General features: G+C 35.7%; 7 protein-coding genes across 8 annotated transcripts; 3 read left to right on the plus strand and 4 right to left on the minus strand.

The window, feature by feature from the left end:
- Window positions 1–113: 113 nt before the first annotated feature.
- Window positions 114–7740, minus strand: LOC128242219 (ER membrane protein complex subunit 8-like). Its single transcript, XM_052959305.1, has 5 exons — window positions 7504–7740; window positions 3787–3863; window positions 2530–2599; window positions 1994–2085; window positions 114–1055 (listed from the first exon to the last, which is right to left on the minus strand). The coding sequence occupies exons 1-5, from the start codon at window positions 7708–7710 to the stop codon at window positions 902–904; spliced, it is 600 nt and encodes a 199-aa protein (XP_052815265.1). The 5' UTR covers window positions 7711–7740; the 3' UTR covers window positions 114–901.
- A 124-nt stretch (window positions 7741–7864) lies between these two features.
- Window positions 7865–12891, plus strand: LOC128242220 (transmembrane protein 42-like). The gene is made up of 6 exons (XM_052959306.1): window positions 7865–7965; window positions 8239–8410; window positions 8847–8993; window positions 9647–9743; window positions 12207–12280; window positions 12552–12891. Exons 2-5 carry the CDS (start codon window positions 8240–8242, stop codon window positions 12245–12247), a joined length of 456 nt encoding a protein of 151 aa, XP_052815266.1. The 5' UTR covers window positions 7865–7965; window position 8239; the 3' UTR covers window positions 12248–12280; window positions 12552–12891.
- LOC128242202 (uncharacterized) lies at window positions 12272–15861 on the minus strand. The gene is made up of 2 exons (XM_052959279.1): window positions 13075–15861; window positions 12272–12710 (listed from the first exon to the last, which is right to left on the minus strand). Exon 1 carries the CDS (start codon window positions 15853–15855, stop codon window positions 13711–13713), a length of 2145 nt encoding a protein of 714 aa, XP_052815239.1. The 5' UTR covers window positions 15856–15861; the 3' UTR covers window positions 12272–12710; window positions 13075–13710.
- An 18520-nt stretch (window positions 15862–34381) lies between these two features.
- LOC128242203 (uncharacterized) lies at window positions 34382–39870 on the plus strand. Of its 2 annotated transcripts, XM_052959281.1 has the most exons (3): window positions 34382–34515; window positions 35282–37165; window positions 38871–39870. In XM_052959281.1, exon 2 carries the CDS (start codon window positions 35300–35302, stop codon window positions 37163–37165), a length of 1866 nt encoding a protein of 621 aa, XP_052815241.1. In that variant the 5' UTR covers window positions 34382–34515; window positions 35282–35299; the 3' UTR covers window positions 38871–39870. The 2 variants fall into 2 exon arrangements, with proteins under 2 accessions (XP_052815241.1, XP_052815240.1); XM_052959280.1 differs by lacking the exon at window positions 38871–39870 and having other exon boundaries at window positions 35282–37548.
- An 835-nt stretch (window positions 39871–40705) lies between these two features.
- LOC128242217 (uncharacterized) lies at window positions 40706–45737 on the minus strand. Its single transcript, XM_052959302.1, has 2 exons — window positions 45666–45737; window positions 40706–43500 (listed from the first exon to the last, which is right to left on the minus strand). Exon 2 carries the CDS (start codon window positions 43486–43488, stop codon window positions 42796–42798), a length of 693 nt encoding a protein of 230 aa, XP_052815262.1. The 5' UTR covers window positions 43489–43500; window positions 45666–45737; the 3' UTR covers window positions 40706–42795.
- Window positions 45738–45922: 185 nt separating this feature from the next.
- Window positions 45923–229730, plus strand: LOC128243570 (leucine-rich repeat and coiled-coil domain-containing protein 1-like). The gene is made up of 27 exons (XM_052961418.1): window positions 45923–46081; window positions 51514–51837; window positions 52594–52811; window positions 53758–53859; window positions 57908–57966; window positions 64207–64377; window positions 67663–67752; window positions 68551–68644; window positions 93722–93866; window positions 117529–117721; window positions 139460–139559; window positions 148797–148915; window positions 167682–167816; window positions 168551–168690; window positions 172265–172381; window positions 180715–180799; window positions 182359–182472; window positions 187870–187941; window positions 198882–198956; window positions 207277–207376; window positions 209662–209750; window positions 211241–211315; window positions 216406–216519; window positions 221013–221107; window positions 223961–224098; window positions 225956–226091; window positions 227272–229730. Exons 2-27 carry the CDS (start codon window positions 51551–51553, stop codon window positions 227398–227400), a joined length of 3192 nt encoding a protein of 1063 aa, XP_052817378.1. The 5' UTR covers window positions 45923–46081; window positions 51514–51550; the 3' UTR covers window positions 227401–229730.
- Window positions 99255–107650, minus strand: LOC128243571 (FMRFamide receptor-like). Its single transcript, XM_052961419.1, has 2 exons — window positions 107520–107650; window positions 99255–100925 (listed from the first exon to the last, which is right to left on the minus strand). The coding sequence occupies exons 1-2, from the start codon at window positions 107523–107525 to the stop codon at window positions 99774–99776; spliced, it is 1158 nt and encodes a 385-aa protein (XP_052817379.1). The 5' UTR covers window positions 107526–107650; the 3' UTR covers window positions 99255–99773.
- Window positions 229731–288358: the final 58628 nt, after the last annotated feature.

Below are 288358 nucleotides of genomic sequence, written 5' to 3' on the forward strand. Positions count from 1 at the left end.
AGTAAAGGGAGTGGCCTCCCTTACCAATTTGAGCTAAAATTCAGCCCCATTCTCAATGCTAAAACATATCTTATTCCAAAATGTGAAAATGTAAATCTCAATTTTATGTTGTGTTGTTTTTTTTAAATATATAAAAGATTTAGATCCTAAAATGTTTTGTATGGTTGACTTTGTGTATTCTTAAAGAAACAATCTATTTTTTTTTATTATTTCTGTCTATTTTTAAAGCATTCTTAATCATTTCTAGGCAAAATTGTCCCAAAGCCCCATTTCCCCCCCCCCCCCCCCCACATTTTTCCATTCAGAGAGGCCCTAACTCCATTCCCTAAATTGTGAGGAAAAAAACCCTGTTAGGTATCTTGGTGCTCCAGTACATTCTCTGCACACAACAATGGCACTATTTACAATTTAAATGTTTTTCAAGATAAGTTTTAGGTCTATTGACAATTTTAGAAAACTTCATTTAATATAAGGCATTGAATAACTAAATTGTATTATAAGCGCTGCATTTCTTCATTTTGAACAAAACTCCGTATACTTATAAGTCACAAGTGGGTAGTCCTGCCAACTCCATTACAAACTTGTTAATTAACGTAAAACAAACGAAAGTACTTGTATTGAACATATTTCATGCCAAATTTCATACAAATGTGTTTAATTAGCTCATAGTTCTATTTTCAAATCCCAGCTGGATTACTGAAAAATCCTACGCTATTCTAAATAGAGCTGCTTCTTAAGGAAACCTAAAAAATCAATTAAAAAAAAAGAGTAATGACTCTATTTTCATACAAATAACGAAAACATTTTTGATATACAAATTTTTACAGTGATAAATGATAATCGCTCACTTAATGATAGTTAACAACGATAAAGCATGAATTTCCCTGAAGCTACACACTGGCTATGAGCATTTGCTGATAAGTTCATTGAGTTGTGTGTTCCTCCAATCATTAGCTACATTGTCCAAATGGTTATCAAAGTCTGTGAGATATCTAAACTGCTCTTGTTCCAACAATACTGCTGATGTTTGTCGTGTATCTTCGTCTATCGTGTCACTGCAAGAAAGAAAATACAAAAATTAAGGACATGAAAAAGCCTGAACATGCATATTGTTCTCATTAACCAGGGGCATATATAATTTGATAAATTTTGTAGAATTATTCACCCCTCATAATATCAACGAAAATGACAACTAGAGATATAAATTATGTACATGTATTTAAGGCTATAGATTTAAGAAGTAATCATTATAATTATTACTGATAAATATTTGTGCTTAATTTATAATCTTCTCATGATTTGACCTAATGATCTTGTTTTTGACACCATGTGAACTGATTTAAAAGGCTACTAATATTACATCAAGGGGAACATTCTGAACACAGTTTGAACAGCGTCTGACCAATTAATACCAATATTCCATTTCTGGACATGATTTTTCAAATATTTGACCTATCGACTTTGACCAAGTTTCAAACAAGTCAATGATTTTATTAAGGAAAACATTCTAATTAAGATCAATAAATATTGGACCCAATATATATTACCTCTAGTATGTTCTTAAGATTTTTTCTAAGATTTGACCGAGTGACCTCGTATTTGACGCTATGTGGCAAGCGATTGAGATTTTATCAAGGGGAACATTCTGACCAATCCCTACCAAGGTACGGCTCCAGACAGAAAAAAACGGAAAATGTAAAGACGGACAACGCCAAAACAATATCTCCCTCCCAAAACCTTAGGTTCAGTGGGGGATAACTTTACAAGTACTAATTAATCCTGACCTATTGGCCGTTTTATACATATATCGAAAAACAAGTGTACCAAAATATTATTGTTTTTTTTAAGCCACAATATTACTTTTCAATATTCCCACTAACTACAACAGCAATGGAAATGGCAAATATTACTTCAATGACCTATTTTTCACAAAAAAGACATGGTAACCTTTTTTCAGCTAAAATTGTACGAACGCAGTTTCGGAAGCACTTACTTTTTCACCTCCTTCCAGTCTGCAGAATCCTTCATAGAGAAAACCTTGTACACATCTCGAGTTGATTCAGGGTTCACTCTGTTGTTGTCGATCTGAAACAAGAAATCAAACTACCAGCTCTCATATTTTCCATGTCATGAGTTATTAGTGGGTTTACAAAATTTGCCAATTTGGAACTGCTAACTGCATGCTGATCTATGATTAAGTTTTCCACATTTTGTTCTGTAAAACCTAGGACCAATGATGATACGGGACTGGAATCCACTACGACGAAAAATGTCGTCTGGCTTATGCACATTTCACTCTATTGATGGATCGTGAAAAACTCCCAAAGCATATCATGGTAATTTTCATGATTTCGTCCCAAGATTCACCATGGACGTTTTAATACATCATCCTACTCCTAGGTACAGTGTACTAGATTTTAGATGAAATTAACACACAATTTTTTTGTACAGTTCCATTTTATATCAAATGGCATTTGTATCATGTAAATAAATTTGTTGCTTAAGGTATGACAATGACCAACTACTTACCATAAATATACAAGCATCTGGGTAGTAGTCATGTATTTTCTTCCCAATATGCCGAGCTATAGGATTCAAACTGAAAAGAATTACATGTATTTTTATATAACAACACTATGTGAAAAACCCCACCTTAAGCCAGTAGCAAGTAATTACATTTTCATTAGGACAGTAGTGAGTACAAGATTTTTTGTTTATAATTGCCAAACTTTAAAAAAAATGTCTACTCCTGTTGAATGATTAGTTTAAATGCAGCCAAACTCATTTTTAAAAGTATAAAAAAATAACTTTGAAAGAAGTATCACAAAAATCAAATTCAAAATTATTACTTCGACTCAATTCTTATTTCACAACTTGGCCAAATCCTTATTTCACAATGTGCCCTAATCCTTATTTCACTATTTGCCTAATTCTTAATTCCTTACTTGATAATATCACATATTGACCCACTCCTTATTTCACTATATGCCCCAATTCATATATATATATATATATATTTGTCTCAATCCTTAGTTCACTACTTACCCCAATAAATCTAAAGTTTTTTTACTACCGTACCTGCACAAATCCTTATTTCACTACTTATCAAATGCCCAACTTCTTATGTCACCATTTGCCTCATCTTGACCTAAGGCCTAAAAAAAAAATACATTTGGTTCGGGTTACCCGACCCTACCTACGGAATAGGCGCCGACCCTACCGTTTTTATAGTCAGTTTGAAAAAAAAATTGAAAAACTAAAAAAAAAAAAAAAAAAAAAAAAAAAATTCGTTTTTTTTTAATTGCTTTTCAATATGTAGTTTAAACCTTATACACTTATACAGAAGATAGCTTTAACACCATTCTCCAATGATGAAAATGATATTCTTATATAAAGCCTAATAAAAAAAAAAAAATAAATAAATAAAAAGCCTACCTACCCTACATATTTTTGAAAAGGATGTAAACCTAACCAAACAATTTTTTTTTTTAGGCCTTATGATTTTGTCACTACATGACCAAGCTTAACTGTATCATTAGTTAACTAGTTGTTCCAATCTTGACTCACTCCTGATTTTTCTATTAACCCAAGCCTGACCCTATCATTATTTTACTACATGTCCCACTCCTAATTTCCGTACTTGACCCAGCTGTAACCTACATGTATTATTATTTAACTACAAATGTCCAGCTCCTTATTTCACTACTGCAACCCCCTCCTTAATTTACTGCTTGTCACTGCAAATAACAGAATTGTGGGCCTTCAATTGAAACAATTCATACTTACTCGTTATCTTGTAAATGCTCATTGGCTTGGTAGTATCCACCGATCACATATCCTTTACTTTTGCAGTAGGAATCAATCTGCCAAAAACGAAACACAATTTGAAAGAAACTTTCTGGGATATACATGTATCTGTACTGGACAATAGTCGGTACAAAATAAAGAGCAGCACAACAGCCATTTGGGCCTGCTGAAATTCATAGGCATAAAGGTTAGCACCTTCTCAGATCTGGGTTTGTATGTTAATTTTGTTTGCAAAAAGTATACGAGACTTGTACATTTTCTGAAAATGTAGGCATTTGTATTTTGAAGGATATTAAGATAAAATTGATGATATTAAGATACATGTTGATGTAAACATGATTGATGACTTGACTATGCATTCCTTACTTGCAAAAAGTAAGTGAATTATGAAGGGGGACAAGAGGGTTATCATAAGATGGTCAAGTCAACGATACTGCCACCTATGGACTAGGGAAGGGTGTGTGGTCATTTGAGGTCACTACTCCTGTAAAAGTTTCATTCTGATCATACGACTATGACAACAGTTATTCATTCACCTTATTTGGACTTTAAATATAGTAATGAGTATTATATAATCCACAGGGGCAAGGTTTGCATTCATGCCACAGCCGTATAGCCACAACCACCCATATTATGAAAGGCAAAAATGTACCAAGATTTTAAAATAATGGGGGGACTGTAACTACTGTGTAGTATTTAAATTCACAAGATATTTTTAATATTGTTCTTTTGACATTTATAAACGGAGATGACTCGCTCATACATTTACCAGCCAATAACTTTGTCAAATCTTAACCAAACTTAAAATCAAGTGATTTAGTACTAGTTACAGTTTCCCTTACATTATTAAACAAGAACTGTCAGAGGACAGCACGCTTGACTATGTGCAGCTTTGTCTTAAAAATGAATACAATAAAGATGTAATATGTGCCTGTCAAAAGCAATAAAAAAAAGACAAATTAAAAAGCAAACTCTGCTATGCATGAAACCGCTTTTCAATGATTGTCAGTAGAACTTCAGCCGTTGTTGCGAGATTCAGTTTTTTACTTTTTTTCTATTTTAAGTAACAGTTACCTTGATATTGAGCCTATGTGCCCCAAATGCAATCCCTTGGAAATCCAGCATAAACTCTTCCTACATACCAAGTTTGGTCACAATATGTCAACCCTAACTTAAGTTATTCAGTACCAACTGTTTTTCTTTTTAAGTAACAATGATCTTTACTCGAAGGGGCCCTAACACTATCCCATGAAAGGTCTCCATAAACTCTTCCTCTATACCAAGTTTGATCACAATACGTCAACTAACCCTAAACCTTACTATAATTATTAAATACCATAAGCGAGTTTGATGCTGCCCTCATGCCGGCCCAACAAGGGCATATGTCATTCTAATAACCAGGTTTCACTTTGGTTAAAAATATAAAAAATGTGCCTGTCAAAAGCAGTAAAAAAAGTCAAACAAGGGCCATAATTTGTATTCAGGGTTAATATGAAGTTTCAGAGTAACAGATAAGTGTATTTGCGTAAATACTCTATTAAAACTATAGATAACGCAATTGTTTGAAAATCGGTGACTAACGAAACGCATAAGAAAAGGCAGAATATGCAATTAATTTAAAAGGGACGCATAATGAAATGAAAAGGAGAAATGGAAACTCGTTTCGTCTAATTCAGCGAACTCGATTCGGTCACTTTCCGGAAGCAAGTGGTAAATAATCGAAGACCTCGGGGTTTGACTAAAGACGCTTTCTGTTGATTAATAAGTAAATACATGTCAAGAAAAAGAGGTTGAAAAAGGTTCTACAAACTCAGTCAAACATATTAATACTTTATTTAAACCAACCATCATCATCAAAGATTCGACAAATTGGACACATTAATTACAGAATCAGTGCTGTCATGGGATGTTAAAGGCACCGCAGGGTCAATAATTGATCAGATTGTTTAAGTCATATATAGTTATTCTATACATTGTTAGTTAATACTAAGTGTTAAATCTGTTTGTTTCGAAATTCTAGTTTATTTTGTAATGTGAACTTTACGCTATACAGCAACTTTAAACACCCAATTTCGCTCATTATTAAGTTTTTACCGGTTATTGTTTCCAATAACACTAAATAACTAGTGTTGTGCCGATAATCGATTATAATCGACAATTGATCGGAAAGGCCTACGTCGGCGACAATCGATAGTGAAAATTGAACAATCGATTATAGAAACAAAGGACGTAACCGCTACCGACAAATTTACTTATTTCTGGTTAATGCTAGTTTATGTTGAAATGTTAAGGTGTTACTATGTTAAGTTATGTACTCATATTCTTATCAAGTCAATAAGTCACTACAGTACCTTATTACAAATTTTCTTTGTAATTTAACTGCTAAAGGATTGGTTCTCAACTTCTCATGTTTGTGGTTTAAAAGTGATTTTTAAAACATGTTACCATTTAGCTTCTATATATAACCATGTAAGAATTTAGTTTTCTCAGTTTTCTGAAAGAAACTGTTCCTGTAAAACAGAAACTGTTCTTGCAAAACATATAGAATATTCAACTGCTTGTTGTACTTGTTACTGACTGATTATTAAAAAGAAATTGATATCTTTCTTTGTGTTTATTTTACACATGTACATATACAATACTAAACGTAAGACAATAATTAGAGCCTGTGGTCTCATGTTCTGTAATAGTAACTTGTTAACACTAAAAGATAGTCGCGTTCTGAATAAATAATGTAATTTATATAACGAAATCTACAAACAATATTGTAAGGGAACATTGGTGCTTAAAACTGGTGCATGCACTGTATCTGTTTGCCTTAAACATGATGAGCAAAGATAATTAAATAATAATTAAAACGATTAAAAATCGATCATTGATCGGTTTCATAAACCGATTATCGATAGTAACATTTCTGTCTGATTCCCAACACTACTAATAACAGACAATTGTTCATTGTTGTTTCTCAATTAAAAAAAATTAAATACGACTGGGGAATAAAAACTTGAGATACTCATTTATAACATAAGATACCCAATTTTTTTTCAAAAGTGTAGAGTAATACTCAAATACATTGGAATACTATTATCTGTAACTCTGGAGTTATGTTACTTCATTGCATTATGATCCTGAACAACTGTGTGAAGTATTAAGTGAATTGAATGAAGTGTAATTGAGTTATAAGTCAAGTGAGAATTCTAACTTGCTCTAAAACTTTAACCGGACGCCCACACAAGTAGTAAAGCCTCACATTTCTTTGAATAGTCAAGCTAAAAGACCTGTTATTGTTTTAAATAGCTATTCAATAGCGTAGCTATAGGGGTGTGGCATAACCTCTAACCTTGCCCCTGTGATATAATGCACCAGTCAATTGTAACCACGCCCCCCCCCCCCCGCCAGGTCCGGGGGTATACCAGGGATAGAGGGGGAATTGGTCCTTGTTTTTACCTTTATAGTGGCCCCGCAGGTGAATGTGGTGGTTTTGTCTTCACGCCAAAAACAGCGGGAAATGAGCCTTACCTAGGATGTCCATGGGGGTGGCATTTGACGGGGATTTTACCAGCAGTGTGTCCCCGCAGTGCAGGGATTATACCCGGGATTGGCCAGACCGAAAGTCTAAGTCCCCACTATCCCCGAGACCTGGGGGAGCAGTGGTTACAATTGACTGGTGCATAACTGTTACAGAAATAAATTCACCTGAAGTAAGGCTGCCTCCAGCATTGGTGCAAGTGTCAAGGAAATATGAAATAATGGAATGCAGTCCACAAATTTAATTTGCTTCTTTTCTTTCACATTTTTACTATCTTCAGCTAGAAGAATACCATTCACGGCACAGTGGGGATACTTTGCCGCGTGAAGCAAAAGTTTTGCGTATGCTTGAATGCTGACTGATATGTCCGCCATGTTTCACGTCTTGTGCGTTTCTGCCGGGTAGCTCTGTATTTCTTTAAGCCGGATGTTTTAGAAATAATAAATTATAAAGGGAAACAATGCCAGGGTTAGCACTCTGTCTTTTAGAAGTATATAGTTGGAACAGTTTAGGGATTTAAATTATTTGACGCAAAAGGACACTACTAATTATTCTCCCCGTGTTCCAATATGGCGGCGCCCATGTCAAACAAATTAGTTGTCAATATAATTTTGTAAAATATAAGCAATGTAAGTGTTGTCATTATCCAATGAGTCATTCACCCGATGAACATGTATTTCAAGCATAATATGTGTGTTTAATAATACCCTAGCCATTTGCTTTTGAATATGTTTCGTCAAAATATTACAATTATGTAATTTCCGGACCCAATTATTCGGATAAAACGGTGTCTATAACAAACATAAATTATCATTAGTAAGTTTTATATCTGTCATTTTAATAAGTGTGTGTAACTTACACTTTTAAAATTATACCTTAAATTCTTTGAATTTTTTTTACAGAATGGCCAACATTATGAAAAGTCGACATGTTGGGGCTAGCTTGGCAGTATGTGCCGGTACAATGGCAGCACTGGCATCTGTGTCGGCAAAACTTGCCATGACAGAAGAGACTGTCCATCACATCTGTCAGGAAGTCCTGTCTTCATTTAGCCAGTCTGCAGTTTGTGACACTGTAAGATAATTTTATTTGTTCAAGTTTTGTTTGAAGGACCTCCACACAGTTCAGTGACAATATATGATAGTGACCACACAGGGATGCACATGTGATATGGTCAGATAATGAAGACTTCACAAATTGCTATGTCAGCATGTGCAGCTGGTAGGGGTCAAACCCTTGACCTCACCCATTGCAGGATAACTTTAAACGCTAATTCAATAGCAAAGAACATTAAATACCACTCTGTGTATGACATGTTTGTTCATTTGATGGATATATATCAATAGGAAAGGGAAATTGATAATCATTCTTTGTATGAAGATCTTCAAGATGTCACAGCTAAATAGTTAATTAGCCTAATCATATGAATGTTCAGGAATGGACTAGTTACTTATTATCAAAATGGATAGTTTCAAAAGCTATGTTTATTTTATATTCTTTTTTATTTCAGTTGTCTTACCTATTGAGAGTTTCGTGTTTTGCTGGAATCTTCCTGTTTAACTCGCTGATGTGGACATTTTACACAAAGTCTCTGCAGTATTGCTCTTCAACTATAGAAGCCACAATCACAAACACAGGAGCTAACTTTCTGGTAACAGTATGTACAGTGTTTCTACCTCTCAATTTTGAAAGAAAGCCAGGGCCTTTCTGTCATTTGGCTAGGAATTTTCCTTGAAATGAACTGGAATCAGTGATTTTATTAAAATATTTTTACTGCCTGTGCCTTGCAAATTGGGAAAAAAGTCCAGATTGGGAAAAATACAAAAACAGATCCAAATAGCAAATATATAAGAAATTTATTGCTTTTTCATTGACTAACATAATGTGCATTTATCAAATTGGGAAAAAATATAATTTTTAGGGAAAAACAGACATTTTTTCGCAAAGGGAAACAGCCTGTAGAAGGCAGTAAATTGCACCAAAAAAAAATCACTGAGAATGCCTTAAAAATAGTTAGAAAAGAAAAGAATGTGATTAAAGTTATTTTTTAAAGAGTACACCACATTTTTCAAATAAAAAAAGGCTTGTCTTTGTTTTATTAAAAACATAAAATTGGGAATTTTCTTTTTAGGATTTGGGAAAAAGTATATGTTTTAGCATTACTATAGGTAAGGTACTTCAAATGAAATTCAACATTAGTGGATGTATGACACTTGTTGAACATCATTGTTTTTGACCTTTTTTACTGCATATACATATGTTTAATGTTGAAACCATATAAAATTGAGTTCAATATCCTCTCATTTTCAGGCTTTCCTAGGGTTAACACTTTTTGGAGAACAGTTGTCATATTTCTGGTGGTTGGGATCATGTCTGATACTGGCTGGTTTGATACTGATACATAAGGGTAACATAATAACGTACATTTGATTATATATTTATATATTTTAATTTGTTCTTTGTTATAATTCTATTTTTTTTATCTCAGCATAAATTATGTCATAATTTCAACAAATGAAACTCTGTCAAACCATCATACATGGCAGTGAGTTTATTTTTTCATTTCCTCAACTTTGACTTAAATTTGAAATAGACTTGTATTGCGCTGTGAAACACTTGTGAATTTGACAGAAAATGTTATGAATTGTGTTTAATTGGGGTAGTTTTAGGTTTCAACTTCCAAATATGTTAAGTTGTACATGTTTATTATCATATGAGATAAGATAAAAAAAATGTTTGATAGTCTTAAGCATTTACAGTATTTCTTTGAAGGCAGAAGGGTACACATGCTGGTCTCCAGAGAGCAGAGGGTGCTACCCAAAAAGGACAGGGTGCAGGACCCTTTCATAAGTCTTTAGCTAAAACCCTAACTTAGGTAGCTTCAATTTAAGAATAAGATCTTTAAAGCTGCACTCACACAGATTGAACGTTTGACAACTTTTTAAATTTTTGTCTTGGAACAAGCCAATCTATGCGAAAATGCATGTAAACCAGTTTTATAAGACTGCTGACAAAAAAATGAGATCACAGATTTTGATTTTTAAGTTAAAAAAATGATGTTTTATGCATTTTATGCTCACCAGAGCACAAAGTGCTGAAGGTGAGCTTTTGTGATCGGTCTTTGTCCGGCATCCATCCGTCAGTCCGTCTCACATATCAACCTTTGTAAGGTACTTACCATTACTCCAATTATAAAAATATACCCACTAAACACTACTTACCCTAACTAACCCTACCTAACAAGGGATACCCAACAAATATGATCGTCTATAAGTAATGAAGGAATTAGTACCCAACATTTACCCATTTGTGTGTGTACGTCCGTTCTCGTCTGTCCGTCCGTCCGTCAACATTTGCTTAAAAGACATCTCCTCTAAAACTACCTGGCCAAATTCAATGAAACTTCACAGGAAGCTTCCTTGGGTGACCCTCTACAAAAATACAACAAGGGGTCACGATTGATCAACAACAACAACAAAATGGCTTACTTCCTGTTCTGTTTTGAAAAACATCTCGTCTGAAACTACCACTCCAAATTCAATGAAACTTTACAGGAAGCTTCCTTGGGTGACCCTTTACAAAAATAAAACAAGGGGTCACGATTGATCAACAACAACAACAACAGCAACAACAACAAAATGGCTGACTTCCTGTTTTGCTTTAAAAAAACATCTCCTCTGAAATTACCACTCCAAATTCAATGAAATTTGGGTGACCCTCTACAAAAATACAACAAGGGGTCACGATTGATCAACAAAAACAACAACAGCAACAAAATGGCTGACTAACTGTTTTGCTTTAAAAAAACAACATCTCCTCTGAAACTACCACTCCAAATTCAATGAAACTTCACGATTGATCAACGATAAGAACAACAACAACAAAATGGCCAACTTCCTGTTTGGCTTTAAAAACATCTCCTCTGATACTACCAGTCCAAATTCAATGAAACTTTATAGGAAGCTTCCTTTGGTAACCCTCTACAAAAATGCAACAAGGGGTCACGATTGAACAACAGCAACAACAACAACAACAAAATGGCCAACTTCCTGTTTTGCTTTAAAAAACATCTCCTCTAAAACTACTAGCCCAAATTCAATGAAACTTTACAGGAAGCTTCTTAGGTAACCTTCTACAAAAATACAACAAGGGGTCACGTTTGATCAACAACAACAACAATCTGGCCAACTTCTTGTTTTGCTTTAAAAAACATCTCCTCTGAAACTACTTGGCCAAATTCACTGAAACTTTACAGGACGCTTCATTGCATGACCCTCTACATAAATACAACAAGGCATTGAGATTGATCAACAACAACAACAACAAAATGGCCTACTTACTGTTTTGCTTTAAAAAAAATCTCTGAAACTACCAGGCCAAATTCAATGAAAATTTACAGGTAGCTTCAATACATGACCCTTTACAAATATAACACAAGGAATCGTCATCAGTAAAGATATGTTTAAATTGCAACAATTTTCTTAATGCTTTATCACAGAGTTGTGGCCTTTTCCTTACGTGAGCATTTAGGGCCATCATGGCCCTCTTGTTTCTTAGTTAGTAACGGTTTTAGCCATAAAACATTAGTTTTTGAATGGAAATATAAAAATCTGTGATCGGATCTTTTGTCAACAATCTTTTATCACTGGTTTGCAGATATTTACGCAAAAATTTGCTCATTCTAAGACAAACAATATAAAGAAGTGGTAAAAACGGTAAATCTGTTGGAGTGCAGCCTTAATTTAACGGGCCCCAGTATCTTGATCAAGATTAGAATATGCTGGTGTAGCAATGGAACTTGCATACCATGATACAATAATACTCTACAATGTACAAGATATGTTCTTACAACTGTAACAATGCTTTTCAGGCAATTCTGAGTCTGAGGCTACCAACTTGAAGACCGATTGAGGTCAAAGAACAGTACAACTAAGACAAGATAAGGTAAGATTTATTTCAAGTTTGCAAGGCAAGATACAATTAACATAAGCTTTTTTCAGAGCTTTTTTTAACATAATGTATTATAGAAACTGATGATTTAATAATAGCTAGAAAGAGGAAGGAAAAACTTAACAACAGATATATATACTAAAAACTAAGATCGTATGCATACTAGACAAGATAGGATACATAATATTACATGTACAATAAACAAATAAATAGACATGATAATTTATAAATATGATTGTAAAGTTATCATGTTAACTTCTTTCAGCATCATCTGATGAGGCAGAAGTAATGTTGGTGAACAGATGAAAAGAAGTCTCGACCTGTGATTTTTCTGCCAGCTCTATTTTATAGCGGTACCGGGGGCACGTATTACTCAAGAGTGCAGATAGTGTAACCCTTTATTGATGAATCAAACGGTAAAAGACTGAAAATATACAAACAGACATTGTTCAAGAAAATGTCACATAAAAGTCAAGCGTGACTGAGATGACGTAACATATAGAGAATGACAGAAATGACACACATATTCAATGAATTACATATACAAACATGTTTACAACAATGCCTAAAGCTTTTAGATTAAGAAATTGACAATGATATTTGAATGCTAATTGGTGTTTGGATTAATTGTACAGTACACTTTACAAGAGGTGAAATTAAATTGGTACGAAGTAACATAGGTACGAAAGTTTATACAAATATTTAGAGCTCCTCATGCAGCCTTAACCATTAATCACAGAAGTGAAAAATCATACAAGACATACAATCAATAAAATATAGAAACTTACACTGTGAGGGGGCAAGAATTGACTAAAATTGAGATTGCGGGAAAATTTCATCCATTAAAGTAAGTACAAGTTGAGTGAATAAATTCATACCATTTTCAAAGGTTACACAGCACTATTAGTTTTCTTCTATAAACTGTGAAGATCGACAGGGGTTCAGAACACTCCCCTTCTGATATTTAACTAATATCACCCATTAATAATATATGAGGGTACAACTCAAATCAAACAAACACGACTCTTTTGTAACACACACACGTCGACTAGCGACTTAAAGTGTAATACTGTATAACGAACATAAACGTACAGTTACATAGAGTTCGACATAAAACTGACATGTTACTAAATGCTACACAATGATAATCAACCTCAAATATAAGTACATGAAACCTGACCTAAGGTGTACTTAGTCTTATGTGTACAAGGTGATTCCTAACAATCTGGATTTAGTATAAAGTATGTAAACCACTGTACGCACTTGCAATTAAAAAACACACTGAAATCTTATTTACATTGATTCAGTATAGGAAAATACTTTTAGGATGTCAAATATGAACCTTAATCAAAATACAACACATAAAATCCATATCTATTTGAAAAGTCACATAAATGGCAGTGTTAATACAAGTTGAACTTAAATCACTCGGCATTAACAAGTAATACCATCTCAACAATTGGTCGAACATAGCTCACTAGTTTGTCATCTTTGTAGACCAATACTTCTTTACGAACTTTCTCATCTGAACTAGGGAACACTTTGTTAACACGAGCGATAGGCCAGTAAATACGACTGACCGATTTGTCTCTCAGCAAAACAATGTCACCAACACGAATATTATCTTCATCGTGGTTCCACTTCCTCCTCGGCTGTAATGTCTGTAAATACTCCTTCCGCCAACGACACCAGAATGTATCTGCAAGATGTTTGACTCGTTTCCACTGACTACGTAGCATGTCCTTGACATCCATCTGACCCAGGGGTTGTTCATCTGTGCCGGTCTTTGAGGTAAGTATCGTAGACGGAGATAACACTTCGGGTACGTCAGAGTCATTAGAGACAGGTACCAATGGGCGTGAATTAACAATGGCACAAGCTTCGGCCATTAGTATCACAATGACGTCATGAGTCAGATTCTTGACGTCACTTAGCATCGAATCCAATATGCGACGAACAACACCAATCATGCGCTCCCAGGCACCGCCCATGTGGGAGCTGTGGGGTGTGTTAAATTTCCATACAACACCATTATCATACAAGAACCTTTTCACATCTCCTTGTTCTACTTGTATTGCCTTCATATTGAGTTCGTCGACAGCCCCAACGAAATTTGTACCTCTATCGGAAAAGAACTCATTGACCTTGCCACGAATGGAAACAAAGCGACGCAAAGCGTTGATGAATGCAGATGACGAAAGCTCTTTGACCACTTCGATGTGAATCGCACGAACAGTCATACAAGTGAAAAGCACTGCCCATCGCTTACTGCTTGCCTGTCCTCCTCTAGTGCGTCTGGTAGAAACCTGCCATGGGCCAAATGTATCTACACCTACGTAAGTAAATGGTAGTGCTTCACTGAGTCTGCAGGAAGGTAGTTCAGCCATCTTCTGTGTTTGCAGATTGCCCCGAAGCTTGCGGCACTTGACGCACTTGAATATGAACGATGAAACTCGCCCACTACCCCCAGTGTTCCAGAATCCGGCCTTCCTGACAGCACCTGCAGTGAAATGTCTTCCCTTGTGTTGCACGCTCTCGTGATAATGGCGTATTAGTAAGACTGAAATGTGATGATCACCTGGTATGATTATTGGGTTTTTCTCACAAGTAGAAAGACTACTCCGACTCAAGCGACCTCCTACTCTCAACAAACCGTCTTCGTCTAGATACGGGTCTAGTTGCAGTATATGACTTTGCTTGGAAACTGGCTTTCCTAACTTGAAGCAGTCTAGTTCCTTCAAATAGCTCTCGGCTTGGACTACTTTGATGATGAACTTTTCGGCCTTTTGGTACGATGGTACCTCTTTCCGTTGAGATTTTGCTTGGTCCTTTTCCACAAAGTGTTGAAGGTATGCGATAGCTTGCACTAGGCGCCTCCACTCAGAGAAACGCGAAAAGCGTTCAGAACCAAGACGGCTTTTAATTGCTGACTTAGAGACATTGACATCGACTCTCAACTCTTTGTCGTGTTCTGGTTCGAAAAGATGATACGTTTCGCTGTCAACACTGTTCTCACTGGTCAAATGTGTGGGTCCTTGGAGCCAAGCACTATTCAAAAGGTCTGATGCTGCAAGACCACGGGTAGCGCAGTCAGATGGGTTCAGTTTGGTACAAACGTATCGCCACTGTGCTGGTTTGGTTGAACGTCGTATTTGCTCTACACGATTGCTGACATAAGTATGAAATCTGCGCGTGTTGTTGTTGATGTACCCTAGGACAACCCTACTGTCTGTGTGAAATGTAAATGTCTCAATAGAAATTCCCAAGTGTTCTGCTACAGTTTGTGCTATTTCTACGGCCATGACTGCAGCGCATAGTTCCAACCTGGGGATGGTGTGTCCGGCAATGGGTGCAACCTTAGACTTGCCCAATAGGAACCCAATTTGTGGGGTGTCGGATTCAAAGGTGAGTAAATAAGCCACCGCAGCAATTGCTTGTTCTGAAGCATCTGAGAAGATGTGGACACTACTCGGATGTTGCGTAAAGCCTTTCTCAGAGTATGTACGACATATACGAACTGCCTTCAGATCAGGTAGAGTGTTCACCCAATATTTCCATGTCGTCGACATTGTATCAGGTAATGGTTCATCTCACCCTTGTGTACTGGAGGTCAGGTATCTCATGATAAATCTCCCTTGGATAGTCACCGGTGCTAGAAATCCAACAGGATCAAAGATACTATTGATCAAAGACAATACACCCCTTCTGGTGAAACGTGTTTCTTCTGGCGAGACTGTAAATATGAATGTATCATCGTTCAGGTCCCACTGCAAAACCAAGACTTCTTTGCACAGGCAAAGTTTCGTTCTTTATGTCGATTCCTAGGAGACCCTTTGCTAAATCATCTGACGGAAAAGCGAGCATAACCTCATCACAATTTGAAGCTATTTTGTGCAGATATAACCCATGTGCCTGTAGGTCGTTTTGTGTACGTTTAAGCAAACTCACAGCGTCGGCTGGGTTTGGTAACGAGGTCAGGGCATCATCCACATAGAAGTTGTTGGTAACGAATGACACAACGTCGCTGTCACTGAACTCCACTGATTTTCTCAGCCCATACGTGGCGTTAGCCGGGGACGGGCTGTTCCCGAACACTTGTACGCACATCCTGTATTCAGTTAGAGCCTTCTTAGGATCGTTGTCTTCGTACCAGAGAAATCGTAGATAATCCCTGTGGTCCTCTCTGACGTTGAAACAGTAAAACATTTGTTGAATATCGGCGGTAATCGCAACTGGTTCTTTGCGAAACCGTAGAAGCACACCAAGAAGACTGTTAGTAAAATCTGGACCAGTGAGCAGCACATCGTTGAGCGAAATTCCGCAATATTTGCCGATGAGTCGAAAACGCACCTTATTTGGTCTGGCTTCTGTGGATGCGTTACGCCAAAAACAGGTAAGTACCAACACTCTTGGTCAGGCAGTAAAGTTGGAGCCAGTTCAGCGTGGCCGTTTTCAAACACCTTTTCCATGAAATTGGTGAACATTTTTCTCTTATTCTCGTCTTTTCTCAAGTTGTAGTCCAACGTCTTCGCCCGCCGTTCTGCAGCAACGCGATTGTTTGGAAGCCTTGGTCTGTCTTTTCTGAATGGTAAAGGCGCAAACCATTTACCAGAGGTTTCCTTCTTGAATTATGTTCCCATTATGGCCATAAACTCCCTATCATCATTCGAAAGGCCTGGCTTGTTGTCATCCCGAGTTCTCTTAAAAATGGCATCTTCGCGTACTGCCTGCGAACACTTGCCTGGACATTGGTAAACGTGTAAACCATTATGGCATGGCGTAAGAACAGATTCTCTGCCATCACTAAACAGATATGTTTTCTTCACATTCACATAAATCACTTCTATGGATGTTGCCTAAACATGCTTTGCCAACAATAACCCATCTGCGCATATGGGGCACCGCGTGGGCCAATCTTCTGGTCAAGTACATGGTGGGCTTCTAACAGGTCCCTACCAATCAATATACTAATTTTCGCGTTGTTGTCCAGAGGAGAAATTGTAACGTCTCGGAGATGAGAATGGGACATAGCCACTTCGGGGGTTGGGATTTCGCTCCTCACGTTTGGTATGTTTTGACATTCTAATAAGCTGGGAAACTCGAACATCGTGAGATTGTCAAGGCTTGCTACCACACATCCCTCTGCTATTCGTGCATTAACGACTGTTTGGCCGGAACAAGATCCAAAGGTATATTCAGTCATCGTTGCATTTAAGTCTAGCAAATCAAACAGCTCTGGTCCTGCTAGAGACCTGTTGCTCTGGTCATCGATCATGGCATAAACTTTAATTTGATTTTAAGGCTGATTCTTTTTGTAAACGTTAACGAGAACCAATTTCGCGCATGACTTCCCCTTGAATTCTGCATTCCCGCAGACACTAGTGCACTTGCTTGCAACTACATGTTTCTTAGTTTCCTCCCCGCCATGACTTTCTCTAGGCTTGTAAGTGAAGTGCATCACCGTACAGTGCCTATCGCTTCCACATTCTTCACATTTCACGTTTGTGTTACAGTTTTTGTACATATGGGAAGGAGACAGGCATCTGAAACATAACTTGTTCTCTTTTAATAACTGTTTCTTATTCTCTTGGTTCATTGCTTTGAAAGTTTTACATACTCTCAAACTATGTTTAGTCTTGTGTATTCATAATTGGACACTTTTCTTGAGGGCGTTCTTCAATCGGTCCATGCGTTGACTGCACACGATCGTTGACCTCTGTTTTTCTCGAAAATATTTCTGTTGCAATGTTTTATGCGTTGCTTCAATATAATCAAACATTAAACCAGGGTCATTCTTGATACGGGCTATTTCATTGAGGAACTTCACAAGCTCTTTGAATGGAGGGAACACGGCTTCGTGTTGGGCTTTATACTTCGCGGCGCGAATAACCCACTTCTCTCTCAAACTATGTGGCAACTTCATAACGATCTTATTCACTCCCGACGATGAATCGTATACTGCCAGTAAAGCCGAGTACCTAGGATTCTCTTTCAGGGACTCAATTTCTGCTGCTATATCGGCAAGTTCATACAGTTTCTTGTTATCTTTGTTCGTCAGATTTGGGAATTGTGATAATTTCTTAGACATAGCGCTTTCAATCTGCTCCGGAGTGCCATAACGCTCTTTTAACCTTTCCCATATTCTCTTTACCCCTTGAGGGAGGTCGTGAATGTTAGCCGCGCGAATGGTGACTGCGTACTGTCTGGATTCCGTTCCGAGCCATTTTAACAACAGATCTAACTCTCTTCCACCGGTGTTACAACCAGTTCTGTAAGAACCGTCTGAAAGCTCTGTTTCCATATTGGAAATGTTTCTGGTCGATCGTCATATTTGTATAAGCGGCTTAACAAAAGGTCCTTTTTCAACAAGAATTTGCTCAATTGACTATGGTCACATTTATCTGTATGGACAGATGGTCGAGTGTTAAATGGTGGTAAAGGTTGATAAAACGACGAAGTGGGCTGACCAGGCTGAAACAATGGCGGTTCAAACTGTGGTTCCGTACGTCGCGGAAGCTCAATATCTGGCTGCATCCGTGAAGCTTGTTCGACAAACTGTAAAACACGATCAGTTTTATCAGTCGCCTTAAACGGGAGCTGTTGTAATGTTACTGAGTGCGTTCCTGAAGCTTCTCTCTCTAACACTTCCGCTTCAGCGACGGCGGCCGCTGCCTCTTTTTCTTCTTTTAGCACAAAAAGTTCTGCTTTAATATAAGCTTCTTGTTTCATGAGCTCAGCTTGGCGTTGAGCATAGACGACCTTTGCCTTTGCGGCCTCAGTCTTTGCCAGTTTACGTGAAACGACACTTGATCTGCTCGACGAACCACTTTTGATAGATGAAGTTTCACTCATAGTGTCCAACTAAGTGTTTATCTGGCACAAGAAACGATCAACTTGATTATACACTTCATAGACAGTTTTTTCCAAGTTTGATAACTCGAGATTGCTTTGTTCAGTGTTAGTTCTTCTCAAGTAGTCTTGAAATTCTTTATCAATGGTTTTGAGTTGACTAAATGTTTGTTCTATATTCCCTCTGAGAGTGTGTAGCTCACTGCGATTGTAACTTGAAATATTATACTTGGTGGATTGAATCACTTGATCACACAGAGGCTGAAGCATGTTATTATAGTCACAGTGCTCCAGCCAGGATTTGAAAAGGGCAGGGTGGAGTTTTGAAAAGGGCAAGCTACATGAGTCGTGTAGGGGCGATTGGGGGTTGTCGTAAAATAATGTTTAATATGCTGATGTTTTTGAATAAAATGACAATAAAATCACTTCCCTGAAGTGGTTTAAAAAATCACTTATAAAACATAGAGCATTGATAAAATAACTCCGAAAATCGTTCTGACAAAATGGCGGTTTCGGCGAATTTTGACAAGATCGTGGACATGATAGATAAATGCTACATAAAACATCAACATATTTTTGTGGGTAACAAAGAAATTTTCATCATGAATATTTTACAAATAAACTTTCAAAACTTTTTCTGAAAAGGTGATGTATTTGATTGTTTCAGCGCCACCTTTCTTATGTTTACAAATCGGCAGTGACCGTCTGCTTCAAATCAACATTTTTTTTTAATTAAAATGGCGAGTATCGTCAGTACAATACACTTGAAAAAAATTTTTTTTTAAGATTTGTGCTTGGCAACTTTTTTCAACATCCCTTCACATTTTGCGAACTTTCATGATTGAATGAACGAGTTCTCAATGTATATTCTGATTGGCTGACATTCAATAGCCCCGCCTCCTGCCGATGTTTCCGTATTTAGCTCTTCCTAATTATTGGATTATTGGCTCTTCCTAATTATTGGATTAAAAGATGACCGATTATGAATACACAGGTCGTCTGCTCACTATACAAATACACACTTAGTTGTCATATGACTTGGACAACATGGTTCATACAGAAGTTTCACCAAAATATTTAAGGACTTTTTAAGGACTAAATAAGGCCCAAACCCTTCATTATAAGGTCCTATAATCTCAACAACCTTACCTTGTAACTTTTATAACTGGCTTAGTTCAGCAATGCAGACTCAACATTCTTTAAGCTGTTGGACCTTCTCATCTAATTTCTTACTTATCTTGTCACTTAACGACATTTTGTCCTTTGCCTTTTGTCTCAAACTGTTTGAATGCGCAATAAATGATAAGTTGCTCTCTTTTTCTGCCTTCATGGAATAGCTATCAGCTGACTTTGTCAGGCTGTCAATGTCTAATTTTGCCTGTTTGCACTGCCTTTTCAGTTCTTCAATTTCCTGTGACAGTTCCTCTCTTTTCCGTTTTTGAGTGTCTGTTTTTTTTCTTGTCTCTTTCTTTTGCTAAATATACTTCATATCTATTTCTGGACTGAGATGCACTAGTCATCAGCTCTTTTGTAATTGGCACATTTAGAATACCACCAACACTGTTTACATAATCGCAAACAAGTCTTTGAGACACAAGTGAGTATTCTTTGAGATTTTCTACCTCCACCTCTTTGTTGACAGAGAAACCCCTCTCCACTGAAGCTTGCCCGTGTGACAGTGTGAGCAGCATTTTTACAACATCAAATACTTTGCTGTATGCAGTCCCAGACATAAAAGTTGAGTAAAACTCATCTAATCTGTCTTTGTTTGGATTGAACTCTGTGAATTTTGCAGACCCAAAGGATGGGATATTGTCAATGAAGTCACAGTACTCTTTGATACATTCATCACAGTCTCTCTCGTTGATTCTTTTATGGGCCACAAGATATGTCAGCACTTTTTTCAGCTTCTCTTTGCATCTAGTTTTACTTTCAGACATTTTTCTTGGATCAAGACAGGCCAGATGTTGCACTAATGAATATGTTGCTGGGCACTTTTCAAGAAGTTTTTTCAGCACTTTCAGAACAAAGCTTCTACACTGAACTTTAAACTCCATAACCTGTCTCTCACTGAGCTTGTTCTCCTTGACAGTCTCCTTCAAAGCCTTTTCTGCCGAGAACCCAATGTCAACCTTTGTGTGTTCAATCAGAACAGAGCTGTCTTCAAGGTCAATTTTGAGAAGTCTTACTTCTGATGTGTCAGAAAGAACACCTGGCTTGATCACTCTTTCCATCAGTCCTCTTATTATACTCAGGAGTTCACTGTAAAGGAAGGGCACCATGGGTTTTTCTGTTTGAAAATTACCAAGGAAGGCTTGTAAGTGCATGGCTACACATCTAAAAAATTCAAACTTTGCTCGGATAAGCTTGTCTTTCAGTGCAGCTGACACAATTTCAAATGACTTGCATGTTGGTTTTGCAATCTTCTTTTTTTCAACATCCTTCACAAATTGTCCAATATTTCCCCACACCTCAATAGCTCTGTCAACAACAGGAACATTTTCCATCCACCTATGGGTTACAAACTTCATTGGCATTCTAGTAGACCCACTGCTTTTCTGATAATCCTCTTTCCTAGCAGGACTGTCCTTGAATAAGTAATACATGCTTGAGAGTACAGATGAGACATCCCAGGTGGTAGCCTGACACCCTGTTTTAAATGCATTATGTACAATATGAAGTCCACATGACCCGATGTTGATCAAACTTACTGAAAAGTCCTGCTCAATCTTTGTTGTTATCATATCCAAAAACTTCCAATTAACATTTGGTCCATCCATTGATATTTGCAACATGTTTTTTGTCTGCTTCTCTAAATCCCCAATCCCTTTCTGGAAGTGTTGAAGCATGTCCTCAGCAGTCGCATGTCCCAGAAACTGGGATCCCAGGTATCTGGTGTGAACTAGGCCATTGGTTCCCCAATATCTTACATGTATATCCATTTGTTTAGCTTGGGATTTCTTATTTAGACTCTCGTCAAATAAAACTACAAAGTAACCACTTATTTCTTTTAATAATATACTTTTCACATGTTCGGCAATGCCGAAGCAACAAACGTAGGCAGTTTTTCTCTCTCCACAAGCAAATCTGTTGGCGATTTGACTATCTGGAAACATCAGTTTGAACAATTTTGATATGTTTTCATTTGATTTATAAGAATTATGTGTAGTTATCGACTGCATTGTCCACAATATTTCTGCTTTTAACACATCGTTTGTTTGTACAAAGCTAGAAAGAGCAGTGCGCGGAATCGGAATCTCTGGTGCTGGTGCCGGTGGGTGGGGTATTATCAAGTCATCTATATCCCCACTAGCTGCTTCCGAAGGCTTTTCTGTCGATGACATGGTCTTTGGTTTTGGAGAAATGGTGAAAAAGGTGCTTACCGTGTTCTGCGTTTTCGGCTGCTCAAGATTTTTATGTCGGGTACTTTTTGCGTGCGATTTCACTGCGAGTTCGCCCATTTTGCAAAGATCGATCTCTTTTCGGCATAAAACGCAATTGGCTTTAAATTTGCAGTCCTTAACTTCTCTTATCCATGGGTATGTTTGTATCCATTTCACGTTAAATACACATTTTCCAGGCATGCTTGTTTTGTTCCGAAGAAACCGCGACTTAAATTTCTATTTTTCAGCAATGTGCTTTCAGCATCCGATAACGAGATGTAAGCAGCCCGCTGATTGGCTACTTCGCTCCAATGCATTACGTCATTACTTACGACGGTCACTGTAACTATGGGCAACTTAATCACAAAAGTATCTTAGTATCTTCATTGACGATAAGAGAGTAGTTCATTAACATTTTTCTTCCGACTTAAATCATTTATAAGGCCAATAAAATCTTTTTAAGGCCATTTGCACCTAATATAAGGTGTTTTTAAGGCCTTTCTGGCTTTTAATCGACTTTAAGGTCTTTTTAAGGCCAACCCTCTAGAATTAAGGACTTTTTAAGATCGTGCGAACCTTGGACAAGGCACATGGGAAGATGAAAGGGCAGTACGGCATATTTTAAGCAGACAATGGGGGCATGGTGACACCTAGCGGGAACACTATTATCATAAGTATTACGTAATTTGTCTAAATTATGACAGTGGATTAAGGGCTGCTGCTCTTTCATAATGATTTCAATAGTAAAAAGGGCACTTACCGAATAATTGGCCCTAATAGAGTATTTGTGAAAAGGGCACTACTCAAAAAGGGGGCAGGGCGGTAAGAAAAGGGGCACAGGCGCTGCGCCATTGAAAAACGGGCTAGCTGGAGCACTGCAGTCAGTAACAGTTTTATTGTAGATCTCCATTGCTTTGTATGTTAACTTCTTAACTCGGGACATAAGTCTGTATGGAACATGGAGTCAGTTTATTCGTATGATGTTGACACGTTCTTCTGATGATCCGTGTGAAAGAGGTTCGACGACAGGCTGTCATCTATCATCGGCGTCCGTTGCCCAGTTCTTTTACTATTCTGCCAGCTCTATTTTATAGCGGTACCGGGGGCACGTATTACTCAAGAGTGCAGATAGTGTAACCCTTTATTGATGAATCAAACGGTAAAAGACTGAAAATATACAAACAGACATTGTTCAAGAAAATGACAGAAATGACACACATTCAATGAATTACATATACAAACACGTTTACAACAATGCTTAAAGCTTTTAGATTAAGAAATTAACAATGATATTTGAATGCTAATTGGTGTTTGGATTAATTGTACAGTACACTTTACAAGAGGTGAAATTAAATTGGTACGAATTAACATAGGTACGAAAGTTTATACAAATATTTAGAGCGAAACTCCTCATACTGCCTTAACCATTAATTAATTAACATAGGTACGAAAGTTTATACAAATATTTAGAGCGAAACTCCTCATACAGCCTTAACCATTAATCACAGAAGTGAAAAATCATACAAGTAAGACATACAATCAATAAAATATAGAAACTTACACTGTGAGGGGGCAAGAATTGACTAATATTGAGATTGCGGGAAAATTTCTTCCATTAAAGTAAGTACAAGTTGAGTGAATAAATTCATACCATTTTCAAAGGTTACACAGCACTATTAGTTTTCTTCTATAAACTGTGAAGATCGAGAGGGGTTCAGAACAGTGATGATTAAAATTATAAAAAATAAAGACAGGGCATACTGGGTCAAAATTCAAATTGAGAGTTAGGTTGATAGAGAACACACTATCCAATGCTGTTGTTGCATTCCGGTACATGTACCAAATGGTTGGAAAAGACTTCCATTCGTTCATGCTGTAATGTATTTACAAACAAGCCGGAAGTTGGACATTTATTTATTGGTCGCTTAGCTCATGTATCAACAGCATGCTTCATAGCCGCTTAGGACATACACAAATGGTAATGCATATGTTACATCTCTCTTTCTTTAAACAAGATACCAAACAAACAATTTAAGACTAGAACTGAATAACTAAACCCCTAATCATAGTAAGAGTTCTTACAAGTTACAGAAAAGCTTAAAACATGATACTTAACATATCTAATAAAACTTGCTAGAAAGACATCTAATAATAATAGTATCATTTGAAAATGATCAACTAGAAGTCTAAACCAACGTTCCTAACAAAACTGAGAAACACTTGAATCAAGTCATCTAAGTCTTTAGCTTAAAATGCTTACAGTTAAGTATGGAAATAAGACTGTTGAATAGTTGATCATTAACAACAATGTGAATCTTTCTGTTATTGTGAAACATGTGACTAGATACATATATATATTCAAAAAGTCTTAAGCTTGAAACTGTTAACTTGAACTTAAATAACAACTAAACCTACATTGGGAGCTACTTGTTCCCAATACCACAATAGAGCTTATTATGACCCTTTAACACTATGTGGCATTCTTAAATGTTGATATCTAATTGCGATGGTGGCAACGCGAACAATACCACAATAGGGCGTATTATGACCCTTTAACACTATGTGGTATTCTTAGATGTTGATATCTAATTGCGATGGTGGCGACGCGAACAGTGTGGAACTGATATATTCACTCGCGGATATTTTTTCACATGTAAAATTTCTTTGGTTTAACGACCGATCTCCCGGAGCGCGTAATGTATGGCTGCGTATTGATTGGGTCTTGCAGGTTCTGGTAATTTGTAGACGGCAGCTTGTCTGTCTCTATGTCTGTCTCTTGTATGTTCCCTGGAGCCTCGTCTTGCTGCGGCGCGAATAACACTTTACGCGGAGACGCGGATGTCTTTTTATTTGGCGTCGCGTGTGTTTCACTCTGCGGGATCTCTGGGAAGTCATCGGTGATGCGCGGTCTGTTTGCACTTTCTGTTGCGACGCGTATGTGTTTTCGATTTCGTCTGTATAGACGACCAGTTTTATTGTCACGCACTACGTACGAACGCGGTTTGTCATACTTCGCGGTTACAACACCCGGCTTCCATGGTCTGGTCCCGTTGCCGATCTGCACGTTGGTCCCTTCCGCCAGAGGTTGGAGGTCTCGTGCCCCAGTCCTGCGATCGTAGTAGACCTTCTGTTTTGACTTTGCAGCGTCAAAACGTTCGGCTACCAGTTGAGGGTCCCACGATGTGCTGGGTCTCAGCAACTCTCTTGACGCCAGTAGAGTGTTTCTCGGCCTCCGGCCCATGAGCAGTTGGGCTGGAGATAGGTCGACGTTTGCGAGCGGTGTGGTTCTGTAGTCCAGGAGAACCAACTGCTTATCACTCGCTTTCTTCCACAATCTTTTAATCCTCACCATTACTACTCTGAAAGTGAGGGCTGCTTGTTTCGTGTTGTATCTCATATGCCACACAGAATTTCTTGAATTCACGGGAGCTAAACTGTGGCCCATTGTCGGATCGTAGCCTGTGTGGAATTCCATGGCATGAAAATATGCTTTTCAAAGCTTCGATAACTGCGGTTGTGGTTTCCTGAGATAATTCTACAATGTCAATATACTTTGAATAGTAATCTACCACAAGCACATATTTCTTGGCTTCAAAGTCAAACAGATCACAACCAACCATGCTGTAAGGAAGCTCTGGAGTTTTTGTTGGTCTTAATGGTTCTGCCCTTTGCTGGTTCTGATGTTCAGCGCACTTACTGCAGTCTCTTATTTTCATTTCAATGTCTGAATTCATACCGGGCCAGAACATCACTTCTCTGGCTCTCTGTTTACACTTTACCATGCCCAAATGAGATGTGTGAATCAGTTTTAACATGTCTGAGCGAAGACTTGGCGCTATCACAATTCTCAACCTTTTGTATATGATTCCATCAGACACACATAGTTGATCCCTCGAGTCCCAGTATTGTCGTACTTCTACAGGAGTTTCATCCCTTGTGTCTGGCCATCCACTCATTATGGTGTCTACAAGAATAGAAAGTTCTGTTTGTGTGCTGTTTTGGATCTCAGCATACCTTGGTTCACTTACTGAGATCAATTTCACTGTCTCATCTGTGAAGTTGTCTCCGTGTTGGTTGTTGTTTGGCAAGAATGCTCGAGAGAGAGCGTCAGAGATATGCATTTCTTTTCCTTTTCTGTACTGAACTGTCAGATCGTACCATTGTAGTTTCATCAACATCTTCTGTATTCTCATGGGTGCTGAAAGCAGCGGTTTCTTGAATATTTGTTCTAATGGTCTGTGATCACTGTGTACAGTTACTTCTTTGCCGAACACGTAGCAGTGAAATTTGTTGACACTGTAAACTATTGCTAACATTTCTTTCTCAAGCTGTGCATAGCGTTTTTCACATTCGGAGAGAGCCCGCGAGGCATAGGCTATAACTCTGCTTTCTTGAATCAGCACCGCTCCTAGACCATCCTTGCTAGCGTCACATTCTATCTCCACGGCTTTGTTGACGTCATAGTATGCCAAAACTGGTGGTTTGCTGCACAGTTCTTTGAGCTTTCTGAAACTCTTTTCTTGCTCATGATTCCATTCAAATGGTACATCTGACTTTAGCAATACTCTCAGTGGTGCATCTTCCTGGCTCAGGTTTGGGATGAACTTGGCCAGATACTGAATAAGGCCTAGAAACCTTCTTACTCCCTCTTTGTCTTGAGGGGCTGGCATATCCACTATCGCTGTGATTTTGGCTGCATCAGCCTGTAGTCCGCCGTCTGTTAGGATGTGTCCCATGTAGGGCACACTGGCTTGTCTGATTTTACACTTTTCAAAATTGAGCTTTAAATTGTACTCGGTGGCCCGTTCGACGACACTTTTCAAAATTTTGTCATGGTGCTCAATGTCTGCTGCGGCAATGAGGATGTCATCGATGATGGGGTATGCTCCTTCTATGCCTTTCAGCATTTCGTCCATGATTCGCTGGAATATTTCTGGCGCGGATTTAATTCCGAATGGGAGACGGAGCCAGCGATACCTTCCTAGTGGGGTATTGAAAGTGGTTAGATACGACGACTTTGTGTCTAGCTTTATTTGGAGAAATCCAGATTTTGCATCTAGCACGGAAAACACCTTTGTCCCAGGTATGTCTGAAATTACCTCGTCAATGTTCCTCATGGGGTGGTGCTCTCTCTTAATAGACTTGTTTAAATCCTTTGGATCAATGCATATGCGAATCTTGTCATTTTTCAGCGATACCACCATGGAACTGACCCATTCTGTGGGCTCTTGCACAGGTGTGATATAGCCATTTTCCTCCATTTCATTTAGTTTCTCAATTACGCGGGGCTTGAGTGATGCTGCCACTCTTCGAGGTGGGTGTATAACCCCCTCCGCATTTTCTTCAAGTTTGATTATGTGCTCTCCTGGTAATGTGCCCGTTGTTTTGATCAACTCTGGAGAGTCACGTGACAATTCTTCTCTTGAGGACAATTCTAAGACACTCTTCACACGATGCAGTAAGCCCAAAAGTTCTGCAGTATCCCCACTGATGATGTTTTCCTGGGATAAGTCTACAATTTCAAATTTTACATCAGCTGTATCTCCCTTGTATTTTACAGGTACCGAGATTGTCCCAACTGGCGTGATCTTGTGATTTGAGTAAGACCGGAGAGTTTTTGATGATTTACACAGTTTGACATCCTTGTGCAACTTTTCATACTCCGATTTCACCAGAATGTTACATTTTGCCCCTGTGTCTATACGAAATGTTAGATCTTTGTCACATATGTTCAAATCTACAAGCCAATTATCACGGATAGCGTTCACATTTCCATCTTCAATGTCAAATGCATGTATGTGCAAAAGTTCTTCGTCGTTGTCGGACTCATCTAATGATTCACTTTCAAGCATGTTTATGTTATTAAGCCTCTTTCTGCAGACATTTGCCCAGTGGTTCTTTCTTTTACAGTAGTTACACGTCGAACCAAATGCCGGACATGACGTTTTTCCATGCATTTTGCCACATTTGCCACATTTTATTTTATTGTCCCCTTTATTTGACTTTTGGCCCTGTCTGAACCTATTCTTTTCACTGGGTTTTGTATCAGGCTCGGAAGATTTCTTGACAGAGAATACTTCTTCTCCTCTCATCATCTTTAAATGACTCTGTGACAGTTCGTACTGCTGGCCAATTTCTACAGTTTTATCAATCGTGAGTTTCTGACCTTGGTCTAAAAGTCTTTCTTGCACCTTTGCATGTAGAACTCCATTAATAATCAAGTCAACAAGCATATCATCTGAATTGTCATACTCACAATCCATCACAAGGAATCTGAGATCCTTCAAAAAATTGTCAAAGGTTTCGCCCTCCAACTGCCTCCTTTGATGAGCCCTGTAGCGCGAAACTCTCTTGTTTTGACGCGGACGAACATACCCCTCGAGTTTTGTCATTATTACATCGGGTTTGTCTTCCTCACCGTCGTTGAACGTAAACGTTTTGTACACTTCACGTCCCTGTTGGTTTATCCACATACCGAGCCAGCCTGCTTTGTGTTTGTCCTCCGTAGCGGCTAACGGACCTCTGAATGTAAAGTTTACATGTTGCTTGAACCGTTGAAACTCTGCATACATATCCTTAGCACCCCAGTTTAGGTTTGGTTGGTCAAAATTCACTCCACCCGTCGCCATATTGAAAGGTCGGTGAAAATTGCAAAATACACCAAGAAATTATGTGTCCCGCACAAATTTATCCACGCAGAACTCGGAATCAGTGTTTGTGTTACGATTCTGCTTAGTGTTGATGTTCAGGATTTCCTTCTGTAGGCGATGTTCACCGATTGCTGACACCATGTAATGTATTTACAAACAAGCCGGAAGTTGGACATTTATTTATTGGTCGCTTAGCTCATGTATCAACAGCATGCTTCATAGCCGCTTAGGACATACACAAATGGTAATGCATATGTTACACATGCCTTTCATATATTTCCAAGGAAATTACTGAAAAAAACAACAAGGGAAATAATCGCAACCCCCATCACTCATTTTACATTATTAAATCAATAGTAATTAACCATTTATAAATGAATGTTGGGGTTTAACCCCAAGGAACGGTAGGTGAAACCACAGATGACTTAACAAGGTGGTTTGTTAACCAACTTATGAGTATGCAGTCTCTCACAAGTGATCACTAAATACACACATTTCTATAGATGTTTGGAGAAAAATAACGACATGATGTGTATCACGCCAGTGCTTTAGAATGATTATGTTGTATAAGGTGGTTGATGTTGAAAATACAAAATTAATAAGCCAAGAATATTTGTCTTCTGTGATATATATTTTTGTTGTTGTTTATATGCTGTTCTCATTGATTTTAATGTTAACTTTAGTACTGAATATAATTTTATATGTATGTGTATTGATTTTCTGAATATATATCCATGTTGTTTAAGGAGATATTTACATTCGCCCAGGCTTTTGTACTTGCAAGGGGTTATGACGTCTTTGCTGTTTTCAATATGAGCTCTGATTTGATAAGCGCAACATCATTTATCTAATATAATTGCAATTATCTGTTATTCTTTTATACAAATGTGTTGTCTATAACCAATCTTAACAATAAATGTTGGATTTTTTTTTTACTGAATTTAAATGGTAATGAATAGCTATTAAATATGTAAGTATATGCATTGATCGCATTTGTTATTTGTGTGTTTAAGCTGTTAAGACAGGGAAGGAATGGTTGAAAATTTCAAAAGAAACACTAGCCCACCTCATGGAATTTGTTGTCATGATATTCGGCCTTCATACAGCATGCAAACACGAGAAGTCATACATCTTTATATCACATCTTGAGTGATTCATCAGGAGCCCCTTTTGTGTCCAAATTTAGAGCTAGGTTGCAAGGTAAAATGAAAGAAAACCCTTGTTAAACACTTGGGGCAACAAATTGGCCCAAATTAATTTTGACGAAATGTTTTTATTAATGAAATCAAGGCAAAGGGCAGTTCTGGGGTTTTCAAGTGTCAAAATGAAGGTCATTCAGTCTAAAACTTAGAGCAGGGAAGCGGCATGTAAGGACTTACATGCTTAGTGGGTTACAGGTAAGGTTCATCTTAAGAGGCCACCTTTTTGTACAAGTTAATTTTTGTCATATTAATACATTCTCTAAAATGGTTAATAGTAAGTATACAATCTAGGTCAAGTTTGATTGTGGGTCACATCAACAGAAGGTCACGTACAGGTAACAATTTTGTCCTCCGTCAATGAAACTATGTCAGATTGTGATGTTAGATATGGGTTCTGTGTCATCAAACCAAAGAAAAATCATGTTTACTCTCTGGAGGCCACACTTTTGATCTCAAATCAATGTACAATGTAATATGGCAGAATATTTGTCTTCATACAATCTGAGACAAGTAATATTAGTCAAAACAAGAAAAATCCTGTAAAACAAGTCAATGTTGCAGTTGAAAGATAGACCTTGTTATTACTTTACCAGCCACCATTTTGGTCCAAAAACAAATTAATTTTGGTCAGTATGTTTGCCTTCATACAACCTAGATGAAGATTGACTGTAGGTCATCCTGGATCCTTAAATTCTGTCACAAGGTCAAATAAAAAAGCCATTGTTTACACGCTTAGGGCACGATATTTGACCAAAGGCAGGGAAGCGGCGTGCGAGGACTTGGTATGTACATGCTCTAGGGTGGCAGGTAAGGCTCTACTTAAGTGTCAACTTTCAAAATTCAATATTTTTGGCCAGGTAAATAAACTGTATACAATCTAGGTCAAGTTCGATTGGGGTCACGTTTGATCAAATACAAGGTCACGTACATGCAACAATTTTGGCCCAAATCAATGAAACTTTTTTAGAATGTTCAGATTATATCTAAGTAGGCTATGGGGTCCTGTGTCATCAAAACAATGAAAAATCATGTTTATACTCAGTAGGCCACAGTATTGGTCCAACATGAATATTTGTCTTCATAGAATCTGAGTAAAGCAATACTACATGTAGGTCATGTGCGTGAAATAAGGTCACTGTGGCAAAGGTAAAACAAACCTTCTCATTACTCTACATGCCACCACTTTCGTCCAAAAGGAATGAATTCTGGTCAGTGTGTTTGTCTATATAAAATTAATATCAAGATTGATTGTGGGTCATTCAGGGTCCTAGAACTATGTTACAATGTCAAATGAAAGAAATCTCTTGATACACTTTATAGGCCACACATTTGTCCCCAAACTGATTAATCTTGGTCAGGATGTTTGTATGCATACGATCTAGGTCATTTTCGGAAATAGGTTATCCTGGGTCAAAGTTAAGGTCACTCAGTCTCATACATAAAGCAGGGAAGCAGCGTATGAAGACCAGGCATGTTCATGCTCTTAGCGTGGCAGGTAAGGCTTCACATAAGAGGCCGTATTTTTGTCCAAATTCAATAAATTGTTGCCAGGTTATTAGTGATGTACAATCTAGGTCAATTTTGATTGTGGGCCACGTGGGGTCGAACATAAGGTCATGTACATGCAACAATTTTTGCCCAAATCAATGAAACTTTGTCAGATGATTGTGTCGCCTATATCTTAGTGAAATATGATAAGGGATCCCGTGTCATCAAAGCAAAAGCATGTAAACACTTGAGACCACAAATTGTGGTAAAAAAATCAATGTAACTTGGCAGAATATTTGTCTTCATGAAACTTTTATCAAATTCGATACTAATTAAGTCTGGTGTACTAAAATAAAGTCAATGTGGCAATAAAAAATTAATTCATGTTTTAAATATACTAGCCACCATTTTGGTCCAAAATTAATGAATTATTGTCAGTATGTTCGTCTGCATAACATATAGATCAAGATTGACTTTGTGTCATTCGGGGTCTCAGAACTATATGTATGTCAGAGGGTCAAGAAAACCCTTAAATACCTCATGGCCACACATTGTGTCTAAAATCAAATAATCAGGCCAGCCTCCACTTAATAGGTCACAGTTTTCTTTAAATTCAATTAATCTATGCCAAGATGTTTATACGAATGAATTCAAAGCCAAGGTCGGTTCTTGGTTATGTGGGGGCAAAATCAATGTCACTCAGACTAACACTAACGCAGGGAAGCGGCATGTGAGGACTTGCGCTAAGGGTGGAAGGTAATTAAGGCTCTTCTTACATGCCTCATTTTTTATCGAAATTCTATTTATTTTGGACAGGTATATAATAGTCTGTATTCAATCTAGGTCGTTTGATTGTGGGTCATGGGGATAAACAAAAGGCCACGTACAGGCAACTCTTTTAGGCTAAATCAATGATTTTTTTGTCAGAACGTTTGTCTGGATTAGTGGAATATGGTATAGGGTCATGTGTCATCAAACCAAAGAAAAAGTATGCATACACTCCGGAGGAGGCCACAATTTTGGTCCAAAATGAATTTCTTTCGGTCAGTATGTTTGTCTGATCAAGAAAGATCGTGGGTCATTCTCGATCCCAGAAATAGCTAGGTTACATGGTCAAATGAAAGAAAAAACCTTGTTACACTTTTGAGGCCATGCATTTCGACAAAAAAAGAGAGTAATCTTGGTCAAAATATTTGAATGCGAAAAATCTTGATCAAGGTCGATACTAAGTTACCAGAATTCGATAGAATATCGTTTATGTAAAGTATGTTGGATTCAATCCAGTTCTTTAAAACAAGACATTTTTTATGAGTTTATTACCCCATAACAATTCTGTTGTAATATTATAGTAGCTGTTGTGTGTTTTCGTTTGATTCGTCCAGCATGAGGCAGTCAGCATTGCGTATGTCCAAGAAGCCCCACTGTTCGTGTTGGATCTGCCACCACCGCAGCTTTATCCGCGTCCCAGCGTCACACCGAGTGCCTTGGCAAATAATCAAACAAATTTCAGATCAGATTCAATGGTAATTCTCTTTTTTATAATGTTCAATATGTTTGTTGGGTATTTTTTTTTAAAATTGCTGTCTACCATTTATGACGTTTACCTGAAGGCTCGCTACCATTTTTTTTTCAGTCGCGGAGCGACAAAAAATAATGTTATGAGCGTTTTTTAAAAACATTTTTCGCCCCATATAGTCAATTATAAATAAACCAACATCTTCATAAGATGTTAATAGCATTTAAAAGATACACACTGTAGTTTGAATCTGATAACAGACAATGCATAATTTTGAAATAAACCTCCTGCTGGTTTTTATAATAATTTGAGTGTAAACTTTTGTGCAACGTTTTAAAGACTAAATTGTTTTTGTAATAGCATTATAGCCTTTCTCCATTATAAATCTTTAAGTCTTGTTTAAGAGCAGACTTATGTTAAGATTTGAAATCTTGTAATTGATGTTTTGATTTGTAAAATCGTTTAAGAAACATAGAATAGCGTATCCTTAGTTCATACTCTCGTAAGAGCTTGTGTAAATTAATCCTGTTTGTAAATACAAACTTCAAGAATAATGTCGTCTTATTATCAGAAGCATTTGTTAACACACAAAATAGTTTCAAAGCGTTTGTAACGAATTTATGAAATATATTTAAAATTGATTTTAGAATCTCTGTCATTTGATGTCAATATCTTGTATAACTTCATTAACATCGAAGTCAAGCTTAAAGAACCTTCAAACCGTTCGATTTATAAGTGTCTAATTAGAGAACTACTTAGATTAGAATCACTTTCTTTTTGGAAGTCAGATTTATTCATCGGATCATCGATTTGCCATATAACCCTATCGCCATTGATTTATATGATCATAGACAAAGCATATTGTTTAATAAAGTTCTACATGGGTCGCATATCTTATTGTATCCTACTGTTAAGCATTGTAAAGCTATCTACTTACCGTAAATATTTCATTCTTGGCCTATATAAACCGTAAATAAATACTTGTTTGTCTTAAAGGAATGTTTAATGCCTCCCAATTTCAAAGGAAACAATGACGTTTAAGAATTGACTGCATCATTTGCATGTGAAATAAACAATGAGTAAATTATAGGATATTTTGGGGGATATACTAGCATAAAGTGGATCTGAATTTATACTCAAGGTAATGTGTTTTCTTTAAAAATATCATTCTTAATGACTTTTCTAGTTCCATATTTAAATAATCGTATATTAGAATAATGTTTAGATTTAATAGGAACCATTTTTAATGAATCAACATCGCACAGCAATCTCCAAGACAATCTAAATTTGTGCAGGGGTTTTTTATTATAGAAGGTTGAACCTATAGACATATGCAGTCATACAAGAAAAAACACATTTAATTACTGTTTAAAAATATGCTTGTGTTTCTTGATATGTATTATTCAATTTAAACGTGGATAGGTCCGGTGCAGCCGGGCGACCATCTTATTTGACAACCCATAAAATGCATCTTAATAACTATTAACTGGTTTAGTGTTTGAAATTATATTTGGCCTTCTGGTAAAGACTACTGACCGCTGATTTACGAAAATAAATGTACTGCAAATTTAAATTAAAAGAAAACATACTGCCATCTCATCGAGCAAATAATGGAATTACTGAATAAAACATAAGTAAACATTATTAAATGTTAAGTTAATTATTATTTCTGCACATACATTTATGTGCGCCTCGTATGTCACGACAGAACGCGCAACAATTAGCCTTAGTTCGTTCTCAAATCAGTAACAATGATAGCAATGAACAATGTAATCTGGCTACGAAAGTTGTCATGAAATAAAAATCAATTACGTATTTGCATTATTCATTATGGACCCGTTGCATATATTTGTGATGTATTACACATATTTTACGGCAAAATTAACCTGTTTTTTTATTCCATGCAGGTTATTTTTGCTCGCGTCATGCCGTCCAAGAGATTTCTCTGCTGCACATGCGCAGAATCATCAGACGCCGATGAAGAAAATAAATATGGGTACGAGTTAGCAAATTCTTACCGTCGGCAAAAAGCAAGGCCGAAAGGGAAATCTGGAAAAAAGACTTGGACTCGCAAAAGTCTGCTGGAAAATGAGGTGAACAACCAGGACATGATTCCCCTGCAGTTTCTTCCGTATCAAATGCGATCTTTAGAAACACCCAACAGCGTCCCTATGACTTTACATGACGACGACAACGAGATTAGAAAAAGATTACAAGCCCAAATAACGTCACGGAAAAGGACATCAACAAATGAAGAATTTCAGAGGCAAACGTCAGATGCATCTACTTCCAAAACAACGTTCCCGTGGATGGATGAAGGTTTTGTTCCTTCGTCAAGAACTGGTACTCGTTTGGGCGTAAGCTCCGTTCAGATGAATGCAAAACGCAATGGTTTAGCAAACAGGAATTTAGAATTGCTTGACCAGGAAAGTGCTAGTGTACCCAAACATGCAAAGTCCAGCGCATTCCATCCCTATACAAAGAGCTTAAGTTTCGCAGAAGGTGATCAGCAGTTTTACGCAACTTGGTGCGACAACAAACTAGTTCCACAAGGTAAAACTGTCTCGAATGGTTATAATCTTCGCCTTGGTAGTAATGAAAACACATCCCGGTTTAATCCCGGTTTTCCTCATGATGAGCGGCCTAAAGTATTTCGAGCGCCGAAATCTGACGTAGGCATCAGTCGAATAACATCCAACAATCGACATATTCGTCCTCCGGACGTCATTCCACGACTTGAAAACGTCCATGGTATAACGTTAAAACCGAGTGAAATGGCAGGAAGTAATAACATTCAAAATGTGCAAACTACAAAAGTGCGAAAGAGTGTGAAGGAAATCTTCCCATCAACTATAGACTTTTCAGACGAATCTGCAGATGAACTCACCAGTAACGCTGACTCCAGTTACGCAAGTAATGTAACGTTCCGTTCACAGCATAGCAATGCAAATTCCTCAGATGTCTCACTTAAACGGACGTCACATCCAGGCATGTTCTCGGCCGTTGGAAAATACGAGATATTGAAGTCACATTCAACAATTTCGAAAAACATGTCAAAGAAGGCAATCAACCGAAAAGTGGAAAGTTTGTACGGGTATGTTCCAAGGGCTGTGACAAATGTATACGCATCAAATGCTCTTGAAGGATCACAGATAGATGATTTCTTCAGACAACGCCGTAATGAACTTTTAGAGACAAACGTTGATACAAGTGCATATAACAATCATGAAAATGATAGTAAATCTACAAACGAGGACACACAAAACGAGCCTGTTATAATTACAACAGTTCTAGAAGAGGATGGTGAAAGTTCCAGAAATCAAACAGAAGTCGACGCGGCCAAACAAAGACACATATGCTGGAGCCAGAAAACGAATGAATGTGTGTCAGGTGAAAGCATACGGCCGTTGAGTCAAAACAACGTAGCAGAAATTGGAATTGACCAAATGTTTCACAAGCTTAATATTCAAAAAGTGTCCACTCAAGAGAGTGAAAAAAGAAACATGTTCACGGATCTTCCTTTTGATTCTAAAGACACCAAGCGACCCTCACCAAATGGACGTAATAACATTTCTGGCCAAAGAAAGCTAACGTCGCAGAAACATAAGCAAGGAAGTGAAGCCGAAGTGATAATGATAGATTTTCCGCCCAATGTTGAAGCTAATAGGAAATCAAGTTTTAACAAAGACTCGAACACTGTGTGCAACACGAGTCATCCGGGGTCAGAAATTAGTATGCGTTCTACATCATCAACAACTGCACTCCTTGGGCACTCAGAAGTGCTTTATTAAGTGTGTACATTTACATGTTTTGTTTGTTTTGTACTGCGTGATTTTCTTGCTGTTGGTGACAAATGTCTTTGTAATGTTTTATTGAAATCAAATAAAACCCAAGTCTAACTAAACATTAACAACCTCAAAGATGTACCATGACCCATCAGTGTCATCAGGCAAAGAACGTCAATTGACGTCGTATATATACGTTTGGTTCCGACGTCAGAAGATCGGCGGGAAAATAGTCGGAAATAAACGTGTTTAGACTTGGGACGCAATGTTCTATCCGACGTCGAATATTGGCCAATTTTTAACCGAAATGTAACGTATTGCGACAATTGATGTAACCTATAATTGATCAATGGTTGGCCCAAATTCCAACTTATTGATGACAAAATCTACATGGTCTCATTCAACACACCGTTGTATAGTATAGACTTTCGGTTGAGCATTGAACAGTAAAAAAATCCGTATGTGCGATCAAATACGTACATGTTTCATATGATTTTCGTATAACATAGGTAAAACTTACTTTCTTTTAATAGTTTTCAGTATACGAATATACATGTACACCGTTTGCCTTCAATCATGGTTAGGATTATTGCTAGGGTAAGCATCCACTGAAATATTGATACATAATTCGATGATAAAATACGTATGTATGTACACATGTACTAACGTACGTATTTTCTGTAATATCACACTATATTATGGGTAACTACATTCTTCTTTTGTATAATGTCCATTTGACGTAATTTGCATTCAGAATTGTTCTCAGATCACTATTAAGCCTTAACGACCAAGAGGGGCTCTTTGCACATCCTCCATGCTTATTCATATTAAACACTAGCTAGGGTGGTTCCTCACCGGTCTACATTTTTATTAAAGCACACTTAGGCCACACCAAATTGATAACTTGTTCATCAGATTTTTTCCAAAAAATAATGGGGCGAGCGAGCAAAATAATAATAAAAATATTTGTTTTGCATTTAGCAAAAAAGAGAAGCGAGCGAAGAGCGAACAAATATATACTAGTATATTGATTTAACTCACTTTTGCTCACATTTTATTCACTTATTAACTAAACAATGATAATTATTGTAAACAGTACAAGGATAACATCCAGTGAAAGAATGATAACACTTAAAGATAATTTTATACAAATATTAGTTTTGAGATCAAACAAATCCTATTTGAGATCAAGCAATAGTATTTCTTTAAACTATTTCATAATTGAGAGAACTCAAAACCACAGTTTTCCAGTTTTTTTAAACCTTTTTGAAAAGTTTTTTTTTCAAAATACCCTATGCATGGCTAAGTTAAAGCCTGGAAACAAGCGCCAATGATCACAGCCACCTGCCCAATGGCATTTCCAAATCTATTAACTAGGTTTTCCACTTTTCCTTAGGAAAACTTGGTTAAAAATAATTCTCTATTAAAATACATTGTCATATCTCATGCCATGGAAATGACTAGACAAGGTGACTTGAAAAATAACTCACAAAAAGAATTTGCAGTCAAATATAAACTACAGCTATCACTCTTGCTTTGACTACACGATTGGCCTTGGTAGCCATTTAAGTTCTGGAATAGAATTTACAAAAAACATACACTGTATTGTAAACCATTTCAGCTGAAAATATGTCACAGAAAATTCCAGCCAGCGCCAGTTTGATTTTAGGCTTTCTCAGAATTTAATGCCTATCTTTTTTTTTATTTGCAGATTTTCCTGATCTCCGATTTGTATCCAGATATACTACAAACAATGATGAAAACCTCCTCTGGCAGACCTGCAAAAAGTTTGTGAGACAAACCATACAGATACATGTTCCTTCTTTGCTGACATCGATCCGCTTTAACCAGCCATGGAGCACACGTCAAACAAAACAAGTTTTATACAAGAAAGAAATCCGAAATCAGCCACTACCTAGAGCTGTAGAAACATACCCTGTTCGAATGTGGAAAGGCCTAAACACTTACATTAATGACATGGTTTCCACTGATAGTAACCCTAAATAGTTTAATTCACTGGTGAATGGGAAGGGATGAGACAGCAGTGGAGTGTCAACCCTTTAGGGTCAAGGCTTGTCTCAAGAGTGATGCAGCAACTACATGTAAGGCCTCCACACTCAAGATCAAGTTCAGCAGCGTTACAAGACAAGAATGGACGACAACAGCAACAGCCTAGATATGCACCACTTTCCTATTCAATCAACGGCGTGCGAACCGGCTCCTCACGGATCTGGCCCATCACAAGGAAACTGGTCCAGGCAATATATACCCGCCCGACTACGCAGATGAGATTGCACCCTCGCTGGCGCCCATCTTTCAAGCCTCTGACCTGGATAAAGTACCTTCATATTGTAGACATGCAAACGTGACACTAATATTTTAAGGGTTACCACATCCAACTTTCGGACCATCCCGCTCACGTGTGGGTGCAACAAGGTCATCGAACATATACTTCAATTCAGGTCATGGCACACTTGGAGATGATCCACATCGACCAGCAGCTTGTTGTTTGGAAGAAGAGGTTCAACAAGAGCCAATTGATACTCACACTGCAACGTCAAGCAGTGTGAATTGGCTCTTTAGGGCAAGTTGGGAATTTTACTATTTACTTCTGGTAATGTAGTTGTGTGGACTGATTATTGTTTTGTTTATTTTCGTGTTTGTGCTGTATAAACATTTATCTTCTACATTATGTTTATAAGTTTGCAATAAAGTTATTTTATCTACATTTGACCTTCTTCAATTATAATGTTAATGATAATTCTGATGATGGTGTGAGGTAATTGTTAAGATATATAAATGACCCCTGTTTAAACAAACTGTAAGTGGCGGAAATTTCCAACCTGGATTAAGTGGCCACCTGTCTTAAGCAGCCAGTTTGACCTTTTCTCCAAGGTGGCCACTTAATACAGGTTTAAACATTATTGAGCACAAACTGATTTTTAGGACAAGGTCACTACAACCTTGACCTTTGGCGCACAGATTTAAAAATCAAAAGGGTTCAATGCTGGTAAGGACCAGTCTGCCTACCAATTTGTTGTCCCTGGCTCTTGCGTTTTACAGTTATTTATTGGAAACAGATTTTCAGTTTGGTGTCAACCCAACCTTAACTTTTGACCCTCTCACCTCAAAATCATTGGGCTTCATCTGTTGGTCATGACCACCCTGCCTACCAAGTTTGAGGTCCCAGTGCCCCAGTGCTCTTAAGTTCTTGATCAGGATTAACTTTTCATCTCAATGCCACCATGACATTTGAGTAAATGACCTCAAAATCAATGTGCTGATCTGCTGGTCATGACAAACCAAGTTTGATGTCCCTGGGCCTAAACCTTCACAAGTTATGGATCGGAAATCGTGGGGAAGGAAAGACCAACTGTCCGATGACTATATGCTGTCCTTTGGAAGAATAACAAAAAGTAGTGTTTAACAATGAGTATTCTGAACATAATAATATTACTGGCAAAATAAACAAAAATCATAGGCTACATCAGACTGAAATTTCAGTTTTAACCAATTATAATTGTAACAATTAGTTATTATAGAATGATTTCTGTATATTTATTTCACATACGGCATAATTACAAATGCAATATATGAATGTCAAAATAGTAGAGGATGCTGTTGAAATTCAGTAATAACAACTTGAGAATGATCAAAGATAATTAGTAACAAGATACAAAATAAACAATGAAAACAATGTGAATGAAATTTGAAAGTAATTACAAACATCAAAGTCAAGTATAGTCAAAACAATATGCGCTTGATCTTGAGTCAATATAGCCCTTACATGTTAAGTGCCATATCAGATATTGTGCACTTTTATTAAAAACACTTTAATTTAGAAATGTTCATCAAACGATGTTAACTAGTCCTTTAATGTTCACCCTATACCTATAAGATATCAATATCACTATGTCAACAACATTTTCAAAATGCTATCAAAAGAATGATCAATTTATTATATAGTTATACAGTTGAACCCTGTTGGCTTGAACTTGCTTGGCTCAAACTGGATGTAAAGGACCGATTTCTTTATACTGAGGATAAGCATTCCCTCTTGGCTCGAATAATCCGAGGCGTGAGATATTTTCGCCAGTCCCTTGAATTTTAAGCCAACGGTGTTCAACTGTATGTGAATTTCAAATATTTTAGCTTACTACCATTGCCAGTTTCAGGTAGAGCACAATGGATAGGCATATTTTCACTTGAACATTTCAGTATCCAAAAGGCTTAAATGTTACACACAGTCAAGCACTAAATGGTTAAAAATCATTTTTAATGTTGTTGTTTTTCTATTTTCTTTTCAAAGACTTTTAAAGGGTTTCCCTTTTTAAAAGTTGGCTGCAAAATTTAAATGAGTTCTTAAATCCAAATGCTGTGTAATTTTCAAAGTCATTGTGATTAAATTAAGCTGCATGGTCACAAATCAGCATAAAAGCTTTTGTTTGCCTGTCTTTACACTATTGGTTGATGCTTTATTGCCAGGCATTTTAAGAAAACAAAACCGAAAAGACAGGTATACATGTGCCAGGTCACATGTTAAACCATGTGATGATACACTGTAGCTATTGATAATAATACTGCGTGTGCATATATAATTTTGACCATTTTGATGATTAAAGGAACGAAAACTTGACACAATAAGATATACATGTATATAAATTAAAAACTAAATACAACATAATTCCATTGAAAATTTCCTGATTTGGGCCATTTTTGGCAACTGTGAACAAGTATGTGTAGTTGGATGAAAAGTTAAAGCAAGGGTTTCCAATATTCATAACACATGAAGTAGACAAAGACCTGTTAGTTACATGTATATAGATGTTAAGAACATAATACCCAAGTCTTGGATATACAATTATTCCTAGTCTGTTTACAACATAATAATGTGCATGAAATGTATATATGATACAAAACCACAGGTTGATTCACAAATACAACCTTAACTTGAAATATGTTCATAATTTGAAGTGCATTACCCTATATATATATACATGTAAATTTAACAGACAGAAACGTTGGAATAAAATTCAGCGTAATATAAATTTCCAAGTATTATAAACTATATAACAATAATGAATCTATAAAGTGATCCTCTTTAAACAGAGTTTACATTAATATTTGTTCACATACCTCAATTGAAAAACAAAAAGAACTGGAACAAATGGTATACAACTGGAAAACATATCCACATGTTATCTTTTGGTTGGTTTGCAAATGCAAGCAATTTAATTGGTCAACCATCATTATTCGATAAATACTGACCAATCAATAAACATTTAACCAAACCAGAAAATAACCAGTTTTATACAAATGGCTGCAGATGTATCTATAACTATAACAATACTGGTTAAAATTATTTACCAGTTTTGACCACTGGCCCAGTCAATACTCAGTTGACCACTCAATATGCCCATCCTTGAAAGAGGTTCTACTGTTGTAATATTTAAACCAGAATGCAATGTCCCAATCACAGCAAAACAGTTACCTTTCCAAGTGTTCAATGCAAGACTTGTACATGTAAGTCATGACAAATCAATATCACTTGTTATTTTTACAAAATTAAATCAGATTTGTAGTTGTTTAATATGCAAGCTAATAATATACGGTTATAACGCTTCAAGTGTCCAATTCTACCACATGAATGCCAGGGTTGAGGAGGTCGACCGACTGGTATTGCTTCTTCGGGATCGCGCTGTATTTGCCATACCCTCATTACCAGCCAATGCCTCTTCGTATGTCGGTGGGTCATCACTATATTCGCTGTATGGAGGTGGGTCAATTATATCTGAGTAGTTAAAAGGCCCATCCACATCAGTGTCACTTTCACTTTCACCCAAGGGTATAAACAGTTCTTCGAGAGCAATTCTTGCAGGATTTTGAGATGAACCATGACCTGAAACTGTGCTGGGGCCATTATAGTCAACTACAATACTGTTGGAGTCATTACTTGTTGTTATGCTGTCATCGTCACTTTCAAACAAAGGTGCTAATGCAGCCGATTGTGACATCAATTGATGATCTCGCTCGGGAAGTCCAAAATGGTGTAACCGATTTTCTAACCAACAATCTGTTGAGAAGTCCTCAATCCGATTCCCATATAGTATATCTGAGCACGTAAGTCTGCTCAGACACTTTGGAGGAGATCCACTACTTAGATTTGAAGGTCTGAAGAACGGAATGTTCTGTTCCCTAGTTCTATGTAAGAAGTTTCTTAGTTCAGATCCTGATGACATCGGCTCTTCATCTGCTTGATTTCTTGTCTGATTTCTGTCATTGCGCCGTCTACACCTGCGACGCAGATTGGATGTTAGCCAATCCCACATGGCTTCTTTATCCTGCAATAGCATAGAGTTATTTTATTAAGTACAATAAACATTTTTGATTCAAGCAATGCTTTGTTTTTTTTATCAAATGAATTCAATGGTGGAATTGAATTGACAGATTTGCATGTGAAATAACACTGATTTCAAGTGTTTATTGACCACCTCAATACCATTTATCGGAAGTAAGTTCCATTTTTGTACTAAACATTAAACAATGTTAGAAAAAAGTAATGTTGCTTACATAACAAAAATAAAATTGGTTGAATGTAACCACTATATATTCGATAAAGTGACCCAATTTGGCATAGGAGTACATGCATTGTAGTGGAAAGGAAACCAAAAAAGACATAAGTAGATCAAGCAAATCCAGTATGTTTTAAATAGCAAGTTAAATGCTTGAAGCAAAGGTTGAAAGAACATATTCCTATTATGTTTGTGATAAGAACAGTGAGGAAAATGCTTGTTGCAGACCTTAACAGGATAAAAAATAAAATGCAAATACTTTTTCATGATAAAATTTGTCCAGAATTAGATTTCCATCCTGTTACCCATGGCTAATGTATAATATGTCTATTAATATTAATATCACCTTGATATTTCCTTACTTCATATTAACAAATTTTATGTTCTCTGATAAATCTTCTCCTTATCTGTCTAATGCACACATGCATATCCATAATTAAACACATAATATACAGAATATTTTTCAAAATTTATCAAGCTGATGCTAAAATATGTATCACAAATTGAAAATTTAATACAAAAAGCCATGATTACAAAAAAGGATTTAATGATTTTATTACATATATTGAAATAACTTTAAATTTGATTAGGGCTGCAATGCCTGAGTACTTATGTATGGCTTTATTTCTGGCTTCCACAGTGATAATGTAGTCCAAATTATTGTACGTTGACAGATTTTTTTTTATTTTTGATATGGCAAATCCTTCACATACAAATTGTTTAATATCAAAAGTGGGTAGTTATTCGGATCGGGATTCCGGGTTAAAGCATATTGCGTCTTTAAAATAACATAAAAACAAGAAATATTACCAGATAATGTTATTTTATATTAGTTCCGTACACAAAAAAATAAATATCCAACTTATAATTATGAGTTTGACGGCACAATTTTAAAACACTCGGAACATTTCGGCCATGGCCGAGTTGTTACGATTGTATTAACGAGGTCTATCTCGATGCTTGTCGGAGGAGGCCGAGTTATTACGATTGGATAGAGTTGTTCCCCTTGGCATAATTGTTGTCTGTGTCAGTCAACTTTCGTTTTATTGGAAAGCTAAACAACATGTTTTAATGCATTAAATGCTTGTTTAGTGCAAAATAACTTTTCACTTACATGGTAAAATATGAATATAAACCTTTATGATCAATTTCAACCATAAAATACTTCACTTAAAACAATTTCAATATTTTTAAAACACCCCCGGTTTTTGCACTAACCCGTTTAGAAGTTAGGAATTCGAAGAATCCTGTATAACACATCTATTATTTTAGACTAAGTGATAATGGGGAGGACATTAAAACTCCTGGCCTGGAGACAGGTTGTACATATAATTTAAGAAGGCATCTAGACAAGTTTACAGAGTGCCATGTTCCACTACTAACAGTGCTTTTGGTAACTGAGTTCTGGAATTAATTCTAACCATTTTCAACAAATATATTACATGGAGAGAAGTAATGCCTGAGTGTTGATGTTTTTAGTTGTTGGAATTGCTCAAGGTTTATACCTGAAATACTTATACTTGTAAGTTAGAAATATAATCCAAAATACAAAGGATGATACTTCTTTATGTATACAGTTGTTATGACGTTTAAAATAAAACCAACCCAATATTAATACCCAAATAAATAATTTGACCCAACTTTACCCAAACAGAATTTTTGAACGGTTGAAGCTCAAAGAACCAAAGCACCTTATCGGGTGTATTTTTTTGTTAGCTTAAGTCATTTGTTCCTATTTTGCATATAACTGAATAAAAAAGAAGCAACAATCAAATTAAATAACGACATAAGAGTACTCTAAATTTTGACTATTTTGCAAAAAAAAATGACACATTTAAATCGCACTCTAAAATATTTTAAGATTTACACTTGACCAATTCACTATTGCTACAGTATGTTACTTCAAACTAAAATATGTTTGACCATATTCATACCTCTGTTTACAGTGATTTTGTTGTCAATTAGAGAAACCAGGAAGTTGGCCATTTTGAGAAACGTTTTACGGTAATAACCTAATTAAATGGCGTAAATATTATATGCTTAAAATTAACAAATACTACATTATATATATATATATATATATATATATAATAAATGTTTTAAAAATGTGATAATATATAGTAAACTGTTTAAATCAATTACAACACTGATGAGTCTAAAGTTTACGACAAACAAACGCGTCTGCTCAGCGGCAAGTTTGAACCTGAATTTCAACACGATTTTTAAGCACATATGAATAAACTAGCAAATTACCATTACCATTTTTCATCATTTGTGTATTCGATGTAAAAATGCAACTGAGAAAAACGATAAAGTAATTGAAAGACTTCCTTAAGCAGTATTTATAAATGTGAGTTGCATTTTATTTCGGATGAAATTTTCGGATAGTCAAATCAAATCATTTTTAAACAGTTATCACGTTATTGGCAGTCATTTGAATTCATCAAGGTCCAAAGGCAGCAGTTACATTGACGGAATAGTTAAATTGTAAAATGTTCCTTTCAATGTTCTGTTGATCATATTCCATGTTTGTAAACAACAGTTGTATTTTTCTAAGCTTTTTAAAATGTATATTTTAATTAATGTGTGATATGAATGCCTAGTATCAGACATGTGAACCTCTGACTGTTCCAAAGGCAGAGAGGTAGATTTGTTACTCCAGGAAGCAAGTAATGGCTGCATTTCAAAGTTTGCTCAGCGTCTTTAGGTCTATGCAATAACACAATAATTCTTAGGTCTTTTTCACTATGACTTAAGACAATAGCAAGTCTGTAGGTGTCTCAGACTTTAAATTTGTTTTGGACAACTTAACTTTTGGACAAGCTGCCTAATAAATTATTTTTTGAAACATCATTGCAACTGGAATGGGATGAGCAGGCACCAATATCAAGATGAAGTGTTCCTTCGAAAGTGCCATTACCCTCTTACACTTACTCAAGATGAAGTGTTCCTTCGAAAGTGCCATTACCCTCTCAATAAGTTTTGAAGTAGGAGGTTGTTCTAGGAAAGTAGAAGGGGGGTCTGGGGGATCTCCCCCAAAGGGGTTTTAGGGGCTAGCCCCTAATCAGCCAGGGGGCCTGCGGCCGGGCGGCCCCGACCGAAAACGATTTTAAGCATTATGAATTCAGTCAAGGTTAGCTCTCATTAGACCAAAATTCCTGTTTTGAACATCATTTTACATATGTTAATACCATTGATACAAGTAAACAAAAATAATCCTTGGTTCAAAAACATACATATTTTTATTCAAAAAAGGAAAATTGAATCAAAATAGTCATCTAAAATAGTCATCTTCTAATCAAAATAGTCATCCTCCAGCTCTGAGTCATCAGCCCATGGCAGATCAAATGCCTTGCTATAAACCAGCACTTCATCCCAAACTAGATCGGCAATCTCGTCTCCGGTCATAGGTTCTCCACCTTCAGTTTGCACAGAAGCATCATTTAACATGTACAATACAACAACATGTATTATGAAAATCAAAGATTGTAAATGCAGTATTAACAATATTGAAATTCTTAACATCAGATGTTAAAATAATTTGGGCAGGGGTTTTCTTATTGCAGTGTTACTTGATACCTCAAATCAATAACAAGTGCCCCACCCTCTCCAAGTCTTCAAAAAACTGGGAGAGAGTTAGCATCATTCCTGAGCATCAAACAGCTTTAAAGTTTATATAAATAACAATCCACATACCTGTATCAGTAACTTACTAAGATGTCAGATAAACTAGCTTAAAGCAGTCATTGTAACAGAAAATTGGGTCTTTCAAAAGAATATCAACACAGTCGAAAATAATCGTATCCGAAATATGTGCAGTTCTTGCAATGACATTTCAAAGCCACAATTGCGCCGTCATTGAGTCGCCATAAATATAACTGGAATGTCATTCATATACCTACCTAGAAACAAAGAACGATTCCATTTTTCTTTGTTTAACATCGTCCTTCCCGTCTTTTTTACTTTTTGACATTTTCGCATTTTAATGTTGTTGTTTTATCGAATATTTAGCTTGTTATCGCCGAAGTTCTGGGTTGTACTTTAATGAATTAATACGCCGATATCATCTCATCTTATTTTAAATAAGCGTTTGTCAGATTCAAAGCACTCCAAGTTTAGTAGATGCATATTAGTTCAAATACAAGCGCTTTGAATGGAACCTGGTCAAATAGCCCCCAAGTCAAATAGCCACCATTTTGGTCAAATAGCACCCACACTTTTGGTCAAATAGCCCCCACTTGGAAAAAATTGGTCAAATAGCTCCCACTCCTTTTTTTTATTTGAAGGTAAGTTGTAATATTTTTAAGATATTTGAATGTATGTTGTAATATTTTTAAGATATTTGAATCATAATGAATGTATATTTAAAGGTAAGTTATAATATTTTTAAGATATTTGTATTTATATTTGAAGGTAAGTTGTAATATTTTTAAGATATATTGCATTTACATAATTGCTAATCAAACACTAGCATTTGTTGATAATTAAAATGTTAAAATATAAAAAAAATAATTTGCACATATGAAAGATTTATTAATTAGAGAATATAGGGCATCTAAATTATCACATTGTGCAATAATCCTTTGAAGAAAGATTGAAGTGGGTTCACACTTTGTTTTATAACTGACTTCAAATAATTTAGTTTGCACAATATTAATTCGGTTCACACTTAGCTTAATAACTGACTTCAAATAATTTAGTTTGCACACCTTCTCTTTGATATATTTTTAATAACAATTAATTTTGATTTAGTTTAAAATGATTGATTGTTAGCAAAGCTTTCATTGTGGAAATGAGTTCATGAATGTGGTGCTGGATGACAATTTTTAAAGTGTATATTGGATTATTCCATAAAAATAAAAAAGTGGGGGAGTTTTTTGGGGGCTATTTGACCAATTTTAAAATGTGAGTGGGGACTATTTGACCAAAATGGGGGCTATTTGACTTGGGGGCTATTAGCCAAGGAAGCCTTTGAATACCACGATGCAAATCGGCAAACGGGCGCTTTTAACAATAAAATTGATCGTAATACATTGTTTCAATTCATTTTTTTTACATTTAGACAAAGTATTATTATCATTTAAGATAAGGGACATTTTAAGAATACAATCATGACATGACATATTACTAATTGACAAGGCAGCTGTTAACCTGATAGTAGCCGGGTCATACAGCCATAATTGACGGGGGATATCCCCGGCCCCCGGCTCTTATTGAGAGCCCTGCCCTTGAACACTTATTCAGGATGAGGTGTTCCTTCGAAAGTGCCATTACCCTCAAGCACTAATTCAGGATGAAATGTTCATTCAAGAGTGCAATAACCCTCAAACAGTTATTACAGATGAAGTGTTCCTTTGAAAGTGCAATTACCCTGGAACACTTATTCAAGATGAAGTGTTCCTTTGAAAGTGCAAATTCCCTCAGACACTTATTCAAGATGAAGTGTTCCTTTGAAAGTGCAAATTCCCTCAGACACTTATTTAAATTTAGATTTTAAATCATCCATTGTCAACTAGTCATTTTGTTATTCTGGACAGATATAAACATTATAGTGTAATGTTCATGGAATCATGTAGTCTGGAGCCCGGAAAATAATCATTTCTGTTTTAGTGAATTTTATAGAGTATTTGATTTTCGCTTTATCGCTATGACTTCTTTATGATGATTTCGTGTATTTAATACTAATGTTATGGTTTTAGTATTAAATGTGTCTAAATTTAGCTAGTAAATAATTAATTAATACAAATAAGTTGTATTCTTAATAGTTTTCTACTTTTTCGTAAGTTTGATAAACATGATACCTCTACTCTGTAACATTAGTTTGTATAATGGTTTCACCCATAGGATTTGTTTAAATGGACCATTCCATTTTGATCACGTAATGTTAGGGTATATAACAAGCGAAAGGCATAGAAATAGTCAGTTCGTGTCTCGACGCCGATGTGAGAATATCACGTTGATATATAGGGAAGCCTTAAAGTATCTTTTTGTACTGTTGAGGGCGGGTTCTGAACTATTGGAGGCTAGGAGAATTAAAGTGAAGCATTGCGCTACAGCTTCTAGTTTCTAGGTTCAGACATCCGTGGGGTTTCTTTTTGGCCTCTTAGTAAGCCTGGATCATTGCGATACAGACGGAACAGGGTCAATGGTTTGATTCCCCGTAAAAGCTATACACTTAGGACTGCAGGTTTTGCTGATATATTGTGATTGGTTTATAAGCGTTTTGTATGCTGGTCCTGTTTGAAGTTATAGCATATGTGTTGTAGTGTTTCTGTTTGTTTGTTCTTGCTTTTGGGATAATTAAACATTGATTCTTCTACCATAATAATTATTTCTCCGATCATTGGTTTTGTAAGCAATCATTGTTAATCACTTGTATATATTACTAATTTCATACTTAATTTTTGGGACAATGCAGTCCGAGAATAGGGTTGCAGTTTAATTTAAGGTAGCGTGTCCGAGCTAGCTAGAGAAGAAACGTTACAATAGTACTGAATTTGAATCAAGTCATAATTCTCTTCGTCAATGACATTGGAAATAAACATGGTCATATTTGTTTGTATTAGGATCTTTCAGTTGCAAGTTTCACTTTCCAGCTGACTTAATTAATTTCAAATTATCATACATTTTCAGTAAAGAATCAAATTCAGTAATTTGGTCCTCTGGACCTGTGTTAAATGTTAGCTGTGTTTCCACCATCTAATTCAAATCTAATTGTTATTTGTTTCCTGACTAATTTCATGGTGGCTAGATTTGGATTGAACTTTCCCAAAGTAATTGTTTTTGAATATATCATCGTCACTTGAAATGTCAAACTGTCTCTGATATGGCTGTGTTTAGTTCAATTTTCTGGATTGACATTCTGAAACGAAATGATTAAATTTCCCACATTATGTGTTTGCTTTTTGCCGAAGACTGGACTTGCAGAATTTTCCACAGTATTTGCATTTCGCACATAAGCTTTGTTTCTTTTGTTACTCTGCAGCTTTTTATACGCCTGTTTCAAAGAACCTTTGGGCTTGGCCTGTATTATGGACTGGACGTCCTCTATTGCCTGATTTAAGAATTTGTGCATTGTTTTGTGACCCACGGCGGCACTGGGGCATTAGTTATCTTCCAGGCGTCACTTTCTTGTACTCTTGTATTATCAGTTATTTTTAGCACTAATCAGGCCTTGATAATGTGGTTCATGAGATTGCCTTTGCACATGTTTTGAATGGTATCCAGACCCTTAAAACATAACTGTGTAATATTTCAACTTCCTTTTGTGTACACATCTTGCATTAGGTACTGTTTGTAAGTAATGTTAGATTTGCGAATGCAGAAGGCCTCAAATCTTTTCAAAATCATAGAAAAGACAGAATGTTTCAGAAGTACACAAGTAGTTAATAAAGACAATCTTACATTAGCGTATGCATCATCGTTGCTTATTGGATTAATTGCAATGATGAGCTAAGATGCTGAATCACTGGCAATGCCCCGGGACACAGCCATTCCGTCTCACGTTAGACAAGGATGAAAATTTTGTTAAAAACTGGAAAAAAAACAGCATACCTAGGCAAATTATGAAAAAGCATACAGTCTTGTAACAAAAGCAAAGGAACTACCAGTGGCAATATTTTTATGTGTTTTTAACGTTCATAGGACCTGAGGCAAAGGTCTTTTCCAACGGTTTTCATTTCAAAGGCGGCATACAAAAATAATTATGATATGTTCAGAAACACATTGCTAACTAGAAAAGGTATGATTGCTCTACCTAATTAAGTTTTTTTATCATTTCAGATTTCTAGTAACAATGTAACTAGCCCAGTTCAAAAAGATGGCCAGCAGCTCTATCGATCATGATTCAAAGGACCTGTGTCTGATAGATTGCGGTATATCAAGTTTGAAAGACACGCCACTTCCCAATGACATTGTCAGCCTGAACCTCCATAGTAATTACATCAGTCGTGTTGAATGCCTCCGACATCTGAGATTGCTGAAGCACCTTGATCTGTCTGCTAATCAGATCAGCTACATCGAAGGCCTCGATAATTTGGTGAACTTGACAACACTGAATTTATCATGTAATCTGTTGAAATCTGTCCAGGGCTTGACAGCATTAAGGTTTGTTTTTTGAGGTGTATTTTTATCAAATAAGATATTGACAAACTTCATTACTCATTTGTAAATAATTGTCTGTATATTCATGGATATACAATATAATTTAAAAAAACTATGATCGGTCAGGCCTGGAAAACTGTTACTTTCTTAATCCTTGTGTTTTTTCCCTTGATCTGAGTCAATGTTTTTACCGAAGACTGTATGCTGGATTTTCCAATCATACATGTAACATCATAGACTGTTACCGAAATTAATGGAATTGAAAATATTCATTTTGTGTCACATATTTTGAGACTTTCAAAGATGACTTTTATTATTTGTTTTGTGAAAGTCTTATTTTGTGCAATAAACAGTGTTTTGCAATGAACCATTATATAAACATGTTATCAAAGTTGTTTAAAATATCAATAACATCATTTATATCATAAATGACGTGCCATCATAAAGTAACAAAATTTTATATTTTTGATTTATAATTAGTGTAATAACTATCCAAAAAGTGTGGCGTTGAAAATAGCAGCACTTCATAGCAACGTTCTATGTTTTTATCACTGTAAATTGGCACATAAGTATTTATCATAAAAATAGAATCTCACATTTGTAGTCATTCAATATGAAATTTATTAAACTCATTTACTAAAATTTGCAAAATAACCTGTCAATGGTCGTTTTTTTTATCAATTTTAGAAAATTTGTTTAATAAATTCCGTATTAAATGAACACTCATGTAAGATCCTTGATTTATCTATTTTATTTTAGGAACCTTGAAAAACTCAACCTAAGCTACAACCAGTTAGAGGACCTTACTGGCCTGAAACCCCTATCTGGCCCCGCCTATCGCCTGTCACACCTCGATCTCCATGGCAACAGACTGGCAAGCCCTGCCCACCTGGCACAGTGCCTGTGTAGACTGGTTCACCTTACACATCTTGTACTTAGTCTGGATGGATCCAGTAACCCAGTCTGTCACAATTCAGGTAAATTCTCATCACCTTTAAGTTTTAGTAGGAGCCATACTAAATTGATTCCATGAGGGGGTCTGACATATCATTTGTATTCCAACTTGATTAGCAATTTTCTCAAATTCACATGGACATGAGATTTAAAACTATACTGGTGTATTGTAAAACCACTATTTATCATGCAAACAAAGAAATAACATAAGATGAAATGCCTGCAAATTAACACCTAGTGACTAGATTGTTCCTTCAATAACTGTTGTATATTAATTACATGATGCAAAATGGTTAGTTTAAACTTTTTTTACAATGATTGTGAAACAAGTTATTACAACTTGTATTAATCACTCCCATTGGCACAATGTTGCGCAAGAGTGTGGTCTTGTTGTGGGGAAACCGGAGAAAACCCATTCGTCTGAATTGGTGACCACAAACCAAAATCAGATGCGCCCAGACCGGGAATCAAACCCAGGTCACGTAGGTGAGAAGCGAGTGCACTAAACTCTGCGTTACAACTATTATATAGTTTGTCCCTTCAATATATATATTAATTATATAATGCAAAACAGTTGAGTCCAACAAGGGGTATCAAATAGTAATGCTATTACTATTGTAGACAAATTTGCAGCATTACAAAAAGGCAAAGTCATCATGAAAGAATAAAAGCATTATTCATACATTATATTTACAGATTATCAAAACAGAAAGAGACATGGAGATGATCTTAACCATAAAACTTGTTAATATCCATATATTTTATTTTTTTTATTTTTAGAAGATATTTTGCAATAAATATTGTGATTTGCTGATGAAATATCGTGATACGCTTTTGCCAATAAAACCCATTCTTATTTATGAGTTAGATTTCGTTTTAAATTGAAACAGCAGCACTCACTTGAAAATAAAAACCTACTTTCAATATCAGTTCATGTGACTTTTACCATTTTACATAATCCCTTCACAGGTTATGAACGAGAATTATTCTCAAATCTGACGCAGCTACATTATCTGGATGGGAAGGACCGTCTGGGAAATCCTCATGCGTTTGTTGACACATCTGTACCGGGTAAGTGCCCATCTTAACGCCAGATAATGAGTGTATGTAAGAAGAGATCCATCACTCGTTGCCATTCACATCACAACGGCTTGTTAGTTAATATAGTTCTCTGTAATGCTAAGCAGCTTTCTGTTTTTCCTCATTATTACGCCCTACAAGGAAATGATGGCTTTACTTGTATGGTCGGCTTTACTTCCTTATTGCCTAGTAACCACAGAAGGCGCATGTTTTCTTCTGACTTAAAATTTAATATTCATTTTTTTTCATCTTTGTCTGGAAAATGGTAAAAAGAATTAGCACTCATAAATTACCAGACTTAGATGAAGGGGCAGATGACTTTTGCGAATTCTGTATGGTGACCCAGTCCTCACCATTAGAGCAGAAAAGATTTATGAAAATTTCTGGAGCTGAGAGTGATTTAGACACCCAAGACGTCTGGAATCTATATGTTAATTAAGGCCATGTCAGGATGGTCACTGTCTGTAATCCCCATGTGGAGAGATTCTCTCTTGCATTTCTGGGGCTAAAAATCGGACACAATACCCATCCTCAAGGATAGATATTTTGTCCTGTTTTGTGTGGGTTGTCTCGTCTATGAATAGAGCAGAACAGTTATCTTATTTTAACTGTTGTTTTTGCAAAATAACAATTTTATTATCCCCTGCCGAAAGGCGAAGGGGATATAGTTATGGAAGGCCCGTGTGTGTTTTTGTGTGTGTGAGAGTGTTTATGTGCATCCGGACAATCTTGTTCAGAGCATAACTTGCAAAGTCTTTGAGGTATTGACTTCAAACTTTATACAGATAGATTTTATTAGGAGAAGTGCTATTCACGGGAACCATAACTCTGGCGGCATTTTTTTTTAGTTATTACCCTTTGTTAAATTTCATAGTTATCTTTGTCAGGAGTATATGAGGTATTGACTTCAATATTCATGTACAGATAGATCTCATTCAGGAGAAATGCAATGCACATGAACCATAACTCTGGATGAGTTATTGCCATTTTTAAATTTTCATACATATTTTTTGTCAGGTTAATAACTCAAAAAATCTTTAAGGTATTGACTTCAAACTTCATATACAGATATATCTCAATGGGAAAAAGTGCAGTACATAGCAACCCCAACTCTGGATGCATTTATTTTTTAGTTACTGACTTTTGTTAATTTTCATACTTGTATTTTTGCCTGGAGCATTCCTTGGAAAGTCTTTGAGGTATTGACTTCATATTTCATTACAAATATATCTCATTTAGGAGAAGTGCATTTCACAGAAAGCAGAACTTTGGGTGCAGTATTTTTTGAGTGATTGCCATTTGTAAATTTTCAATGTTATCCTTTGTTGTATGGTAAAGTTGATATTGTTCTTAAATCAAGGCAATGTGCAAACTTTGCTCCAAAGTCATTGATATAAGTTCTATGGGCGAGTCTGCGATCAAAAGCCACGCAAAATCAGACAAACATAAACGGAATATGTTGCCGTCAACTTGTACGCTGGACATGTTTACCACTAAGAAAAGAGATAGTTCTACTGGTTCTACAAACATTTTTCCCTCTATACCACCACCACCACCAACACAGCAATTGACCAATAACAATAATAATAATTTGAAAAGCTATTTGAACAAAAACACCATATTGAAAAGCGAGATTTTGTGGACATTGCAAACAGTTGTGACTCATTGCAGCTACAAATCTAGAGAGTGAACGAGAAAAAAAGAACACTGAAATTCAGTAAGGCAAGAGGAAAAATATATTGGAGGAAATTGAAAAAATAAAGAAGAAAAAAGTGACAATTGCAAATGACATAGATCATTTGGAAAAAAAATGCTGATTGTCTGTTTGCAAAAGCCGAAAATACAGGCAACTTAAAGTTGTTAACGGAAGCAAATTGTAATAGGAGAAGAGCAAAAGAAAAAAAGACAATTAGAGATAGCCTTTCTGTAGAAATGAATGAAAAGTTGAAGCAATTATAGACAATTTGGGTGAAATTGTATGTTCTAAAACATTGAAATAAAAGTGGAAATTTTATATTTTGTTCCAAAACATTTAAACATTTGTCGTTTATGTAACTAATAACGACCTAAGATAGTCCTTGAAAATCAATTATTAGTCCTTGAAAACTCCTTGAAACTCCTTGAATTTTAAGCCTGACTTGCTGTATGAACCCTGTTATTGGAACTACTTTTTTGTTTCCAATACTCCCCCCCCCCCCCCCCCCCCCCCATTGCCATTTATAACACAAAATAACAGAGTCCTTTTTCTTAATATGTTCAATGTTGATGTTAATTTGAATTTGAAATTGAATAGTGTTGTCCCGTCTGTATTATTTGCGGATAATTGAATTGTAAAATCAAAATATTCAGCATTTTCCTTGGAGAATTACACATTTCAAGTATGATAACTGGTAAACAGATATTTACGCTTTGTTTCCTTTATGATATATACATGTACAAATTTAATGCAAAGCATTTATTGTTTATTTGTAAGAATTCCAAATTGAAGCAAACATACTCAGAAATTTGCTTTGATACATTCATACTTGTATTCTTTAATTCTATTTATACTATATTCATTAAAAACACAATGATAAGAATTACTGTTTTTCATAATTTTGCTATTGTAAATTATCGATGATGTATGGGATCCAATATACATGTACTGCATTTTACACGCATATACACCAAACACATTTATATTGTTTGGATAAATGATTTTCTATATTCAAATTTAGTATCATGTAATTCTTTTAACTTGTATACTGGCAGACTCCGGCATATTCTTTAAAATGTTTTCGTTTTAATATTCTTGTATGAATCACACACTTTAAGTATTTTTTACATTTTAGAATAAACCAATCATCTCCAGCATCACCATTGTTATACAAGAGACATATCTGGTTATGATGTCTGTCAGTTCTGGCATGGAACCTGAGTGTTAACGAAAACCTTTTTAGCACACATGATTTTTTTCGTCTCAAGCAGGATATTTTTATGCCATGTTACAAAATAATAATATTTTGGGTCTGCATTCATGGAATTTCTCTTTCTTTGGCCGGAGAAATAGCAGTGCATATTGATTGAACTGTTAAAAAAAGTCTCAGTGACAGCCAATTGTATTCGTTGTTAAGACGAAAAATGTGTTTTGGGTATTAATATGCCTGGCAATTCTGTCTGGAACAGATTGCACTTTTGCAAGACAAATTGAAAATCCACCAGCAATATCCTGTTATCTGATGAGTTTCTTAACACACTGACCATACCAACTAGTTACTATTCCAAATTAATGTGAAGACAACCTATGACAATTTAGAACATGTCTGCATACTTTTAAAAAATGTAATTACAATTATTGAAATTGGTTAATACCATATACACATGTATGAAAAAAACAGAGGTGATTGAGAAGGCAGAATTGCATCCAGAATGTTTTGAATGGAAAATAAGTCACCTCAAGATTGAACGAATTTATGTATTAAGCACCGACCATGCCTGGATTTGTGTGACAAGAGTGTAATTTGATAAATATCAAATAATACTTCTAAAATAATGATAATTAGATTTAAGGATTGATCACGTTTTTTGTGTGCCTTATGCCATATAAAAGCAGGAAAGCACGCAAACAAATTCAATAAAGCGTGTATGAGTGTAAAAGTGCATGCTTGTCTCCTGCCTTTATACAGTATGAACACAGGCAAACATGCGAGCAATATTTACATTTTAAATAATTATTCACAGCAATTAAAAATAAGTAAAATCTTCTGCAGCTGTGTTTTTATTGTTAAAGAAAGGTTATGACTTATCAACAACAGATTGGCAGTTTGACAATGTATTAGGGCACTAATACACCGCCCGGGCAAACCTTCTGATGCATTTAAGCCCATTTATAATATTTGAGCACCATATAATATTATGGCTAAGCCCTTTTTCTATTTCATAATGTGATTGATTTTGTTTGAATCATATGTTCACATATTTTGTATATGTTGATACGTTTTAAATGTGCCATAAAAGAAAACCTTTGTATATGTTTTATGTTTTTCATATGCATTTTCAGGTCTTGATGAGTTTCTAGACTACCTGTTGTCTAGTGGAGCAGAATCTGAACACCTTAAGGTATGTATCTTTTTAAGAATGTGTGCACCAACATAACCTGAAACACACCATCTGTGTCTGTTGGACCACCACCACTACCTCATCCACACTATCGGCGTCTGGCAGATCACCAACATTACCTCAACCACACTGTCAGCATCTGTGAAACCACCAACATTACCTCAACCACACTGTCAGCATCTGTGAAACCACCAACATTACCTCAACTGCACCATCAGCATTTGTCAGACAACCAACATTACCTCAACTGCACCATCAGCATCTGTCAGACAACCAACATTACCTCAACCGCACCATCAGCATCTGTCAGACAACCAACATTACCTCAACTGCACCATCAGCATCTGTCAGACAACCAACATTACCTCAACCACGCTGTCGGCATGTGAGACCACCAACATGACCTCAACCACACTGTCGGCATGTGAGACCACCAACATGACTTCAATCACGCTGTCGGCATGTGAGACCACCAACATTACCTCAACCACGCTGTCGGCATGTTAGACCACCAACATGACCTCAACCACACTGTCGGCATGTGAGACCACCAACATGACCTCAACCACACTGTCGGCATGTGAGACCACCAACATGACCTCAACCACACTGTCGGCATGTGAGACCACCAACATGACCTCAACCACGCTGTCGGCATGTGAGACCACCAACATGACCTCAACCACGCTGTCGGCATGTTAGACCACCAACATTACCTCAACCACACTGTCGGCATGTGAGACCACCAACATGACCTCAACCACGCTGTCGGCATGTTAGACCACCAACATGACCTCAACCACACTGTCGGCATGTGAGACCACCAACATGACCTCAACCACACTGTCGGCGTCTGTCAGACCACCAACATGACCTCAACCACACTGTCGGCATCTGTTAGAAAACCAAGATTACCTCAACCACACTGTCGGCGTCTGTCAGACCACCAACATTACCTAAAACACACTGTCTGTGTCTGTAAGACCACCAACACTACCTCAACCACTCCACCAGCATCTGTCAGATCATCAACATTACCTCAACCACACTCAGTGTCTGTCAGACCACCAACATGACCTCAACCCCACCACCTGCATCTGTCAGACCACCAACATGACCTCAACCACACCGTCACCATCTGTCAGACCACCAACATGACCTCAACCCCACCACCTGCATCTGTCAGACCACCAACATGACCTCAACCACACTGTCGGCATCTGTCAGACCACCAACATGACCTCAACCTCATTGTCAGCATCTGTCAGACCACCAACATTACCTCAACCACGCGGTCATTGTCTGTCAGACCACTAACATGACCTCAACCACACTGTCATCATCTGTCAGACCACCAACATGATCTCAACCACACTGTCATTGTCTGTCAGACCACCAACATGACCTCAACCACACTGTCATTGTCTGTCAGACCACCAACATGACCTCAACCACACTGTCATCCTCTGTCAGACCACCAACATGACCTCAACCACACTGTCATTGTCTGTCAGACCACCAACATGACCACAACCACACTGTCATCGTCTGTCAGACCACCAACATGACCTCAACCACACTGTCACCATCTGTCAGACCACCAACATGACCTCAACCCCACCACCTGCATCTGTCAGACCACCAACATGACCTGAACCACACCGTCATTGTCTGTCAGACCACCAACATGACCTCAACCACACTGTCATCATCTGTCAGTCCACCAACATGACCTCAACCCCACCACCTGCATCTGTCAGACCACCAACATGACCTCAACCACACCGTCATTGTCTGTCAGACCACCAACATGACCTCAACCACACTGTCATTGTCTGTCAGACCACCAACATTACCTCAACCACGCTGTCATTGTCTGTCAGACCACCAACATGACCTCAACCACACTGTCATTGTCTGACAGACCACCAACATTACCTCAACCACGCTGTCATTGTCTGTCAGACCACCAACATGACCTCAACCACGCTGTCATTGTCTGTCAGACCACCAACATGACCTCAACCCCACCACCTGCATCTGTCAGACCACCAACATTACCTCAACCACGCTGTCATTGTCTGTCAGACCACCAACATGACCTCAACCACACTGTCATTGTCTGACAGACCACCAACATGACTTCAACCACACTGTCATTGTCTGACAGACCACCAACATGACCTCAACCACACTGTCATTGTCTGACAGACCACCAACATGACCTCAACCACACTGTCATCGTCTGACAGACAATAAACATTACCTGATATTATCTCCATCACACCAATCCAGTAGAGACTCTTGACTACCAATTTTGTTAAGACTACTGACTACTTATATAGGTGTGACTACTGATTACCAATCTAGTGGAGACTCCTGACTACCAACCTAGTAAATACCCTGTACTACCTATCTAGTCGAGACTCTTGACTTGCAATCTCGACTTCTAGGCGACATTCATAACAACCAATCTAGGTGAGACTTCTGACAATTCTACCAATTTAGACGACACTACCAAATACCAATCTAGTGGAGACTCCTGACTATCAATCTTCTTAAGATTCCTGACTTTCAATCGAAGTGAGACTTCTGACTACCAATTTAGATGACACTACAAACAAATCTAGTCGAGACTCCTAACAATCATTCAAGCTGAGACTTACAATCAAGTAGAGACTTCAACTAGCATTTAAGTTATCCCGAACTTCTTAATGTCAAAATAGTCCATAATAATCAGAAAGTGAAAGTGCTGACTGCTGACAACTTTTCTACTGCAAGTGTTCTATTTTTTATATTAAATTATCATCAGCGCAATTTCAGGAAATTAGGGAGACACGTCTGCTTCCCGGAAGGTATCCCCTTCAGGAAACAGTTCATGACATCTGTCTGTGATGTGACGTGGTCTGATTTTATAATAAAATATTCTTAAAAGGAACTAAATTCCTACTGAGATTTATCATTCATATTTCATAATTACCATATCTTCTTTCCATCAATAAACGTTCAGAAAATGGCAGAAAGTAATTATTCAACAATTATCAGCAGTCTGGCCATATGACACTTAAAATTTGGTAGATTAGGTTGTATTTTATCTTGTAATTATTTATTCATGAAAATGGAGAATGTTTTCTTCTAGACATTCTTTTGATAGACACTTGATAATTTTGAATAAAATATGGCTAGAAACTTACTCTGAAACAATCATCCCCTGGTTTAACATGTGGGCAAATGTTTAAGGATGGTAATATAAGTCAGACTCTAGTCTCAAAAAGCTATTTCTTAAACATGCTAAAATGTAATTAATTTCTAATACATATCACAAAATCTGTTGAAGCATAATTTTGAAACGTTTTGCATTCTCCCAACCCCCAATTAATGTCAATATGGTAGAGACAATATGCATACTAAACACTAAAATGCATCATTTAAGACACTAAAATTAGCCAAAAAAGTACTGTCTTAAACTGTGGATAGGACGCTAGCATAGATAGGACGCAGGCAAAAATATACGTGATAAATCGAGTAACAAACAATAGATGGGACAAAGGCATTTTTTCATTGAATTCAGGGTAAAAAAAGTGGGTCACAGTATCAGACAGTATTTTTTCATTCCTTGAGAACGGGGGCCCATGAATCTGATGTGTAGCCATACAATGCACTCACTGTAACATTGAATCCCGGATCTTCCTCCCTGTTTCGATCATTGATAAACATTGACCCAAGGGAGTTTTTATAGCTGTTCATTTATGTTCCCATTTTTCTTAGTGTGTTTCCAATGTGGTCAAAAATGGTAAATTTGTTTTCTCTTTGTTTAGAATTTTTGTCCTCATTAAAGTCACTGCACATTGAACATTTCTTAGAAGGAAAGAGGATATTAAGAAAACAGGATATTATGTTATTTCTTTCTGTGAAAAAATGAATAAAAACACCCATTTACTTGCAGAAAAATGAAATGAAAACCCCCGGGATTGACAATATCTAAGAGTAATCTGACATCTGTGGGGAAAAAGTATAATATTTCCATTAAGAAATAATGATGTAAATGATCAACATATCCTTTTTTCCTGGTTATTATTCTCTCTGATAAATATTATATCTGGGGGTTATATATATGAGTTTCACACGTCCAGTCTCGTCCCGTCACATCACAAAATCTTGTAATGCATGTTGCTCCAAAAGCATTGCACTAACACTCATAAAACTTCATCAGAATGCCAGAATGATGGTCAGCATTGGAAATTGTGCACCTACAATTCTGAAAAGCAGTACAAAATCATAGGTTGCATGTAGCTATTAAAGTATTGCATCTTCTCTGATGAGTTATGGCCCTTGACTTAATATCACATCCTGTTCTGTCACATTACATATTTTGTAATACATGTAGCTCCAAAAGAAAAACACCGACACTCATGAAACTTTGTCAGAATGCAGGTATCATGGTGGTCAGGACAGGAAATTGTGAACTCTTTGTGTGACATTTCACTCCATTTAAGAGTTATGGCCCTTGAATTAGTAAAAAAACGGTCTGAAAAAGCATCACAAAATCTTGTGCATAGCTCCAAAATAAGTTCATATATACTCTTAAAACTTGATAGGAATTTTGGTCAACATGTAAAATTTGTGTGTCATTTCACTTTGTCTAACAAGAGTTATTGCCCTTTGTAAAAGATTTTCTGAAATACTAGTATCTTTTGTTGTATGTATCTCCAAAAGTATTGCTCCATTGTGACCTTATACTCATGATACTTCAAAGGAATGTTGGTTATATTACCATAATGGGAAATTGTGCACTGAAAAGTTTAGTCACATTTCACTTGTCCTAACAAGTAATGGCTCTTTACTTGTAAAAAATGATCTGAAAAATCTTCAGGCTGACATCAATGGCAAAAAGTTGGTGAGTTTTTAAATGCACATGCTCATGTGTTAATTCCAAAACATGGCATATAACCATACCTGTGTGCTTGGGGGTATTCATCACTCCTGTAATAGCTGTAGTTTTCACTGAATTTGGTAAAGTACATTTTGACATAACAACCGCAATTATTTTTAGATAGCATATAATTACCAATATGTTTTAGAAATTGTGGCTCAGCTTATTATATAATCATACCAATTTTCTGTCTTCATTTTGACGAAGAATAAAAACTTATGTATAATAATCACCCTCGAGCCTATGGCCTCAGTGGAAACCAGTACTGATATACCAGGGTCCATCTTAATGTACTTCCTGGGTTTTAGAAGTTTGAATCTAATATTTGTGTCACCTGAAAAGTAGTCATTTAGGTATTACTTCAGGCATCAGTGGTGGCATTGGAGAAATACATTTTAAATAAGAAATTGTGAACAAAATTAAAGTAATCGAGGATTTTGCTGAAATGGAAACTTGAAATTGAAAACAAATTAAAATTGAAAAATTTAATGCGATGAACAGTTTCAGTACATCTGGAACTTGCCCTTAAAACCAATGTAATATCCAGTAAGGCAATACTTTTTTTAAATTTATTTCTTAAAGCTTGATTGTGACGAAAGCTAATAGCTTATAGAATCACTCTTGAGTCTGTTTCCTGGGTAGAAACCAGGGGAGGTATTCATAAAACTTTCTAAGTGACTTAGTCATTTCCTAGCTCAAGTCAATTTCTTAAAATTTTCATAGTCAAATGAAAAGAAAGGTATAAGTGTTTTTTTCAATAAGGTCAATAGAAATTATGTATTTTTGAATTTTTTATTTTTTATTTCATGTGACTAAAGAGATAATAAAATAAGGAAAGTGCTTAAGTAAGGAAATGATTTATGAAGTTTTATGAATACCGCCCCAGTACTGGTGTCCATTGTGAGAGGCCAAGAGAAGCTACCCCTAGTAGGGATCAAACAAACAACCCCTTGGGTGAGAGGGGAACAACTTTACCACTATCAGCCTAGATTTGTATTTGAACTAAATGTGTATGCTCGAAACAAATGTCACCTTTAAAGATCCCTTTCAACTTGACATGATATTTTGCGTGAAATGTATCTTATAAGCTCTATTTGTAGTGTCAAAATCATTGTTTTATTTATAATGTTTAATTGAAACTTAAAGGGACTAGACACCAGATGGTCCCAAAATGGGCCATACATTTTTTCCTCAAAATAAGCCTAGAATTAGTTACGAGCTATTATGAGGCTAATAATAAAACACTTTACATGATTGAAAGAATATTTTGTTGCTCTCTAAGGTCATTTATAAAATATCTCTTGCAGGATTCGAGTGCCCCTGATCTGATCACACCCAAAATAGATGCTGCCATGCAGATGTTTCGAAAGCGTCATGAAGGGCCCCCACCCCTATCATCCACGGATACCAGTGTGATACAGTCAGTCACAGACACAGAACAGAGCCCAGGAACAGCCCGGTCAAAAACGAGGAGTCGGGTATGTGGAAAATCACATCATGAGATCAGTTGGCAAATGTTGTGCATTTAATAAAGAAAACTATTGCTATTTATACTTCAATTAAATCTTTAAAGGTATGGAATAAAAGATAAACTACGTTAGTCAGTTGATCAGTGGGGTTGTATCACTTCTAGTTGCTTGTGTAAAGATGCATTGCATTTAACATAATGGTCTTGTAGGATATGAACTTTTCGCAAGTAACTTGAAATGATACAACCCAACAGGTGAACCGAATAATATTCCCTTTATAAAGAATGGACCATTAAACTTGTAAAATGTTACTTTCGTTATTAAAATGATTATGTTTTTTGAATTTATTATATTTCTTTTTACATTGATTTTTGTGAAGAACCCGGCAGTATTATGTAGGTGAAATTGCTGATGGCGGCGTGCTTCTAAAAAGCGCTGTCAACTAAGTTTATTTCTGACCAGTGCAATCTGTAGGGAATCCCCATGAAGCTGCCAGATATCATTAATAGAGGTACAAGGCTCCTTGGTGAAGACTTTTCATAACAATAAGAAGAGGGACCGCTGCCACCTAGGCCTAAAAAAAAATACATTTGGTTCGGGTTACCCGACCCTACCTACGGAATAGGTGCCGACCCTACCGTTTTTAAAGTTAGTTTGAACAATTTTTTTTTTTATTGCTTTTCAATATGTAGTTTAAAACCTTAAATGCATTCCCAGAAGATAACACCATTCCGCTATGATGAAAATGATATTCTTATATAAACCTAATAAAAAAAAATGCCTACCTACCCTACCTATTTTTGAAAAGGATGTAAGCCTAAGCAAACATTATTTTTTTTTAGGCCCTGTAAGCTGTTCCTTTGTTTAAACATTGCATAACCATAATAATAATAATAATTTCTTTGTATTGATGTGTTCTCTTCGTCTTACAAGAATTATGACCCTTGACTAAGTAAAATATGGTTTGCAAATTTACTCATGAAACTTCATATGAATGTTAGTCAGCATGGGCTGTGGATTTCTGTGTCCAGGCGTCGTACATTCATCTCCAATCTCTGAATTGATCTCAATCGTGATAGCTCTAGTTTAATTGCTATAAAGAAACATTACCCATAAGGTGAAAAGTGGACAAAAATTATGAACAAGAAAATCATTTTAGAGTAGATAAACGGACAATAATAGAAAATATGTGATGGAAATGTCTGCTTTTCTTCCAGAAAATTGGCTGTCATTATCACTTTGAGATTTTGCTTAGATGAATGAACTCTATCTCTGATTATACTACTGTACTCCTCACCGAGTTTTTACAGCAAATGTTTAAGTCTAGCACTCGATATAAAATATTAAAGTGGAGATGTTCCTGGTACGTGTCTTCCTTGGCTATTTCACAGCAAGTGTTTTAGTCTAGCCTTCTATATTAATGACCATATATGGGATAAAAGTTCTTGTACCCCTTAAGTTATAAATAAAGGTTGTGATTGCCCTCGTAAGTGTTCGTTCCATTGCCGAGAGACCAGGGGTCGACACTAACTACATTTCCCAGGGATCGTGAAGGGACATCATAAGGTGAAATCAAATCTACCTTTCTGGAGTCAAGGGTCCCTGATTTTTTTTACAGCCCCCACAAAGTGGTGGCATATAGGGTTGCCCTTGTCCGTACGTACGTCTGTCTGTCTGTACGTACGTACGTCCCGAAGATTGTTTCCGATCTAATTCTTGAAAACTGTTTGTCCAATCCTCACCAAACTTTAAACACATGTTTGTGACCATAATATCTTGATCAAGTTCGATAGTCATGGAAATCGCTTTAGTCATTTAGGAGTTACGGCCCTTTTTTGCCAAAAATACTTCAAAAATATATGTTTCCAATCTAATTCTTGAAAAGTATGTGTCCAATCCTCACCAAACTTTACATACATGATTGTGACCATAATATCTTGATCAAGTTTGATAGCCATGGAAATCGCTTTTGTCATTTAGGAGTTACGGCCCTTTATTTTCAAAAAAAGACTTGAAAAATACGTCCCGAAGATTGTTTCCGATCTAATTCTTGAAAACTGTTTGTCCAATCCTCACCAAACTTTTAACACATGTTTGTGACCATAATACCTTGATCAAGTTCGATAGCCATGGAAATCGCTTTAATCATTTAGGAGTTAGGGCCCTTTATTTCCCAACAATACTTAAAAAATATCTTATCCGATCTAATTTTTGAAAAGGATTTGCCCTTGTGCAGATTATCCTGAATAATCATTATGGCTTATTTTTTTCTTTTTAACTCCTAATTTCTCTGCATTTCATACACATAATTTACACTCATAGCATTTCATCCATAATATTAGGGGTCAAAATGTTTTGTTAATTTGGTCATGATTTATTTTCTACACTTTTAAAGCAGCACTCTCACAGATATGCCATTTTTACACCTTTTTTATATTTTGTCTTGGAAAGAGCAAATTTTTGCATAAATATCTGCAAACCAATGATATAAGTTTGCTGACGAAAAATCAGATCGTAGATTTTCATATTTCCGTTTGAAAATTAATGTTTTATGGCGTTACTAACGGTTTAAGAAAAATGAATAGAATATAAAAAATTTAACTTATATATAAAAATCTGCAATCTAATTTTTTGTCAGCAGTCTTATATAACTGGTGTCCATAGATTCTTGCAAAAATTGGCTTGTTCCAAGACAAAAAATAAAAAAAGCTTTCAAAACGTTCAATCTGTGAGAGTGCAGCTTTAAAATACTAACCTGAAGAAGTAAAGAGCCCTTTTACACCATATGAGATGTGAAATTCTTTTTAAACATGCCGAAACTGCTAAGAAATGCTATGGTAAGAAACACATTGAGTATGCAACATAGTTTCATTGATTGCATTCTTTGGCAATTTCATCATTATTTGGATGCTCAAGAGGTTGAATCTCGTGAGCAGATCTGCTTTTATTCAAAATATAAAGCATTAATTACAAATAAAGAGAGTGCAAATCAATTTCATCGAAATTGAAACTGGAAGTTGATAAGCAAAAAACCAACATGTTGTGCACTATATTACCTCCTTTGCTAAATATTCCATGATTAAATTTGTTTTTATAGTGAAATAATTTATCTTTCAAGGTCATATATAAATCTGGTTTCTAAGTTTCTGCCAATGAAAGAATTGGAGTTATGGTGTCCCTCTATAAATTGAGTGTCCTCAGGATCCAAGCAACCCATTTGTGTCCTAGACTGGACATTGCTATATGATTTAGTGAAGAAAAAACTCAACAATAAAATGTATGTGCATATTTTAGGTGGGTGGGGCGAGCAGGGAGGAGACAGATCAGGACGTCAGGCTTCAAGCCCTTGAACAACAAATAGCTCAACTCCTCGCCAAAAATAAGGTAATTGGCTAAAATTGACTGGTATCTTTACTGGAAAGGCTTACCTTCAGTTTGAAATGCCAGGTAAGAAAAATGTGCACCCAGCGAATGACCAACAGGAACTTCTTACATCTGTCTATCATATGAGGCTGTACTGACAGAGCTATTAAGGATGTTCATACACATCCTTCTACTTTGTTGTGAACTGATCCATGCAATTCTCTGTCATAGAGACTAAAATTGTTTTATTAGATTTTCCCCTGTTATTTTTTTTGCATCATTTGTCTTGCAATGCGATGTTAAGAGGAAAGAAGTGAAGTTTGTTGGAATTTCAAAAATAAAAGGTTGTGCTATATTCAAAGCTTTGTCGTTGTCAGCATTGCTATAATCAAAGTCGTCATGACAACATTTGAATTGCACTAAGTAAAGATTGCCATTACTAAAGAAAAAAAATGGGCAAAATTGATGCAAGTTATATAACTGTAGCAAAACCTTTTGTTAATCACTACCCTTTATAAACTCTGGAAAACTTTCCATTGTTGACATTGGCATGTGGTGTGCGTTATATTGAAGGGTAATGAATATTAAGTATAACATTTATCATCCACTTTCTACTTGTGTGTGTCCCTTGGACTTATATATTTGATAAAAATTGGTCCTAGGCAAAAACCCTTAGAGTACCAAACATATTTTTTGTACACATCATTTTGAAAATGCATGCTGTTCATGCACACATTTTTAAGGATAATAGGTCCTCAGTTGAAATGCCAACTGAAGGACTTCGGATGCGCAGCAAAATGATGCGATTTCCATTTCCAGGATGGTCGTCCAGTATTCAGTTCCAGTGAAGATGCTCTTCCAAGCTCCAGTCAAAGTGGTGGACCAATAGTGTCCAGGCAACCAGCGGAAAGAGGTATGTTACCATGGAAACAATGTAATGTTACTATGTCATACAATGTCGGGGAATAACCAGAAGAAACCCTCTCATCCATCAACCAGCTCATGCACCCTGGCTGGGATTTGAACCTGGGTTGCCTTGATGAAATGTGAGACTACTACTCACTAGACAAACCAACCAAACTTCCCAAGATTAAGAAAGTTTCCCTGCTTAAACCTCCATCACACTAGACAAAGACCATGAAGACTGCATTACGTCCTGGCAATTTCGCCTAATATGGAAACAATTTTATTTTTTACTCCTTAGCAATAACTAAATAACCTTTGACAATTTAGAAAATTTGCACCTGTGTATCAAGGCCCATAAATAAGGTTTTACTAAAAGTTGACTAAGTGCCCCATTATTTACTAAAAAACCCCCAGATAAGTGTTGAAATCAGCTTTTAGTGCTCTTGTTGAACTTTTTGGGTGCTATTAGGCTCATTTTATTACACATTGCAGATAGACTTTTCAAGGTTAATATCAAGCATGGTTAATTTTCCTTTAAAGATGTGTTTGTTTAAATATATATAGAATTACTTCACCTGATTGGACAATAAACCAAAGGCAACATCTAAATGATCTCTTTTCTGCCAAGGAAACTTTGAAATATGTGTAATCAGACCTATTATGTCATGTTAAGTGACTTTTATGGATAGGCTGGGAAATTTAAAGCGAAAATAATTTCCCTACAGGCATGGTTGAGAAATTCTTAAGTGATGGTTGAATTCACCAATTTACCTGACCTTTTATGGATGTAAGCATATTTTAGACTAATTGTTATGCTTAAAGATATGTTTCTGTCCATAAATTGTAACTTAGGTAGTAAAAATTACATGTGGCATTTAATCTTAAATTCTGAAATGAAAATTTGCTTCACCAAACAAGGATTGATTAAGTACTTTTATATTCACATTGCCTAATAGATAGTCACTCTTATCTTTTGTGCAGTAAGACCATTCAAATGCAATACTGATACCATAATTTATGACCATTTAGATGCAATACTGATACCATAATTTATGACCATTTAGATGCAATACTGATACCATAATTTATGACCATTTAGATGCAATACTGATACCATAATTTATGACCATTTAGATGCAATACTGATACCATAATTTATGACCATTTAGATGCAATACTGATACCATAATTTATGACCATTTAGATGCAATACTGATACCATAATTTATGACCATTTAAATGCAATACTGATACCCCAGACTTTGCAACCTTGACTCTGGCTATATTATAGCAAGTAAGTTCAAGTCTTTATAGCCATGACTCTGGCTACACTATGGCAAGTAAGCCCCAGACTTTATAATCATCACTCTGGCTATATTATAGCAAGTAAGTTCAAGTCTTTATAGCCATGACTCTGGCTACACTATGGCAAGTAAGCCCCAGACTATATAACCATCACTCTGGCTATATTATAGCAAGTAAGTTCAAGTCTTTATAGCCATGACTCTGGCTATATTATAGCAAGTAAGTTCAAGTCTTTATAGCCATGACTCTGGCTACACTATGGCAAGTATGCCCCAGACTTTATAATAAATACTCTGGCTATATTATTGCAAGTAAGTTCAAGTCTTTATAGCCATGACTCTGGCTACACTATGGCAAGTAAGCCCTAGACTTTATAACCATTACTCTGGCTATATTGTAGCAAGTAAGTTCAAGTCTTTATTGCCATGACTCTGGCTTCACTATGGCAAGTTAGTCCCAGACTATATAACCATTACTATGGCTTTACCCAGACAAGTAAGTCCAAGACACTGGGTATACTATGACAAGTTTGTCCCAGACTTTATAACCATTACTCTGGCAATAATATGACAAGTAGGTACCAGACTATATAACCATTACTATGGCTATACTATGGCACGTAAGTACCAGCCTTTATAACCATTACTATGGCTATACTATGGCAAGTAAGTCCCAGACTTTATAACAATTACTATGGCTATACTATGGCAGGTTAGTCCCAGACTTTATAACAATTACTATGGCTATACTATGGCAAGTAAGTCCCAGACTTTATAACAATTACTATGGCTATACTATGGCAAGTAAGACCCAGACTTCATAACCATTACTCTGGCTATACTATGGCAAATTAATCCCAGACTTTATAACCTTTACTCTGGCTAGACTATATCAAGTTAATCTCAGACTTTATAACCGTTACTCTGGCTATACTATGGCAAGTAAGTCCCAGACTTCATAACCATTACTCTGGCTATACTATAGCAAGTAAGACCCAGACTTCATAACCATTACTCTGGCTATACTATGGCAAGTTAATCCCAGACTTTATAACCATTACTCTGGCTAGACTATATCAAGTTAATCTCAGACTTTATAACCGTTACTCTGGCTATACTATGGCAAGTAAGTCCCAGACTTTATAACCATTACTATGGCTATACTATGGCAAGTAAGTCCCAGACTTTATAACCATTACTCTGGCTATACTATGGCAAATTAATCCCAGACTTTATAACCATCACTCTGACTATACTATGGCAAGTTAATCCCAGACTTTATAACTATTACTCTGGCTATACTATGGCAAGTTAATCCCAGACTTTTTAACCATTACTCTGGCTATACTATGGCAAGTAAGTCCCAGACTTTATAACCGTCACTCTGGCTATACTATGGCAAGTTAATCCCAGACTTTTTAACCATAACTCTGGCTATACTATGGCAAGTAAGTCCCAGACTTTATAACCGTTACTCTGGCTATACTATGGCAAGTAAGTCCCAGACTTTATAACCATTACTATGGCTATACTATGGCAAGTTAATCCCAGACTTTTTAACCATCACTCTGGCTATACTATGGCAAGTTAATCCCAGACTTTATAACCATCACTCTGGCTATACTATGGCAAGTTAATCCCAGACTTTATTACCATCACTCTGGCTATACTATGGCAAGTAAGTCCCAGACTTTATAACCATCACTCTGGCTATACTATGGCAAGTTAATCCCAGACTTTATAACCATCACTCTGGCTATACTATGGCAAGTTAATCCCAGACTTTATAACCATCACTCTGGCTATACTATGGCAAGTAAGTCCCAGACTTTATAACCATCACTCTGGCTATACTATGGCAAGTTAATCCCAGACTTTATAACCATCACTCTGGCTATACTATGGCAAGTAAGTCCCAGACTTTATAACCATCACTCTGGCTATACTATGGCAAGTAAGTCCCAGACTTTATAACCATCACTCTGGCTATACTATGGCAAGTTAATCCCAGACTTTATAACCATCACTCTGGCTATACTATGGCAAGTTAATCCCAGACTTTATAACCATCACTCTGGCTATACTATGGCAAGTTAATCCCAGACTTTATAACCATCACTCTGGCTATACTATGGCAAGTTAATCCCAGACTTTATAACCATCACTCTGGCTATACTATGGCAAGTAAGTCCCAGACTTTATAACCATCACTCTGGCTATACTATGGCAAGTAAGTCCCAGACTTTATAACCATCACTCTGGCTATACTATGGCAAGTTAATCCCAGACTTTATAACCATCACTCTAGCTATACTATGGCAAGTTAGTCCCAGACTTTATAACCATTACTATGGCTATACTATGGCAAGTAAGTCCCAGACTTTATAACCATTACTCTGGCTATACTATGGCAAGTTAATCCCAGACTTTATAACCATCACTCTGGCTATACTATGGCAAGTTAATCCCAGACTATATAACCATCACTCTAGCTATACTATGGCAAGTAAGTCCCAGACTTTATAACCATCACTCTGGCTATACTATGGCAAGTAAGTCCCAGACTTTATAACCATCACTCTGGCTATACTATGGCAAGTAAGTCCCAGACTTTATAACCATCACTCTGGCTATACTATGGCAAGGTAATCCCAGACTTTATAACCATCACTCTGGCTATACTATGGCAAGGTAATCCCAGACTTTATAACCATCACTCTGGCTATACTATGGCAAGGTAATCCCAGACTTTATAACCATCACTCTGGCTATACTATGGCAAGTTAATCCCAGACTTTATAACCATCACTCTGGCTATACTATGCAGTACTACCCCATGATCAGCTACATAATACACACATTATTGTAAGCAGATATTCTTTATAAATGACTCTTGGCATCTGGAACAAAAAATACTCATAATTCATAAATAAATTACAAAGCCTGAAGACATAAGAGGGTTACCTTTCAATATTATTTCCATATTTGATATGCGTGACATGCCAAACACAAAATAACGTATAGCTTTTATGATATATTGCGTTATAGAATTATGTCTATTTTGGCCTTTTGAGGTTGGTTGCCATTGTTACTTGGTACATTTTAAGAATATTATACTTCATAATATGTCATTTTATCACGCATTATCAGTGCACACTGTCATTAACGATTAAAAGGCATGATAAATCTGTCTAAAAATGAGAAAAATGTTATAAAATCAATCTAGAAACAAGAACACAGGAACACAGAAATGTTCTAATAGGTTTGTATTTTGGGATGATTTGAATGAAATGAATCGGAGGACATTTTTGTTTTTAACCAGTATTTCAATGAAAGCCAGGTTATTAGAATGAGTATGCCATTGGGCAGATCAGGGCAGATTGGTTTCCTACCAATATCTTATGTCTGCATGGATGGATAGTGATGAAACTTAGTGTGTAGGTAGCTTATGTGATGAACTAGTTTGGAATTGCTTTTGAGGTTGATGGGATCAAGGTCACAGTTGCTAAAAATAGAAAAATGTTTTCTGATCAATAACTTTTAAGTAAGGATTGATGGATAGAGAATAAACTTGGTGTGTACATAGCTTATGCGAAGAGCTAGTTCATTATTGCAGTAGTGCTGGTTGCAAGGATTGTTGCCAATATGCACAAGGGTCACATTTTCCAGCTGTAATGGAAACACACAATTGAAACTTTTTTGGATGTTGTCAGCATGGGAAATTGGGCATCTTTGATTTGTCTTACAGAAGTTACGGGCCTTGACTAAGTATAAAAATGGTCTGAAAACCTTGTGTCACATGTAGCTCTAAAATGATTACATCTATACTCAAGAAACTTCATAGGAATGTTGGTCATCATGTGAATTTGTGCACCTGCAAATTGTGTGGCATTTCACTTGTTATTATATAAAAGCACTTACTAACAGCCATTTAGTTGTATATTATGGTCTGAAAAATCTTTAAGTGCACATAATAATGGTAAAATGTTGGTGATTTTATAGCAACCATTCTCAGGTGGTTCATTCCAAAACTCGACATTGAACCATTCATTTGACTAGGCAGTCTTCGGGGATAATTTTTATTCATCACTTTTGGGATAACTCCAGTTTTGATCAAATACCAGTAATTTATTTTTTGCACATTAATTGCTACTCTTTGTCCTCATTTTTGTTGTACAAAATCTTATATCTTTGCCATAACTTGAATACTGTTAATAGATTACCATGAAACTTGTTACCCATGTTCGCTATGACAATATAAACATAACAGGAAAGTCTCATATGTCTGGCTTAAATATTTCTTGTGTTTGATTGAAAAAATCTAGCATTTGTTTATTCATTTGAGGTTCTCATGTTCCCTCTCATGTAATTAGGGCTTTTAAGGCAAAAAACTCTGTTTTCAATAACAAACAATATTTTTGATTTAGTTAATTAATTTCTTTACGTGACAAAACTGGATTTATCTTCAAGTTTCTCTCAAATGGAGAAATTATAATAAGGAAAAAACAGTTTGTTTGCTGTAAGGGCTGTAAAATACATTTCATAAAATTAAAATGATTATCGATCATTGGATTTGCCCAAATATTTGCATCACATCTCATAAATCCTGGCACCTATCTGCCAGTATTTAAAAAAGAAAAGAAAGTGTGATAAGGCAAAAAATGTAGACTAGCTTGCATTGTTCAATACTTTTTTCTTATAATATAAATATATATACTAAATGCAGTTCTTTTCTGTTAAAAAGAAATGCCATTTTAAATAAAAAGTCACTATATATGCCCATACCACAGCTAAAGGGACTTGACACCAGATGGTCCAAAAATAGGCAAATAAAGTATTTCTTCAAAACAAGCATAGAATTGTCAATGCAAGCCAGTAGCAGGCCGATAATACATCATTTTACATGATTAAAAAAATAAACACAATGATCATGTGGCTTTTTGGGCCGAGTTTAAATCAAGTTTAAATCTGTTTATGAGGACAGATAAATATACTGACGCTATTTTTAAACTTCGGGGATTTACTAAATGGTAGACAACCCCTGTAAATTTCGAATTGGAAAAATGCTCAAAAACTGTGAAAGATGCATGTGTCAGAAGCGATGTGATACAAGAGTAAGATTCAATGCGTTATACACAACAATTTCAATTTTATGTAAGTTTATATATTGACAATTTTTTTTTTTCTTGCAATTGTATCATCTGGTGTCTGGACAAAATGGCCTGCTTTTCTGAGCAAAATCCCAAACTAAGCCTTCCAGAAATATGGCATGTAAGCTTCTTAAAATCCCATGGGCTAAAGTCAAAATACCCTGGTTTTCTGAATGAAAAAAACCCAAGGGGATATCTCCACAAATATGGTATGTTTGTTTTTGAAACATTAAAAGGATATCTTCCGGTGATGACCGACTATTTTGTCTAATTGGCTCCTGAAATCCATTAGAATATGTGTTGTTTTTTTGTCTTTGATATTATCAATGAACTTGGGGCACTGTCTTGGACAAGACAATGCCCCAAATATGTTTTTTCGTTATGACCAGCATAATAAGAGGACCTCTTTATGACTTACATTATCAGCACTGTCAAGCATGATTGTGTCAAATATGGAGCCTTTTTTATCTTCAAATGATCTGTTATGCTTACCATTTTTATAATGCCCAAATTTTTTTCTTTTCTTTTGAATCGTTTATGCTTCCAAAAATTATATTTTTATCCAACATAAATGCTTTTTATTTATTTTGTGTAACAACTGTTCAAGTTCTATGGTAACGTTTGATATAATTTTGTCTAAACAGAACAAATGGTGAATTCAATTTAGTGGTCAACATATTTTTTTGTCCAATGAGAAGGCAGTATACTTTAAATTTGCCAATGCATTTATTTTAGTAAGTCAGCAGTCAGCGGTTATTGATTTAAATCAGGTGGACCGGTAGATATAAACAGTGGCTGGCCCACTTAGTGTGTAGACCACTTAAACACTTGATTTAAATCAGGTGAACCGGTAGATATTAACAGTGGCTGGCCCACTTAGTATGTAGACCACTTCAACAGTTTATTTAAATCAGATGAACCGGTAGATATAAACAGTGGCTGGTCCACTTAGTGTGTAGACCACTTCAACAGTTGATTTAAATCAGGTGAACCAGTAGATATAAACAGTGGCTGACCCACAAGTCTACACAATAGTATGAAGACCACTAAAACAGTTAAAGGTTTTATGTATGTTCTTGCATGTTGCATAAAACATTTTATTTGTGTAAGTACATACTAACAACCTTAATCTCTTACATAAAGTGATTCTCCCCATCCTCTTAATTCCATCCCTTATATAGCACGCTCTGATACCAACTATTATGTGCCAATTATAACTGCTTTTCAACTTCCTTGTATTTTTTTCTCAACACACCCTCATGCTCGTGACAGAATGAATTATTGCATGCTGAGACTTGATAGAAAAAGGACTGTTTATGGTTAATTGCTAATTGCTAGATTTGGTTCGTAAAATAATAATATATGGTTTTGCTGCATGAAATAAAGAGTTATGAAAGCGCTTATAGTCCTGCTGCAAAAACCAAATTCTATACACTGGATCAATACACTTGTATTCTGCTGCATTTCTTACAAAGTTTTAGACAACTGTTTAAGCTGTACTTGTTTATTCCTAAAGTTGTGAGCACATGTCATCATCAAATAGTTCACATTTAAAAGGTAACATTGTTTATCACGTTGTTAACTTGAACAAAGTTCTGAACAAACTTTAATCTCATGGTCTTATAATTAAAATTTGTGGGGTATTCTATATGTTGTGGCGAGTACTAAAACAAAGCTCAAGATATTCTAATGAAACTTGGTACACCTGTTCCTTGTGAGAAGATGTGCATGTTTAGCAAGGCCTGTAACTCTGGCTGTAATAGTTATTGAATTATGTCCCTTGTTTGACTGAAAAACAACAATGGGGGTTTTAGTTTGCTTAGGGCACATTATGTTTTAGCCATATTTCTGAGGCTTAGAATTTGCAACACCATGTTGATTATTTTTTATAAATATATTATGTAAACGTAGCAAGTGGCAATGAGATGCATACATGCCTTATCCCCCGGTGGGGGGAAAAATCCCCCGGAATTCCCACCTATCCCCTGGTTCTCCGCCAGGGGATCCATATCCCCTGGATTTAAAAAACAAAAATAAAATAGCTTAAGGTTGACGGTGGAAAGTATATATATATATATATAATATTATGAGTGTGAAATTTCATGAAGGACCATGATGACTAAGTCCAAAAATTATTGTAATTAGAGTGTGTTTCTGTATTTATTCTTATATTATAAATGTACATTATTGAATTGCACTAAATTTCGCTGCATAAAAATCCCCTGGAATAATATCAAAATCCTCTGGAATTCAGACCCAAATCCCCTGGGAAGCCTCTCAGAAATATGGCATGTATGGAGATGTAAGGGTGAATGTTCACGAGAATAAAGACCCGAGAAAAATAAGCCAATTTACGGTATTCTACAAAACAGTCGCATTAAGAACACACGCAGTCATTTGTCTAAGCCCGTGTTTTATCAAATCGGTTAAATTGACATGGTTATCAGCACGTGATGGAATAGTTCAGAAGGAGCTTATTTTAAATTTCCATATTACGTGACATGTCAGGTGTTATGCTGATATTCTGGAGTATTTTTGGTAGGAAAAACAAGTCACGTAATTTACGAATTGTACAAATTCATCACACCTTACAGCATGATGTAACTTAAACCTTGTCATTTAACTTCCAACATGAGTTCTTGTGTCCTCAGGTTAAATAATACTTCAAAAAACGCTTTTTTCTGGAAATAATTAGTTCTACATGTGTATTTGCCATTACATTGATGAATATTTTTTTGTTTTTGTTTTTTAGGATGTTTGAAAGTGTTTATGCTGTAGTTAATTAAACATTTGTTTGTTAAACGTTATGGAATTACAAAGTCGTACTAATAGAAATGCTATAGTAAGCTGTGGCACAGCTCCTGGACTAAGTATTTTATTATAAAAAACAACTTTTTTCCTGTCTTGGACAAGACAATGCCCCAAATATGTTTTTTCTTTATGACCAGCATAATAAGAGGACCTCTTTATGACTTACATTATCAGCACTGTCAAGCATGATTGTGTCAAATATGGAGCCTTTTTTATCTTCAAATGATCTGTTATGCTTATCGTTAATGCTTCCAAAAATTATATTTTTATCCAACATAAATGCTTTTTATTTATTTTGTGTAACAACTGTTCAAGTTCTATGGTAACGTTTGATATAATTTTGTCTAAACAGAACATATGGTGAATTTAATTTAGTGGTCAACATATTTTTTTGTCCAATGAGAAGGCAGTATACTTTAAATTTGCCAATGCATTTATTTTAGTAAGTCAGCAGTCAGCGGTTATTGATTTAAATCAGGTGGACCGGTAGATATAAACAGTGGCTGGCCCACTTAGTGTGTAGACCACTTAAACACTTGATTTAAATCAGGTGAACCGGTAGATATAAACAGTGGCTGGCCCACTTAGTATGTAGACCACTTCAACAGTTTATTTAAATCAGATGAACCGGTAGATATAAACAGTGGCTGGTCCACTTAGTGTGTAGACCACTTCAACAGTTGATTTAAATCAGGTGAACCAGTAGATATAAACAGTGGCTGACCCACAAGTCTACACAATAGTATGAAGACCACTAAAACAGTTAAAGGTTTTATGTATGTTCTTGCATGTTGCATAAAACATTTTATTTGTGTAAGTACATACTAACAACCTTAATCTCTTACATAAAGTGATTCTCCCCATCCTCTTAATTCCATCCCTTATATAGCACGCTCTGATACCAACTATTATGTGCCAATTATAACTGCTTTTCAACTTCCTTGTATTTTTTTCTCAACACACCCTCATGCTCATGACAGAATGAATTATTGCATGCTGAGACTTGATAGAAAAAGGACTGTTTATGGTTAACTTGCTAATTGCTAGATTTGGTTCGTAAAATAATGATATATGGTTTTGCTGCATGAAATAAAGAGTTATGAAAGCGCTTATAGTCCTGCTGCAAAAACCAAATTCTATACACTGGATCAATACACTTGTATTCTGCTGCATTTCTTACAAAGATTTAGACAACTGTTTAAGCTGTACTTGTTTATTCCTAAAGTTGTGAGCACATGTCATCATCAAATAGTTCACATTTAAAAGGTAACATCGATGTTGTTTATCATGTTGTTAATTTGAACAAAGTTCTGAACAAACTTTAATCTCATGGTCTTATAATTAAAATTTGTGGGGTATTCTATATGTTGTGGCGGGTACTAAAACAAAGCTCAAGATATTCTAATGAAACTTGGTACACCTGTTCCTTGTGAGAAGATGTGCATGTTTAGCAAGGCCTGTAACTCTGGCTGTAATAGTTATTGAATTATGTCCCTTGTTTGACTGAAAAACAACAATGGGGGTTTTAGTTTGCTTAGGGCACATTATGTTTTAGCCATGTTTCCAAGGCTTAGAATTTGCAACACCATGTTGATTATTTTTTATAAATATATTATGTAAACGTAGCAAGTGGCAATGAGATGCATACATGCCTTATCCCCCGGTGGGGGGAAAAATTCCCCAGAATTTCCACCTATCCCCTCGTTCCCCGCGAGGGGATCCATATCCCCTGGATTTAAAAAACAAAAATAAAATAAAAACTAGCTTAAGGTTGACAGTGGAAAGTATTTATATATATATATAATATTATGAGTGTGAAATTTCATGAAGGACCATGATGACTAAGTCAAAAAATTATTGTAATTAGAGTGTGTTTCTGTATTTATTCTTATATTATAAATGTACATTATTGAATTGCACTAAATTTCGCTGCATAAAAATCCCCTGGAATAATATCAAAATCCTCTGGAATTCAGACCCAAATCCCCTGGGAAGCCTCTCAGAAATATGGCATGTATGGAGATGTAAGGGTGAATGTTCACGAGAATAAAGACCCGAGAAAAATAAGCCAATTTACGGTATTCTACAAAACAGTCGCATTAAGAACACACGCAGTCATTTGTCTAAGCCCGTGTTTTATCAAATCGGTTAAATTGACATGGTTATCAGCACGTGATGGAATAGTTCAGAAGGAGCTTATTTTAAATTTCCATATTACGTGACATGTCAGGTGTTATGCTGATATTCTGGAGTATTTTTGGTAGGAAAAACAAGTCACGTAATTTCCGAATTGTACAAATTCATCACACCTTACAGCATGATGTAACTTAAACCTTGTCATTTAACTTCCAACATGAGTTCTTGTGTCCTCAGGTTAAATAATACTTCAAAAAACGCTTTTTTCTGGAAATAATTAGTTCTACATGTGTATTTGCCATTACATTGATGAATATTTTTTTGTTTTTGTTTTTTAGGATGTTTGAAAGTGTTTATGCTGTAGTTAATTAAACATTTGTTTGTTAAACGTTATGGAATTACAAAGTCGTACTAATAGAAATGCTATAGTTAGCTGTGGCACAGCTCCTGGACTAAGTATTTTATTATAAAAAACAACTTTTTTCCTGGTTTTGTTTGACATATTCCTTTTTTTTATATTGTTCATTTTGTCCAAATGTCTAAAATTTATGTTCACTGTAATTTTGGTCATTTAATGTTAAGTTTCTGACAAGTGTTATTAAAAAAAAAAAAAATGATGTGGGTGCCGGATATACACATTGCCTGTTCGTTTGTCCGTCTGTCAGTCCACATTTTTCTGCTGCCCGAAGGTTATAATGTAGTCGTCGCTTTGTCCATCTGTCACACCCTTGTCTGGGGAAAAACTTAATAACTTCTGCAGTGGTATGGTCTTTGGTATTTTTATTGAGTTATTGCCCTTTGTTAATTTTTATTCTTATTTTTATCTGGTGCATACCTACAGAACACTTTGATGTAAGGAATCTAAACCTCATAGAACAAAAAGATCTAATTAAGGAGAAGTGCCAGTTCACAAGAAACATAACTCTGTTTTTAGTATTAAACAATAATTGCCCTTATTTATTTTAGAACTTGTTTTTGCCTCAATATTTAAATGGCAGAACTTGGCTTTACTAGCATGGTGGGTAAATTATTATTTTATCATGTCACCAATATCAGGCAGTTTATATACCCATTCCTTTATGTAGATCAATTGATATGAAATCAAATTAGTTCATAACGTTAAAAAAATACTAACACATTAATTGCCATTAGGGGTTAATTATTTGTTCTGATTGTTTCACCGAAATTAAGCCATGGTTTATAGGTCTGTGATAATTCAATACAAATTAGAATTTTTCAGAGAAAAGCCTTATATCACATCCTGTGATGATTCTAGATCAGTGTTGTTTTCAAGCTATAAAATTAATTTTTAGCTTTAAATTAGCTCCTCTGGTGTTTTTCTTAATTGAGGTATTAAAGCTGCACTCTCACAGATGGACCGTTTTGACAAGAAGGACCATTGATGCAAAGGGCATCATGAATGAGTCTGTTAAGTTAACAAATCCGTTGGAAATGAATGACAAACAAATTATATAAAATATATTTTTTTAAATATTCTTTCATCGGTTTAAATTACACACCACGTGAAGGCTCTCGTCCAGTCAATGTGTACAAATAGGGTTGGAACGATACGCCAAGAAGCGGCTCTGAATGTATATTGTGATATCCGTTTCACAATATACTTTCATTACATAGTTTATAAATATTCTTTTACTGGTTTCAGTTACAAACACCACGGTGACTACTCTGGTCTGTGATAATTCAATACAAATTGAAATATTTCAGAGAAAATGGTTTCAATCAAGGGCTTATATCACATCCTGTGATGGCCCTAGGGCAGATCAGTGTTGTTTTCAAGCTATAAAATTAGATTTCAGCTTCAAGTTAGCTCTTCTGGGGTTGTCATTGTTATTAAGGTATTGGCATCGTTGTGATTGTCGTTGTCATCGTTCTGGTTCAAAACTTTCACCTTGACCATCACTCAACTTAAAGAAATCTCATTGACACATGTTATTAGAGACAATACTTACATGTACAGCAAGATCAATAACTCTGGCTGTAATAATTGTTGAGTTATGCCCCTTTTCCCAAGAAAAAAACAAGAACAGAAGAGCATTGGCATTTGCTGTGCAGCGCTCTTGTTTATAACCTAATTAGATGTTTCTCATTTGTCAAGTTAATGTTAAAAGAAGTCATGTCAGATGTTAGAGAAAGATTTGTGGCAAGAGATTAGGATAATTGGGTCAGCAAATTGAGGGTTTGTCAAATTCCTCTCCAGCAACAAGATTGTGTGATTTTTCTAACGATTTTGGGTTGCAATCACTTTTATATATTCGTTAAACAAGATAATTAGGCCAGGGCAAAATATGTAGGTCAGGATTATTTGGTATTTCAATCAGTCAGATATTTTATTCTCTCTGAAAGTTTTATTGGACTGTTTTCACTGTTATACTCAGTTTTGGTAGACAGTTGCATACAAATATTGCCAGGAGTTGTCTCACAGTTTTTGCAAGGTGATTCCAGCATTTTTGCAGTCAGCACCAGATGTAGAATGCAATAAATTTAAATACTCTCCTATTTTCCATATATATATATATATATATATACAGCCAGACTTTGCATATACAGTATAATGCTTGTATTTCAATGATGCAATCCTTTGCCAAAAAATTCAGTGTTACCTTGATCTACAAAATTCCGTCAACTGAAATTTCAGCCAAGGATTGCATCATTAGGATACAAGCAAATCTAAACTATTTCTCATGTGTAGAAGGAGAAAATCTTTTATCGCAAAGTCTTTTATAGGCTAAGACATAATATTTTCATATCTTTTCAGTCAAAAAAGTTATTTTGGAAATTAACGTCATTTACTTCAGTTGTTTGTTTACATTGGTTGTGACCCATGGTGACCCATAATAGAACAAACCCGTTCGAAGTCATGTGATTCTTTACCCTGATAATTTGTCTTTAAGTTATGTAACACAATTCTTGTATCAATCTTAAATCATCCCAAACAAACTCCATTATGTATAAATTGGTTGAAAATTGTGCTAAAAGCACATGTTACATACACAATTGAAAATTGACCTTGAATTTACATACATTTAGTTTATTTAAACAAAGTGATGAACTGGCTCAATTTGAACAATTTTTTAAAGATGCACTCTTACTCCCAAATAAGATTTACCACAATTAGTAATATTGTTTTAATATTCCAAAAAAGAGGCATAAATGTTGAAAACAATGCTTCTTATGAAGGATACCGAGTTTAATTTGAAATAAAGGTGTTCAAAACACGGTTTTTCTACCTTATGAGACGATAGTAAATTACAGTAAATCTTTTAGCATTCACCAATCATTTAATATTTTTGCGTTTTCAGCTATAAATTACACGGTTACAATCTTGTTATCAGTAATTTATAATTTCCATAAATGCATTATTTAGTAAGTAGTTCAAGGTTTATCACTCAAATTTTATGCTTGTTATACATGTGTATGTATTGATTTTGAATAAGAGTGTCACTTTAAAACAAAAACAAAGATGTTAGCAAAAAATAAAATCAAATTCACATTGTGCATCGTTGAACCTGTTGCTATTTCCCCTTGTTATAATTATTGCAAAGATTATCTGTGTTGTTCTTCCAGGCATATGATAACATCAACAGTGTCACATGGGAGGTATTTGTTTGGAAAGATTAAGATAATTTGATCAACAAATGGATGGATTGTCAAACATGTCTCCTGCAACAAGATTTCATCATTATTCTGAACGACTTTGTCGCAAACTAGGTCAGCCTGGATCAGTATAAATTCAAGAAATGTCTGAAGTAATTTCATTCACTTGAGGTGATTTAAATTTTAAATTTAAGGCTTTATTAATTCTGGATAATTATAAGAGCAATTATAATTTTTAATGCAAGACAATTTGGTGTACAGATTTATCATCCTCATTTTTCTGAGATTTATTTCTTGGCCAATAGGGAAGTTTGGACTGATTAAGCTTAGGTCTATAAACAATGGTCAGCTCATCACTCAATGTCAAATTTGGTTAGATGCTAACCTCAAGGGTTTGTGAAGGCGTAAATGGAATTAGGGCTGCTTGAAGAGCATGACAATTTATCTGCTGTCGAAAATAGTTTTTTTTCTCGGCTGAAAATTTAGATTTAAATATATATGGACAACTGGTTATTTTGCAGGGAAAAAATACTATCTTTATTTTTGTATGTTCTTGGATAAGTTGGTGGTGTTGGCTGTTATGTCAGAGTTGAGAATAATTGACAAGCTTTGGCATCTGTTAGCATGAGAATAGTTATTTGTTTGTTAGAGACTGGAGGCTTTAGTACACAAATCGAAATCAGGCATCAGTCATAGCTACTTTTTGAAGAATTAATGTGCTAGGGTAACAAAATGTGACATATGCTGTTATGTGGTTTGAAATAGTACAAATTTAAAAGACAACCAGGGTGCGACACTTTTTTTATCAGGTGACCCTCAGGATCACCTACTCCCAAAAATTTGTGACACGTAAAAAAAACATAATTCACATCGCAAAAATGTGTGGCAGAATTCTCGGTCATACTAAAATTCGACAAACGGAACCAGTCTATTATTTTGTTTTGACTTTATTTAAAATCATGTTTATGATGTTGTTTTTAAAGGAGACTGACTTCTCTGTATGTACTTTATTAACCAAACACTGCAGAGAACCCGGACCAAGAATACATTTAATGATGTCGCAGTTCGTGTCTGCTTTATACATGAAGAGATTATTTATTTTTTGATAAAGCATTGTATTTATTTTTTGTTTTTCATTGGACAAATTAAAAATATATATGATATTACCACAGTGGCAGAGTGTTTTTATCTGGTGACCTGGCGGGGTCTCTAGCAAATCGGCTGTGGTGATCCTTTCAGAAAATTGGCTGTCTCGGGTCACTGGGTTACCTTTAGTGTCGCACCCTGACAAGTATATTTAGATACGTTCATAAGATTGCAACGATAATGTGAATTTTAATACAATCCAAAGAATTGAATGTTGATTAGGAACCAGGGGGGATAAATAATTAGTGATGATTATGAAAATAAAAATGTGTTGACTAAAAGACCCTGCCTTATTTTACATACTACAAATAGTTGTCAGCCAATATGGGCTTTCAATTAACTTTACATACACTAGCAATTAATTTGCGAGATGATAGTACATATAGATGTATCAGTTACTGTTAAGAAACTTAAGCTAAGGCCACACCAAATTAATGTTAAGTTCCTCTGATTTTTGACAAAAAAAATTGGAGCGAGCGAGATAATTTTTTTTTATATTTTTTTTGTCAGTTTTCATAAAAACCGAAGCTAGCGAAGAGCGTAAAATATATTTTCCCTCATATTCAATATAAATAAGAAAGATTGTTGAAAATAATTGCCCTTAAACCCATTTTAATGCCATCTTGAACTGAACCTCTAATGGATATTGGGAAAATGTCGGAATACATACTATTTATTCATCCGTGTTTAGTACAAACATTATATGGATAAATCTAATTTCTTATATAATTAAAACGTACTTTAATATGACGATCATTCATAATAATACTTAATAACTCTGCTTTTAGTAAAAAGTTTGAAACGACTTATATCAATCTACCTGAATCAGTTTAACATCATATGCAACTGTATTTAGACATAACTTAGGATTGATTTTGGATTTGTTAAAAATGATCACTTACACAGGCATCATCAAACATCAGACTCCATATTACATAGACTAAATTTTGTTTTTATTATCACAGGAAATGCAATGACATGTGCTTATTAAAACAAAAAGAACAAGGGTACTTTTTTTGGTTATTTAGATGTTTTTATGCACCAGCCAATTGTATATGCCCCCCCCCCCAGTCCGGAATAGCGGGGACTTCGACTCCCAGTCTCTCAAAACCCGGTCAATATACCCGACCTGCACGAACACACTGCTGGAAAAATCCCTGCCAGATGGCTCCGCAACCCCGAATACCTAAGCATACATGCCATATCCCCCGGCGGGGGGAAAAATCCCCTGGAATTTCGATCCATCCCCCGGTCTCCCGGCGGGAGATAAAAATCCCCCGGAATTTAAAAAATATTTTTTTTTTTTTTTTTTTTTGAAATTTTACATCAGGCAATAATGACAAAGTGAAACCACAGTATGTGAGTGAAACTCTCCAAAAGGAAACTTTTACAACAAGTGATCAATTAATTTGTAGTAATTATCAAAGGCAAAGAAATATTACTCTTTTGGAAGGAAGAAATTAATAATATTTATTCTATTCTCTTATTGTCTGAAAGTCATCAAAGCTGATAGAATTAAGCACAATTTTTTAAAGACTTTGGAGGAAGGTAAATTTAATTTAATTGTCTCGAAAACATATTTTTCCAATGACATATTTTGTTCTGCAAGTGCATTACAGTATGACATGACAGTGTATCATAAAAATATGATAAATTATGTCATAAAATAATTCAGTATTATCAAAAAGTTTAGAGGTTTTCAAAGCAAACTATATGTGAATACATTTTTTCATACTTGTGTCTAAAAATACTTTCAAATTTCGCCAACTTAGACCTGCTAAAAAAATCCCCCTGAATACAACCAAAATCCCCCTGAATTTTCAGCCTTTTGAACAAATCCCCCTGAATGGTCTCCAGAAAATATGGCATGTATGCCTATGTGAGGCCTATTCCCACCTATTTTTAATATGAAGACAAAACCACATTCACTTAAGGCACTGTGGGGCCACCTGAAAGGTAAAAACACAGCCCATTGCCTCTGCTGTCACCGGTATACCCCTGGAATAAGGGAGAGGGGTGGGCGGGGCAGTGGTTACAATTGACAAGTGCATAACAATCTCGGATTTAGCTGCAAATAAAAACAAAATATAAGGTGATAAACTTAGGCTTACCTATGTTGAGGTATATCCAGACCAGTGTTTATATCGCTATTTGTGAAAAGATATTTGTTCAAAACTGTTGTTTTGTCAGAATTTGATAAAAAATGAGTTTGATACATCAATATGGACCAAACATGGCCTCATGTGCCAGTTAAGTTGACCTGCCATCTTCAGCATTGTCGTAAGGAGGTAAAATTTTGGTCCCTTGTATTATGACTTGAATAAAATAGTACTAAGTTGATCATTCCGATTTCCATTCAAAACGAGTCACTAATTACGCAATATAATCGCTACCAGTCTCAGATACACATGCTTTATTGCATAATGATTGCTTTAAATAATGATCCTTTAGTGCATGAGACGATCAACAATGACTTCAAGCATGCTCAAACATATTTATTGTCAAAAATAAGATTTGATTTCCAAACTTATACATTGTTTATAACGGAAGCCGCCATTTTGATTGAATTTATTGAAACCCATGCTAAACCGATTGATATACAGTATAAAAACACTACGCATCGGTAACTTCCCTTTACGAAAACTAGCGTAGAAAAAATAAACTTGATTATTTTTAGCCTTTGAATAAATGATTACCTGAAAAAAAATCTGCTTGGCGATCAAAATGGAGGTGCGGGCGCACAAAAAAAATAAAAATATTTTTTTTACATTTTCAAAAAAATAGGAGCGGTAAATCTGCGGAACGAAATATCAATTTGGTGTGGCCTAATTGTATTAAAAATTCACAATTTACCTATAAGAAATGACATGGACATATGGGTTATCTTTTGGGGTCACTCAATTTCATTTCGGATTTGATTTTTAATGCCTGTTATCAGAATTGTTAAAAAAGTAAGATTATGCTTGTTGGGCCTACAATCTTTCAACGCTTTCAGTGCTTTTATTTGAAATGTTAAGACTTGTTTGCCTAATAAGAAAGTTACGCCATGGTTTGCTTCTTTATGACTTCCTGTTGACCATATACTGAGAATAAAAAATGTCCAATTATTGCCATACCTCAGACAATTTATTACTCTGTCTTTTTTCAGGACAACATAAAAGTCATAGGAAAGCCATTTCAAAACCGTGGACAAGTCTTTTTTTTAGCTTTGACTAGACTTTGGACTAGATTATTTGCTTCCCCATGACTAGACTTTGGACTAGATTATTTGCTTCCCCACCCATGATCCTGGAAATGTGAAGTGTGGGGCGGTTGTTTGATAAATAGTATGTTTCATATTATTTTTTTCAGAAAAATAATAGATCAAACACAACTGTCATGACTTCTAAGGCTTTAATGTTTTCTGTTTGTTTTAATTCATTATATATATATATATATTTTTTTTTGGGGGGGGGGGGAAACTGGGTCAGACTGACATATCCTGCTATATGTCTAACATTTGCCCTGATCAATCAATCCAATATTTTCCCTTGGTGTATTTATTGAATGCATTTATATGGCAATTGAGACAAATAATATTTTCAGTAAGTAAAACGATAGTTTGAGTTGAAAAAATGCATATAACCACTAACAATGAAGCTATTGTATATAAGGATTGAAATTTAGTCCAAAATCATAAATTTATCATCAGAAATAATAAGTCTAGCCGTTTCAATTTTTTTTTTATTATGCCAGCAAAATTGAAACAAAAATATGAAATACTGCTCAGTATCCACCAATTAATAGTAAGATGGCATGAAGTAAAATTTTAATGATTAAGAATGGGCTGAGTGAGGGTAGTGAACTAGCCCTTCTTAGTCATTAAGGTCATCTGACTTAGAATATAACATCATTGGCTGACACATTGTCAACACAAAAACTGAAACAGGGAGTGTGTATCAGATGAGTGGCAGATGGCGGATCTTTAATCACCTACTATAGTTGTAATTCTTAAAGCCTTGTACTGTACTGTAATGATAATTTATCATCAGAAATAATAAGTCGAGCCATTTTAATTAATTTTTTATTTTGCCAGAAAAATCGAGTCATTCTTCATCATTTAGATATTACTTCAGGTCATCTGACTGAATATAACCTCATTGGCTGACACAATATCAACGCAAAATCTCAGGCAGGGAGTGTGTATCGGACGGGTGACAGTAGGCTGACCTTGAAACACCTGCAAAAGTTGAAATTCTTAATGCTTATGCCTTAAGTAAGCTACCAACCTCAACGTTTTTTGCAAAAAAACTGTTGCTTCCACGCCAGGGATTGCATCATCAGGGTAAAATGGGGGGGATAAATTCCGCGGTAGCCAACATGGTGGTACAGTCTTAGACGAAAAAGGGTCAAGTAAGCTGCTATTTTTTACCAATTTTTGGATACAGCTGACACACACATTGGTTCATAAACTCGGTCTGATCTATGTGAATATGGGTCATCTTGGGTGAAAACGAGGTCAGACCAGAATGAATATGGGTCAGCAGCCTTTATATGATCCTCTATAAATAATTCCATCCTGCTGCAAAATCACATTTGTCAAAATGAGAAATCCAGCCTTCATATGGTTTCCGCATTAAACCCTCGTTAAAATACTTAAATTTCTAAAGCACTCTAAAACCTATCAACTCCCAACGCCTTTTTAGTCAAATTATTGTATGCTATTTCATCTAATGCTATTATAATAAGGTCGTCATTGCCGTATTAATCTGATTGTATTTAGAGACCTGTGGTGTTATATTTGCCAAAGGAAGACTACGGCCACACCAAATTATGATATTTTCCGCAAATGAGTTTTCATTTCAGTGGGAAAACAATGTATTTTATAACATGTCATCCAAAACATCTGCATATGCCTGGTAAGAGCTAAACACTAAAACTTTTTATTTTTACTTTACGTAACTACGTATTAATTGAGTAGACAGGCTGTTTGCAGCTTATTTCTTCAGTAAAGGAAGAATATCTATTGCTTTGTCAAAAGTTCCTACCTTGTTATGCAAATCGTTCTTTGTTGTGTTTTAAATTCCCCCCAAAATCCCGATAAAATGCTGTTTGTCATTGTTTTATAATTATAAAGTATTTCTGCCTTCATTTGCATCTTATTTATGATTAAAAAAATTCTCTTCTCTAATGTCTGTTTATACTTGATGCTCAAAGCTAAAGCACCAAATTGTTTCTATAACCCTGATGTCATAAACGGATCAGAGTCTTACCTAATGAAAATGTCTGTTCCAATTGAAGACCAGTCCTAGTAATATTCACCAACCTCCAATCCCCCCCCCCCCCCCCCCCCCCCCCCCCCCCCGGATGCAGGGTGGGGGGGGGGGCACAGCACTCCAATTCCTTCCAGTAAAAAATTGCCTAGTTTATTTCACTTTCTTTAGATATTTGCAATGCCAGTGTAAGCTGGAGGATTTAGAATCATAAATAACACGTTTGTCCTAAGACCATGTGGCTTTTGGCTTCTTAATGACTTTTTTGTCCGCTTCACACTATCAAATGGCTGTGATGGCGTGGAGTTCTGGCTGAGTTCTAACAGTACCAAGATGTATGGGGTCACACTAACATATCACAGATTAACACCAAACTTTCAGTCTCAAATATTTCAGCTTGATTTTCAGGTCGTCTTTGTTTTGAAGAATAAAAAATGATTTAGGCACCGTTGTCATATCAACCTTTATCATGACATCATTGTCAGCATACTAAATATTGTTATCTGCCGAATTGTGTGAGAAATTTAATCATTTGTCATAACTTAAATTATTCAAATATGTAATGTGCAACACAATATACTCTCGGCCAGTATTCAATATTGATCTTATCCTTAAACATGCCTCAGTAATTCCATTCAGCCTATTGGACAGCTTAATATACAGGCCAATCAAAACACTTAGTTTCTAATCTTAATTTTAAGTTCAATCAAAGTTGCTTAATATTAAATACAGCCCCTGAACAATGAAAACATGTAGTAAGTAAAGTTACTCTTGTTCCGTTATGCCCCTTGTTTGATTACTGGAAGGCTTAAAATGCATATACAAAGGATGCACTTCTTGTTTGCCCATCCTTCATTTTTTGTCCATTCATGTCAGTCTAACTGTAAATTATTCTTTCTCAAAAAGATCAGTAAAAATATTTGTTAACTTTCCTAATTCATATGTTTTTGTTTTTCTAAATTGCAGATGGTTCTGATTTATGTTACCTAATCAAAGGCAATAGTAACTTTGATGTTTGATGTTTAACTAAAACACAGGCTAGGTGACACAGTAACCTTGATGTTTGAAGTTTAACTAAAACACAGGCTAGGTGACACAGTAACCTTGATGTTTAAAGTATAAACAGAACACAGGCTAGGTGACACAGTAACCTTGATGTTTGAAGTATAAACAGAACACATGCTAGGTGACACAGTAACCTTGATGTTTAAAGTATAAACAGAACACATGCTAGGTGACACAGTAACCTTGATGTTTAAAGTATAAACAGAACACAGGCTAGGTCACACAGTAACCTTGATGTTTGAAGTATAAACAGAACACAGGCTAGGTCACACAGTAACCTTGATGTTTGAAGTATAAACAGAACACAGGCTAGGTGACACAGTAACCTTGATGTTTGAAGTATAAACAGAACACAGGCTAGGTGACACAGTAACCTTGATGTTTGAAGTATAAACAGAACACAGGCTAGGTCACACAGTAACCTTGATGTTTGAAGTATAAACAGAACACAGGCTAGGTGACACAGTAACCTTGATGTTTGAAGTATAAACAGAATACAGGCTAGGTGACACAGTAACCTTGATGTTTGAAGTATAAACAGAACACAGGCTAGGTGACACAATAACCTTGATGTTTGAACTATAACTAAAACACAGGCTAGGTGACACAGTAACCTTGATGTTTGAAGTATAAACAGAACACAGGCTAGGTGACACAGTAACCTTGATGTTTGAAGTATAACTAAAACACAGGCTAGGTGACACAATAACCTTGATGTTTAAAGTATAAACAGAACACAGGCTAGGTGACACAGTAACCTTGATGTTTGAAGTATAACTAAAACACAGGCTAGGTGACACAATAACCTTGATGTTTAAAGTATAAACAGAACACAGGCTAGGTGACACAGTAACCTTGATGTTTGAAGTTTAACTAAAACACAGCCTATGTGACACAATAACCTTGATGTTTAAAGTATAAACAGAACATAGGCTAGGTGACACAGTAACCTTGATGTTTGAAGTTTAACTAAAACACAGCCTAGGTGACACAGTAACCTTGATGTTTGAAGTATAAACAGAACACATGCTCGGTGACACAGTAACCTTGATGTTTGAAGTATAAACAGAACACAGGCTAGGTGACACAGTAACCTTGATGTTTAAAGTATAAACAGAACACAGGCTAGGTGACACAGTAACCTTGATGTTTAAAGTATAAACAGAACACAGGCTAGGTGACACAGTAACCTTGATGTTTAAAGTATAAACAGAACACAGGCTAGGTGACACAGTAACCTTGATGTTTGAACTATAACTAAAACACAGGCTAGGTGACACAGTAACCTTGATGTTTGAAGTATAAACAGAACACAGGCTAGGTGACACAGTAACCTTGATGTTTGAACTATAACTAAAACACAGGCTAGGTGACACAATAACCTTGATGTTTAAAGTATAAACAGAACACAGGCTAGGTCACACAGTAACCTTGGTGTTTGAAGTATAAACAGAACACAGGCTAGGTGACACAGTAACCTTGATGTTTGAAGTATAAACAGAACACAGCCTAGGTGACACAATAACCTTGATGTTTAAAGTATAAACAGAACACAGCCTAGGTGACACAATAACCTTGATGTTTGAAGTATAAACAGAACACAGGCTAGGTGACACAGTAACCTTGATGTTTGAAGTTTAACTAAAACACAGGCTAGGTGACACAATAACCTTGATGTTTAAAGTATAAACAGAACACAGGCTAGGTGACACAGTAACCTTGATGTTTAAAGTATAAACAGAACACATGCTCGGTGACACAGTAACCTTGATGTTTAAAGTATAAACAGAACACAGGCTAGGTGACACAATAACCTTGATGTTTAAAGTATAAACAGAACACAGGCTAGGTGACACAATAACCTTGATGTTTAAAGTATAAACAGAACACAGGCTAGGTGACACAGTAACCTTGATGTTTAAAGTATAAACAGAACACAGGCTAGGTGACACAGTAACCTTGATGTTTAAAGTATAAACAGAACACATGCTCGGTGACACAGTAACCTTGACGTTTAAAGTATAACTAAAACACAGGCTAGGTGACACAGTAACATTGATGTTTGAAGAATAATTAAAACACTGGCTAGATGACACAATAACCTTGATGTTTGAAGAATAACTAAAACACAGCCTAGGTGACACAGTAACATTGATGTTTGAAGAATAACTAAAACACAGCCTAGGTGACATAATAACCTTGATGTTTGAAGAATAACTAAAACACAGGCTGGGTGACACAATAACCTTGATGTTTGAAGAATAACTAAAACACAGGCTAGGTGATACAATAACCTTGATGTTTGAAGAATAACTAAAACACAGACTAGGTGACACAGTAACATTGATGTTTGAAGAATAACTAAAACACAGGCTTAGGTGACACAATAACCTTGATGTTTGAAGAATAACTAAAACACAGGCTTGGTGACACAGTAACATTGATGTTTGAAGAATAACTAAAACACAGGCTTGGTGACACAGTAACATTGATGTTTGAATTATAAATAGAACACAGTCAACAACAGTGTCATAATGAAATCACTGCCCAACTCTTATTATAATTGTAGTTATTTTGTTGTTAATTCTGATTCTCCATATTACAGATGAGTCGGATGTTATTGAGCACCTCTATGGCGATAGAAATCTTGATGAAGGGACTGTCAGCAAATCACATGGCAGGAAGTCTCGTCTTCCGAGTTACAGGAAGAGCACGGCAGCGTCACGATCCAGAAAGGACAACATTATTAGGTACGCCTGCTTATGGTTTTAAAGGCTCATTTTTAATGGCCTTCATTCCGGCAGTTAATTATCTTGGTATAAATGAGGTCAAAATCTAGGTTGAAAAGCTGTCAGATACAAGCAGTTCTGTGTTAATTGGAAACCACCAACATAATTAGAAAACATAAAAAAGTTGAGAAAAAGAAAAAGAAACAATTGATAATATTAAAGCAAAGTAATACCCTCGACTTTTAAAAAACAACAACAAACTTGTCAGGATTATATTTCTATGTATTACGCCATAAGTTTTGACATTGGTTAGTGACCTGAAAGACAAATAATTTGTCAAAATGTTTTGATGGATGGCCTAAGAAATTGAGGTAGGATTTTAAAATATATAATTGTGTTGAAGGGGATTTAAGTCCATTTCACCAAAAATAATTTCATGCAATATTTTTTTTTCCTTTTTCATCCATGTGGATCTTTTCCCCTGGTTGTAACCTTTTTCCAAATTAAATAGAGTATCTGTTTTGAAAATAAGTTTTAATAACAAAAATAAACCAATGACATGGTTTTTCTTATACAACATTTGATTGGTCTATAATCTATAAGCCATACTCATTTGTACATGCAGCTACACCGAAAAAAGTCCCCCACTTGATATATCATGAATTTAAAGACAGTTAGTTCAAGCACAAACTGAACCAGTACATTGCCAAGAGAGGACCATTGTTTAAAGACAGTTAGTTCAAGCACAAACTGAACCAGTACATTGCCAAGAGAGGACCGTTGTTTGAAGACAGTTAGTTCAAGCACAAACTGAACCAGTATATTGCCGAGAGAGGTCCGTTGTTTGAAGACAGTTAGTTCAAGCACAAACTGAACCAGTTTATTGCTGAGAGAGGACCGTTGTTTGAAGACAGTTAGTTCAAGCACAAACTGAACCAGTATATTGCCATGAGAGGTCCGTTGTTTGAAGACAGTTAGTTCAAGCACAAACTGAACCAGTTTATTGCCGAGAGAGGACCGTTGTTTGAAGACAGTTAGTTCAAGCACAAACTGAACCAGTATATTGCCATGAGAGGTCCGTTGTTTGAAGACAGTTAGTTCAAGCACAAACTGAACCAGTATATTGCCAAGAGAGGACCGTTGTTTGAAGACAGTTAGTTCAAGCACAAACTGAACCAGTATATTGCCAAGAGAGGACCGTTGTTTGAAGACAGTTAGTTCAAACACAAACTGAACCAGTTTATTGCCAAGAGAGGACCGTTGTTTGAAGACAGTTAGTTCAATCACAAACTGAACCAGTATATTGCCGAGAGAGGACCGTTGTTTGAAGACAGTTAGTTCAAGCACAAACTGAACCAGTTTATTGCCAAGAGAGGACCGTTGTTTGAAGACAGTTAGTTCAAGCACAAACTGAACCAGTATATTGCCGAGAGAGGACAGTTGTTTGAAGACAGTTAGTTCAAGCACAAACTGAACCAGTTTATTGCCGAGAGAGGACTGTTGTTTGAAGACAGTTAGTTCAAGCACAAACTGAACCAGTTTATTGCCGAGAGAGGACCGTTGTTTGAAGACAGTTAGTTCAAGCACAAACTGAACCAGTTTATTGCCGAGAGAGGACCGTTGTTTGAAGACAGTTAGTTCAAGCACAAACTGAACCAGTTTATTGCCGAGAGAGGACCGTTGTTTGAAGACAGTTAGTTCAAGCACAAACTGAACCAGTTTATTGCCGAGAGAGGACCGTTGTTTGAAGACAGTTAGTTCAAGCACAAACTGAACCAGTTTATTGCCGAGAGAGGACCGTTGTTTGAAGACAGTTAGTTCAAGCACAAACTGAACCAGTTTATTGCCGAGAGAGGACCGTTGTTTGAAGACAGTTAGTTCAAGCACAAACTGAACCAGTATATTGCCGAGAGAGGACCGTTGTTTGAAGACAGTTAGTTCAAGCACAAACTGAACCAGTATATTGCCGAGAGAGGACCGTTGTTTGAAGACAGTTAGTTCAAGCACAAACTGAACCAGTTTATTGCCGAGAGAGGACCGTTGTTTGAAGACAGTTAGTTCAAGCACAAACTGAACCAGTATATTGCCGAGAGAGGACCGTTGTTTGAAGACAGTTAGTTCAAGCACAAACTGAACCAGTTTATTGCCGAGAGAGGACCGTTGTTTGAAGACAGTTAGTTCAAGCACAAACTGAACCAGTATATTGCCGAGAGAGGACCGTTGTTTGAAGACAGTTAGTTCAAGCACAAACTGAACCAGTTTATTGCCGAGAGAGGACCGTTGTTTGAAGACAGTTAGTTCAAGCACAAACTGAACCAGTTTATTGCCGAGAGAGGTCCGTTGTTTGAAGACAGTTAGTTCAAGCACAAACTGAACCAGTATATTGCCAAGAGAGGTCCGTTGTTTGAAGACAGTTAGTTCAAGCACAAACTGAACCAGTATATTGCCAAGAGAGGACCGTTGTTGCAATATCTCTGTATGAACCTAAGATGGCAGATTAGTTGGCTCCTTCCTGCTTTATATTAAACCTTTGTGGATCAGAATACAACTAATAATGTTGGATGGAAACCACAAAGGTGTTAAGCCTGTTGAAGATTTAGCTTCTAGTTAACTCCTGTTTATTCAGTTGTGTTCACCAAAAGCACTTGCCCGACACATTATTTACATCAATCTCTTAAATTTGTGGAAAAAAAATAATAGTTGCTCTGTTCTGAAATCCCAAGATAAGAAGGGAATTTTCCTGATAGTATTTCTGTTAGTGATGAATGAAATGATTTTTTAATGTTGAGCTCTGTTGATACTTTTTCCAGATATATTTTAAGAACATTTCTTAAGTGCTGTTTGTTTCATCCCAAATGATTGATACTTTGTGTATCCTATCAGATTGTTTGGTCCATTAGTTTTCTTTGATTTATGAAATATTTAATTTTCGTTTATCAATGCCAGGAAAATATTTGTTAAGCTCTGGGGTTAACATATTTATTTTTTTCAGTAAAGTGAAGCCTTAGATCAGAAATATGGTGCAGACTATTTCTGTTTCAGGGTTAATAGCTTTTGTTTTCAAGATAACACAAAGAAGGCCATTCCTTATTGTTATCAGTTGATGACATTGATGGCATTCAGTAGCTCTGAGGTATTCATAAGTCTATGGCCTTAACATTCAGTGGCTTAACTTGCATTTATAAAACTATGGCTTTAATTTAAAGTTAAGTAGCTAAATCTATGGCTTTAACATTCAGTAGCTTTAAACTGGCATTTATAAATATATGGCGTTTATAAATATTATAAATCTATGGCTTAAAAATTAAGTAGCTTAACTGGCATTTATAAATCTATGGCTTTAACATTAAGTGGCTTCAACTGGCATTTACAAATCTATCGCATTAACATTAAATATCTTAACTGGCATTTAAAATCTTTGGCTTTAACTTTCAGTAGCTTAACTGGCATTTATAAGTCTATGGCTTTAACATTAAAGTAACTGGCATTTATAAGTCTGTGGCTTTAACATGTAGTAGCTTAACTGGCATTTTATAAGTATATGGCTTTAACATTCAGTAGCTTCACTGGCATTTATAAGTATATGGCTTTAACATAAAATAGCTTAACTGGCATTTATAAGTCTTTTGCTTTGACATTAAAGTAGCTGGCATTTATAAGTCAGTGGCTTTAACATGTAGTAGCTTAACTGGCATTTTATAAGTATATGGCTTTAACATTCAGTAGCTTCACTGGCATTTATAAGTCTATGGCTTTAACATAAAGTACAGTACACTCAACGAGTTAGACCCACTTTCCGTTTCCCTCCGCGGATTTTTGCTATCGCGGCCAACACAATGATTTTATCGACTGTCCGCTTTCCTCGGAGTTTGAATTTAAGGCCCTCGGAGGGTGATCAGTCGACCGAAGAATAACAAACTCGGCGTTCCTCGGAGGGGTTAACTCCGCGAAACTCTGCGGACACTAGATAAGAATCTACGCTAAAGTTATATTTATTTTATTAAAATTTTCAACCGATTACGACGGCTCCAGTAAATTGCTTTTTATTATTTTTCCTCTGCCCGTTTTGCATGAAGTTAGCTTACCACAAGAATGCAGTCGTATTTCACTAGTTGCACATGTATCTTATAAACGTGCTTTTGCTAATGACTGATAAACACATCTTCCGAGAAATCTAGGTTACACATTTTCGGAAAATCAGGAGGTCAAACACGCGTTCAAAGTTCACAGCGCATGGTTTTGAAGGCCTTCTTGCCTCATTTTCTGTGGAAAATTCCATGAAACGTCATAGCTATTTTTAACCACCAATAATTAATAGTATATTCTACATTGTATTGATCACGCGCTTGACGTCAGAGGTCATGGTTCAGAATCGTGTAAATAGTCGGCTGCTTTATGATGCAGTAACTTAGTGGATATACTTTAATGATTCAATGTTTATAATTCAAGACAATATTCAATTGGCATTTACGGACATAAATACAAATTAAACGTTGGTACATGTAAGAATCTTTTACGCTTAACAATGTGGATAAGCATAAAAATAAATAACTTTTAACCAAGAATGATTTCTTGCTTATCTGATTAGACTCAGAGTTCCGCCGCGGGATCATAAAATCGGACGATTCTCAATGCTATCGTTCATATTAAACTCGGCGGTAAGCCAGCCACTCAGAGGAACTCGGGGGGATTTTAGCGAGGGCAACAGTTTTACCCTCGGAGGAAACCCGCGATCATCGACTTTATCCCTCGGAGTGAGCGAGGAAAGTGGGTCTAACTTGTTGAGTGTACTGTAGCTTAACTGGCATTTATAAGTCTATGGCTTTAACATTCAGTAGCTTAACTGGCATTTATAAGTCCATGGCTTTAACATTCAGTAACTTAACTGGCATTTATAAGTCCATGGCTTTAACATTCAGTAGCTTAACTGGCATTTATAAGTCCATTTTGGACTTGCATTTATAAATCTATGGCTTTAACATTCAGAAGTTTATGCAGGCAAATGTAGACTGATGGCTCAAACAAAATTCAGGAGTTTGATAGGCATTTATAAAACTATGGCTTTAACATCTTTTTTAATGCTATTTATATGTTTTTTTCAGCCATAACATGCAATTTATCCGTCTTTAGATAATGTTCTTGGCAGATTTTTTTCATTAAATGCCACTTAAATACCAATGAAACAATTCAGCATTGGCGTTTGACAGCCTTTAACTCATTTAATTAAGAAAAAGACATGGAACAACATCTTGTAACAAAGAAGTTTTATTGCAAAAAACACCATGCTTCTGACATCAAACGTTTTATTATATGGATGGTAATATACAAAGATTTACAAATAGGCCAAAAAAATCATATTTGATTCCACTAACATCTCCCAAAAGAATAGGGAAGGTAGGTAGGCCAAAAAATATTTTTCTATTTTTTGAGAACCGATATTTTGCACCAAACTGACCTCTATTGGGGAATATCACTACAGTCAAACCGCAATGGCTAAAACTCCCAGGGACTGGCAAAAATACATTGAGTCTCGTAAAAATCGAGACAAGTGGGATTGTTTACCTTCAGTATAAATCTGTCTTTTACATCTAGTTCCAACCATTGAGGAATTCGAGCCAAGCCAGTTCGGGCCACTGGGGTTCAACAGTATTGTGGAAAGTTGCAGATATAAAATGGTCAAATTTTAAATTCGTTTCATTAAGGAAATAAAAAAAAAAAATCCATGTATTAATCAAAACGCAAAGAAAGGTGTAGGGTCCGGAAAGAAAAATAGGGTTGGTTGAGTTTTTGGAAACAAACAATTTTTTTTAACCTCATGAGCAATAAAATCGCACATTCAAACTAATGTCAACAAAATAATACAGAGCGAGGGTATTTTTTCAATAAAAAAGGGGTGTTCAACAAAAACAGCTTTGTAAAGAAAAACAATCAGAGTAAAGAAGATGTGACTTCAAAGTAATTTGTCAGCCGTGTTCCGTAGCCCAAATTACGAAGGTGCAAATTGTTACGAATGTATACTGAGCTTTGATTATGAACAGTAAATTTGTATTTTGGCCGACTCTTTTTCAAGCGAAATATTTTTAGAAAGACTCTTCGAAATCTCTTGCTCAGTATACAGTATAGAATGAAATTTACTGCCGAGTTGACAACAACAAGAAGGTTACTGATGGTTGTAAACCGCACCCATTGAACGGAACATTTCAGGTCACCATAATCAAACAAAGCCACGATGATATTGTCCACCAGAGCGGGAAACTGGCATGCAAGAAAGACATTGATAACGACAATAAGCATCACAGTTAAACTTGTGTCTTTCGTGTTTGATGAGCTCATATAGTTTCTGGTTTTACGAGCCTTGTTTACAGCTCGAATCAGTAAAATGTTCAGAACAGTTAACAAGCTGAAAGGAATGAGAAACATGATGCAGAGGTATAGGTAGATGAAATACACTTCCTGGAACACTTGGTTTTCTCCGACTGCGGTGAACTCGATACTCGGTATTGTACGATTGTAAGCATCACTCCAGTCTTCACGAGTGCGGTATTCCAGAAAGCGCGGAATGTTGTAAGCTATTGAAGCTACGAATATGAAGATTATTACACGCTTTGTTCGTGACATTGTACAGGTGTTGGCAGCGTGTAAAGGTTTACACACTGCGATGTATCGTTCCACCGTAAACGCGAGGGTCGTGTAGACAGTTCCTGTTTGTGCTATTAACGCTATTGGGTAGACATAGGGATGCATGTACTGATAAGCAAAGAAGTAATCTTCCATGACATCTTTTTCCAGATATATTGTGGGTAGTGCCAAAAATAGTGACATGAAAAGAAGTAGCAGAATATCGTATACAGCCAAAGATATCAAATAATAGGACGTGGAGTTCCGCATTTGGCGATGACGTAACACAATAATTGACAGAATGTTTCCAATAATTCCGTACGCTGACACAATGTTTGCGACTATTCCCCAGGTGTAATATTGAAAGGTAACAGCATCATCAGATCCGCACGAATCATCCATGCCCGTATAGTTGTTAGAGCTTTCATTGGCGATGTCCGACATGTTTACTTCAGTGTGTGCCTGTAAAAAAAAATGATTAACCATTATAAACTATAAAAAAAAATGCAATATCCTCAACAACAAAAAATGCAACATCCTCAAACATTATTTTCACCTTTTAATTTACATGATGAGATATAAAACAGATGTTAAAATATATATATATATCTCACTGTTTGACTTGATGTCAATATAACTGAAAACAGCAATGATTTTACAAATAATTGTGACAGTCAGCTGTTGACAAAGAGATTTTTATCAGGACAGCAGGCAATGCGCCTCAATTGTGAAAACTTGTGTATTAAACAGTAAAAACACTGTTTATGTAATAAGTTGGATGACAAGAAGTTAACAATTAATGATTAAGAGTGGGTAGAGTGAGCATAGCAAACCCTTCTTTATCATTAAGATTTTACTTCAGGTCAATCAACTGACTTAAAAAACAACCTCATTGGCTGACACAATATCAACGCAAAATCTGACACAGGGAGTGTTATAATGGATGAGTGGCAGTTAGGCAGACCTTTAAATAACCATGCAAGTTGAAATTCTTAATAATTAAATCAAGCCTAGTTATTAATGAGTACCTATATGCAATTTCATTGGCTGAAAATGAAGATTGTATTTTAACATTAGATTTAAAAGGAAACGCAATCCTAGTGAACTATGTCTTTGGGGATGTTGGAGTTGTCCTATTGCAAAAACGTATTCACTATGAAACAAACTTTCAGACATGTTGTTTTATAATGATGGACTTTATATAATAAGATAAAATATTATACTAGCTACATCCTAAGTGGTACAGGTAACTAAGTTGTTTTTAGGAGATACGTAAGTCGTTCTAACGTGATACTTAGTCGTTTAAATTAGATTCATAATTTGTTGTAACAAGTTACTAAGTCATTTTAACCAGATAAGTAATTACATGTATGTCACTTCTCTGCCAATATATATATATTGGATAAGACAGCAGATGGTCCTATAAACAACTAATACAGTATTTCCTCAAAAAATCACACAAAAACTGCGAAAGATACATTTGTTGTATTTAGCGATGTGATACATCAGTAAGTAAAATTCAATGCGTTGTACACAACAACATCAATTTTATTGGAGTTTTTGACAATTTTTTTTTGATCTTACAATGATATCATCTGTTGTCTAGGGCAAATTAAATAATGCATTTTTAGGGGGGTGGGGGGGGGGGTATTTTTGCCATTCTGACAAGTACGCAGAAGCAGAGAATAAAAACAATCACTTAATTGTAATGGTATGCACTTCTTCAATCAGTTGATGAGAGTATTGAAACTATAAGCATTTATAAATTTAAAGAATAAAATAGTTTATTGTTATTAATTTAATATCATAATAGTATAATACAGACAGAGATGATCATGTTTAAACCTTATATCATATAAATAAATTGCTTGAGCCAGTTTCTTTTTTTAAAGCGAAAAATTAGTGATATATAATGAAACACATTTGCCTTTTCACATAATATTTAGAAATAATGACAAAGCACACTGTGTTTTGTTTATTTTCCTTGCGTTTTTTTTTATATTTTTTTGTTTGTAAGCAAGTACATTTAAACACCATTAATCCAAAATCATCTGGACCCAGATAAAAACTTTGGATTAATGATATTTCAGATTAACAATTATTAGAAAATGACAGCGTTGGCGAATTATGGGTGACATGAAGATTGCAATGTCAGCTACACGTATACAGTTTTCAGTAGATAGCACTGAAATCAAACTTAGTTGACTCAGTACCGTTTGGTTTATTTTTTAAAGAATGATGTGATTTCTTGTTGCACTTTGTTGTCATGCTTCTCCTGGTTCAATTTAGAATTTTGGCAGCCAATGTATACATAACTACACCACCCCAAATAAATCGTTCATTATCTGACATCAATGTTTGTTACATACGAGTGCTTATTGAGACATTCTTTAACAGGTATTATTACCTCAAACGGATGCCCGCTTGCTATTGCCATATATAGGGTGTGAAAAATATGACATGATGAAGTTCGAAACAATGATTGATAAATAAATTTAGAATACTGAATCGGGACTGTAATTTTGACTTCGAAACAGCGGTAATTTTGAAATAATGGTTTCGAATTATAGATAATTTTTTTTAATTAAACAAAGAAGAAATATAATCGGGACCAATTTGAATTTGAAATAGTGATATTTTCTGATAAATGGTGTTCAGATTAACGATAATTAAATGTATATTAAATCCATTTTCTGAAGGGAATGATATTTCCTATTTCAAGATTATCGACAATGGGTTACTTGTTCAGAACTTTGTTAAGCTAGCAACATTATTAATATCATCGTTGTTAACTTTAAAACATAAAATATTTGATTATGAGCTCTCACATTTAAATATCGAAAAGTACAGCTGCGACAGTTTTTCTCTTTTCTTGTTAGGAATAAGGCAATTTTCTTATATACAGTTGAACACCGCTATTCCAAACACCGTTTATCTGAAATTATCTCTATTTTGAAATTATTTTTCGGTCCTTATTTTATTGCTTCTATGTTTTAACAAAATTTTTAATATATTATCCGAAATCGCTATTCCGAAAAAATCACTATTTCGAAGTAAAAGTTAAGGTCCCGATTTGGTATTTCACACCTATTGATAAATCCTAAATATTTCGAACTCGATCATCTCATAGTTTCTCACACCATACTGCAAATGCACTTGGGCATCAGCTTGAGGTGACAATGGCGCACAATTAGCGCTTGTTAAAGAATGACATTGAGCACGCGTATGTTACAATCATCGATGTCAGAAAATGAGCGTTTTATTGTGTGATGTAGTGTCTATATAATTGCTGGTTATCACAACCTGAATATCATTTGAAAATGTCTCATCAGATTCGATCTCCACATTGCTCACTGACCCGCTACCTAACAATTAATCTGGAAAAGGGCTCAGTAACCAACCCGGGAGGATACGATTTGCATGCATGTGCTGTCATTTTGTTTTCAATGTTTAATGTTGTTTTGATGAAGAAGTGTAATAACGAATTATTGGTCATTTATTAAACAATAATTCAACAAACATGTATACAAAAGATCACTTTAACAGAATTTATTGAATTGGTAATGTGTAACCGACACATCTTTTTTTTTCTCCCAGAGCAATTATCCAACTTCCCTCATTTCATGTGTTGTTTTTCCCAAGTTAATCAGAATAAATGTATGTTGAAATCAAGCATTAACCTGACCGTGACTGCCGACAATTGGGGTTTGTCAGAGGTCATGGTTGCATGATATCAACAGCCAACTGATAGCCCCGCCTAATATAGACACTTATTGGTCAGAGGGGTATCGACCAGCCAGTTTGACTGACAGGCTGTACGTGTCACATTAATTGTTCTTTGGTAGCTAGGTTACACAAAACTAACTACTATGAATGACAAAAAGTAATTCTGAATGAGTACGCAGGCAAATTCAAATCAGTTATGTTTTTTAAATTTTCTTTTGTGTTTCTTTATATATTTTTATAGCCTGTGACTGTATTCCTTTTAAAGCTGAAATTACCAGCTGAAAAGAGAGAAGATGAAATCACAAAAAAGTTTGAAAATAATTAGCCTCAAGAAATGAAACCTTTTTTTGTTTGGCTTGAAGTATTATTGCTTGAACTTTCAAGATAAAAACAGAGTAGAAAAAGGTTTCTTGTTTATTGGTGTCCTGAAAAATTTGATTTTTTTCTTGTTTGTCCATCCAGACATGTTCTCATCTTCTTCCAATTGACATAGATAGAGTTCAGAAGCTTCAGTTCAGCATGGGAAATTTTGCATACGCAGTTTAAAATAAGACTTTAAAGCAATGGGACTAGAATAATTGTCCCTATCAGGCGAGGGGGGTGGGGGGTGAATGAACATAATTATAGGACCTATGTTTGCGGCACATTTATCTCCAAACTCATTTGCACAGACTCCATGACTCCATTAGCAATATTGTTCAGCATCAAGGGAAAAGCCAAAAGGCTGTTGTGCACCTAGAGCTTGATTGACATATGATGTAGTAAAACTCAGCAGCTTTTCTGTCTTGACCTTTAAACAAATAGACTGCATGCAATGCATAATGTGACCTGTCTGTCCCCAAATTATCTTTGGCTAGTTGGCTAAGGAAACTTAATTATGTTTAATAAAATTGCTCAACATTAGAAGTTGCGCTGCTGCGGTTTTTCTTGATATTTGACGCAGTGAGACAAGAGTTATGGCCATTGATTTAGAAACACAATGGACTGGAAATTCTTTAGTTGGTGAATCTGCAAACATAATTATTTGACTTGTGAATATGAAGGCAAAAAGATGGCTGTGCAACAAGAGTATGTGCGCTAAATGACTTGTTTATGTTTAGCATCAACATTTGGTACTGAAAAAAACACTATCTGAACTATCCTGAAAAAATAATGAACCACCGAAAAAAAGAATGCTAAATGAGTGACATCCTTAGTAGAATATACCCACTATAGAGCCTCCGTAGTCAATTCTGGACCATTAGATAGCTGAGGATAAATTGGGTGTTCGTCCTAGCGAAACGGCTTCTTTCATCTGTAAGAGGACAATTTGGAAGAAAAACTTGTACTGTATCTATTACCTTAATTGTCTAGTAGCAATTAAGATATTAAAGTCAATGTCAGCTTGTGACGAATCGAGGTAAGGATAAACTTATCTTGGCCCTCTTTTTGTATATATTTCAAAGTACCTGAGCATCCTGGGACTGTCTTGTATTGACATGTTTCCAGTTTCTATTAAGTAGAAATGCTTGTCTTGAGCAATTTTTGTTAAACAAAATACTTTTACATTTTGTTCAGTTTATGTCCTTAAAATGATGATTTAACTATCTGGCTTTTAAATATTTGGAAGTGGAGTTAACTGTAAGTCTTGAAGAATGTGAAATATGAACACTTCACTGTTTGTTGTTAAAGATGAATAAATTATCATGTAAGCAGGGGTTTCAATATGACCCCAAGGTAGTGGGGTAAAAGGCCCAAAAAATTAGTTTCAGCCCACATGGCTTATCCTTTTTGTCGACTCCTTTGAAACCTGTTAGCTCCCCAAAATTCCCTGCATCCTTTCAGCAATTATTCTGCTTTTAATTTTCGAACAAAATTAAACCTCTGTTTTAATATATTAGTCATAAATGATAGTTAAGTCTATATATTAATGATAAAAGTGACATATGTTAGCTTTGCATAAATGAGATTAAATGATTTTTTTTATATGAACATGCAATTTTTGTTCATTTTGTAAAATAAATACCACTTGTATATATATATATTTAAAATGTCATTATTAAATTAGTTTAAGCTAATTTGTTTGCTTTTGAAATTCGGTAAAAATACACTGGAAAATTCTTTTTCATTTCACGGAGAGCAATTTTTATTGTTTCCCCAGAAAAAATAATTATTAAAAGAAATAAACACTAGTAATGAAAGTGTTTGATGTTTTACCACCCTTCACATAATCCTATAATTTATACTCTCTTAGGATTACAAAATGTGGTGAAGTCATTTTTCAAAGATAATTATATCTCCCCTTTGATGTTTTTTTTTTTAAAACATCCATATAATCTTTTAAATCAAACTGTAGAAATGATGACCTGATTGTTCAGAACTTTGTTAAAGTTAACAACGGGATTAACGTCATCGTTGTTAACTTTTAAAGGTGAAATATTTGACAAAATGTTCACATATTTAAATAAAACAAGTACAACTGAAACAGTTTTCTCAACTCTTGTTAGCTGAATACTGCAGATCATAAGAGTATCTGAGAAACTTACAGATAAATATTTATTTGTAAGTTAACAACATGATGTTAACAACTATGATAATTTGAACAGAGGTCTGAAAAATAAGCCCAATATATAACATAATATAACAAAAATTTGGAAATATGAAACAATTGATCTGTATTTAAATAAAAAAAATAAAAAAAACTATTTTGTTTTGTAATTTAAGTAAAAGTTTATTTACTATAAATAATTAACAAATTGACTTTATCAATTTACTTTTTAATAGGTATTTTAAACCATTTCATTTCTCTTTTGAATAATTACAGCAAAATAGTGAAAGCATTACTCCAACAGTATTTCAAGACAATCATAAAAATCTTACTATTTTTTTTTATTTTCAAAAGGGTCTTTAGAGTAGAACAAAGTTTGATCTTTTGAAATCAAGGCTCCATTTTTTCGAATCTTAAGCTAATTTCAATTAGCCTAAATACATACTTAAATTTGATTTTGATGATAGAAAAATGGTTTATTGTGATAATCATTAAGATAATTGCTATTTAAAGTCTAAAAACTCGTAAAGAAGAAAACATGCAAATTATTGAAACATAAAATAAGTAAGCTTAGCTTAAACCTGTTAAAAGGGATTTAAAAAGTTTTAATAAATGGGGTCCAGATATTGAAGGTTTGATTAATATAAATGTTGAAAAAAAGGATAAATGTATTCAAATAAGATGAAAAAATATTTTAAGTGATTAATATTACTTAACATTTTAAATATTGTTGTTTATCTTAATAATAATATAATTTATAAATATAAACAAGAAATATAGTCTTTTATAATGATCGTACCCACCTGCATGAGGATAAGATTCCAGATCCTTGAATTATCTTTCTCCAATAGAGCGTTGATTTTCCCGACTTCACTTGAATCTTGCAACTCTCATTTTTGTATGTTCTTATATTAGTTTTAATAATTGACTGAATCTTTAACAACAACTTTTAATATCATATTCCAGTGATTGAAATATATTTTTACCTGGTTTCTAAATGAATCAAAGATTTTTTAATAACTGTTTCCCGCTACTGTCACATTGACTACCAGTATGTGCGATATCCAATGACATCGATGTCTTTGATAGCTCCGATATTGCTGCTCTGATAATGCTGCTCCTGTTGTAACAGAGTATATAGGAGAAGAGTTTTCCGAGTTTCTCACTTTATAATGGCTTTGTAGATCTTGGCATTTAAAAGAGCTTCCAATTTTTTTATATACTTCAGCGTTCATGTGTTTATTGGAAGTCATTAATGAGTTGAAAATGTTATTTATTTTATTCAAAATTGCTAACATTGTACACCTACTTTTAGCCAACTATAATTATATGGTAAGTTATAATTTTGCAATTTATTACAATTTCAGCTCACCTGATCATGGAGTATTTTTGTATGATATGTTATTATTAACTAATTTATAATAAATAGATACAGATAAAACAATATAAGCCTTGGTTTTTAGCTCGACTATTCGAAGAATAGGTGGCCTATACTACTCGCGTCGGCGTCGGTGTCTGGTTAAAGTTTTAGGGCAAGTTGGGATTTTCACTTATAAGTCCAATACCCTTCATTCAATTGACTAAATACTTCACGCAGGTGTTCAGGGCCATCACATGATGAGGTTAGATAACTCCATATTATTCTTTACACAGATTATGGCCCCTGATTGAATATGGAACTTAGGTTAAAGTTTTAGGGCAAGTTGGAATATTTATTAATAACTTCTATATCCTTTGTTCAATTGCCTTAATACTTCACACAGTTGTTCAGGACCATCACACAATGAGGTTACATAATTCCATATTATCCTAAATACAAGTTATGGCCCCTGATTGACTTAAGTTAAAGTTTTAGGGCAAGTTGGGATTTTCACTTAAAACTCCAATACCATTCATTCAATTGACTTAATACTTCACACAGATGTTCAGAGCCATCACATAATGAAGTTAGATAACTCCATATACTCTTTTATACAAATTATGGCCCCTGATTGACTATGGAACTTAGGTTAAAGTTTTAGGGCAGGTTGGGATATTGTTTAATAGCTTCTATACCCTTCATTCAATTGACTTAATAATTCACACAATTGTTCAGGACCATCACCCAATGAGGTTACATAACTCCATATCCTTAATACAAGTTATGGCCCCTGATTGACTTAGGTTAAACTTTTTGGCAAGTAAAAGCTAAGGGCAAGTTGGAATTTTAATAAAAAAAAACTTCTATACCATTCATTAAATGCACTTAATAAAATTCCAAATTATTTACGACCAACTAACAACAAGAAACATAACTCCGTATTAAGCCTAAATACAAATTATGGCCCTTGATTTTTTTTTAATTCCTTTGAAAGGCATATTTGTATATTCTTAACCACATTTTCATAATGGGAAATCAAGTTATTTGAATGACTTCATTGTTTGGGCGGGCTGGTGGGAGGGCAGCATCAAAGTCACCTTATGTATCAAATAATTTTAGTTAGGTTTGACATAAAGAGACCAAACTTGGTATTATTACATCTTTATTGTATTCTAAGTCAAAGCGGCGTAGTCGAGCGCGCTGTCTTATGACGGCTCTTGTTTAAATTGATAGATACATGGCCACAAATTTCCAAGTTACAAAAGCTCCAAATTTGCCAAAATATATCGCTATGCATTTTTTTTTGCAGGTGATCTATTAATAAATTTATAAGGAATCACCATATCTATCTGTTTGTATGACTGTTCACATTTTTAAGGTTTATTTTTTAGCTCTGTGACCTGAGCACGTAGGAAAATCTTTAAAACTGCGGATCGATGCTGGAAGATGGGCGATGTCGTCAGACAAGAAGTGTTCTTGTCTGATGACATCGCCCATCTTCCAGCATCGATCAGCAATGTCCGTCAACAATTGCTTCAAACAACATCTTCTCATAAACTTCCTGGCCAATTTAGATGAAACTTCACTGCGATGTTCCTTGGATTGCGCTCTTTTCAAAGAAATGAATTCCATGCAGAACTCTGGTTGCCATGGCAACAGAAAGGAAAAACTTCTTGACAAAAATTATGAGGCCTAGAGCTTAGATATAGGAGTGTTACATTGTCTAGTGGTCCTCCACCAAGTTTGTTAAAAGTATGCCCCTGGAATGACTGGGGCATCACATTTAGTTTCTTACATATAGAAGGAGGTGTGGAGGACCATAAATTACAAATTAAAAGTAATAATAGCATACTGATCCTGTGTCCGGCTCAGGTGTGTGGGGTTACTCTTATCTCCTGTGACAGCTGTAGTAAGTTCTTTCATTAGTAAGAAAATCATTTCTAATGAAAAGAATGGCATTTTTCTCTCTTGTGTGAGATCTGAGAATTTACAAAAAAACTTTTAACCATCCTCATAGAATGCTATAGAAACTGTACCCTGAATGGAAATTCATGGATGTTATGGTAATTACGAGAAATTTAATCTCTTGGGCTAATTGTGTCTTAAAAAGTACATTAATAAAGATTCAAAGCTTTTGAAATTGCTCTCACCCACTTCTCTTCATAACTGCTTCTTCAATTTGTTAGAAGGCCACAGTAGAACTCAGATGCAATAGAACTATATACCAATTTAAATGTGTGTTGAATGCTATAAAAAGTAATATTACACATTCAATACAATTTGCAAATAATTACAAATATGCTCATAAAACACCATTTAATTCTCATGCAAATAAAAAACCTGACACCAGATGATTTCCTTCAACATAAATTGGATAAAAAAATAGTTTTTAGCTCTACTGGCCAAAGGCCAGAAGAGCTTATGCGATGGTAATGTGTACGTAGTATGTGCATCCGTGCGTCCGTGCGTCTGTAAACAATTGCTTGTGAACACGATACAGTCTTCAGTTTTGATTGTATCTCGATGAAACTTGTACAGTATCTAGATATCCATTAGAGCTCGGTTCCTTTCGAAAACCAGCCAGATCCGCCCATGCATGCCTAGATTATGGCCCTTGATAGTATAAAAAATGCTATTGTGTAAACAATTGGTTGTGAACACGATACAGTCTTCAGTTTTGATTATATCTCGATGAAACTTGTACAGTATCTAGATATCCATTAAAGCTTGGTTCCTTTCGAAAACCAGCAAGATCCGCCCATGAATGCCTGGATTATGGGCCATGAAAGTTTTAAATAAATGCTTTCTATTTTTAGCCAGGTCTGCATGAGCGAATTCTATTTTTAGCCAAGTTTACATGTATATGTTAATTCAAGTCTAGAGTTAAGGGAGACAATTTGCAAGTCTAGGATTTTGAGAGAAAATTTGCTTTTTGCTTCTGCAGTTGATTTTGTGAATTACTCTGCCTTGTTCTTGTTGAAAGCCCAAAGGCCATTTTTTAGCTTTAAGTTCTGTAGTTTGCGCATTCATCTTAACAAAATTGGTTGTGAATGTTTAAGTTATGCACCTGATGTCATTACTGGCCACACCCAGGGTTCACAGGTTTGGTAAACATAAATCTGGAAAGGTTTGAAAATCTTTTTGTGTGTTTGTGCATCCATCTCAGCACAATTGATTGTGAATGTTTGTTCAAATTGATCAATATTGTCCTAGGATGCCCTTGACTTTGATCTTTTGACCAACTTTTTTTAACTTTTAAAACTACAGAAAATTTTACTATGAGTACAGTTTTGAAAGCATTTTTTTTGTCAGATGACTTTTACTTGGCACATATTAAAATAGTTCATGCAACTAATCTGCTTACAATACTTTCTGGGCTCAGATGTTGAACGTGCTACGTTTTCAGGTAACCCAAACACAAAACATAAAGTATATGTCTGTTGCCTTTTACCCATACATACATGCTCTGGATTGATATGACCACAAAAGCCATGCCAGTAGAGCATAGGCCCTTTTGGGCCTCTTGTTTATATTTTATTTCAGAAAAAGAGATCCTTATAAAGATTAAAAATGATGTTAAAAGATCAGCGGTTTTTTTATTAAAACTATTCAATGACAGCAATATGTAAGGTGTGAAACTTTCAACACCATGAGGGGCATAGCTAAGGGCCTAAAATACTTGAAGGCCCGATGATGCTATGTGAGTTTGGGGACTTTTATATGCACATTTAAAAACACGCTCAATAATACTTGCAATGATTACAATAAAACCAAGCAATACATTCTGCACATAGTTGAAATAAACACCAAACTTGCCTTCGTTGGAATAAAACAATCTTTCGAGTTGTTCTAAGTGTTTGAGTAGCTATATGTTTTTGTTGCATATTTTGGTTATTCAAATTTATCATTTTCCAAAAAAGTTGTAGACACGGGCCTACAAGGCCTATATTTAGCTACACCACTGACTGTCTAGCTCTGACTAAAGAGGTGTCTGTTAAATGAATCACCGAGTCATATTATCCCCTAAAGATTAGAGAATGAACAACTACTCTCTGGAGGAAGTTTACGATATTCTTAAATTGTCCTCTTTCATAAGGATTCTCAAAATAGCACGTTTTGCCTCAAAATGATTTCAGAGCATATCATGGTAAGTCTGACAGCCGGTCAAGGAATCCTTATTAAGTCAATTCATCAAGGCTATTGTGGAATTATCTGCCACTTGAGAAGAATATATAGCAAGCAATGACAGGCGTACTTAATCTTCCAACACTTAATCATATATCGGTCACTTGTTCCATTGAAAATTGGTTGACCCTTTCCTTTGTTAAACAATATTCAATGACAGCAGCAGCAACAATAACAGTAGAAACAACACCAGCAACAACAACAACAGCAATGTTGCTAAAGATTCTAAAGTGAGTTATGCTTAATTTTTAAGAAATAGGGGCCAGGTATGATACAAAGTGGTTATGTGAGTCAAGACAATGGCAACTGTATTGATGGCATTCAAAAAAGAAATATATACCTGTTATAGATGCGAGCTAGCTTTGCATTGATAAAAATGTGAGTAACATTGATTTACTACTGTAAGGTTTTTCTTACAGTTATTTGTACCAATAAATGGGTAGAGTAAGGTTTATAGAATAACCTATACAGCAGATGTACAGGTGACTCTAGATGAGTAGAGTAAGCAAGGCTGTCAAAACCTATTTACCCATAAAGCAGGTTTAAGGGTGACTCTAGATGAGTAGAGTAAGCAAGGCTGTCAACGCCTATTTACCTATAAAGAAGGTTAAGGGGTGACTCTAGATGGGTAGAGTAAGCAAGGCTGTCAACACCTATTTACTAGGAATGCAAACGAATGGCAAAACTGATATTCGAATGTTTGTTAATTCTTTCGATCGAATATTCGATTGCCAAAATACGTATTTTAGAAGATGTAGTTAACAACTGTAATTAATACTACTAATTATTCGATAAAGTAATAGCCGGGGCATTTTAACCAACTTTGTCGTAGCAAGTACGTGCGACGGATTCCGATTTTCCCCAAATGAGCCTTTGATTTTTTTTTCATTTTCAGGAAGAAAAAAAGCAATACATTATGAACAAACAAACAACAAAATCGAATAATTTCAATTCTGTAGCCTTTATATTTCTAAACAATGTGAAATGAGATTCCTAGTCAAATAGCGTTTTGCACCAATGGAGGTCCTTTCCACAGGACGAGCAGTGAGATTGACCTCTAAATTAACTAAATATAACTATTGAAAACCAAAACCAACTCGGGAACTAGTAAAATAATAAAACGAAAACAAATGTGGATTTGACTCATCTACAGTACTTAAGAAATATAACACACCACTGAGGGTCATAAGACATTATAAGGATCGACCAGTCAGCCACCGAAGCCACTGTGTTTTATTGAACAAAGCTAATAATGTATACTTGCAACAAGTTTTCGCCGTTGTGAAAATAGCAAGCCGCACTTACCAATTGTATGACGTAGGCGGTCCATATTACATTTTTGGCGAGGTCCAGACCGGCCAAAAATATATGGACCGCTGATGTCATTAAATTAGATTTTCATCAAAATACAGTGATATACGGACCGATCGAGTTTATATATACAAAGAAGGGACAAATTGATGTGAGGTATAATTTAACAATATAGGAAATGTATCCTAAAACGCCATATTATACATTTACATTGTAATGCACGAACATTGTAACGAATCATGGAAAACCGTTTAAAGCACATAGCGTATATTTCACAACATTATTGTAGCAAATGACATTCATATCATCACGGCGATTTGAGCTATATTGCACAACTTAATTTGCAGCCAAGACAACACATTGATGTTAAAGCCGATTCCTAGCGCGTTATTGTAAAATTAGGGGGACTCTTTATAGCACCCGACGATATGTCCCTAAATGACATATGACGCGTGTTTAGTGTATTGTCATCATATTCACACCTCTGGCATTAGGGGTCAATCGTTGTAAAAACAAGACAAACAAACTTTATAAACTAAAGTTCGTTTGTAGGCAAAAGGTGTTTTATTCTCTTTTTTGCATTATTTTTTTCGAATATTCGAATACCGATTTTGACATTCGAATACCAAATGTTTGATGGAATATTCGAATATTCGGTTGCATCCCTACTATTTACCCATAAAGCAGGTTTAAGGGTGACTCTAGATGGGTAGAGTAAGCAAGGCTATCAACACCTATTTGCCTATAAAGCATCCTTAAGGGTGACTCTAGATGATTAGAGTAAGCAATGCTGTCAAAACCTATTTACCTATATAAAGCAGGTTTAAGGGTGACTCTAGATGGGTAGAGTAAGCAAGGCTATCAACACCTATTTGCCTATAAAGCATCCTTAAGGGTGACTCTAGATGAGTAGAGTAAGTAAGGCTGTCAAAACCTATTTACCTATATAAAGCATATTTAAGGGTGACTCTAGATGGGTAGAGTAAGTAAGGCTGTCAAAACCTATTTACCTATATAAAGCATATTTAAGGGTGACTCTAGATGGGTAGAATATGCAAGGCTGTCAAAACGTATTTACCTATATAAAGCAGGTTTAAGGGTGACTCTAGATGGGTAGAGTAAGCAATGCTGTCAAAACCTATTTACCTATATAAAGCAGGTTTAAGGGTGACTCTAGATGGGTAGTGTAAGCAATGCTGTCAAAACCTATTTACCTATATAAAGCAGGTTTAAGGGTGACTCTAGATGGGTAGAGTAAGCAACAGGCTGTCAAAACCTATTTACCTATATAAAGCAGGTTTAAGGGTGACTCTAGATGGGTAGAGTAAGCAATGCTGTCAAAACCTATTTAATACCTATATAAAGCAGGCTTAAGGGTGACTCTAGATGGGTAGAGTAAGCAATGCTGTCAAAACCTATTTACCTATATAAAGCAGGTTTAAGGGTGACTCTAGATGGGTAGAGTAAGCAATGCTGTCAAAACCTATTTACCTATATAAAGCAGGTTTAAGGGTGACTCTAGATGGGTAGTGTAAGCAATGCTGTCAAAACCTATTTACCTATATAAAGCAGGTTTAAGGGTGACTCTAGATGGGTAGTGTAAGCAATGCTGTCAAAACCTATTTACCTATATAAAGCAGGTTTAAGGGTGACTCTAGATGGGTAGAGTAAGCAATGCTGTCAACACCTATTTACCTATATAAAGCAGGTTTAAGGGTGACTCTAGATGGGTAGAGTAAGCAACAGGCTGTCAAAACCTATTTACCTATATAAAGCAGGTTTAAGGGTGACTCTAGATGGGTAGAGTAAGCAATGCTGTCAAAACCTATTTAATACCTATATAAAGCAGGTTTAAGGGTGACTCTAGATGGGTAGAGTAAGCAATGCTGTCAACACCTATTTACCTATATACCTATATAAAGCATATTTAAGGGTGACTCTAGATGGGTAGAGTAAGCAATGCTGTCAAAACCTATTTACCTATATAAAGCAGGTTTAAGGGTGACTCTAGATGGGTAGTGTAAGCAATGCTGTCAAAACCTATTTACCTATATAAAGCAGGTTTAAGGGTGACTCTAGATGGGTAGAGTAAGCAATGCTGTCAACACCTATTTACATATATAAAGCAGGTTTAATAGTGACTCTAGATGGGTAGATTAAGCAATGCTGTCAACACCTATTTACCTATATAAAGCAGGTTTAAGGGTGACTCTAGATGGGTAGTGTAAGCAATGCTGTCAAAACCTATTTAATACCTATATAAAGCAGGTTAAGGGTGACTCTAGATGGGTAGTGTAAACAATGCTGTCAACACCTATTTACCTATATAAAGCAGGTTTAAGGGTGACTCTAGATGGGTAGAGTAAGCAATGCTGTCAACACCTATTTACCTATATAAAGCAGGTTTAAGGGTGACTCTAGATGGGTAGTGTAAGCAATGCTGTCAAAACCTATTTACCTATATAAAGCAGGTTTAAGGGTGACTCTAGATGGGTAGAGTAAGCAATGCTGTCAACACCTATTTACATATATAAAGCAGGTTTAATGGTGACTCGTGATGGGTAGATTAAGCAATGCTGTCAACACCTATTTACCTATATAAAGCAGGTTTAAGGGTGACTCTAGATGGGTAGTGTAAGCAATGCTGTCAAAACCCATTTACCTATATAAAGCAGGTTTAAGGGGTGACTCTAGATGGGTAGTGTAAGCAATGCTTTCAACACCTATTTACCTATATAAAGCAGGTTTAAGGGTGACTCTAGATGGGTAGTGTAAGCAAGGCTGTCAAAACCTATTTACCTATATAAAGCAGTTTTAAGGGTGACTCTAGATGGGTAGTGTAAGCAATGCTGTCAAAACCTATTTACCTATATAAAGCAGGCTTAAGGGTGACTCTAGATGGGTAGAGTAATCAATGCTGTCAACACCTATTTACCTATATAAAGCAGGTTTAAGGGTGACTCTAGATGGGTAGTGTAAGCAATGCTGTCAAAACCTATTTACCTATATAAAGCAGGTTTAAGGGTGACTCTAGATGGGTAGTGTAAGCAATGCTGTCAACACCTATTTACCTATATAAAGCAGGTTTAAGGGTGACTCTAGATGGGTAGAGTAAGCAATGCTGTCAACACCTATTTACCTATAAAGAGCAGGTTTAAGGGTGACTCTAGATGGGTAGTGTAAGCAATGCTGTCAAAACCTATTTACCTATATAAAGCAGGCTTAAGGGTGACTCTAGATGGGTAGAGTATGCAACAGGCTGTCAAAAGCTAATTACCTATTTAAAGCAGATGTTCAGGACTGGTGATGCTAGTAATTTTTGCAAGGCTGTCAAAAGCTAATTACCTATGTAAAGCAGATGTTCAGGACTGGTGATGCTAGATGGGTAGAGTAAGTAGGGATGTCTAAATCTTTGTACCTTTAAAGCAGGTTTAAGGGTGACTCTTTGAAATATGTTCTTTGGAAAGAAAAATGAAAAAATAATTAACATTTTAATTCTTCACTGATTTTTCTGTTCATTTACAATTGTTCTTGATATAATGATATATGTTCTGTATTATTTGTATACCATTATTACTTCTGATGAATATGCATTGCCGAAAATATGTTGTCCTGGGCCATATGAATATAGCAAATAAATGAATTTGATTGAATTGAATTTGGTAAAAGAACTTGATCCTGCCCACATGTCTTTGACCCAATACATTTTAAGATATTAGTTTCTGTCTATTGTCACTGGGGCCATGCTGACCACAAATTTGATTATCATCTCTGATTACATACATCACTGAATGATCTTGTGTGACAACACTGGGCAGTGATTTTATTGACGGGAGACTGAGTACATTAATTCCTCTTGTTTTCTTCGTAATGAGGAAAATGTACTTTGGAATGTTATTTGTTTGAATGTGAAAAGACTTGAAACTCGTAATGAACTTTTATATTTCTCTTTTTAGCACAGAGAGTGGTACGGAGGATGAGCCCGAGAAAACACCCAAGTCCCCAGGGTCCAGGAGGCGAGGCCATTCCTCGGAGTCACGGATTGGGAGGGGCCAATCCCCAGGGGCCAAAGCAAGAAGGGACAAGGGTCCTACTGCCAGGGTGGAGTCAGACACGAAGATACGAAACGACATCCATTCAACATACACTGTAAGAATTTTATTTTTTTCAAACTATGCATATAAAATATCCTACTTGGATAGTTATAGTACTTTTTACTCCAACATCTGAAAATAATTGTTAACAGCATTGTTGTGAACTTTGAAAGGTGAACTATTTTATCATGTACTCTTAAATTATATTTAGATAAAATAAGCACAGTTGTCTCAAATCTTGTTAGAATTACTGCAGATCACATGTGTGTCCATGGAACTTCCAGAGCAGTAAAGCTTTAACAACAATGATGTTAACAACAATGTTAACTTTACCGAAGTTCTTCTGAGACATAAACAACATTTCTCAATGGTTGTATTCCCACATTAATGACATACCTTAAGTAACATTGCATGCATGCCAATAGAAATAATGGAAGTCTGCATATGTCTCTATGTGTTCATGTATCATCCCCATATATGTCACATACAAATCATACAAGTGTTTTACAACCATTGCATCTTTAATTTTCTGATATTCTGCTATATTGTTTGTCTTTGGTATAGGCTAGAAGTTGCTAAAGGTGCATTATAAAGACATTATGTTTTGGCAATTGTTTATGTTATGTCTGATATGGGATTTAATCATAATGACTTTAATGGAAGATTTGGGATGAAAATCAGAGAGATAATTACAGATAATTATTCCCCATTGCAGCATTGTTAATAGTTTAGTCTGTTTTGCAAATATTTATATTTAATCCATATTCTGTTACAACCTGATTTTCAGTTTAGTACAGCAGCCGTTCCAAATTTGACTTCCCCAATACGCTAAGCACTGGTAAAGTGCATGTGATGATTTGAAATGAGTGTCTTTGTTTTATTCATAAATTATACAGTGTTTTTTTCTGATCAATTAAGGGCAAAAATTCGGCCAAATGACCATAAAAATATATAATTCAAAATGTAAGAATAAAATCCCTTAACCCTTTACTTCATGTAAACCTAAGCCATATCAGGCTGCCAGTGTATGGCTTATCAGTTCGTATCAGTACCCCTACTTCATAGGAGATTATTGGTTATTATTGGAATTTTGACCCTCATGTATTACAAACCTATTTTCTTAGTATTTCTTTTGGCTTAATCAATAAGTCATCAATGTAAAGTTTATAGAGAATTAAATTTCCAATCCAGTCATATAAATTTTATTTTGTTATCTAAATTATTTTTGCATGATATTCATCAATAAACAGAAAAATATGTCAAATTTGATGAAAATTAATTTTTATTACACTTTTATTTATCAAACATAACACAAAATATTATATAAACAACATATTTTTATAATTCATTTATGCATTGAACCTGAATTGAAACAAAGATGGACAGAATTAAAAAATAATTCACAACAAAGAAGCATGGTATATTTATATATATGAAACAGAAGAAAAAAAAAGAGTTGATCAACAGTCACAGTACGTATAACTTTCGGTTATTAAACACTACAATGAACAAATAAAGTTATTATTCAACTACTAAATGAGGCCTGCATGTTGTTATTTACTAAATTCATATCGTTTATTGCATGTCCAGGTATTGTCATAATTGGGTTTGATTTTAAAATCCTCATTTCTCGTATCCTTGTGTGCATGACGCAGAGGTCCGAATTCGCCATCTCAACGTCGTACTCTTATTGTCAAGTTTACTCAAACTCATTTTAATCGAAGCCAGAATGTTCCGATTCTATGAAGAATGTTCCGGGTTAACTTTTTTTTGTATTTCATTTTTAAATTAAAAAAACAAAAACAGTTCTGCATTGCATGAAAAAGTTTGTGTGGGTTTCATTCTGTCTCATATTTTCTGTTATTAATGCATTCTTAATTGAATTTCAGGGCATAATTGGAATGTCCAATTTCAATCAGAATTACACTTTTTTTGCCAATCTGAAAAGCTCCGGCCCTATTTTGAGAATAGTGTAAAAAAACGCACACTAATATGATTGTTTTTGGCAATAGAAAGATGCATGCAAAGGTTGAGATATTAAAGGTTTGATTTCAATACATCTTTATTTTTTAAACTTATTTTTACACAGATTTGACCAACGAGTCTAATTCTTCAGGACAACGCATCTGCAAATCAGGGGAATACCATCATGTCTAGACAGTTTCTTCAATGGACTTGGACTTCTGGACTCTGTCTCGTTGATCATTTTCTCAACAGTGCTTGGACTGCCCAGACTCATTTTCAAGATCCTTAAGTTATTTTGATATTGGCCATCATCATTGCCAATTTCCCAGACATTTAGTCATTGATACACTAGTATTCATGTTTTTTTTCATTACCCCTATTTTCTGGGCATTCACATTTGAATTCAAGACCGAAAGGTCATCGTATACTTCTCACATTTTACCACTGCCTGTTTTGTGGTCAAGGTTTTACAGAGGTTGTGTAGGTGCTTTGTATAGAAAAATCAACCTGGTTTTACCATGTCTTTAAAGAAGACATTTTTAGCCAAAGTCTTCTTACCACTTGAAATGGTTGAAATGGTAGAATTCTTCGAAATTTGGACCTCTTTGTCTGCTATTTATTTCTCATGAGCCCTTACAACAAAATTAATACAGTAAATTTTGTCATGGAATTTTATAACAATTGTTTATTATTTTCTGCATGCAGACAAACAACAAATAAGTATACAAGTTTTATCCTTATATATTTATTTGTCAAAACCAATATTGAGAATCTATCAATCGCTTTGTAGTACTAGGAATACTCAATTGACGAAAGTTTAACTGGTCAGGGTGGAGTTGCAACAATGAAGAAGTAGTAATAGGTTTTCACTGTACAAGTAATAAATGCACACTATAAATAGGACGCATTATTGCACAGTCACTACACATCACATTTAGTGTTTGATCTACTAAGTGTCATCCAATCAGGGGCGCTAGATTTTAAAAATATTCAGTTTCTTATTTTCCTTAAGAATCGTTAATTATTGCTGAAGACAACTCTTCATGAATAAGTAAATTGCTATAACTGCGCAAGCGCATATAGTCACGCCTACTGTTTGCATATGCAAAGGTGCGATTTCAGTGTCAACGGTGATTTAAATGACGTCACACTTTTTTGCAGTGATTAACAGGTTTTTTTGACAGGCGCACAGATTAATTTTAAAGCTGATGCAATTCGGGTGGGGCTTACTCTAAGTCGGTTAGAATTTATTAAGTAATTTCTTCATGAATAAGAAACCCCCGTTACTTCGCTGTGCTCCGCTTCCTTCAGTTACTTATTCACGAAGAAATTACTTAATAGACTCTAACCTATACTTGATTCCTGAAAAAGTATGACGTTATAGAATTGACATGACATCCTGAATTATGTCTAATTATGGTATTACTGACAGATCAGGATAAGAGGATTAGTATTCTCTCTCCATGTGATGCTACTTGCATTGATTTTTTTAACGCGGCTTTGTGCGGTTCATTTATCTGGGAAATATTGTAATGGATTGTATCTCCCCTTCTCCTTTGCTTAAATCCATACTCCTTCATTTTCTACCGAAGTCCTCCTGTATTACAAATAATATTCAACTATTTTGCGATTCTGCATGCATACCGAGTTTCTTGCACCATTGTGATTACTCCTTTTAAAGCTATTGTATACTGTGTATCAAAACAGGGTTTAGTTTAAACATAATATATTTTTAACAATGATTCTAAAGAAAGTTATGATAACTTATACTAAATCACTCTCGCTGGAACGATGTTACGCCAAGAGTGTGGTTTTGTGTTGTGGGGGAAACCCAGAGGAAACCCACTTGTCTGGCTTGGTGATCACTTAAACCAAACTCACATGTGGCCAGACTGAGAATTGAACCCGGGTTGCCTTAGTGAAAAACAAGTGTGCTAATATAGACCACTGACCGGACAACCCAACAGGGTTTGAGTCTCACAGTGATTTTCTGTGGATGAAATGGGGTTTTTCTTTCTCTGATCAAAATTTATCTGGTTCCTTTTGTTTGTTACTTCATTTGTTAGTATTGACACTCAAGTTTGCTTCAAATTTGAAGCCAGGACTGAGAGCTAATAAAAAGGCAGTTGTTCCCCTTTGAACTCTATTTGGGGCCTTATATAAATTTAATCGGCCTTCAAAATGAAGATTATAAGTATCTTCCATGGCCGAGAGTGTAAGATAGGCTCATTCCGACCCGAGCGTAGGGTGTTTTGCGGAAACGAGGTTTACCGAGTTTCCGCAAAACACCCTGTGTGAGGGTCGGGATGAACCTATCTTACACAGGCGGCTATGGTAGATGCTTTTTCTTTCACCTCAGTTAAACAAAATTAAGTAAAAATGTATTTTTTTGCTGGAACTCTTTGTGCTTAGTGAAAATAATTGCGTATGGATATGCGATAATTCGTGGTTGTCATGGATATGCTCGCAGCGATTCAGATGTTAATAGTCAAATTGGTCTTTAAATAGATCTAAGGAGAGTGAAGCATTATTTTTTGAAAGAGTGTGAAAACTGTTTTATGGTGACATTTGAAGCAAGAAATAATTAATAAGCGTTCTAAATATTGCCACAAGACAAAGTTTCCATGATGCTACAGACGACGGTCTTCAACAAGGGAGGTAATTACAATGTGGTGACCATTAAAAAGAAGTTCCATACGGGCATTTTATCTTCGCCGTGGGCAAGATAAGAATTTCTAGCATGGTTAAATTATTGGATCTACTTATCTGAGGTGGGAGAAATATATTGGCGTGAAAATATTAATGTTTGTAAGAAAAAAATATGTCTTAATCAATTAAAACCATCAAAAGTTAATATAACAAGCATTTGAAGTGTTTTAATATTTTTTTAACCTTTTAGGATTTTTTGTTTCGTTTAGGAAAATTTGCTGTGATGACTTTGGGCCGAATTCAGAACAATCACTCCCACTCACACTCGATGAGTTAATCCTCTGTAATCACATAACGGTCGAGATAATTTCGAGTGAAAGGTATATCCGTATTCACAGGTGTGAGTGAGACTCAAGTGTTTTGCGTGAGTGGGACATTTGTGAGTGCTCGGCTAGGCCACTTGAACCGCCCTCGAGGATTGGTTGTGAATATGAATTGAATGAGTGTGAGTGAAAAAAGTATATGACATGTAGAAAAGATGAAATATATCAAATATTTGGAACAAATAAGAGACATCCTCGTTCCCAGGACATATTTAAGAGACCGGGATAATCCATTGAAGAACGTGTGCTTCAAAAACGTTGCCTTCTATAAATCAAATTTTCAAAAGGATGCGCCAATCATATTTTTGTTTTGTCTCGTAATGATCTTGAACGCCCAGCAAACTTGATGGTTGCTTTTCATCGATAGCTGCAACAACATGCAGCTAAATGTACGCGAAGTTAGAAGCCTAGTGGCATGAAGTTAGCGGCCTAGCGGCGTCAACTTGGTGGACTAGCAGCCTAAATTTGTTCTCTATTTCAAAGTTATTGATCATGCGTTTAATTGGGAAATATGAAAAATCAATGTTTTTTATGCGTACATAATCATAGCGGTCTAAAAAAATTTTCTACATCAAAGCATGTTTATATGAGTTTTCCTCTAAAACAATGCTTATCTAATGTTTTTCCATGCAAAATTCATCACGCTGGAGCGATTTTTTTTCAAAATACCACTACCACTACCACCACCACCACCATGTGGATTGAGTGTGAGTGAGAGTAGATGTTCTGAATTCGGCCCTTTACCTATTAATGTCAAAATCATTTCTGTTTAATAAATTTGCAAAAATGTTTTTGCTCTCAATGTCATCATTAAATGAAAATGCTATCCGCCATAATTATGTATGCAAGATTCTTGTACTTTACCAAGATAGATAACAATTAATACGGGGTATTGGATAGAACAAATGCTATATATGTTATTATTGTGTGTTTTTTTTTATTAATTAGTCAAAGTGAAAGTCAATTTAAAAATAGCTTGTTGTATAGCTGAAGGAGCGTCTGTCTGGCTTCCTGTGGTCATGCACCAAGGGATTTCAAAACTACTTGGAACAACATGACCATTATTAAATGTTCAAGGTTACACTAAGAGTTTAATCATTATGGAATGCTGCATAAATGCACATATATATAGTAACTATGTCTGTTGGGCTGTGACTTTGTAAAGCACAGAAGGCTTTAAACAATGATTTTTGGCACATAAGTGCAATGTGTCGGGTACAAGAACCACTGGACCTCAAAGTTCATGGTCATACTTAGAGTTTAATACTAATAGAATAATGCTGCATATACTGGCAGATAGAGTTTTATATATTTGTGTGTCTCAGAGCTGTAACTTTGTCATACATGGAGAGATTTTAGAATTACTTGGCACATGTGTACATAAGGACGACATGTTGTGAGCTATCACACATCACTCCCTTTTTTTATTCTAAGAGAAGGCATTATAAACCCATTAATTTCTTTTATCTTAAGAGCTTTGCAATTGTCAATCAGAATTATAATGCTATTGCCAGCATGATCTTGCCATTGTCTTAAAGCATGATCTTGACATTGCCATAAAGCATGATTTTGCCATTGCCATAAAGCATGCATGATTATGCAATTGGCATAAAGCATAATCTTGCAATAAAGCGTGATCCTGTCATTGCCATAAAAAGAGATAATGCCATTGCCGTAAAGCATAATTTTACCATTGCTATAAAGCATGATTTTACCATTGTCATATAAAGCAAAGCATGATCTTGCCATTGCCATAAAGCATTATTTTTCCTTTGCCATAAAGCATGATCTTGCAATTGCCATAAAGCATGATAATGCCATTGTCATAAAGTATGATAATGCCATAAAGCATAGATTTTTCCATTACCATAAAGCATGATTTTACCATTGCCAAAAAGCATAATTCAACCATTGCCATAAAGCATGGTTTTGCCATTGCCATAAGGCATGATTTTACCATTGCCGTTAAGCATGATCTTGCCATTGCCATAAAGCATGATCTTGTGATTGCCATAAAGCATGAAATTGCCATTGTCATAAAGTATGATTATGTCATAAAGCTTGATTTTTTTCATTGCCATAAAGCATGATTTTACCATTGCCATAATGCATAATTTAACCATTGCCATAAAGCTTGATTTGCCATTGCCATAAGGCATGAATTTACCATTGCCATTAAGCATGATCTTGCCATTGCCATAAAGCATGATCTTGCCATTGCCATAAAGCATGATTATGCCATTGTCATAAAGTATGATTATGCCATCGCCTTTAAGCGTGATCCTGCATGCCAAAAGCATGATCTTGCAATTGCCATAAAGCATGATCTTGCCATTGCCATAAAGCATGATTATGCCATTGCCATAAAGCATGATTATGCCATTGTCATAAACCATGATTTCACCATTTTTGCCATTACCATAAAGCATGAATTTTTCCATTACCATAAAGCATTATTTTACCATTGCCATAAGGAATGATTTTACCATTGCCATAAAGCATGATTTTGATATTGCCATTATAAAAGCATACAATTATCAATTATCCCCTTGATTTTTGATCCATCACGAGGTCTCCCAGAAGGAGGTGAATATTATACAGATTTTTTTTATATGTGTGATTGGGAAGTGTGTAGACTAGATTATTTTGAACAATATATTGTCTGACATCATATTTACTAAATGCAGTGTGTTTCAGTTAAAAATAAAGGCTAAAGTTAAAATAAAATGACAAAAGTAGAAGGGACAAAAGAAATGTGCGCCAGAGCATAGACGTTATATCAGAAAATCCCCCTGGTTGAGGGAAAAAACCCTTTGTTTTCTGAGCAAAATCCCTTAGGAAGCCTTTCAGAAATATTGCATGTATAAGAGACATGTTTTTTTACACATTTATTTGACAGTTGAAAATCCTCTGTGCTTATGTCAAAATCCCCTTGGGCCAGCTTTTCTGAAACGAGTGTACGAATAAAGCCTTTTTGCCATGTCATCAAGCCTGACTTTGTCATTGTTATGTTTTTGAAATCTTACCCCTGGAAAAAAAATGTAAGCCTCATCTAACATGGTTTTTGGAGATTGAGAGTGTGTGCGTTTGCTTCCAAAGAGATCATTCCAATGCAAATATGTTATGAAAAGGGAGAAAACATTAAATTATTAAATAATTGTAAATAATTATATGAATGAAAAATGATAATGATTTGGTTTATTCTGTATATCCATATGGAGATTATTTATTTAATACATTATTAATAATAACTTTTATAATAATTATAATAATGATGATGATGATGATGATGATGATGATGATGATGATGATGAGATGGTGGTGATAATGAGGAGGAGGAGGAGGAGAAGGAGGAGGAGGATCGTAATGAAGATAATAATAATAATAATAATAATAATAATAATAATAATAATAATAATAATAATAATAATAAAAACAATTATAAGAATTATAATTTGAATTTGAATTTAATACCAATAACAATTGGTAATTCAGTACATGCAGATTCCGAGCCATTAATAAATTTTGTAAAACATTTCTGCATTATAGGAAACTGCCTGTTAACAATGAAGATAATTGTCAGGAACTGTATGTGTCTCAACTGCTGACGGATCTTGTCTCGTTCAATTACTTTCCATATTGCAGCGATGTAATTCATTTCTGTGTTATTTATTTGCGACATGGAATTCGTCTTAAAGGCCGAACTCAAGTTGATTATGCCATTCTTCATTGTGATTGGTCTGAAGTGCTTTACATTGTAAGTGTCAGTTCTGTTTGCCCAGGAAAGCATCTCAAACATAAAGGGATTGACTGCAATTGTTACATTTCCTATCAAGCTAGACACAGACTTGTGCATTACAGATTTCCGCTGCAAAAAGTGAGATTTGTTTCAGGAAGAAATGCTCTTTTGGGCTTATCTGTATATCTTGATACAGTTCTTACTTAATCTGAGGTGATAGCAAATTACCCATAATATGTCTTATTGGATTCTCCCTTAATCTTTTGGTATGAGCCTTACTGGAATGTCAGGGTAACCTTTTTTTATTACTGAAGCCTTGGAGCCAAAAAAAATCACCAAGCCGTATCAAAATACCATTAACAGCTTGGTCAGGAAACTGTTTTAGAGTATTAATTATGTAACACCATCTAGGGTGAAGTTAAACGGTTTCTTATAAATTGGTTTAAAGGGAGTCGCTCATGTTTGGCACCAAAAATAATTTTCACATAAATGCATCTTAACACACTTATATTATGATTATTTTCCTTTTTGATACCAAAATTGCAGAAAAGTATTAATAAGTATATAAAAAACAACCTGGTTTTAGTGAGGAGCAAGCCCACATTAGTACAGTCAATAAAAAAATAGATAATGTATCCACTTACTCAGAAGGATTCATACAAAGCTGATGGATATTTAAACCTTTATTCATAACTTAGTATCACATGATAATGTCAATCAACCAATCATTCTATATCTTTTGTTTTTACACAACTTAGAAAAGCATTTCAAAATTGTGGACTTTAAAGATGATATTTTATATGAGCATATATCAACAGTTGTTGAAGGGTTCCAGCTGTCAGTTTAACACTCCTAATGATTTGCCACACTTTATATTGTAATAATCTGCTGTTACGAATCATATTTACTATCTATTAATAATTAACTGTTGTTGATTTTTCTGTCACTGCAGGTTTTTTTTGTGATAGAGTTGATTTAAAAACAATTACTCTTCTAAGCTTTAAACTGTAGACATAACTAGTTCAAAATTTGTCATTTGAATGACTTGATTATGTTATATTTTTAGATTATAATATTAGCAATTATTAGCTTGAAGCGTTAGAAGACAATTTCATTAATTGTTGATGCCTGACAACTGTACAATTTTTTCTCCACAGATATAATGCAGAAGTCAGGGAAGACCTTCAAATTGATATTGCTGTTAAATTGCAAGTCCCTTGTAGGTTTCTAGTGTCAAGTTTGTGATGTCTTGTTTTTTGTGCCTGTATTGTTTTGTGAACATCTGACCTTAACACTTTGTAAATAAGTGTTGGAACAAGTGTGTGGTTGAGGGCTCAAAAACTGTTTAAACCCTGCAGTGAGTTCTCACCTATAGTTTTCATTGACAGTGCAAGTGAGGTTACCCGTTTATTTACCAATGATGATATTTTTTTTAGTGGTGTAATGTTTGGTTTCTAGAAGTACCTTGTCTCTTGTTTGTTTTTTGATTGGCGTTGATCCTTGTGCCATTAAATAAAATCTTTATTAACCTGTAACTAGGCCTGTCCCAGTAGTCTCCATTGTTTTTATAAATTTAACAACAGGACATAGGGGTGTAGGCAAAACAGGATCCAGATGACATCAGTGGAACAACAAGGCATAGGGGTGAAGGCAAAACAGGTTCCAGATGACATCAGTTGAATAACAGGGCATAGGGGTGTAGGCAAAACAGGTTCCAGATGACATCAGTGGAACAACAAGGCATAGGGGTGTAGGCAAAACAGGTTCCAGATGACATCAGTGGAACAACAAGGCATAGGGGTGAAGGCAAAACAGGATCCAGATGACATCAGTGGAACAACAAGGCATAGGGGTGAAGGCAAAACAGGTTCCAGATGACATCAGTGGAACAACAAGGCATAGGGGTGTAGGCAAAACAGGTTCCAGATGACATCAGTTGAATAACAAGGCATAGGGGTGAAGGCAAAACAGGATCCAGATGACATCAGTGGAACAACAAGGCATAGGGGTGTAGGCAAAACAGGTTCCAGATGACATCAGTTGAATAACAAGACATAGGGGTGTAGGCAAAACAGGTTCCAGATGACATCAGTGGAACAACAAGGCATAGGGGTGTAGGCAAAACAGGTTCCAGATGACATCAGTTGAACAACAAGGCATAGGGGTGAAGGCAAAACAGGATCCAGATGACATCAGTGGAACAACAGGGCATAGGGGTGTAGGCAAAACAGGTTCCAGATGACATCAGTTGAATAACAAGACATAGGGGTGTAGGCAAAACAGGTTCCAGATGACATCAGTGGAACAACAAGGCATAGGGGTGAAGGCAAAACAGGTTCCAGATGACATCAGTTGAATAACAGGACATAGGGGTGTAGGCAAAACAGGATCCAGATGACATCAGTTCAACAACAGGGCATAGGGGTGAAGGCAAAACAGGTTCCAGATGACATCAGTTGAATAACAGGGCATAGGGGTGAAGGCAAAACAGGTTCCAGATGACATCAGTTGAATAACAGGGCATAGGGGTGATAGCAAAACAGGTTCCAGATGACATCAGTTGAATAACAGGGCATAGGGGTGAAGGCAAAACAGGTTCCAGATGACATCAGTTGAATAACAGGGCATAGGGGTGAAGGCAAAACAGGTTCCAGATGACATCAGTTGAATAACAGGACATAGGGGTGAAGGCAAAACAGGTTCCAGATGACATCAGTTGAATAACAGGACATAGGGGTGTAGGCAAAACAGGATCCAGATGACATCAGTTGAATAACAGGGCATAGGGGTGAAGGCAAAACAGGTTCCAGATGACATCAGTTGAATAACAGGGCATAGGGGTGAAGGCAAAACAGGTTCCAGATGACATCAGTTGAATAACAGGGCATAGGGGTGTAGGCAAAACAGGTTCCAGATGACATCAGTTGAATAACAGGGCATAGGGGTGAAGGCAAAACAGGTTCCAGATGACATCAGTTGAATAACAGGGCATAGGGGTGAAGGCAAAACAGGTTCCAGATGACATCAGTTGAATAACAGGGCATAGGGGTGTAGGCAAAACAGGTTCCAGATGACATCAGTTGAATAACAGGGCATAGGGGTGTAGGCAAAACAGGTTCCAGATGACATCAGTTGAATAACAGGGCATAGGGGTGAAGGCAAAACAGGTTCCAGATGACATCAGTTGAATAACAGGGCATAGGGGTGATAGCAAAACAGGTTCCAGATGACATCAGTTGAATAACAGGGCATAGGGGTGAAGGCAAAACAGGTTCCAGATGACATCAGTTGAATAACAGGGCATAGGGGTGAAGGCAAAACAGGTTCCAGATGACATCAGTTGAATAACAGGACATAGGGGTGAAGGCAAAACAGGTTCCAGATGACATCAGTGGAATAACAGGGCATAGGGGTGTAGGCAAAACAGGTTCCAGATGACATCAGTTGAATAACAGGGCATAGGGGTGAAGGCAAAACAGGTTCCAGATGACATCAGTTGAATAACAGGGCATAGGGGTGAAGGCAAAACAGGTTCCAGATGACATCAGTTCAACAACAAGGCATAGGGGTGAAGGCAAAACAGGTTCCAGATGACATCAGTTGAATAACAGGGCATAGGGGTGAAGGCAAAACAGGTTCCAGATGACATCAGTTGAATAACAGGGCATAGGGGTGAAGGCAAAACAGGTTCCAGATGACATCAGTTGAATAACAGGGCATAGGGGTGAAGGCAAAACAGGTTCCAGATGACATCAGTGGAATAACAGGGCATAGGGGTGAAGGCAAAACAGGTTCCAGATGACATCAGTTGAATAACAGGACATAGGGGTGTAGGCAAAACAGGTTCCAGATGACATCAGTTGAATAACAGGGCATAGGGGTGAAGGCAAAACAGGTTCCAGATGACATCAGTTCAACAACAAGGCATAGGGGTGAAGGCAAAACAGGTTCCAGATGACATCAGTTGAATAACAAGGCATAGGGGTGAAGGCAAAACAGGTTCCAGATGACATCAGTTGAATAACAGGGCATAGGGGTGAAGGCAAAACAGGTTCCAGATGACATCAGTTGAATAACAGGGCATAGGGGTGAAGGCAAAACAGGTTCCAGATGACATCAGTTGAATAACAAGGCATAGGGGTGAAGGCAAAACAGGTTCCAGATGACATCAGTTGAATAACAGGGCATAGGGGTGAAGGCAAAACAGGTTCCAGATGACATCAGTTCAACAACAAGGCATAGGGGTGAAGGCAAAACAGGTTCCAGATGACATCAGTTCAACAACAAGGCATAGGGGTGAAGGCAAAACAGGTTCCAGATGACATCAGTTCAACAACAAGGCATAGGGGTGAAGGCAAAACAGGATCCAGATGACATTAGTTCAACAACAAGGCATAGGGGTGAAGGCAAAACAGGTTCCAGATGACATTAGTTCAACAACAAGGCATAGGGGTGAAGGCAAAACAGGTTCCAGATGACATCAGTTCAACAACAAGGCATAGGGGTGAAGGCAAAACAGGTTCCAGATGACATCAGTTGAATAACAGGGCAAAGACGTGAAGGCAAAACAGGTTCCAGATGACATTCAGTTGAATAACAGGGCATAGGGGTGAAGGCAAAACAGGTTCCAGATGACATCAGTTAAATAACAGGGAAAAGACGTGAAGGCAAAACAGGTTCCAGATGACATCAGTTCAACAACAAGGCATAGGGGTGAAGGCAAAACAAGTTCCAGATGACATCGGTCGAATAACAGGGCATAGTGTGACGTAATACGTTAAAAAACGTTATAGTTAAGATATAATTAAGATTTAATTAAATGGATATGTGTCTACATACTGTATGTTTAGTAATGTAGGGCATATTTGATTGTCATTTGAATATGGATGTGGTTGACAGCTGACCTGGTACAAATGTACAAAATGGTCATGTTAATTACAAAAACGTGTATTCCTCGGGTTGTAAAGCTGTCATATTTATACAAAAAAGTAGTACTTAAGAGAGACGATTTTCGATGTGAAGACAGTTGGGTTAGGAAAGGCAAGGAACGCGGCCTTGGGTCCTTAATGGACGGCAGTTAGGATGTGGGATTACCTTAAATGTCATGCTGTATTATATACTGATTATTATACTTAGAAAGAACGTTGAACAATAAAGAACTAACATTCGAACGGTTGTTGTTTAATAGCTTAAAGACTTCCAACAAGTTAAGTGAACAGTAGCATTACGTGACAATAGGGGTGAAGGCAAAACAAGTTCCAGATGACATCAGTTGAATAACAGGGCAAAGGGTTGAAGGCAAAACAAGTTACAGTTGACATGAGTTGAATAACAGGACATAGGGGTGAAGGTAAAACAAGTTCCAGATGACATCAGTTGAATAACAGGGCAAAAGGGTGAAGGCAAAACAAGTTCCAGATGACATCAGTTGAATAACAGGGCAAAAGGGTGAAGGCAAAACAAGTTCCAGATGACATCAGTTGAATAACAGGGCAAAAGGGTGAAGGCAAAACAAGTTCCAGATGACATCAGTTGAATAACAGGGCAAAAGGGTGAAGGCAAAACAGGTTCCAGATGACATCAGTTGAATAACAGGGCAAAGAGATCAAGGCAAAACAAGGATGACATCAGTTTAATAATAGGGCAAAGAGGTAAAGGCAAAACAGGTTCCAGATGACATCAGTTGAATAACAGGGCATATAGGTGATGGCAAAACAAGTTCCAGATGACATCAGTTGAACAGCAGGGCATAGAGGTGATGGCAAAACAGGTTCCAGATGACATCAGTTGAACAAAAGGGCATAGGGGTGATGGCAAAACAGGTTCCAGATGACATCAGTTGAACAACAAGGCATAGGGGTGATGGCATAACAGGTTTAAGATGACATCAGTTGAACAACAGGGTATAGCGATGAAGGCAAAACAGATTCCAGATGACATCAGTGGAACAACAGGACATAGTGGTGAAGGCAAAACAGATTCCAGATGACATCAGACAACAAGGCATAGGGGTGATGGCAAAACAGATTCCAGATGACATTCAGTTGAACAACAGGGCATAGGGGTGAAGGCAAAACAGGTTTCATGTGACATTAGTGGAACAACAAGGCATAGGGGTGAAGGCAAAACAGTTTCCAGGTGACATTAGTGGAACAACAAGGCATAGGGGTGAAGGCAAAACAGGTTCCATGTGACATCAGTGGAACAACAAGGTATAGGGGTGAAGGCAAAACAGGTTTCATGTGACATCAGTGGAACAACAAGGTATAGGGGTGAAGGCAAAACAGGATCAAGATGACATCAGTGGAACAACAAGGCATAGGGGTGAAGGCAAAACAGATTCCAGATGACATCAGTGGAACAACAAGGCATAGGGGTGAAGGCAAAACAGGTTCCAGATGACATCAGTTGAACAACAAGGCATAGGGCTGAAAGCAAAACAGATTCCAGATGACATCAGTGGAACAACAGGGCATAGGGGTGAAGGCAAAACAGGTTTCATGTGACATCAGTGGAACAACAAGGCATAGGGGTGAAGGCAAAACAGATTCCAGATGACATCAGTGGAACAACAAGGCATAGGGGTGAAGGCAAAACAGTTTCCAGATGACATCAGTTGAACAACAAGGCATAGGGCTGAAAGCAAAACAGATTCCAGATGACATCAGTGGAACAACAAGGCATAGGGGTGAAGGAAAAACAGGTTCCAGATGACATCAGTGGAACAACAATTCATATGGTTGAATGCAAATCAAGCTTCAGATAACAGTAAATTAAGTCTTCAGTCTTGGGACAAAATATACAGATAAGGTATCTACTTCTTGGAGATGAGAGTGGTGTATGTCCAAAAGGAAAACAAATAAACAAAACCCATACAAATAGAAAAAAATTATTGTCAAGTTTGTTGATGGTAAATCATGCAGCCATCAGAGCAATAAGGAAACAGTTTTATCAATTGAATTCATAAAGAAAGCATTTTATGAGATTCTCTTTGTGTCAAATGGAGGTCTGTAAATTAGCTTTTTATAGGAATAACATTGATAGCCAATACAGATAGTGGTATGAGGTGTCTACTGGTTCACTAATGTCTTGTATTACTTTGACATTCCATTATTCTTTAACCTTCTGATATTATCTCTTGCCGAAACTTTCGGCTGCGGAATATAGATTTTTGTGTTATTCATCCGCCCATTTTGAGCCATTACTTTGTATATATAACTACTGAAAGAAATTAATGAAACTTGTTTGAAGTGTTAGTAGCAATAGAACTCGCGCAATATTTTCCGAGATTGGGTCAGTAACATGAAAAATGCCCTTTCATATAAATCAATTTAAAAAAAAAATGATTTTCAATCCTTCCTTTGCCATTTGTATTGTAGCTAAATGACTGAAATAAATTTGGAGTGTGTATAATCATAGTGCATAGTGCTATCTGGTTTGGGTTGGTAACTGGAGTTATTGCCCATTGAATTATGAAAAAGCTAACAGGTGTCCATCAGGAGCAATAACTTTGTAACTAATTGGCAGAAATGAATTCAACTTACACAAAATGTGTATAACTATAATGGTCTGGTGCTCTAGAAAGCTTAGTCAGGATTGGTTTCATGGGTTACATAAAAGTTATGCCCTTTTATTCATGGAAAAAACTTTGTTCAGCCAAAGCTATTTCTATTTTTCTTTTATCTTCATTTTTTTGTCCACCTTTCAATTCTCAACTGCAATTGCTGCCTTTTGCCCAATAGGTTTCTGCTGGTCATCACAACGCCTGGCTGTATTTTGGAAGGTATTTAAGGTATTTAAATACTTGACTGTTGGGGTACTACCAGGTTGCCCACTAGGTCCCTAGCAAAGCATGTGTCTGGTTCCCCTTGAAGAGGATTAAAGCTCTTCTCCAGAAGTTGAATAACTTGAAGGTTCTGTCCTGATTTACTTATTTATTTCAGGGTATTTTTTTTCATTTGCCTATTTGGAGCCTAGTTCATTTAGGCATTTAACCTTGTAGTACTTCAGATGGCAATACTGTTTGAAACTTAAATGCCCTTCAGAAGTGTCCCCCTTTTCCAGCGGAAGCCGTCCTGGCTGTGTAACAAGTCAGCAGTTAGTGGTTTTCTGCTTTCCTGCACTCACTTTCTGAGTTGAGAGGCAGCTTTTACTATTCTGGTGAGGTGGGAAATACCAGAAGGAATTTCAAAACTTTTGAGAGTGCTAAACCTGGATTTGAACCCTGGTGCTCTTGCATGCTAGTTCAGTGTCTTAAACCACTTCCACCAACTATCCACAATAGACTGGAGCTATTTTTCTATTAAACTAGAAGAAAGATATTACAAGAACTTAAATGATATGTAAACAACCATTGTTTGGAAGTGCAGGCTCATGTTTGTCTGGATTGGAGCAGTAACAAAAGAGTTATTGCCTTTTATTAATAAAGAAGCTTAAATTGGGCGTAGACAGTCATTTCTATGCATTAACTAGACAGATGATTATTGGAACTTACATTCGCTGTATAATGTGTGAGGAACAAGGTTTCAGCGACATCAGTGTGGTTACACCAGTTATTGTTCTAATAGGAATTACTTTTCTGTGTATGTCGTCCCACATCTCTTTGTATCTTAATTTTTTTGTAACTGGTAAACAACTTGTTATAGCATCTTCAAACTTGGTATGAACATTGGATATGGTCAGTTGATGAGTGCTTTTGATTTTTAGGGTCAGTAGGTCAGAGGTCAGGTCATGGTAACCTTTTCTTGAAAAATGATGGACGATCCTTAGAAGCAACTCATCTGATTTATGGATTTCCAGTATTTATTAGAAAAGCTTATATTTATCTGTCTTGACCCAATACTTTGCCATTTAAAGAACGATATGAATGAATTTTAAATGCAGCGTGTTTAAGGTAATTTTTTAAGCCATTCCGTCCTTAATATGCAAAGATGTGTTAATGCATTTTAGATATTAATGTCAAGATTATTTTTATTTTTAATGAATATTGATTAACCATTACATTTTTCTTTCATGGATGACATTTTTGAATAACACCAAATGACCCTACTACAGTGGAACCTCGCTAAACCGGATCTCCACAAAACCGGAATCCTCGGGATACCGGACTTTTTTCAGAGTCCCGATTTTTCCCTTATACTTTTTAATGTAAAATAATCCCCACAAAACCGGAACCTCGGAATTCCGGATACCGGACAAAAATCGAGAAAATTTGTTAGTTGTCAACGTAATTTTACCTCGCAAAACCGGACGTTTATTTGTTCAAACATGTCAAAATGATTTTGTGTATTAGGAATTCGCGATTCGCGTGTCACTTTGTCACTTTGTTTTGACAGCCGGTGCGTCGTTAAATATTGCACCTTTGATGTTGTGATAACTCGATAATCGATAATGATGATTCCGCTGTGGATTGACTGCCGCGCGATAATCAAACGTTAATCAAACTTGTGAAAAGAAAAATTGATAGAGACATTAATTTGTTTGTTGCAGAAAATAAAGAACTAGAAACGGTTATTAAGTGATCATTTTGGAGGGTTGTTTTATCTAAAGACTTCTATGAGTGAATCAAATTAGAGCGGTGCGTTAATTAAACTATCAAACATACTTAACAAGCATTAAATTACGCGAGTTGTTTTATTTTTTTAGACTCGGAAAAAAGATGATTATAAAAACGCAGAATTATGTTTATCACTTTTGCATGTGCTTTAATCATGTCTCAACCTCCGTCTAAACGTCGAAGAATTGAACTGTCCCTAGAGGACAAAATGAATCTCATTAGAGATTCTGAGAAAATCCCTAAGCCTACAATCAAGGTATGTTTACTGTATGAAATCTTTGAATTTGCTGTTTATTTTCAATTTCAGTTTAAATTTCGCTTTTACACTGCATTAAAATGTTTCATTCGATTTATTTCAGATTCTCAGCTGAGCGCTTTGGCATCGGGAAATCAACAGTGGGCGATATTATGAACATTATGTATCACACTAGAAGCGTAAAGATACATGTACAATGTACATGTACAATGATATAAACTGTATCTGTAATGTACATTGATATATAAATGAATATACATGTATATTCTATGCATTATTTCAAGTTACTTGAACCATCATTGATGTAAAATAAATGTTATCTTTGTGTGTTTTTATTTTATTCCAATTTTCAACTTCCCTTAAGGTTAACTCAGTTAATATTTTTAATATTTTGAGTAAACTTACTCCGTACATCAAATCCTCACTAAACCGGAATCCTCACTAAACCGGAAATTTTCCCCGGTCCGGACCTTGTCCGGTTTAGTGAGTTTTCACTGTATTATGATATGATATTTTCAAGGGAGATAATGGGACAAAATTTTATTACAATTATATAGCAAGTTTATTAATGACATTGTGTTCCTTAAATAACATAATGCCTGTATAAGAAAGCTCTCAGAGAAATTTTCTAAATTTTCAAACTTCACATTTTCAAATGATTTTGTAACCCAAAAATGAAACATTTCAGTAGCAATGTTTGGTATCAATGATGGATGGATTACTTGGATTGTATAGAGTGATAAGTGCCAGCATGAGATCAGATACACAAGATTATTGCCCTGTAATTGATAAAAAAGCTTGTCTATCTAGAGCCATTGATATGTAGCTGATAGATATATAGAAATTAATGCATCTTGTAAGAAGTGTGTATATTTATTGTACTTTAAGGCAAGTTTCACTTGTGTTAGAATATTAAGTTGGAGTTATTGTTCTTCAATTATTGAAAAAAGATTAAATTTGTATTTTTAGAGTCATTACTATATAACAAATCGACTGAAGATAATAAAACTTACATTCAGTACCGTAGATATACATACACATAAGTTTTACCATGATTTGAACAGTATCATCAAAGTTATTAATAATTGAAATTCATAAAAACGACAAACTAGAGGTTAACTTAATATTTGTCTTCCAATTAAACCAGGTTAATTGAGGAATAAATTGTGGGATTGATGTCAATATCAGTGTATGAACGCAGTAGGGCTGGTCAAAGTGTGTGGAGTCCGTAAGGACTCCACACATACTTTGACCAACCCAATTGCGTTCATACCCCGATAATGACATCAATCCCGCAATTCATTACTTATTATTGGAATTTTAACCCTCAAACCTATTTTCTTATTATTTCTTTTGGTTTAATCAATAAGTCATCGATGTAAAGTTTATAGAGAATTAAATTTCCAATCCAGTCACATAAATTTTATTTTGTTATCTAAATTATTTTTGCATGATATTCATCAATAAACAGAAAAATATGTCAAATTTGATGAAAATTAATTTTTATTTCACTTTTATTTATCAAACATAACACAAAATATTATATAAATAACATATTTTTATAATTCATTTATTGCAACCTGAATTGAAACAAAGATGGACAGAATTAAAAAATAATTCACAACAAAGAAGCACGTTATATTTATACATATGAAACAGAAGAAGAAAAAAAAGTTGGAACAACAGTCACAGTACGTATAACTTTCGGTTATTAAACACTACAATGAACAAATAAAGTTATTTTTCAACTACTAAATGAGGCCTACATGTTGTTGTTTACTAAATTTATATCGTTTATTGCATATCCACGTATTGTAAAAATCCTCATTTCTCGTATCCTCGTGACGCCGAGGTCTGAATTCACCATCTCGACGTCGTACTCAAACTCATTTTAATCGAAGCCAGAATGTTCCGATTCTTCAGACAATCACTGAAATATAAATGACATTATTTAAGAATGTTGTTTTAAACTGAATAACTTCAGTTAACACAAGGGCAGAAATTAGTTCGACATTGCATTCTTGTGTATTCTAAAACACGTGTTTCAACAGCTTATCGATGTTAAATTGGGTCATGTCACAGTTTAACAATAGGGATAGTCATTATTTTATAACACATTTGTACTTACTTTCAATTTGTAGAAGCAGTTGCGCATTTTTATGACCGGATTAGCGAAACAGAAGTGACACATATGTCCCATATAATGATTTATGGCCTTTGTTTATACAAGCCAGACGATTTTTTGTTTATCCAACATGGCCGACATTTTGACACGATAATCCGAACCATGACCTGTGACGTCAGGCGTGTGATCAATAAAATATAGTTGTTTTATTGGTAGTTAATTATAACTTGCAGTATTGTGTAAATTTCCACGAGGAAAACGAGACAGGAATGCCCACAAACCTGCGCAGTCAACGTTTTACGCATCTTTGATACCAGTGACCTTATTTCGCGATTTTCTGAAATTCTTTAAATAGTAACATAGTTTTTTTGTTAGTGCATTGTATTTATCAATGTTTATACTTCATGAATATGAATTTATAGCAAACAAACAAGCATCAGGTATGAAAATAAATGCCCCTACATTACGAATACTTAGAATTACGTATCTATGAAGCTATCGATAAAACGTTAAGATCCGTATCTATGAAGCTATGGATAGATAAGTAAAATTGCGTATCTATGAAGTAAAGGGTTAAAGAAGCTAGAAATATAAAGATGTCTATTATTTCATTTTGGAAAGTTGTCAATGTAGCTACCTATAGTTAATGAGTCCATTAGTTGAAGGACTTATCTTGATTTGATAATATCAGCAGGGGACTTTCTCATGTGGACTAGAGTTGGTTTTTATACCAAGAAAAAAGAGCAATTATTATGTTTGTATTCTTTGATGTTGATGCTTCTTAACTTACTTAACTGATTAAACATCAAAGAAACTTAAAAGAAATAACATATCTCATTAACCATCCTAGACTTTGGAACATAAGATGTTCAAAGCCTGGTCACTTTCTCATTATCCTTAAATAATTGAAAAGAAACCCCTAGGGAACTAATTCTAATCTGCTATTACAACTTCAGCCTAATTTACCATATATCAACTGCATGCACCCTCAACCATGCATCATCAACCATGGACCATCAACCATACACCATCAACCATGGACCATCTTCCGTGCACCATCATCCATTTAAGAAATGGCAACCAAGCTTGAAACAATGAGCAAATAAATTTTACATTTCAGGATATCATGCAGGAGCTGGAAACAGAAAGAGAGCGGAGATGGAAGGCTGAGGTAGCTGCCAAAAAGCTGGTGGACCATATCAAAACTCTCACCAGTAAAGGTAAAAACCATTCTCTACCTGGTCCTATGTTATGTCAAAACTCTAACCAGGAAAGGTTATGCCTAGTTTTGTATAAATAGAGGTAATATCTATAAGTACAGGTAATACCAGGTCCTGTATAAGTACAGAAAATACCTGGTCCTATAAGTACAGGTTATGCCCGGTCCTCTATCAGAACAGCTAATGCCAGGTCCTATATAAGTACAGGTAATGCCTTTTTCTATATAAGTACAGGTAATGCCTTGTCCTATATAAGTACAGGTAATGCCTGGTCCTATATAAGTACAGGTAATGCCTGGTCCTATATAAGTACAGGTAATGCCTGGTCCTATATAAGTACAGGTAATGCCTGGTCCTATATAAGTACAGGTAATGCCAGGTCCTATATAAGTACAGGTAATGCCTGGTCCTATATAAGTACAGGTAATGCCAGGTCCTATATAAGTACAGGTAATGCCTGGTCCTATATAAGTACAGGTAATGCCTGGTCCTATATAAGTACAGGTAATGCCAGGTCCTATATATGTACAGGTAATGCCTTTTTCTATATAAGTACAGGTAATGCCAGGTCCTATATAAGTACAGGTAATGCCAGGTCCTATATAAGTACAGGTAATGCCTTTTTCTATATAAGTACAGGTAATGCCTGGTCCTATATAAGTACAGGTTATGCCTGGTCCTATATATGTACAGGTTATGCCTGGTCCTATATAAGTACAGGTTATGCCTGGTCCTATATAAGTACAGGTTATGCCTGGTCCTATATAAGTACAGGTAATGCCTGGTCCTATATAAGTACAGGTTATGCCTGGTCCTATATAAGTACAGGTAATGCCTGGTCCTATATAAGTACAGGTAATGCCTGGTCCTATATAAGTACAGGTAATGCCTGGTCCTATATAAGTACAGGTTATGCCTGGTCCTATATAAGTACAGGTAATGCCTGGTCCTATATAAGTACAGGTAATGCCAGGTCCTATATAAGTACAGGTGATATCTGGTCCTTTGCAAGTACAGGTGATATCTGGTCCTTTGCAAGTACAGGTAATGCCAGGTCCTATATAAGTACAGGTGATATCTGGTCCTTTGCAAGTACAGGTGATATCTGGTCCTTTGCAAGTACAGGTAATGCCTGGTCCTATATAAGTACAGGTAATGCCTGGTCCTATATAAGTACAGGTAATGCCTGGTCCTATATAAGTACAGGTTATGCCTGGTCCTATATAAGTACAGGTAATGCCTGGTCCTATATAAGTACAGGTTATGCCTGGTCCTATATAAGTACAGGTAATGCCTGGTCCTTTATAAGTACAGGTAATGCTTGGTCCTATATAAGTATAGGTAATGCCAGGTCCTATAAAAGTACATGTAATGCCTGGTCCTATATAAGTACAGGTAATGCCTGGTCCTATATAAGTACAGGTAATGCCTGGTCCTATATAAGTACAGGTAATGCCTGGTCCTATATAAGTACAGGTTATGCCTGGTCCTATATAAGTACAGGTTATGCCTGGTCCTATATAAGTACAGGTAATGCCTGGTCCTATATAAGTACAGGTAATGCCTGGTCCTATATAAGTACAGGTGATATCTGGTCCTTTGCAAGTACAGGTAATGCCTGGTCCTTTATAAGTACAGGTAATGTCTGGTCCTATATAAGTACAGGTAATGCCTGGTCCTATATAAGTACAGGTAATGCCTGGTCCTATATAAGTACAGGTAATGCCAGGTCCTATATAAGTACAGGTGATATCTGGTCCTTTGCAAGTACAGGTAATGCCTGGTCCTATATAAGTACAGGTAATGCCTGGTCCTATATAAGTACAGGTTATGCCTGGTCCTATATAAGTACAGGTAATGTCTGGTCCTATATAAGTACAGGTAATGCCTGGTCCTATATAAGTACAGGTAATGCCTGGTCCTATATAAGAACATGTTATGCCTGGTCCTATATAAGTACAGGTTATGCCTGGTCCTATATAAGTACAGGTTATGCCTGGCCCTATATAAGTATAGGTAATGCCTGGTCCTATATAAGTATAGGTAATGTCTGGTCCTTTGCAAGTACAGGTTATGCCTGGTCCTATATAAGTACAGGTAATGCGTGGTCCTATATAAGTACATGTTATGTCTGGTCCTTTGCAAGTACAGGTTATGCCTGGTCCTATATGAGAACAGGTTATGCCTGGTCCTATATATGTACAGGTTATGCCTGGTCCTATATAAGTACAGGTAATGCCTGGTCCTATATAAGTACAGGTTATGTCTGGTCCTTTGCAAGTACAGGTTATGCCTGGTCCTATATGAGAACAGGTTATGCCTGGTCCTATATATGTGCAGGTTATGCCTTGTCCTATATAAGTACAGGTAATGCCTGGTCCTATATAAGTACAGGTTATGTCTGGTCCTTTGCAAGTACAGGTAATGCCTGGTCCTGTATGAGAACAGGTTATGCCTCATCCTATATATGTACAGGTTATGCCTGGTCCTATATAAGTACAGGTAATGCCTGGTCCTATATAAGTACAGGTAATGCCTCATCCTATATAAGTACAGGTTATGCCTCATCCTATATAAGTACAGGTAATGCCTGGTCCTATATGAGTACAGGTTATGCCTGGTCCTATATAAGTACAGGTTATGCCTCATCCTATATAAGTACAGGTTATGCCTGGTCCTATATAAGTACAGGTAATGCCTGGTCCTTTATATGTACAGGTTATGCCTGGTCCTATATAAGTACAGGTTATGCCTCATCCTATATAAGTACAGGTTATGCCTCATCCTATATAAGTACAGGTTATGCCTCATCCTATATAAGTACAGGTTATGCCTCATCCTATATAAGTACAGGTTATGCCTCATCCTATATATGTACAGGTTATGCCTGGTCCTATATAAGTACAGGTTATGCCTCATCCTATATAAGTACAGGTTATGCCTGGTCCTTTGCAAGTACAGGTAATGCCTGGTCCTATATATGTACAGGTTATGCCTGGTCCTATATAAGTACAGGTAATGCCTGGTCCTATATAAGTACAGGTAATGCCTGGTCCTATATAAGTACAGGTAATGCCTCATCCTATATAAGTACAGGTTATGCCTCATCCTATATAAGTACAGGTAATGCCTGGTCCTATATAAGTACAGGTTATGCCTGGTCCTATATAAGTACAGGTTATGCCTCATCCTATATAAGTACAGGTAATGCCTGGTCCTATATAAGTACAGGTTATGCCTGGTCCTATATATGTACAGGTTATGCCTGGTCCTATATAAGTACAGGTTATGCCTCATCCTATATAAGTACAGGTTATGCCTCATCCTATATAAGTACAGGTTATGCCTCATCCTATATAAGTACAGGTTATGCCTCATCCTATATAAGTACAGGTTATGCCTCATCCTATATAAGTACAGGTTATGCCTCATCCTATATAAGTACAGGTAATGCCTGGTCCTATATGAGTACAGGTTATGCCTGGTCCTATATAAGTACAGGTTATGCCTCATTCTATATAAGTACAGGTTATGCCTCATCCTATATAAGTACAGGTTATGCCTGGTCCTATATAAGTACAGGTTATGCCTCATCCTATATAAGTACAGGTTATGCCTCATCCTATATAAGTACAGGTTATGCCTGGTCCTATATAAGTACAGGTTATGCCTCATCCTATATAAGTACAGGTTATGCCTGGTCCTATATAAGTACAGGTTATGCCTGGTCCTATATAAGTACAGGTTATGCCTCATCCTATATAAGTACAGGTTATGCCTCATCCTATATAAGTACAGGTTATGCCTCATCCTATATAAGTACAGGTTATGCCTCATCCTATATATGTACAGGTTATGCCTCATCCTATATAAGTACAGGTTATGCCTCATCCTATATATGTACAGGTAATGCCTGGTCCTATATAAGTACAGGTTATGCCTCATCCTATATAAGTACAGGTTATGCCTCATCCTATATATGTACAGGTTATGCCTCATCCTATATAAGTACAGGTTATGCCTGGTCCTTTATAAGTACAGGTTATGCCTCATCCTATATAAGTACAGGTAATGCCTGGTCCTTTATATGTACAGGTTATGCCTGGTCCTATATAAGTACAGGTTATGCCTCATCCTATATAAGTACAGGTAATGCCTGGTCCTATATGAGTACAGGTAATGCCTCATCCTATATAAGTACAGGTTATGCCTCATCCTATATAAGTACAGGTTATGCCTGGTCCTATATAAGTACAGGTAATGCCTCATCCTATATAAGTACAGGTTATGCCTCATCCTATATAAGTACAGGTTATGCCTGGTCCTATATAAGTTCAGGTTATGCCTCATCCTATATAAGTACAGGTTATGCCTGGTCCTATATAAGTACAGGTTATGCCTCATCCTATATGAGTACAGGTTATGCCTGGTCCTATATAAGTACAGGTTATGCCTGGTCCTATATAAGTACAGGTTATGCCTGGTCCTATATAAGTACAGGTTATGCCTGGTCCTATATAAGTACAGGTTATGCCTGGTCCTATATGAGTACAGGTTATGCCTGGTCCTATATAAGTACAGGTTATGCCTCATCCTATATAAGTACAGGTTATGCCTCATCCTATATAAGTACATGTTATGCCTCATCCTATATAAGTACAGGTTATGCCTCATCCTATATAAGTACAGGTTATGCCTGGTCCTATATAAGTACAGGTTATGCCTCATCCTATATAAGTACAGGTTATGCCTGGTCCTATATAAGTACAGGTTATGCCTCATCCTATATGAGTACAGGTTATGCCTGGTCCTATATAAGTACAGGTTATGCCTCATCCTATATAAGTACAGGTTATGCCTGGTCCTATATAAGTACAGGTTATGCCTGGTCCTATATAAGTACAGGTTATGCCTCATCCTATATAAGTACAGGTTATGCCTCATCCTATATAAGTACAGGTTATGCCTCATCCTATATAAGTACAGGTTATGCCTCATCCTATATAAGTACAGGTTATGCCTCATCCTATATGAGTACAGGTTATGCCTGGTCCTATATAAGTACAGGTTATGCCTCATCCTATATAAGTACAGGTTATGCCTGGTCCTTTGCAAGTACAGGTAATGCCTGGTCCTATATATGTACAGGTTATGCCTGGTCCTATATAAATACAGGTTATGCCTGGTCCTATATAAGTACAGGTAATGCCTGGTCCTATATAAGTACAGGTAATGCCTCATCCTATATAAGTACAGGTTATGCCTCATCCTATATAAGTACAGGTAATGCCTGGTCCTATATAAGTACAGGTTATGCCTGGTCCTATATAAGTACAGGTTATGCCTCATCCTATATAAGTACAGGTAATGCCTGGTCCTATATAAGTACAGGTAATGCCTGGTCCTATATATGTACAGGTTATGCCTGGTCCTATATAAGTACAGGTTATGCCTCATCCTATATAAGTACAGGTTATGCCTCATCCTATATAAGTACAGGTTATGCCTCATCCTATATAAGTACAGGTTATGCCTCATCCTATATAAGTACAGGTTATGCCTCATCCTATATAAGTACAGGTTATGCCTCATCCTATATAAGTACAGGTTATGCCTCATCCTATATAAGTACAGGTAATGCCTGGTCCTATATGAGTACAGGTTATGCCTGGTCCTATATAAGTACAGGTTATGCCTCATTCTATATAAGTACAGGTTATGCCTCATCCTATATAAGTACAGGTTATGCCTGGTCCTATATAAGTACAGGTTATGCCTCATCCTATATAAGTACAGGTTATGCCTCATCCTATATAAGTACAGGTTATGCCTCATCCTATATAAGTACAGGTTATGCCTCATCCTATATAAGTACAGGTTATGCCTGGTCCTATATAAGTACAGGTTATGCCTGGTCCTATATAAGTACAGGTTATGCCTCATCCTATATAAGTACAGGTTATGCCTCATCCTATATAAGTACAGGTTATGCCTCATCCTATATAAGTACAGGTTATGCCTCATCCTATATATGTACAGGTTATGCCTCATCCTATATAAGTACAGGTTATGCCTCATCCTATATATGTACAGGTAATGCCTGGTCCTATATAAGTACAGGTTATGCCTCATCCTATATAAGTACAGGTTATGCCTCATCCTATATAAGTACAGGTTATGCCTGGTCCTATATAAGTACAGGTTATGCCTGGTCCTATATGAGTACAGGTTATGCCTCATCCTATATAAGTACAGGTAATGCCTGGTCCTTTATATGTACAGGTTATGCCTGGTCCTATATAAGTACAGGTTATGCCTCATCCTATATAAGTACAGGTAATGCCTGGTCCTATATGAGTACAGGTAATGCCTCATCCTATATAAGTACAGGTTATGCCTCATCCTATATAAGTACAGGTAATGCCTGGTCCTATATAAGTACAGGTAATGCCTCATCCTATATAAGTACAGGTTATGCCTCATCCTATATAAGTACAGGTAATGCCTGGTCCTATATAAGTTCAGGTTATGCCTCATCCTATATAAGTACAGGTTATGCCTGGTCCTATATAAGTACAGGTTATGCCTCATCCTATATGAGTACAGGTTATGCCTGGTCCTATATAAGTACAGGTTATGCCTCATCCTATATAAGTACAGGTTATGCCTGGTCCTATATAAGTACAGGTTATGCCTGGTCCTATATAAGTACAGGTTATGCCTGGTCCTATATGAGTACAGGTTATGCCTGGTCCTATATAAGTACAGGTTATGCCTGGTCCTATATAAGTACAGGTTATGCCTCATCCTATATAAGTACAGGTTATGCCTCATCCTATATAAGTACAGGTTATGCCTCATCCTATATAAGTACAGGTTATGCCTGGTCCTATATAAGTACAGGTTATGCCTCATCCTATATAAGTACAGGTTATGCCTGGTCCTATATAAGTACAGGTTATGCCTCATCCTATATGAGTACAGGTTATGCCTGGTCCTATATAAGTACAGGTTATGCCTGGTCCTATATAAGTACAGGTTATGCCTGGTCCTATATAAGTACAGGTTATGCCTGGTCCTATATAAGTACAGGTTATGCCTGGTCCTATATAAGTACAGGTTATGCCTGGTCCTATATAAGTACAGGTTATGCCTGGTCCTATATAAGTACAGGTTATGCCTCATCCTATATAAGTACAGGTTATGCCTGGTCCTATATAAGTACATGTTATGCCTCATCCTATATAAGTACAGGTTATGCCTCATCCTATATAAGTACAGGTAATGCCAGGTCCTATATAAGTACATGTTATGCCTCATCCTATATAAGTACAGGTTATGCCTCATCCTATATAAGTACAGGTAATGCCAGGTCCTATATAAGTTCAGGTTATGCCTGGTCCTTTGCAAGTACAGGTAATGCCTGGTTCTATATAAAATGATACGTTTTATTCAAATTACATCTATTGAACTTGACTGTTACAACTAACTCACATATTCTGTGAAATGCATGCATCAAATTTGGGAACAAACCAATTCGTTGAATCAGCATTTTTGCCTTTTACCTTTTTTATAGGAATTGCTCTATTGAGGTCTTATAAATTTAGAAATTTTGGCTGCAAATCTAGGAGCCATGGCATTTTCATTCAGTTTTTCATTTGATGATCTGGGACATAGCATGTTGTCAGACTGTTTCATTAATTTTACTTTTTTTTCCTGGAAACCTAACTGAATAGTCTGCTTATAAATTGTAAACCAATCCTTTTCTAAATTCACTTTTTTGAAGTTGATTCAGTTCATTAGGCCTGAATAAAGAATTGAGGGCGACAATTTAAAGATGCACTCTTACTTCCAAATAAGATGTACAACAATTAATGCAGTTGTTTTGATTTATCGTAAAGGATGAATAAATAGGAAAACAATCGTTCCTATAAAGGATACTGTGTTTAATTTAAAGAAAAGCTGCAGAAAACACAGTGTTTCTAATTTATGAGACGGTAGTAATGATCACTGTAGATCTTTTAGGACTCAACAGTCATTTAATATTTGTGCGTTTTTAGCTATTAAATACATGGTAACAATCTTGTTATCAGTAATTAATATTTTCTATAAATGCATTATTTAGTATGATGTTAAAGGTTTATCAGTCAATATTTATGTTTGTTATACATGTGCATTTATTGATTTTAAATACAGTGTCACTTTAAGAAAGATGTTCAAGGACTGGAATCATCTCAAAACTGTAACCTTGGATTATATTTAATTACAAAATCATCCTAAGTTAAAATGTCATATTTTCCTCAAAATTGAATTGTAAATATCCATAAATACATGCAATCAAATGCTATTGACAATGTATTTCCTCTAATCAACATTTGATAACTAAGTTTTAAAGACTGAACACATTTTATTCATAGCAACAGCTTCTTAAAAAAAATGCATTGCAAACAATTTAGCACTTAAGTTTAAATTTTACAAAGATGCTTTTTAAGATGCCCCTGGGGCTGTATATATAAAACTTCTTGGGTAATTTCTTAACCTTTTAATGTCCTGACATGTTTGAAGCCATCATATATTACTTAAAAGAAAATATGCTTTTAATGTAAAAAAATGTATAGTCAATAAAAAATATTTTATTAGGGTAATTAACTTATATTATTATATTACAACCAGTGAGATACTAAACTTAAGAAAATTACTTAAGTTAGGAAGTGACTGAAGATGTTTTATGAACAAGGGCGCTGTTACTCAATAATTACTCATTAAAAGTAAGGAAATGCTTTGTCATTTCTCCATTATTCTGATTTTATTACAATTGATGTTATTTCTCATTTTGTGACCAGTCAGCATTTAAAGCCATTATACATCTCACAAATGTAATAAAGTATAAAAGCTTTTTTTTAGCCATAATTTATGTCATAAAAGTGTGTTTGTAATTGACAACCATTTTCATGGATTTACTTATTTCTCAGTCATCTTTGAAGAAAAAAGCTCAATTAATACTCTGAAATTTTAAATCAAAGGAAGTTACGCATTCTCATTTATGAATAATATCCCCATTTTTTTTCTGATAATTAAGGACATGTTATATGAAGATGAGTTCTTCCGTGAATGTTTTCATTGCGAAAAACCAAGGCGTGAATAAATATTTTACAGGTTCTGAATTTCACAGAATATTATAGAAATGTTCCCATCGTCCCTCATGACGGTGTTATTGTTTCAATTTCCGGTGGGCAGCGAAGGATGATGGAGACATGAAGGACTTGGCTATTGATGCGACGTCACGCCTCAAACAAACCGTTATGAATGAACGGGAAGTGAAGCTGAGGCTGCAGGAAGAAAATGAACAGTTAAAGGTAATATCAATATCAACGACTGTAAGTGAGTGTGGGTCTTTATTCTAAGGCTTGAAATAGGGGCTTTAAATTAATCTGCAATTCTGGTAACAGCCAGCATACTATGAGTGTGTCTGATCAGTCCCTTTTAAAGTCGTACTTGCTGACAAAAGATTAGATTGCAGTTTTTCATATTTACATTCTAAAATTGATATCTTATAAAATGAGTTTTTCGGCAATTTTCCAAATATGTCAGATCTTTTCAATTGTGATTTATCATAATATATGACTGAAATGAAAGCATTGATACCAAAATCAGCTGATTCAGAGACAAAAACTGTTGATCTGTGAGAGTGCAGCTTTAAATTAGGATCAGGCTTATTTAAGCACTCCAGTCTTGGCATAATTTTTTAAATATTTCCATTTTGAGTATTTCTATAACTTTATAACAAAGTTATATTGATACTAATCACAATTTATTAACATTTTTTTTGTAAAATCAAGTTGACGAATGTAATTTGTTGTAAAGAGTTGAGACACAAGCTTGTAATGCTCAAGTTGTTTTGAGAAATTGTTGCCAGGAAGGTTTACTTGATTGCTGGAACTTGGCGGTCTGCATCGTTAGCAATTATGTGTTTTTAAGTTGTTTTTCTGCGTGTTACAGTTTTTATCTGATCTTCATGAAACTTTGTCAGAATATTTGCCAGCATGATTGAAGACCAGTGTGAATATGGGTCATCTCTGGTAAAACCTATGCGACTAGGTCATATAGGACAAACTTTTGTGGTATACATTCTCAGACCAGGGGTCAAATACTACATCACTAGGTAGGGTTTTAGTTATAAGTTATAAAGGGGTGCTCTGAGGGCGGCTTATGGACCTGCATAGTACCATTCAAATTGTAAAAAATGATGCCATCTTGGATTTAAAAATGTAAGTTTGACTCTTTCTTTGTTGAAAGATTTAAACTTGAAGCAGAAATATAGTTGTTGACCCGCTCGAGTACAAACTCAGGACAAAAGTTTGTTTGACATTTGTTTTGAAAATTGATTTGACATGAAATAAATATAATTTACGAGGGTTAAGTGCTGAGCATTTTCCTGTTTCTCACAGTATTTGTCCCAAAAAGAAATTTTGTAAGTAAACTTACCAAATACATAGTGCCATTTTACATTTCATGATCCATGACTTAACTTTCTTCTTCAAACAAAGCTCTAAAATTGTCGTACATCCTTTGGAGCGGCACAGTGGTATAAAATAAATAATCAATCGAATTATCTCCCCTTATAATTGACAAATGACATTCACCGTCATCAACTTTTTCAGATTGGAATGATAATGTTAAATAAGCCATAATGGCACAATTATTTTAACTTGGTAACTTTTTTTATATATACTATGTATGCACTGTGCTGCTTGTGGAGTTTTGTGCTGTTCTTTCATGTTTCTTGTTTGTGATTTTATGTTGTATGTCTTTGGCGTTTACCCAGTGCCATTAAACTGGGTTTATGTTTAAACTTTTTGCTACTGAGCTTGTTTCTGTAGCTTTTTGCATAAATATTGCCATTTGGTAGCATAAACATAACACAAATGTATGCCAGAAGTGATTGAAATTAAATATTTTAAATTCACTGAAACATCATTTATTTATTAGCCATATATGTATATCACATATTATCTCATTCATTTGAGGCTCTGAGTGATAATCTTAACTTATGTAAAACTGAATTCGTACATTGCTTTTGATCAAAGAAATTTTCAATTATCAGGCAAAAATCTTCAGTTCATATAAGGAACATGTAATAAATACTTATTTCAGAAACATATGATACGTAATTGATTTCAAGTTTGTCCGAAAATACGGTATTAGTTTTGAATGTCTATACGTAATCTCTTTTTTACAGAAGATGACAAAACAGAGACAGTAGTTAATTTGTAGTCAGCTTGCTGTGTTGAAAAAGATGAGCCAGTGGTCACGTATGCTTCCCATCCTCTGAAAAGCCAAACCTTTTACAATTAATGGGCTAATTATAACTGAATTATGGCAGACATTGGGTGCCCCTGATAATCTAGAACTTTTTAAGCAATGCATGGATAGTTTGTATGTAACAAATAATTTCAAAGAAACCTCAAACATATCATTTCAGACTGAATATTTTATACAAATGAAACTCCAAACAAAGAATCACCTCTTGTTAGGATATAAAAAAAAAAATTGGGTAAATTTAGTAATATCAAATTTTGAATAAAGAGATCTCCTAATATTTTGATGTATTAGAAATATTTCGTTTCAATTCTGGCATGCAATATGATTTAAAGTTAGATCTGCTCACGATTCCACATTTTAATAAAATGGCCATGGCTTGATTTCCAGTTGTTTGGTGGGATAGTGGCCAAGTCGATCCTCCTAAAATGGAAATCCATGTACCATTTTCTGCCCAGGCAGTGGATTAGAGATTAATTCAAATCAGCTTTCTTCACAAACAAGCTAAAATAAATTTGCATAAACAATAATTTTAAGCCTATGAAAGACTTTATCAATTGTTTTATTAGCCTAACAGCGTTCCAGGGGCCGTATTCTATAAACAACTTGTATTCAATAAGCAACTTAAATTGAACTTAAACTAAAGATTAGAAATAGTGTTTTGATTGGCCTGTATATTTAGCTGACCAATAGGCTGAATGGAATCACTGAAGCACGTCTAAGGATAAGGATAAGATCAATATTGAATACTAGCCCTGGGTTCTTACCAGTGTTTACATATCCATCCTCAGTACTTGAAAGCATTAGTCCGCCCGTTTAGCTCATTCGGGCGGAGCACTTTCAAATCCTTTCTACAACCAATTGAACTGTCCACTGCCCCTGGCATGTACAGAAAGTTGTCAGTTCCTTGCAGAGGTGAAAGCACCTAGTACAGGGTAAACCTCCCAGGAAAGGTTTGCGGTATATGTCTTGTCAGTCTGAAATATACAACAATATATCATTTCGCTATGAGGGGGAAAAATTCACTGTACTTTATCATGTATTTTATATCACTGCGCCTTACCAAAAATCAGTCTAACGACAATTTAATTGAAATAAACGATGATAATGTCAAATGAGGGGGGAAAATTCACTGCACTTTACCATTTATATCACTGGGCTGTTCCAAATAAGACAAACGACAATTTTACTGAAAAGTAGCGCTTTGTTTGAACAAAAACTTTACCATGACAGGAACATGAAATTTAAAATAGCATATATAGTACTATATATTTGGTGGGTTTACCAACAACATAACTTTGTATATATATATAGTACTATATATTTGGTGGGTCTACCTACAAAATTACTTTCTTGGACAAATACAGTAAGAAACAGGAAATACCTGCACTTTACCCTTTAAAATCATAGTCATTTGATGTGGATTTTATTTTTCATGCAAATGTAACTTTTGTCCTAAAATGAGTTTGAACTCGAATCATTGGTTGCACCCTCCTGCCCTAGCGGAGACCAGTAGAGCACCCTTCTGTCATTAATTACTAAAGACTGTCCTATTTTGTTTTAATTGATTAAAATGTGTAATATTATCATAAATTCATAGTCACTTTATTATTTGGCATTGTGAACCTTTATTCACGGACTGATACAATGTGACCATTCCTCCTTTACCACCCTGTCCATTCGCTGCAGCAGGGACCCTGTTGTTTTTAAAATTTGGCTAAATCACTGCTATATATTATATAATAGCTCATTGAATCCTAAAAAAATTGTTTAAAGGTCTGCCTACTGTCATTAATCTGTTACACACACCCTGTGTCAGATTTTGCATTGACAATGTGTCAGTCAATGAGATTGTTTTTCAAGTCCGTAATAACCTGAAGAAATATCTTAATGATGAAGGTGGGCTTTCTCGCTATGCTCACGCCGCCCTTTCTTAATAATTTAAGATCTTACTTCATGTCATCTAACTATTACATATTAATTAGGATCAGGGTAAAACAATAGGTGAAACCAGTGTGAATATCGGTCAGCGGCATTTAACAATACACCTTGCTGCAAAAATAACATATGTTATACTGAAAAATAAAACCTTAATATGGTATCCGCATTATATAAAACCCAATGTTTCAAATACTCAGATGAAAAACTTTAAAAAAAAACAGAACAAGAATATTAAATTTATCCTTAATATGAGACGCTCGTAAGCCTTAAAATCTTTCCGACATATTTTTTCCTGCTTACAGTATGTCTAGCCTATATTGTAAACAGCTTATACTTACTTAAGGAGACTTAGGCAAAATGTGTTTACCCCATGAAATATATTTAATAGTCTGAAACAAGACAATATCTTTCAAGAAATCATTTTGAGGCGCCTAAGCAGGATTGTTTTCCAATGTAAAAAATTGTCATGGTATTTTCTCAAGCAAATCTGTTGTAACCATAGGTGATAGGTCAGGGATTGTGAAACATTTTTTATAATAATAATTATAAGAAGCTTAAGTACTGGATATCCAAGACTGTTTTTCCCATTGCCCAATAAATGTTCAAGAATTACATCAAAATTGATAAACAAGTCTGCTTTTACCTTGAAGAGCCTGGATAAACAAACACTCTCGCTAATACCATGTTCAAAAAAATAAAATGTTTTCGAGGTTTTTAACCCCATTTTATCATATTAATTTTTAGCAAGCTGTGATTCAGATCCTGGGGGTCATTTCAATACAAAATAAAGTTCCAGACGTAAGCTCCTTTTGGCATCAACCGTGTTTCAATAAAAAATTCATAAGAACATCAAGTGTATAGATTCTGCCCATGACTTGATGTAAGTTTGGAGCACTCTTAAGCAGCATATCGTTTCTCAGGGTAAGGTTAACAACTCAGATATCATTTCTCAGGGTAAGGTTAACAAGTCAGATATCGTTTCTCAGGGTAAGGTTAACAACTCGGATATCATTTCTCAGGGTAAGGTTAACAACTCAGATATCATTTCTCAGGGTAAGGTTAACAACTCAGATATCATTTCTCAGGGTAAGGTTAACAACTCAGATATCATTTCTCAGGGTAAGGTTAACAACTCGGATATCATTTCTCAGGGTAAGGTTAACAACTCAGATATCATTTCTCAGGGTAAGGTTAACAACTCAGATATTGTTTGGCAGGGTAAAGTTAACAACTCAGATATTGTTTGGCAGGGTAAGGTTAACAACTAAGATATTGTTTTGCAGGGTAAGGTAAACAACTAAGATATCGTTTCACAGGGTAAGGTTAACAACTAAAATATCTTATTGAAATGGGCCACCCTGACTGATTCTGCCACCTATGATTACAACTGTCTTTTTCAACACATTTTCTGTTCAAATAATGGTTTATAAGGCATTCAGATACTAAACTGAGACAGTTTAAATGCTTTTAATATTTATTTCAACAAAATCTGGTATTTTCTAAAAAAAAATGAGCGTTGGAGAATGGTGTCCTTTTTTGTAAGGGACACCGAAAGGAAAGCGTCTTGTCTGGCTGTTATAAAAAACCTGAAGAAGTTCATATATTAGTATACAAACAGCTCATTGATATGTGAAGACAACCAGGAAACTGATAATTTGTTGTTTGATTGAAATTCATTGAGTCACAAGTCTGTATATCCTGACATATTACATTCGCCTATCTTTCATTTGGTCAGTTATTTTCAAAATATTGCCTGATGGCATATAATTTGTCTGCAATCTTTCTGCAGACAATATTTGATGACACCCTGCAGACAGGACCTTTTTCTGCAATATTTCATGGATTGGTGATTACAGAAAGTACAAGGTCTAAGTATTTGTTTTAGCTTGAAAAACATGACATCCCTTTGCATTTGAGATAGAGACCTCGTTTGTCAGGAAGGATTCAATGCATTACGCTTGAATAACTGCAGGTTATGCCCTTGTTTGTCTTGAGTCATTGTAGGTTAATTATTCCCTTGTTTTTCTTGAATCAATGCAGGTTTTATCCTGGTTTGTCTAGAATCATTGTAGAATTTATCCTTGTTTGTCTTTAATCACTGTAGGTTATGCCCTTGTTTGTCTTGAATCACTGCAGGTCATGCCCTTGTTTGTCTTGAATCACTGCAGGTTATGCCCTTGTTTGTCTTGAATCACTGCAGGTTATGCCCTTGTTTGTCTTGAATCACTGTAGGTTATGCCCTTGTTTGTCTTGAATCACTGCAGGTTATGCCCCTGTTTGTCTTGAATCACTGCAGGTTATGCCCTTGTTTGTCTTGAATCACTGTAGGTTATGCCCTTGTTTGTCTTGAATCACTGCAGGTTATGCCCTTGTTTGTCTTGAATCACTGTAGGTTATGCCCTTGTTTGTCTTGAATCACTGCAGGTTATGCCCTTGTTTGTCTTGAATCACTGCAGGTTATGCCCTTGTTTGTCTTGAATCACTGTAGGTTATGCCCTTGTTTGTCTTGAATCACTGTAGGTTATGCCCTTGTTTGTCTTGAATCACTGCAGGTTATGCCCCTGTTTGCCTTGAATCACTGCAGGTTATGCCCCTGTTTGCCTTGAATCACTGTAGGTTGTGCCCTTGTTTGTCTTGAATCACTGTAGGTTATGCCCTTGTTTGTCTTGAATCACTGAAGGTTATGGCCGTGTTTTTATAAAATCACTGTAGGATTTATCCTTGTTTGTCTTGAATCACTGCAGGTTATACCCTTGAATGCATTGAATCACTGTAGGTTATACATTTGTTTGCCTTGAATCACTGTAGGTTTTACCCTTGTATGCATTGAATCACTGTAGGTTATGCATTTGTTTGCCTTGAATCACTGTAAGTTATGCCCTTGTTTGCCTTGAATCACTGTAGGTTTTACCCTTGTATGCATTGAATCACTGTAGGTTATGCATTTGTTTGCCTTGAATCACTGTAGGTTATGCCCTTGTTTGCCTTGAATCACTGTAGGTTTTACCCTTGTATGCATTGAATCACTGTAGGTTATGCATTTGTTTGCCTTGAATCACTGTAGGTTTTACTCTTGTTTGCCTTGAATCACTGTAGGTTTTACCCTTGTATGCATTGAATCACTGTAAGTTATGCCCTTGTTTGCCTTGAATCACTGTAGGTTATGCATTTGTTTGCCTTGAATCACTGTAAGTTATGCCCTTGTTTGCCTTGAATCACTGTAGGTTTTACCCTTGTATGCATTGAATCACTGTAGGTTATGCATTTGTTTGCCTTGAATCACTGTAGGTTTTACCCTTGTATGCATTGAATCACTGTAGGTTATGCATTTGTTTGCCTTGAATCACTGTAGGTTTTACTCTTGTTTGCCTTGAATCACTGTAGGTTATGCATTTGTTTGCCTTGAATCACTGTAGGTTTTACCCTTGTATACATTGAATCACTGTAGGTTATGCATTTGTTTGCCTTGAATCACTGTAGGTTTTACCCTTGTATGCATTGAATCACTGTATGTTATACTTTTTGTTTGTCTTGAATCACTGTAGGTTTTACCCTTGTTTGCATTGAATCTAGTGTTGAAAGCCGTTAGTGTTGTTGTTTGTCTTGCAGTTGCATGTCTATTGTCTAAGATTCTAGACTATTGCATTGTTCATAATGCGTCCCTGTGGTAACTGAATTGACTTGCTTTGCATAATGGCCATAAGTCAGGTGATGATGTCAGCTTATGCTTCTTAGATATTATGATTACATCTCACATGGGTGACATTCACTATCATTAGTATGTAAATCATTAAATAAATAAGGACAGGGAAACTCCTATTCCTACTGATTTGGATGTCACATGTCTGAAAATTTCTGATTTATGGGTGGGAATGAGTACTCTTTGGTTGGGTGGTCGTTTAATGCTATTTTTGTTGCAATAAAATAATAGAAAATAGAAATCCTAACAAATGTTTAAAGACCAATTTTCTAGCGTCTGCAATTTCAAGCTGACTATGACATTTTTATTAATTTCAGATATTCTTTTTAGGCATTTTAGTGATAACCACAGAAGTCTTGTGGTTTTCATTGGAGAAATACCATCAAAAGGTTTCAATAATGAATTTTATGCCCTGAAATCCATCTTTCTATCCGCCTGTCTCTTCCAGCGGTTTCTGATTAATAACTAAAGACCACTTTGGCCCAGGAACCTCAAACTTGGTAGGCAGGCTGGCCATGATCAGCAGATGACATTATTGATGTTGTTGTTACTAAAGATTAAAAAACAGTGTCCGCCTTATAAATTAAGATATAATGAATGAAGTGATAAAACCTGGTGTGTTGCTAGGTTGAGGTGAATACTTTACAGGGTTGAAACAACATAACAACATATTTTGGTCAATGGGGTCAAGGTCCCTTTTTTCTAAAAATACAGAATGGTGTAGGAAAAATACAAAACGGGTATTCTCTCAATAACTTGATGTATTATAAATGTTCTGTTGTGTAGGAATAACACTGTTGTGAGGTCTGACTTTGGGTTTGCTTGTAGTGTTGGTGTTGTCATATTCAGGTCTCTGTTACCAAAATTAGAAAAGTTGTTTCTGCTCTATAACTAAATACAGTCATGTAGTTTAATTTATGCCCCCCTTCGAAGAAGAGGGGTATATTGCTTTGCACATGTCGGTCGGTCAGTCGGTAGGTCGGTCGGTCCGTTGGTAGACCAAAGCTTGTCCGAGTGATACCTTAACAATTCCTGGACGTATGGTTACCAAACTTGACATGAATGTTGGGCATGACCAGCAGATGACCCCTATTGATTAAAGGGGTGTAAGGATTTTAAAGCTTGTCTGAGTGATAACAAAACAATGTCTAGACCTATGGTCATCAAACTTGACATGGAGGCTGCGTCTGACCAGTAGATGACCCCTCTTGATTTTATGGGTCATCAGGTCATGTTTTAGGGGGCCAGTTGATGACTCCTATGGATTTTGAGGTCATAGAGTCAATGGTCATGGTCATAACTCAAATTCATCATTAAAATTTTGTCATATTTACTTATTCCCTGCTGCTATAAGAGGATAGATTTTATCTGCAAATATCAGTCATCATCTGAACATGTTATTTCGGTCAATGCATATATCATTAAATTGTCCAAATAATCCTGACAACATGGCGCTTAGGGGGGGCATAATGTTTGACAAACATCTCTTGTTGCAATATATCAGTGACTGGTATAAAGCAAGTTCATGTGAATTTATACTTTGGGATTGCATTTGTGTCTTTGGGGTAAATTTAAGTCAAATTCAAGGTCATTGATGATGAAAATAGATAACAGTTTTACTGAATAAATGAGTTAAGAAATATATGTAATAATAAAACTTGTTATAAAATAGTCTGGGATTTGATTAAGGTCAACTTTATAAAATTTGAAAATATTTTTGGCTCGATATCCTAGGAATGATGTGCAGTGGTTCAAGTAAGTAATTCAAATGTGGTTAAACTTGGTATATTAGCTTATTCATGGAGATGTTATTTCTAGTAAGTAAAATCTGTTCAAGAAATTCGGTTAAATTAGTTATGACATACATGTACGGTTTATGAACTTCTTTTGATGAACAGGTCATGAAGAAATCATCAACTTTGGTTCATGAACTGTTGATGAACTATACATTAATGAAATTTTTAAGAACTTGATGAACAGCTCATGAACAGATTCTCAACAGGTAGGAACAAGGTGAAGAATACTGGTTGTATTTAAATACCCATATCTAAAATGTTCAAAATTTATTATTGCACAAATTTGAAAGCTTGTTTCGTTGCAATTGACAGCTTTTCTTGTTATTTTATTTGCTGACCTTCTTTTGCAACATTTGCTTTTGAAAATCAATTCTGGCCCTGTTGCCTAAATTTGTTCTTTTTTAGATCCCCTGTTTTTCAAGAAAAGAAGTTGAGAAAAGATTGGAGTTGTCAATCATTGGCTGCAATCCTGCAATAACATTTAATCTCAGCTCAAATCCAAAACTGTTCACACGTAACTAGGTACACATGATACGAGACTGTGCACATGTGATACAAGAAATATCTCTTTGGTTTTAAATTCTTTTGCCCTTGTTCACATGTCATAGGCATAAATAACTCTAGGAAAATGAAACTTTTGTTCTCATTGGCATAAAAGACTCTTATACTTAACTGTATTGCTCACAGTTCTTGATATCAAAGCGTTATTTGGAGGTGTGAAAGGTCTGTTTTAGTGTAGCTTTTGGTGACAGTTATCCCATTGAGGTTAATTATCTCTGTTAAAAGTTCCAGGTCTCCTTGATAATGACTGACATTCTCAGCTGGTGGCTCTAATTAGTGGTGTAACTTATTCCTCATAATTCCTTATTAAGATGCCAATTTAAGACAAGTATGTACTATTCAGATCCCTGTCACTATAAGTAATGTGATATACAGCATTTCATTTCCCTTGCGTGGGAGCACAGATGATTGTGTTATAATTGACTTATAGTATACTCAAGGAGGGATACCCGTGCAGAAATTACCAAGACATTCCTGAGAATTTCCTGGGAATTTCCTGAGAAAAAATCCTGAGAAAATCCCAGGAAATTCCTGGGTTCCTGGGACCCAGGCACGGTATTGGAACAGGAATTTTCCAGGAACTCCAGGAATGAAATTTCTTCAAAAAAATCCTGGGTCCAGGATTTTCTTAGGAATTACCCCTGATCTCAGGAAATTCCTGGAACCAGGAAATTCCTGAGAATTTCTGGAGACCAGGAAATTACTGAGAATTTCTTGGGACCAGGAAATTCCTGGGAAATTCTTGAGGACCAGGAATTTCTTTTGAGAAGTTAGTTTTTTTCTTGTCCAAGAAAAATACAGGACCATATTTTATTAAAAGTAAACCACAACTTTAATTTCATTCCACTTCTTATTGATTTACTATTTACAAACAAACAATGATTTTTCATTTTGTTATTCGCTGGGTAAGTTCCTTTGTCATATGATCTCAAGGCATAAGCCAGTCTCAATTTAGATGACACTTGTGTTCACACCGAACCTTTTGTGCACCACATCTGAAAAAAGTATGAACATTTGTATATTTTATAATTTCTTTAAATAGGCCACATCAGGTTAGAGCAATTGGTCAAAGGTCATTGTTAGATTCTAAATTAAATTTCATGTGTGTTAATTATATCCAATTCAATTTATGCAGATAAATAAAAGGTAATGACTTAAGACAAAGGTTTAAACTACATATTTACATAAAAATGGTTCCTAGAATTTGATATTAACAATATATATATTAATGCTCAAACTTTGGTAGTGATAAACTGCATTTTACATGCACAAACTTTCAATTTGCAATTGCCTTAAAGTGTTGCCCTAATATATGCTTATTGCCATGATCTATAGCTAATTACATCAGGAATGTAATTGTTATTATATAATTAATAGTTCTACTTTATGCTTCACATTCATGTTTATAAAAATAAAATTAAGTTTGAAAACTAAAAACTAAATTAAATAACAGATATTCATCAACCTACCATGTGGTTGAGCAGGGATTGCCATTAATGTTCTTTAGCTTTCCAACCTTCCCATCAATTTTTTTATCTTGTTTGGTCACAGGATCCTCATCTTTGCCACAGACACAACAATGGTCATCTATAGTATTAAAATAATAAGGTAATGCATATACACACCCACATGATCATTTATAATAAGTTAATGATAGCTCAATTCTAAAATTGTAAAACTAATATAAAGAAGAGAATATAAAGTTAAATGCAGCTTATACTTTCATGTAATAGCACTTGCGCATATATTCATATAATTACAATGTTTTACAGTCATGAGGCTTCAAAACATCCCAACATTGTGTTAATGGAGGTAAAAGAGAGCATAACACAGAATCTTTAAATGCTGTCAGATAAAGAATTGCAAAAACTTAACTTTATCACTAACCATATTGTATTTATGTTCTTTTTACTGTTTAATAGTATTAAAGTTACATGTTGAAACTGTTCTTACCTTTTAAATGATTAGGAAAAAAGGTTAATCCATCCAAAATATGAAAAGCTTCAGAAACCACCATGTTTACTTTCTTCTCCATACATTTGAATTTCCTAAACAAATGAATGTTAACCTGATGCTGATTGGCTCAGATAAATCTCTGCCGGAAGCTTTCTGCCTGACCTTTCAATGGGCTGATAAGCCCAGGATGTGAAACACCTGGACTCATGAAGAGTGAAAAAATTCTTGAACATCAGCAATAATAAACCTTTCAGCAGTATACTTTCTGTTCATTTAAATATAAATGTTAATTCCCATAAATGTATGATAGAACAAAATATAACATGGTTTTATTTAGGAATAATACAATAAAAAACAGCTACATGTATTTTATTTATATAGATATATATATTATAGTTTGAAATGATTTTGACAGTATTCTAAATTAGTTATTAGTTATATATTAAAATTAATTGTATTCATGAGAATGAAGATAATAAGTTATTCTGAACAAAACCTTCTTTTTGAATTATGCCTGCTATTGCAGGAAAAACAGGAATTTTACTTTTGAATGTTTCCTAGCTACCAGGATAAACAAGGAATTTTGTTTTGTTGCTGAATTTTTGAGAATTTAACTAAATTCCTGACTTTCAGGATAGTTTGAATGTAAAATTCCTGGTGTTGACTGATAAATTCCTGGTTATCTTATTTGCTAAAAGAAAAGTCCTGGAGTATCTTGGAATTGTCCTGGTCCTTGTCTCTGGGTAACTAAAAAATCCTGGTGTGCCTGGAATACCAGAATACCTGCTCCAGGAATCATGAGATTCTCAGGAAATTCCCAGGATTTTGGGAAGACCAGGATAAATTTCTGCACGGGTATAATTGGCTTATAGTAAACTCAGGGCAAATATATATACAGCTTCGTCCAAAACAATAAAACATCCAAAGTTTGAAAATTATTTGCGTCTTTCCGTACTAATAAGTTTGTCCGTTTTTTAAAGAAATAAGCCAATTGCATTCTCATATATATCTCTTTGTTTGGTGGTCACTGGAATAAAGTCAAACTATTGTTAATTTATATATCTCTTTGTGTGGTGATTGTTTTAAGAAACAAAGCCTGTTTTCAGGATTTTCTTTGCCTTTCGCTCATTGTGTTTTCGTGTGGGATAGAATATTTTCTGTATACAAATGTAGCAATCCTTACACTAGTATTGTTTAAATGAAGGATGCATTGAACAAATATATATATATATTTGGTATTTGCATCAGCTAAATTTCTTAGGTTTAACAAATCATGTCAAAATCAAATCCCTACTGTCAGGTTTCGCCCCACCCCGAAATCCATGGTATGTTGAGGAACAAAAAACAACAACATATTCTTGGCTGAACCAGGAAATGCTGATCTTAAACCTTCTTTTTGTAGCATCATGTAGGGGAAATGCACCACGGTTCCTCTGACTAGAATTGGCAATGCTCGGGGCCATGTTTATAATTGCAGGATTTAAGACTGCATATTTTCTTATATTCAGTTATAGGAAGGAAGCAATTAAAGCTTGTCTGGGCTAAGTCTTGGAGGCATTGAGCTTAGATATAAAATTAGATGCAACACCACATTTAGGTACAACATGTGGATCCTCTGGCAATGTCGGAGAGAGGTAGATTTGGGTGTCCAGGTCGGTAGATTGGGTTCAAAAGCGGTAGAATCTCTAAATTCCTTTAATTTTCAGTCAAAAACATTGATGGGTACAATGTCAACAAAAACTTTATGGTTGTTACTATTTTTAGATTTTTCGGAAAATACTCATAAAATATGTCACGGTTCAGGGTCTTGTCAAATGTCGGTGTTTTTGATTGAAAACAGAATTAAGGAATATTACGTCTTACAGGTAAAAAACTCAAGTTTTATATAATATCTAGTATGGCTGCTGATAAATCAGCCAGACTGCCCAACAGGTCTATACAGTGCAGAGTGGAAGAGCAGACGTCTGCAAGATTGTAAATGTTATTTTTTCGCGCCAAAAAGTCGTAAATTTTTTATACATTGAAGATAACTAATAGAACTTTGGGAATGTTATTTCTTTAATGTTTGATCAAAACATTAAAATATGTCATTAAGATTATCAAAGAATATTGATTAGTAAGATGCCAATTAACAAAGAATGCTGAATAGTTAAGATGCTGGTCTTTTGTGCCATAACTTAGAAATGATCTTGGCCAAGGTTTCAAGTTATTTGACAAGTTGTTTATTGCACCATTTCCTTAAAGTGACAGATTATGGGGTATTTTAGCATGGTTGATAGAACTTTGAGGGTTCAGAAATGTTTGTTTTTTTCAAAAGCGGTAGTTTTCGTCGGGAGAGCAGTCGAGTTTACATGTCTGACATAACAATGACATTTAATAATAAATATGCAATAAAGCGTAAAATCAATCCAAAGACATCATGTTTTGGCATGGTTATATTCAAATCTAAACCAATCTTCTTACCTCAGAGAGAAACATAAATTGAGTGTCATATATATCTCTTTGTGTACAGGTCACAGGTCACTTGAAAAAAGCTGTGCCATTGTCATGTATATCTCTTTGTGTGGCAATCGCTGGAAAACAACATACTAGTGTCATATTCATAAATATATATATATATGTCTTTGTATGGTTGGTTGAAAAGGTCGCTTTATAATGTTATACATTATTTCTTTCAATGGTGAATGCTGGCAAAAGGCAGTGCTTTTGTCATATTATATTTCTTTGTGTTAATGGGATTGATAGAAAAAATGCTATTGTCATAAAAATCTCTTTGTTTTGTCACACATGGTTTTCGATGGAAAAAAGCAGTTATGTTGTTATATATATATCACTTTGTGTAGTTGTGCATGAAAAAAAGTCACACTTTTGTCATGTTTATCAATTTGTGTGATGGTCGATTATAGAAAAAGGCTGCGCTTAAATTCTCATGCCTATCTATGTGTGGTGGTTGTTTGAAGGAAGCTGCGATATTGTCATATGTATCTCCTTGTGTTGTGGTCACTGGAAAAGTCTTTGTGTGATGGTTGATGAAAATAGAAGCTCTTTAACATGTTATTTAGATCATTCTGTTTGTTTGTTGGTCCCAGTGAGTGTTGGCAGACACACATGCTTTGCAAATATTGTTAACTGAAAAAAGATGTTAAAAAGATATATTGATATTTATTGTATTGAGAACACAGACATGTTTACACTAGCAACAAATAAACTTGACTATGGCCCCACATAGGGTATCCATCACTTAAGACCTGTCTTGGTTCAGACGAAATATTTCATCATGTTAACCCAAAGCCAAGGTATTAATGCTGACCGCACATCTGTATGTCCCTGTCCTGTAGGTATGTATTCTGCGCCACCTGTGTCTGCTCCCCCCCCCCCCCCCCATTTACCTCCACAAGGGGGGACAACCACCAGCGGCCATTTACCCAGCTCTCAACTTTTTTCACAGCTTCCAGCATTCAATCACCAGTCTCTGGAACCAACTACCATCAAACATAGTCAACCTCCCTACTTTCATTGGGTTCCAGTCAGCTCTTGTGAGACTGGGAGGCTTCTAAAATTCTCCTTGTCTGTTTATAATCATTTATTTTAACCAAGTATAATAATTGAATTTTAAATGTAAAAAGTTTTTCAGACTGCTGCACATTATCACATCGCCAGAATTCTTAATGTAAGAGATGCAATTACTAAAGATGATGATGTTACTTGTATATAGAGAGCTCACCAATTGGATCATGCTACATTTAACAGACCAAGGTTTTCTAATGATTATGTCTAATGCTTGTTGAAAGTTAATGATTATGTTTGTTCTATCTTTATTATCAAGTGACAAATCTTTTCTACTTGCAACTTGTAATTTGATATAACATCTCCTTTTTAATTATATAGACAATTTTCAGTTGATGTTGGTTGGCCTCATTTCTACTATCAATTAAGCACTGAGCTCCTTTGTCATTATTTTGTTTTATAATGATGAAGCTGATACAAATGAATTTTTAGTGTAAAAGATACATTTCCATTCTAAACAGACTCCAATGTCCCTACTCTCTTTCATTTAACTTTCTCACTTTTTGAAAAGGCCTCCTATTCTTTCTCTACTTCTTGGTAAAACCTCCTATTATTCCTACTCTTCAGTGAAAAAAAAACCCCACCTGACTTACAGATCAGTTTTTACCATTATTCGTAAATATGAAGTTTAAAATTCCTTTTTTTCCTACCAAAAAGAGAGTAAAAACCCTTCATTCTCCTACTTTGATTTCTTCATATTGAAGCTCCTATTTTACTCCTAGTTTTCTATAGGTACAGAGTGGTTGAGAGCCTGGATAAAAGTATCTGAATCATTAATTATAAATATTGTTCATAAAATAATCCTGCTTCAATCAACTTTCCTGTATTTACAATAAAAAATATGACTGATATATATGTTGATTTTATGGATACATATGGATACATATTATTTTGATTGATGACTATGGTCTCATCTCTTAATATTTTCTCCACAAGCATGTTTTTATGAAAGCTGCAATTTAATTTATTTTAATTTCATACTCAGTGACTTCCCTTTACAAGTTAATAGTATTGTTAAATAAAGGGAAGTTACTGATGCCTGGAGTGTTATTGGATATGAAACTGGCATGGTTAAGTGGTGGTGAAACTGCAAGGATTGCTCAGCATTGAAAAGTACTTGAATTTTTGCTGCCTTAAATTGCAAAAAAAAACATTAAAACTGCTTGATTTTTTTTTTGCCTTGGAACTGCTTGGGAAGTACTTGTATTTTCATAAGCATAAATTTCCTTGTTCTGTCTTTCTGTAATAGAAAAGGTTCATCTTTACAAAAGCTTAGTGCTTCATTAGTGACTCTTTGCCATTTAATTCAGTTGGTGTGCATATGGTACGGGTATGGTACATGTTTTAGTCCCAAGTGGTACAATACATGTGGACACTGGTTCAGTCTATTTTCATTTCTTGCTTGTTTTTGCTGTAGCTTTTAGCGTTTACAACATCCGACCTTAAAAATCAAAATTTTCAATAAAGGTCCTTGAAATCTCCTTGAACACTCCTTGATTCTTTGCCAGTCTGGCAGTATGAACCCTGTGTAAAACATTTCCAACAAATATTGCATTTATGGTAATGATCAGGGCTTCTAAAACTTTGGAACCTCAATCGGTCCGGACACGGCGACGACCCTCTCCCCCCTCAAAAAAAAGAAAGACCTGTTCAATAGTCCGATTTTATAGAAATGTCATACATTTTCGCGATGTCTTTTCTGTCAATATTTTTTGCGATGTGGCAATTCGTAAGAGGGCTCTAGAGCCAGCATAGCCGATTCGGATAGTCATTGATACAAGTTTAATTCAAATGAGATTCTCATCGAGTTCTGCGGCGTTTCTAACAAGAAAGACTGCGATCGTAATTAACTGTGGCTGTCGGAGGCGGTCAGACGACAAAAAGTGTAACAGTATTATGATTTATTTGCTTAATGCTTCTTTATTGGGTCAACATTCAACTGATAATCTTGAATAATAGTATATCATCTAGATTTATAATCAGGGCAACAAGCTTAAAGTGTGATATCGACAACGATTTTTTCATTACTACGAATAAATATGACGTAAGCGGCAGACTCAGCTGTCAGACTTATGTAGTTAATCAAGCGTATCGCTGTTGATATCCTATATATTATTACGTTAATTAATTCGGTATTTTATTGCTTTCACGGATTAACAATGACATGCATTTATCTTTAAAGCCGTTTTTAACCAGCAATGGTCAAATGGATATCATGTAATGATCGACGACGACAAAGCATATTGCCATGTGAAAATATGGACCGATTTTAAAGGCTGGGGTGCCTGACCCCAAATATCCTACCAGACAGCAATTAAGCCTATTTGGCAGAGGAGGCGTGGTTTATTGGGTTTATGAGGTCTGCTCTGGTCAGCAGTTTTGATTGTAAACATTCACATGGCTTGTGGTGTTATATCATTCGGATAGAGTGGTACAGAAGAATTTGTCCATTGCTTTCTCATTTGAGAGTAGATAAATAAAGTTTCATACACCATAACCAATGCTTCCACGAATTGCGTTATAATAAGCCATTTGATAGTATATATCACCCCAGATAATGGATGTTTCCCACCATATGGCAGTTACAACCTCATACTTTGATAGTAAACCTGTAGTAAACAGGAATTGGTAGTGAAATTCAGTTGGCTGTTAGAGGGTAGTGTTTGAAAATCGGATTCCATTTGCTATCGATAATTGAATCGAATCGAACCAAGCATTTCGATTTATTATCGGACGATAATCGAAAGTTCATAATATCAGTAAGGAATACATTCTTTATACATGATATTATCATGATCATTGAAATGGTTACACCTGGAATCAGTACGTGTGATGCTATAGTCATGCTTTTTGAAACAGTATGCTAAATTCCATATCCTTTTTCTGTCTTAAATAATTAAGTTTTAAGCTTTTTAAGACTTCTTTTACATTTTCCGCATTTGTGTAAGAGAGTGACTCAAATGAACTCAACGAGAATTTACCGGAAAGAAAAATTGGCATTTACTCGACTTTTATCACAAAACAAAAAAAAGAAGTTACCGGAAGAAACATTAGCAACATCGATTTTGGACAACCACTATCGATTGTCACCGACATAGCATTGTCAGCGACGATTTATCGATTGTACTCGATAATCGTTTCATCCCTATTAGAAACACAAAATCTTCACTGTATATATGTTGGATGTATATAACATATTCAATTTCAGCTCAAAAAAGAAAAAAAGGAATAAGACATTTGTGGTGCGTTTTAATTGACTGTGAGAGTATGTTTTATTTCCAGAGCCAGCTACAAGAAGCAGTTGAGGCCCTGTCAAAGAGCAAGAGTGTGCAGGAGGAACAGGCCAGAACCATCCGACAGCTGGAGGAGCTGGCAAACAAACAGGAGAGGGAGTCAATGAAACATCAAACGCATGAGGTGTCACACCACATTAATACTATTATAGTCAAACCCCATTGGCTCAAACTCCCTAGGACCAGGGTAAATACCATGAGCCTCAGAAAATTCTAGCCAAGCGGGAATGCTCTTCAGTACAATGAAAATGGTTCTTTACATTCTGTTTCAGCCAACAAGGAATTTGAACCAAGCGATTTCGAGCCAAAAGGGTTGGACTGTTTAGTACATTGTATAGAGTAATCAACAATTGGTTTATAGACAGAGTATGTCACTTGTCACACAAAAATATGCTTACATATCCGTAAATATGTATTTGCTTGAAAGGGACTCGCTTGTGTTTTGGCACTATTTTTTTTCCTGTTAATGCTTATAACTATTTTACTCTGATAATGAAATTGTAGAAAAAAGGAGCATTTAAATTATTTAAAAAAAATCAGATTTTAGTGGGGTGCGATAAGTCAGGAAAGGCCACAATAATTTATATTCAACAGAGTTGGATATTTTGACCTTAACAACAATCCATTGATTACAGCGCATGATAATAATAGCTGGCAGTATCTTAGTTTTACACTGCTAATGATTTGCCACATTTTATTTCATGATTAAAGAAAAAGTACATTTTACAAACCATGAGGGAGTCCCTTTAAAGCAAATATTGTGAACTGAATCTAAACTGTTATTGGGCTCAGCTGATGTTCCTTTTTTGAATAATTAACATAGTATAATGGTTTAAGCATTGGAAATAATTATTTCAGCACAAGAAGCTGCAAGAGGCCCAGATGAGGGGTGCAGCGCTGAGTCGGGAAGTGGACCTCTTGAAGGGTTCATGTGAAGCTCAGAAACAGCAGGTCCAGTCACTACAGAGTCTTCTGGCCTCTAGAGAACAGGAGCATAGGTATAAGAGTCCGACATAACACATTTACTCAAGTAAATCAGTAATCCATTTTTATCTATTCTTTAAAAAAATATATTCACTATAGAGTACTTATGAGGCCATGAAACAATATGTAAAATCCCTGCTCAGCCATCTTACTTTAAGTGAGCAGGACCATGGTGCTCTTGTTACATAATGGTCCATCAGGATGTATCCATATGGTTGTAAATTACTTTATCATAAGTTTGGTAAATAAAGATGCTGTCTTGGTCATAAAACTCACAACTCTACCTCAAATGTCTAGTTCATACTTACCGGTTTATCATTATGGATTGCTGCATATATGCACATAACAAGAGTATAGATGGCTGTGTCCCAGCTGTAATTTTTTCATATAGGGATTTTTAATTAATTTGGCATATGGGATGTATTCCAACTGAGTCTGGTAGGGGACAATATTGGCTGGAAATGTAAGATAAATTCCAACTGAAGGCAGGTAGTGGATTTCAATGGCTGGAAATGTGGGATATACACAAACTGAAGGCAGGTAGTGGATTTCATTGACTGAAAATGTTGGATATATTCCAACTGAAGGCAGGTAGTGGATTGCATTGACTGAAAATGTTGGATATATTCCAACTGAAGGCAGGTAGGGGATTTCATTGGCTGAAAATGTGGGATATGTTCCAACTGGAGGCAGGTAGGGGATTTCACTGGCTGAAAATGTGGGATAAATTCCAACTGAAGGCAGGTAGGGGATTTCACTGGCTGGAAATGTGGGATATACACAAACTGAAGGCAGGTAGGGGATTTCATTGACTGAAAATGTTGGATATATTCCAACTGAAGGCAGGTAGGGGATAGCATTGGCTGAAAATGTGGGATATATTCCAACTACAGGCAGGTAGGGGATAGCATTGGCTGAAAATGTTGGATATACACAAACTGAAGGCAGGTAGGGGATAGCATTGGCTGAAAATGTGGGATATACACAAACTGAAGGCAGGTAGGGGATTTCATTGACTGAAAATGTTGGATATATTCCAAATGAAGGCAGGTAGGGGATAGCATTGACTGAAAATGTTGGATATATTCCAACTGAAGGCAGGTAGGGGATTTCATTGACTAAAAATGTTGGATATATTCCAACTGAAGGCAGGTAGGGGATTTCATTGACTGAAAATGTTGGATATATTCCAACTGAAGGCAGGTAGGGGATAGCATTGGCTGAAAATGTGGGATATATTCCAACTGAAGGCAGGTAGGGGATTTCACTGGCTGAAAATGTGGGATGTATTCCAACTGGAGGCAGGTAGGGGATTTCATTGGCTGAAAATGTGGGATGTATTCCAACTGCAGGCAGGTAGGGGATAGCATTGGCTGAAAATGTGGGATGTATTCCAACTGGAGGCAGGTAAGGGATTTCACTGGCTGAAAATGTGGGATGTATTCCAACTGAAGGCAGGTAGGGGATAGCATTGGCTGAAAATGTGGGATGTATTCCAACTGGAGGCAGGTAGGGGATTTCACTGGCTGAAAATGTGGGATATATTCCAACTGAAGGCAGGTAGGGGATTTCATTGGCTGAAAATGTGGGATATATTCCAACTGAAGGCAGGTAGGGGATTTCATTGGCTGAAAATGTGGGATATATTCCAACTGCAGGCAGGTAGGGGATAGCATTGGCTGAAAATGTGGGATATATTCCAACTGAAGGCAGGTAGGGGATTTCATTGGCTGAAAATGTGGGATATATTCCAACTGCAGGCAGGTAGGGGATTTCATTGGCTGAAAATGTGGGATATATTCCAACTGCAGGCAGGTAGGGGATAGCATTGGCTGAAAATGTGGGATATATTCTAAATGAAGGCAGGTAGGGGATTTCATTGGCTGAAAATATGGGATGTATTCCAACTGAAGGCAGGTAGGGGATTTCATTGGCTGAAAATGTGGGATATATTCCAACTGAAGGCAGGTAGGGGATTTCATTGGCTGAAAATGTGGGATATTTTCCAACTGAAGGCAGGTAGGGGATTTCATTGGCTGGTATATGGGATATCATACTATCGGCGGTAGGTAAAATATCCTGCTTTTGAGACCCTTCTAACGCCATATGTACCGCTTTTCCGTTGAAATCTATCGATATTAAAAGCTCTTTTTAAAAACCTCAAGATTATATCTAATTGGCGTTAAATTTTCTTTTAAAAACCTCAAAACTCTATCAACCATGCTTAAGTACCATATTAATCTGTCACTTTAAAGAACATGGTGCAATTAACAACTTGTAAAAACACTTCACACTTCAGCCGAGATTATTTCTAAATTACCAGTACGGTACAAAAGCCCACTAATCAGCATTCTTTGTTAATTTGCATCCTACTTATCAGCATTTTTGTGAATATCAAAGACATTAAAAATATGTCAAAACATTAAAGAAAACAACAAAGGTGTTATTAATTATCTACAATGTATAATTTTTTCGATATTTTGGCGGGAAAATTAACATACACAATTCTGCAGTCGTCTGCACTTACACTCCGACCAACTGTTTTGGCAGTCTGATTTGATTTTTTAGCAGCTTTTCTGAATATAAACTCGTTTTTACAAGTCAGAGGTAATATTTCCTTCTGTTTCTGAATCAAAAACAGTTAAACACTGACATTTGACAAGTCTCTTAACCCTGACATATTTTCCGAAAATCTAAAAAAGTAACAAATATCAAGTTTTTGTTTACATTGTTTCCATCATTATTTTTGACTGAAAATTAAAGGAATTAAAAATTCTACAGCTTTTGAACCGAAAATACTGCTTTTGAGACCTAAATCTACCTCTCTGTCATTGCCAAAGGTTCACATGTCTGGGGATATATTCCATCTGAAAGACAGGTAGAGGATTTTATTGGCTGGATATGCGGGATATATCCCATCAGAAGGCAGGTAGGGGATTTCATTGGCTGGAAATATGGGGTACACTTTAAATGAAATGTAGATTTAATTGGCTGGTAATATGGGATAAGGTAAACAAAGGCAAAAGTCAAACGCAAAATATCCCATTCGCTACCAAACTAACATCAATACATTTATGTCCATCCCTTATTGTTAGGCATGCCATTCCAAGCCTGAAATAGACAGCTAAAAATTGTGCCTGTGTCCATGATTATGGTGCCTACAAATTGATCAGGAACATTATATTAAGGGGTTTTAACCATTTTTTCAACTATTTTTTTGCCTGCGTCCTATCTATGCTAGCGTCCTATACATGATATAATACGGTAACCAATTACACAGATATGCTTTGTGCATCTGGTGGGGATCAAATACAAGACCCCTCACTCTGCAGATGGACACTCGACCGTGTCACTATAAAAGCTAACTCTATAGCATGACAGTGGTTCATAACAAGACTAATTGTGAGCAATCACCTCTGACATTGATGGAGGCTTTTTGGATGGCTGCCTTGCTATGCGTAACCGAATTGAGTTCAAGGGTTGGAGTTTTCACAAGTTGGCATTGATGAAGCAACCACACAAACCAGTTACCGATAAGTGCCACTATATGTTCAAAACTGTTGCACTACAGCTATTGTTACATTTCAGGGATGAGCTGAAGTCTCGATACGGCCTTGGTAGCAAGGAAATGAGAGAAGCTATAGAGGACGAGGTGAAGAAAAGGGAGCGGGAACACCAGCAACAGATGAAACAACATGAACAGAAGTAAGTTGCCATGGTAACAGGCAGGAACTCCAGCAACAGATGAAACAACATGAACTCAAGTAAGTTGCTGTGGTAACAGGCGGTAACTTCAGCAACAGATGAAACAACATGAACACAAGTAAGTTGCCATGGTTACAGGCAGGATCTCAAGCAACAGATGAAACAACATGAACTCAAGTAGGTAACAGACTGGAACTCCAGCAACAGATGAAACAACATGAACTCAAGTAAGTTGCCATGGTAACAGGCGGTAACTTCAGCAACAGATGAAACAACATGAACAGAAGTAAGTTGCCATGGTTACAGGCGGGATCTCAAGCAACAGATGAAACAACATGAACTCAAGTAAGTTGCCATTGTAACAGGTGGGAACTACAGCAACAGATGAAACAACATGAACTCAAGTAAGTTGCCATGGTAACAGGCGGTAACTTCAGCAACAGATGAAACAACATGAACACAAGTAAGTTGCCATGGTTACAGGCGGGATCTCGAGCAACAGATGAAACAACATGAACTCAAGTAAGTTGCCATTGTAAGAGGTGGGAACTCCAGCAACAGATGAAACAGCATGAACACAAGTAAGTTGCCATGGTTACAGGCAGGAACTCCGGCAACAGATGAAACAACATGAACACAAAAGGTCACTGTCTTCAGCATTGATCATTAGGCAAAAAAAAAAAAATACCTGTGTTTCCGGTAACATGGAGACAAAAAATAGGGTCGGTAGGTCGGGATTTTTTTTTTTTTTTTTTTTACACTTTCCATATCATGCAAATTTCTGTTGCATCAGATCAATTATGTTATATCTACACATTTCCTAATTTACAAAAAGTCTGATAAAACAGCATTGTTTAATGTCTGAAATCATTTCCTTACCTTCGACTACCGTATTTTCCCGCCAATTTTGCCGATGAAATCTGGTGCTTTTTTTGTATACAATACTCGTTTATAAGTCGTGAGCAGTTGTTTTTAGGAAAAATTCAGCACTTCAATTTCAACAAATCTTTGATAATGTTTTAGCCAAACAGTCAATTATCAACTAAATTTTTAATTTGCTTGAGGAAAATCTCCGATTTTCTTGTCAACTGTGAGCTCCATAAACTAGGCCTTCAAGTGGAGGTAGATTAATAAAACAACAAGTAAACGCTGTTATGGTTTATCTTATTTTCGTACATTACTACAATCAAAGTTTCATTCATATTTATAGTGAATTCAAACAATTCGGTCATTGTTTTAAGATTTCCAGACGACGATTATTGATTTTTTCGATCGTATGGTATTTTCGTACCAGCCTAGGCGAAATCCTGGCATTGAAATGGGATCATACTGGTATCCGACTGACCGAATTAGATACAAACCATAGCCACGTACTTTTGATCTTATCACCGCTCGTGCTCTGACATCACAAATCCAAGCTGACACATTCCAAAACAGTGTTAACTGTCACAGGTTTTTGTTTGGATTTCAGTTGATGGGACTTAAATAAGGCGAAATAAATAACCATTGATAATTGATAAATTAATATAACCATAAATGAAATGTGTATTGGAACCTCCGAATTAGCCTGCATGAATTCGCAAAGCCTAATCGTAAGAAGCTTGCATGATATACGCAAAGCCTTATCGTAAAAAAGTAAGTTTTAATTTGGTCATGGATACGGATAAATAACACCGCGAACTATAATTCAAAATATTTTCATTAAAAAGACAGCAAAATATGTCTCCGGTGATCAACCACGTGCGTTTGCCAATTTTAAGATATCGGACAGGGTTCGCCGTCCTCCGCCATTTTGTTTTTCCGTCTCTGTAATACATAATCAGGAATGAAAGTATATCCTCTGGGGACATTGAAAGACAAACAACGAAAATAATAACGATATATTTGAAGAAATATATTTTTTTACGAAAGAATTTAAAAATAAATAATGTTTTTTTACTTTTATGTCTAAAAAAAAGATTAGGGTCGGCGAGGAAAAAATAGGGTCGGTCGGTTAACCGGAAACACAGGTATTTTTTTTTTTGGCCTTATCAAGCATTTAGGGTTTGGATTTATTTGTGGGCAAACTAGAGTTGAGTTTTTTTTTTCAATTTTTCCGTTGATTTATTTTATGTAGATCAATACTGACGATTTGTTTGCTTTTGCATTTTTCAGATACCGATTCTCACTTATGATATATCATGAGAAAAACAAGTGAGCGAAGAAAATATATAAGTGCTCATTTTTTTTGGTACGGAAAATGACTTCAAAACTACTGATAGGATTAAGATAAACCTTGGTATAAAGATATGGCAACGAGAGGAAGTGCATTGTACAAGAACCATAATCCTTGTCTGGGCCATATCTATCAAAAATTACTGATGGGATTTTAATGAAACTTGAAATATAGATAGTTTAAGATTAGAGGAAGTGCAGTGCACAAGAACCATAATCCTTGTCTGGGCCATATCTATCAGAAATTAAATGAAGCTTGAAATATAGATAGATGAAGATGAGAGGAAAAAGAATCATTATCCTGCTCAATGTATTTCTTTAGTTATTGCAATGTAGATGGCAATAAGATGGAGTGCCATACCCAAGAACCTTAATACTGCCCTGCATTTTTCTAGTTATCTCCCCTAAACCTGATATTTTATGAAAACGGGTGCCTGCCTGTCTTGGCCATAATTACTTTGGAAAGTTCTAAAGGGATAGACTGGAAACTTGAAATATAGATGGCAATAAGAGGAAGTGCACTATCCAAGAATAATAATCCTACCCTGCATATTTATTTAGTTATCTTCCCTTAACCTGTTATTTTCCAATAAAGCCCGGTGCTTGTTCGGGCCATGTCTTGGAATGTCCTGAAAGGATTCACATGAAACTTGTTATAAAGATAAATGGCAATAACATTATAAATGTTTTGAAAATCCAATACTCACACTATCATACAACATTCGTCTTCTACTGATATTTGTAATTTCAATTGCTGCTTTTTAACTATTTCATTGCTTGAAACTTCCTTTAAAAATGGAATTCTCAAACCATTTCATATCTTTGCATGTTATGATTTTTTCAACTTGTGTATGATAGTGCTTCAATATTCACCTTCTACCAGCACATTGTATTAAAATTTCTGCCTTTTCATAGAAAATGGGCATGTGGGGAGCATCAATTGCTTCCAACGATACTTTTATATAATAACAGGTATCCCATACACATTCCTGTTGTCTTTAACAATGTTTTATCATAAGCCAACAAGATGGTATTCAAGTCAGTATGATGACCTGAAGTAACATCTTAATGATAAAGAAGGATTTCTTTTTCTATCTCACTCCACCCATTCTTAGTCATTAAGATATTACTTCATGTCATCTCACTAATACATATACTATGATGAATTGTGAAGAAAGCAATAACGCTGTTACTGATTAAAACTTTAGCAAGTTTTCTAGGTGAAACCCAGTACTGCTGTCCTCTGAAGCAAATAGAAAACTTCCGGCTGGGTGATGGACATCTATACTGTTAGAATAACAGGATCAGACATCAAATGTGAACTTGTTTCACAGAGAGAACAGGTTGAGGACAATTCCTCTCAACAAAAGAGAGAAAAACTGTAGTTTTACATTTGTTTACTGATGTCGGACAAATTTCTATAGCGATTCTCAATTTGAATTTCTTCATTAGTGACATGTTGACAGAAATCAAGGGAAAGCCTTTTACGTAAGCGTTTTTCAAGCTATTCTTTCGCTTTCTTTCTCTTTTTATCTGACAATTTAATGCCACACCACTGCTCAGCAAACGTGTGTTACCTAAAATTGTAAGCTATAATTACAGGACTGAATAAATAACTGCCAAATCAAGCCAATAAGTTACCGGAAGATCTCCAGAAGCAGGGGAAAGTAGAGAGGCTTCCAAATACGAACTGCTTATACAGGAATCAGCCTGGTTAAAGAAAAACATGATACAGTGTCGCCAGGATATCACAATTTTTACCAATATTGTATATCAAAGTCATCAAAAACTGATCTTTCTTAATCAAATATAGACTGCTTTATATCATTAAAGCTGCACTCTCACAGATTGAACATTTTGACAACTTTTTTATTTTTTGTCTTGGAAGAGCTAATTTTTGCGAAAATCCAGGGAAACCAGTTATATAAGACTGCTGACAAAAATTAGATAGCAGATTTTTATATTTAAGTTCAAAAGTTGATGTTTTATGCATTTTTCTTTGTAACGGTTTAAGCCATAAATCATTAATTTTCGAAACGGAAATGTGAAAATCTACAATCTGATTTTTTCTCAGCAATCTTATATCATTGGTTTGCAGATATATACAGTATGCCAATTTTTTCTCTCTCCAAGACAAAATATAAAAAAGTTGTAAAAATGGAATATCTGTGAGAGTGCAGATTTAAAGAGTAGCTTTTTTGTAATGTCGCAAGGAAAATTTAGAAAATGTAACTATTTATTCAACACGTTCTTATCACACCACATCTAAAATTGTTTGAACTTAAAATAATATATTTGTCAAATTATGGTTCCATCTTTATTTTTAAAGACGAAGGGGATATAGTAATGGTTGGGATGCGTGCCTTAGTGGCTGTCCATGTGTTGGTGCGTCCGTCCAGTTATACTTGTCTGAGCATAACTTGAAAAGTCTGAGGAATTTACTTCGAACTATACACTTCAAATTGACTTCAAAATTTAATGTATACAGATTGATTAAACATTTGAGAAGTGCAGTGCACAGGAACCATAACTCTGGCTGCAGTATTTTTTGAGTTATTGCCCTTTATTGTTGTAAGGCAAAGTTGATACTGTTCTTAATAAGGCTGGGGATATCTTGTGTAAATTAAATCAGTTTATGGTCACTTTAACATAGTTGTTGAAATCGTGTATTCCATTGTAGCCTTAAATGGTTATTCCTCACATAAGGGTGTTTGGTAGGTCATTGACATATATTTGGGTATTCCCTTAGGCATTGAACCAGTACATGCCCTGACACCAGTGAATGGAAATACACTTTACCTTGTCAGGAGAACATTTTCTGGTATGTTTTGTATGAATTATGCATAAAACACCTTTTCATTTGACCGATTTTTATCTTATTTCTCCAAAATAGTGAATGCTTTGTCTTTTTGTTCATAGTCGGATACTGAACCAGTCTTTATATGCATGCAGCTGATTGAGCGAAGAGACTCGCTTCATGAAATACAATGAGGAAGAAATTGAAAATAAATCCTCCGTAACATTATTTTTTCTGTAACTAGATCTATGCCATTTGCACAGCGTTGGTCTTAATATGTTAAAATGTACTTTCTTACAGTTCCTTGCTAATGCTATTTAGTGTTGTTCATTAGTATCGCCTTCATGTGATAAAATCTTGGCTTGCATGCACTGTAGGTTTGATTTATTTTTTCCCTAGTTCTTATGGACAATTCAAAAGAAACAAGTAATGAAAATGTATAAAAAGGAACAAATTGTCCTCATGGATGGTCAATTATCGACTGATAGAGTTAACGTCCTTGAAATAATCAAGAAAAAGCTTATGTTTTTCTCTTTTTATGGCGTGGCGTCTGCATCAGTGACTGGTTAAGCTGACCATCACATATTTAGGTTAAGTAACTCCATATCAGCCTAAATAAGTATTATGCCCCTGATGGACTGTTAAACTCTATGGGCACACAAGTTTTAGGCAAAATTTGGGTTTAAAATAAACACTTCTTTCAATTGACTTAATACTTCATATAGTTGATTGCTTTTTCCTTTTTTCTTTCTTTTTATCCCCCGCCAAATCACAGGTTTCGGGACGGGGATATTGTTTTGGCGTTGTCCGTCATTCCGTCCGTCTGTCCGGAACCATATCTTTGTAGGCATTGATCAGAAAATGTTCAAACTTGGTCAGAATGCTCCCCTTGATCATACCTCGACCACTTGTAAAAGTTGGTCACATGGGATCAAAAACTAGGTCACTTGGTCAAATCTTAGAAAAATCTTTGAGAGGCATTATACATGGTCAAATATTCATGAAACTTAATCAAAATGTTTTCCTTGATGAACTCTTGGAAGTATATAAAACTGGGTCACATATGATCCAAAATTAGGTCACTAGGTCAAATCTTAGAAAAATCATTCAAATTCATAGAAACTATTACAAATGTTACAAAACTTTTATTTCAAATAATTCCAAACAAACTCAAACTTATATCCAACGTTCATAACAGTCCATTTCTCTGAAGCCATATTACATATTGATATAGGAATATTCCACCAACTTTTCATTTCCAATCCATGAACTTTGCCTAATCATGTGGGGGATATCAATTCAACGAATTTGCTTGTTTTACTTTTTTATGGCATTTTTCTAAGACAAGACATTGTACAATGGAGTGTGCTGTCTAACAACTGTACTTGTTAATAGAATTGTCTTATTCATGTTTGATCGTACTGTTTCTTGGGAAATTAACAGATTGACAGTCTAAATTAATGTCACAGCTGTATCTGTTTATGTGAAAGCTTTGAAACATGCTAAATCTATTCAACACGGCAATTAATTGACTTTCGTTATTGCTAAAAGCCTGGCTGTCACTGTCAAGATTTCAAGGCTGACTGTCCACAACCATTAATCGTGACAAAATGGATAATTTTTTTCACATGGCCCCAATTTTATCATTTTGTACAAATGCTGATGATTGCCTTACAATTTGGATAACAAATATTACTTTGAAGCAATTCAAATAGAATGTTATGTGTACGACTAAGGAAGATAAGTCACAACTGCTCAAATATCCGCACAATTTTCATTTGCTAGAAAACTCCTGTCTGAGTCATCATAAACTTAAAGTCATGATTAACTATGACCATCTTTCGAGAGGTCACAAATGCCTATAAGACTATGCCCTATTCAGTAAAAATACAACTGCCCTAGTTTAAAAAAACTGTAGCAAATCTTGTCGCATCGTGACAGTTTTTAACAGATCAAAGCTGTTGTGGCGTTTCCCGATTCACCAGGATCACCCATGATTCATGATTCTGTTACCAATGTACCCATTATTTGTCAAAAATCATCACGGCTTTCTAAATCGTTGTCAATTGAAGCCAAATCGTGACAATGAGAGCCAGACATAACACATTAAAACTATATAAGCTTAGGAATGAAGTGCAGTTCGGATAAAGAAGGTTTAAAACTGGATTAAGGGTATTGGACAAAGACTCATTAGCTGTGCGATGGAAGTTTACCATGGTGCACCTGCTGTTACTGTCAATAAACCACTTCAACAGAACTAGAATGTATTTCCATACATTAAGAACACTAGATGTCTCCAAGAATTGTCACGCTTTTCAAAAGAAGCGATTGATTAGAATTTAATGATGGGTGATTGAAGAAGCTTCTATTCTGTAGGGGGATTGGCTATACATTTTCAACCTTCTTGATTCACTGTGTTCTTAAAAGTGTTAAATGAACCATGACGTTCTCCCACCAAAGTGATAGAATTTGCATGATCCACTGGAGACAGTCTTCTGATTGGAGAGCATTGTCCGGCAGTTTTCACAGGTTTTAAAAGATGTTCTCATTAGAATGGTTTTTAGCTGAAGTAATAATTGTAGTTACACAAACTAGGGGTCAATGTCGTATGATTGCTTATTATTTAAATTTGTGACGCCATGAAGAAAATAAAACATTCGAGGCAAAATTACCTATGTTACGAAATAACACTTAAAATTGCCTCAAAAAACATAGATGAAAAGAGAAAATGGCAATTCCCGGCTACTGCTTCCCGCCAGATATTGCTCTCAAACAAGTAATGAAATTTTGTTACTTTACAGCATTCAAGTTGTCATGTATCTGGGGGTTTTATTATCATTTTTGTGAATACAATCATTCCACATGAAGATGAAACAGGAAGGATATATTTTCTTTTTGAAATTTCCAGTTTATGACAAACTGTTTATTCTATCATGAAACAAAACATTACATACACTATGTACAAAGACCTGTAGCAAATTTGCTAAATAGTAGATATTTTGTTGCTTCAACGACAATAAATTTTCATTAGTGTTTACGCTCATGTCTCGGCCAATAGGACCACTGATAGGATTAATATTTAATCATGTAGAAAGTCGTCTGATGTAAAACAACTACCAAGAGTGTGATCTTGTGTTGTGGGGGAAAACTGAGAACCAGGAAGATACCAACTCGCCCCGCTTGGTGACCAGATATTGCTTATTAAGCATGTGATTGGCTATCTAAGTTATACATCAATTGTCTACAATGTTATGTCAACTATTCAACATTCCTGTTCACTGTTTTAAAGATGATGATTTTAAGATTGGGAATTTTGTTTCAGGATAGAGGAGCTGAGCAAGCAATACTCGAGTCTAGAGGATGAGTTCAGGCAGGCCCTACAGATTGAGTCAAGCAGGTTTAACCAGGTACAGTTCATATGCTGACATATTTTAGAATCGTATGTTAAAATATGATATTTATTTATCTAAGTGTCAAAGCAACACACCAGATGCCTGTGTATTTGTGTTGAGTCATGTGTTGTTTATTGGGTGTGCATACATTTTGTTTCTGGAGTTTAGTACATACTGGGTGTGCATACATTTTGTTTCTGGAGTTGAGTACATACTGGGTGTTCATACATTTTGTTTCTGGAGTTTAGTACATACTGGGTGTTCATACATTTTGTTTCTGGAGTTTAGTACATACTGGGTGTGCATACATTTTGTTTCTGGAGTTTAGTACATACTGGGTGTTCATACATTTTGTATGTGGAGTCAAGCAAATATATGTGGAGTCAGGCACATACTGGGTGTACATACATTTTGTATGTGGAGTCAAGCAAATATATGTGGAGTCCCGCACATACTGGGTGTACATAAATTTTGTATGTGGGACCCAGCAGATACTGGGTGTACACATTTTTTGTATGTGGAACCCAGCACATACTACGTGTACATGCATTCTAGCATATACTGGGTGCACATACATATTGTGTGTGGAACCCAGCACATACTTGTTCATGCATTATGTGTGGAATCCAGCACATACTGGATATTCTTACATTTTGACATTCTATTTAAATATGGGCTAGTCATGACAATATCAAACTAGAATGGGATACCTGAATAATAACCACAGTGATTAAAAAGGACATTTATTTATATACTGGACATGAGCCCTAGTCCATTTCGAGTAAAGAACCCTATATTGCTTAAAGGGGCTGTACTCTGTATGATAAAATAGCGGAAAAAAAAGAAAAATGTCGAAAACTGACATAAACTTGGCATCTATGTGTACAATGCATTGAAACTTACTAACTGAAGTACCACATAGTTTACAATTTATTTAAGTAAAGCAGTTATTTCTTATTTTTCAATTAAAAAAGATTACTGGGTATGTCTACCAGGTAGAATTCAATTTTTTACATGTTGGTACTTTTTTTTACAATTATCATATCAAAGCATAACACATTCTATTAGATAACTGTCCTGAGATTCGTTACAGAAAAAAACTTTTTGGTGCCAATCTAATGTACAGTCCCTTTAAATTACTCAAACTTTTCATATTGTCTGTGCTGTAACTTGAGATTATGTCATTATCAATCTTGGCCAATGTGTGTATCAGCAGTATATCTGGACCAAGTTGGATAACCTGATCCAATGTTGCCCCAATCACTTTAAAGTTATGGCCTTTGAATTGCATTATACAAACTTTATGTTGTCCCTGCTCTTACTTTAGGGGCTTTTGTCCAATCCTCATCAAACTTAGACTGTCATGTAAACCTTTGCCAAGATCCATAACCAGTCATGTCAAACCAGTTGATTCAGAGTTATGGTCCTTAAATTGCTTCAATTACATAAACTGTCAAATCAGGCATAATTTTTATGTTTATCTTGTGACAGTTTGCCACTATTGTTCATTTTTGCTTCACAGTAAAGAGAATTCATGGAACCAATATGAATATATTTCAATTTCCGGTATTCAGCTGAAGACTGCCTTTGAGCATATAAGCGAAGAGAATGCAGGGAACCAATCAGCCCTGCTTGCTGCACAGAGAAAGGATGAGAAATCATCAGAAATGATATCAGAACTCACTGCTGTATGTATACTTTTGTTTTCATTGTAACTGTGGTTGTGAAGAAAAAATGTGTGTTCATCTGAAACAATGGCATTGTTGGGTGCATGGTTGTAGTGCACAAGTCCCATCACACTGGTTAAAATATTTTTACTGCATCATTTTATGAACAGATCAGCAGTTTGTTAACTGCACATAGACTTTAGTTACTGCATAATTTGAGAAACAGACCAGCATTTTGTCATCTGAATATGGACTTTAGTTATTGCATCAGTTAAGAAACATATCAGCATCTTGTTATCTGGATTGCATTGATCAAATGTTTCCAAATTTGGTCAGTGCATAGATAATCAGAATGTCCTTCAGACTTCACTATCCGCACACTGACCAATTCACACAACGATGCAATACTAAAAAATTCAATCCTTAAGTTATAAATTGAAGAATTTCATTGTTTATTTCACAGAATCGTAAAATTGACCCACGAAAAGACCTCTGGTGCGACTAATAGAACATGCACATTTAATAGGATTTTTACAGTATACACCAGGGCTGTAAGCTTTGAGACATTGCAATTATGGGCTTTGAATTTTGAAAACAGCTTGCAATTCTTGAGAAAAAGCAGTCCTTTGAAGTCATACTATTCACACAATGAAAATCTATAATCTGATTACAATATTTCTTGATTTATTCATAAATCTTTTGAATTTGCACTTTTCCCTTTAGTGCTTAAGGATTAGGACATTCTGGAAATGTTCTTATATTGTAACTGAGCTTTCATCCATAAGGTTTGTTATGTATACTTTAATAATGATGGATACATTAACTATCAAAGGGACTAGACACCAGATGATAATTTAATTGCAAGAAATAAATGAAATTGAAACATAAACACTGATATTGTTGTTTTTTGTATATAAATCGTTTAAATGCTCAACATTTGCCCCTGGGATAACTTTGTCCCTGGGGTCTAATATTCCTTGGCTGGCAATTTTCCCATAAGGGTTTTTTAAAGGCCTTCCACAGTGCAAAATTTGGTGGGGATTGAGCCCAAAAAATAAAACATTTCAAAAGTTTTTATGTTTTGGGGTATTAAGGAGTTGACCAAATTATACAAACTTTTTTTTATTAGATTAGCAACCCCAGATAATAATCCCACTAGAATAAGTGCATTTTATTAGCCGGGTACTGCAGTATTTGTTTTGATTTTCGAAAGTGTAAATGTCTTTGTATTTAAATGAAAATAACATCTATCGAAAGATTATAAAATTCTGCTTAATTGATATATAAATCATTAATATGCATTCATAAATTATTTGTAAATCGTAATTAGAAAATCGATTGACAGGTGATTATCTCACCTCGCTGTAATGTAACAATTTGGGATGCGATATTCAAAATATGGGTCATTTTAAAAATAGATGCAATCACGTGATCTATATGCAAATGAATATGATCACATGATCCAATCAGAGCAGAAAAAAAACTTCCGGTTGGTTTTTGAAACATTTTTGTGTCACCATTTTTTATGAAGATATCATCTCTCGAAGTCAAAGGCACGCTGTACCATCCGTGGTGAGTATTTTACAATGATTCAAACACCTTTAAACAACTGAAATTAAGATTTATAAATAAAATCCATCAACAAATGACTTTCGCATGTTAATTTTAAGTTCAAAGGTCACGATCTTGAGCGCGTGACCCGAGGTGAGTGTTTGACGCCATGTTGTCAAAAATTGACTCGATGATAACATACGTTGGAAAACCAATAACTCCATACCTAGATATACTTTAGGTATATTATATGATGAAGTAACCCATCTATATCCTATTCAGTACTGAAAACAACAAAAATGATGCCTTTATATGTAATAGTTATTACGAAATGCCCATAAAAGTCATATGACCTAAATAAAAATCCCGACCAAAAAAAATAATTCTAAAAAAATACTCGTAAATTTGTTAAATGAACGACTGCAATGTGTACAATAAAGTTTGTTATGTCAGTAGTAAATCTACATCAAATGAACAACTATTTTCATCGAATATATGAAAAATCATGCTGCAAATTTATCTTCGACATTGACAACTTGTATGCATTTCGGATATAAAATTTCGGATAGGAATTTTACACATTTTGGGAAATTTGCATTTTCGTTTTGTCGACAACATTAATAGACAGTATAGAGCAGTATTTTATCATCCAATAGAACAATCAATCAAAATACATTATACAGTCTTACACACATTTCATTTATTTATATGAAATGTGACATGAATAAAATAGATATACATTCTTTAAGAATTCCAGGACGGCAGCAAACAGTCACAATGGACCCTTTGGAACAGCATCGGTCACCATTGATGGATCATCCTGGACCGTTCTGTGAGAACATCAATCTCACATCCAAAGACTTGGACCTTAACCGTGTGAATGTGCTACCAGATGGGAAACTAAAACAATGTGTAGTGGTCGAAGTTCACAAGTATGCAATGAAAAACAAACAGACTAATGCGAAAATAGTTGAGTGGATATGTTCCTTACAACCTGGTCTCAAACCCTGGAAGACAGTGTTTTTTTCCTACATACTGTGCAGTTGACCTTAAATATTAAGGATATTTAGATTTGTTTTTTTAAGTTGAATGTCATGTGATACTAGTATGTGCTATTTTTAGTGTAGCTTGTATTTTTTTGCCAGAGGTGGCAATTGACAATTTTGTTTCTGTGATTTAGTGCTATTTTAATTCAATGAAATGTGAATAGCATTGGTAATGACAAATACAATAGAAGAATTCTGTTTAATGTAATTATAGTTGTAAGCTATCATTGAAATAATTTCTTTTGATATTCCAGTTGATTTTAAATATGTTTTTTTCCAGTAATACTATCGATTTGATCACCTTAATAAAATGTAAAAATATGTATTATTTTTGGGTTTGTTTTTTCATTTTTCTATACTGAGCTATGTCTTAAGAAATAAATAAGTAGAAAAAATGGAAAGAGGAGAAAAAAACACACAAGACTGCCAAGTTTCATGAATTTAACTTTGTTTAAACCAAAGTTATGAAAAAAAATGGTGAAAATTCTTGAAAAACGATTACCGCGACTCGCTAACCGCTATATACGATTTATAAGAGCAAAAATTCATAAAAGCCGCCCGCAATTGTTGACTTTAAAAGGCCATAACTTTTTTATTATTTAAGATATTTAAAAAAATCAAAATGTTCTGTAAATGTCTTAATAAGCTGGTGTTCATGAATAAGCTATATTTTCATTTTTTAAAAATGGTTGGGGGTTGCTAATTAGATTTTGGATAAAAAGGCATTCACATATTTTCGGAAAAGTCTGTCAAATATCTTTGTTTTGTGTCAAAATTCCCCAGACTACCTAATGTCTTGTGGGTTCTTGATGATGTATCCTTTCAAATAAGAAAGATGTTCAACAAAATAATGAAAAATAGTGGATTAAACTCATTTCCTGGCTACAAAAATGCAAATATCTTCTTAAAATAGCTACAATCACCACAAAGCCTCAAGACATTCTTAATTGGGTAGTACTGACAATTCCAACCCTAAAACATTTTCATTTTGTATAAAAACGTTTTTGAAAAAAAAATGTAAATGCTTTTTGATTTGAAATCTGATAAAGTCTTCTTTTGTAAAATTTGCTTCTTATTAATGCTTGTAAATAATTAAACTCATGTTGCAACAGATATACATGTATGAATTATTCTTGCTAAATATTAAACCTGAAAACTTAAACAATTTTAGTTTTGGTCTTTCAGACAACTGTTGCACAACGGAAGGCCCTTAAATAAAATGCCATTATTTGTGTTGAAATACACTAAACATCCTTGTAGCAGATGTAGATATGATTAATTACTAATGTATAATAGAAAGAGGATTTATTTTATATTACAATTATTCCTTATCATTATTATCATTGTCATTGTGTCTTTTGTTGTTGTTTTTCCATTATTCTATATGTTTGTAAGTCCTCTTTTTAATTGTGAAAATATATATTATGTATAATAGAAAGAGGATTTGATTAATACTTCAATTATTTCTTGTCATCATCATCAATGTCATTGTGTCCTTTGTTGTTTTTTCCATTATTCTATATGTTCGTAAGTCCACTTTTCAATTGTGAAAATATATATTATGTATAATAGAAAGAGGATTTATTTTATATTACAATTATTTCTTGTCATCGTCATCAATGTCATTGTGTCCTTTCTTGTTTTTTCCATTATTTTATATGTTCGTAAGTCCACTTTTCATTTGTGAGAATATATATATTCCCAGGTTACTGTATATCTCTTATTAATTAGTCTAGCATCACGTTAAAATCTTACAATTCACACCACCATTTCATTTTTCGTTGTTCATATTTGTCGGTTTTTAACTTTCAATAGTATATTATAATTGCTTCAATGTAAAGAAATAAAATTTTAAAGTTATTGCATACTATATCGCTAATTTCTATTTTAATATTTGTGAGCATTTGTTGTCACACATTCATTGCTAATGATTTATTTGGTAATCCATACTAATACTAATAAATAATAATAATGTATACTGAGGTATTAATCAGCTGTGCGGAACGTCGTGTTAAAAGCATGGGTAGAACGCCACGAGAATCACACGGTTGTGATCAGGCTTCGGTCTTACCATTGCTTAGTCCTATAAAGGTGTTGTTCAACAATAAACATGAAATAAGCAGGTCTGAATATGTAAATATACTAATAAACACAATTCCAGATGTGCATCTGGTGGGTGTCGACCTTTATGTAAATGTGGCCCCTCTTTCTTGGCCTTTGCCTGGAGCAGCAGTAAGGATAAAAGTTCAATGACACTATTAACTGTGAATGACAGTTTGTCTGATGATGTTGACCAGGGTTGCATTATGGGTAAACCAGGGAGCAATTGGCACAAGAAGCTACCGTTGTTTGGACGAAACTCCTGTGTCTGCTTGTCTTGTTGATGCAGCAAGAAATGTACTTTTTCCCGCCTAATTGACAAAACCAGACGATTCTGACAAACCAATTCAAGTTAATCGGAAGATAATTATAAAAGTGCTCATTGATTTATTTTGTACTTCTATGATTCCTGTTTGGATTAAGATTATGGATATTTTTTTACCAAGGAGACAATGTGTTATAATGTACTGCACTGTTGTTCAGTCCTTCTTTAATTAGAGAATTTGCTTAACAATACTTTATTAGCGAGACCCTACATTCTGGCTAGTGTATTTGTGAAGTTATGCGCCCATGTGTAGCAAGTCCCACTATTGTATGAAGTGTATTTGTGAAGTTATGCGCCCATGTGTAGCAAGCTCCACTATCTTTACATATTACCAAAATTTAAAAAGCTTTGTCATCTTTAGTGTTGTCTGTAACGATGTATGTATTGCTGTTTCAGTTGGTAAAGGAGCAGAAAGGTCGGATATCAGAGCTGACCAGATCCAAACAGGAGCAGGTCTCACAGTACAGGGTGAGAACACTGAGTTTGGGTAGTTGTTCCATATGATAGTCGGTTATTTTGTGTTTCTTTTCACTTCTCATCAATGAGTCAAGTTACATTTTAAGTGTTTTTTTACTTAATGCGAGAGACTATAAGCAATAATATTAACCCAATATGCATGACAAAAGCAAATGTAAGCAAAATATTTGCAATATATATTGTGTACAATCATTAATGTATTTAATCCAAGTCTGAGACTTGAGCAAAGCTGACTTTGTTCCAATAAATAGCATAACATGAACACATCTGCTCAGGGTAGTGATGTCCTGCATATAAACCCATACCCTATTGTATAGGTAATCAGTCTTAAATCATCCGTAGACAACCTAGCTCTCGGTCGGGGTGTCATACTTAGTAGAGCAGCCACCACAATGAGATCTATTGAGACTAAGCCTCTCGACTAGGAGATTTGTCCACAAGACGGGCACGTCACTATCTAAGTTCATAACAGAGCAAGTGTAGAAAATACTGATATGGCTGAATGGTCAGTTGCAGTCTCTCAACTCAGCCTTGGTGATGGGTAATTATGACAAGTGTAGTCAATATTCAATATTTTGGTTGTCCAGTTAGCGCAGTTGGTAGCACACTCACTTATTACCTAGGCAACCATGGTCCGATTCCCGGCCTTTGCGCATGTGAGTTAGGTTTGTGGTCTCCAAGACGGACAAGTAGGTTTCCTCTGGGTACTCTGTTTACCTCCACAACACAAGACCACACTCCCGGGTAAATATAGTGCCAATGAGAGTGATAAATATAATGTTGAAATAACTTGTTTCACAATCGTTGTAAAATCAATATGTTTAAACTAACATTTAATATTTCTTATCAATTTTAGTGGATTTTAAAAAGTTCGTAAGATTGTGAAAAATGGATCTTATTTAGATCCCAGGGCTCTCAAGTGCCAGTACATTTAATAGGACATTTATGGTACACATATGTAAGGTAACCTCTTAAACTGAGATATATTTTCTAATTTCTCAAATGTAGACTTTGATTGTATAATTTGATATACAATAGAGCCTGTGAACTATTTGACCATGCTGGTCTTCATTATAGAGATGACGCTAGAGGACTTGATTTTGGTTGATATCTTTTTTGATCTCAAAGTCTTAAACTAGCTAATTAGTGTGGGATGACGCCATTACATGTGTTTGTTTACCCTAGTCTTAATTAAGCTCATTATTGTTGTCAGGTCAGTCGCCATAGGATAGGTTTTGTTGTACGTGAGGTTTTAAAAGCTATGAGATAGTGACAGGAAGTTGATGAATGTCTGTATGCCTGTGCTAAAAGCGCCAGCAGCTCCATGAATGTAAGTGAATTAACAAACATATTTCTCAGTCTTCCAGGCATGTGTGACGGCCCCACTCCCATTCTTTACAAGCGCCAAAAATAATGACGTCTTATCAGCAATAATTTGAAACAATGGATATGGCTTTAGGGGATTGTTTTTATTTTATAGCAGAAAAATGGCATTGATATAATATTTGTGTCAGTGTGGAGATGTTCAAAAGAAACACAGAGAAAAAATGGTAACATATTTGTGCCATTCCATTTGTATTGACAATCAGTATCACATTCAATTTAAATAAAAAAAATGATAGTGGTGAGATTCATTTACCAGTGCAATGTGAACAAATAACATAAACTGTCGAGAGCTTTACAGTGACCAACATATGTACAATGCCAATGCCATTAAGTGAGATCCTAAACTGCATAGGTTTAACTGAAGAAAGATCTGTCCAGGTTCATGTGAATTCATGTGAGTGCATGATTGTGGAGGAATTCATGTGTTGTGCATAAATGTAGGGGAATACATGTGATATGCATTATTGTAGGGGAATTCATGTGTTGTGAATTATTGTATGGAATTCATGTGATGTGCATGATTGTAAGGGAATTCATGTGATGTGCGTGATTGTAAGGGAATTCATGTGAGTGCGTGATTGTAGGGGAATTCATGTGATGTGCATTATTGTATGGGAATTCATGTGATGTGCATGATTGTATGGGAATTCATGTGATGTGCATGACTGTATGGGAATTCATGTGAGTGCATGATTGTAAGGGAAATCACGTGAGTGCATGATTGTAGGAGAATTCATGTGAGTGAATGATTGTAGGGGAATTCATGTGAGTGCATGATTGTAGGGGAATTCATGTGTTGTGCATTATTGTAGGGGAATACATGACTGTGTTGTACATAAATGTAGGGGAATACATGTGAGGTGCATGATTGTAGGGGAAGTCATGTGTTGTGCATTATTTTAGGGGGATTCATGTGATGTGCATGATTGTAAGGGAATTTATGTGATGTGCATTATTTTAGGGGAATTCATGTGATATGCATGATTGTAAGGGAATTCATGTGATATGCATGACTGTATGGGATTCATGTGAGTGCATGACTGTATGGGAATTCATGTGAGTGTATGATTGTAAGGGAATTCATGTGAGTGCATGATTATAGGGGTATTCATTTGTTGTGCTTGACTGTAGGGAACTTTATGTGAAGTATGTGATTGTAGGGGATTTCATGTAAAATGTGTGATTGTAGGGGAGTTCATGTGTTGTGCATTATTGTAGGAGAATTCATGTGAGTTCATAATTGTACGGGAATTCATGTGAAGTGCATTATTGTAGAGGAATTCATGTGAGTGCATGATTGGAGGGGAATTCTTGTGATGTGCTTGATTGTAGAGGAATTCATGACTGTGTTGTGCATAAATGTAGGGGAATTAATGTGTTGTGCATTATTGTAGGGGAATTCATAACTGTGTTGTACATAAATGTAGGGGAATACATGTGATGTTTATTATTGTAGGGGAATTCATGTGAGTGCATGATTGTAGGGGAACTCATGTGATGTGCATTATTGTAGGGGAATTCATGTGTTGTGCATTATTGTAGGGAATTCATGTGAGTGAATGATTGTAGGGGAATTCATGTGATTGAATGATTGTAGGGGAATTCATGTGAGTGAATGATTGTAGGGGAATTCATGTGAGTGCATGATTGTAGGGGAATTCATGTGTTGTGCATGATTGTAGGGGAATTCATGTGAGTGAATGATTGTAGGGGAATTCATGTGTTGTGCATTATTGTAGGGAAATTCATGTGTTGTGCATTATTGTAGGGAATTCATGTGAGTGAATGATTGTAGGGGAATTCATGTGATATGCATGCTTGTTGGGGTCTTCTTGTGTTGTGTGCAAAGGATTGTAGTTTAATATATATAGCCCGGAATTGACTTAACTGGGTTTTCCCATGCCGGTACAAATAAAAGGTGAATATCGAGCTATTGAAATTCATGTAACAGTCCAATGACTCTATTGTCTCCGAAGTAACGTGTGTATATAACAACGGTTTAATTTTGTTTGTACCGGAGGATTAGGCTGGGAAAACCCGAATAACTATACCGTATTATATCATGCATAGGACGCACTTTTTTACCCCCAATTCTCGTCTTAAAAATTGCCTGCGTCCTTTCTATGCTATTAGAATTTCATCTGTTTTTTTCCAAGTCCATTTCAGGTCGAAAATATCGGACCGGGGAAGAACGCGGTAATAGTAAGTATCTGTACTGCGTCACCGAAGAGAACAACTGACATAGGTAAAATCACGCAAGTTAACACACGCAGAAATATATTGAATGTTTACTTTAAAATGATTTATTGAGAAATAAATTGAAAACAAACATGAGTGTTTGCTTTTTTATAAAAGGGACGCTACTCACAAAAACTCGATGTGAGTCAGCACTTTAACTGGATTGAGTTATAACGGCAACGGAAAATCGGGAAACGAGGTAAATATCAATTAATTGTGTTCATGATTTTAATGTTTCGATATTTTACAAAACATTTTGGTTGTATGTTACTGTTTTAAAAAATTAATAAAGGAATGTGCATAATGCAAAGTAGCATTATTGTCACTATCAAATCTTTTCAAATGTGCGAATGTGTGAAAAACACCCGCTGTCTGTCATTAGAAAAACATCAATAGAACAAACTATTGCGATGGTAATTCCGTATGGTTGTTTGTTCGCACTTAACCCGATGTGCCTTCCGCTGGCAAGGCTAATTACCGACATGCATTAATTATGCCAACATGCTTTAATCCGTGCAGCGACAAGCCTTATCAAAACAATCAATAGTTTTGACAATACACAGTTTTGTTGCGATTGCAACGGTTGCAACGGTTGACTGTCATTAAGAAGGCATGTCGGGACTATTGCAACGGTTGCAACGGTTGACTGTCAGTCGGGACTATTACGGCATTTGTATAAGTCTTATAATATGCGTGAATGTTCTCAAAATATCAAGACATATATCATTGTTGTGTATGCTAAATTACGACGATAATTATCGAAATACACAAGACAGTTATCGAAATATGCCTTATATACAATTTTTTGGTTGTCTTTTACTTCAATATATGTTATAAATTCTTTACCAACCTCAATTTTTCGGCTCCGATTTTGACATTTTTCCGCTGCGTCCTATCTTTAATATTAAGGGTTTTTACCCGTTTTCTCAACTATTTTTTTGCCTGCGTCCTATCTATGCTAGCGTCCTATACATGATATAATACGGTAATTCCGGGCTTAAACTATTCATATGTTGTGTTTTATAGGAGTCAAATTCATGTGTTCTTTAATCAACTCTACTTCTTTACATGGGAAGATTTTATGCTATTGATTATCCAACCAGTGCTTAAAAAAGGGTCACAGTAACTGTGCTAAAAGCTGCCCTGAAAGCTATGTAAACACTTTTAAACAATGATTAGACATCCACAGGAAATAGTAAAAGTTAATGTTGAAAGTTGCTTTTCCAAGATGAAGAAATGTGTGGGAGGAAAACAGTGTTTTCTGGAAGCTTAACCAATTACTGCTGAAAGAGAGCTTATGGCATTAAGACTTGTCAAAATGTTCAAGGGCAGAGGACATGATTGGATTGTGTGAATCTTAGACAGCCTTCCGTAATTAAATACTGCAACTATTGGAAATTTGTGTCCCTCAATTTATGGAGGTCTGAGACTTGTTATAGGCATGCAGAAAGGTTGATCAACAATAAATTTGAAGGTGCATAACGATGGCCTTTGAAGCTACAAAATTCCAAGTTTCCATAAGCAATGTTTTTTGTATTTTTTGGTAACTCTATCACACATGGTTTGTTTACAAAATGCAGAAGTTGCAATATCTGATATTACAATTTCTAAAGGTTGGGCATTTGTGTTTCTATGTGAGATGTCCAATCATTGTTCAACATTTTGATCACATGATACAATACCATTTTTTCATTGAACTATTTATTTCAACATTTTTCATTAAGATGTGGCTCCCCTTGATAATTTTAGTGATGTAGAAAATCAGAAACTAAAAAAAATGCAACTTCTGCTTTTTAATGCTAGGCCATCAATAAAACAAAGAAGGCAAATTAATGGCAAACTATAACAGTGTGTGTATACCACGTGATAAATTGCGTCATAAATGCTACTTCGGAAGGCACTATTTTGCTTCGAATGAAGACTTAAAACAAAGATAACTTCACTATTTCTTCACCATTTTAGATGAAACATAGCTCAGTCTACACCGCTAACTGAGCCTCGCCATCGGTCTTTTACCAGAGTTTGATTGAGAGTTTAGTTTCTTCAAACACTTCGACAAACCTTTTCACAATACGGCCGTCTGGTGGAGCACTGTCAAAACATGATTATGGAGATAGGTTTGTTGAAGTGTTTGAGGAAACTAATCACCTTATCAAACTTCAGTAATAAAATGAAGGCGAGGCTCTTTAAGTGGCATAGACTGTCCTTTGTCTTATTTAAAATGATGTAGTAAAAGAAAAGTTATCTTTGATTTAAGTCATCATTTTATGCAAAATGTTGCCTTCCGACATAGCATATATGACGTAATAAATCACGTGGTATACACACACTGCTAAGGAAGTGCAATAATTAATTCTAATGAGGCTATTTATAATAAGCATAGAGTTCTGACATAATTACAAAGGCTAGGATTGATCTTGGTTGGTCTGAAGGAAGAATTATGATGCTCTATCATCTTCTTACATCGTGTCTTTTAAAAGCTGCTCTCTCACAGATTTACCGATTTGATTATTTTTTTTTTGTCTTGAAATGAGCCAATTTTTGCGTAAATATCAGCAAACCAGTGATATAATACTGCTAACAAAAGATCAGATTGCAGATTTTCATTTTTCTGTTTGAATATTAATGTTTTATGACTAAATGCGTTACTAGCGGTTAAAGAAAATGAGAAAAAATCAATTTTTGGACTTAGATATGTAAATCTGCAACCTGATCTTTTGTCAGCAGTCTTATATTACTAGTTTCCATGTGTTTTTGCATAAATTGGCTCATTCCAAGACAAACAAAAAAAAAAGTTGTCAAAACTTGAATCTGTGACGGTGCAGCTTTAATTCAAATATGTGCTTTTATAAGGTACTGGTAATGATTATGAAAATGTATCAGGATTTTAGAAAGGTTGTAATTTTCCTGTTTTAACTTGCTTTAAGTTGTGGTAATATATATGTAAACTGTTGAAGAGGCAAATTAAGAACAGATTATGTAACAGAAACAATTAATATTATTTTTGTAAAATAAAATAATACGGGGTAAGGAAAATAAAGCCTTTGGCATCAAATTTATTGCTCTTAATTCTTCATGAAGGAAGGGAAAAAAGATTTGCAGAGAAAATTAAGAACAAATTCTGTATAAGAAAAAGAAGTATACATTAATTTTGTAGATAAAATAGTACCTGGTAAAGTAATAAACCCTTTTTAAACAAAGTGATTTCTCTTATTTCTTCATAAAAAAGAAACAGTATAAACATTATGTAGTATATTATGTTTCTTAATAACTGAGCATTTTGTGCCATTATTATGAAATAATATAACCTTCTCTTTTTTCTAAGAAAAAACAATTGCAATACAACGTCATTTCATACATGTACAGCTTGTCACAATATTGTTCGAACGAAACAAAGCAATATGTTGGCACATGACGTTGTTCAATAACATAAAGAGGAATCTTGGATCATGCGATAAAATGAGCCTAGCAATAAATTTATATATCATGGAATAGACAATAATTGAACTTCTAGTCAATTTAGAAAAGCCCATTAACTGCCTAGCAGAATGATGTATTTTGATTGAATTCATGAGATCTTTGGGAGTGAAGATAATTGTTTGTCGTCAGTTTTCTTGACAAATTAAAAAAAAGTTATTAGATTGCTTTTGTTGCTCATCACTGTAATCATAAGACCTCCACTGTTGTCATTTGACCTCCCTTGTTGTCATAAGACCTCCCTTGTTGTCATAAGACCTCCACTGTTGTCATAAGACCTCCACTGTTGTCATTTGACCTCCACTGTTGTCATAAGACCTCCACTGTTGTCATAAGACCTCCACTGTTGTCATTTGACCTCCACTGTTGTCATTTGACCTCCACTGTTGTCATAAGACCTCCACTGTTGTCATAAGACCTCCACTGTTGTCATTAGACCTCCACTGTTGTCATTTGACCTCCACTGTTGTCATAAGACCTCCACTGTTGTCATTAGACCTCCACTGTTGTCATTTGACCTCCACTGTTGTCATAAGACCTCCACTGTTGTCATTAGACCTCCACTGTTGTCATAAGACCTCCACTGTTGTCATTAGACCTCCACTGTTGTCATTTGACCTCCACTGTTGTCATAAGACCTCCACTGTTGTCATTTGACCTCCACTGTTGTCATAAGACCTCCACTGTTGTCATAAGACCTCCACTGTTGTCATAAGACCTCCACTGTTGTCATAAGACCTCCACTGTTGTCATAAGACCTCCACTGTTGTCATTAGACCTCCACTGTTGTCATTTGACCTCCACTGTTGTCATAAGACCTCCACTGTTGTCATTAGACCTCCACTGTTGTCATTAGACCTCCACTGTTGTCATAAGACCTCCACTGTTGTCATATGACCTCCACTGTTGTCATAAGACCTCCACTGTTGTCATAAGACCTCCACTGTTGTCATAAGACCTCCACTGTTGTCATAAGACCTCCACTGTTGTCATAAGACCTCCACTGTTGTCATAAGACCTCCACTGTTGTCATAAGACCTCCACTGTTGTCATAAGACCTCCACTGTTGTCATTTGACCTCCACTGTTGTCATAAGACCTCCACTGTTGTCATAAGACCTCCACTGTTGTCATAAGACCTCCACTGTTGTCATTTGACCTCCACTGTTGTCATTTGACCTCCACTGTTGTCATTTGACCTCCACTGTTGTCATTACACCTCCACTGTTGTCATTTGACCTCCACTGTTGTCATAAGACCTCCACTGTTGTCATAAGACCTCCACTGTTGTCATAAGACCTCCACTGTTGTCATAAGACCTCCACTGTTGTCATTTGACCTCCACTGTTGTCATTTGATTTCCACTGTTGTCATTACACCTCAACTGTTTTCATTTGACCTCCACTGTTGTCATTTGACCTCCACTGTTGTCATTAGACCCGCACTGTTGTCATTTGACCTCCACTCATGTCATTTGACCTCCACTGTTGTCATTTGACCACAACTGTTGACATTTGACCTCCACTCATGTCATTTGACCTCCACTGTTTTCATTTGACCTCAACTTTTGTCATTGAACCTCCACTGTTGTCATTTGATCTCCACTGTTTGTCATTTGACCTCCACTGTTGTCATTTGACCTCCACTGTTGTCTTTTGACTCCACTCTTGTCTTTTGACCTCCACTCTTGTCTTTTGACCTCCACTCTTGTCTTTTGACCTCCACTGTTGTTATTAGACCTCCAATGTAGTCTTTTGACCTCCACTGTTGTCATTTGACCTCCACTGTTGTCATTGGTCTCCACTGTTGACATTTGACCACAACTGTTGACATTTGACCTCCACTGTTTTCATTTGACCTCCACTTTTGTCATTGAACCTCAACTGTAGTCATTAGACCTCCCTTGTTGTCATTTGACCTCCACTGTTGTCATTACACCTCCACTGTTGTCATTTGACCTCCACTGTTGTCATTTGATCTCCCCTGTTGTCATTTGATCTCCCCTGTTGTTATTTGACCTTCACTGTTGTTAATTGACCTCCACTGTTGTAATTTGACCTCCCCTGATGTTATTTGACCTTCACTGTTGTCATTACACCTCCACTGTTGTCATTTGACCTCCACTGTTGTCATTACACCTCCACTGTTGTAGTTTGACCTCCACTCTTGTCTTTTGACCTCCACTGTTGTTATTAGACATCCACTGTTTTCATTTGACCTCCACTCTTGTCATTTAACCTCCACTGTTGTCATTGGCCTCCACTGTTGTCATAAGTCCTCCACTGTCGTTATTAGACCTCCACTGTTGTAATTTGACCTCCCTTGTTGTGATTAGACCTCCACTGTTGTTATTTGACCTCCACTGTTATCATTTGACCTCCACTGTTGTCATTTGACCTCCACTGTTGTCATTTGACCTCCACTCATGTCATTTGACCTCCACTGTTTTCATTTGACCTCAACTTTTGTCATTGAACCTCCACTGTTGTCATTTGATCTCCACTGTTTGTCATTTGACCTCCACTGTTGTCATTTGACCTCCACTCTTGTCTTTTGACTCCACTCTTGTCTTTTGACCTCCACTCTTGTCTTTTGACCTCCACTCTTGTCTTTTGACCTCCACTGTTGTTATTAGACCTCCAATGTAGTCTTTTGACCTCCATTGTTGTCATTTGACCTCCACTGTTGTCATTGGCCTCCACTGTTGTCATTTGGCCTCAACTGTAGTCATTAGACCTCCACTGTTGTCATTTGAACTCCACTGTTGTCGTTACACATCCATTGTTGTCATTTGACCTCCACTGTTGTCATTTGATCTCCCCTGTTGTCATTTGATCTCCCCTGTTGTTATTTGACCTTCACTGTTGTTAATTGACCTCCACTGTTGTTATTTGACCTCCCCTGATGTTATTTGACATTCACTGTTGTCATTACACCTCCACTGTTGTCATTTGACCTCCACTGTTGTCATTACACCTCCACTGTTGTAGTTTGACCTCCACTCTTGTCTTTTGACCTCCACTGTTGTTAATAGACCTCCACTGTTTTCATTTGACCTCCACTGTTGTCATTTAACCTCCACTGTTGTCATTGGCCTCCACTGTTGTCATAAGTCCTCCACTGTCGTCATTTGACCTCCACTGTTGTAATTTGACCTCACTTGTTGTGATTAGACCTCCACTGTTGTTATTTGACCTCCACTGTTGTCATTTGACCTCCACTGTTGTCATTTGACCTCCACTGTTGTCATTTGACCTCCACTGTTGTCATTTGACCTCCACTGTTGCCATTTGACCTCCCTTGTTGTCATTTGACCTCCCTTGTTGTGATTAGACCTCCACTGTTGTTATTTGACCTCCACTGTTGTCATTAGTCCTCCACTGTTGTCATTTGACCTCCCTTGTTGTTATTTGACCTCCCTTGTTGTAATTTGACCTCCCTTGCTGTTATTTGACCTTTACAGTTGTTATTTGACCTCCCTTGTTGTTATTTGACCTACCCTTATGTAACTTAACCTCAACTGTTGTCATTTGACCCCTCTGTATAATGAATAAGCTACCTGTTACATCTCTTACTCTTTGTATTCAGCAATGGTAATTCCTAGGGCTAATGCCACAAAAAAACTGACTTTATTTAAATAACTAATGGTACCTTCTGGAATTAACCCAACAAATTATATATATGTTCATCAAAACCAATTGTTTGCATTAGACAAAGCATGGGTCAGATGGTATTTAAAAGCAAAAATAGCTTCATATGATAAAATACAATGAAATATAGCGTATAATTGTATTATATCAGCCTACATGTATATATAAATATATATTTCAGGAGCGAGTCAATGTTCTTGAGGCCCATGTGGAAGAGGCCCGGAAAAGAATGGTCCAGCTCGAGCTCCTCAAACAGGTAACAAACCTTGAAAGGGTACCATATTCGACAAACTATTGTAGCAAATTGGTACATGGACAATGTTTAAATATTCTGTCTTTTCATTTTCCGATTTTATTATTCATATTGAAAATGTAAGAACCATCTTATTTCATTCTATTTTTTTCCTTATAACGTACAGGAAAAGTGAAATAGGTCAATGATATAGTTTTTAATTTTCTTAATTTTGTTGGGGGAGCATACAAACCAGAACTTCTTGTGGAGAGCATACCCACCTACTCCTTGGTACAAAACTATTTTTCTTGTGTGGTGATCAGATAAAACTCCTTCCTATGGGGATCATACAAAACTACTTCTTGTGGAGATCATAAAAACTACTTCTTGTGTGGTGGTCAGACAAAACTACTTCTTGTGAAGATCATAAAAACTACTTCTTGTGAAGGTCATGCAAATATTAAACTACTTCTTGTGGAGATCATGCAAAACTACTACTTGTGTGTACTCCGTTCAAAACTATTTCTTGTGGGTCTGTACAAATTTACTTCTTTTGGGTCTGTACAAAACTACTTCTTGTGGGTCCACACAAAACTATTTCTTGTGGTTTTGTACAAAACTATTTCTTGAGATCATACAAAACTTCTTCTTGTGAAGATCATACAAAACTAATTCTTGTGTGGATCATACAAAACTACCGTAAATGACTGGGTATTAGACGCACTTTTTTCTCTCAGATTTCAATGTAAAAAAAATGCCTGCGTCTAATAACCAGTAACAAGCTTTTGAACTTTTTTTCTGAGGTCGATTTTAGGCCGAGTGTTTGTTTTGATTTATGTAGAAAGGGATGTTACTCGCGTCATATCGATCGAGTATATACGGGTTAAAACGGCAGTTGAAGATCGGGATACGGTATATTGTAAGAAATTTATAATTTGAAAAAAAATATTGTACGATTAAAATTATTTAATATTATTCAATATTATTTTGAATAAAACAATTATTAAACATGCATATAAAAAAAGCAGAGTTGGGTACTGTCAAATATTTTTCATCAGTTGTACGATAAGGTGTGAAAAATTTGCACTGCCTTCAGACCTGTTTAACATACCAATACTACAAACTGATGCGATATTGGTCTTGTTTTTTCGCACTTTTCAACGTTCTTTATTCTTTTCTGTAGGTGTTGACGATTTGGGAACAAACCTGTACAATAAAAGGTTTTTGTCTAACTTCACTTCATTCTCAACAGTTTATTGTTTACGATACACTGTCAGAAAGAAATCTTACAAATAGTCATAAAAGGTACTTTTCAGTGCAATCCAGGAACAAATTGTCACACTTAGTACTTTTCAGTGCCTATCCTAACATGAAACGAATAAAAATGAAACATATTTTGCATTATCATTGTATGGTTTTAAAGATAACCATCACCATTTTCACAAACCTTTTTTTTTTCGTCACTGTCAACAAACATGGTGGCCAAGATTGGCAGATGATTTTGACATTTTTCTATGCGTCCTTTAACCCAAAACATAGATTAAAAGTTTTTTCTCAGATTTTTTGCCTGCGTCTAATACCCCCTATCGTCTTATACCCAGTCATTTACGGTACTTCTTGTGGGTTAATACAAACTATTTCTTGTGGGTCTGTACAAAACTATTTCTTGTCGGTCTGTACAAAACTATTTCTTGCCATACAACACTAATTTCTTGCTGGTCTGTACAAAACTACTTCTTGTGGGTCCGTACAAAACTATTTCTTGTGGGTCCCCACAAAACTATTTCTTGTGGGTCCCTACTAAACTTTTTTTTGTGGGTCTGTACAAATTTACTTCTTGTGGGTCCGTACAAATTTACTTCTTGTGGAAATCATACAAAACTACTTCTTGTGGGTCTGTACAAATTTATTTCTTGTGGGTCTGTACAAATTTACTTCTTGTGGAAATCATACAAAACTACTTCTTGTGGGTCCGTACAAAACTATGTCTTGTGAGTCTGTACAAAACTACTTCTTGTGAGTCCGTACAAAACTACTTCTTGTGGGTCCATAAAAACTACTTCTTGTGGGTTCGTACAAAACTATGTCTTGTGGAGCCTTACAAAACTACTTCTTGTGGGTCCGTACAAAACTATTTCTGTGGAGATCATACAAAACTACTTCTTGTGGAGATAAATAAAACCACTTCTTGTGGAGATCAAACAAAACTACTTCTTGTGAAGATCATGCAAAACTACTTCTTGTGGAGATCATACAAAACTGCTTCTTGTGGGGAGCATACAAAACTACTTCTTGTGAAGATCATACAAAACTGCTTCTTGTGGGGAGCATACAAACTAACTTGGGGGAGCAAATAAACTTCTTTTGCGGGGGAGCATATAAACCTACTTCTTTGGGGAGAGGAGATACATACAAAGCTGCTTCTTGTGGGGAGAATACAGCCCTATTTCTTTGGGGGAATACAAAACTTCTTCTTAGGGGGAGCATGCAAACCTATTTTAAATTGTCACACTTGTTTATGATAAAAACTTCAAAACATCTCAAATGAGCTGTGCTTCATGATTGGATCAATTAAATTTACATTACTATGAACACTAATTTCAACAAAGTCTGATCATGTCTGAACTGAATTGCACCAACCTTTTACCCGGTATGTAGACCATTGGTTTTAATGAGCTTCAGAGTAATTGTATTTCACAGATATTGAGGCTTGATAAAAAAAAAACTAACCACCACAGGATTGTCAAAATAACAGGAAGTACAGGCAGTACAGAACGTTATTAGACAAACATTCTTCCGGAATAAAAAAGAATTCATAGAGGATATAATGTCACAGTGGAATTTACTTAGATCCGGAAGCATTTAAATTGGTCTCCTTCTGAAAGAAGCTGAAATAAAGTGACAGTTTACTGTTACCATTCACCACACAAACTTGTCAATTAGCAACAAACTTGGCCAAGGTGACTAGCAATTTGCCATGTTGTTTTTTGCACTCAATTGACCCCTACATTGACAGATTGTGGGGCCTTCAATGTTTCTGCATTTTATATTTTCTTGACATAATTGACCAGAATCTACTAAGAACCACCAATAGTCATGGAAAGTCTGTTAGAAAAAAAATAACAGGCTTCATTTCATTCTGTTAACATGACTATAACCAATCATGAAGGCAATGATAATTAGGCATGGTGAACCCAACTATGATAAGTAGGCATGGTGAACCCAACTATGATAAGTAGGCATGGTGAACCCAACAATGATAAGTAGGCATGGTGAACCCAACAATGATAAGTAGGCATGGTGAACCCAACAATGATAAGTAGGCATGGTGAACCCAACAATGATAAGTAGGCATGGTGAACCCAACAATGATAAGTAGGCATGGTGAACCCAACTATGATAAGTAGGCATGGTGAACCCAACAATGATAAGTAGGCATGGTGAACCCAACAATGATAAGTAGGCATGGTGAACCCAACAATGATAAGTAGGCATGGTGAACCCAACAATGATAAGAAGAGATGGTGAACCCAACAATGATAAGTAGGCATGGTGAACCCAACAATGATAAGTAGGCATGGTGAACCCAACAATGATAAGTAGGCATGGTGAACCCAACAATGATAAGTAGGCATGGTGAACCCAACAATGATCAGTAGGCATGGTGAACCCAACAATGATCAGTAGGCATGGTGAATCCAACAATGATAAGTAGGCATGGTGAACCCAACAATAATCAGTAGGCATGGTGAACCCGACAATGTTCAGGAGGCATGGTGAACCCGACAATGTTCAGGAGGCATGGTGAACCCAACAATAATCAGGAGGCATGGTGAACCCAACAATGATAAGTAGGCATGGTGAACCCAACAATGATCAGTAGGCATGGTGAACCCAACAATGATAAGAAGAGATGGTGAACCCAACAATAATCAGTAGGCATGGTGAACCCGACAATGTTCAGGAGGCATGGTGAACCCAACAATGATAAGTAGGCATAGTGAACCCAACAATAATCAGGAGGCATGGTGAACCCGACAATGTTCAGGAGGCATGGTGAACCCAACAATGATAAGTAGGCATAGTGAGCCCAACAATGTTCAGGAGGCATGGTGAACCCAACAATGATCAGTAGGTATGGTGAACCCAACAATGATTAGATGGTTTGGTGAACCAAATTATAATAAGTTGTCATGGTGAACCCAACAATGATAAGTAGGCATGGTGAACCCAACAATGATAAGAAGAGATGGTGAACCCAACAATGATAAGTAGGCATGGTAAACCCAACAATGATAAGTAGGCATGGTGAACCCAACAATGATTAGAAGGCATGGTGAACCCAACAATTATAAGAAGGCATGGTGAACCCAACAATGATAAGTAGGCAGTGAACCTAACAATGATAAGTAGGCATGGTGACCCCCAAAAAGATAAGAAAAGATGGTGAACCCAACAATGATAAGTAGGCATGGTGAACCCAACAATGATAAGTAGGCATGGTGAACCCAACAATGATAAGTAGGCATGGTGAACCCAACAATGATTAGAAGGGATGGTGAACCCAACAATGATAAGTAGGCATGGTGAACCCAACAATGATTAGAAGGGATGGTGAACCCAACAATGATAAGTAGGCATGGTGAACCCAACAATGATAAGTAGGCATGGTGAACCCCAAAAAGATAAGAAGAGATGGTGAACCCAACAATGATAAGTAGGCATGGTGAACCCAACAATGATTAGAAGGGATGGTGAACCCAACAATGATAAGTAGGCATGGTGAACCCAACAATGATTAGAAGGGATGGTGAACCCAACAATGATAAGTAGGCATGGTGAACCCAACAATGATTAGAAGGGATGGTGAACCCAACAATGATAAGTAGGCAAAGTGAACCCAACAATGATAAGTAGGCATGGTGAACCCAAAAATGATAAGAAGAGATGGTGAACCCAACAATGATAAGTAGACATGGTGAACCCAACAATGATTAGAAGGGATGGTGAACCCAACAATGATAAGTAGGCATGGTGAACCCAACAATGATAAGTAGGCATGGTGAACCCAACAATGATTAGAAGGGATGGTGAACCCAACAATGATAAGTAGGCATGGTGAACCCAACAATGATTAGAAGGGATGGTGAACCCAACAATGATGAGTAGGCATGGTGAACCCAACAATGATTAAAATGGATGGTGAACCCAACTATGATAAGTAGGCATGGTGAACCCAGCAATGATAAGAAGAGATGGTGAACCCAACAATGATCAGTAGGCATGGTGAACCCAACTATGATAAGTATGCATGGTGAAACCAACAGTGATAAGTAGGCATGGTGAACCCAACAATGATAAGTATGCATGGTGAACCCAACAATGATTAGTAGGCATGGTGAACCTAACTATGATAAGTAGGCATGGTGAACCCAACAATGATAAGTAGGCAAAGTGAACCCAACAATGATAAGTAGGCATGGTGAACCCAAAAATGATAAGAAGAGATGGTGAACCCAACAATGATAAGTAGGCATGGTGAACCCAACAATGATAAGAAGGGATGGTGAACCCAACAATGATAAGTAGGCATGGTGAACCCAACAATGATCAGTAGGCATGGTGAACCCAACAATGATAAATAGGCATAGTGAACCCCAAAAAGATAAGAAGAGATGGTGAACCCAACAATGATAAGTAGGCATGGTGAACCCAACAATGATTAGAAGGGATGGTGAACCCAACAATGATAAGTAGGCATGGTGAACCCAACAATGATTAGAAGGGATGGTGAACCCAACAATGATAAGTAGGCATGGTGAACCCAACAATGATTAGAAGGGATGGTGAACCCAACAATATTAAGTAGGCAGTGAACCTAACAATGATAAGTAGGCATGGTGAACCCTAAAAAGATAAAAAGAGATGGTGAACCTAACAATGATAAGTAGGCATGGTGAACCCAACAATGATAAGTAGGCATGGTGAACACAACAATGATAAGTAGGCATGGTGAACCCAACAATGATTAGAAGGGATGGTAAACCCAACAATGATGAGTAGGCATGGTGAACCCAACAATGATTAAAAGGGATGGTGAACCCAACTATGATAAATAGGCATAGTGAACCCAACAATGATAAGAAGAGATGGTGAACCCAACAATGATCAGTAGGCATGGTGAACCCAACTATGATAAGTAGGCATGGTGAACCCAACAATGATAAGTAGGCATGGTGAACCCAACAATGATAAGTAGGCATGGTGAACCCAACAATGATCAGTAGGCATGGTGAACCCAACAATGATCAGTAGGCATGGTGAACCCAACAATGATAAGTAGGCATGGTGAACCCAACAATGATAAGTAGGCATGGTGAACCCCAAAAAGATAAGAAGAGATGGTGAACCCAACAATGATAAGTAGGCATGGTGAACCCAACAATGATAAGTAGGCATGGTGAACCCAACAATGATAAGTAGGCATGGTGAACCCAACAATGATTAGAAGGGATGGTGAACCCAACAATGATAAGTAGGCATGGTGAACCCAACAATCATTAGAAGGGATGGTGAACCCAACAATGATAAGTAGGCATGGTGAACCCAACAATGATTAAAAGGGATGGCGAAGCCAACAATGATGAGTAGGCATGGTGAACCCAACTATCATTAGAAGGGATGGTGAACCCAACTATGATAAGTAGGCATGGTGAACCCAACAATGATAAGAAGAGATGGTGAACCCAACAATGATCAGTAGGCATGGTGAACCCAACAATGATAAGTAGGCATGGTGAACCCAACAATGATAAGTAGGCATGGTGAACCCAACAATGATAAGTAGGCATGGTGAACCCAACAATGATAAGTAGGCAAAGTGAACCCAACAATGATAAGTAGGCATGGTGAACCCAACAATGATTAGAAGGCATGGTGAACCCAACAATGATAAGTAGGTTTTTTTTAAAAAACAAATGTAATAAGTAGGCATGGTGAACCCAACTACAATTAGAAGGCATGGTGAACCCAACTAGGATTAATAGGCATGGTAAGCCCAACGATAATTAGTCAGAATTTTTAACTCAACAATGATAAGTAGGCATGTTGAACACAACTATGTTAAGTAAGCATCATGTGAACCCAACAATTATTTTAAGCATGATGAACCCAGCAATGATTAGTAGACATGGTAAACAAAATTATGATAAGTAGGCATGGTGAACCCAACTACAATTAGAAGGCATTTTGAACCCAAGTATTTTTAGTAGGCATGGTTAACCCAACTATTATAATAAGGCATCATGAACCAATTATAAAATTAAGGTAGCATGGTAAACCCAGCTTTTATAAGAAGGCATCATGAACAAACTATGATAACATGGTAAACCCAACTATTATAAGCAGGCATCATGAACCAACTATGTTAAGTTAGAATGGTATACCCATTTATTATAAGAACGCATCATGTTCCAACTATGATAAGTTAACATGGTTAACCCAACTATTTTAAAAAGGCATCATGAACCAACTATAAGTTAACATGGTAAACACAACTATTATAAGAAGGCATCATGAACCAACTATGATAAGTTAGAATGGTAAACCCAACTTTTATAAGAAGGCATCATGAACCAACTATGATAAGTTAACATGGTAAACCCAACTTTTATAAGAAGGCATCATGAACCAACTATGATAAGTTAGAATGGTAAACCCAACTTTTATAAGAAGGCATCATGAACCAACTATGATAAGTTAGAATGGTAAACCCAACTTTTATAAGAAGGCATCATGAACCAACTATGATAAGTTAGAATGGTAAACCCAACTTTTATAAGAAGGCATCATGAACCAACTATGATAAGTTAACATGGTAAACACAACTATTATAAGAAGGCATCATGAACAAACTATGATAACATGGTAAACCCAACTATTATAAGCAGGCATCATGAACCAACTATGTTAAGTTAGAATGGTATACCCAATTATTATAAGAACGCATCATGTTCCAACTATGATAAGTTAACATGGTAAACCCAACTATTATAAGCAGGCATCATGAACCAACTATGTTAAGTTAGAATGGTATACCCAATTATTATAAGAAAGCATCATAAGAACAGATGGTGAACCCAATAATGATTAGTAGGCATGGTGAACCTAACTATAATAAGTAGGCATGGTGAACCCAACTATGATAAGTTAACATGGTAAACCCAACTGTTATAATTTGTAGGCATTGTGAACCCAACTTCAATCTGATTATTATCATAGATGTGTTTTTTAAGTTCAGATATAATTATTTTAGGTTAATCAATCAAAACAATCTGTATTGCAGGATAACATCAAGCTGAAGTCACAGGTCCATGGTCAAGAGTCAGTTATTGAGGGGTTAAGAGCAGAGAGAAAATTGTGGGAGCAAGAACTAGCGCACCAAGGTAACCATGGCGACAATTTTGTAAAATAAAGGAGGGTTTCGAGGGGTGAATGCGAAAAGGTTCTAAGTGACATTAAATAAAGAAGCAGATAGAACCTTTTCGCTTTCACCCCTCAGTTTAAAAGTAGGGATAACATTTTGGGAGCAAAAACTAGCGAACCAAGGTTACCAGGGCAACAGTTTTGTAACATTACATGGTCAGGAGGCTTTAAGAGAATGGATAACATTTTGGGACCAAGTACTAGCCCACCAAGGTAACCATGGCAACAGCTTTGTAAATTTCTTTACATGGTCAGGAAGGTTTAAAAGGAGGGAAGACATTTTGGGAGCAAGAACTAGCGCACCAAGGTAACACCTAGGCAATAATTTTGTAAAATTACTTTACATGGTTAGGAGGTTTTAAGAGTAGGGACAACATTTTGAGACAAAGAACTAGTGCACCAAGGTAACCATGGCGACAGTTTTGTAAAATTACTTTACATAGTCAGAAGGGTTTAAGAGTAGGGACAACATTTTGGGAGTTACAACTAGCGCACCATGGTCACAGGAGGGTTTAAGAGTTGGGACAAAAATTAGCGCACCAAGGTTACCATGGTAACAGTTTTGTGAAATTGCCTACATGGTCAGGGGGGTTTAAGAGTAGGGACAACACTTTGGGAGCAAGAACTAATGCACCAAGGTAACCAGGGCAACAGTTTTGTAAAATTACTTTACATTGTAAGGAGGGTTTAAAATTAAGAGTAGGGACAACATTTTGGGAGCAAGAACTAGAGCACCAAGGTAACCAGGGCAACAGTTTTGTAAAATTACTTTACATTGTCAGAAGGGTTTAAATTTAAGGGTAGGGACAATGTTTTGGGACCAAGAACTCGCACAGAAACCAACAATGGCAACTAAATAACAATGAAATGAAAAAAAAAAATCCTAAAAGTGTAGTTTGAGTTTCCATTGCAAGGAGCAATAGTTATTGAGACACGAAGAGCATGGAGAAAATTGTGAAAACCTAGGTTATGATGTTTTGTAAAAAAATTGGTTGATTAATCAAATTGTCTGGTTTATAATTGACAATATAAAAAATAAAATCCTTACAATAAGTGTGTTTGGGTTTTGTCTTTGATTTCGTCTCCGAGAGTGTAGAAAAGTGAACCTGTTCTATTTAGCAAGTTCTAAAATGTCATTGCCTTTTGAAAGATATGAGAACAAAAGATCATGTCCATCTCAAATTCCTTATAGATTGTGACAATTGAAGCCTTCTCATACAGACCATATTAATATCCGACAGATTTTTTTTTGTGCATTATAGACTGTAAACAAGTTTCTCTTATTTATTTATCGTGGCTTATAATATTGTCCGAGTTCTGATTTTTGGAAGCAGTACTTGTTACCATGAATGACCTCTGATAATAATTTTATTTATTAATAAATATGTTTTTCCTTGAAAAGGGGTAGGTTTATAAATGCTTTTTTTTAGCCTCACAAATTCACAAGAGATAGATCTATTTAATTTTTTTTTTTTTTGCATTTTCATTAATGTCATAGAAAAATGATTTGATATTAAATTAATAAATCTTGTCAAACTCCATTTTTCCATGAAAAATAACAAATTTCTTAAAAATCACAAATTTATTCATTGTTTTGTGAGGAGAAAATACGCATATTAAAGTAGTTATTATTGAGGTTTACAGTATATGTCCTCTGAAACGTGCAGGGCTAGTGTCTTTTGAGAACCCTGTTTTTTCTATTCAGCAACTTTTTAAAATCCTCTGAAATGGAGTCAAAAACATGAAATGATCAGTATCCACTGCATCATAGCTGTAAACATGCTACGCTGTGTAAATCAATAAAATGGTCCACTGTATACATGGTTTCAATATAGTTATATCAATACACCATTTTTGGCAAATTTATCGCAACTGTCATTGACTTTGTGTACAATAGGGTCTGTTTTTTCATAATGTCAGAAGGTGCCCTAAAATGGCTGCCGTAAGAATGTTTTTTATTGGAATTTATCAAATTTGTTGGAATTTAAGGTTTAGATATTCATTTGAAATCATGTCACAGAATTGGTAAACAGACCCATGAAAAGACGCTTGGTGCATCCATAAGGGTATGCACATTAAATAGGACATTTACAGTATTGTTTATTTCAGCATTTGTTTCAAACATAACAGTTGCTTTGATTTTTTAAAGAATTCAAAAGGCGACACATCAGAAAAGTCAAACTCAAGAGGCATTAAAAGGTGATATCAATTTGTATACCACATAAAGCACTGTACTATTATACAGGAGTGTCTCTAGCCCAGGATCGTGGCAGCCTGGAAGCAAAGTTGGAGGCACAGAAATCAGAAATTGTCATGCTGAAGAAACAACTTGAGGTCTGTATAACCCTTATTGAGCTTAAAGTGTAAGTGCATATTAAATTTTCAATCCAGTTTTTCAACAAAAGCTCGGTTATTAGAATTAGAATGTTGTTGGGCAGACAGGTAGGTTTGGCAACCTACATCAAACTGGTGGTTTCTGCCAAATTACATTAGTTAGGATTGACTTTAAGTAATGGAACTTGGTATGAAGAGACCTCAAATAAAGCCTTAACTTGAGATTGCATTTTGGATATGTGGGGTCAAGGTCACTGTTTCTAATTATAGAAAATTGGTTTACCCTCAATAACTCTTTACATTGACATATATAGAGATGAAACTTGGTATGTAGCAAGCTTACATGGAGCTGTATCTTAAGGTTGTATTTGGGGTTTGTTGGGTCAAGGTCACTGTTTTGAAATTGAAAAACTAACTTTAGGTTGGAGTGACAAAACATGATAGGTAGGAAGCTCACATGAAGATATACTTTGGGATTGCATTTGCATAACATGGGGTCATGGTCACTGTTACTAAAAACAGAAATAAGTTTTCTGCTGAAAAAATAAGGATATAACTAATATATTGATTGTATGTGAATGAAAGATTCTTGGTATAAACAGGGGCCATTAAAAAAAAGAAAAAAAAAGAAAGAAATAAACACATTGTAGACTTACTACTTATGCACCAATCAATTGTAACCACGGCCCCCCCAGGTCGGGGGGTATACCGTAGATAGCCGGGGAAATGGGCTGTGTTTTTACCTTCCAGTTAGCCCCACAGTGCCGGGTGAATGCGGTGGTTTTGTCTATGCACCAAGTATAGCGGGGAATGGGCCTTACCTAGGGTCCCTGGGGTGTGGGGGCATTTGGCGGGGTTTTTACCAGCAGTTCGTCCCGGAGGGCGGAGATTTAGCCCGGGCTTGGCTGGACTGAAAGTCAAAGTCCCCGCTATTCCCCAGACCTGGGGGGGGGGGGGTTACAATTGACTGGTGCATTATGACCTTTAAGCCATGGGTTCGCTTTATAATTTTTCTACAACAAGTTTTATAAATGTTTGTATCAAATGGCAACTCATGTTTAAGAATATAAATATATTTATCATGCAATTACTAGTCAAACCAGCGAAAAAACGAAAACTAACTGCATGGTTTGGTTGTAATTATTACAAGATTGTCTGTACATCTAATTACTCATGTGAAAAAAAAGCTTTGTGTTTGGGTAAAAGCAAGTTGTTGGCTGCATATCCTTAAAGAATGACAGGCATAGTGCCACACCCAGATCTTCCCATCAAAAAGTTCCATCTTTTAAAGTCAGAAGATATTTGATTAGGTATTTTGCGTCTGGAAAAAGCCTCTTCCATGCAATTGCAATCAAGTGTTTTGTCAGGGATATAAAATGCGTGCAGACCAGTTTATATTGTTCCTTAACCTACAAATCAGTGTCAACATTTGATTGCGTTGTTTACCCCAAACTCTTCGGTTTATGTGCAATATTGGTGTTTATTTATAGCGCGAGACTGACGGATTAAAGATCAAGACGAAAATGCTTGAAGACCAAACTGAAACAATTAGGAAATTGAAGGAGGTAAGTGAAGTACAGTGTAGGATTGGTTTCTAGAATAAAACGCTGGCTTGCAGCTTTTCATAATGACCAAGACAGTTGTTTATATACACACACCTATTCATAAATGTTGTAGCATTCTCTGGTTTTTGAGTTGCACCTGGGTAGTGCTTATAAAATTTACTCAATGTGGTTAAGAGCAGATTTTTAGTAAAATACAAAAGCAGCCATATAAAATTTGTAGCATGTGCATACTGTATTGCATTGCAGCATATGATTTTTTAAAGCATTTTTAAGCATTTAATGATAGCAAATTTGTAGCCATTCATGCAATATAGTTAAGTAATTATTTGTCAATTACAAATTGACTGGGATTAAGCCTGTAGAAATATACTCATCCTTTTATTGCTGTCCTATTGGAGGCACTTTCTGATAGCCTCTCCAAATGGACCAGTACTGCATGGAGTCAAATGTGATTTATATCAGCTTGAAACTGTCAACTCAATCAAGTAAGATTAGTTTGTATAGAAAACGTACAATAAACTGGAGCAGTATGACATATTTTTCTAATTATCTCTCTTGATTGCAATGCGAAATGTTCTGAATCAAATAGTTCAGCTGGAAATATTACTCCAGGCTTAATTTGCTTTACCAGTTCAACTTCTAATTCTATTTCTGACACTTGCTATAAGATCAGGTATTTAACCTAAATTTGTGCTGTTGCAATACTTCGACCTTCACTCATTGATAAGATGTTCACAATGGTTTTATCACCTCATTTAGTATAAAGAAACTTCTAGGTTTTCCTACCAAGGGTGATTTCCCACCAATGGATGACTTAGTAGTTTTATATGCTTTGGTAGACTGTACATAAGGTGTAAGTATTCTAGTTTATTGTCTGCAAATTATGTAAAAAGATGGCTTTATTTTTGCACATCAAAGGATTCATAAAAAAGAATGAGACAAATAGGACTAAACCAACTCAGCTCCACATGGATTCACAACCAGGATTAAGTCAAGGTTAAGCTGTCGTATTGATAAGTTTGTCTGATCTATTGTCTATTTCAAATCTGTTCTATGATTTCATGCCTCTTCTGATTAATTGCTAGATTTACTTAATGTGATAGAAAATTAGCTCGAATGTTTCCGTGGAATATTACTTTGATTGGCTAGTTATCTTAAATCAGTGTCATCCGTGAGAATCTAGTAGACTTAATGATGTCATGTACTAGATCGAGTTCTTATGTAAAAGACTTATATACCCCATTTATATGACCAATATATGCCCCTGGGGTAAATATGCTTATCTACAAGGGCACATTTTCCCTGGGTTATTTTTTTGAACGCATTTATATTGCAATTTAAAAAAATCAATATTTTTAATAGAAATCCAATATTTTGTGTTGAAAAAATACATATATCATATTAATAAAGTCATTATTTATAATATCTATCATATGTTCCCTTTCCGGATAGAAAAATCCGACCCGAGGGCACCTGCGTTGCCAGGTAACGTCAGGCTTGCTGAGTTACCTGCTACGCAGCTTGCCCGAGGGTCGGATTTTTCTATCCGGAACGGACACACATGATAGATATTTTTTCTAGCATACATTAAATTACATTTTTTGGTGAAGAAAATGCATAAAAAGCGCATTTTTGTACATATCACCAAAAAGCATGTGCGATGATGTTTACTGATGTCATGACGCGCAGTAATTTGTATTCACTGCATACGTCAATAAGTTCCTTCGACATCACGTCTTTTAAGGGCTATTTCGTTTTGTTTTTTAAAATTTATGTTTGTAAAGTTAATGTTAATGGAACTCATCTTTTTAAATCTCATAATTATGATTACATAAGGTGTATTACAAAAGAAATTAAAATTATTACGTCACAGCGCGTGACTCATCTGGCATGGGGGTATGCCAGATGGAGTTTTCCAGCACGGCTGATTTCACCGCAAATACCTATCCGGTGTGCTAGAAAAATGACTCATGATAGAAATTTTTATATTCAATACAGTTGCTTTAAAATTTCACTTAAGTCACATCATCCAGTACCTTTTTTAAGGAAACTAATATTCCTAATAAAGTCCTCTCATTCAATTATTGTAAGACAGTTCTTAGCTGTTCATGTGTGTTTAGATGTTTGATGTCTAATAAGAAACACGTTTTTAAAATTCCTTTGTTGAATGGAGTGCTCTAGTAACTAATTGTTTATTGAAAGGTGCTTCATTTTTGATACTCAAATACAAACCTCAAAGCAGACCAAAGAGCTGAATTTGAAAAGAAATAGTTAAATTACTCGTAAACATTGTATTTAAACTCATCAGCAGGTTTTTAAGCTCCCAAAAGGGAGAAGCATCTAGTCACCCCTTTGTCCGTCCGTCACACCCCTGAGAGAATAACTTCAAAAGATTGCAATAAAACTTAGTACGGGTATATGAATAAATGTGGCGATGGGAGGAAGTGCAGTGCACAAGAACCTTAATCCTATCATGCATATTTATATTATTTATCTTCCCTTACGCATTTTTTCATAATCGGTGTTTGTCTGGGCCATATCTTGGAAAGATTTAAAGGCATTAAAGAACTAATGGGATTAAAATGAAACTTAAAATACAGATATATGGTGATGAGAGGAAATGCAGTACCCAAGAATAATCATACGACACTATATCTTTGCAAATGACTGATTGTCCTGACCATAATTTTATCTTGGAAAGTTTTAATGGGATTGAAATAAACTATATATATATATAGAGAGAGAGAGATAATGGCACAACAAAAATCCTAACCTGCATATTTATTGAGTTATCTCCCCTTAACATGATATATTTTGAAAATGGGTGCTTGTCCGGGCCATAATTATAATGGAAAGTTCTTAAGGGATTGAAATGAAACTATAAATACAGATCGATGGCAATAAGAGGAAGTACAGTACCCAAGAACAATAATCCTACCCTGCATACTAATTAAGTTATCTCCCCTTAACCTGATATTTTCCATATTGGATGCAAATGTTCAGGCCATTATCTTGAAATGTTCTAAAGGAATTCAAATTAAACATGGTATATAAGTAAATGGCAATGACATTATAAAATATTTAAAGATCCATATTTAGGCTATCATGCAACTTTCCTCTTCTACTGATATTTGTGAATCTGTCTTTTACTTTTTTTATTTCATTGATTGAAATATACATCTCAAACCTGCCCATATCTTTGCATGTTATGAAATTCGTGAAATTTGTTCAACTTGTGTGTAATAATGCTACAACATTCTCCTTAAATTTACCCAGCACATTGTATTCCAATTTATGCCTTTTGATAGAAAATGAGTGTTTGGGGAGCTTCCTGCATAGAAATATTTTACTAGGCAATTTCATCAAAAGATTTAATAGAATACATTTTTATAATTATGTTCTTCGTGTAATTTTGTAACTATGTTGAATATTTACTGAAAAACCCTGCCAAAACCACAATACCTCAGGAGGCAAATCAGGTTTTGCATTTATATGGCATGAAATTCCCACAAGGGCCTTTGAGAGTAATTTAACCCCATTGAGCATTTTTGTTTATATGCACGTATTGCCCTGAATTTGTAATAAAAATGGGTATAATTTATTAGAATGGTGCGTGCCGTTGGGTTGGCAATTGGAAGCACTGTCGTCAAACTAGGGGTTTCCAGCATATAGTGTTGCATTTTTCATATGGACACCAAACTTGGTGTTTTAAGTAAGAACATGTGGAGTGCTAGCTTGGGATTGCTTTTGAGGGTTTTCGTGGTCAAGGTCATTGTTACTTAATATAGAAATTTTACTAGGCAATTTCATCAAAAGATTTAATAGAATACATTTTTATAATTATGTTCTTCGTGTAATTTTGTAACTATGTTGAATATTTACTGAAAAACCCTGCCAAAACCACAATACCTCAGGAGGCAAATCAGGTTTTGCATTTATATGGCATGAAATTCCCACAAGGGCCTTTGAGAGTAATTTAACCCCATTGAGCATTTTTGTTTATATGCACGTATTGCCCTGAATTTGTAATAAAAATGGGTATAATTTATTAGAATGGTGCGTGCCGTTGGGTTGGCAATTGGAAGCACTGTCGTCAAACTAGGGGTTTCCAGCATATAGTGTTGCATTTTTCATATGGACACCAAACTTGGTGTTTTAAGTAAGAACATGTGGAGTGCTAGCTTGGGATTGCTTTTGAGGGTTTTCGTGGTCAAGGTCATTGTTACTTAATATAGAAATTTGGTTTCAAGCAAATAACTACAGTTTATTTCATCATATTGACACTCTGATTATATTAAGAACATTTGGAGAGCTTGATTAGGATTTTTTTAGTTCCATGCTATTGAAGGTCATGGTCACTGTCTACAAAAACATTGTGTCACTTTAACTGCACCTTTGCAGCATTACTGATCATAATGTATTTATCATACAAATACAACCTTGGCAGGCAGTTTCAATTTTTTCTTTTGTATCAAATAATTTAAGTTAGGTTCAACATATTCTGACCAAACTTGGTATTTAGGAAAAGTGTATGAAGACCTTTCAATGGATTTGTTTGGGGCCCCTAGGGTCAAGGATAAAGTCACTGTGTCTAAAAAAGGGAAAGGCGGTTGGTACTGAATGGCTACGGTTCACATATTGCAATCAAACTTGGTATATAGGAAGAGTGTATGGAGTCTATTCTTGGGATTGCTTTTTGGACCCCATTAGGGTCAAGGTCACTTTTACTAAAAAAATAGAAAAAACTGAATAACTTATGGTTGACACATTGCGAGCAAACTTGGTGTATGGGAAGACTTTACTTTTTGGGCCCCTAGGGTCAAGGTCAAGGTCACTGTTACTTTAAATAGAACAACAGTTGAAACTGAATCTCAAAATGAAGGCTGAAATTCTTCAGTCAATCATCGAAAACCGGGTTTCGTCGCAATGCAGTGTTTCTAATGCTTAGATACTATAATAAAAACAATACACGTAAGACATTGAATTTAACATGTACATGGACCTTGTCACAGTATTTGCTTTGACAGAAAATAGAATGTGGCACAATTTCATGGCAAAAAGCTATTTTATCTTTTACATTTATACTAAAGGGCGTGGAAGAGCGTGACACTGAAATCAAGAAATGTCGGGCGGAGAATCTCAAAATACAGCAGAGCCTAGAGGAGCAACTGGCTGAGGAAAGGACCAACAATCAGGACAATCAGGTGTGGAAAATATTTCTTGTATTGTGAATATTGCAAACAAGTTTATAATAATTGACAGCCTTGAGGATCAGGTATCGAACTAAAGAGCAAAGGTCAGTACAGTCCAGTGTGTAATATCATTGATAATGTAAAAACATGAGAACATTTCATTTTGTTATCACATAATTGTTGTATTGATGGTCATTTTTTAGCTCGACTATTCGAAGAATAGGTGGGCTATACTACTCGCCCCAGCTTCTGCGTCCGGTTAAAGATTTAGGGCAAGTTGGGATTTTCACTTAAAACTCCAATGCCATTCATTCAATTGACTTAATACTTCACACAAGATGATCAGAGCCATCACATAATGAGGTTAGATAACTCCATATTATCTTTTATACAAATTATGGCCCCTGATTGACTATGGAACTTAGGTTAAAGTTTTAGGGCAGGTTGGGATATTGTTTAATAACTTCTATACCCTTCATTCAGTTGACTTAATACTTCACACAATTGAAAGGCAAATTTGTATATTCTTAACTACATTTTCATAATGGGAAATCAAATTATTTGAATGACTTGCATCATTGTTTGGGCGGACTGGTGGGAGGGCAGCATCAAAGTCACCTATAATAATTTTAGTTAGGTTTGACATAAAGAGACCAAACTTGGTATTATTACATTGTTATTGTATTCTAAGTCAAAGCGGCGTAGTCGAGCGCGCTGTCTTACGACGGCTCTTGTTTAAGGTTACAAGTGCCTAGTTTTAATGCCCCAGGTGGCATTTAGGAAACACACCATCCTTCCGCACGCTTTCTATTATGTCCAGGCTGTAACTTTGTCATGCGTGGGAGATTGTAAATACTAGGTACAAATGTCCACCACATGAGACCAAAGACCCAGGTTCCAACCTTGACAGACAAGATCACACTTATTACTTTTACTGCTTTAAGCTGATATGTCATAAAAAGGTATTGAATTTGGATGAAAATAAAGTGAACATTTCTAGAGCTTAAATACAATCCTGACGAGCACAATAATACTCAAGTCCAGAACTTATGCATATTTGTTCATATAAATTCAATAACCCTTACATAAAGTAAGGCCAATAACTCTGGTGCTAGTAATTCTTCAGTTATGCCGCTTGTTCTCCTTAATATAAAAAAAGAAAAGATGTGCGTTGGCCTTGGCTGTCACTCATGGCATACTTGTTTGTATAAAATATTGGTTGTACGAGGAATCAGAATTTTAACTCTTACCAGGTTATTTCATTTTGTCTCTTTTTGAACAAAAGGGAATAAAAGGGCAAATAGGCTTGCAAAAGTCAGTCAGATTGTCTGTAAGTCTGTCTTGACTGCACAATAAATCAATAACAGTTTGACCTAGGGCCATGAAACTTAAGTGCTAGGTGGCCTTGACAAGTAGATAATGTTTAGTGTTTTAGGTCATTAGGTCAAGGTCATGGTCCAGGGTTCCAATTAAGCACTCGTACACTCGCAAAAAAGCAAGCCAAAATTGAAACATGAGAGTTAAATTTAAAGACACTCACAAAAATTTGCGAGTTCAAAATTTGCAGATCATATGCAATCCACGAAATAGATACATGTATGAACATAATCGGTGATTAATTCCTCTACAGTAGATATAAAACGTATTTTAAAAATGCTTTCTTTCGTTTTCCAATAATCACACAGAAATTGCTGACGAAGATTAATGTTATGTGCACAGGCAGGTACTCGTTACTATGTGGCAGGTACTTGTTACTATGTTTTTTTGTAGACTGGTCTTTCGTTTCCATTTTAGGCGTTGGTATTTATCAATAATCGTATCGAGACACAGTCTGTTTAATGATGACAAGCAAAAAGATAAGGGTTTTTTACGCGTGTTGATTTTAAAATCACCGACAGCTGATGGCAATGATCAATCAGTTCCAAAAAAAGAAGTCAAAATGAAATAATCCGTTTGTTTAAACTGTTTCGATGTAGAAGAGGGGGTTGAACATTAAATTGACCTCAACACAGATGACAAAAGGAACGTTTTCAAAATATTTTGCACAGACCAATACTGGCCTGTTCAGACATCCTCAATACGTACTGTCAGTGTTACATATATGATGATATAGTTTAATGTACAATTACATGATCATTCATTAAAACAATTACATTATACCTTAAACCATTGATTTCCATACATTATATACTTTTTCCAAGCAAACACAAAGGTTTGCCTTAAAAAATGCAAGTGAGTGTCTGGTTTTGCGAGTTGAAAAATTAATCACTCGTAAAAATTTGCGAGTATCAAAAAAAGTTAAATTCGAACCCTGTGGTCAACTGTCTTAAGAAAACATTTACTGCACAATGACTAGAGAACATGAAACTTCAGTGATAGCTTGGCCTTAACTTGAAGATGAGTCCTATTCTTTATTATTAATATTATTTATTTTTTTATTTTGAGTGTGTGTTTGGTTGGGGGGGGGGGGGGGGGTCAGTATATTAAAGGTAACGGTCATTGTCAACATTATTATATAAACTTTATCCCCAATTCCATGTTTGAATTGTTTGTCTTGCATGCCTTGCTGAACATTTTGTGCAACCATAAATAATCAATGCATTTCTTAAAAAATCTTATTTCAATCTATCACATGTTTCTGGCAAAATGGCGCTCAGGGGGCATTATGTTTGATGAACATACCATGTTTCTGAATCTTTTGAATATGAACATGACATCTTAGCATCTTTGTTTCATGTCTTACTGCCCTTAACAGATATTTGCCAACATTCGATTGTGTTCCAATGTGTTTCTTCAAAATGTTTGTATGGTTTTTAACAGCAGGTTTTTTGTCTTTACGAAACGGGAGAAGTTAGGGAATCATGAAACTTCCATGTCAGACAGTGCGAAAATAATTAAGGAAAATTGCGATTCTACGCTTTTCTGCGGGCCTGTATCGTGTCAAGTACGTTAGGGTAACAAGGTGCATGTCTGGTCTTCTTTGATAACTTTTAGGTTCAAATGTGCTGCTTTTAAGTTTCTAATTAAATATTAACTTAAGTATTAAGCCAACTAAATTGCACTTAGATGTTCAACAACATTTCCTGGAATGTCCATTTAAATGACGTAAGAAATCAATCGCATTAATGATTTAGTGCTTTTTCTTGAATATAAACACAAACAAGCAATTGAATACATTCAAAATAAGGAAATATTGTTTGTTTAATATTTTAAATGTCAAACAATTAAATGAATATCAAATAAGTGTGTAAAAGGTATCGCTCAACACATGCTACTATGCTGATATGGGTTTGAAAACAACTGTAGCGTGATATGTATTTTTCAATTCTCACTGTATATTCTCACTGTTGGATATAGAAAAGGAAGTTGTTTGGCATATAATAAACATTTAATTCATTTTGTAAAGACAATATTTTCTTAAAAATAACTGAAGGAAAAAGGTAAGTCTGTCCTTAGGGTTTACAACAGGGTGAAATTGAAAGGAAAACATAAACAAATGTACTTGTGACTTCTCAGCAACCCCAGCGCATGCTCAACAGAACTATGACCCTAACAATACATAACATAATTTAATTTATAATGCTCTTAAAGCTGGGTTCATAGTATGATATTTGGACTGACGTTTACCAGATAGATGTTTGGACAAATGTCCAGAATTCTCAATTTTTCTCTTTACAATTTTTGAACATCATGTTATTAATCTATTCAATTATAGGCTGCCATACCTAGTCTAGAAAGATCTTTTGTTGAGTATAGAGCAGATTGATTTTCTAATCCTTTCACACAATTACATTCCGATATAAACCCTGCATGTCTGAAATTATTAATTGGTTTATACTTAATTTGGACCTTTTTTTTCTCCCACCTCAGATAAGTAGATCCAATAATTTAACCATGCTAGATATTCTTATCTTGCCCACGGGCGGAAATAAAATGCCCGTATGGAACTCCTTTTACCACATTGTAATTACCTCCCTTGTTGAAGACTGTCGTCTGTAGCATCAAGGAAACCTTGTCTTATGGTAATATTTAGAACGCTTATTAATTATTTCTCGCTTCAGATGTCACCATAAAACAGTTTTCAGGCACCATTCAAGAAATAATGCTTCATTCTCCTTAGAACTATTTAAAAAGACCGATTTGACTATTAACATTAACAGGATCACTGCGCATATATCCATGACAACCACGTGCTATTGCATATCCATACGCATTTATTTTCACTAAGCAAAAAAGAGTTCCAGCAAAAAATACATTTTTACTTAATTTTGTTTAACTGAGTTGGGAGAAAAAGCATCTACCATAGCCGCTCGTATAAGATAGGTTCATCCCGACCCTCGCGCAGGGTGTTTTGCGGCAACTCGGTAAACCTCGTTTCGCAAAACACCCTACGCTCGGGTATGAATGAAACTATCTTACACTCTCGGCCATGGAAGATACTTATAATCTTGATCTAGTTTTTGTATAATAATATTTTAATTGTTGATTTGTGCATTTTGTTTCAGGAGGTTTTAGAGCGACTGCGAGAACGGAAAGATGATCTCAAACAGCAGCTGTCAGAGGTGCAGACTGAGCTTGAAGATTCGAGGAGAGCTCACAGGTAGGCAAGCAGAGAGATCATTGGAGAAGTTAATATTTGGCAAGATAAGAACTTTGGTAAGAAAAAAATCATTTAATGACAAGACAAGGAAACACTTTGGAGAGATGTGAATATTATTACTTATTAAGATGACAAAGTAAAAGATGAAAAAATAAATGGGCAATAGGCAAGGTGTGGACATAATTGGGCAAGTTAAAAATAAAAGGTTGGGCAAGATGAGAATATACATGAGGAAATTATATGGCAAGATGAATAATATTGGGCAAGATGAGAAAATACAAAGGCTGGATGAGGAAATTATTTGGCAAGATGAACAATTAATTGGACAAGATGAGAACATACAAGGACTAGATGAGGAAATTTTTTGGCAAGATGAACAATTTATTGGGCAAGATTAGAATATACAAAGGCTAGATAAGGAAATTATTTGGCAAAATGAATGATATTGGGCAAGATGAGAATATACAAAGACTAGATGAGGAAATTATTTGGCAAGATGAATAATTTATTGGGCAAGATGAGAAAATACAAAGGCTAGATGAGGAAATAATTTGGCAAGATGAATAATATTGGGCAAGATGAGAAAATACAAAGACTAGATAAGGAAATTATTTGGCAAGATGAATAATTTATTGGGCAAGATGAGAAAATACAAAGGCTAGATGAGAAATAATTTGGCAAGATTAATAATATTGGGCAAAATGAGAAAATACAAAGACTGGATGAAGAAAATATTTGGCAAGATGAACAATTAATTGGACAAGATGAGAACATACAAGGACTAGATGAGGAAATTTTTTGGCAAGATGAACAATTTATTGGGCAAGATTAGAATATACAAAGGCTAGATAAGGAAATTATTTGGCAAGATGAATGATATTGGGCAAGATGAGAATATACAAAGACTAGATGAGGAAATTATTTGGCAAGATGAATAATTTATTGGGCAAGATGAGAAAATACAAAGGCTAGATGAGAAATAATTTGGCAAGATGAATAATTTATTGGGCAAGATGAGAAAATACAAAGACTAGATAAGGAAATTATTTGGCAAGATGAATAATTTATTGGGCAAGATGAGAAAATTCAAAGGCTAGATGAGGAAATTATTTGGCAAGATGAATAATTTATTGGGCAAGATGAGAAAATACAAAGACTGGATGAGGAAATTGTTTGGTAAGATGAATAATATTGGGCAAGATGAGAAAATACAAAGGCTAGATGAGGAAATTATTTGGCAAGATGAATAATTTATTGGGCAAGATGAGAAAATACAAAGGCTAGATGAGGAAAGTATTTGGCAAGATGAATAATTTATTGGGCAAGATGAGAAAATACAAAGGCCAGATGAGCAATTATTTGGCAAGATGAATAATTTATTGGGCAAGATGAGAAAATACAAAGACTAGATGAGGAAATTATTTGGCAAGATGAATAATTTATTGGGCAAGATGAGAAAATACAAAGGCTAGATGAGGAAATTATTTGGCAAGATGAATAATTTATTGGGCAAGATGAGAAAATACAAAGGCTAGATGAGGAAATTATTTGGCAAGATGAATAATATTGGGCAAGATGAGAAAATACAAGACTGGATGCTATTTGGCAAGATGAACAATTAATTGGACAAGATGAGAACAAACAAGGACTAGATGAGGAATTTTTTTGGCAAGGTGAACAATTTCTTGGTAAAGATGAGGAAATACAAAGACTAGATGAAAAATAATTTGGCAAAGTGAATAAGTAATTGGGCAAAGAAATTTATTGGGCAAGACCAGAAAATAATATGAAATACAATATATTTTTTTTGAGCAAGATGAGAAAGTACTAGGGTTTGCTGAGAAATTATTTGGTAAAGACGAAAAAATAATAGAGAGAGAGATAAAAGAGTCAGAAATTAATTTTGCACAGCTAAATTTAATGTGACAAGTTTTTTTTGGCAGATAAGAAATTCCTCATGAAAAGATGAGAAAATGAGTGGGCTAGACCAGACAAATAATTGTGAAAAATAATGCATATAAAACAGCTTGATCAAGACATGTTCAAATGTCAGCTTTATTAGTTTAACACAGTTTTAGAGTTATGGGATGCAATATTTAAAAAAGATGTGAATAAATTGTTTATAAATTTTTGGCCCTCCTGTTGGAAGTATAGGAGTTTTATGAAAAAACTATTTTGTTCTATATTTAATTTAATGATCTCTGATTTTTTTTTAAAAAAGGTTACTTTTATAGGGGACAATTAAACCATGGATTGGAAACTTCATCTGTGTCTATATAGATTAATTTGAACGCTTGCAAGAATCAGGATTTCTTCTTGGATCATTTATGCGATAATATTTAAACTGGCAGAATACCGTATACTCCCTGAGTGCATGTTAAGAATCGGCAGGTTATATGTCAATAACTAAACAATCTTTTATCAATAATCTTACCCATTCACACTCTTCTTAATTCTAAATACCCGGTAAATGTCGATTTAAATTAGTCAGTAAAAACCCTATATGGGAACACACTGTTTTTACGACCAACCCGCTAATAAGACCAAACTTTTTCAGAGCCGATCTTTTTTCTTTGCATTCAAAAACTTCAAATACATTTATTGCTAAATACATGATAATGAGTAAGTTATATGTCCATGCTCATAACAGCATTGCTGACAAAAATGGAGATCACAGATTATTTGCAATCAAAGAACTGTTGTCATTTCTTTGTTCTTGATGAGCCTGGCTAAGGATTATGGGTTAAAAGTTTCTTCTTAATGTATCACTGATATCCTGCAGTTTTCAATCTTTGCCTTTATATAGGGTAAAAAAGCAGTTCATAATGACGAAGGATTAAAATATATTTTCAGTTCATTAAACAGTCGATGGAAGGATAAATCTCAGCTTATTGGTCAATTGGAGTCCCAAGTTGGGGAAATGAAGGAATCATGGGAAAAGAAGGAGAGGAAACTGTCGCAGGAACGAGACAAGGCGTTGGAGGCTGCCAAGTGAGTATTCAGCTTCAGGGAGACCATTAGTGAGTTTCTGTGGGTGGGGCAAGGTGCTGGAGGCTGCCAAGTAATTCAGGGGAGACAATTAGTGAGTTTCTGTGGATGGGGCAAGGTGCTGGAGGCTGCCAAGTGAGTATTCAGCTTCAGGAAGACAATTAGTGAGTTTGTGTGGGTGGGGCAAGGTGCTGGAGGCTGTCAAGTAAGTATTCAGGGGAGGCAGGTAGTGAGTTTCTGTGGGTGGGGCAAGGCCATATGAGAGTTTGGTAAGCCGCTCAAGAAGCTGCCAAATGAATACATAGGGGAGGCATGTAGTGACTCAATGTGGGTGGGGTTAGCTGCCTGCCAAGTGAATATTTTGAGAGGGCAAGTTTGTGAGGGTGGGACAAGGTCCTGGAGTGAGTATTTAAGGGGGGCAAGAAGTGAGTTTATTCAGGTTGGGTAAGCCACTGGAGGCTGCAAAGTGAGTAAATGGTGGTATTTAGGGGAGGCAAGAAGTGATATTATTCAGGTTGGGTAAGCCACTGGAGGCTACAAAGTGAGTAAATAGTGGTGCAAGTAGTGAGTTGATTATGGTTGGGTAAGCCACTTGAAGTTGCCAAGTGATTAGATAGGGAAGACAAGTTGTGAGTTTATGGATGGGGCTAGATCCTAGAGGCTTCCAATAAAGTTGACGTGAGGCAAGAAGTGAGTTTATGCGGGTGGGGCAATGCTTATGTGGATGGTGTTAGTTGTTTGATGCTGCCAAGTAAGTAATAAAGGTTGCCAAGTGAAATTATTAGTGAGTCCAATAGTCGGTTTGTGTTGGTGGGGGCAAGGTGCTGCTGGTTGTCAGGTAAGTACTCAGTGGAAGGAAACAGTGAGTTAATTATGTACTTATTAATATGTATATTATGTAATAAAGTACTAAATGCTGCCAAGTGTGTAGGCAGAGGAAGGCAAACAGGGAATAAACAATAAAGGACAATTGTGGGTGGGACAATGCACTGGAGCAAGCTCAGAGAGTTGTCAGGGTGGGAGGATAGGGATGAAAATCACAGGACAAATGTGGGTTTGCAAGGCAATGAAGGATGCTTTAAAATGAGTAGAAAGTCGGAGTATAGGGTAATTTAATACATGTGTGGGTGTTTGTGGGACCCATTATTGAGTTAAAAAAATGTCATGAGATCTAGATTAAAAAAAATATGAGGTTAATGTTTAAACTTGTTTGAAGTTTAACTTGCGATACCAAGTTAACTTTATTTAAACTCAGCAGAAATTTATTGTTAAATACATTGAACCTTCATATTTGATACTAAGAATAAATATTATACATGTTTATTAGTTTGAAGAAGCCACAACTTACAAGTACATATACAAGTTCAAACTATTTATTTGACAATATTATGAGATTATTGTACCCCCACCACATAGTGATGTGGGCTATATAGGAATCACCTTGTCCTATCCATCCATCCTCATTTGGACAAGTATACTTTTCTCCATAACTTCATATGTCTTTGAAGTATTGACTTCAAACATATACAGATAGATCTTATTGAGGAAAAGTAAAGTGCTCGGGAACCATAACTCTTTTGAGGTATTGACTATTTGTACAAAAGTAACAATATTTTGTGTTTAGATCAACTCAATTAAATACTATTCTTTGCTTTTAAAAACTGAAAAGAATTCTTGCATCATTGCCCAGATGTTGCATTCCTTATTTCTATATAGTAGGAACATCAACCTAACTGATACCTTCTCTTTGACACTTGGCATTCAAGGAGCATATACCACTCCCAGTGATACATCTTATTACAAGAAAGTCATGTAGTGGGGGTATTAATCACACCCAGTGATAGCTCTAGTTTTTTCCAGTCTTGCCATAGACCGGCTGAAGTCAGCTGATGATGCATTTCGGAGACAGCTGGAGGACAAAGTTCAGTCATACAAGGAAGCCATGGCACGCTTGGAACAGGAAAAACAACAGGAAATTGACCAGGCTTATCTCAGGGTAATGAATGTTTCTCAATTATTTCAGGATTAGAAATGCATTATCTCAGCTTATTGTATATTGAAACAAGTTTTTCATTACTATAATTAGGTACAAGTTTATGCTTTTTTCTATATTACTTACATTGTTTGTTCGTATAAAGATGTGGGATGATGAGCGGAAGGCTGTATTTTGCTTTGAAAATAGCCTTTAAGACATTTCCCCTAAAAACGTCAGTGTGGCTGTTCTAGTGAATTTGATGATTGGTCATGATGATTAGTTAGGTTGCTGTCATTCATGATTAATTGAAAATTATTGACCTAAGAAGGAAATGAGTTTTTGCCAGTAGATGTTTGTAACATAATTATATTACAATTCCTTTTGAAATAAAAATACAATCTTTATTATAAAAAATTAATGTAGGAAGGGTTCTGATGATATGAAATCTGATACAAAATAAAGGCTGTGTGTCATCAAGCCTGTCGGTCTTTCAAAGAAGAATCATAACAGTCATAGTGAAGCATACACATTAATATACATTGACATTCTAACAGTTTTCAAATATATCTATAGAAAACTTGGTAAACATGTTGTTAATGGTAAGCAAGGCTTTCTTTATAAAACAAATGTTGAGCTGTGCCCTATGGCCAATATGAGTTGCTGTCCTCTAAGTAAGGCTTTAACCTTCTACGTAATTGTATTATATGTCTCATCTATCTTTGTGGAAAATCTCTGTTAAAAATAGATTATTTTTCATTAATGTTACTCTATATTTCAGACAAAGATTATCTGTATTTGTTTGGTGATATTTTATACAAAAAATGAGTTTATATGTTTTTGATGTAGTTTAGGTCAATACACTATACTGCTTTCAGATAAACAGTTTGAAATCTTACTTAGTATCTGTTTAAAGAAAAATATCTCTACAGGGATAGGCCTAGTAGTAGCCAAAAACCTACAAGAGTAGGTTAAGTGTTTTTTTCTTGCAAGCATTGTTACTTCGGAGCTATGGCACTTTTAAACGAAATGGTTTGCCACCATTCCTGTGTCCAGGCAGCATTCAGTGGGGTGGGTGGTGGGGACATTTAGGACACAATTCAAACTTTATTCGTATCAACTAATAGCTTCTTGGAGCTAAAATCAATAAAAATATTAACTTATATTACATTAGTAAAAAAAAGTTGAAATCCTTGATTTGCAGGTAGCAGAAGTAGAGGAAGAGATGCGTGACCTTCTCCAGGAGCACACAAACAACAAGAAAGCGATGGAGGACAAGATGAAGCGTCTCACTAGGGCCATGACGGACCTCCAGACAGACATGTACCAGTAACCAGTATTGGGGCCACTAGGAGGCTGAAAACATACCCTTAATACAATGCTATGTAAAGCATGTGTCTGCTAATGGCAAATTGTGGTTATAATGCTTGTTTAAACAATAAAGATGTAGGACAGTCAGTGATCTTTTGTGTTTTGTGTGAACATAAAAGTTTGCTTTCAATATCTATAGACAGTTGTGGAACACTATTAAGTATTTTTTCGATGTTACATAGTATGGCTGCTTTCGCAAATTGCAAGCAATAACCTGTCCATGTTTTTTGCCATTGTTTTTCTTTCTTTATTTGTTTTAAGTGGCAATATTTAAAGAGACATCCTTTTATTGGCTTGTATGGGGAAATATTGAAGTAAATTGCTACAAAAGCATGCAATCTGAAGACAGACTCGTGTCATGTGTCAACCGAACATTTATCTGAACCACAGTTAATTGTTCTAAACAAGCTTTAATATTACCAGTAGCTGTTTGTGTGGGCACAACTATGAGAATCTGACATGGTAAATGGTCTCAGCATGAATGAAATATGGGGGATAGCTACTAACTCATAAAATAAGGAAATAAGAAATGTCTGACTCGCAGGCTGTTTTTTACCAGTAGCATGGACTCTTATAAGCTTATATTTACTATTGTTGTGCCACTTATAAGATGTATGTGGTGCCACTTATAAGATGTATGTGGTGCCACTTATAAGATGTATGTGGTGCCACTTATAAGATGTATGTGGTGCCACTTATAAGATGTATGTGGTGCCACTTACAAGATGCAGGTGGTTCCACTTATAAGATGTATGTTGTGCCACTTATAAGATGTATGTGGTTCCACTTATAAGATTTATGTGGTTCCACTTATAAAGTGTATGTGGTGCCACTTATAAGATGTATGTGAATCCACTTATGAAATGTTTGTAGTGCCACTTATCAAATGTCTGTAGTAGATATATATTTCTTTATTTTTTCCTTTAAAAAAAGATTGCCACTTATAAAATGTCTGTAGTGCTACTTATAAAAGTTTTTTGATGTCACTTAAAAATGTTTGTAGCGCAACTTATAAAAAGTATTTAGTGCTGCTTATTGGCGCCTTGTTGAAACATTGTAGCAGACATGTTGTAAAAAATTTCTAGTGCCACTTATAAAATGTCTGAGGTGCCACTTACTAAATGTTTGTGGTGCCACTTATAAAATGTCTGAGGTGCCACTTACTAAATCTTTGTGGTACCACTTATAAAATGTATGTGCTGCCTCTTATAAATTGTATGTGGTGTCTCTTATAAATTGTATGTGGTGCCTCTTATAAAATGCATGTGGTGCCTCTTATAAATTGTATGTGGTGCCTCTCATAAATTGTATGTGGTGCCTCTTATAAAATGTATGTGGTGCCTCTTATAAAATGCATGTGGTGCCTCTTATAAATTGTATGTGGTGCCTCTTATAAAATGTATGTGGTGCCTCTTATAAATTGTATGTGATGCCTCTTATAAAATGTATGTGGTGCCTCTTATAAATTGTATGTGATGCCTCTTATAAAATGTATGTGGTGCCTCTTATAAATTGTATGTGGTGCCTCTTATAAATTGTATGTGGTGCCTCTTATAAAATGTATGTGGTGCTTCTAATAAATTGTATGTGGTGCCTCTTATAAAATGTTTGTAGTGCCACTAATTAAAGGTTGAGAAAAACCCTTTTTAACTTTTAACCTTTGAGAAAATGACTCCTATGTTAAATTTAAAACTAAAAACATTTAGAAAAAAACTTTTAAAGAGCTTGCATTAATATCCAAAACAGGCAGACAAGTATTTTTAAACTTTATAAAAAATGTTTAAACATACCTAAGTATGTGTATTTGTATGAAAAATATGATTTTCATTAGATTGATTAAAGTGCTAGTATATAATGCATGTATGGCATTAAATGTAAATCAACAAAATTCATTTACTGGAAATATTTCATTAATATATAACTTAGTATTACATCAAATCATGTATATTTTCTTGTCATATTTTCTTTTATGTTTATCTGTCCAGTTGATTTTACTTGAAATGTTTAATGTCCATTTAAATAGTATTTTGTAAACATGTACATTCCCTTTTTGATTCTTTAGATTAATTAGAGTGTTTATTGTCTAAAGGGGCAATCATAAATGGAAAAATAATGCTGATATATTTTGAAACAGAAAGAATCACAAATTCAATGAACAATGTTCAATCTTAGAAAGTGATAAGTTTGTCAAATGTATAAGAGAGTAGATACTTTCAATTGCCTCATGCTTGGTATACAGATTAGTGAAGGCAACTGTTGGAATTAGAAACTTAATAAATTCTAAAGCAACTATTTCGTTTTGTTTTTTTTAGTTGGTATATTTCATATTATGTAGAAACCTGGTCTGAAGTCAATACAGTCTTAAAGATTAACCTTTCAATTTATTTTGAAAAGACATTTCAAATAAATAAAATATCAGTTTGGAATTGTCGGTTGTAAAAAAGAGTGTCAAAGTTTTTTTTCTTTTTAACTGTTAATAAAAATAGAAAAACGTTTTCCTCTCAATAAATAAATTATAGTTATGAAATTGGCACGAAACAATTTAATTTGAAAACATTTAATGTGCAGACGATGGTTTGCTTTTGAGCTCAGAAGAGTCAATGTCACTGTTACTTAAAAAATAGAAAAATGGTTTCTGCTCAATGATTTGAGTTAGCATTGATGGATTGTGGTATAAACAAGAAAAATGCCTGGGATTGCTTTTAGGGGTTGGTCAGGTCAAGAGCACTGTTACTTTAAATGGTTTCTGCTCCAAAACATCAGTTAGGAATAAAGTAATTGATGAAACTTGTTGGGTATGAAGCTTGAAGACCTATCTTGTAATTACTTTTGGAGTAAGTGGGATCAAGGTCACTGTTACTTAAAAAATGGTTTCCACTCAATAACTTAAGTTAAAAATAAATTATATTGAGGAACGTGTTGTTAAGGAAACTTATGTGAAGTCAAATTGTGGGATTGCTTTTTTGGTCAACATTAGTTCAGAAAGTGAGTAATCTTGGAATAAAAACATAGTCTATAGTACTTTCTGATTTTATTTAGAAATAAAACTAAAATATGTTTTGATTGCACAAAACAAAAACCTGGTTTTCTAAGGTACTCGCTCATGTTTTTGGTCCAAAAATTAGTTTTCAAGGAAATGCATCTGAAAACAATTATTTATCATTGTTTTTCTCTATAATGTCGAAAATACAGAAAAAATACAATAATAGTATTAAAAAGTATTTTGTTTTTGGTTGGGTGCTAACCCAAGTCGTATGAGTCAAGAAAGAAATAGAAGACAGATGCCTTAACCACTAGGCCCCCAGGACTTACAATAGTGACCTTTTAACAATACATTGAAAAAATCACATGATAATGTCGATCAACTAATCACACAATAACAAAGCTGTAATTAAGTGACCATTAGCTATGAAAATTGTGGTTTTCAAAGATGATATTTGAGCAAATATCAACATTTGTTAAAGGGTTCCAGCTTTTGGTATCTTAGTTTTAACACTCATAATGTCAAACAAAAAATTCATTTTATAAAAACATGAGCAAGTCCCTTTAAAATATGTTTGATAGTATTTTAATTAATATATTTTAATTCCTTGCTGTAAATAGTTTGCTTTTTGTAAAACTTTCTTTTTAATTGAGCTATTTATACTCTAAACAATTAATTGTATTCTATTGCTGGTGAGTTCTTCATAGAATATGCTTGAACATGTCAACTCGTAGAAAAACGTATGACATGACACACCCAAAGGAACTCCCAGATACAACAAATTCAAGTGTTACATCATATAATATTACACACCAGTGCACTTGTACAATACTAATAATACACACGTGTGGTTCCAACCCGAAAGTGGATTTAGTGTTTTCACTTCAGTTCAAGAAAACACAGGAACAATTAATGAATCTACTTATGGCCATGTATAATTATATTGGAGAATGACATTTATATCATTGGTTATATAAGATTATGCACATTTACCTGAACAGAGTAAAGCCATCTTTTTCATAAAAAACAGCTTCCATCAAGCTCCGCCATTGTTGTCTGTAAATGCTACTCTTCAATTGAGGTTATGGCTTATCTATTTTCAAGGGAAATAACTTTATATCATCTGGCATTTCCACCATGTCACATCACGGACCTCTTCTTCACGGAGGGTGGGGGAGTGATCCTATATAAATCATATTTATCACGTTTATAATATATAATGAAATCCTATCCAATATATGCTTTTACCGTGAGCTTGTTTTTATTAGGGATGCAAACGAATGGCAAAATTGATATTCGAATATTCGGTAATTCTTTCGATCGAATATTCGATTACCAATATGAATGTATAGGAAGCGTAGTAAACAACTTTTATTGTTTGCTTTAGTAATAGGCGGGGCATTTTAACCCTTCTTCGTCGTAGCCGGTATATGCGAACGGCCCTGATTTTTCCAAACATTGGCAACGAAATTCCCCATTTACAAAGATATCTAACAAAAGCAATAGCTTTTGAACAAATTTAAACGAAAATTTCAATTCCACTGAAAAAGGCGAAGATCATTAATGGCTGGTTGAATGTCATGATGCACCAACGGGTCGTTCTGTAGGGCTAGTGGCCTCTTTCTGGGATTGACATCTACTAAATATAACTATGAAAAAAACAAACCTACTCGGAAATTAGATAAATAATAAAACGAAAATAACCCTGAATTTTGACTCATCTATTGTATTACAATGACCTAAATTGCTTTTCTATACAGTTACATTTCAAAGCACGACATTATATCGAAACATGGAAAACAGCATATAACTAGCACATGTCATTAATATCATTACGGCGATTTGAGCAATACTGCACAGCTTAATTGACAGCCATGACACCACTTTGGTTGCCGATTCCGTTTATTATCCATTGATGGTCATTAGAATTTACCGAAAATAATTGAAATTTGTTTGATGTCACTTGTCTTATAGCCAGTTTTTGTAAAATATGTTTATAGTCTCCGACAATGTGTCCCTAATTAACATATGACGCGTGTATAGTGTCATCACGTTCACGCCTCTGGCATTAGAGGCCAATCGTTGTAAAAACAAGACAAGCAAATGTATACAACAGCACAGATGTAGAAAAAAAGGTTTATTATTATATTTACCAAACAAAAAGCATCGAATATTCGAATACCAATTTTGACATTCGAATATTAAACGTTCGATCGAATATTCGTTTGCATCCCTAGTTTTTATTGATTTCTAAAAAAATGATAACTGATTATTAGTTTGCAAGGTATATCATTGATTTCTATTTACATATATTAATGCTCTATTGTACAACCTTTACACCTGTAGCATAACCACTACCGTAACATTCTGGCCAGCATTTCCCTTAAACCAGTCACTGGTAATAAACAACGGAATGAATGCTTTGTTGTTGTAGTGATACAAGACGAGAGTACAACTTAATACTGAATGTAAATCGAAAAATTCATCTCTCGTTGAATTTCACTCAGTTCAGAAAATTAATGTTCGTAATAACGATGTGTTTTTTATTTTTATTTATTGGCTTCATATTATACCAGCGTGCAGATAAATCCAACACGCATCGAATCACATCCCCGTTTTCCACAGAAATCCTTGAAATTTAATAAAAATGGGTGAAGCTGACCACCTACCTTCCCTGATCAAACTAAAAGTTGACAGAACCGACACTGGAACATTGCAGACAATTTATTCGCTTCAACATCGGTAACGGTTGTGCACGATTCCCCCTCGTCTAATTGAGGTACCAACTTAACACAACAAAAAAATGTAAAAAATATTGAATGATAATTTATTAATAATATTATTAATTTGAAAGATTTAGGTTGCGACAGAATTCAAATGAAGGGTACATTTGACAAGTTCGGAATCGTGCAATGGAACGTTTTTTGGTACCTTTGAAGACAACATCATTTTTATCATCATCGCATGATTATGGTGACATTAACGGGACGTTATCATTATCATCATCATCATCATCATCACCATCGCCGCCGCTGTCGTCCTTTTTGTTTAAATCATAATCTTTTAATGACGAATGAAGTTCGCTATATACATTTTAACAATTCTTTATACAAATATAAGGTAAATTTACTGATTAGATGCTGATGATAATGATGCTATTTTTTGTGTCGTTGATGATGATAATGTTGGTGCTACAAAACTTTCTGCTGCTGATGATAATGATGTTGAAGATCATGATTATTATTAGCTCGACTATTCAAGAAAAAGGGAGAGCTTTCTACTCGCAGCAGCGTCAGCGACAGAGTGCGTCTCTTCAACGTTTTGTTGAGAATTTTAGTCATATTACAACATCGCTTATTCAAAATAATACTTCCTACAGTTTTTCAATAATAAATTAACTGCTCTTTATAATGTATTTCGTTATGAAATGAATATTATGAAAACACAAGCTTATTCACCTGTTTCCACTATTCGGTGCGGTTATAACCCGTTTAATAATTGTAACTTTTTTCTGAGGCCAACAATAGTATCATCTTCATTGTACAAAAGTCACTAAATCATGTCTTCTTTACCTTTTTATTCTATTGATCTGGATTATATGATTATAGTATTATTTTTTTAATTGTCTCTTCAAAGATAGAAGAATATACATTAAAATATCTAAATTTCTGTTGCATATTTCACATTTAAATAAAAATATACGGGTGTGCATGTGCCTTATTAATTAGGGCCCCGCACGAAATTTCCAGGTGCCAGCTGGGACCAATAATCCTACTCCCAGGTGCCATAGTAATCACCATGAACGTCCGTCTTTCTGTGTGTCCATTCACAATTATCTCTTAATAACTTTTAAAACAAACCCGATTCATTAAATCACAGTAACAATACCATCTATAAGTTTCATAACTCTAACTTAACTTTCTGTCAGATGTATGGCCCTCTACGAACATAAACGTAATAGGAACATAATATTCAAATTTCACAAATGATTTTGCTTCGGTGATGTCAACAACCCATTAAAGACTCTAGCCACATGAGTTACTGCCCTACAGTACTATTTATAGATCTTAATGCCATCTACTCATTAACATAGATGTAAATCATATTGGATTAATAGCTAGATCACAATATTGTCTTTCCCCCCAAAAAAACAACATAATTTCTAGACACATGTCCAGATTTTACCCTACTTTCATATGGAATATATTACGTTTTGACCTTATTATCTTTTATTCATTTTTAGACTGTCGGCTGCAAGCCGACAGTCTTTAGAGAGCGGTATTTCAGAAACGCGACTAGTCGCCTGACACGACATATTGAACATGAATATATTAATACACACCACCTGCGTAGCAACAGAACTACTTACGTGAATGCGGGGCGTCAAGTACTTGCTTATGTGTATTTAACGCGTTATTGCCCTTTTTTATGACAAACATTGCGTGTTACTCTTAGTATAGTTGTACTTGCAATTTGGTGAGTTTTATTGAACAAAGTAATGAAAAATAATGAAAGTATAGCATTTACATACGAAGTCATTTTACCCTACAACCAATAGTAAGCTACACCACATGTTTGCACCCCGTGTGACGTCACACATATCCCGGCATTCAAGACTGACCCGGCAAACCCCGGCAAAGAACATATTTTATGAATGAGAGCTATTAAGAAATAAATCATACGCGGTTAAAGAGTTCATATCATGTAATATTTTGTTAAATAGCTTTTATGTTTCAAATGATTTATTTTCAGCAGCAATCGAACTATTGTTTTTGTTTGAGTAAGTTATTTGGATTATAACTATCACAGTGTTTCAACGTTATGCCTATTGTTATTCTGTACTATAGGGTGTAGTTTTTAAAGTCATACACAATATGGCGGCGATTATGCGGAAATGAAACATTCGGAGCTCCTCGGCCATTTTTTTCAAAAACAACCTCGGATGTATATGGACGGTTTACATACTTAAAAAGTGGTACGTTTAAGTCCGCTGCAAATAGATCGCGTAGTAATCTTATTTAGTAGTTAAAATTTATGACTTAACTCTTGGGAATCGTAATTATGTTTGCAATAATACACTTCACTGGCAATCAATTTAAACTGAGATCAATGAATACAACTCTTAAACACTACATTTAATTAATGCTTTTATTAAAAAAATACGGACTACTTCAACAGATGTACCGGCATACATCCGAGGTTGTTTTTGAAAAAATGGCCGAGGAGTTCCGAATGGAAATGAAATTGAATCTTACTTCGAACACGTTCCTCTACAAAATAACCGACCTGTATTTAGTGTTATTGCTTCAACATCAATAAAAAAAATGGCATCAATGTATGCGTCTAAAAATGTACCCATTTGTCGTACAAAACAATTTGTACGTGAAGGATTTGTTGTGTCAAAAATCGTTAAAAAATCTGTCAACGTACAATTATTTGGACTAGAAGGTACATCTAGCTGATCCACATCTCTTAGTCTAAATATTTGTACATTGACTGACTCTTTTTACGATTCAAAAAAAATAATATACATATATTTACATTATATAAATATGGCAAATCCTTCATTACAACAGCTTTATGTTACTTTCAATTCAGAGTTGATTATTCACTAAAATTATTTTGCATTTTTAATTGTTGTTTAACCTGAAACGTCTCAACCATCAAAAAAGAACATATGTGCTTCAATAGTCTAAAAAAAATAGACGTGTTATATGGGATTCTTACAATCCCTTACGTCTAATCGGGTTTGTGCAAAACAAGTGGGGGGGGGGGTGAAAGATATTGAAATCGTAGTTAGATAAGTATTATATGTTTGAAATAGATATTAAAGGTTTATATTCGTTTTTTAGTTATAACCATGTAAGTGCAAATATTTTTTTCACAAAACAAGCATTTAATGCATTTAAACACAACCATTTTACCTAGCATAGCAACTGGACCATCTCAGGTTAACTTCGAGATAGACCAGTCACCTTTTGTATATATAATTTTAACAACTTGACCATGGCCAAAAGGCTCCGATTGTTGTAAATCTATGTACCGCAGCCTTGCAGGTGCTCTTCATGTATAACAGTTTATATCATTATGTTTTGACAGTATGAAATGAAGGAAAACACTCATCAAACTAATAATTCGTCGCATTTTATTTTTTGTGTACATAACTCATATTTTAGATAATTATCTGACCGGAATCCCAATCGGAATAGCTACCCACTTTTGGTACAACAAAAAATGTATGTAAAGGATATGCCATTTCAAAATTTGTAAAAAGATCAGTCAAGTTACTATTATTTGGACTAGTGCTTCAAGTGTTTGATTTATTTTCTTTATAATGTATAATGCACCTGTCAATTGTAGAGCCAAGCTGGGAACTGCCTAAAAATCAGTTACCCGGTTAGCTCACTTTGACAGATCTCCATGCAAGTGTTCACATGGTCGTGGGTTCAAGCACCATACCAGTAGCATCTTTTCTCACAGGTTTACTTTAGAACCCATCATCCAGGGGTTGACGATTATAATTTTTTTATGAAATATTACAGGCCATGCTCTTTTGTAAACTTTCAGATTGAGAAGTGCCTGGATACAAGGCTAGTATTGTTAACATCATCTGATACAATCAACTGGAACAAAGCTGAAATGGCTGCCTGACCTGACTTAAAAATCGGATGGCAATACATCAGACTAGACGATTATTAGTATTGAGATGGACAAAATGAAACATGAGCCTACCAAAGCTGACAGATTGCACAAGAAACACATAAATGCAGGTATTTGCTGAGATATTGTAATTATTTGTTGAAACTTCTCATTCATTTAGGAAGTTCAGTTGAAACAGAGTTGGCAAAAAATGGATGTGAAAAGGTATATTTAAGTTCAAAATGTTTTATGCATTTTTCTTAAATCGTAAGTAACGCTTTAAGCCATAAAACCTTAGATTTCGACCTGAAATATGGAAGTCTGCAATGTAATATTTTGTTAGTAGTCTTATATCACTGGTTTGCAGATATTTACGCAAAAAATAGGTCATTCCAAGACAAAAAAATACAAAAGTTTTAAAAACAGTAAATCTGTCAGAGTGCAGCTTTAAATGACTAAATGTTTTGATTTGGCTCAATTCTCACCTAAAATCTTATAGTTTTGTTGCACCTAAATGGTTTGTTTTTAACAACATTACAGTTGCATATGTATAAATTTGTTCTTAAATTTGTAATTTAGATTGGAGGATTCATTCTCTGGAAAGTAGAAAAGGGCATGTTACATACTGTTATCATTGCCATGACAGAAACCATATTGAGGAGCTGGTCCACCTGTAGGAAGAATTGCGCTATTGGTTGGAGCAGCATATTCCCCAGCCATACACCAGCACTTAGTTTGTCATAGGGAGCATTTCTGAGCAGTTATGGAGACCACTAACTATGCAGGTATGTCATAATCAAAATCTTGGTTTATATATTTTTTTATAATTTAGCATATGTTGAGAAGAAATTTATTTATTTCTAGATTGAAGGCACACACTATAATTTGATGCCCAAAAATATATTTCTTATTTTAATGCGTTATCATGTCTAACTCATTTGACTTAAATGATCAAAGCAAAAGAAATGCAATTGATTAATCTGCAGATATGCAAATGTAAACTTTTTAACTGGGGAAATTGTTGCCACTTGTCTATTTATTAAAGAACATTGTTATAATTAATAATGTTTAATCTGTAGACAAATCATATGCATTCTTTGCTTTAACCATCAATGTCAAAGAGTCCAGCATGATAATGGATTAAATTGAGAAAAAAATGCATTAATTTATATGAACCCTTTAAAACAAAGACATTTCCTAAATCCAATAAAATATAATTGAATATTGATGCAGAGTTCAGTTAGAATATAATATAACTTTTTTGCAGTTGTTGCAGTGAAACTTGCACCAGTGTGTTTTCTGTGGAAATAAAGAGATAGTGTCCAGCAATGAAGACCCAACTCAAGATCTGACCTTGTAAGGCCAATATGAAATAACTGTGTGGAAAAATGGGAAAAACCTGCAGTCAGGAATGCACGGAAATCATCAAAAGAACAGTGTTAAATTAATCTTGAATAACTTGACATTTATTTTGTTTGACATATTTATTCATGGTGCAGTGAAAACATGTTTTTTTTTTCCTCATGGTTATTTAAATTTAGAATTGATAGGAGGGAACATCATTATGTAGTTTCATGTTCATAGTCAGATCAAAACCCATGTACATGTATAAATGAGCATTCGAAGATATCAAAATGGAACATGTTGTATGTAGTGTAAGTGAATTAACATGATAAACAAATATTTAATAAATTTCAATTTATTATGCCCCCTTCAAAGAAGAGGAGTATATTGCTTTGCACATGTTGGCTGCTACGTCCGTCTGTCTGACAGTAGACCAAAGCTTTTCCTGGTTGATAACTCTACAATTCCTAGACCTATTGTCAAACTTGACATGAAAGTTTGGTTTAACCAGTAGATGACGCCTTTTGATTTTAGGGGTAATATGGTCAAAGGTCACAGTGACCTTGAACAGGAAGGTGTCAAAGAATGTCTGACTGATAAGTTGACAATGCCTGCACCTATGGCCCTGAAACTCAACATGGAGGCTTAGCCTGACTATTAGATGATCCTATTGATTTAAGGGGTCATTGGGTCAAAAGACAAGGTCACAGTGACCTTGAATGCTTAAAGGTTGTACTAATAATGACTGGACAAAGCCTGCACCCATGGCCCTTCAACAACTTGACTTTGGGGTTTGGCCTGACCAGTAGGTGAGCCCTATTTATTTGTCACAGAGACATTGAACGCAAAAAGCTTCCCTGTGTGACAACTCGACAAAGTCTGCACCCATGGCCTTCAAACTTGAAATTTAGGTTTGGGGTGACCAGCAGATGACCCCTTTGAATTTGGAGGTAAAGGTCACAACCCCAATATTGGTCATTAAAACTATGTCATTTACTTATTCCCTGCTGCTAAGAGGATTCATGTTTATCAGCAAATATCAGCCATCATCTGAATATGATTGAAAACTTTACCAACTACCCTCATACTTTGAATAGCATAATCTTAAAACTGTCTCTAAGGCATCTTTTGTCAATGAAAAACCAGCTGTCATTTCGGTCCATGCATATTTCATTCAATTGTCCAGACATTCTTGACAGCATGGCGCTAATTAATGCTGCAGGTTTAAAATTTAAGATATTAGTTTTTTTTCTTCAGCACCATGCAGATTTATTAAAACTTTTATAATAAAAACAAACTAGAAACATATTTTAAAGATATTGGTTTTTTTTTATAGTATGATGCCACAGCACCATGCAGATTTGTTTTCACTTTTATATCAAAGAAAGTAACTCAAGCACAAAATTAATTTTGTAGATATGTGGACTCTGATGATAGAAATTCTGGGAGGCATTTTTAGGCTTGAAAGAGCATCATTTTAAAGTTATATTTTTATTTTGTCCGTTGAATCTTGGGTATAGTTTGTATTGTATTTGCATTTTAAAGACATTGGCTTCAACAGACCCTAATGAAATGAAGGAATGTAATTGCTTACTGAAACTGTTAAAAGCGACGTCATAAATTGAAGCAATTTTAACATAAGGAATATGCATTTAATTAATTTAAAGCGGTTAAAACTTAGGAAACTTGAATTAAGAACCTTGTAGGCCATTGAATACATGATTAAGTAGGGCGAATATATTTGTACTTATTATAATCACATTTATCCTTCTTCATCTTCCTTAAAGAGTGTTCATCATTTGTATAAAATCATTTGATCACGTTTCATTTGAAAGAACTTTGCGGTAGTGTTTGCTTGCGTCAGTTACATCACCGATAGTCTTGCAGCGCTTTCATCGCTTTGATTGTATTTGGCCTTGTTTTTGCTTTCAACAGACGACAATGAAAATGTGTACACAGTGCCACAACTTAAACTCTTTGACACATAAGTTTAAACATATTGAATGTTGATTAATATTATCTCCCCTTTGTTGAAATTCACAAATGATTAGTTTATTGTTCACAAAAATGAAAATATGAATATATACAAACAAAATACATTTCACAGAATATGTCTTTAATCGTAACGTATATCATTTTAGATTGGCCCATATTTGCATATATATTTGCATAGTCACCTCCCATGTGATTGCTTTTGCTTTTTATGCTTGTTTTTGTGTTGTTGTTTTTTAACCATTAACGGTTCACTTTTGCTCTCGTTTTTATCTTGCTTCACTTTGTTAACTTGTTTTCGTACCTTTGATTTCATTATTATTACATGTAACACAGACACATTAACCATATGGTTAAATCTATTAACTTACTAAAGGTTAATCGTTTGACAATGGAGTAAGAAAAATCAGATCGCAAATTATCATATTTCCATTCGAAAATTAATGTTTTATGGCTAACGGTTTAAGATAAATGCACAAAACATCAATTTTTGAACTCAAATATAAAAATCTGTGATCTATTTTTTTTTGTCAGCAGTCTTATATAACTGGTTTCCATGCATTTTCGCAAAAACTGGCTCGTTCCAAGACAAAAAAATTAAAAAAGTTGTCAAAACATTCTGTCTGTGAGAGTGAAGCTTTAACAATGTTTTTTCCTCATTAGGGTCGGCGAACATTATGGGAGACTAGCCCGCTGAGACTGCCGCCCGGGAAACATCCTTGCTCTTGTTTTTTTTTTCTCATCGAGAGTGTTTGTGCCTGGAACGTATCCGAATACGGGGAGTTCAAATGACAAATAAACCATGCTCTAGAACAGCTTTCAGACAGTTTTGGATTGAAAAAAATGGAACCTTTTTTGTAAAAACAATTAACACAGGAAGCACATTTTAAAATGTTACAACACCTTGAAATTACTGAACACGTAACCTTCCAGCTGCAATGACGTTGTTAATGTGTGTGGGTGTATACATTTCTTATCCTATGATATTTTACACAACACATCTTATATTAGATCCTTATTCAAAATTCATTATATTTGAACATGTATATGATAGAAAACCACTCGCTCATAAAAACCTAAATAGCACGCAGTTTCTTGGGAAATAAATATAATTGTTAACGATCTTCACCATTTTATCCAGTCATTTCCACGACTTCTATTCTAATATGTTTCCGGCTCGATTCATGAAATGCTATGAAATGTGAAATGTTTTTCTAGCAGTATCGCTTTATCTGAGCCACAAATTATCTAGCAAAGGATACCTGAGCAGTTTACACCAAAATGGCTTCAAGGTTCAATTCCATTACTCAATTGTTAAATTACCCACTTTCAGTTGCAATGTAAACCTTCAAAGTAATGCAATACGTAAATTCTAGCTCTATGAAAACTACCCAAAGTTATCTTTATAAAAAAATGTTATAAAACTTCAATACTTCATCAATGATTTTACATTTAAACTAAAAGAAAGCGACTGAACGCAATTCTTAATCCCAGAAATTGAGAAGTTTCTTTAAGCTATAGTTGTAACCACAAATTAAAATCGTCGGCAAAACTGTGTTATACGTTTGAAATTGTATTCCCATTTCACTTCAATAACGCTTAACATGTTTTATTTGCACAATTGCTTGTATTGGAATTGTTTCTATCCAATTGGTATGCAAATTCTAGTTTTGAGAGCTATTTTTTTGTTCTCCCTATTTCACTCAAGATGTGAGCAATATCATCATGAAACGTCACGATAATTTGCACATTAATTCCTTACTAGAAGTGTGTCAATAGGACACGAATGTTCCCATATGCCGCGTTTGTCACAAAAGAAAGGGCCATTATTTTGTCCATTATCCATACATTATAAGTTCCATTAACAACGTGCAGTGCGAAACGAAATCCCAGGTGCATAACATTATCAACTTAATATTATTCCTCCATGGTCTTTTCACTCTCGGTGATTTTGAGCGAATAAGTCCAGAAACGTCATATTTGTTTGCAAATTCAAGAGCCATACTTATAGTGCTTGAAACGAAACACCAGGTTCACAACATAATGATCCCATTTACATTCCCCTAAGGGTTATATAGGTTTTGAGTTCTAAGCGCCATGAGTCCAAACACGCCAATTTTTAATAATTATGGGGCTATAACTCTAGTTTTGCGCGGGAAACGAAACCCAATGTGCACAACTTCACCCCCATTCACTTTCCCTTAAGGTTTATGACTCTAGGTAATATAGTTTTGGAGTTATGAGCGACATAAGTTAAGAAATGCCAAACTTTGCTAATTCAAGGGCAATAACTCTAGATTTACTAAGTGCATCGGGAAAGGAAACCCCACGTGCACAACTTCATCACTTAACATCAGCCTAAGGTTTCATGACTCTATGTAAAACAATTTTGGAGTTTTGAGCTACACAAGTCATGCCTCTTTTCGCTCACTTAAAGGCAATAACTCTGGTTTCATTAGAGCAGCAAAAACGAAACACAAGGTGCAGAACTTCATCACCCTTGTATATCCCAAAAAGGTTTCATGACTCTAGGTTATATAGTTTAGGAGTTTTGAGCGACACAAGTCAAGAAATGCAAATATTTGTAAATTCAGGGGCCATTACCCTGGTGAGCGGGAAGCGAACCCCCAGGTGCACTACTTCACACGCCATTAACATTCCCCTTCAGTTTTATGACTCTAGGTAATACAATTTTGGAGTTTTGAGCGACACAAATTCGCATAATACTTACGGATTAAAAGACGCCTGGATAAACAAGGTCAAATCTATATGCCTCCCCCTCCCTGACCATTTATGTATCATACAATCGGCTGCTGGTTATGTAAATTATCATTGGATTCGTCGTTTATTTTTAGAAAATCTGTATGATGACCTTTTAGGAAATGAGTTCAATGTATAATAAAGAATTAACAATGCAGATATTGAAAGAAAGGTACACGTGCCTCTAAATTGTGTAACAAATACTTTTAGTAATTGATTGTGTGAATTACTCACAAATACTTTTAGTAATTGATTGTGTGAATTACTCTCGCCAGGAATCAGTACTGGTTTTCTTTGGGAGGACAACAGAACATACCCATGATTGGACACAAACCAAGACGACCCCCCATTCTCTCAAACGTAATGTGTTACATGTATTCTAAATGTACTCTACTTATTAAAGAGATTTAATTTCTTCTACGATATTTCCATATTTAGCATGAACAACTTGCGAGCAAATGAGGTATTTCAATGAGAGTGGCGTAGAAGTATCGGACTTATTTCACTTTCCTTTATGTTTTTGTTTCCGTAAGAGGCATTATAACGCCGCTCACGTCTGAGAAAACGAGAGGAAGAATTAGCACAAGTTGCCGCTGGTTTAAAAAAGTCAACGCACGAAAAGGTTGGAACAAATATACATTTCCTGTTCGATTTCATTTCCATCTGAACATAAAGTAAATAACGATAGAGTTACAACGAATATTGCATTTGATGTGTTCAGTATCATTCTCAGTTGTCATATGTAAGTTGAAATAGTCTAACGCATTTCGAAATAAAATCATGGAATTCGGTGAATGGTATATACCCTTAAAGTGGTTATTGTCCGCCTTTGTGTTCCGCATTTTACGCACGTCAATTTTGATTTTGTGTTTGACACAATGAAAACCAAGTTAAATCGATGCAATTGATTAGTCTTAGATGGTTTTAACAGTGCGTCCGATTTCATCTAGAATGTTGAATTTTAGATAAGTGTTCATAGTTATTTATTTAAATGGTGTGGAGTTAAATTTTAACAATGATTAAAAAAAAACTCTTTTAAGTACTCTTAAGGAGAGATACAATTTTCAATTGTGTTAAAAGTATGAGGAAACCCTCGTGCGTTTGCTTTGAACTATGAAAGCGATGTGGATTTCGACTTCGAAATGTCCGCTCCATTTTGTTGCACACTGTTTTACCTTAAATGATTATGAAATATATGTCAAATTGCACCATCAGTAAATGAAATACAAAACACTCACAAAATGGAAGGGGACACCCCTTCCGGGCACACTTCATTCAGGCCGACATCCCTTAAATATATCCTGGAGGAAATACTGGTTTCCATGTAGGTCCAAAACTTAGAAACAACGCAACGGGTACCGGTATGCAACCCAAGGTATGATTGTATTAAAATCAGGACGGCATTCTTTGTTATAACTATATGTTTTAAGCGAAAAGTTTAACCGAACGATTGGATGGTCTCAAAACGTTTCCATACTATTAGCAATAAGTCTCCGGAAGTATTTTCCCTTAGACATCGCGCAATACATGAAAGCACACTCAATATAACCAGTTATGTACCTGTTGGCGCTATGTTCCCCTTAATCTGTACGTAAACATTATTTTACGATTTGGGGTGCAAGTGTACTTTGTGGATAAACTTTGCCCGGACAACAAGTAAATTGAAGTTGCTGGATCATGAAGTGAGTATTTAGGAACTTTAAAGGTACCTTTATATGGTATATAGGTGGTTTGGGGGATTTGTCCTCCACCAAGAACACTATTACTCTTTAGTTTGAATGTATGCACTCTGATGTAAATCTTTTGAAATTGTCACTCCGATATTGACAATAAAATGTTCAATTCTGCCCCTCCCATTTGTTATATGTACTTTACATGTACTCTACTTGATTTTAAAGTATTGGTTTTAAACATGTGATAACTATGCTGACCTGTTAACGTACGCGAATTGTTTCCTGTTAACCACTTAATTTTCGCGATAATTATCTAGCTATCTAGTTTATATTCGCGCTATTTGTTGGTAAGGTAAATATCATAGTACCAGAAAGAGACTTGAAAGTGCCCAGAACTGCCAACTTGTACCTTTTTTAGCTGTACAACATTTACAGGTGAAATAGTTATGGTTTGCGAATTCCGCTTAATAAGTAACATAATAGCTGGTTAACTAGAAAAGATTCGTTTTACCACTTATCTATAAATGCACTTTTGGCTTCTAGCAGTATGATAAATTCTTCTTTCGTAAAAATCGGTCAACTCCTTATTACTCCAAAACATATCGGGTGTATGATATACTCCCTTAAATGATTGTTTCTCAAAACTAAATAAAACACAATGAACTTTTGAAACGTTTTAATGTTTGGACTTCCCCACCTATTTTTGCACTGTAGAAGGCTCTTAAACCAGTCGCAACAAGTAAATATCGGAATGAATACTTTGTTGTTCCAGTTATTAAAGACGAGGACACAACTTAATACTGCATGAAAATCGAAAAACACTTCGACTCTCGTTGATTTCACTCAGTTCAGAATCGTTATGTTCGTAATAAATCCACGATGTTTTGATTTATTGGTCTCATATCATACCTGCGTGCCGATAATTCCAACACGCATCGAATTAAATCCCCCGTCTTCCACATAAATCTTGAAATTTTAATAAACTCAGTCAAAGCTGACCACCTACCTTTCCTGAAAAAGTTGACAGAACCGTCACTGGAACATTGCACAACAATTTACTCGCTTCACTCGCTTAACGGCTGAGCGCGATTCCCCCTCGTGTAATTGAGGTTCCAACTTAATACAGCAAATTAAATTTTAAAATCTGAATGATAATTAATTACTTACAAAATCAATTATCTGAATGATTTTTCAGCGACAGAATTCAACTGAAGGGAACATTTGACAAGTTCAAAATACATAGATTTATATCATATTGAATTAATAGTTTGATCACAATATTGTTTTTCTTTCCCAAAGAAAACACAACAACAACCATTTTTGATAATGTCCATATGTTACGCATTCCCATATGGATTGTATAATCTTTTGACCTTATTAACCTTTATTTCAAAAAAATTATGCTTGCAACAAACAACAATGAAAAGTTGTACACAGTGTCACAACTTAAGCTCTTTAACAAATACGTTTAAACATAATGTATGTTGATTATTATCTCTCCTTTGTACAAACTCACAAATGAAGGAGTTCATTGTTCACAAAAAGGTGAGTATGCATAAAAAATTAAAACAAAATGAATAAAAACATACAAAAATATTTCTTGAAAAATGCCTCTAATCTATGAGCAACATTTATTTTGTAATTGACCCATATCTACTTGTATAGTCATCCCTCTGCATGTGATTGTTTTGTTTTTTTGTTTATTTGTTTTTGTGTTTTGTGTGGGTTGTTTTACCACTTACGGTTTATTTTTGCTCTCTTTTTGTACCTTGCTTCACTGTGTTCACTTGTTTGCGTTCCTATATCTTCACTATAATTAGTAGTAGTAGTAGTAGTAGTAGTAGTAGTAGTAGTAGTAGTAGTGGTAGTGGTAGTGGTAGTAGTAGTAGTAGTAGAAGTAGTAGTAACACGGACATACAAACCATATGGTTAAATCTTTTGACTTATCAATTGTCTATCTTTTCACAATATAGGACGAAAACTTCTGACTTAACAATGTCTTTTTTCCGCACCAGGGTCGGCGAGAACATTACGGGAGACAGGCCCCACAAAGACTGCCGCCCGGGACACAAGCTCAACACCGGGTTTTTATCTCCGAGAGTGTTTTAGCCCCGACTCCGGGGATTTCAAATGCCAAATAACCATCTTTCAGACAGTTTTGGAATGAAAAAGAAAGGAACCTTAATATTAATGTTTGAATGTATTCATTTAATTTTCACACAACAACTTTTCTATTTGGTCCCTTTTCAAAACTCAATATATTTGAACATATAATGGAAGACCACTCGAACATAATAACTTAAATAGCACGCAGTTTCTTGGAAATATGATCGTAACGATCTTCACCAATTTTATCGAGTGATTACCCCGGCTTCTATTATAATATGTTTCCGGCTCAATTAATGAAATGCTATGAAATGTGAAAAAAATAAATAAAAAAAATATCGCTCTATCTGAACCAAAAGTTATCTTCCCTTAATACCATTTTATAACCTCCTATAGAAAACAACAAAATCAATACTTTTCAATGGTATTATTAAGGGAGTCTCAATTAGGCGATTTGGGAAACCGATTAACGTATACAGCATAAACTTGCAAAATGAGCAAAGTATGTCTAGTAAACAACGTCTTTCCCAAAGATGGAGCTTACAAACGTGGTAGACTGGCCGAGGAAAAACTGAGATAAACCCCTCCTTCTGGGGAATACTCAGAAACCTTTGCCCGTTTGTTATCCACATTTACGGGATTTGTCTTGTACCACTAGATGTCAGGCCTCATCACCCGTAAGCTCCTTAGCAATAATGTATAAAATACATACCATTTATATTATGCATGTATACGTACAATATCCAGTTATCCGAGTGTCAAATACAACGCTATGTATACAAGTGAGAGCAAATAGATCATTCATATGATGAAATTGCATAATAACAGAAAACTTTCACCTTAAACATTTGCTTGTAAAATTGTACAATCAATTGTATCGATGTAAACGTATCGGCTTCCGAGCGCTGAATGCCTTTACATTCATATGCGCACGAAATACTCGTGCATATAAATCACCCGAGCTTAGAAAACACCACGTGGTGGTTATACCATTACAAACAAGGGAAAATAAATTTCTCTTAATTCGTTTTACTCAAACGCAGAAAATAATATTTTATAACAGAGTTGTTATAAAACTTCAATACTTCATCAATACCGTTACGTTTAAACTAATAGAAAGCGACTGAACACAACTCTCAAACTAAAACAGTGAGGTTTCTTTAAGCTAGAGTTGTAACCACAAATTAAAAACATCAGCTGTGTTTTACGTTTGAAATTGTATTCCCAATTCACTTCATTCACGCTTAACATGTGTTTTTTTTTGCACAATTGTTTGGAATTGTTTCTATCCAATTGGTTTGCAAATTCTAGTTTGAGAGTTATCGTTTTCTTCTCCCTATTTCTCTTATGATTTTAGCAATATCGTCATGAAACGTCACAATTATTTTCATTCTTACTAGAAATATGTCAATAGGACACGAATGCACCCATATGCCGCGTTTGTCACAAAAGCAAGGGCCATGATTGTGTCCCATCATCCATAACTTCTATTGTATTTGCACATTCATGGGCCATAACTGTGCTTGAAACGAAACACCAGGTACACAACTTTATCTCTTAACATCCCCTAAGGTTTCATAACTTTATTGAAATATAATTTTGTTGTTTTGAGCGAAAAAAGTCAAGAAATTCCACTTTTCGCTGATTTAAAGTCATAACTCTGGTTGTATAAGCGCAGCGGGAAACGAAACCCCAGGTGCACAACTTCACACCCCATTAACATTTTCCTTAAGTTTCATGACCTTAGGTAATACAGTTTTGGAGTTTTGAGCGACACAAATTTGCATAATATTTACGGATAGAAAGACGCCCTGGCGGGCAATACACAACATTGGAGGCCTGCAACCAATTGTATAATACTTGTTCACTCTTTGGTTTGATCGAAGCTACCTAAAACGTTTAAATACTGGACAATAGTTATCAAATTCAATTATGATCCAATCATATCATTTCAATGTGCAAACTGACCATCCATGTGTTATCCAATCGGCTGCTGCTTATGTAAATTATCATTGGATTCGTCGGTGTGTTGTTTTGGAAAAGATGAATGATGACCGATTAGAAAATGTGTTCAGTGTATAATAAAAAATCAACAATGCCGATATTTAAAAATTAGGGAACAAATACTTTTATTAATTTATTGTATGAATTACTCTCTGGAACCAGTACTGGTTTCCTTTTGGAGGACAACAGAACGTACCCATGATTGGACGCAAAACAAGACCACTCCCATTCTCTCAAAAGTACTTTGTTATATGTACTTTACATGTACTCTACTTGATAAGAGGATTTAATGTCTTTTACGATTTTACCGTAATTAGCATGAACAACTTGCGAGTAAATGAGGTATTTCAATTACAGTGGCAATAGAAGTATCGGAATTATTTCACTTTCCTTTACGTTTTTCTTTCCGCAAGAGGCATTATAACGCTGCTCACGTAGAGGAACGAGAGGAAGAATGAGCACAAATTGCCGCTGGTTCAAAAGTGTCAACGTCCGAAAAGGTTGGTATAAAAATACATTACCTGTTCGATTTCATTTCCATTTGAAGTTAATAACGATAGAGTTACCACACACATTGTATTTGATGTGTTCAGTTACATCCTCAGTCATCATAATTATGTAACTTAAAATAGTCTAACGTATTAGAAATAAAATCATTGTATTCGGTGAATGGTATATTCTCTGAAAGTTATTATTGTCCCTCATTTGCGTTCCGCAATTTACGCACGCTTATATTTGTGTTTGACCCAATGAAATGCGAGTAAAATCGATGCAATTGATTAGTCTTAGATGGTTTCAACAGAGCGTCCGATTTCATCTTGAAAGTTGGATTTTAGATAAGTATTCATAGTTATTTAATTTGTATGGACTTAAATTCTAACAATGATAAAAAACCTCTTTTAAATACTCTTAAGGAGTGATACAATTTTTGAAGTGTGTTTAAAGTATGAGGAAACTCTAGTGCGTTGGCTTTGAAATTAACAACTATGAAAGCGGTATGGATTTTGACTTCCAAATGTCCACTTCATTTTGTTGTACACTGTTTTCTGGTTAACTTACACTTTGTTTACCTTAAATGACTATAAAATGTATGTCAAATTGCACCATCAGTAAATGAAATACGTAAAAGGCACAAAATGGATGGGGAAACCCCTCCCGGACCCACCCCATTAAGGCCGACATTCCTTAAATATATCTTGGGGGGGAAATACTGTTTTCCATGTAGGTCCAAAACATAGAAACAACGCAACGGTGTGATTGTATTATAATCAGGACGGCATACTTCGTTATAACTATATGTTTTAAGCGAAAAGTTTAACCGAACGATTAGATGGTCTCAAAACGTTTCCATACTATTAGCAAAATAGTTTCCGGAAGTATTTTACCTTAGACATAACGCAACACATGAAAACACACTCAATATGACCAGTTATGTACTAGTTGGCGCCATGTTCTCATTAATCTGTACGTTAACATTATCTTACGATTTTGGGTGCAAGTGTACTTTTGTTGAGAAACTTTGCCCGCACAACAAGTACTTAAAATGTTGCCTAATGGCTAAGCTCTGAATCTGTGTTGTATATTGTTCGTGTCACGTTTGCTGAATGCTCGGCTCCTTCTTGACCTATCATCGATAATAAACCTTAGATTATCGGGTTAAAACGGTGTTTGTATCTTTACAATAATGAATTGTAGTTGCTGGATCATGCAGATAATATTGAGGAACTTAAAAAGTACATTTCACGGATCGTTGCAGTTGAAAGATGTGGATATTTTCAAAGAAGAAGGATTGAAAATACCCTGTATAACCCGCTTGTTTTTCACACTATAAATAAGTTGCCAAAGTAGAGAATGTCACTTGTATATCGCATACCAAAAAGTAGACAAACCATAGATTATTTGACATATGCATTGTCGAAGCCAGTCCGTTGTGCTAACTTAAAGATTTGGTGACTGTTTTCCTGGACCAGTTACAACAAGCAACTATTTTACAGAACAAGAGTTTTGAACGACATTTTTTTCCTTCTTGAAAGAAATTTCTCCAAAAAAAAAACAGTTCAAAGGGGCTCAAATTTGGACTTGTGTGCGCTCCTCCAAGCCGAAAGTTCATTCTAACTATTTTAGTTTTAAATAATACACTCTTGAAATTGTCTTTCCGGTATTGACAATGGAATGTTCAATTGGACCCCCATAGTCCATCTTGGTGACTGACAATATATTTTCCTATATATTTAAAAAAAATGGTTTTAAACATGTGATAACAGTGATTTGCGAATCGTCTAGAGCAATACATAATCGGCGTCAACAATGCACAATGTTCATTAAAAGCTCTTAGGTTCGGTTCCGGAAGCAAACACTATCCAAACAGTATTACCCTTTTCTCGTAAATCTGACACAACTCTTCGCACCGAGGCACCTTTTGAGATAAATACCTAAAGCGTTTCTGGCAGAACGTAACAGGCTATTCTAGTCGATCGAGTTGGAATAATTCGTAGTCAGTAGCCTGAAGCAAATGTAAACAAATTGAGCAAAATAACCATGAAACGTTTGCTAGACTTGTACTTGTGAAATGGGCAAGTTTCACAGACGACGATGCTCGATCATTTGTTAGAGTATAACAAGCCGTCTTGTTTTGTTATCGTTTGAAAAGCAATGTATGTGGAAATATTTATAATTAAATCTCAAAGTGTACGAAATTGACGCCGTTTTTATGAAAATATTGACCCCAAACAATAATAACCGGTGTGGGTCATTCATCTTTATACAATTGCTGACTCAAGAATGTAGAAGTTCAGTAAAGCTTTGATAATTATCGGCTACTATGAAGGACTAAATCGAGGCTCTGAGCCTCGATATATGGTGACACAACCGAACCAAGGCGTCTCGTACACTGTTTGGTCGGCCCGCATTTAAATAGGGGTAATCATACCGATTCTATGTGAAGAAAACCTTAACTGACTTATCCTTTTCGTCTTAATGCTGTTCATAACAAATCTCAGTTATCATGTGTTTATTGACAATTTACAATTTTTAGGCTGTAGGTTGCAAATCGAAACCATCTATCGTGAGATCTACTTGTAGACAAGACATGTTGAAAGAATCGATGCTTCGGTTTAAAATAGCGCGAAGTGAAATACCACTTCATTTAAATACGTTCATAAGATTGCAACGTTAATGTGAAATTGAAAAAAAAACACACCAAAGAATTCTACATTTATCATGGTGAGGAACCAAGGGAAATAGATAATTATTAATCACATAGAAAATGGTAATGTATTGACTAAAAGACCCTGCCTTACACCACCTAGTTAAATAGTCAAAACGTCCTCAGTCAATATCGGGTTTCATTTAAATAACTTTACATTATCAATAAACTCGCGAGTTGAATATATCCTAGAACATATAGATTAATCACTTACTGTTATGAAACCAGCTAATGGTGTAAAAATACATAGCCTATTCTTAGGTGATGACAAACACATATCGGTTACAGTATGAGGCCATTCAATGTAAGTTTTGGGTTGGATTTTGATTGCGCGTGAACATAAAAAAAGGAGAAAAAAACACGCTTGTCGAGCCTACAGCTTTTCGACGCTTTCAACGCTTTCATTAATTTTGTAAAGCACTACTGCAGAAAGGTTTCAATCACTATCTTATTAAAAGCGTGTCACAACAAATGTTTTTATCATGCAAATAGACCTGCAAATATATAAGGAGTATCGCCCTGGTTCTCCGCCAATGCCTACATGGCTTGTTTCAAATCAGGCATGTTTTTTTAAGAACAAAAGTTTATTATTCCCAGTTCCGTTGATTAATTGTCCTAAGACTTAACAGCCATAATTAAAGACGACCCAACAAAAGAGTTAAATGACTGGCAAAGCACAGAGGGCAGGTGTTGGTTCATTTTGAATAGCCCTTTGCTACAAAATACCTCAAGATGATTAAAATGGGCACACAATAGGTTGATGCAAAACGATTTTAATGCATTATTATGTAAACTCATTTACTGTTAATGATGAAAACAAAGAAATAAACATATGACTTGTGCAGAGATAAAAACAAAATATATGCGCTATTTTGGCGCTTTTATAACTAGTGGAATTTGTGGCTCGCAGCTATTAATTGGAAGAAGAAACATTTATAAAGGTCAATTGTTTTTTCACACAAATCATATGTTTTTGCTTTGATATTTTAAGTCAAATGAGTTAATCACACAAAGTAATACATTAACCCTCATTGTGCCATTTAAATGTGTCGACAACATCAAGGACTCCATTGTCATAAGTCTACTTATCAGTATGCCTAACCATAGAACGTTCTTGGAAAACTACTGATTTTTTAGCTATGTTGCCCTTGACCCCCCACTGATCGCAATATATTCGTAAGCTGTGTTATCTTGTCCGTAATAATAATGGATGACGAAACATGAATTAGAAATATATAAAAAGCAAAATAAACAGTAAAAATAAGCCTGAATTATCTTAATAATGAACTTCCAGTTTTATTACTATAATTCATCCATATTTCAAAATGCAATCTTGGACGCTCATAGAAAAGAACAACACCAAGATCAAACTGTCACGCATTTGTAAGATGTAAGAGTTCCTTTGGCGATCTATACAAAATGGGTGAGGCACATAGCAAATAATGGATTGATGTTTGTACAAAAATGGAAAAGCACCGAAACATGAACGTTCATAATACCTTTTGTTTAAAAATCAAATTGTTGATATTTAGATTATGAGAATTACCAGGGTATGTTTCCATAGTACAGTGCTTAACGGAGAAGACCTTGTTAAGTTTTTATTCATAATAATTAACAAACAGTTGCACATTTTGGTACTGATTTTTTTTATTGTTGTATATTATAAAGAGGAAGAAACGTAAATGAGATTATTACTTGACTACTATCATATAAATATATTTATTGTGCACTGAATATATGTCTCTTGTTCATAGATCGCTCTGCCCTCTGCGCATGCGCGAAATAACTATGATTGGCAGTTGAGGGTGCCTTTGTTGTGAGGTAGTTGAAGCTTATGTCATGAACCCGAATTTGAAAAAGAGGTGTAATGAGGTATTATATCGTACTGACAACTATTGAGGAAATCTCTTTCATCAGAGATTGATATTGATAAATCTATGGTACTCATTGTATCATCACTCTAATGTATGAGAATCCTATTCAGGGCACCATTTAAATATATATATATATATATATGTGTGTGAAGTGATGTTTTTCAAACGTTTGGAATCAGTGATTGTGATTTATTTATAAAATAAAAACGCTTAAAGTGTCCTGCTACGTTTTTAGAGTATATTCAGGTAATTGTAAAATAAATTAACATAAACATATAAAAATAGTATATGCGTTCCTTCGTAAATACGTTTATATTTTATGCTGAAACGCAATAAAATCCAAACCATGGAGTGTCAGTCACTTAAAATACTCGTTCAAAATGTGAAATACCCAAATAATTACAAAATAATTTAAATAATTGAGTAATACTGCATATTAAACCTTATCTGGAACTTTGGTTTCATAAACAATACACATCCACGGATAAAGTATTTACTAAAATCTTCTTTACACTTCAAACTTGACCGAGTCGTATTAAATTTGCTACCAGGGTATGTCCGCTTAACCTTTGAGACTATGAAAGCCAAAAGAGCAAAACTTCTTAATTTACCAAGATGGTTCTCTGAGGCGATTAAAACTGCAATTAAGCTTCGTGATCAATTAAAGAGAACGAATAGAACAGTTCAATATAAACATCAAAGAAATAAAGTCTAAGTTGAATAAACATATCTTATTCGCAAAAGCTGAAAACAAATATACAACAAATCAACTAAAGAAAAAAGTCCACTAAATATTAATGGACCAATATCAAATTCTTTAGCAAAATATCCAAAGCTTCTTCCTTTGCCCACACGTATTTAAATTAATAATCAAACTTACGTCAAAGACACTGCTAGCATTACGCATGCTCTTAATTCCCACTTCACTAACATTTCTTATATTGAAAAAAAAACTAACTATGACGCAAGTAAATCTGCCTCAATTAAGTCTGTTCTTGACAATAAATTACACACTGAATTCTTCAATATCGACTTTATTTCTCCCATTAAATTTTTCAAAATTGTCAACAAGATGATAATAAGTGGTCTGGGCTTGATCTTATAGGACTAACTTATCAAATACTCTGGAGATGTAATAATTGGACCTATACCTTCTATAATTAACAACAGCTTTGCGTGTGGACTATTTCCAGATAAACTAAAAGATGAGTGTATAATTCCAATACACAAAGGCTCAGACATTAATGCTCTTAACAATTATAGACGTATCTCATTTATTCCTACGATTTCAAAAGTGTTTGAAACACATTTCAAATCTACTGAGAAGTTGTCTAGACAAGCTTAAATTACTTCATAATCTTTAATTAGGTTTCGACGGTATAATTATTGTCAGTAAAACTGATCCGATTAGTTGATTTTTAGTTTATAGGTACTGACTGTGGTAAAATTGTTAGAACGGGTTTTCAATGTCTCTGGTTTTGACCTTGCTGATAACGATATTCTTCTACCAAAATAGCAAATGTATCACATTTCTGATTAAAGCCTTCGGCTCATGACATCATATTTACTTTATCAAAGACAATGTGTAAAAAATTAAAATTGATGGTAAGAAATCTACATTACAAATTGTTAAAAGTGGTGTTCCGCAAGGATCCATTCTCGGTCTTCTTCTCTTTTTGATACATATCGATGACAGAAATATTTCTCTGGGCAAATCCTGCATTGTCCTCTTTGCTGATGATTCCACTCTGCATGCATCTGGATATAGTGTGACCGAACCTCAACAATATTTACAGAAATATTTGGGTGCAGTTGCTTCTAAGTGCTCTGACAACAATATGTTAATCCATCCTGGCAAATCTAAATTCATGGTGATCTGTATGTGTTACAAATCTTAACAAATCAGTACATTTACATTATCGTGAGTGTTTATGCATCGAACGTATCCGGGGGTTTCAAATGTTTTTGGTTGGAAAAGAATGGAACATTAATGTTCAAACAATCGGATTCGGAAAAAAAAAAAAACCATTTCGAATGCTTCCCAAGCCTTTAAAACTACTAAAAATGTAACATTCCAGCTACAGTGATGTTGTTATTGTGTATGTGATTTCTTTTATCTCTTATTCCTGTGATGTTTTACACAAAATAACTTTTCTATTTAGTCCTTTATCTAAATCCATAATTTTTAGACATTTTTATTTGGAATACCACTCGATTATAAACACGCTGTTTCTTGTTTGTTTTTTTTATCGAGGCATTACCACGGGTTCTATTCTAAATATGTTTCCGGCTTATTCATGAAATATTTGAGATGAAATGTGAAATATTTCAACATTTATAAACTAGAAACACTCTATCTGAACCACAATTTGTGTTTAAAAATACTTTAAATTACCGCCCTTTCAATTGAAATATAACCTCTCATAACAATGCAATAATTAAAGTCAGGTCAATAAAACGTACATGAAGTTATCATGATAACAAACTTGTTAGAAAACTTCAAAACTACATAAATACCTTTACGTTTGAACTAAAGAAAAGCGACAATGGAATTATTAATCTCAGAAGTTGAGGTTTTTCTGAACCATATAATAAAATAAGTTTTCAAAAAGTTCAGCGAATATTAATATATTAGAGTGTAAAAAATCGGAAACTTAAAGTAAATAAAGGCAAACTAATATTCTAGTTTTTGGCAAAAGGGGTAAGTTATCTTTAAATCTTCATTTTTACTATCAGAGATAACTATTGGAGGTTGTAAATTAACATATATAGATATAGTTTTTAGCTCAAGTGGATCACTTATGCATGCTACTTAAACGTCATCTGGTCAAGCTCACAAGGCAATGTGTTAAATTAAGAAAATACTTGAATGGATTTACGAATATCACACCTAAATATTAAACAGGAACTTTTTGAAAACTTATTTTATTATATGGTTCAGTTTGGAGTTTTCAAAACGATTGACAATTAAAAGAATACAAACCAAATTCATAAAATATATACCCTCAGTTTAAACATGAACAAATTTACTGATAAGTAATGACAAAATGCAATTATTGTGAATGTTTGGCAATTACATGCTTCCAAACCAGAAACTTATTAGGAATTATATATTCACATAGAACATACTAGATACAGTGTTAGTTAAAAGTAGTGTATGTAAAACTTTGGAAGATTTTAGGTTTTTGAAGTTTGTTATTGTTCGTAAAAATTCATACGGAAAACGACTTTGTATATGCAGAGACGGGCAGACTAGAATTACTGTCGCATTGCATTATCAATATTATTAAATACTGCCTTACAGTTTTAAGTATGCCGAATGATAATTTTGTAAGAATCATCTACAATGCAATGCTTGATGATGTTGTAAAATTTCCAAATTAAGCAAGCTGGGCAGTACATGTTAAAACAATATTGAGTAATATGGGGTTATCTCACATGCGGCTTGCTCAAGAAGTTGGTGATATAATAATTATATAATAATAAAGAACAATTAAGAGTTTATTAAAAAGTCTTGATCTTGACCAGCACTTTTCCCCAATTTCAAATTTGGAATACCCTTTAAAACGCCTTCCTCAGTGAATGGCAAATCTAGTTCAGAAAACATAATTTATACTTCATTTTGTAATCTTCTATTATTAAAGTATTATAAGTCTTCGTATGGCTGAAAAATAAAACCTATTCAAGGATTATTAATTGCCGGAAGTAGGCTGTCAACGATTCAAGAGATGTATTTTAAGAGTTTATTGAGTTGTTCCATCTTTTAAAAAAATCCAATATTCTTTTTCATTTTTATATTGAGCCTTTATTACAAATGTCGGGAGTATTTCACTTTCCATTATTTTTTGTTTCCGAAAGAGGCCTTATTACGCTATTGTTTTAAAAGTGTCAACGTATCAAAAAACATTTCCTGTCTCATTTCCTTTCCATAGGTACATGTAGTTAATAACGGTTGAGTTGCCACGAACATTTACTTTTATGTGTTCATTGCCTTATCAGTTGTCTTATATAATAAAACATGATCAGGCGCAAGGATTTTATGAATGGTATAAACTCATTAAGTCGTTACTGTCCGCTTTTGTGTTTCGCACTTATATATTCCTACACTTGGATTTGGAAGAGCGCGTCCGATTTTATGTTGAAGGTTGAATTTTAAATTTGTGTTCCTATTTATTTAAATACTCATTTAAATGGTCGTACTGATTTAAAAAAAATACGATAAGAATGTTTCGAATTTAGCAACTATGTCAGCGTTAAGTGGACTTTCAAATGCCCAATTCATGCTATCAATGCTGTGTTGTTTTACAATGATTTCGAAAACCTATGAAATAACACAACGGCATGGTTGCATTATAATCAGGACAACATACATTGTTACAATAATATATTTTAGGCAAAAGGTCTTTCGGGAAAATTAGTTGTTCTTAAAACAAACAAAATCTATGTTAAAAACACAGTATCTTATGGTTTTGTGTACACGTGTACTTTTGTGGAGAAACTATGCCCCGACAACATTCTTTGGTGTATGCAATTGATGTTTGTGTGATCTTTGAAAGACACTGAGTTTGAATGTACTTTCGTACACGTGCAATTTCTGTTTATGTTTATCTTTGTAAAGGTATGTCCATAATATACGTTCTATAAATGATGCTTAAAAGCTAAGCTCTTAACCTGTGCTATATATTGTTAGTGGCACGTTTTATATCGACAGTGCTCTGCTTTTTCTAGAAATGTCACGTATGTATTGTTGTGTGTTTTTTTCTAACGACGACATGGTTAAATGACGTGTTTAACCCCTTCGACTACCTCATGAAAATGGTGTTTGTAATACAATCATAACAACGTATTGTTTTTGCTGGATAATGCAGATAATATTGAGGAACTTTAAAGGTTCATAACTCCAGGTCTTAAGCAGATGGAATATTTGAAAAGAGAACAAATGGAACCTGTTTATTTTTTAATAAAAATAAGTTGCCAAAGTAGAGAATGTCACTTGAATATCGCATACCTAAAAAAACTAGATCACAAATAATAAGATCTTTTAAAGATGAAAGAGAATCTATCTTGTCACCATTATGTTTATTAGCGAATATATGCCCTGTGGGGGCCAGTCCTTTGTAGTAACTTACAAATGTGGTGTCCACGTGATGTGTTTGTTTTAAAACCAAGCCCTCAAGTAGACTGTACCTCTCGATTAGTAACAAGTTACTACTTTACAGAAAGTTTTAAAAGTTTTTTTTTTATTCTTGAAAATTGGATCTTCTAAAATAATGATATTTACTGGGGTGCAATTTTGGATATGCAACCCTAACCCAAAGCAGGAAGTTAAAGAGTTAACATGTACTCGCTGGCGAGTTCCTCCCGAAATAACATTACGACTAGTTAAGTCTGAAGTGATATACTCTTGTGTATTCTACTGATATTGTTTCTCCGATATTGACAAAGAATTGTTCACTTGGACACCTCCTAAATGCGCTTGTGATATTTCATCATTCCTTTGGAAATGATTTTCACTTGTTTACATTTTTCCAAATAAGTTTTGAAAGGCATGGTTTTCAACATGTGACCACAAGTTTCCAATGTTAAAACTATAACTTGTGAAACGTCTAGAGCAGGGCACAACGGGCGTGAACAATGTTCCTTAACATACCTTCTGTTCGGTTTTGGAAGCAAAACTATTCCATAAGGCCAAAAAAAATTGTTTGTTTAGGGTAACCTTTCCAAAATTTCTAGGTAGGGACTTTTTTTTCATTTTATTTTTCAAAATCTGTCGTAAGTTCAGAGTGTTTCCTTGCACATGGCAGTCTTTCCTACATTACTGTCATTGCCTGACTTTGTTTTATCATATAAACAATAATTCTGATCGTCCAATTCGCATTTATCCGCCCTTCGTTACTCTCTATTCGCTAACGAATATATTTTTGCTCAGAAACGGAAAAAATAGTTAGGTTCGGCGCATTTTTATAGGTAGGGTCGGGTTACCCGAAACAGACATATTTTTTTTAGGCCTTAGTATTACCTTTTTTCGTACTACTGACACAACTCTTGGCACCATAATACCATTCGAGATAAATCACATCAAATTTAAAGAGTAGCTGGCTTAACGTAAAAGGCTAACATTGTCGAACGGTTTGGCATAATTCGTAGTCAGTAGCCCAAAGCAAATGCAAACAAATCAATCAAAATAACCAATGAAACGTTTGGTACACTTGTTCCCCTGAAAAATGGGCAAGTTTAGTTTTACAGACGACGATGCTAGATCATTAGTGAGAGTGTAACAAGGTTGTTTTATTGTCGTTTGAAAAGCAATTTATATGGAAATACTTCTAATGAAGTCTAAAGGTTTAAGAAATTGATTCCGCGGTCACAAAAACCAATGACCTCCAAGGAATAATGACCGGTAAGGTCATTTTTTTTAGACTTACTGGCTCTCGACGAATAGAAGCTCAGTACGACACTCATCAGACGAATAGTGATGCAAGTCGCGGCTGAATAGGTTAAAGTATGAACATATATTTTATCATAATTCGAATGAGGGTAAACGTAAGTTTAAACTTTCTAATAAGTGATGGAAATGAGCAGGGTTGATATGAATCGATATACCCCGGAAAAACGTATTAAAGCAAGAGATCGTCATGTTGTCAGAAACTTGTTAAATATTCAATAAAATATGTATCCCCAACCAACCGCATGACAGCCAATAAGTCATTTCGCACTGAATGTCTGCGGGACAAATTAGGAGACACGTGGAAAATGTTCCATACATCTAGGTGCGTAATTGTCTTCTTTGGGTCTTTTTCAATAATCTGAGCATAACGTGGGCCTGATACTTGTACCCTGTGGTTCGAATCGTTTAAACTTACCACCGTTAAGCGCGTGAATATGTAAAGATTTTCAAGCGCTGTGCTTTCCCTTGACAAATGGAAATAACCACTGCGTCTAAACAGTCTAAAGAGAAAGGCAGCAAATAAGTGATGTTTTTCGTTGTCTGGCTTACATTTTTTATGAAAACTTATTTTTATTGGTTTTTGAATTATCCGAGGTATTCAAAACGGTCCCTTTAAACATAATTTAAAAAATGTTGTAAGAAATGTGTTATAGATAAGTATTCACTTTTCTAACAATCAAAAAGATATCCATATCCCTTGTCCATTGGAAATTGTAAAAATGATACCCTATAGACGCGCCCTTCTAATGATGGTCTAATTCGATGCTCTGTGCCTCCCTTTGGGTTGACACATTGCAAACGATCAAAGGCGGTGCGTACAGCGTCAGGTCAACCCCATTTAAATTGGGCTGACCCCTCTTTGTTGTGTCACGCTTTATTTTATTTGAATAAGACTTCTAGATAGTCTTTCATCACAAAAAATACTAAATTACATACAAAAGATAAAATAAATGCAACAACAATTAAAAGCATATACATAAACACAGAGTCATATCACTTAGCATTAATGACATAGTATAAAATGAATGGTTATGGACTGTTCTTATATTAAGCGATATGTTTAGCAACATTTCTTATATATTAGTAAGTTAACATAATGAACCTCCATGAAGAATATAGCATATCAGTGCTTCCTCGAACTTCAAAGCCATTTATAAGGATAGACCAAAACAAATAGTCCAATAACTGATACTGTTTCTTTGGTTTATTTATCACATTCCGGTTGTGGCGCAAATCATTCGTGACTTTCAGTGACTTTCACTTATGGGTTCATTTTATTGGCCCGTGGCTAGTTAGTAATACACCAAGATAATGAAATGTGTCGATAACATCAAGAACTCCATTGTCATAGGCCACTTTTTAGTTTGCCTTACCATACCACGGTTTTGGAAAACCACAACTTTTGTTTTAGCTATATTAACCTTTAAGTCCCACTGATCGCGATATAATCGAAAGTTGTGTTAACTTGTCCGTAAGCTGTCCAAAATTTCTGGATTTCATCAAATCCAAACCACAAGTTCAAGGTCGTTGATATAGTTTTAAACAACCTTCCTGATATGTGAAAATTAATGCCTTCCATCCAAGTTGAAGGGAAACAACCGGTAGTTTTTAGTTTTTATTGATAAAGTCAGTGCCAATATGGGAATGTGACAAAATGAAACAGTATATGAAAGCAACATAACACAAAAAGGCAATTAGAAAAATGTTTGAATGTCAATGTCTGGCAAAATTCTTTTACTTATATTAACGTATTAGTACATCCCTATTGTGTGATAACAACGAATTTGAATTTAATTAGAAAATAGATGAAACGAAAAAAATATGCAATAGTAATAAGTTTGAATTATCTTAATAATTATTTTTTTTGCAAGATATTACAAGTTTCTAAAGGATTTTTTTTAGGATTCATCAATATTTTGAATTGCAAAAAATGCATTTTTGGGTCAAATTCTCAAATAAGCAATTTTGGGATATACATAAACTATAAGGGTGGCAACAATTTTACGCAGTTTATCCAAACACTCGTGTTGTGGTTGTTTATTTTAAGTAAATGTTGTTTTTAGCATTGTTGTGATGTTCTAGCATGCAGATAATATTTAAACATACACCATGCTTTTGGATTGTATGTTTTAGAAGCTGTATGTGTTAAGAAACATTATTTATTTTTATTTTTTCATCAAAGTGTTCTTTTGCAGCCATGGTTACAATACTGAAATGTTGTATTTCACTCGCATGTGTCAGAATTAGGGGTTAAAAAGGGGCAGGCGCTGGAGAAAAGGGACAGAGTACTAAGGTTTATGAAGAACTTTAACATTATGAATATGACCGAAATGTTAGAAATGGTGTTTAATTAAAGTAAGATGAAGTTTAAACAGCAAAATAGTAAACACTGCATGTATTTATAGTCATAGTTTAAGTTTTAGTAAGAACTAATAAGACACATCTGATTATATTAAGCATTTAGTTCTATGAAGGCAGAAGGATGCACATGTAGCTTTCCATGAGGGCAGATGGGTGTTAACAGAAATGGACTTTTCAATAACTCTGTTGTTAAATCCCCTACCTTTTACACACTTTTTTTACAAACCTAAAAATAAAATGCATAAGCTATTGCATTTTAGCTCGGGTCAAAATAAAAACACATATAGGTTAAAAATCTAAACTACAGCATCTTCAATCATGATTTGTACATGGTGTTGTTATGTTACCAAACCACCATGATAAAATGTTGCGGTGGTTAATTTTGAGATGCATTGTTACAACAAAATGGGAAGATTAAACAGTTCACTGCATTGCAACAGTAGAAATTTGTTTGATTGCACCTGAACAATGTAAATAACTGTCATCATTTATCATAAATCCCAGTAAAAATTATTTCATCAATAAAGTTAAATTGTTTAATATCTTATAAAAAAAATGAAATAAACGAAAGGATTGTTTAAAGATAACCATTCAAAAACAAACCACACACACACACACAAAATAAACAACAAAACAGTTTGATACTAATTGAATGTATAAACAAATGCAAAAAAGGATCATAATAAGATAAAGCCATCAAATGCATTCAAATTAATGGCTGTATATGGAAATAAACATAAATAGTGCAGCCTGCATTTAAAAAAAGAATATATCTATAAATAAAATGACATATATAAGAATAAATTGCCGCGGCCGACGTACCACTGTACGATACGCTTATTCATTTGAGGGTTTTTAATTGTTTCAAGTATTTTCGACTATTTATGTGTTTAAACATCTATTTGTTAATAAAAGCATTTGATCCCCTGCCGTACACGAAATGGGTTTCAATGATTAAACTTAAAAAGAATACATTAAATTTGCATTTCTTTACTTTTATATATATATACATGTTTCTGCATACTTATATCTCATAATCTGTTTGTATGAAATGTTGTACGAAGTGAAATCATATTTTATTATAATATTAAAAGGCGAGATTTATAGGGTATGTTATAATAAACATGTACATGTACATGCACTGTGCCAGCGGTACAACATACGTTAAAGTGACACTCTTATTCCAAATCAATACATACGTACACATGTAAAACAAACATACATTTTGAGTGATACACCTACTACTTACTAAATAATGCATTTATGGAAAATGTTTATTACTATTAACAATATAATAACCGTGTACTTCATAGCTGAACACGCAAAAAATATTAAATGATTGGTGATTACTAAAAGATTTACTGTGATAATCTGTGGTCTCATAAGGTAGAAATACCGTATTTTCTCACATTTCTTTTCAATTAAACTCGGTATCCTTCATAAGAATCATTGTTTTGGACATTTGTTCATCCTTTTTGGTATACTAAAACAATTGTATTAAATATGTTAAGTCTTATTTGGGAGTAAGAGTGCATCCTAAAATTATAATATTGATGTCCCTAGCCATCATCAAATAATCTAATTTAAAAATCAAATGATGCACACTCTTGAGAAAATGTATGTGCAATATTTCTTCATGTTTTAATAATATATAGAATATATGTTTTGCCAGCTTACAATTATTTTTATAAAACACTGATTCCTAATCTGTCTGCAACATGTACATTGTACAGAACTTCATGTACAATTACTACAAGTGCTCATTTATGTGGTTACATTCTTAAAAATATTTCAAAAAAATTGTAAAATTAATTCAAATGTGTGGCAACAAACCTTTCAAGCTGTTGCCATTGAAACAAAAAAAACTTTAGCGTAACTTTGAGTTTTGTAAACCTTCTTTTTTCAAGTCGATATAAATTGATTTTTGTTCGTACTTGGTTGTAATCAACATAACGTAAATTAACCACGAATAAAAGTTCTCCAGCGAAACTCGATTTTCTCAATAATTATTTTGCCGACCTTGTACCCCTTCCTTCAGGCGTCGCCACATATTAGGGGGTGGGGCGGAATATCTATACAGTCGAAAACCGTTAGCTCGAACTCCCAGGGACCGGCGGAAATACCTCGGGCCTCGGGAAAATCGAGCCAAGCGGAAACGTTTATCGTCAGTATAAAGAAATCGGTTCTTTACATTAAGTTCGAGTTATCGAGGATATCGAGCCAAGCGAATTCGAGCCAACGGGTTTCGACTGTATTGGTAAAACTAATCAGTTTCTACTCAATAGATTGAGGGAATGATGTATGGTGATGAATCACAGTGAACAGACCTGCATGGGGATTGGATTTGGCTTTTGTTGGCTATGTTATCGTAAATGGAAAAAAAAGTTTAAGCTCAATAAGTTAAGCTAAGAATATTTTGCAGTGACTTAACTTGGTACATTAAATGTTCATGTAAATAAAATTTGTTGTAAGATGAAACAAAGTGAAGATCATTGCAGTTGTTTGGCTAACACAAACTGAAAACCCTGGTTTCGTTATAGTATTTCCATATGTTGTTTTTTTAATTTTAATTCATCTCTATGGTATGCCCACAGATGCAAAATTTCAGCTAAAACTGATACATCATTTTTGTATTCAGCGGAGCAAATTAAAGTAAGGTCGGGTGTTAAACGCATGGTAAGTCGCGAAACTGGTGACCATAAATACTCTACCCCTGAAATACAAATGTAGTAGAACGGTGGGTCGGGCGCTGCTCTACGCCTGAGATATAGAGTAGTATGGTAGTTAGGGAAACCAGAGACCATACTACTTTCCGAATAAGATAGTAGAATCGTAAGACGTACGACTTAGATTGTAGCATGGTAGGTCGGGAAATCGGAGAACATCAGTACTCTACGCCTGAGATAGTAGAAGTGTAGGTCTGGGAACGGGAGACCATCACTTCTCTACGCCTACTCTACGCCTGTGATAGTAGTGTGGTAAGTAGACAAACCGGATACCGCCACTACTCTACGTCTGTGAAAGTAGTATGGTAATTAGACAAACCGGATACCGCCACTACTCTACGTATGTGATAGTAGTGTGCTAAGTAGACAAACCGGATACCGCCACTACTCTACTCCTGAGATAGTAGTGTGCTAAGTAGACAAACCGGATACCGCCACTACTCTACTCCTGAGATAGTAGTGTGCTAAGTAGACAAACCGGATACCGCCTGTGATAGTAGTTTGGAAGGTAGGGAAACGGATGACCATCGCTACTCTACACCTGATGGTAGGTAAGTAAACCGGAGATCACCCTGATTCTACCCCTATGATAATAGCATGAAAGTGTTGAACGTACCATATAAAACAAGTAGAAGAATGTGGTCCCCATTACTGTGCTCAGTCGTTCATTCCTGGCTGTTTTACAGTACCATGGTTATACGAACATGAAGGCTTCCGGAACTTATGTATAGCAAGCCAGAACAATGTATGATATCTGAGCCACACGTCAGTATTGGCCACTGCCTGATATAGTTTACTTTTTGGGATTGTCCCTGTAGATTTGTATTTCATTTAAAATGTGAAACAACCGCACCCACTTGCTTTCAACAAGCTTATTAAATAATTGATTTTATACAAATTAAAAGGGACCTTTCCTATTAGATAGATTTGAGTCTTTTTTTGTAGATACCCAACTCCCCAGATAAAACAGATCATTTCTATCTGGTGACTCTATTCTTGGAATATCAATTTGTGTCATATGTACTTCAGAATATTGGCTACTGAAACTATCCTATGCCCAAGGACATTTCTCGTAATCGAATGTTGTCCATTTAATTATTCTTTTGAAAAAGATAAATTTCTTTATTGGCTGTTGTCTGCGCTGAATCTTAAAAGGTTTTCACAGTAATTATTTGTGTCGTTTGTGTAAATTTTATCAAATCCGACCCGCTTTTACTGGTTGGCATATTTTTCCAAATCATTCGGTCTGCAGTTTAATGAATATACTCATTTGAAAACTGCCGAGTGCTGCACTAAAAGGTAGGCATAGGATTTTGGAAATGTATTTATGAAGTGGAAAGCACCGCTATGTTATTATACATATTTATTATTTCAATAATAATAATAAGTGTAAAAGAATTGAAGAATAAATAATTGTTTGAAAATAAAATTATTAGTGTGTATCGGGTATATTCAAGCTGCACTCTCACAGATTGTCAGTCTTGGCACTTTTGATTATTTTGATTAAGAATCGACTGGTTTTGGCGTCAATACCTCGGATTCAGTCATATAAGATCATTCACAATAAAACAGATCTCAACAGTTTGGTAAACTGCCGAACATTTTTCTTAAAGGGATAGTAACGCTTTTAGCAATAAAACATCAATTTTCGAACGTAAATGTGATACAATGCGATGTGATCTTTTGTCAACAGTCTTATATCACTGGCTTTCAGATATTTGGGCAAAATTTGGCTGATACAAATAAAGAAGAATTAAGTGTCAAAACGATCCATCTGTAAGCGTGCAGCTTGTTGGTTGAAACGGTTTGTAGTGGATGAACATCTGAATATAAATGATAAATGAGGGAAATAAATATATCACAAATATGGTACAATAAATCAGGTTTGAATAAGTCATAGTAATAACTGAAAATAAAGAATAAAATGGCCGACCCATTCACTTTTGAACCGCATTACCAGGTCATAAATATGGCTACACGGTGGTGATTATTCATTCCGGTACAAGCGTTTGTCAAGGTCACACAACATCTTTCATAAGGTAATGTATTTGGTTTCTCGAATAAGACTTCAATACTACTAGATGATACATGTTCAATTATAAAGGTTCTTACCAACTATCTATCCTAGCGATATATATATCGTTTGCATAGGCTCCTATGACTTATATATTTTTTATAAATACATAAGTTATAGGAGCCATATAATAATGGGAAAGGGGAACGATACCAAAATTCGTTGATTGCAATTGTAAAGAGAAATTGGTAGATATAAGTTCAATCTTGACTGATTTAACACGCTAATTGAAAAATAATTGAAGTCAATTACAAACATTTCATACTCAGTTGTTACCTTTATGAATAAACTATATATTACCATGTGATAATTTCAGGTACTGTGTCAGTTATCATAGCTTTAAACAACCGGCAATCGTATAATAAAAACGATGTTGGATTCCGGATAATCAATGGTCTCATCCAAATAAATCCTTAAAGGTCCTGAAACCTTTTAAGTGCTGGTTTTTGATTCGAAATTTGGTTGTATTATTTATTGACGTCAGCATATACGCATGCAAATACAATTTTTTGTACATCAATTTGGTATAATATAGGCCTTGTGAATTCCATTTTTGTATTTCTTATGTAAAACTCGGAGCGATTGTGGGCGGACTCTCCCGAGTATTTGAATCCCGTGAGCATAATGGATAGCAGAATTCGTAAATTGGTGACAGGCATTATTCAGACATTAATTACTTGGATAAAAAGGCAACTGGTGTCAATCTCGGACCATATGGTAATGAGACTTGCTTCATTCTCAGACCATATCGTAATGAATTAATGATAGACCAAATTTCCCGAATTCGGATGCTCCTAATATGCGCGGTTCACACGTCACACCGTGTGCTAAAGTGGACATGCTATTTCTCAACTCACACCGAGTCGTTTCCCGTCAAATTTTAAATACTGAGATAATTATATGACAAATAAACAAAACATTTTTTATATATATTTATTTAAATACAGAGGTGATGATATTACCTAAGTGATTATTTCGTTTTCTGACTGATAAAAATCTTTAAGCTGTTTAGTTTGTTATTTACCATACGTATCGATAATCTATAGTTGCAAAATTTTAGCAAACTTCTTAACTTTATACCAATTATTGATAACTTTGTATGTATTGTTTCCAGAACAATTACCACCTTGTGTGTTTTATCTGACTCTGAGAGCGTCTGCTTGTATTTTACTATTGCCAATTACTCCATTGTACTTTTTACCATTTATTATAGTGTTTCTGATTTCAAAAATGTCTTTTTTGTACAATGCAAAATGTAATATAATTAAAATCATGATTGTTAAATAACTCTAAATGTTTCCAGCTGTATGATATGTTGTAGTGTCTCCATTTATGTTTATGTGTCAAGAATTAAACAAACACTAAAGTGTAGAAATGTAAGGTAATAACTCAAATCTAAAAATGTATGCATTTAACTCGTTCGCCTCTTTGTGAACATATCGTTTGATGTTACCACTGTTATCCATGTAGGTATTGAAATGAGTGAATGAAGGACACTAGACTTGAGGACACAGAATAATGCATGCTCTAATTACTCTTCTTAGCAGATCCGCTAGCTTCTAACGAGCAAGTGCTTAAAGCAGCAAGCTAAAATATATCTGAAAAATGAAACAGCTTTAAATAAGCCCCACCACTTTTTCATCTGTCTGTGTGGATACCAATAAGTTTGTCCGCGCGAATTTTCTTTAACTTTTTAAGGGATCTTTATGAAACTTCACAGAAATAAGTACCAATCCTAGTAGCGCATTAACATTGGCAATCGGCATGTTCTGCTCAGGTATTTTTTTTTAAATGTGTGGCGCTTTGATTGTTTACATATTGTGCACATTCATATTGATGTCTGCATGCTATGTTAAGAACAAGGTCGCATAGATTTTCTTCTGCCTTTTCACAGTAAGGCCACTACTTTTATATAAATTGGTTTACAAAACCGGCGGGTCTAATTTTCCGAAAAGTACAAAAAAAATAAAAATTGAATTTCACTTTTATTTCAAAATTATTTTCCCGACCGTATTGATTTCGGTGCGAAACAAAAGAAAAACGAACAGATAAGAGTACGAATGCAGTAGATCTCGACTGGTTTGTTGTTCCGTAGCCGTATTCGCCGATTTATAGTGATAGCATGTGAGCCAGTCAACTGTTATGGCCGCGCCGTTGGCAATGGCGGAATTGACGATAGCAGCCATTCTTTGTATGAAATAATTAAGTTAAATATGCAGGAGTTGTTAAAATAACAATAGCAAAATACATTGGCAAATTTAACAGCCGACACAAACAATAACTGTCACGTGATTGTTGTTTTTCCCCGCAAATTTAGGTCATGAAAATATTGTTGTTTATAGATGAAAAATAAGTGGCAGCGGCTGCCATCGAATAAGTAGACACAAATATCTGTAAATTATGTGTGAAAAAAATATTTTATAACATTTTATGGTTAAATATCAAATAACAGTGCACTTAGTGTGAGTGGTGAAATTGAAAGTAAAATTTCGAAGTTGACACCGGTGACCTAGTTTCACAAGTTTGGTCGGTTGTGTTTATGGATTTTAAATCACAAACTTGTTTGGAAATACTTGTCATTGAGTCAATGTAAAGCTTGTGTTTATTCTAGATTACATGTTTATTCATGTTTGGGTTAATAGTAGAGTAAAAACAATGAAAGAGTTGAACACATGTGTCAATGACATTTACTAATGCCAGGAGTTGTGTGCAAAACATTAAGATAAAACAACACGGAAAACTATTTTGAATAAGTCCATTTTAATTTGTAATGAACTTGATATTTCACTATAAATGAGATTTGTTGTTGTAACCAAGGAATACTCTTTAAAATGAAAAATAAACAATCATGAAGTATAGATGCCCTGTGAACGCATGATACACAAAATGGCGGAGTTGGGAGAAGATGAAAATATCCGATACATAATTATGGATTTCACTGTTACTATATTTGGTACATACAGTTAAGTCACATGCTAGATTTATTATTTTGCTATGTGATTTTAATGTACTGATGTGGTAATTTGCTGCAAGATTTGAATTTGAAATGGATTTGCTGAACATCGCATGGTAAATATCCCGGTCCGAAAATATCCGGACTTAGCATGGATTGGGTTACACACAACTAGGACCCCGCATGGTAAAGGTTATTTAAACTCTAATCTAGGTCTATATTGGTTTTTAGTTTTTCAGGAATTGTTTGCACAATATTAAAGCACAATGTCTTCATACAATATTACTTCCTTATTTACAAAATTGGAAATTATTTCACTTTATTGACATTTTCCAATATTGAAATAACTGAAACAATGCTTAGAAAATGTAATGTATTGTCTTAATACAGTGCAATTCTTGTGTATTTTAAAGCGTAAAATTTGCCTTCCCTTCTTTTCCAATGTAATATAGGTCAGTTTTTAAGTGTTCTGCATTCACTTTTGCTTTAGCATACCCTTAAAGCTAAACAAATGTCCTGCTGAGTAATATTCAATGTATCTTTGATAAAAAGTGTAGTTTATACATGTAAACATGTTTTATAGTCAATTTCTTTGATGTTTTATATGCACAGTATGTAAGATTTAAACTGTGTGTTTAGCTAGAACTTCGAGTGTATTAAAACATGCATTAATAGCAGTTTAAAAATTTAAAATGTCAAGTAAATGATATAAAAAAAAATATGTTGTTCTCTGATTTTCACCCTTTAAGAGTATGTTTTGTGACTTTTTTCCCTTTTTTTTTTTTTTCGACCACCCGGTGGACATTTTTTCCAAAAATTCTTGTAAACCAAAAAATAAAAAAGGAGTGGCCTAACTTAACATTGAAACAGTATTTACCACCTCAAAAGAAAGCCTTCCATAGCATTAGCACAGAACTTAACACACTGATTTACCATATCAACCATCGTCAGCAACCACCGTACATTTTCTGAATTACATATGAAGTGTAACAGAAAATGTACCGTGGTTGCCGACGATGCACATGTTCCTTATAGACCTGTATCACCGTGTCCACTCGTTACGAGGTGAAGTGGTGGAGGTAACGTTGTTGGTTAGTGGTTGAGGTAACGTTGGTTAGTGGTGGAGGTAACGTTGGTTAGTGGTGGAGGTAACGTTGGTTAGTGGTGGAAGTAACGTTGGTTAGTGGTGGAGGTAACGTTGGTTAGTGGTGGAGGTAACGTTGGTTAGTGGAGGAAGTAACGTTGGTTAGTGGTGGAGGTGGTGGAAGTAACGTTGGTTAGTGGTGGAGGTAACGTTGGTTAGTGGTGGAGGTAACGTTGGTTAGTGGTGGTAGTAACGTTGGTTAGTGGTGGAGGTGGTGGAAGTAACGTTGGTTAGTGGTGGAGGTAACGTTGGTTAGTGGTGGAGGTAACGTTGGTTAGTGGTGGAAATAACGTTGGTTAGTGGTGGAGGTAACGTTGGTTAATGGTGGAGGTAACGTTGGTTAGTGGTGGTAGTAACGTTGGTTAGTGGTGGAGGTAAGTTGGTTAGTGGTGGAGGTAACGTTGGTTAGTGGTGGAAGTAACGTTGGTTAGTGGTGGAGGTGGTGGAAGTAACGTTGGTTAGTGGTGGAGGAAACGTTGGTTAGTGGAGGAAGTAACGTTGGTTAGTGGTGGAGGTGGTGGAAGTAACGTTGGTTAGTGGTGGAGGTAACGTTGGTTAGTGGTGGAGGTAACATTGGTTACTGGTGGAAATAACGTTGGCAGTTAATGGTAGAGGTAACCTTGGTTAGTGGTGGAAGTAACGCTGGTTAGTGGTGGATGTAACGTTGGTTAGTGGTGGAAATAACGTTTGTTAGTGGTGGTAGTAACGTTGGTCAGTGTTGGAGGTAACGTTGGTTAGTGGTGGAAATAACGTTGGTTAGTGGTGGAGGTAACGTTGGTTAGTGGTGGAGGTAACGTTGGTTAGTGGTGGAAATAACGTTTGTTAGTGGTGGTAGTAACGTTGGTCAGTGTTGGAGGTAACGTTGGTTAGTGGTGGAAATAACGTTGGTTAGTGGTGGAGGTAACGTTGGTTAGTGGTGGTAGTAACGTTGGTCAGTGTTGGAAATAACGTTGGTTAGTGGTGGAGGTAACGTTGGTTAGTGGTGGTAGTAACGTTGGCAGTTAGTGGTGAAGGTAACGTTGGTAATTGGTGGAATTAACGTTGCCAGTTAGTGGTGGAAGTAACGTTGGTTTTGGGTGGAAATAACGTTGGTTAATGATGGAAGTAACGTTTGTTAGTGGTGGGATAACGCCGGTTTGTGTCCATGTATGTATTTGGTTTCTGCCACAATATCACCTTTTTCCAAATCACTAAAAAAACACGACATTTTATATAGCAAGATCCGCGGGCTTTAAAGGTTAACAAAAAATAGCGAAAAACACGACCATAGAATGGCAAAACAGCATACTGATTGCTATAATCAACTTTGTCATTGAGGGTGTATTTTTAAGATAACAAATATTGTATGGCGGTAGACCTGTCATGTTTTGACGATAACCCCGGTTGCACGTTCTAAGCAATTTTAAACATAATTTATAGCACAGACATCTTCCAGCTGCTTTTATCCGAATTCAGACATCATGTTCTCGCCACTATTATGTTACACAAACGTGTCAGTTGATAATCGAGTTGTTCCTCATTGTGTAGACTATGATGAATCTGAAAACCATGTTTTACTAGACAGTGATGTCAGGTCCACGTTATTTGAAAATATTGTTTTATTCTATTAAATGCAAGTGAAAATATTTATAATTCTTACACAATTTTAAATGATAACAATATCTTGTTGTTTTGTTCTCGAACTAGCAAGCCTGCTAATATACAGCGTTGAGTAGAAATGCATATTTGTATTCATGAATAGGTTTGAAACCCAATAATGATCAGTTCATTTCTAATCTTTTTAAATATTACTGTATAGATTTAATCTTTTAAAAGTCTTAGAGTAAATAAGCTTCTTGACTTTTGTTTTATTACAAAGTATAATAAAATACTGGAGAATATCTTCTAACCCCAATGTGCATTTTTTATCTTTTCGCTCGCATCAAAGTTATAAATATTTAACTTCTGAGTTATTGTGGTGTTTAGTTTGTATTTTTATCTTACAAATCTTGTTTAACGAATTGACTTAGCCTTTTAAGTTTGAACATGATCACCCTTTTTTCCGTTATAAGCCTATAAAGCAACGATAAAATGTACCAACTTTGAACTAATAGAGGTTCGTCCTTTCTTTATATGTGAGAAAAGATCTTTTTTGCTTTTATAGCATCGGATTTTAAAAACATTTATGGAGACAATCATATAAAAACATTCGCGGTTTTCCTCGCTTATCTTTTTTAGTTTTCAGTTAGTCTCCCTTTAAGTTTTTTGTTGTTGGTTTTCTTTCAAATTCGTAAATTTCCGGCAATAACCGGAATCTTCAAGAGATCTCCGAGGTTTCCCGAGTCCGAACAACGACGAATAGTGGTTTTCTTTTTAAATCGTTGGTTTTAAGATCAATATATTGCTAAAAATAGTTCTGAATGTATATATGAATTTGCAATTGTAAGTAGCATCTAGAACGAATATTATTGTTTCAATATGAAGGTATGTGTAACTACTTGATGGAATGTAAACGTTGCCTCTTACATGCAAACCCCATACCACGGCAATCTTATCCATATCCTTAGACATGCCTCAGTGATTACATTCAGTGTTTTGATCAATATTTTTTTTTATTCCAATCAAAATCATGACTCAGTTTCTATGCATCAATTTCAGTTAAATCTTAGTTGGATGTTGATTACGGTACCTGGTACCTGACACAACACACTCATTGAAACACGTAAAATGTATTCGTCTTTTAAATATTTTATTTTTGTCCTATGAAATTTAATATTACAGAATTCATTATTTCAGGTTATTTCAACTTAACGGTAATTTCCGTTTCATTTTAGCATTATACTCAAAACTGACGATAATTAAGGTTTTAAACACGAGGCATATATGCCTGCCATTTGAGGTTTAAAACCGTACTTGTACCAAATATGAATGACCCATTACGTCGAGAAGTTCTATTCAAATGTTGTATACAGTATATACCTTTCTCTAAGTAAAGTAAGCAATAGTTTTTTCTTTGTTCGTCTGTCCTTGTTTTCCAGAAAGATTTTTCACAATACGTTCCAATAAATACGGACCTATACACAAACAAGTATAAGTTCGTTCCTATTCTGGAAAGAAACATCGACTGACCGACACTCAATCTACATGGGTCGTTGGAGGGGAATACATGATATTTAAAGTTTGGGCCAAATACCAGAAATCGTCGCTGTTTACTATATATATACCTTAACATAGCTCACTACACATTTTAAACCAAGTGTTGCTAAATTGTTTTTGTTTGAATTGATACACTGTCAAAAACATTTGTCCGTAGTCTGTGCAGGCAATGACTACTCACAGACAAAGGCACATGTTTGCGTATTGCTAGTACAGGAATCGTCATCGACTTTCATCCAACGGGCATCTTCTAATAAGAGTCTCATGCAGGGTTTGTTATGCGGACCCCCAGGTGTCCAGAACGGCCACGTTTCATTGATTGCCTCCTCTGCGTACCATCTCCAGACATTAGACGGCTCCATTTTCCCGCCAAGCCACGTCCATGGGCTACAGTCATTCTCTTCTTTGATGCGAGTTTTGTTTAGTGCTGTGGCCAATACGTCAAAGTCTTGCTCAGTTCGAAGAGTTGCCAATCTGGAGCCGAAGTTTTGACAAAGAGTCAAAGCCTCATCCCAGGAGTTGTCAACCGTCTCGCTGTGTACCAGTAGGTAACGGTTATCATTGCCAGTCGTCTGAAAAGTTTGCATATATTTTATTACCTCTTTTCGTAGGCAAGATATCTGTATTATGGGAATAAATTTGAAGGATATAGTGATATGATGATTAGGTGTTATTTTCTGATTACAGTATTTTATAAAATGTAATTTCAAAAAAGAGAGCAAACATCAATACCTTGTTAAAAAGGCAAATACATGTGTGTCTCAAACCACTACCAGCTAGCGTATTCACGCGTTTGATAAAGGCTTTTACTTTCCTTTCAAGTTTAAATCAAAAATGTCTAAGGCATTCCACAGGTTTGTTTCAATTTGATATACATAAGACACGTTTACTTACATATGCATATTTATATTTTTTTTTACCTTTCTTAAGTCCATTGCGTCCGAAGATGATGTCACGTTTGCGTCCTCCGTCAGAAACAGAACCTCCGAGAATAACACACAGGTGCCTGATGAACGAAAGTACCTGACAGCCCTGCATCCATTTCCACAGTGCGCAAGACAAGCTATCAGGGACGGGTATGACGCGCGACTTATTTCCTCTCCGTTTTTGAAGTTTGTAGTAACAAAGTTAAACTGCTTAAAATCATGAGCGAAGGTTTGTGCCCATGTGAATAAATGTATAAGCGAGACCGCCACAATCACATTGTCAACCGCCATCGAGAACAATTCTGTTTCATGAAATATAGCACTCTGTTTAGAGTTCAAAACGGTAATGACGATATTTCTTTTTGACCAGAAAATAATAATATATACAGGAAATACGTTATAAATAGTTTGTTTGGCAAAAGTAATATATTTGAATGTAAATGGATACTTTTTAAAACAGACTTTCATTGTCATTTGTGATTGTGTTTGAACTAAAACCCCATATATTTTTTTCTGTATTTACTTTATTTAGTTTATTTTTAACAAATCAAGCAATGCAAGTAGACCCTCTTTTTATGCACGGAAACGGGTTTATGCATGTTTTACCGTTAAGTAAACACTTTCGTCTAGACCACTAGGAAGTGGACCTGGATTTGTGGTACATTTGTTGTTTTTTCTCTTTGAACAAGTCAAAGAACACTTTAAAGGTATAAGATCCACCGGATGCAGCTTTGTTTCCCGTGAGTATTTTCTTTCTATGGCCGCTTTTGTTTCGTATCTTATTTTAGTTATATTAGTTCACCATTTAAATAGAAAATTGTACAGCTTCTTTGTGTCGATTCCTGCGGTGTGAACACTACAGACGTAACGAGTATCGAGAAGAATCGAATAATCGTTGCTGACAATGGCAGGTCGGCGACTTTCGAAGTTATTGGGCTGTAGAGGGTATCGCTACTTATAATGTATTAAACATGCAGTAAATATACAAATTAACAACATTTAATGGTATATACAAATGTAATAATTAGTTGTGCTAAAAATGACCTTCCAGCATGCATGGCGTCACGCATAGGTACCCAAAATGGCGAGGTATATTGTAAAGAGATCAACAGTCTTGAAATATTAAAGAAAAAACAACACATACACAGCATAAAAACAAAAACAACAACAGCAGCGGCAGAAAACTTATTTATCATTTTATTGAGGGACATAATGTTTTGTGTTATCCCTATGCTTTCCAGAGTTAGAATTTGCAAAAAAATGAATCGTGAATGCACACTTATAATTAAAGATGGACATAATTTTAATATCTTAGTTTGACATATAACCAGTTCGGGTTTTATGTAATAAAACAAACTTAAAAAAATACTACCAAATATAAACTATCGTAAATCCTAAAAACGATAACAAGCCTGTGTGCTTACTTCGCATGAGTTCTTTTTTATCTATTGCTTCATTTTCAGCTGTTTGCCCTCTTGTATTTTTATATTACTTTTTTTGCCCATTGACCTACTTTCTTACTTTTGATTCTACTCTAATGAAATTTGGACATGGAGTACGTAGCAAATATCCATTGTTTTATCTATTGTTTATCTTGACCATGACCTTCAGCATTGAGAACTGATTCCAACCTGTCAGTCATGTTACAGAACATCTGCATTGGTCAATAATGTGAGAACTCCCAGAGATGCATGGAGATTATTAGAGACCAACCAGGTGGATCTACAGTATGGGGATGCGGAGTAACACCGATGTTGAAAATATAAAGACCTTGTTCACGAGTGCATGTTTGCGTTTGCAGTTATATAGTTAAAGCATTCAAAAAATGTGTCCTATTTGGTTGAGTAAAATACAGTCATGTGGCTGTTATTACAACGAAGTTGTACCTTAGTGTTTCCTCCGTTTTGGTCGCATAGGGGGCATAACTCGGCAATGGTCAAAGTCAATAGTTATGGGCCTCGCTACACATGTGCGTACTGTTTCTTGCGACATGTAAACCACGTCTCATTTAAATCTATTAATTTTTGTAATGTATGCAATGTACGAGGCTTAAAGCTGCACTCTCGCAGGTTGACAGTTTTGACAACTCTTTCTTTGTCTTTGAATAAGCCCACTTTTGTAAAAATGTCTGGAAAACAGTGATTTAAGACTGCTTACAAAAAATCAGATCGCAGTTTTTCATATTTCTGTTCCAAAATATTTGTTTTCTAGCTATTAAAAGCGTTACTTACACTCTAAGCAAGTGAAACTTTTAGAAGTTTTCCAGACAGTTGAGATCGGTTCTATTGTGAGTTATCTTATATAACTGAATCGAAGGCATTGATGCAAAATCAACTGATTCTGAGACAAAAAAAACAACAATTCCCTACACTGTCAATCTGTGAGAGTGCAGCTTTTTCTTAACAATTGTAAGTCGGAGTCATGCCTTATGGGTCGTGCTATAGATTTGTGTATTGTCTCAGGCAATTGTTCCTGTGGATATCTTGAACGGTTTTCAGTAATGGCCCAGGGTAAAGTGTTTGCACGATGACGACGACACCAAAGCTGCGACAATTACTTAACTTTTTTATTTGAAAAAGAGACGAGCTTAAAATCAATTACTCAACTTTTTATTTGAAAAACAGACTAGCTTAAAATCAATTACTCAACTCTTTTATTTGAAAACAACAACAAAACAAACAAAAACAGACAGCCTTAAAATGTTGAAAGACATATTAAGAAATTAATATATATACCATGACACACTTATCTTGTCATGATGTTATCTTGTAGGTGTCGAAAGCTCAAATAATTTTGTTGACAGAGCCAACATATGACTTCGACCTGGAAGGAGTGCGCAACCAACCGTATCATAGTTACATTAAAGTTATATTAAAATCCTTCCAGTCGTTACATCTCGACGTGTCAAAATATTTCTCTGATCAAAACATGACAGAAACTTAGGTTGTGCGTACATATAAAAAATTATATCCTTTACAAGTTTTTTTTTATTTAATAGCCACTTGGCAGTTACGCCAAAATATCATATGTACACGAACCATTTGTTTTTTGGTTTTGATGATTAAAGTCAAATTATTGGAACATGATATTAAAATGGTTTAAAATAAAATAAAAAATATATAATTTTGCATCAACCTATAATGTGTGCCTTTAGATTAGTGTTGAGTGTCAACTCTTGAATTAATAGATACATAGCAGTTTAAAAGCGCTATGATATCATCTGTACACAAAACCTTAGTTTTGTGCCTTAAAATTAATGTTGTGTGATGTGATAAAAAGATTAATAAACGAGCTGTTCGTTCCAATGATATAATCCCATTCACAGTTACCTGGTATTTGGACTGCATTTTTTGTCCATTCGAGCGATTGGTCCCTAGGGTGATCTCTTGGACTGAGAATCATAAAAATGTGTTTTAGTACTCTATGATACACATAATAAACTTTTTGTCGTTTATTTTTACATATTAAATATTTTACAATGTCATACAATCTTGATCATTCAGATAATTGAGGCCTGGCCAATCTGCGCAGTGAAAATACCCATAGATTCACCTTTTAACCTCATCTGCAAGCAATTGTATCAACTTTTATAAGTGGTCCACAGGTCATCTTTTGACCCGTTGACTCATTAAAACGATTTGATCGGTTAGTCGTTATCGGGCCGATTGTTTAGAACGTTGTTAGACTTAACAATGTCGTTAACGCACTCATTGCTAAATTTCAAAAAATTTCTTGTCTGGAATTTTAATGGGAACACTTGTGACCAACAGTTTTTCTGACATGATTTGAGACAACTGTTTCAACTGTACTTGATAAATGTAAATATATGAGCACATTCTAAAATAGTTCACATTTAAAAGTTAGCAACGATCTCGTTAATCACGTTGTTAACTTTAACAAAGTTCTGAACAATCGGCCCATTATCTGATAAAAATTGACAAATCTATCTATCTCAAATATGGAAAACTTTGAACAAACCGAAACTTTAACCGGTTTTATACAAATGGCTACAGGTATCGAGACCGTTACAGAGGCAATCGGAACTCCTCGACCATTTTCCATCGAAAACAACCTAGGATATATATGGACGGTTAACAATGTCAAAATTCTTTATATTTATGCACCAGTCAATTGTAGCCACGCCCCACCCAAGGTCCGGGGAATAGCGAGGACGACTGGTAAAAACCCCGCCAAATGCCCCCGCACCCCAGGTACCATAGGTTAGGCCCATTCCCCGTTATTTTGGGCGCGAAGACAAAACCACCACATTCACCCGGCACTGCGGGGCCATCTGGAAGGTAAGAACACGGCCCATTTTTCCGGCTATCCCCGGTATACCCTCGGACCTGGGTGTGTGTGTGTGGGGGGGGGGGGGGTATACGATTGACTGGTGCATTAACTACGCTGAAAATTAATCGCGTAATAATTTCAATGTACCAGTAAGCCTTAGGATTGTACTCTTAGGAATGTTAGTTATAAATGCAACAATACACCTTACTTGGAAACAATTTGAACAATTACAAATTACGCGTTTAAACAATACAATCAATTATTCTCTTTTTTTAGTTTCTTCAACTTGAGTACCGGCATACAGGTCAGACACCCATAAAAGAATCCATATATTATATACTCAGTTGACCAATTTGCATGTAAGATAACACTGATTTCTAGTGCTTCACGGCCCCCAACACCATATATGAGGAGAAAGCTTCACTTGTGTACTAAACAGTCAACTACGTTAGAAAAAGCCTTTTCCTAAAAAACAAAATTGGTCGAACATAACCACGGTGTACGAGGACAAACAATGTAGTGAAAATGTAAACAGTAAAAAGTAGATTAAGTAGCTTCAGCCTATTTTGAAATCATTCAGCTTCAAAACTTATAAATATGGAAGGTAGCCAATGGTCTGAGGTGGTATTACCATTCTTTGATTCGCTGGCATGTGTTAATTAAAAGATTGCAACAATGAGTGGGCAGGTTGTGTTCGAAATGGCCGAGGAGTTCCGATTGAGATGTGGTTGCAGGATACGTCCGATTCAGTTCTGTTTTTCTGTTGACATCTTCGAGAATAGAAATTCAGAGGGATGGATTGCATTGTGTATACAATCAGTATGTAATACCATGGTAAACATTGAGATAATTGGACTCTGGGTAAATTGTTCGTGTAAATCACGTAATCTTTCCTTCAAACAGTCTGTGCATACACGGCATGTTTAAATGAAGTCACCAGAGTGGAAGCCCACGGATAACTTATCGACACCACTCCACCACTCCAGACGCTTTATTTGAGCATTTCAGTAAATATGGAACGATAGATTATTAGATTATATATAGGGGGGGGGGGGGGGGGGTGTAACTTTTTATTCTAATATAGGAAAAACAATGCCTTTTTTTTTTGGGGGGGGGGGGGTTACCCCCAAATAAAGCCTGCCAACACTTTAAAACATACACTTTTAGGTTTTGAGTGTGGGCGCAAGTAAAAAGCTAACGCCACTAAGTTACGCCCCCTGTATTGTACATTTGTGATTTGTGGTATGTGTGATAAGGCTGTACTAGTCTCAAACTCTATAACATTTCTTGAGACTTCTAAAGGTTAATTTATTAGCTGTTATTTACACAAGACCCTTAATTGTTACAATGGTTTCGATAGTTTGACCTACCATACCAAGTACTGAATCAAACGCGTAAAGTTCCCATCGTCGTCATAAAAGGAACTCATGTTTAGTAAAATGCACTTTTTTTATGACGAAATTAAGTGTGGCAAATCATTAGGGGTGTTAAAACTAAGATACTGACAGCTGGAACCATTCAGCAAATTATGGTATATACTCAAATACTGTCTTTAAGATCAACGATTTTGAACAGGTTAATAACGCTTTTCAACAAAATGTGTAAAAGTTTATCCCTCTTCAATAGAGCCCTTCTTGGCGAGCGGTAGTGTTGTCATTTTACTAATTTTCTCTTGACTGTATACCAACGTAGGTTCGCTACCCACTAGATCCAGGGTTCTTTTATACTTTAATTGTAGGACTTTCTATTCTATAATTTTGGTATGAAAGAGTTAAATAATAATGTTTTCAGATGTATTACCCAGCAAAATGCCCAAAAACATGAGCGAGTCCCTTTAAAGGGACTGTACACCAGATTGGCATCAAAAAAAGTTTATTTCTGTAAAAAATCTCAGGACAATTATTTAATGAAATGTTTTACTCTTTGATATAATAATTGTAAAAAAAAAATACCAAAATGTAAAAAAATCGAACCAGCGACCGGATCTTACCGGGGTCGCATAAATTGCAGTCCAGTGTTGTATCCACTGAGCTACGAAGGCTTACTCATACAGTTGGAATATTTCAGCTATATACATAACTTGGTAATATCACGTGATAACATCGACTAGCCAATCACGCATAAGGAATGAATTCTACTAGGTAGACATACATAGAAATCTTTTTTAATGGAGAAATACCAAAACAACTGCGAAAAATAAATTAGTTGTAAACTATGTGGTACTTCAGTTAGTAAGTTTCACTGCATTGTACACATCGACACCAAGTTTATGTCAGTTTTCGACAATTTTCTTTTTTTTCGCTATTTCATCATACGGAGTACAGCCCCTTTAACGCTATTTGAGCGCAACACTTGACACGTTTATGGTTTATTCGTTCTTTTGTTTTGTTTTAAACTTTTAAAGTATTTTAAAAGTATTTTCGGTCGTGTATTTTAAGTGAAATAGTGTCCGTACATGTTTACATAAATAAATTTAGATATATTAATAAATTTGAAGAACACAAAACGGTCACAAGGCAAGGGAGATCAGTCTGTTTGTGAAACCTGATCGTGACCATCCTGTGTTTAATTCCCTTGCTGAAATACAAAACAATACATGTAAACGAAGATAATATTGAGCCGCATCGCGCGGTTTTGGGCCTTCGGACATATATTTGCTTGTTTTTGAATAAAAGAAATTTTGAAAATTGTATAAGATACGTGTTTACAGGTGAGACCATGCATTGCGCATTTTGATTACCAAATTTTGACGTTATTCACATGACGGCCATTACGAAATTACATTATTCAAATGACATGCGGAATTAACGTATCACTATTCCAACTAGCTTATAATTTTAATTGTATAATTAACACAGAATCTTTATGGATGATACATTTTTGTATTTTTAATACATTTGGCCGTTTTAAACACTAGATTAGACTATAAATGCAGTCAAAATAAGTCGGGATGAAATCCGTGGTTGTTATGGAATCATGAGTATACTAATGGTCATAATTCGTCGAGAAAATGATGCAATGACAAACCTTTAAAAAAATGGAAGAAATTGATATTCATAGAAAATAATAATATTTTTGGCATCTTTTGTTAATGATTATTTCATTTGTAATAATTATGGCCAAAGGCCCAACATCGCGCGATGCGGCTCATATTATAATTTTCAAATGTCTAGGCTGCATTGCAGCTTGTTTTTTGAATTGATCTTTGTAAAACAAAATTGAAAAACGGTATTAATGAATCAATTTCTTTTTGATTGTGTAAAACTTTATTCATTGAAGTGCAAAAGCTAATCAATTTTGGTTTCCTTATTTGGTTAAAAAAAACAAACGATAAACGATTTTCTCATTCTTCTTAATAAGTTTTTTATTATTAAAAGAGAAAAACGAAAAACTATAAGACAGTAAAGCTTGTTTATCGTTGTTCGTTTCACGCTTAAAACCAATAAACGAAAAACGGTATAATGGATCCCGTCCTTGTTTTGTAATCCGTCGTTATAATTAAAAAAGCCTTTTCATTTTTGTTTTCTATTCAGTCATAAGAAAAACGAAAAAGATTACTTATAATAAAAGCGAAAATTGAAAGGACGGTGAAACACGGATAATGAATCATACAAATATTTTTATTTACTTTATGACTGTACCTTTTTGGGCTGTAATATAATAAACAAAATATATAAAACATTATATATTTGTATCATTTCACATTTATATATCGCGTGTTAGGTTTAAATAGGTTAAAATAGGTTTTATGAAATTTTGTTGTTGCTTTCTTCTTTCAAAAATGAAGTCAACAACATTGCATAGCTATAGAATGTGCAGCCAAGCATACGAGAGAATTTCATGACACATCAATAGCATGCAATACCATGTGCACGGTTGTTGGACGTGGTAATAACAACATTGAACATAATTAGGCAGTTAAAAAGCACCAAGGGAAAAAAGAGATAATTTGAAAGTAAATAAGATGTTTATAGTGCTAGTTAAACTTATAATGACAATAATGTCAGCGAAATTGAACAATTTATTTTTTCTAAAAGTATAATCGTTCATTTTGATCACAGTAAACAAGTGTGCAGTCTGATTCAAGGCACCAGTGAAGACACTAACAGTTACATTTTACCACAGTTTGAAAACGTGATTGTGTTTATTATATCATTATTCAGATCATTTTACATGTTTATGCACAATTGGAAGAAAGGTGTGCCAGTTTACCGGTCAATTGTTTCTTATTTTACTATCTGTACACCTGAAGCGACATAAATGTTGGCTTTGTACTTTGTCACAGAATATGATCGTCCTAATAATGATATTCAAATGTACTTAATACCAAATAAATGTATTCTAGAAGAGTTGACCTAGATCTCACTGTCCCGATTTTAGCACAGATTCATCAATCTTATGGTAAAAGCACATCGTGATAAATAGGAAAATAAATTGGCCCCGATTTTGTCCTTTCTGCTGGTGATTGTACAGCTATGGCGGAGATCGATTCCTGGTGAATGTACCACTACAGTGGAGATCGATTTCCGGTGAATGTACCACTACGGCGGAGATCGATTCCCGGTGAATGTACCACTACGGTGGGGATCGATTCCCGGTGAATGTACCACTACGGCGGGGATCGATTCCCGGTGAATGTACCACTACGGCGGGGATCGAGTCCCGGTGAATGTACCACTACGGCGGGGATCGATTCCCGGTGAATGTACTACTACGGCGGGGATCGAGTCCCGGTGAATGTACCACTACGGCGGGGATCGATTTCCGGTGAATGTACCACTACGGCGGGGATCGAGTCCCGGTGAATGTACCACTACGGCGGGGATCGAGTCCCGGTGAATGTACCACTACGGCGGGGATCGATTCCCGGTGAATGTACCACTACGGCGGGGATCGATTTCCGGTGAATGTACTACTACGGCGGGGATCGATTCCCGGTGAATGTACTACTACGGCGGGGATCGATTCCCGGTGAATGTACCACTACGGCGGGGATCGATTCCCGGTGAATGTACTACTACGGCGGGGATCGATTCCCGGTGAATGTACCACTACAGTGGAGATCGATTTCCGGTGAATGTACCACTACGGCGGAGATCGATTCCCGGTGATTGTACCACTACGGCGGCGATCGATTCCCGGTGAATGTACTACTACGGCGGAGATCGATTCCCGGTGAATGTACTACTACAGTGGAGATCGATTTCCGGTGAATGTACCACTACAGTGGAGATCGATTCCCGGTGAATGTACCACTACGGCGGGGATCGATTCCCGATGAATGTACTACTACGGCGGGGATCGATTACCGGTGAATGTACCACTACAGGGGAGATCGATTCCCGGTGAATGTACTACTACGGCGGGGATCGATTCCCGGTGAATGTACTACTACGGTGGAGATCGATTCCCGGTTGATGTACCACTACGGCGGGGATCGATTCCCGGTGAATGTACCACTACGGCGGAGATCGATTCCTGGTGAATGTACCACTACGGCGGGGATCGATTCCCGGTGAATGTACTACTACGGCGGGGATCGATTCCCGGTGAATGTACTACTACGGCGGAGATCGATTCCCGGTGAATGTACCACTACGGTGGGGATCGATTTCCGGTGAATGTACCACTACGGTGGGGATCGATTCCCGGTGAATGTACTACTACGGCGGGGATCGAGTCCCGGTTGATGTACCACTACGGTGGGGATCGATTCCTGGTGAATGTACCACTACGGCGGAGATCGATTCCTGGTGAATGTACCACTACGGCGGAGATCGATTTCCGGTGAATGTACCACTACGGCGGGGATCGATTCCCGGTGAATGTACTACTACGGCGGGGATCGATTCCCGGTGAATGTACTACTACGGCGGGGATCGAGTCCCGGTTGATGTACCACTACGGCGGGGATCGATTCCCGGTGAATGTACCACTACGGCGGAGATCGATTCCCGGTGAATGTACCACTACGGCGGGGATCGAGTCCTGGTGAATGTACCACTACGGCGGAGATCGATTTCCGGTGAATGTACCACTACGGTGGGGATCGATTCCTGGTGAATGTACTACTACGGCGGAGATCGATTCCCGGTGAATGTACCACTACGGTGGAGATCGATTTCCGGTGAATGTACCACTACGGTGGGGATCGATTCCTGGTGAATGTACTACTACGGCGGAGATCGATTCCCGGTTGATGTACCACTACGGCGGGGATCGATTCCCGGTGAATGTACCACTACGGCGGAGATCGATTCCCGGTGAATGTACCACTACGGCGGGGATCGATTCCCGGTGAATGTACCACTACGGTGGGGATCGATTCCCGGTGAATGTACCACTACGGCGGGGATCGATTCCCGGTGAATGTACTACTACGGCGGGGATCGATTCCCGGTGAATGTACCACTACGGCGGGGATCGATTCCCGGTTGATGTACCACTACGGCGGGGATCGAGTCCCGGTTGATGTACCACTACGGCGGAGATCGATTCCCGGTGAATGTACCACTACGGCGGAGATCGATTCCCGGTGAATGTACTACTACGGCGGGGATCGATTCCCGGTGAATGTACTACTACGGCGGAGATCGATTCCCGGTGAATGTACTACTACAGTGGAGATCGATTTCCGGTGAATGTACCACTACAGTGGAGATCGATTTCCGGTGAATGTACCACTACGGCGGGGATCGATTCCCGGTGAATGTACTACTACGGCGGAGATCGATTCCCGATGAATGTACTACTACGGCGGAGATCGATTCCCGGTGAATGTACTACTACAGTGGAGATCGATTTCCGGTGAATGTACCACTACAGTGGAGATCGATTCCCGGTGAATGTACCACTACGGCGGGGATCGATTCCCGATGAATGTACTACTACGGCGGAGATCGATTTCCGGTGAATGTACCACTACAGGGGAGATCGATTCCCGGTGAATGTACTACTACGGCGGGGATCGATTCCCGGTGGATGTACTACTACGGTGGAGATCGATTCCCGGTTGATGTACCACTACGGCGGGGATCGATTCCTGGTGAATGTACCACTACGGCGGAGATTGATTCCTGGTGAATGTACCACTACGGCGGGGATCGATTCCTGGTGAATGTACCACTACGGCGGAGATCGATTTCCGGTGAATGTACTACTACGGCGGAGATCGATTCCCGGTGAATGTACCACTACAGTGGAGATCGATTTCCGGTGAATGTACCACTACGGTGGGGATCGATTCCTGGTGAATGTACTACTACGGCGGAGATCGATTCCCGGTTGATGTACCACTACGGTGGGGATCGATTCCTGGTGAATGTACCACTACGGCGGAGATCGATTCCTGGTGAATGTACCACTACGGCGGAGATCGATTTCCGGTGAATGTACCACTACGGCGGAGATCGATTCCCGGTGAATGTACTACTACGGCGGGGATCGATTCCCGGTGAATGTACCACTACGGCGGGGATCGAGTCCCGGTTGATGTACCACTACGGCGGGGATCGATTCCCGGTGAATATACCACTACGGCGGCGATCGATTCCTGGTGAATGTACCACTACGGCGGAGATCGATTCCTGGTGAATGTACCACTACGGCGGAGATCGATTTCCGGTGAATGTACCACTACGGTGGGGATCGATTCCTGGTGAATGTACTACTACGGTGGAGATCGATTCCCGGTGAATGTACCACTACGGTGGAGATCGATTTCCGGTGAATGTACCACTACGGTGGGGATCGATTCCTGGTGAATGTACTACTACGGCGGAGATCGATTCCCGGTTGATGTACCACTACGGCGGAGATCGATTCCTGGTGAATGTACCACTACGGCGGAGATCGATTCCCGGTGAATGTACCACTACGGCGGGGATCGATTCCCGGTGAATGTACCACTACGGTGGGGATCGATTCCCGGTGAATGTACTACTACGGCGGGGATCGATTCCCGGTGAATGTACCACTACGGCGGGGATCGATTCCCGGTGAATGTACTACTACGGCGGGGATCGAGTCCCGGTTGATGTACCACTACGGCGGGGATCGAGTCCCGGTTGATGTACCACTACGGTGGGGATCGATTCCCGGTGAATGTACCACTACGGCGGGGATCGATTCCCGGTGAATGTACCACTACGGCGGGGATCGATTCCCGGTGAATGTACCACTACGGCGGGGATCGATTCCCGGTGAATGTACTACTACGGCGGGGATCGAGTCCCGGTTGATGTACCACTACGGCGGACCACTATGGCGGGACAACAAATACTT

The sequence above is a fragment of the Mya arenaria genome, chromosome 8 (assembly GCF_026914265.1).
Source record: "Mya arenaria isolate MELC-2E11 chromosome 8, ASM2691426v1".
Lineage (NCBI taxonomy): Eukaryota > Metazoa > Mollusca > Bivalvia > Myida > Myidae > Mya > Mya arenaria.

Bases quoted from the DNA above. Each gene is read 5' to 3' on its own strand.
- LOC128243570 (XM_052961418.1), top strand. From the start codon at position 51,551: ATGGCCAGCAGCTCTATCGATCATGATTCAAAGGACCTGTGTCTGATA. The intron at 168,691-172,264 runs GTATAAGAGTCC...GTTACATTTCAG, and splicing joins TCTAGAGAACAGGAGCATAG to GGATGAGCTGAAGTCTCGAT. The intron at 182,473-187,869 runs GTATGTATACTT...TTGCTGTTTCAG, and splicing joins TGATATCAGAACTCACTGCT to TTGGTAAAGGAGCAGAAAGG.
- LOC128242217 (XM_052959302.1), bottom strand. From the start codon at position 43,488: ATGTGGGATTGGCTAACATCCAATCTGCGTCGCAGGTGTAGACGGCGC.
- LOC128242219 (XM_052959305.1), bottom strand. From the start codon at position 7,710: ATGGCGGACATATCAGTCAGCATTCAAGCATACGCAAAACTTTTGCTT. The intron at 3,864-7,503 runs GTGAATTTATTT...CGTTTTTGGCAG, and splicing joins TGGAGGCAGCCTTACTTCAG to ATTGATTCCTACTGCAAAAG. The intron at 2,086-2,529 runs GTAAGTAGTTGG...TTCTTGTTTCAG, and splicing joins CAGATGCTTGTATATTTATG to ATCGACAACAACAGAGTGAA.
- LOC128242203 (XM_052959281.1), top strand. From the start codon at position 35,300: ATGCCGTCCAAGAGATTTCTCTGCTGCACATGCGCAGAATCATCAGAC.
- LOC128242202 (XM_052959279.1), bottom strand. From the start codon at position 15,855: ATGTCGACGACATGGAAATATTGGGTGAACACTCTACCTGATCTGAAG.
- LOC128242220 (XM_052959306.1), top strand. From the start codon at position 8,240: ATGGCCAACATTATGAAAAGTCGACATGTTGGGGCTAGCTTGGCAGTA. The intron at 8,411-8,846 runs GTAAGATAATTT...TTTTTATTTCAG, and splicing joins AGTCTGCAGTTTGTGACACT to TTGTCTTACCTATTGAGAGT. The intron at 9,744-12,206 runs GTAACATAATAA...AATGCTTTTCAG, and splicing joins TTTGATACTGATACATAAGG to GCAATTCTGAGTCTGAGGCT.